Raw genomic sequence first — 252134 nt, 5'->3', positions numbered from 1 at the left:
GGGTGTGATTAAGCCCCACTTCCTGGAAAATGAAAGCAGCTTTTAAAAGCTTAGAAGTGCTGCTTTGATAAATAGCAGTAATACGAACCCACCATTGCCACTAAAATAACAGGAGAACATTTCTTGTGATGCAGAACAACAGTACAACATTTCAAAGAATGAAATGCACAAGAAACTTCAGACTGTCCCATGCATGGAAGCCTGAAGCAAAGAAAATCTGTTGGAAACTAAAACAAAAATGGAGAGGCATAGATTAATTTATAGATATTATCTACCCAAACACAATTCCTGCTAAGTCTTTATGGCAGTAAATTCTGGTGGGTTTTGCTTCTCTGTAGCTATAATGTTGGGGATTTTCAGAGCAAAACACTGAGCGCGTGGAAAACTCAAGAGCACCAATGCCATTATGCTTCAGGGGTATACGTGGCTTCTCAGTCATACATGCAAAATCCAGTTGTTTTATCAAGGGGCTAGGCTTTCCTCAGTAATATATACATTCAAATTGTGTACTGAAGTCTAGCTCAGTAGCATACACAATAATCAGTGACTGCTGAGCTACGCAACTACTTCTGTGCCTCCTAATGTAGTCCCAATTTGTCTACTTCAGCTTCTTCCAACCTCACAGCTCAGAATGTCCCACGCTTTTAGGGGCGGATACCATATACTTGCAACGTCTCCCACTCTTCCTAGACAGTGGATGCAGATGGGAACATATTTCCCACTGGCTATTTATTTTCTCCCTTCAATAGCCCCAAATGACACCAGTCTGCTTCAGGCAGCTTCTTTAAATAAACAGGCACATTGCAATTTTAAAATACATGCAGACTAGTTTTTTTCTACTTATACCACTTATTTTGCCTTATCTTCATAAAACTGCAGAGACATCCAATCATGCATTACTCGCTGCATAAACAGAGATAACTATGCCTCCTGCCTGGATTTTTAATTATTTTCTAAACTAAAATGAAATAAATGTTTTTATGGAAAACTCGTGTAATACTTCCCATAGATATGGTGGTCAAATCCTAAATAATCCAGTCAGAAAAGATATGCAGTGTCACAGAGTAATACCAGTTGCGCCTACTAATCTAACAATCTGTTAATTCCAAAAATTATTTGAACATAACAAAGTATACGCAAGGTTCTATTATAGGCTATTTAAATATGCATACTTATAGTTATTTATACAAATATATACATATATACACAGGTAAAAGCTATGTAAGACACTAAGACATCAATTCTCAAAAATCTAAGTCTTCTTTCTACTGTAATGATATTCTATGAGATTGCAGTGTAATAATTATTAAAAGCCCTTAGAAAACATTTTACATGTTCTACAGCCCATTTTACTGTCAGCATTTTTCCTTCTTGCTTGCTCCCAGAGACACACTAATATGTATAAAATAAATCTCAAAGGAAGAAACAGATCAACAGTATTCCTATATTCTTTAAATGCTTCAAAAGGACTGCCTGCAATTACATTTTGCTTCTCCTTTTTTAAATGGCTAAGGTCCCAGTTTTACCTTCAGTTGCTTCAGTGCTTTACGCATGTGAGAGAAAGCTGTTCTGTAGACGTTTGCTGCCAGAACAAAACGTGCAGTCAAACGTTAATATACATCTTAAGCATACTATCAAAACCATGCAGGTTTTGAGGCAACATCTGTCTTTCACCTATAATTTAATACCATGTTGCATGCATAGAACCAGTAGCATCGCCCCGCACAACCCTTCTGTGTGCATACTTTGCCTCTTCTGCTTGTATATACAAAGAGCTCTTATTACAACTTCAAATTCTGTTTCTGCTAGTGCAAATGAATGTGATTATGTAGCTTTCTCCTACCTACTGAAGCACTCCGGATGGATTTCTTCAACTTTTACATGCTGATTTCATTCCTTAGGAAGTCACTTGGAAAAAGCCTGAGACCTGGAGTACAACAGACAGACAGCTTCAGCCCACACGCCCAAGTTAGTTATCTCTCTTTTTTCTACCCCTTTCCCCCCCTAAAGTAGATTCAAAGTTTGGATTCATCCTGTGTGACTTCCTTGTTTTACCAAACAACAAAATCAAGAGAAATCTGGTCCGCCCCCCACCTCACCGCTTTCCTCATAATGTTCATGTATTGAACTATTGCCACTGAGACATACTAATACCAGAAGAAGGATAAATATAGTTATAAAAATTGAAATGTCTCAGCAAGGAAGCTGCAGCTTCACCCCCTCCAAGTTTCTCAGAGGAAAACATAGCTTCCTAATGATCCCAGGTGCAGCCACATGGCTAGACATTGACTCAGGCAGCAGTCCCTGAGGAAAAACAAACTCATCCTAGTGGGTGATTTGCCTTCCTCTGGAGGACAGTGTAACCATCACGAGGTTACAGGTGATCCAGAAGGTGCTTTTGTTCAGAAAGACAAGAGGGCTCAGCTAGAAAGGATATGGCTATGAAGATGGGATTTCCTCCTGCCCCTGCAAAAGCGTCTACTCCTAGACCTAACCGGAAAAACTGACTGATATTAAAAATCACTTCCATTTGCTGTTAGCATTGGTGCCCTTTCGCCAGCTACTGGGAACAACGTTTACTTGCTGACTTGATTCTGGGAAATGATCCTCCATTTTAGTACTTGTTGCAGCTTCTGTATGCTGGTTTTCTTTTTTATTTGCTGAATAGAACTTAATGATTAGCAAGTTATTTTTCTACAAATATAAAACATTCATTTTATCTGTATTTTTCCTGCTGGCTTAGATAGCACTAATTGCAATGGGTACTTGCTAACATAATTAAAACTATGAACCCTGATATCCTACAACCTCAAAGAGTTCTTACCTACCCCAACATTAAAATTAAATTATTACAGGTCATCTCTTTGGTCAAGTGGATTCCCCAAAACCAAAGGGTCTAACAGATAGCCCAGCTAATTATGATGCCTCCATATCTGATGCAACCATATCTATATAGTCCCTCCTGAAATCAATGTGTTGAATGTATTAAGCAGATATTTATATTCCCTCAGGATCAGGACTGGAGCTCTCAGCACTTTTTAAAATTCTGCCCTATCTACTTGTCTTCCCCCTACTTCAACATGATCATCCTGCACTTGCAAAAAAGCAATGTCCTCTCTCCTCCTTAAGAAAGGGATAAAGCATGCAGAAGAGTGTACTTGTCCATGCTGCCTGCCAGGTTTCAGAACTAAAATCTCCACATGACTCAGACAATAAGATAGGTGAAGTTTTAGGGTTTTTTTTTTTTTTTAATGTATTTTGCTTTGGGGAAATCTCTAGTCCATTCTTCCCCAGAAAGCTAAAGTTTATCATGTAATAAAATAAAAAAATGAATACCTGAAAACTGAACTAGTTGGAAAACAAGATCTAATGGGATTATTGTTATCCGCTCTACCTAAGATCCTTGCTGACTATTTTGATAGCCTGAGAGGCTTCCATTTCTCACACTCGGTAAAAACAGTTACTTATTATCAGATCTTAGTTTAATTGGCTATATTCCCAGCTGACATTAATTAAAGTTTCCCTGTAAGTGTATGAAGTTAGTGAGACTATTTCATGCTTGTCATTAAAGTAGAAACATTACTCTATACAGGAGCATGGCTTTAGACTTTTCTCCTGTTTGTTTTCCTCAGAAAAGTCAGGTGGAATGTTGCATTTTAACTTTTATCCCACATGGGGGAGAGAATTTTGAGGCTGTAAATGGAGTTGTGAAGTTGAGGAGTTAACTTCATTGAATGAGTTCTTACCTAGCAATGACTCACTCTGTTCCATAACAAGCTCACTTTCAAACTGCCGACCATTTTGTTGTTTGGCCTTGCTAAAAGAAGGGAGAAGGGGGAGCCCACACGATACTTTGGGATTGCAATCTGTAATGTGTGTGTATGTGTATGTATGTGTCCAATAAAAAGCATTAAAGCAGGAAACTAAAGTCATTTGAAAGGGCTTGTAAAATAGGTCAGCTAAGCCCCCAGGACAATACAAGTAATTTGTAATATCCTAGCCAGTTCCTTGACTGGAGAATAGACAAATGTGAACGGTATAAAGGCTAAGAATACCAGCTTTACCTACACGTGCTTCACTGACTCATTTAGAAAAGGATATTAAGCGGACTAACTACAAGCATTTCATTCATGAAAGCATCTTCTCATCAAAGCCAAAAGTGCTTAAGAGAACTGGCAGATGTGACTCCCCCGCTCCCAAGAATACTGAGTGGGAAAGCATCCTATCCACAGGAGTAAACATTCTAAGCCAGCCTCATCTGGAAAAAAATATTTTTATAAAAAGCCTTGCTTTAGAAGGGAAATAGTGCAATGCAACACTGGCACACAATTCATCACTAGCCCAGCTTATGCTTAACGTTACAGAAGACTTTGAACCACCAGTAAGTTATCCGCTAACATACGCTAGACATACCTTTGGAAGAGGACTCTTAGCAGTCTGAGCTTACTGGTGGTGGCAAGATGCAGGTTCCTATTTTATAAAAGCTTTAAGCAAGAAAATTGTGATCCTGCAGTAGTCATGAATGCAAAAGTTCTGCTACATCACTCAGCTAACAGAACCTAGTTGTCATATCAGTTCTAACGTTGGAAATTATGCATAGTCTTACCAGCATCTACCACTCTTCATGGCAGAAAAACACAAAGCTAAAAAGAATCGTGAGTATTGCTTTGAAAAATATCTTCACAAGATCTGCCCAGAAAAAAAAATGGAAAAACATGTTATTCTGTAATTAGAGAAGTGATATCTATCTCCTTCTTTCTCCCCTGTTCTAGGCATTAGTTATAACTAGTCTTTTAAAAGTAATTAAAAATTAAACCAAGCTTTCATTGAGATGCAAAAAAATACCTATCTTGTAATAAGAAACAAAAAAGGCAGGATGCTATTCATCTTCAGATTTCCTCTGAAACTTTCCAGTGTTTTTCTCATTGCCATATTTCTCGGACAACGGAAAAAACAACAGTTCTCATCCTTTCCTGACGACAAACTACCACAGCTACCTTCATAGTCCCTGTCGCCTATAATTAGTCAAAACTCATCATGTCTTACCAAAGGAAACATCTTTGAAATATGAACAAAGCAGAGATTTTGGACCTAGGACATATACATTTCTGAGGCATCCTAATCTATCGTGAAGTGCGTGTTCTAGTTGGAATCATTTTGAACACTTTGTGTTTACCCAAAGACTCTTTGCTTGTCCATCGAAGCCAACAGGATTTGACTGAGGGATGCTGTATTTGGCTCTGAATGCACAGAAGAATCATGCAAATGATTCTTTGCAGGCAAATCAGACCTAAATAGTTTTATGGCTATCATCTTCACAATTACAGCTGTTAAAAAAGTAATGAAAATTAAGTAGCATATTTTACATATTCACATACCTTGAGAAAAAAAAGTAAATGCCAGAAGTATGGGAAGCTGACACTTTCTCAGATGCATAATGATAGAGTTGTTATACAGGTCACTTAGAAAAGGCTTTTCGTGACCCTCATCACATCACACACTAGATATAATGTAAGGAGATGTATATGCAAACATTCATCATTATTCTTCAGGAACAGTATCACAATATTAGAGCTCTTTATTGGAAAGACATTCTGTTTGGCAAGGAGTTTAGAAATTTTAAAATGTGGCTTCACACTAAGCAAGAGTGAAATACACAATTCCAGTTTCTCCTTGAAGGGAAATTCCTTTGAAAATAATTTTACAACCATCAAAATATTGCATTTTCTCAATAGGTAGTGTCCACCAATTTTTTTGAAATACTATTATATCAAGCTTTTAAGCACTGAAGTGAATCAAAATCAAACATCCTGCTTTCAAAATGACAAAAATATAACATTTCAGGATCCTCAGTCTCTTAAAAAAATTAAAAACTTAGAAGAGAGTGATAAGAGAATGATGAAAGAGCGAAAAAAGAATGAAAAAAGAAAAAAGTAACCTAATTTATTGAAACATTTCCATTTCAGTGGAACCAAGTATTCCAAAAGAATATGGTTCTGCCATGCTTTCTCCAGTCAGGCCTAATTATACTATCACCTCACACCAGGTACAACATAAGCATCCCTTATGCAAGCACACATTTGAGAGATCAGTATAATGAAGACAACGCCATCTTAGGTCACTGATTCCCAGAGAAAAGTCAGTAAGGTGAGTCAAGGAAACACAGGAAAACTCAGGTTATTGCAGGCTGCCTGCATGAGGAAGTACATCTCTTTTCTCTAGAAGCAAAAATCCTTGGCCCAGAGCATCCCCCAGCACTGTTTGCTGGAGATGCAACCTCTGCATTTCTACCAGCACGGTTTCACATAGGCTTATAGCTGCCAGCTCACTACCCTAGCAAAGAGCAGAAAGAGCACACCTTGCAGCAGACTCAGAGAAGAGGAAAGATACGTTCTGTTAACAGGTCGGTTCCACTGACGTGTGCTCGGTAGCTTCTGACCGTAACATAGGGTCTGACCCAAAAGGCCATGTAGATGACGGAGGAAAAGCAGGGTAACCCAAAGCCAGGAAGTTAGCCTTAGGAAAAGGTTACAGTCAGTAAAAGCCACAGAGACAGGTTTAAAGCAGAGATGTCACCATGGTTTAGGCTGTTTGGGACTCCTTCCTGCTCCCTTTCAAAGTCTTTGGGAGTTTCAGAATTGGTGTCCAAGAAGCAGCAATAGGCCTCCTCAGCAGGTAGACCCCGGCTTTCTCACTTGAGAGTCAGCTGGGGAATCAAACCCAGCGATACTCATGAAAGTATCTTCTTGATGATGGAGTACTCCTTTGATAATGTGCACTTCACTGGGGATTAAGTAACACTTTGGCTCACCATAACTGTACCTATAAAACCAGTATAGCATTAATGTAACTGAACTTTGGCATCTTGTTCACAATTCTCATTGGGTTTATTAAATGTAAGGGTTTAAATAGCAGTTCGTAAAATTATTCTAATCAGTGAACATATGAAAGTGGATTCAGAGGACAGATTGAGTTGCTTGCCAGTGTGATTAATGTGTTACTCTAATCAGTCTTAGTCTCATTATGTCTGATTATTTAACACATACAACTTATATTCAGTATCTCTCCTCCTTCCTGTTTACAATCTAGCAGCTCTGTACTAAACATTTTCATTAAAAATATTTAGACTTCAGACTGTCAGAGGATTTTATTGCTTAGAACTATCCAAGTAGTATATATGATAAATTCTCTTTATTTGTAAGGTTATTAAACTACATTCCAAAGCTCTGAAGCATAAACTGACCACAGAGTCTCTGCTGTGCTGTAATTTTGCAAGTAATTTACAGTACCATCAGAACTGCTAGCCAAAGACTGGCTCATCTTACAGCCACTGACACGAACCAGAGTTTCACTTTTGATTTAACAGGAAAATCCCAAATACTTTTCTACGAATAAAAGCTTTCTTCATGCCAGCCCTATTTTATTTCAACTGACAAAAATACCAATTCCATATTGCCAACATTACATCCTTTTGCCATTGATGTGAATATTAAATATTACATTAATATCCTATATTTTCTTCTCTTTACAGGAACAGAAATGATCTGCAGTAGCGCCTTACAACAGCTGTATCCGAGGTAGTGATTTGTCCTGGAGATGACATAAATAGCTGTGAAACATGCTGTTTCTATTCTCCACAGAACAATAGATAAAGTGCTATGTTTGAGATTGTGAAATGACTTTGTTTTAAAGGTAGCAAAATGCTTACCATTTTGTGGCGCTTCTCTTCGGTATACAGCTTTAAAGGCAAAAAAAATTTTTTTTTTTAAACTTTAAAAAGTAAGCCACATACCTATCATCCTTTCAAAGCTCTTTCCTGTGAATCTTGCAAACGTCATCCAGAAACACTAATTTGTAATAAGAGGTCATTACTCAAATCATCTCCTCACCCTGCCCTCAGCCAGGAACAAAATACCTGTCAGGGTATTCACCTTTGTTCTAAGAATTTTTCATACTCCTATTTTTTGTGATAATTAGAATATATTAATACCTGGGTTAGAGAAGGACCATGCACATAGCAGTCTGTACGTGTGAGAGCAAGTAAAAGCCTAATGCAAAATCTTATGTACATCTTAATGTTCAAAAAGAGAACTGAGCTTTTCCAAATTCAAGCAGAGCGCTATGTGTCTACTTAACAGAGACTGAACACAGGAGGTTGCTTTCAGTGATTATAGTAGAGAGGAAATAAATAACCAACAAGCATTTGTTACTGAACAATTCTAAGAAAAGGGGAAGTGTTTCTCTTCAGAGCACTTGTATAACTCAAAGTTTATACAGCTTGTGTAGAATTGTCCAGCAGAATATGTAAATCTGTGTATCACCTGTTCTTATTTCTATCTGTGCCAATTGCTTAGTTTCCTAGTACTGATAATGCTTGCAACAGTCTGTCTTTAAAATATGAGGGAGCTTTAACTATGCTCCCTGTGTATAAGGGAGTATATCCACTGCAGTGATATATCACTGCATGATTCTAGCATGATTATCCATAGCAAGTTATAACCTTTTCACTGAAAGAAGGCTGATAGGAGAACAAAGGACTATGCTAACATGATCAAAGTGCAGCTAGAGTATACATTGGTGTTTCCCAGATGGAAAGGCCAATTTGACCAGCATAAGATTCAATTATTATAACATGTTTGATTATATATGTGTGCATGTTTGTATGGCAGGGAATCAGGGGAGGAAGGGAACTATATTCTAAAATACTGAATATTCTACAATTAGTAGAAAAGTAGTACAATATGGTGTTTTCTTTGCATGTCTTCTTGCAGCCAATCATTAGTGCTGTTAATGATACTAATGAACCAAAAGCATGGTTTGAGTTACAGTGGTTCTAAACATCATTTAAAAGCAATATAGAAAGTGCCTGGTGTGAGGCAGATCTGAAAGCAATCATGTTTGTAGCCAGTTTCAAACATATCTCTATGTGGGGTAGAGATAGGTGTAAGTGGGGTAATCTCTCCTGGTCTCCCTCTCCCATTAAGTCTTATCAAAATCTTTAAATTGAAAATTGGCTAAAATCCTGGGCAAAGGGTACCAAAAACGTCTACCACAAATGACTCAAGAGGTTAGAATGGATTCTGACACACCTAAGTCTCCCTGTTCTTCTGCAACTGGCAAATTCCTGTGAAACCTACTGGCAAAGTACGTGGCAATTCCCCTCCAGGTGCATTTGGTTTGTATAGGGTATTACAAACCAGCATTATACTTACTCTGTTTTTAAAGTGAAATGGTTATCATGTTGATGATTCACATGGAGGGATGGGAAGGCCACAGATTCTACTACAGAAATTGCTGATATTTTTCCAGGTTCTTTTTGATGAAAACCTAGGAAAATATAAGATAAACACATGCAAAGCTTAAGTCACATGCTCCTGATGAAATTATGTTGGGCTTAGTTTGCTCTGCACTGACCCCCTGTCCAAACCTGTGAACCTACATTTTTATATTCTCTTTAATGGCATGATCACTTATTCCACAAGATTCTTATCTCACTGAGTACTTAAAATATGCAAAGCCCGATTACTAAACAGTTGTTCCTTATTGCTATTTTCTCTTTATTGCTCAGTGAGAGGTTTTAGGCCTTTTTCACTGGCCTGCCCAGAACACGGCATTATTAACACATCTGCAGACCTTTCTGTAGTGCTGCTTTACAACAGCAATTCAAAACCATCACTTTCTCTTCCCACCACACTTGAAAAATAAGGGTGTTTTTTCTCTCCATTTTAAAGAGGAAAGCCAAGGAACCAAGCTGTTAAGAACAAAAATATGTGCTAATGCAGCGTGCCCAACTTTGGATGTAACATTTCAGAGGACCTAGCACCCAAAGTAAAGCTCTTATTGACATCAGTTGCAACAAGCCAGATCCCAGCACATGAAATTGGACAGCCAGGGGGAAAAAACAACAACTACAAAAAAACAAACAAACAAAAGAATTAGTGACTACCTGTGAAAAGTCAGTCACATGATTTGTCAGTATTACACAAGAGTGCCTTGGCAGAGGTAGGAATATCATTTGAGTTTCTAGAGCAGCAACTGAGATGCAAGTTTCCTCTTCCTTCAGAGCTCTGCCCCATTTGCCACAATAAATCACAGAAGAATCGTACAGACAACCTCCTTCAAGTTTTTTTTTTTTTTAATCCATAAAACAAATTCTTCCTGTACACTGAAAAACCTATGTGGGAAAATACTTTGAGATACTGCAATTAAACACTGGTTCATATTGTATATTCACAAGGAGTCAACCACAGAATGCTCTACAGCATCATTTACAAAAAGAGTGAACTGTTTCATTAGGACCACACACACATACAAAAGGCACTATCACTATTTCCCCTCTTCAGAATCATTTTCATAGGGGTCATATTGTCCCTCATCACATTTTTATAATGTACTCAAACGTACCATTTGAAAAAGATTTCCTAGCTTCCCACTCCCTACTTAATTATTCAAGTCCCAGGATATAGTGTGTTAGCCGCATGCTGGAACACACACACACACAAACACTCACCCAAAAAAAACAGAACAAAAACAACCCACAAGCAGTGTCATGGAAACAAAGAACTCATTTATGTTCTACTGAACATAAAAATAACACTCTAAAAATGATACTCTAAAAATCATACTGTTGTCAACAGCTAAAAGAAATCTCAGATCTTTGCAGTCAACAAATTATGCGTCGTATCCCTGAGCTTCAAAATATTTTGAGTGCTTTATGAGAGAATTAAAGCTTTTTAAAAATTGTCTGAAAAAAGTTAAACAGATAGACTAGCAGAATGCAAGCACTGGGCGTGCCTATAGCTTCGTGTGTCCATCACAATTGCACTCAAATGATAAGACTTGCATGAGTACATGAAAATCCTAAAAGGTTAAACTAAAAATGGTTAAATATTTTAACACAACGTCATCTGTTGTTTAGATTGATAAAAGCCCCATATCACTTATTCTTCCAACTACTAAAGCACATATCTCTGTGACTGTGTCCTGACAACTTAAAACTATAGGTGTAACTATTAGCTTAACCAAAATACGTAGAAATAAAAGCAATGAACTGGAGAAGAATTTGGGGGTCATTTCAACGCTACATTTTTATAAAACAGCTAGAAAAAGTGGCCTTTACAACTGCTCCCTTAGGGTATTTCCAGTCCTTTCTCAGAGATTTATTCTGCTGCTGGGTATCTTTAGCGCACTGTCAGACCGTGCTTGCAAAGGTGCTCTTTCCAGATAGGAAGGACTCTGGTTTGAGGCAACTGTTCTAAAGAAAAGTTTTCAGGAGAATCTATTCTTTCTGCTGCTGGGACAGTACTGTAAAGGCAGCATGAGAGCATCTGTCTATTTCTTCTCCCAGTGAAAAACATACACAATAATTCTGCTTACTGAATGCATGCCTGTTTGACCTAATCCACTAATGCGCAGCCTGCGTAGCCATGTAACTTTTGCATATGCGGATCCTGAAAGTAGAAAACAGAGCGTTCCCCGTCATAAAGTCTTAAAGTAAAGTATAAAGCTTTCATATCAGCTAAGGGAGGCTCCTGCATAGATGTTCTCTGGAACTTCTCCTGTGCTCTTTTAAGGTTCTAACAACATGAACAGCCCTTAGCACAACTAAGAAATAAACCTACTATGCTAGCTATGCTATTGCCAATAGTTTTCCCAACCATTTCTGATGCCACTAACTCAGGAACAGTCATGAGTCTGCAAAGACGAGTCATGCATACTCCTCAGCCACCTATCAGCATGTCTTTATCAGCTGGGAGCCAGCATTAGGCTCAGTATTGTAAACTGTAATTGCAAACAGGCACAGCCAAGAGTGAATTTTCAGTCTCGTTTCCTCTCTACGTTTCCTAATTTGTAAACACTAGATTTAGTCTAAAATTGCCTTACATAGCCACTTCAGGGCTTCTGTATGAATGGAATAGGTGTTCTACTCTGCTATCCCATATTAGCATGCTTATTGTAACAGCTACTCTGCAAATACTAAACCCTATCTAGTCGTTTACTAAACCATTGCCAAAACACAGTGTAGGTGTCAAAGATGCAGTGCTAACACAATCATACCTATCCACAGGGCTTTCCAACATGATTCACATTCACATCACCTGATACCTACGTAGGTTAGCAAGACTAGGGACATTGTTTGATTTCTTACTCTATGTATCTGTGCAAGAAGATCCACTTTGATTTCCTCAGCTCTTACATTTCTTGCGCCAGTGTTCACATTCCAGAGAAACCCAAATTGCTATAAATTCTAAGAATGTGTTCAAGGAAGCATCACTTCAAGAGCAGCAGTCTCCCTGACTTCAGTGATGTTTTCCTCCAAGTTAGATCTGAGACTAAAAGTTCACCCTTGATTCCACAGTAATGTTTGATCTTAGGCCCATCAACTTCAGCTTCAAGTTGAAACTTGAAAAGGTGGTAGCCAGTTTTAGAAACAAATCACTGAACTAGAATGAAAGGTTATATATTTTCTGAATGCCTGAAAGACTGAGGCTTCCACCAACTCAGGATCCTCCTGTGGTTCCTACTAAAAAAACCACCTCCGCTCCTCTCAAAAGCATAGTTAAGCCAGACAGCTTGTTAGTAAGATAAATGAAATATGATAGGTGTGGAACAGCAGGACAGATTTATTTGGCAAAGATTACACAAGCATCTGAGATAGCACTACAGTGCAAACTTCTGGGAAAGCCACTAGCATTCAATCCCCCTTCCTCCTCCTTCCTGCTTATAAACAAATGTAGATGAACACTTTGTGGGAAGCACATTTCAGATCCGAAGATTATGTTCCTGTAAACCCCGTTCTGAGGGCCTTGCTTGACAACTAACATCTCAAAGGCTAGTGCTAACCTAAACAGCTTCTTCGTCCCTTCCAAATCCCAGCTGTGTTTTTCTTTTTAGTTTCAACTTGCTGTGACCTACAACTGGGTCATCTTTTTTCCAAGAAACATCTTCCATGTATCATACAGTCTCAAAACGCACTCATTTTGTTTTCTTCTGTTTTATTGCAATCAGCTGTCCCAAGAAAGAAAGGCAGCAATTTTGCTTTCTTTTTGCAATTCATTTCCTATCCAACATGTCCTTGGGGGTATGAATCAGTAAAGCACCACTGATTTCAATAATACAGTTATCTGTGGATAAGGATCTGGCCTTCAGATGGGGTTTTCACGCCAGCCTTTCCAGTAATCTCTTTTTCTTAGAGGGAAAAAGTAAAGCTGTTGCATGTTAGGCCAGCCACTGGCAACGACTAAGTACCACAAGGGCGAGTCTATTGGCCACACTACTACAAAGTGCTAGAGAGATCTTTTAGTTTACTTCCAGTGGAAGATAGATTTAGTAGAAAAGTCCATCCCTCCTAGTGAATCTGTCCCTGCTCCCATCACAAAGAGCTCTGCAAAGCAGAGTACAGCACATGAAGTAGTGGGGCAGTAGCACTGTTCTGTTTCTTAGAAGAAATGCAGTCATTTACATTTCTAGAAAATATATTCCTTCCTGCTCGCTGGCAGAAGCATGACAGCTGTCTGTACGAGAGGAGAAGTAAGATAAAGTCTTCTGTTCTTGGTTTATGGAGATGCAATAGAAGGGAATCTCTTAAGATGAGCCAGAAAGGGCAATAAGCCAAATTACGGTATTCACTGCTTGTAACAGATTTTCATAATGTAAACAAGAATCATATCATGACATTGAGTCCAGGCTCCAAATTTTAAGTTGTCTTTCTTTACACCTTTCCTTTTACACTTTGCATAGTTAATTCATCAATGCTAGGGCTGTCATCAATGTCAAATTAAACTTGGAAAGATACATGTCATGGGCAAAGCTGTCACTAAATTTATAATCATGATGGCTGATCATGGGAAAAACTAGCCAATCCACTTGGAAAACTTAGAACAAAGCAACAGAAGACTAAATGACAACGTATAGACAATATTGCTGATTGAAGCATCTTTCTCATGGCTGCATACTCACTCAGGTGCACTTTTGTAAGTCTAAAACTTTCACACTTCACGTTGATGCCATCTTATTTTTTCATGAGACTGAACAGCTCCCCACAGTGAAACCGACTTTCACAGTTGACACAAACACTTGCAGTAAATATACTCATGGAAGGATGTTTAAGCAATCTTTTCTGCTCTTTTTCTGTGGAGCTTCTTGCAATGAAGATGCGTCACAGCAAATGTGAAGTAGGTAATCTGTTAATAAATTTAACGTTTAACTTACGGAACACTGGGGTTGCCTACAATTGTTCAGAATCTGCAGCAGAAACTAACCTTGGCACATCCCTGCACATTACCTTGCAGATGAAAGAGATAAATTATGTAAATTTTAAGTTAAGTAGAAATTGTCTTAGTTTACCTGACAATGAGCACAGATGCAAACAGCTTAAAAGTAAATATTTTGCGATCTTCACCAACTTCTACATCTGCACTATAGTGCAAATGCCTTGTGAAGACAGAGCCTCTAAGTCTGCTACAATCGCACTGTTTTAGACAGTTAAACCCAAATATGAATTAAACATCTCCAAGAGCAGCAGTTTATTAGTCAGAGTTGCAACATTAAGCTCTCCTAATAAACTCCATGTGCTATAGCTCCTAATACATGAATCAGTTTCATCTCATTTCATAACCCCTAAATATTAAAAAAATAAACAAGAAGTAATTAAAAGATAATGGAAAAGTTATCTTCCTATTTTCCTGCAAATGACAAGATACTGTCATTTGACTCTCCACAGTCAAGAGTGGAGAGTCAAACGTATAAATCATTCACTAAATACCAGAGTCTCCTACAAAACAATAAGGGCACCAATACAGATCTGAACTGGCAATATGAGTGAGCTGCAACGCTTTTTAAAATAAATATGACAGCAGAAACAAACCAAAAAAAAAAAAGGTTTGCTGTAAGGCAAGCTTCTCACCTGAAACGGTTGTGATGCTTTGTTTCATGAGCTTGTTACCTTGCCATCTACATTCCATTGTGCCAAAAGATAATAAAGACTCATCCATCACCCTTTCCATTCTAGAGGCATCACTGGCTGTAAAAGGCTAAATGGTCGTTTCTGAACAGCTTTATTTTAATGTATTTTTTATTTGAACAATTGATTTTAGGTATCAAATACTGTAATGTTTTGCTAGTCCCTCCTATACAGGGTGATCAGTGTCTGGGACTGACACTGCTGAATGTTTACCCTCCCCAATGAAACAGTCAAACCATATCTACTTGCATGTACACTCAAAAAAATCTTCTAGACCACTACCATCCTGTGGCACATTCATACTATGATGATATGCAGATGATTGCCTAACCCTATGCAGACATGAAACCTTCAGTCACTAAGAAAACCATATTTGATGAGTCAATGAGAGAAGATGAGGGAAATAAAAGTATATTCATAAAAGCACATTAGGAAAAATTGACCTTAAGTGCCTACAAATATCACCAGCTAGGTTTGCAACCCTGCAGTGACATTGCATGGCTCCATGGTAGCACCAGCTGAGAAGACACGTCAAAACATAGGGAGAAAACAGGAGGACAAACATCTACATGCAGAACACCAAGTTGCTGGCATTGAAATGAGGTGATCTAACATTATTAGTTAATTTCATCCAACTCATTCATCCTCTCAAATAAAGATAATACAACACAAAATCCTGTTACAAGGCAGTTAATGCTGTTTGTACACACAGGCTCACAAGCCATTTATGTCAAAAATGTTAGTTTTAAAAAAACAAATAATGGATGGGGAGAATAAAGTTAGACGAAAACAGGTAGAATTTAGTGAAGTTAAGGAACAGGACCAAAGGAGCAACACCAGTTGCTGGAAAAACTGTTTCCCACTCTCTTTAACACAAAATCTGCTGCCTCCAGTCTGCTGCTCCAGGTGGCCACCCACTTCAAGCAGAGTTAAAAAAAAGACTGTTATTTTCAGAGAACCGAAGTCATCACCTGGATATCATTACAGGGAGCCTTACATCTGCATTGCAGAAGCCAACAAGAAGTGAATTACTAATCTGTGTTAACAGAGTTAACATTTGCGTTCTCACAAAACAATTTATCAGAACACTCCTTCAAAACTGAATCCTTGGGCTACACCCATTCTAATCTAACAAGTCACTGTACATTTATACTTTTCTACAATTAAATGCAAGATCAATCTCTACTCCCTAATTACCTCAAACCACAATAGCCTTTTTTGGATGAAAAGAAAACTACTGTATAATTGATTTTCTTATGATGAATAGCAAAGCTTTTAACACTAAATCTTTTAGGAGCCTGGTTTCCTTCTGCACACATTTCTAAAAACCTTATGCACTTCATAGGAGCAAAAAGGTGGAGTGGAGGAAGAACAATAGGCAGTCCAAATAACAAAAGTACGGTTTCACAGATAGGTTGAGCCAAATTAAAATTTATCGTCCCTAAAAAAGAGAGCTCTCATTCCCCTTCCTCCTCTGTTCCATACTCTCCCCAGCACTACTTCTCCTGCAATCACAGGGAGAATCAATGCAGTTTGCTAATGCAGAAAAAAAAAAAAAAAATCTGGAAACAGGCAGTGGAAAGAGACCGGACCTTCTCGTTTTGCTAGCAGCAAGCCATCCAATCAGTTCAAGCCATTTTGTGAAATTATACCTTAAAAAACCCCTTAGTACTAGAGTATTTATTGTGATTTTATCCTAACTGCATCTGACTGGCTTTTAAAATTCAGCAAAAATAAAAACTGAGCTAGGCAATCACTTTTTTTTTTTTTTTCACGTGAGTTTTAGGTTTTGAGCAATTATTTGTGAAGGGATCAAGCTCAGGCTTAAGATGAAAACTCAACTCCCCTTACCTATGCAGTACCCTGGCACCTCTGTATCATTACATTTTCACTGTAACAGATTTAAACCCTCAGAACATGTATTTGTCTTTAGGCTCTTGGTCAGAATGCACAAATGAACTATCTAGAAGTACATACCTTGATCTAGTAAACTACATTTCTATTTTATTTTGTGTTCTACTACAGATGTTATCAAGTCTGAGTATTTCAAACCAGAAAACGCATGAGTAGAAGCTCTACAGCTTGAACAGCTTAAAAAAAAAAAAAAAAAGAGGAGTATTCTAAAACTGAAGGCTATACATTCTGTTTTATCTGAAAGCTCTTGGCTTTTGAGGTAGGTAATTACTGAAGCCAAGCATTACCGCTGCACTTTTTGGTTATTTAGTGATAGTAATAGGAATTTTAATTTTAACCAGAGAACACTGTTAAGAAAGAAAAATCCCAAAAGACACCCTTATCTTCTGCAGAAGCATTTTTTCCTCCTCTAGCAATTACCAGCTTTAGTAAAAGGAAGGAAATTGAAACATCTGGTGCAATGATCTTTGCGTGTTCCTAGGAACACAGGATTTATTCAATTCTCTTGTATAAACTGAAATACTTCCCACTTAATTAACACAAAGATGAGATTAAATAAAGCCAAAACATTCAGAATTGCATACCCTTATTTTTTTTTTGATTTGTCTTTAGTGTTTCATAACCCTTACAACCTCTACCTAACCACCAATTATGCTTTTTACTTCTGCTCTTGTGATATGCTTTTGCAGATTTTGATCTATTGAAGAGCCTAAGTTTACCACACTGTGTCAAAGAACACTTTAGTGGCTAGTACCATATATAAGAGAAACAGAGGCAGTAAATGTTTATATAGCTGTCTCTAGATGCAGGAGGACATGACTGGATAACTCAGATCTACAAGCCCATGTTGGTTCTTTTTCATGTTCTTTTTTCTCCCATGTGATCAAGTCTCTATGTTCCCAACAGAGTAAAGTTATGGTCATTTCAAAGAGTAGCAGTGATTCAACACATTCACTCAAGCACAGAGAAGGGCAGAAGGGCTGGTCAAAGATATGGAAAGATTTCTGCATGGAGAATAACCACACAAACTAGACTATTTGACCTGGAAAAAAATCATGATTGAGGGAAGATATGACAGACATCTAAAAAGCCATGAACAGCTTGGGGACAATGTTTCTTCCAACACAAGGATACAACATCAAATGAAGCTACCGGGTGGCAGGTTCACAGCCTGCAAACAGGCCACAACAAAACAGAGGTTCATGTATTTTGTAGTTAAGTTGTGGAACTCCTTGCACCAGGCTGTTGTGAATGCTAAGAGTTCAGACAGGCTCAAAGGGAGAGCAGACAAACTGACAGTAAAGTATATGAAAGGTCATTAGATATAGAGATGCCACCTTTGGCGGTAGGGGTCCCTGATCCATGAGTTGCTGGAGGATTCTGGAAAAGTATTGAAAAGTAGTGAAAATTCTGGAAGAGTATTACTATGTCTGCTTTGTTCTTGTACTCTTTACATACTCATACTTTTATGGACAGCTATTGACATGTCAGAAGTGCCACAAAAAGATAAGCAAGCCACCTAACCCTATGGATAAAATGCAGCCCTGTTGCAGCATCGTTTAATTTATTGCCTCTGAGAAGCAAAAGATTATGCTTGTTAAAGAGCAACACCAGTTTTCACCAAATTGTACTGATACTTGCCTAAGGACACCAGCTCCGGTAGTAGCATTTAGCCCACATACTTCCAGAGAGTGGGGGGAAATGGTTTGGCAGGTTGGAAGAAACTTTGCTCAAATAAGGAAAGACTAATTCTTTGCATTGACTCATGAGGACAAATTTCCTCAGTAGTGTGACATTTACTAGGATTGACCAAAAATTGTCTTGGAGGAATTTCTATGGCATCTTCCCACTAAAGGTATTCTGAGCAGTTTTTTCTCATCATTCCCTCATATATATTGTTTCTTTCCACCTAGATTTTCTAGGTGAAAACATGAAAAACATGAAAACTTTTTTTGGCAAAGAGAGAGAGAGAGAGATCTCTTCAGAACTAATCATTAACTCCAATGTTTTCTTGGCCTCTGCCATTAGTATGGTAATGAAGTTCATTCATGAAGGAAAAAGATCTTCATCTGTCCAATGTCTTGCTGATCCTGAAAGACAGTAATAAAGAATAAGGATATTTGATGAGATCCTTTAAGAATTTAAATGTTGTTTAAAGTAGCATGTTCTTAATTAAGAAAAATGAATGTTTCCCAATGACAGTAAGCATACTGAGCAACAGAATCAGGCAGGTTACAAGGGCAAGTTTATGAATCACTTTTATTATCAGTAGTGGCAGGAAGATAAACTACCCAATCAACTACTAAGCCATCTTATTCACAATCCACAGAGACAATTACTGTGATCCCAAGCATTTCCCAAGAAAGTCAGTCTCGCACAGTGCACTTGGCTGACTTTTTCATTAAATACAAATGATGCTGTGCATTTTCTTCAAACCTTTCACATTTTTGGGTATTTCCATGTTTAAATGAAAGTTGAAGTTTAACCCATTTTGATACATCTCAAATCTATTAGAAGGGCTGAAGATGCAATAAAATCACAAAGAATGTTCAAAGCTTAAGACTGCAAAGTGAGATTGGGGCCCTCCTCAAGAGATACAACGCCAGTCTTGCAACTAGATACACATAAGAAGGAACAATGAATTCCACCTGCCCAGATTTAGCTGCAAGATTATGAAGCAGTATTTTTCCAGATTCTAGAGTCTCATTTACATTAGGTATGCATTTTCTATGAAATAGGCATTAATACTTACTTAATGCTTACATTGTGTGTAAGCATACTTCTACAGATAAAGTTATAGATGAAGTTTGGAACTAGATGTTTGATAGAATTCTTTGGGGCCACAGTTTATGGGAAGCAGAAACTAACAGACTACCTCCTCCAGACATTGTAGTTCAAGGTCCAGTGTAAGCTCACTCAGTGGCTGCCTATGCATATTACATGCTCCAAGACAGTAAGCATAACGTAGTTGTTCCTTCTCCCTGATTTCACATTTACTATTCAGTACTACATAGTCAAAGCACGTACATGGCACTTGGCATGGTGCAGCAGACATTCATCAAGTTTACATTATAATTTTGCAGGTGAAAACACATTCTTACATAAACACTATTCCAGGAGCAGAAGCCAGCACTCTTAATATCTAAACCTTCACATGACCAGTAGCTATAGGAACAAAACATCTGAGAGGCAAACAATTTGGGGGGGGGGGGGGCGGAGGGGGGAGGGGTGTCAGTGGTTCTAACTGATGTCCCTTTGATTCATGACAAGTTAGAACTGGTTTTCTCCTTATCTGTAATAATCTAACCCCTACAAGTCTTCAAACTTTTCCCTTCATTTGTGTAAGTTTAAATTTTCACACTGCTGTTGTGAACACTTTTCACAAGCGTTGTGAAAAGGCTGGATGAAAAGTTCCCTACTCCTTGCAAGTACAAGTCTTACAGTTTAACAATAGTTTCACTGAAGGACTTGTTTGCTCAAATTCAAATTTCTTGCATATAACATTAATAATATTAACTAAGAATCCTTCATCAGAAATAAGAAAATAAGTAGTACCAAAAGAATAACAGGAAAAAAAAAAGGGGGGTGGGGGGTGGATCACCAAGGATTACCATGCAGAACTTCAAGTTAGGCAGTAGATATATAGAAGTAGAGGTTTAGGTTTACTTAAACTAGTAAGGCAAAAGATGCTTCATGACACAAGAAGAGGTACAGAATCTAAAACAATAACAAATAAATTAAGCAAGTTAAAATTACAGTAAGTCCTACAGCTCTTGGAAATCAGAGTTTTTCCAACTCTACAGGACAATAGAGATTCTTAACAGATTTCGCCATCCACTTTGACCATCAGTGCTGATTATTTTACATGAAGAATCAATAGGTCTTCTCAGTTGGCTCAACCCACATCACCTCCTTGATCAACTGCAGCCTCAAACCCTATGCAGTGTAAAACCTGTCATCATCAAGACTTTATTTTCTTAAAGGTAAATTTCTGAATATGTACTAGAGCTCAAAGCAGCATGTAAAGCATGACAAAGATATGAGAAGACTATTCAGAAGCAGGTATTCAAACATGCTCAGCTTGAACTAAGTTGATATTACGATACCAGGTCAACACTGACTTTGAAACGTCCTTAAAGGAAAGGTACCAAGTTTCATCCAGTTCATGCAATTTAAAGCTACCAGACTGATTACTTTGAAACATCCAAATGAAGTATGTATATTTAAAAATCTAAATACAGTGTGCTCAAACTGTTACTGAACTGTCCTGGATTTTTTCCATGAAAATTATTTCAAACTACGACCCGCAGTAATCAAAGTGTTATTTCTGAAAACAGAACACTGATAAATTCAGCATATGAATAACTTGCTGTAGAGCTTCATTTCACTCATTCGGCTTTTCCAGGAATAAACATGCATCATGTTTTCATTTCTAGATTGAAATGAGACTGTTTAATAAATTAAATTCAGCCACAGTGGAAAATCAAATGGGCATATGTAGCCTGAATTATTTGTTACTTTTCTTCCAAGGTATCAGCCAGTATAAACCCTTTATGAGTTCCTTCTGGTAAAAAAATTTATCATGTAAGGAATTCTATGTTCCTCACAGAAAATCTTTTTAATAGATTAAAGATGCATTTGAGTTTTCATTTTTTTAAATAAAAAATAATTCAGGCTATATTCATTATTTTAACTATTTCTGATCATTTTTAGAAGTAACATAGGAAATAAATAGTAAGAAACTACTATTCTGCGTTACTCACAAGACTCTCTCCTCAGTCTCTAAAAAAGAGAAGTCCTGTCCCTAGCAAAGCCAGTGACAACATTTCCCTCTATTTCAACAGGCTCAATTTCACCTGACTTCAATACTCTTTTCACGCAGTCTTAATACAGAAGAGTTTATGTGTATGAGCCTTGAACAAAAGTTTTATTTCTCCCTCTACTGCAGTTCATATTTTCATACTAGTTTCATTTAAAAAGTACAACACTGGTTCTGGCTCTGCTTGGTTAATATCGTATATCTCTCTTTAAAATTTCATGTGAACTAAAACTGAGTTTTGTGGGCACTCTGCAAAACCATACAATTTATCTTCGGAATCTAAGCAAGTAGGAGAGGATTGCAACAGTTTCAGGATTTAACAGATTTCTTACAACTCTCTGGTGATTAAATTTAAAGCATTATCATCAGCCCAGGAATTGAGGAATGCAATCCTGCCATGGCTCACTGTAGAACCTTTTCTTACTTATTATGCAAGATATCATACTGGAGTGATGCATGTTATCTATTTTAGACATCTCTCTCTATATATATGCATAAATAGTACATGAAGTTCTCTTAATTAATGTAATAGCTCCTACAGTGTCATTTGTGCTTTTCACTTTAAAGCTTTTCACATATGAAGTCTTCCTTTTCCTTATTATTTTCCCAGGAAACATAGCCAAAAGAAAGAATCTGCAGAAGCAATTCCCAAAAGTATTGTATTTACTAACAACCACAGGTAAAGAATATTGTTTCTATTAAAATATTTTCCCCACTTTTCTTTCCTTTTTTGCATAGCTAGAATTATGGGCCCTTTTATCATGACCAAACAGACTTCTAAAATTACAGCCCCTAAGAAAGTTCTGAGCCAGTGACTCAGAATTGTATAAAGAGGAACTCTCTTTATACAAGAGCAATTAAGTGATTTTGGAGGACTGCAATAATTTCTACTGAAAGACTGACCTATTTAATAAAAAACAAACTATATAACAGCAGTAACATGATTTTATCTTATGCTAACATTTCTCTATTCTTTGGGGGGTAGGGAATCCCCAAAACTTCTAGCCATTCTTGGACTTAAAAAAAATAAATCTAAACTTGTTATTCTGAGCCTAACTGAACCAGAACTTCAGACACAGCAGTAACTAAACCAGATGCAAACTAAAAACCTATTTGTTCAGCTTGTGTTGTTTTAACCATGCACAAATTTCTAACTTCAATCTAACAGCTAGATGGACATCTAGTGGTGAAACGCAAGTATTTTTTCAAGTAGTTTCATATAGTCAAAGCTCTGTCAATAAAAGTGCTTTATAGATTATTAATAATTGTAATACTACATGCACAATTTAAGGTTTTATTTTCAGCTGTTCTTTGCCTGACTTCCTGATTTCTGTATGAAATTAGATTTCTAGGCTCTGATTCTGAAGCCTTCAACCAAGTAAAAGTTTCCTTTTAAAGTGCAAAGTGTTTAATATATTGGGTTCAGCCCTGAAAATGCATTAAATGCTCAGGCAGCCCATTTAGAACAACTTGGTGATACTTAACTTAAGCCGACATCTCATAGGCTGTTTAAGACGACATCTTATGCATTAGAACATTTACACAAACTCCAATCACCTGTTAATCAGATTTGTTCTGAAATAACCCAACCAAACCAGATCCACAAACACAGATATAAGGAGCTGCTCCTACATAGTTGATGAAAATATAGGCAAGATTTCTGTCAATTATTGCAGCATCAATTTAACCATTGCTTATACAGGTTAAACACCTTACTGTTGAAATAGGCAATTTTCAGCAATGTTCTAAGCCGTGAGTGTCTGCTTATGGTTCAGAGAACTATTTTATTTCCTTAAATTGTCACTCTAGTGTATGCTTAGAGATCCAAGATTGGCACAGGTCTTTAAAATGTTATCCATCACATGTATAAAAGAATTCTGCCTGCTACCAGATCAAACTGGACAACCCATAAACCTGCAGTCTTTCAATGCAGAATTAAGAGGTTATTCAACACATTTAAGTTGACTAAAATGATAGAAATTCAAAATCAAAAAGGGTGTTCCAATACAATTATTTTTATTGTTTATGGTATAGTAGTGAAATATCATAGTCCAGCTGTACTTGGAACTGTAAAAATGGATGGAACTGTAGTCTGACTGGACATAAAACAGCATAGTCCAAGGAAGCAATGAAATCCTGTCCAACCAATAGGCTAAGCATATGAATAGCATCTCCTTTAAAAGGTTTTGAAATAACCTTGGGAAAGAAGAGCCCTAGAAAAAGAAAAGTCTCCTATCTCTTTAAAGAGAGAATAGGAATTTGGAAGACATTCAGTACAGGAGCACTCAAGATTTCCACACGGAGCCTTTCTTCAAGGAAAACAAGATGGAAGAAGTATCTCAGATTTAATCACCAGGAGAAGATATGTAATGCCAATTTTCAAAATGGCAATGGGTTGGGGGAGGCATCTAGAGAACTCAGACCAAGCAAATCCAACTTCTGTTCCTGAGAAAAGTGGCCAACTATAGTAAAAAAAAAAAAAAAAAATCAAGTTTCTGGAAGAGGTAAGAAATAAGTGATAAGGTATATTAATGATATGAAAATACTCTGGTTTGTCAAAGATAACTATGAAAAGTTGCAGAAGCATCCGTTATCTGTGTATATGCAATAAACAGCAGATGAATTTCAAAGTCGGTAAACCGTAGGGGAGAAAACACCACCTTGAATACATAATGACAGATGTTAAACTATCTTCCTTCTCAGGAAAAATCTGAATCATCCTGGAGATTTCTTAGAACATCAGTCAATGCTCACCAGTGGTCAAAAAGTCAAATACGGTATTAGGAATGATTATGAAAGTAATAGAGGGGAAAAAAAACACCAGTAAATATCAATACAACAAGGTACAGAATCAATGATAGACTTACAACTCTAAGATTGCACCTAACTGTGGCCACTACATTTCAAAAAATATATAGGGAAAAATGGAAAAGAAGGGCCAAAAGGACAGATCTAAGCTATTGAAAGGATTCTGTTCAAGAAGAGATCAGATGGATGAGGAAGAAAACTGAAGAAAAATGTGAAAGAATACAAACATATAAGCAAACTAAAAAAAGATCATGGGATACGATCATCATTTCTTATGAGTGTGGGAGGAAAGAAGGTAAAAAATGAAACTGAGCAACCATTTAAAAAGAGGAAATTCATCTCATACAACACATTTAAGCTATAAAACACATTCCCCTAAAGTGTTTTGAATGCCAAAATCAAAACGAGCTAAAGCAACAATTAGACAAATTCTTGAAAATAACCATAGAAAGAGTGATCAAAATGATGATGTAGGTTCAATCCAGAAGTTGCAGGAAGCTGGAAGAAAAGACTACCCTGAAATTGTCCTGCTTTTACATTATTTTCCACAAGCATCACCTACACACCATTCAGAAGAATACAGGACTAGATGGACCTTTATTCTGACTGCTTATTGCCATAATGAATAAAGTGAAAATAAAAAAGGAAGAATTGTCAAGAAGAGACTTGACAGCACTCCAGGGGGAGGATGCAACCATATCAAAGGTTTGTTTTGTATGTCGATTATTAAAAGCCATAGCTGTAATCAAATGAAAATAGGTCAGGCAGTACACATAACTAAGTTAAGAACCATCATCAATATACAGATGTCCATCACTCCAGCATGAGTATGGAAAAAAGTGAGAAGAGGAAAAGGCAGGGTAACAAGAAAGAAAATCAAGGAAGGTAGGAAGAGAAGCTGGGGGACAATAACAATATTGTGGAGGCAAAAAAGAAAGGAATGAAAATATGTCAAAGAGGAAGGCCAGATGAGAGTGAGCTGATTCAGTCCTTATTAACAGCAAGGAAGTACGAAAGAGATAAACTGACACCTGGATTCCCCCTTCTAACTTCGCCTCTGCAAAAAGGCAAGAGCTAGAGGAAATAAGATATACAGACATAGTGCATGGCAATGGTCTTCTCAGAGCATATCGATAGCAAAAGACAGGAAGGAGAGAAGAAAAATCATGAGATGAGGTTAGGAAGGAAGGTACAAAAGGGAAGCAGATGGTGGAAAGGACAGGAATTAGGAAAGGGTAAAGGTGGGAGACAGGGAAGAGCAAACTCAGGGCAAGTATTACCACAGGTAAGCAAAACTGAGGCAGAGGACCTGGCTGTGCAATCTGTATTTGTGCCAGTGAAAGAAGAAATATAGCAAGAAACGAGTCCAGGAGACCTACTATGTAGGAATAGAAACTATAACAAGAATAGGGGAATGAAATGAATGGGAAGAAAACATTGTAATGCAAAAGTCAGGGTGGAGAGGGACTGGTAAGTTTAAATACATACAAGCTCAGAGGAATAGAAGGTTTCCCAGTACTTGTACAGGAAACCATTGTCAGACAATGGGAATGCATCTCTCCCAGTGAGAAATGGAGGAGACCAGTCACCATCACTGGCAATTACCAGATTTTTCTTCTTGTAAAGCATCAGTCTTGCTTATCAATGGATTCTTATCACAGGTGCACATATTTAACACTTCTTCCAGCCTATTTTTGAGCAACTGAAGCAATTATGCTTCTACCCTCAGCAGCTGCTCAAGTAGGGTTTGCCTATTTACTATTACTGCATAACAGCCTTCTGCACAAATAGTAACAACGTGTGATATTTAACACCTTGAGTAACTGGAAGTGATTTCCTGCACTTGGAAGATAGCAAACTAGAGACTTAAGAATTCAAATGTCTGGGATATACCAACACTGATGAACAGAACACATACCTACTAAGCTATGAGCATAGGGAGCCAGTTTTTATATCTGGCTCCAAAAATCAAAATGCTACCACAAACAAAAGGAAAAATTGATACCTATAAATAAAAGTCTTGGCCATAGTCAAGACATCACTGTCTTACACCACTCCATGTACATTTAACACTATATTGTAGAGTTTTACAGCAGACTAAAGAGAAGTAGAAATATACAGCTCATTTATTATCTGAGAAGGAACAAACATCAGTGTTCATTAATTAATAACAAATTAATTTTCCAAAGCGACAGAATTTGAGTTCACTTTAACTAGAAGAGATGCCTTAGCTTCAGTTATGGAGTATATGTCTTTGACATCTATGTTTAAATAAGGAACAACATTATCTCTAAAGGGAAGGATACAAAGTGCCATACAAGGCAACACCATGATGATTCTTATGTTTATACTAATAGCAACAGCGAGTTGTTCTATACAGTTCAGTCTCCTTTTCACGGTTCACATCACTCTGGATATTTCAGATGCTCGTTTTAGTTGTAAATGGTTTAGCCTAAATCCATGATACACAAATTAATTTTAATCCTTTAGTATTATGTCTGAATATCAAAGCAGACTAACTTCCTTGTTCATTTTCATAAAGTAATTAAATGAATATTGAACCAATATGCCTTTTTCCAAGAAGTCCTTTAGTATAATTTGGCTTTTTCTTGTGCTCAGACAAATAGCAGAAAACATACTTTTGTGGGAGGGGAGAAGGGGGAACTTATCAAGAGCACAACAGCAAGCAAAGCTACAAAGATTAAAGAACAGCCCATATAGCAATCCCTGCAAGCAATAATCATCTTCTACTCAAAATATTATCACATTGGATATCAGCACTGTCTGTAAAGCATAGAAAGGATAAGGATAATAAGATGAAATGAGAGCACTAGCTCCAGAAATGAAAAAAATAAACAGAAAAATAATGGATTTTAATATTTCTGTGTTTAGCTACCCCCTTTTATGAAATCTCTAGCCAGAAAACATCAAAAGGGTTAGTGTGTCACACACTTCAAAAGAAGGCAGACTTCAGAATAAGTTTCCAGGCAATATTTTTACACTGCACAAAAACAATGGTTTGGAACAGCCTGTGTTTTCAGGTAGAGGTAAAGTCTCATAGCATTATGCTAAACAAAACCCCTGAAAATATGAATGTATAGGTAAACAACAACAAACAGGTTTTAACATTCGAGTGCAATTTATGCATTCGCAAAAACAACTCTTCTAGGGCACCACCTTGAAGACACTCCTCTCATACAAGGAGTCTCAGCCCTGAGCTGAAAGGCCAGGTCAGTCTTCCCATCTTGCAGGAGTTCATACTGTAACACAAGCTCTGGGGACCACAGGTGCTATAATAAAAAAATGAAGAAGGAGAAGAAAAAAATACAGGTAGTAGTTTTTGACAGATGATGATTTTTCTTGAAACTGCTCCTGAAGAAGGCTGAAAAAATAAACAGCCTAGATAACAGATTTAGGCTACCAAATTGCCAGTCTGAAAGCTACCCAAGCTGCCAACCTGAAGCACTCCAAAAGCAATGATGTTTTTAAGAGGGAGTGATGCTATAGACCTTTAGGCTGCTATGGCATTTAACCATATAATCAAGGCACTGTCTATAAGGCTAAAGAAACCAGCCTGAAGACTAAACCATATCTTCCTGTGATAATTAGGACGTTCATCTCCAGAGCTTACAGCTCCTAAGAAACCCCCAGGTATTTTGAGCACCTCCACCAAAAGTCAGTCAGTCAGTCAGTCAGTCAGTCAGTCAGTCAGTCAGTCAGTCAGTCAGTCAGTCAGTCAGTCAGTCAGTCAGTCAGTCAGTCAGTCAGTCAGTCAGTCAGTCAGTCAGTCAGTCAGTCAGTCAGTCAGTCAGTCAGTCAGTCAGTCAGTCAGTCAGTCAGTCAGTCAGTCAGTCAGTCAGTCAGTCAGTCAGTCAGTCAGTCAGTCAGTCAGTCAGTCAGTGCTCCAACAGCAACACACTCAAAGCTTCCCCTACCTAACCAGGTCACTTCGCCACCGGCTTTTAAATAGGTCAGCTGCTTGGTTGGGGGGCTGTGATCCAACCGCCGCCACACCCCAACCGCCACACCCTCCACCGCACGAGCCGCCTAAACGCGAGTGCACCGCCTGCCCGCCCCTCCCTTCCCACCCCTCCCCCCAACCCAACCCGGGCCCGAGCATGCGCAATGTAACGCCCACAGCCTCCCCATGTAAGGCCGCCCTCTCACATCCCCCCGCAAAAAAAAAAAAAAAAAAAAAAAAAAGCCACGCCCTCTGGGCGCATGCGCAGCTCCTCACTTCCCGCCCCCTCCCGCGCGTGTCGCCGCGAGGGGCGCGGCCGGCGTCGGGTGGCAGGGCAGCCGCGGTCAGGGCAGGTGGGCGGGGCCAGGGGAGAGGGGCGGGGGGATGGAGGCGGGGCCGACGCGGGCCGTAGCGGGGCCAGGAAGGAAGCGAAAGCGGGTGGGCGCGGAGGCGGTGGCGGTGGTGGCGGCGGGTGGGCCTGGAGGGGGCGGCGGCGGCGGCTCTTCAGTGACAGGAGGAGGAGGAGGAGGGAGGGGGCCTGGCCATGGATGCTACCACGCTGGAGCTGGACGCGGTGAAGTTCGCGCAGCTGGCGGTGCAGCGGGACCACGGCGGGCGCTACCGGGAAGCGGTCTTCTACTACAAGGTATGGTGGGGGCGAGGCGGGGAGGGGAGCGAGCCGCGCTGCGTCTCCCTCGCCCGCCCGCCGTGTTTCCCTCAGTCGCGCCGGTCTCCCCTTCTCCTTACTTCCCTCCCCCCCACGCCGCGAGTCCCCCTGCGCGCGCCCCCCGCCGAGGCCGTTGGAGCGGCCGTTGGAAAGGGAGGGAGACGGGTGCGGGCCTTGGAGCAACGGGCGGCCTTTGGCTACCGGTCTGTTCGCTGCCTTCCCCTCCGCCTGCCGCCTCTGCCCCCTTGCCGCCCCCGGGGACGGGCGCCGGGAGGAGCGGCCCGTCGCCACCTTGGCGGAGGGAAGGTGCACTTTCCCTCGGCTCGTTTCCCTCCCAAACGTGGGTATGCCCAGGAGGTGGGGAGGGTTGCTTGGCCACGGGTGAGACATGGCGTTTCCAGCGGAAAAAGAAAGCAGGAGGCCACGCATGCACTTAGAAGTTTAGCTGGGTCTGGAGGAGCCGCGTCGTTAAGCGCAAGTTGTGAAATGCATTTTCCGCGTGTTTTGTTTTTCGATGAGAACGACTGCTGCCTATATGTTGCCGTCTGTTAACGTGCTCAGACTTAAAACCGCAGCAATACGTGGAAAGTGGGTACGGATGCTACTTCCACCTCATGGAAACACAACGGCTTTGCTGTGCCTCAGGAAGCTTCATGCTGTTTTGTTGTGACCTAGCTAAAAACGTCTCTGTCCCGTTTGTCCTCAGCTTTCGTTCCTGTCACCCTTCCTCCCCCTACCCCTGCCATGCTAGAAGGTCTCCTCTGTTTTATATTGGGGATGTAAGGGCTGGACGTTTTAGAAAACTGCAAATGGGCAGATTGAAGTTGTTGAGTGTACAACTGGAAGCAACTCTACTGTGTAGTCAATCATAGAATAAGTAACTGAAGTAGACAAGTACACAGGGAAATATGAGATTCTCAACAGCAAGCTAGTTTCAGACTGCATGCTACCTGTGACTTATGCTTCAACCACATAACAACTATCCTTTGCATTGCAACTGCTTTTTATCTCTTTGAGCTTACTCTTCCAGTACAGCTTCAGGCCTTAGTGACCTGAAGTACGATGACGTTGCTTCAGTGTCTTGCTCATTATCTCCAGACTTACTAATGGTATCTGATAGCTTCACCATAACCATTATGCAATATTCTGCATGTGTTAATTTGTTTTGTTTTGTTGGTGTTATGCTTTGCAAAGTTACATTAAAGTTATATGTCTCTCCAGCTTTACTTTTCACCTGTAAGAAGGGATTTTTTTTTTTATTTTGAAGCATGTGTTTGTCTTTGGTGCAATAATTGTTACAGATATTCCATTATCCTGCTGAAGTAATTCTCTTCCATTAACTTACCAAGTGATCTGCAGTTGGCCATTTGTTTCATGAATGCTAAGTGTCTGTGAAGTGTATGAAAAATACAGTGTTTATAATCATGTTGGCCTGTGTGTTTAAGTGTGACAGGATAGGAAGGGGAGTTTCTTTTTTTTTTTTAACCTGGCTGTTAGTGTAGGGTGAGCTGTCATCAGATTAAACAGTGTATGTACATATATGGAAAAGGTATAATTACCAATAGCAATGCTGATGAGCACAAAGGTCTGCAAATGTATGTACATGGTCTAATGTCTGTGCACAGGACAGCTGCTTATTACAATATTTTTCTCAGCATATCTGGAAAATTGCTGAGTGCTCAACAGAAGAAAACCATCTTTATTGTGCAGACAATTATTTCTATACAATTTTTGTACGTGGAAAATCTTTCTCACTTGCTGTATGTGCACAACATTCTTACTAAGAACAAAGATGCATCTCTGGTAGCATAGGTGTGCCTCAAGGTACCTGAGTATGATGTAGAAAAGCCATTGTGGTTTTCAGAAGCTAGGCCACAGAGCAGTGTGAGTATGGACACTGCTTTGTATGAGGAAAGCTCTGAGTTGCATCTCCGCAGTGAACATTTCAGGCTAGGTATTGACTCTTGTGTCAGATGACACATGAAGGCATTGGTGTTGAAACTGATGTTGACTGGGACAAGTGAGAGCAATTCAGCATATATCGATCAAGTGGTTTTGTACATATTGAGCAAGTATGCATATATCAAATGAATTCTTTATACGTAATTCAGACTGGATAGGTTTGGCTTTGCATTTTTTGCCTGAAGAATCACTGACAATATTAGACTGAACAAAAGTAGTTATTAAATAGGATCTAGTATTTTAGGGGTGCTTTATGCAAGTCCTGACAGTGCAAATAAACTCAGACCTGTCACCAGCTTCTTCACTAACTGCTCAGAGCAGTTCGGTGCACTCTGAGCTGTGATTACTCCACATGTAGGAAAGCTTGGGTACTGAATTCAATTCTGCAAGAACTTGACCTAAGAAGAACACGTGGGAATGAATGCTACGTGATGCTGTTGACAGACAACAAACTGACTTGTCTGAATGGAGTTCCTATGAGCAGCAAGCGCTGTTCACTTCTTGCTACAGTGGAATTTTGACAGACCTGTAGAGGAGGGCTGCATGTTAACCAGCTTAGGGTAACAGCATGGCCTTGTTGATAAAGATGCTGTACAGAAATGTCAGAAACATATTTGGGCAGCTGATAACTTCAGCAAAACTGCTGAAGACTGTTGCCAAACTTGACTGTCAACCGGCAGCTGCCAACTTGCTAACTGATGACCAGCAGTTAGCTTAGTGTGATTGTGGCACACTCGTCATGGCAAAGAACAGTAGTGATATTGAGGAGATTGTAAATACCGACTCTGAATTGCACTTCAGTCTTCTGACAGGAGACAGTTGACAGGCTGCCTCTGCAGGCAGTTGGTCGACTGCTTCAGTCCTTCAGAGGTTTAACGCACAAATGATCTTTTCCCCTCTGTCGGCATCTGAAAACCAGGCCAAACACAGAAGAAACGTCAATTATGCATTGTTTCTGTAGCACTGGTCTGAAGATCCACATAGCTTCTTTGTATTATATGTAGACAATTTACTGTTATGAGGGTAACAACGCATTTTATCTGTACTTGTGGAATGCCACAGAGAAATATACACGTTCTTTGAGCAGCTTTCTTAAGTGCTTTGTTTTTCCCAAGGACAGCTGTATGCTAGGCCTTAATGGTATTTAATTGCTACATATAAATGAAACAGAACTTTTCTACCTTTGTCTTACTGTGCACACATTCTCTGCAGTATGGTGATGCAGTATGGTGATAGATGTTGACAGGAAGTATGTAATACCTAATTCTGTGATACTTGTCAGTAAAAAAGGACAGGCTGTGCCAGGGTCAGCTTTAAGTTTGAGCAAACTAGGCAGATGCCTAGGGGTCGGTGCAGACTTATAAGCTGGACAAAATCACGGACATAAAGCAAGAGAGAGACTCTCTGGTTATGGCTCTGTGCTTACCCTCAGCAGAGCAGCCTTTCTGAGCGCCGTCTTTGTGGAGCAGCTCCCTAGCAGTTATTGCTCTGCTTCCTACGTGCTTGGCCTGCTCCGTGACTGCCTCTGTCTCTGTTCTGCTGCTGTTGGCAAGATAGGCACTGCCACAAAAGTGGGGTTCTTTGTATACAAAGAATGAGGACAAAGTAAGATATTTCATCCTCGTTTTGGGAGTTGACAGAATTCAATTTTCCATGTTTCTGAGACTGAGTCAGCTCTGAGCTTTTCATTACAACCCTGCCAAACCTTATATATTTTTCATAAATTCAGCGAATGAGTGGAGAGCTTAGAGAATTGAAAGCATTTTTTCTTAATAAATTTGTAGGCATAGAAAAAGCCTTAATAGAAGTAACATACTATTCTTCCAAGCTGGAGACCTATGTTTCCTCCTGGAAGTAAGCTTCCATCAATATCCAGTGTTTTGTATGCATACAAACCTTCAAAGATCAAAGTTTGAGGAGCCAAGAACTTTTAATTTTGTAGAACTTCAAGATTTGATAGCTTTATACTGGCTATACTAATAGAAAGTGATTTCTAAACCAAACTTTCATGCGTTTCAATTTGGAAAGCCTTTATATTCATTCATGTCTCATTATTATCAGATTAAATGCAAGTAATGTGAGCAGGGTGGGTTTTTTCCCCCAACCTTAAATCTGAAGCCTTTTAAAAATAAAAGGCAGTTTGTGACTGCCTGTGGGCTATACTTAAATTAGTTAAGTGCATGCTTGAAGAAGTTTGTTGTTTGAAATCCCTTAAGCTTTGCATTTGACTAATACAGATAGATCTGAGATCTATGTTTATAGACTCTCAGGAGATTTATTATAGTTTTATAGATTGTCCTCTGTGTGAGAAATTGAATAGAGAATTGATGTCATTTATAACTTGAAACTTGTTCTTTTTGGGCAGATTTTCCCTACAGCCACTGAGCCTTTATGCAGATGTGGTGATTTGCTTTCATACAGCTCATTATTCCTATAGGCCCTCAGTTTATGTAAAGTAGTTTTCCAGGCAGCAGACACTAACTTTGTTTCAACTTCTTCTCCCTGTAGGAAGCTGCACAAGCCTTGATTTATGCTGGGATGGCAGGGTCAAACTTGGAAAATATTCAAGAAAAAATAAATGAGTACTTGGAGAGAGTTCAAGCTCTCCATTCAGCAGGTGGGTAAGGAGCTCTCTAATCGAACCTCTGCTTAAATTAATTGAATATAAAGCTTTGTTGGTGCTGTGAAATATATATCTGTGATGTTTGCTGTTTTCCATGATTATCCTTCTCTCTGAAGGACCACAAATACAATGATGAATGACTTGAGTGTGAATTTTCTTTCCTTTTAAATATTCTTAGGAACCACATCTGTACAACAAACATGAGGAAATAATTAAACATAGGAACAAAAAAAAGATCAGGAACAAATCATAGCTTACATCTAAGACTCGGCTCTGTGATGCATGTGAAGCAAGTGTTTCTGGCGTTCATGTAGAATTACTAACTTTGAGAGGGAGAAAACTGTTTGCCCTCATAAGGGTTTCTTTGTTTGATCCCACTTCAGTATCTGGACTTAGAGCAGAATCTCCAATTTTTGTACACCTGTAATTCTCATTTAGAATCACAGGATCACTGAGCCTAGAAGGGACCTCAGGAGGTCTCTAGACCAACCTCTTGCTCAAAGCAGGGTCAGCACTGAATTCGGACCAGGTTGCTCAGGGTTTTGTCCAGGCAGGTGCTGAAAATCTTTGAAGAGAAATTCCCCAGCTTCTCTGGGCCCCACTCCAGTGCATATTTGTCTTTATAGTCAAAAGCCCCCGAGGCCATCTCTTCTGCTGGCTGAGCAAGGCAGTTCCCTCAGCCTCTCCTCAGAGGCCGAGCATTCCAGCCCCAGCTGTCTTAGGGATGCCCATAAGGATGCAGTATTCCAGATGGGGTCTACTGAGTACCAAGCGGAAGATGAAAATCCATTCCCTAGATCTCCTGGCCACGTTCTTGCTGATACAGTCCCCAATGCTGTTAGCTTTCATCCCTGTCAGGGCCATGCTAGTTCCTGCTTACCTACTGTCCGCCAAATCCCCCAGGCCCTTCTCAGCAGAGCTGCTCCCCAGCCAGGCAGTCACAGCCTGTACCGTGCAGGGTGTTAGTCTGTTCCAGGCACGGGGCATTTGTCCTTGTTGAATGTCATGAGGTTCCTGTCAGCCTGTTACTTTAGTTTATCTAGGTCTCTGAATGACAGTCATGTCCTTGAGTATATCAACTGTATCTCCTGGTTTGCTAGGGTCTGCAAACTTGATGAGGGTGCACTTTCTTTTCTCCTTCAGGTTATTAATAAAGATATTAAATGAGATAGATGCCTAAGGAACTCGTGTATTGCAGCAGGTGATGTGTTTTCAGAAGCATTGCTGTATTTTATGTAATTAAATAACTTTCTCCTTAATGTTGTGTGAAAGCTGTTTTATTTACATTATTTGATGTGTGAAATAATTTGAGTGTATCTCTGATTCCTGTGTGGGGATTTTGTTTTCTTGTTTTTACTTTTTTGTCCTTGCAAAGATGTCTTTAGCAAGGTTTAAAAAGTTTTGGTTTCCAGACAAAAAATAGATATTACTCATCTAATTAGAAGTGCTAGTGTTTGTCAGTAAGTACCTTATTAAGGATATTTTTACATGCTAAATACTACATTTTTCATTTAGTTCAGTCACAGAACACAGACCCTCTGAAGTCAAAACAACAGTTGGACTTGGAGCGTGCTCACTTCCTAGTTACACAGGCTTTTGATGAAGATGACAAAGGCAATGCAGAAGAAGCTGTAGAGTTGTACACAGAAGCAGTGGAACTCTGTTTGAAAACAGTATGTTAAGCTACAAGTTAACTTGGTGGAATTATGTGATGGTAAGAAATTCTTCCACTTGCACAAGTGACTGACCCTTAAAGGCTGGCTTAAAAATGGAGTACCTGTATTTCTAAAAACTATTTTTGAATCTTTTTTCCAGTAATGTTTTCCAATCTTGATTTTGTGCTGTTATTCAGCACTGTAAAGTTAGGGGGACTTTTGATTTAATTTCTCTGAAACCCATTATACTAAAACCTAGAAATAACCGTGGAATTTTTTCTCATATTTTGTCTGGGAGCCAGTGCAACACTAAAACAGAAATTAAAAACAGTTAAAACTGAAGAAGGTGACTTGCTAATGTGTCAGCTATATTACTTTCTTAATATGATAAAAGAAATAATTTAAGGGAAATTTTTTTGAGTAATACTTCCCAAAAATGTAATGGTCCACTGATGCTAAAACTGGTAAAAATGTCACTCAGTTACTCATTGCTCAACATTAAAGCCTTTATGAGTGAATTCAGTTCACACTGAAATAAGTGGTACAAATAACTTGGCCATTGTGTCGGTAGTATAGAATATAATTACAGGTACTGCTTTTTTTCTGTTAAGACCAGTTGCCATAACTAACTCATTCCAGGAAGAGCTCACCATCATGATGTAACTCCACCAAGTCTATTTTACTTCTTTCTCTTGTCTTCCCTTTTTATAACGTAAATATATGTGGGGTGTTGGGAGGGGAACATTACTATTGCTACATACTAGGGTAAAACCTTTTGTGTTCTGAACTCCTGGTTCTGTGTTGGCTCAAAAGCCGTGCTGATGCAGTGTGATCAGACTAAGGGCTCATAAAACTGATGTAGTTCTTCCATTTGATTAGCTGGATCAGAACTTCTTCTATCTATTATATAAAACCTATTGTGCTGTTGTACTAGTTTTTCTCTGCTGTGTTCCTCCTGTTGTAGCAGTGCCTGAAAATATTACTTACGTATATAGTAGCTAATCTGGAATTAGGTCAAATAACAGGTACTCTTACCTGGTCTTTCGTTAGGTGCAGGTACTGGTGAAATTTCTTTTAAACTTGACTAGCACGTTTTTTTTCGATAAGATGATTGTAGGCTTTATCCCTCAGGTGGATGAAAAATTACCTTCTTCTTCCCAGGATGAAGAAGATTGAAAGAATTCTCCTATCCTGAAGCATTGCTTCTGTCCTGCTTTCTGCTCAGTATATTCAGGTGGAGAGATTTCTCTCTTCCTCTACCCTTGAAGTACTTGGAGAGCAGCCATTCCTTTTCTTCTATGGCTATCTCCTAGACAGGTCTGCTGCTGCACCATCTCCGCTGCTTACCTTCATACATCTTTCAAAGTCTTTTCCAGCCAAGAATCCCTCAGCATAATTTATTTCCAGATCGCAAAAAGTTGTCTAGAAAAATCTCATAGAGGGTATTTCTAGTTTTGTTTCGTAGGGTGAAAGTAGCTTGCCTCTTGTTTTTTCCCCATTGACCTAGCTGATTTGGGAGAGTGAGTCATGGTACACAGCTAGCACCTGAAACGTGCTTATGGGTGTCACAGGAGTAGCTACATCCCATGTTGTGCCTCTTGCAGACCTGTTAGCTGCACTAGCTGTGCTTCACCTGTAAGAAAAACCAAAGTATAAATTGATTGTATGACAAAAAGTTAGCGTTCTTAATATCTGTTTTGGTGCTTTGTCCTAGATGATTTTATGCCTTAGATGTGCAAGAAAAAGATTTTTAACTTGGTAGCAGATTTTCTTTATTGTTAGTATAACAAAACCTTCAGATTTATTTAATTTTGTCTGATTATTTTGACTCATTTCGGAGGGGAAGGAATTGGAGCGCACCTAAGTTAAGTAGTGTTTTAACATAAAGTATTTTGCCTTCTCCCTGCCCATAGTTTTAATATGGTTAATCCCTCTGGCAAACTTTTTCCATATACACTGTTTCCCATGCTCAAGAATTTTAAATGTCATTTTAATTCTGTGAACATCCATCAGAACAGCAAAATGATATTCATTTGCTTAGTATACTTTTTATGCCAACATTGAAAACCCGTATCTACTAATTGCAAGGGAGAACTGGAAAAAATAGCTAGCGACTGTTTGATGCTGTAATTCATAAGTGAAGTTTGACAAACTGATTTTTTTTTAACCTAGGTTTTTTCAATGTGTAACTTTTTCTTTTGTTTTGTACTTAAGGCTACTGAAACTTCAGAAACAGGCCTTCAGTCAAAACTAAAACAGCTGGCTCGGCAAGCCCTGGATAGGTGAGTATAGCCAACATTAGCATAAATATTTGCTATCAAGATTAAATGCACCCTATGAGTTGGATTATCTAATCCAGTCTGTTTTGTGGTGCAAAGAGCATGGATTGTGGCTAGAAGCAAATTGTGTAGCGTTTTTCTGGTAGCTAGCTGCCAGTTGCTAAGTCGCTGAAAAAGTAACTGTTGTGTCAATCCTCTGGGGACCTTGGGACATGCCAAATTAGGGAGGGACTGTGTATTTTTTAGTGCTGATGCACCACTTCAGTCTTCAGAGATATAGATCACAGTAGTGTGTTATAATTTTTGGCTTCTATAAAGATGCCGAATTCACACAAGCGCTAAGTCAAGGTGTTAGCATCTCTTCATACTGAAGGCAGCTTGGAAACTGGAAAATGTTTAGGTTAAAGGTGGCAATCTAATTGTAAGGGTAGATCTAGTGGACTGGATAGGGTTTCTAAAACCAGTTACATGCATGCAAGTTCAGTATAACTCATTTTAAATTAGCTATATAATGGAGGTTAGAATAATGGTCTCTGTCATGCTAAGTTTCAGTATAAGTTGCTTTGGAGCAAGTTTCAGTCCGTGTTCAAGAACGATATATTGATTCGTATACGTGTGACTATCCAGCATCTTAAACAGCAACAAAGATATACAATCTTCAAGCAGTTGAACTGCAAGTCATATATGGGATTGTGAGAATGGCAGTGAGGCTTTACTGGCGTGGTAGCTGCTAGACAAATTAAAACTTGAAGCTCTGAGAGGAAGCAACACAGTAGGAGATGCTAAGGCTAATATTGGTGGATTATCACTGTTCCTGGCTCATAGCAAAGTAGGGCAGGCAGTTAGGAAATTGTTTTTGTTTCCTGTTTGTGAATCATTCTGAAAGGAGTTTTTTTTTTTTCCCCTGGGTTTCTGAATAATGGAACCATAACTATATGTTTAATGTTGTTGTAAACAGAAAATGTTTTTTGTTTTAGAGCAGAGGCACTGAAGGAATCTATGTCAAAGTCCTCTCAGAGGGAGAAGTCAACTGTAGTCAAACCAAATCAGCCAGTCAGAACATTCTTTCCATTGGGACCTGATTTTTCTTTAAATGATAAACCACAGATAATCAGAGCAGTACAAGCAAGTGAATCTCAAGGTCAGAGATACACAGCAGAGGAGATTGAAGTACTCAGGTAAGATGAGGACAACTTTCCTCAGTTTTTACCATTTGTGCAAGTCTAACACAATAGATTGAAGCGGCATAAGTATGAGGTGTATAAACAAAGGGCTGCAAAATCATCTCTTACTCATCATCTCCCATTGCTTTTGTTTTCTACACATTAATAAATTCTAGTATTCTCTTTGGTAATGTAATTAGTGTCTTTTATTCACGTAGTGGACTTTCTAGAGTGTGTTTAAACGCTACTTTTTTGTATTTGACTGCCATATTATTTTTAGTAGCCTTGTTTTTTTATGTTACACATATCCTACCTGACTGAGTTCATGACAGATCCGATTCTGTGAGGTACAAAGATGTTTTTAGAGATGTTACAACTACTACTTCACTGGAAATTGAGGAAGCTTAATATTTTGCAGGATTGTGCATTCTGTTGAAATGATTTCTGTTTGCATTGATTCTCATCACAGGTGGGATAAGTCACAAATAATGAAGAGAATCCATAAAACTTCTAGCCTAAATCGTGAACTTTGAAGTCTTTATCAAATATGTCTTAAATACATTATTCAATAAATATTTTGATCTTCCTCTTCCTCCTCCTCCCTACACAACAAATAAAATTGTGATGGAAGTGGTACTCAACAGTATCTGTGATTGATATAAAATAGTCTGCTCATTGACATTAAGAGACTTAGGTGGATGAAGGATATATTCCTAAAGATAGAAATATATGTGCACTTGAAAAGTTACAGAGCAGTAAAAATGCTCTTAACCAAAAGTTCACTTTTTTTCTCTTATAATGTTTGTGCAGTGTATGTTTCTAGTTTTGTTTGGGGAGGGGGGTTGTTTTTTAAGTCGGGACAGAGAACTTCAATTTGTTTTGCATTTTTAATCATCATTTGTGTTGAAAATATTTCACATACCTTTTTCAGCTAACTCCTTGGTTATAATTGAAACTTTAATTACATTCACATTTAAGTATGATTCTCAACTTTTTAAAGAAGTGTTCCGTGCATTTTAATCTAATGTACCAATAAACATGTGTAATATTTTCATTTATTATTGTTGTTTGGCAGTGTTTCAAAATACTCCCATAATGAGATTAAGTGTCATTAATTGTTAATTGCTGCCAATTTACACACCCTGAGAGTCTTTTTTAAAAGAGAAGTAAAAGATGGCTTGGGAAGTTCTATTCAGATAAATAAATACATTTTTAAATGTGAGTTTTAGACCTATCAGCCACACACCTTTTTATAATCATTTTCTGCAGAGGCATGGTGATTTGTCCACAAGTATGCACTTGCAGGATTAGTGATGAAGTCATCAAGTACTGCACGTTTCAAGACCAAATAAGTACAGTGCTTATTTTCTTTTCAAGTGGTAGAGCGCTTTTTGTCTTCAGAAGCACTTTATAGGTTTTAAACATTGATTTTTGTCGTTATTTACTGGAGCTTAGTCTTTGAAAGATGATAGATAGGTCTGTGATTATATTTTTCTCTTATGACTTGCAGAAAGACTTCAAAAATTAATGGTATTGAATATGTCCCTTTCATGAGTGTTGATCTGAGGGAACGTTTTGCCTTCCCTATGCCGTTTTCGTAAGTGCTATTCAATTACTAAACTTAAACTTGTTTTTTATTTCCAAAACTTTTCCATGTCCTATACTGTTATGTTTTCTCTTTTAGAACTTGCAACTTTTTAAGTAGGATTTTAATCATAATTCAGGCCAGGATATTTAAATACTACTACTTCCTTTTTCCAGGCTGATCTTAGGACTGTTTACTGTGAGCTAATCCTGCTCTGTAGGGCTTTTGCTGGCGTGGCCTATAAGGGGAACATTAGTTCTAGCTTTTTGGAGTGCTGGACTTGGCTGGCAGTTTGGGTCCATTTCCTGACTCTGTTGCCTCCTGATCAGTTTAGCTCCCTCAGCCTCAGTTATCCCATCTGTAAAATGAAAGTGATAGCTGTTTCCTCTGTGAAGGATTATTCAGAGGAGGAGTGGTATGTATGTAACTGCTAGGCTTTATGCGTGAGCAGTGGTATAGGTTCAGATCACATAGAGAGTAGACAAAGACACCTCTTTTTTCCTTCAATTTTCTACTAAAGGCTTGGAAATCAGACAAGCTTCAATATTTTCAGGACCAAGGAAACTTTTTATTAATAATTCATTGTTTGGAAGTAAAGAGGTAAAAAATGAGTTTCTGCTTGTGTAGTCTTATAGGAAGGAAGCTCTCAGGTTTTATTTCGTGCTTTTACTAGCTTCTGCTTTTTTCCCCCAAATCATCAACTTTACAGCACTGTTCTTTGCAGTTGTTTTATAGCTGTGTGTATAAAGCTATGTAACTCTTTTGCACATATTTTCTACTATGTATCAGTTGTATAAGCTGTACTGTGAGAAGTTTCTTCTGAACTGCTGTTGATTTATTGCTACTTCTCCTTTCTTAAATCCAGTGATAAATGTGGCAAGTTACCATTATCTCCCAAGCAGAAAGCAATGTTTGCCAAGTGGGTGCGACCAGATGACCTAACAAATAACCCTACGATGATTTATACTGTATCAAGTTTCAGCATAAAACAGGTAATTTGTTCCTAAAGAGGAGCCCATGCTGTTGGAGCTGGTTACAGAGAGTATGAGACCCTCTAAAGGTGAAAAGGAATACTTGTTCAAAAGGACCTCTCAAGTGGCAAGAGCTTTTCTTGACCCTCTTAAGGGTAAATAAATAAATCAGTAAATAATATTGCGCTAGATTCCCTGTGTTTTATAGCCATAGGAATAAACAGACATGTTAACAGTAGAAATGAAAACTCCAGCAAAAATCCTTTTTTCCAAAAGTAATGGTAAGATTAGCATCAAAAATGGCAAGGCATACCTTGCAGCAAATTCTTCACTTAAGTTATTGCATGCAAAAAATATTGGGCAAGACTTAACTTTTTTTTAGCTGTCAGGAAGCAGAGTGGCCCATTAAGAATAGTGGAAATCTGTTGTTTAATGTTAAGTTGCATAATGGGCCAAGTTATTCTGAAATCAGCAACAATTTCTGCCATTTGGATCTGGCTTATGTTACACAGTGTGCTTTGGGAAGGTGGGGCTACGTGTATGTGGATGATGAGGTGAGATATCTGCACTTGTCTTTGGTTGTCGTTAGTAAATCCTTTAATTCTGCCTTGCTCTGTTAGGCCCTAGTGTTGTGCGAGCATGCTTTTCCCGCCTCTTTAGTAGTAGCTTTGCTTCTCTTGGGTCAAATCCCTTCCCTTTTGAAGGGAGCTACTAAATGACAACTTTCCTTCCCTTCCCACACAACACATGTGTCTTTCGATATCTAAATATTAGTAAACGTCCTCGCTATTTTCTTTTATTTACAGACAATAGTGTCAGATTGTTCTTTTGTGGCATCACTAGCTATCAGTGCAGCATATGAAAGAAGATACAACAAAAAATTGATTACAAGGTAAATAGCTGTCCTTTAAGATTTTGTCAGACTTAATATTGCCAAACTTTTGAAATACGCTTTATGGTGGTGATGTTCAAACTGATGTCTGTTAAACTTGCTCAAGATCAAACACAGTATTTCTAAATAAGTCAAAGTAAAAATAATTAGATTAGTATTCTCAGCTTTTATCAACTTTAGCTGAGGTTCTACATCTATATTATTGGACAGGTCAGTAAAAATAAGTGAGCGTTTGTTTTTCCTTTCCTCTGTCTGGAATTCATGTGGCTTTAGCACATGAAAGTGAAGACAAGTTCAGGTAGATGTATAATGCAGACTTGGAGTCTAACTGTAGATATGCTTTTAGGGAGAAAAAGTAGTTTGGAAGGGTTTGTTTGTTTTTTTGCTTTCTTAGTGGAAATTTTATTTATAGCGCTTTAGAGATATGTTTTCCTACTTTGCTATGCCAACTGCTGTGCAACAGATGGCCCATCTTGCATCCTGTTGTACAATTAATGTTAGCAACACTATCATGGTTACACTTGACTAGAGTGTTGTGATAAGTTTAGCATGGGTTTGACAGACAGGAGCCTATTGCAAGACCAGTTGTGCGAATGTTGTTTCTGGAATTTTTATTTTAACCCATGACTTTTGTTTTAATGATTCTGTACTGTCTCCTTGGTCATATCTTTGCCTTTATCATCCATACAATTACTAAATTTGCACTACAGCTCTAGAAATACGGTTTCTTTAATAGTAAGATACAGTTACTTGCCTTGCTTTTGCTGGAGGAACAATTAGGTTAATTATGTTCTTCCTGTTACTCTGTTAAGTAGAGAAATGCAGCAAAAGTAAGATCCAAAAAATAAAATTTAGTTAAACAGCATTGACACTTTTACTAAATTTGAGTAGCTCTTTTATATAAAGTTATAAATTCTAGAAACAGACCATGTTAATTCAACTCCTAATATCAGTCTTTTTGTACATAGAGCCAAGTCATTTATGTCATAACTTGTCTTTTTTTTTTTTTTAACAGTATAATTTACCCTCAGAATAAGAAAGGTGAACCAGAGTATAATCCATGTGGAAAATACATGGTGAAACTTCACATCAGTGGTGTTCCTAGAAAGGTAAATGGTCCTGGGGAGACTAAGACTGCTTAAGCTGTGTGTTTTAATGGCTTGCTGTGCTTTACTGTGAAGCTATGCTTATCTAGCAAAAACTTTGAATCCATTTTTTTGTTGGAAAATGGTGCTTAATTGTTGCACCTTTTGGGTTTTATTTTGGTTGTGAAGTATGTAACAGACTGTGGGTATTTTTTCTGCAGACTTTCACTGGAATAACTTACTCACCTATGTTAAACTCATAACATTTCCTTACAGTGCTTAAAAGAATTATGAAACTAATGCAGGAGAAAAAAAAAAAAAAAGAAGGTGGGGAGCAAGGGTGGAATAACTCTTTACCGCTGTATAAATTTGTGGTGTGTCTTCAGTTGGGGTGCAAATAATCCCCTTTCTCTACCCCATTTCAGAAAGGAGGTATTAGAAATAGAAAAAGTCTAGAGAGGGACATCCAGGAAGAACATAGGTATGGAAGGTCCACAAAGGAATGACTGAATTGACCAAAGATTTTTAATAAGGAGAGGAGATGTCTGAAGGGGTATAATAGAACTTGGTAAATTCAAGAACAGCTTTGCTATCTTTTCAGTACAACAAATAGAGGCATAAAATAATGTATTTCTTCACATGATACTTAATTGTACTCATTGTTGCAGATGATGACAGTTTATGAGATTTCAAAAACTGAGTAGTTGTATTCATGGGGAAAAAAGCCATCAAAGGCTATTAAATGCTAAGATGTAACCTCTGGCTCAGGAAGTCCTTGAGTTGAAAAATTCTGCAATCTGAAAGAGTGTTTCAGGGAATTATCATTTATGTACTTGTCCTGCTCTTAATACTCTTTCTGAAATATCTAATATTGGTTGCTGTCAAAGATGGGTTATGAGGCTGAACAGCTGTTTGTTCTTGTGTGAATAGAATTATCCGTCCTTCCATACGTAGCACAGAAAATGTGCTTTTTTAGTAATTTGTATTGGTGGCAGACAAATATCAATGTGAAACTGAAACACCTGTTCTGGGGAATGATTTCAGACCAAACAGTGTAGCAACAATCTATAGTAATGTCAAGCGTATTCTGCCTAATTTAAAAAAGAAGTGTTAATACTTTCACAATTGCTGCTTTGATTTTTTTTTTCCTTTCCAGAGAGAAGAAATTTAAGTCTGGAACTAGAGACTATGAAAGTGATGTGACATATAGTTCATTTCCCTTTAGTTAAATAACTGTTTATCTTTCTGCCGGCTACAGAGCACAGTCTGTGCTCTGTTTCCTTATTAGGTGAGAGGGATATTGTTAGGCTTTTCTCTGCTTTTTTTCTTAATGCTGGTAATTACACTGAACTTTTCTGTGGCTACCTCTTTCAATAGATGCTAAAGCAGTTTACAAGAGACTACTATCATTATCCCCATTTTACATAAGGGAAATTGAGGCAGGTGATCACAGCTCACCCAGTGAACCAGTTAAAGAGCTGGCAATAGAATTTGCTTTGTTCACTAGGCCAAACTACTGCAGGATTGAGAGAGGTATTCACATCTGAGGAAAAATGGTCAGGCCTGGTTGTGTATCAGAGTTGTATATTAATGAAATTCTAGTTTTTTATCTTTTTGAATTTTCTTTAAAATACATTATTAGTTTCATGATGATTTTCATGTGTTTTGTTTTGCACAGGTTATCATAGATGACCAGTTACCTATTGATCATAATGGAGAGCTTCTCTGCTCTTATTCCAACAATAAAAATGAGTTATGGGTATCATTAATAGAAAAGGCTTACATGAAGGTAATGGGAGGATATGATTTTCCTGGATCAAATTCTGTAAGTACTGGATCATTTCTAGCAGAAGCAAAAAATTCCTTTTGATTAATCACAGATTGAAAAATTTTCTTCCTAGTGAAGTCTAAGTGAATTGCTTGCAGAGATGAGTACCAGTTTTTGGGGTGGGTTTTTTGTTGTTGTTGTTGTTTTTTGGGGGTTTGGGGTTTTTTTTGTTTTGCAAGTGTGTTTGTATGTACTTAACTGTACTTGATAAATTCCATCAAAACAGAGTAATAGGGCAATTCTTGCTCCTTAAGAGGGAGTCAACTAGAAAAGGAACAGACTAATCAGTTAGTCTTTCCATGTATATAATGGGAACAGGTATGTGAAAGTTACTATTTACCAGATTGTTTCACTTATTTATATAAATCTGAAACATGTTCATATAATATGGGTACTAAAGAAGAAGTCATAATGGCGCAGCTAGGTTGGCATGCAAAATATTTTTTTAAAAAGCCTAACTTACTGAAATGAGTAGCCCATGTAATCTTCATTTGTTGCTTATGAAGTATTTCTGATTTTTCATTCTAACTTTTTTTTCAAATTTCAACAGTATATTTTTGATTTCCTGATGCTGTTTGCATTCTAAGTGGTGTCTTAATAACCACATTCACTGAAGGTATTCTAAGTAATGGCCTTCTGAAATATGATTATCAAGGCAAATTTGGCCTTGTATAAGGGGTAATCATAGCATATATTTTCATATATGTTTATCTCAGTGTTGGGCTACTTTGTTTTGGAGAAGAGAGAAGCTGGTGAGATGAAATAGCTCGGTGTATTCTCTCTGTCCTCCTCTAACTTGCTATCCAGAAAAACAGCTTGACTTGGCTGCTTAATTCTCACCACCACTCTAACTGCCCCCTCTGCTTTTGACTATTATGGTTTCCTTGTATAACCAAAGATTTACTTACTGACTGTATTGTATTTGTAATTCCTGAAGTTCCCACCTATCTGTAGTGGTCACTGACACTTCAAGCATTTATAGTCTCTGCTTTTGCTTTGAGGAGTACAGAAGAAAAGAAAGGGGAGGAAGTAGCATTTCATGAAGATGAAATGGGGAGATTAAAGTTTTTTGGTTTTTTTTGAAAAGCATGTCACTGTTAGTTTTACCAAAAAGAAGAGAGAACCCACATCCTGAGTCTTAGAAGTAGAATTTATGTAATTAAAATTGCATATATAATAGCAAGGTTCCAAATAGCTTCTGAGAATACACTTTGAAAGTCCATGAATCAAATAAATAAATGGAACACACAAAATTGAGCATGGTTAATCAGTTTCTTATTTTGTTACGGCTTGCGTAGCTCTGAAATTCTAGTACCCCGTCAGTTCATTTTCAAGCATATGCTTGATTTCTTTGAAGGTACTTTTATGATTTATTTATAGGCATCATATGCTTATAGATGGATTATCTATTATGATTTCATTGAATGCTTGCATTTCAGAATATCGATCTCCATGCACTGACTGGTTGGATACCTGAAAGGATTGCTATGCACTCTGACAATCAAGCTTTCAATAAAGATAATACTTTCAGAATGCTTTATCAGAGGTAGAAGTTTGTTCCTTCCTAAATAATCAAAATGCTTGCTGTGCGGTAGCTGAGTTACCAATATAAAAGCAGTACAGTTGCCATAGATCCCTTGCTACCATTGTGGTTCTACCACAAATTCTACTTTATAGCATCTCCATAGGCTTTCTGGAAGAAAAAAAATAGAGGTATTGGTGACTTTGATAGAATGAAAGATTTGAGGGAATTTGTTTGAGATATAACTTCTATTCCTTGCCTTCTGAAAGAAAAAAAATACCCCACTTCTTCAGTTACAAGTTGGTGAAGAAAATGGAATGTGAAGTCAGAGAAGAGTAGGTTGGAAGCAGTGTACAAGTTAAATATGTTAAAAAGCAAGAGGAGATGTAGGCAGAGCATTTCCCAGAACTTTGGCATTGAACTGCTGACATTATAGAAGCAGATAGGGTATGATATTTCTAATCGTATCACAAAGTCTTGGTAACTATGCCCTGTTAGTAAATCTGGAGAAGCGCAGTACAGAAAGTCTCTCAAAACTGCAGTACTAATTTTCAGATCTACCATAACATGAAACATACAAGTGTAACTTTCAATTTTCACCTAGAAAGTGCTTTGATTCCTTTCGAAACTGTCTAGTTTGTGCAACCAGTATCTCATTTCAAGGACGTAGAAGGGGATATTGTATTAACTGAAGCCACCTGCACTCATGATGAAAGAACGTGACTGTAAATTTCTACAGTGCTGTGTTCAGTAGGTTAGGAATTCTCAGGTGTGTGTTATGGACTTTTCAGACATTCTGGCATAGTAGTTGGTCATTGCACTTAGGATGGGATCTAGCCATAACAACATCACTCTTATGTTAATCGCTAGACTGGAAATGTGTCAGTCCACAGTCCATTGATCTTGAAAGATCTCTAGGCTCCCTGAGTAGGGATTTTTATTTATTTATTATTATTATTTAAGACATTGGAGCTATCAAAATTGAGACTCCGTAGGCCTCTGTTGAGGGACACAAAACCTTTGTGTAAACCCATGCAAGAGTATAGAAGCAGGTACTTCTCATTCTTCAGGTTTTGGCAAACTCCCTCAGAATCATTATGGGTAGTGGACTTATTAATTTGCTTATATAAAGCGATTGGCTAAGTGCTGATGAAACCAAATTTGTGATCAGCTGAAGATCTGTAAAGCATATCTTTAACAGGTGACACACTGGATTTCAGGTTTGACAAACGCTGCTTTTATTGTATAATGAAAATAGTCATTTTTCACTTAAAGCCTTCACTTTAATACTGGAAGGAAATAATTCCACTTTCTCAAGCACTTTTTTTCAGGAATGATTTCTGCTTACAAAAAAAGAAAAAAAAATTATATTCCAGTTTTTATAAAGCAGAGTCTCAGTAATGGGCAATGTAAAAACATGCCATTAGAGTGTCTAGCAAAAGATAGTTTACAAGTGCTAAAATTTAAATTATTTTTTACCTCTTTTTGAACAGATTTCACAAAGGAGACGTCCTTATTACGACAGCAACAGGGGTGATGTCTGAAGAGGAAGGAGAAAAATGGGGTTTAGTTCCAACCCATGCATATGCAGTCTTGGATATAAGAGAGTATAAGGTATGGGTATCTACTGATTTCCACCCCTTCCCCTGTCACCCAATGACTTATATGATTTACTATATCTGGGCTTCATTGGGAAATTTCAGAAAGCTTAATAATACTGTTTTTTCTAATCTTTTGGTCCATCTGCCATGTTCATATAAATACAAAAATTATCCTGACAAGTTGAGCAGCTTTATTGTGCATTTCTTTAGGGCCTTCGATTCCTTCAATTGAAAAACCCTTGGAGCCACTTACGTTGGAAGGGACGATACAGTGAAAATGACACAAGAAATTGGACCCCAGATCTACAAAAATACTTAAACTTTGATCCCAGAACAGCTCAGAAAATAGACAATGGTAATAAGACTTAAAAATCACTGTATATTCAGATAATACAGATGTTTGTGGTTTATCCCTGCAGGAAAGTGGAAAAAAATGTCTAAGCAGGAGGGAGGGCAGGGTGAGGGTAAAATAAATGGTAGAAACTGAATAGCCCAAAACTTCGGGGAGCATGTGCATATTTTAAACAATCATTTCAGGTTTGGCTGGGTTTAGCTTCTTGGGAAGGGTTCAGTGCAAAAATAATGTACTGAGAATATACTTTATAATGCTGCCTTTTAATATGTGAATAGACTTTTCTACGTTTTTTTTCCCCTGTAACATTTGCAAGTATGTATCAACATGCTCATTGCAATCAAAGTGCTAAATTTTTTTTCTTGCTTATATTTGAGGTTTTGCACTGGAAGAGAACAGGTTTTCTCCCTTGCATTATGGTGATATATCTTAAACAACTCTTTACTTGCTTGTATTTACAGCTATAAGAATAGATTGATAGCCATCTTCAAGGGAGTGGCACCACTATATCATTGTGCAGAGAAATCACTTGGATGATGCCAAACATTGTCTAGTCCCATTTTTCCCTAGGGAGCAGCAGAGTGTAGCATGGGAAAGTCAGTATGGGTTTGTTGGTTGCAGGGCAGACTGCTAATTGTTTCCAAGTTCTGCAGAAGTTGCATTTTAGATTCAAAGAGATGTTGGTTCTTTTTCTGATATCCTAGTTGCTGTTTGTTTATCTTTGGCAAAGGAGTCCTTTTGTTTGGTGCCACTTTACTTTGACAAAATTATGCATCCAAAAATATCAAATAATACCATTTAATGATGAGTCCCATGCAAATATGTAAGGAAAACTTTTATTTAAATACAAGAATAGCAACCTTAGCTTTGTGATAATAAAGAGAGATTAGCTCATTGTCTAGTTGGTGGCTCATTTAGTAAGGAATTACATGTTTGTAAAATCTAGTTGTTATAAATTTATATAAAATTACCTTAATAATTTTAAGGGAGTTAATTTTTCTGATTGGATTTACATTGTACCAATCTCATTGTCTAAAGGCAACTGCATTTTCTTAGTGCTACAAGACGTGCAACTGCCTGTATCAGAGACTTGTGTTATGATGCTGTTAACTTTTGAGAGTTCATTTTAGCAGAAGTCAGTAATTTTGCAGGCATTGTTGTTGGCTGGTAGTGTGATTAGGTGAGCTATAGACAGTTAAAACAAATAGATGAGCGTGTTGTAAAGGCAAAGCAGATCCCATGTGCTAAAGCAAATCACATGGATGCTGGATATGGAGTACCTTGAAACGTATGCAAATATACTTGCATGTTGATTGAAGACTTGGTTGTGTTGGACAGCTGTTGTCCCTGTTTGATGGACCTTCAATTGAATAGCAGACTAAAGTAGGTTGTTGAATTGAAGAAACCTATTTCACTGCGTCTACATTTTTTTTCAGAAACCTAAAAAAGGGGAAGACAGTTCAGAATCAGTTAATAATGTCTTTTTGGATAAAACAGATTCTCTCATGCCTTCTGCTCAGTGCTTGAGAATGCAAAATACCCAAACAGCTTCAGAAATTCCCTGGCCTTTGAGATAATCACGGATACTAACTAAATGGTATCTCTTGGTTTTAACTTGTTTCTTTTGGGAGTTAAGCCAAAATTTAGAAGTGTGGGCAATGCAGACATTACTGAATTTTACAGAAATGTAGGTTTATATCAGCTGTATAGTTTACCAGGAAAGAGACTTTTGAAAAATGAGTAAAATCAAGATGTCTGGTAGGCAAATAATAACAGCAGTTCCTTTGTAGGAATTTTCTGGATTGCTTGGGAAGACCTGTGCCAGTATTATGATGTTATTTATTTGAGCTGGAACCCAAGTCTTTTTAAAGAATCTACATGTATTCACAGGTTGGTCCAATAGAAAAACTTCTATGTTGAGACATCACTAAATGTTTTGATGTGGCATCTTTCCTTTCTGCTCCTCTTCCTAGTTACAGCTGAAGACATTGGACTCCAACCATGCTCTCTTGAACCTGACTTTACCCTTTTAAATTCTCAATCCAGACTTTGCTTTTGACAGCTTCAATAAAGTTGTTGAAACTCCTGTGACCTCTGTGATCATGTGAACCTAAGGCTGTGTAGCCAGAGTCTGACATCAGTCCTATGTCTCCTCATCAGAATAGAAATCAGCCTTCTGTACAGTCTATGTTTGTTCAAACAGTCACCAGGCAGTGCTCAAGTGGTATTGCTTTTATCTGGATTTCATTTTCCTGGACAGTAGCAAGTCATTTCTGCAGTGTATGTTCTCTTTGCAAGATGTGGTCAGTGATGTCAGAGTATTTTACTTACAATAACTATGTTGACGAAAAATGGAGTTAGTTAATCTTCCTTGTCTATTGATTTTTCAGAACATGACATTTATCTCCCACCTTGTATTGATTGTATTCAGTCTTGTCAGTCAGCTTGAGAGTACCTCTTTCTGTTTCTGAAAGCAAGGGTTTCTCTGTTTCTCTGCTCCTCTGTACTCTACTTGGCCACTGCTTCCACCTTGTTTCTGTGTATGTTAGCTCTGCAACAGCTCTTTCATCTGTAGTAAAAATGCTGAGTTTCATCTGTAAAGGCTCCCTCCATCTTCATGTTCAAACCAGTTCTGAAATAGACTGCCATGGTGCAGTAAGATGAAGTAATGTGTGTATGTTATCCTCAGAGCTCATCTGCTTGTCTGTCTCTTTTATGCTATTAGTGATCGTTATACCTCTGTGTGAGGAAATGCCTGGCACAGTGGCAATCATCATCAACAGTGGTGTAATGATGGCAGTAATTTGAAACTTAATGCAGCCTTCCACACATGCTGTTCAGCTGAAAAGTGGGGGGAGGGAAGGTTAATGGGGTTTATACATAGCTTTTTCCACTTCTGTTCCCAGTGTGGCAACTTTGCGTTCAAGCATCAGCACCTTTTGTTTTTTTACCACAGAGTGGTAGTAGTAGTTGAAGTGGTTCATGAGGCAGCAGGAAAATTTTGAAATGGAGTACCTTAAAGACTTTCAGCACTTCATGCAGGCAGCCTTCTACACATGAAACAAACTAATTTTTTAAATAAAAAACTTCTGAATAAAAAATTGGAGGAAACCATTTGGTTAGATTTTTGAACTAACCATGCCGTATATATGGAGTCCTACAGTTACAAAAGCATAGAGTATTTTTCCCTTCATATTAAATTTGGCACGTGCAGTCATGACAGTAACTGGCTAGCCCCAGGCTCCTTGAGCTGTTCAGCTTTTGCTGTGCTTTGTGTAACTACAGTCACTGTACTAAGCAGTCACACTGTTTGTATTTAGCGTTTTTGGTCATCACACTTGTATTGTAGCAAAGCCATTTATAAAACAAAATTGTAAGATAACGCTTCTTATACTGCTGTATTATGTAACCACTGTTACAGCTTCCAGTAGAAAATTAGCCTTCAATAACTTTGTTACTGATGCTACATAGCTCCCTATATATTTAGAGTTAGTTTTCAAAACGCAAATTAATGTCTTACTCATCTAATAAAGTATCTGTATTATTACTTCTAGTACTTGGGATGCAAAACAAGGTCCAGTGAAGGATGCCTACAGCCTGGCTAATAATCCTCAGTACAAGCTAGAGGTCCAGTGTCCACAAGGTGGTGCTGCAGTCTGGGTTCTGCTTAGCAGACATATCACAGATAAGGTGCCATGTTCTTTTTCTTATTTTTTCTGTATTATGAGTTCTATAATATATTCTGTAAATCCTGTTATATAGCTTTATATATTATTAGAAGATTACTACTTATATTTTCCTATATTTCTTTTAAATTCAGCAGGTACAAATACCTGAATACAAGTTTGTTGAAACAGACCCAGAGTAAAAATTAACTGAGGTCATTATATTCCACCCATAGTGCTTGAATGTGTAGAATGTAGCTCTGGTAGCTTGTACGTGTTCATTATGTTTAAAAAAGAATTAAAAATAAAAACACTTTTTATGGTACTGAAGTAACTCTCCATCCAGAGGCCTGAACTCTTTTCAGTGAAATTAGTTGCAATCTAGTTATTTCTGACATTTTTAAAAATAATTAAATTAGGTATCTCAATAAATAAAAATACCAGATCATACCATGTGGCAGTCGAAAGGGGATGACAGAACATGTACTTGATTCTGATCATATGTTAGTTACATTCCACAGAGATATATAACTCTTCTTAATTTATGTTTTTATAGGATGACTTTGCACACAATCGGGAATTCATTACAATGGTGGTATACAAGACTGATGGCAAAAAAGTTTACTATCCAGGTTAGTGTATCTTATTTGCCAGGAAAATGGTGCTTAGAAATGAATGAGGACTTGAAGACTTGCAAGGAAGCAGAGAGGCATGCTTTGCTTTAAAACGGGAGTTCCCATCCTAATAGGAGAGGATCAGTCCTCTGAAATGGTCATTTGGCCCTCTTTGACCACCTTGAACAATCTATACTGAAGGAATAAGCCCAGCTGTACATGGCAGAGATAAAGGGGTTAACCCTGCTTAGAGGTCTACATAATTCTGCTAACACTTATTTTGGCACAGCATTTTCTTCATTATTCTGTTTCTTTTCCAGTGGCAATAGTTGATACTTGGAAGTGATGTTGTGCTTCTAATTACCAAATAACAATTATCCCCCAAAGTTGTGGAATTATTTAAAGGTTTACAGCTTCCAGTAAATGAAAATAATTAATGTTAATTGTTATATAAACTTGGCTTAGCAAACTACCTAAGCAAGCTCATGAAAGAAATAATTACTTTGGAATGTGTTTAAGTGTTCAACTGCATCAGGCACGGAATGCTTAAGAAAAGTATTTAGGTGCCTAACTTTTAATAAAGCATTGCTGTTGGTCATTACAGGTCAGATTCTACTTGCCTTGAGAAGAAGGGGTTTGGCTTTTGGAACTTTGTTTTAGCTGCAAAAAAGCCACCCATGTTTTATCTCAAGACAGATAGCAGGTCTGAGACATGGGTTGCTTTTGTCTTTCTTATCTTAGGAAGTAGATGTCATACCCAGCTTGAATGGACAGTTCAGACTTCAACTCAAACATAGAACTACTAATATCTTGTTTGGTTTTTACATCAGGTTAGAGGTCTCAGTGTGGCAAATATTTCTTGGATTCATCCAGTGAAGATGCATTGTAGGACAGGCAGGATTTGGCCCGTTGATTTTGCCAGTAGGAAGCCTCTTTAGCGCTGTGCTTGAATGTAAGGTAGCTCCTTGTACAAAAGTTAGAGAGTACCTTTTAAAGCTATTTTGAACAAAAAGTGGAATTTGGGATATTTCTATGGGGACAGCTGGTGAGGGCTGAGTTGTTCATCTGTTGTCTTGTTCAGTGAACTCTGCAAAAAACAAAAAAAAACAAAAAAAAAAAAAAACCCCACCTTTATAATCCAAGCTGTGTTTCTGCAGAAAACATCCTTTGAGACCTGAGCAAATCATTGTTGATTTTTGCAAAGTCCTATTAAAGCAACTGCTTCTTCTTGGTGCCCAAGACGTGCTTCTGATGTTAATAGTACTTCAGCGGTGCTTATTTTTACATGTTTTGTTTTTATTGAAAACATTAAGTGAGCAAACCAAATGGTACAGTGGAAGGAACTGTTTCATTTGTGCTTGAAAGGCATGGAGTCTTCCAGCAAGACTGTTAACAATAACTGGATGATTCATGTGTTTTGTCTTGCTACCCAGACTCTTTTATAAACTTTTAATCTCACCAACTCAAAATTGTTTAAAACCTTTTTCTTTGGAAATAGATTCGTCAAGCTACAGTATTATTTTCACCATCTGTTAAAATTGGATCAGACCAAAACTATTTAATTCTTTGGCACTGAGACTGGGATTTCCCATTCCTAAACTTCTCATTGTTTTATATTAATCCTTCCCTTCCTGTGGAGAACATAAAAGGCCTTACCTCTATCAAAAGTAATTGGCTAGACTTGTTTCTGCCTCACCTCAATCAAACATCTGGAAAGAACCAATTAGAGGCCAAATAACAAATTACATGGTATCATTGTGAAAGCAGAAATTTAGGATTCTTATAATAAATAGTGCATTTGCACTGATACTGGGATGCAACTACATCTGTGTCGTGGTCACAGGGATTTTAAGTGTGTGTGTGTGTGTGTGTGTGTTAGGGAGAGTGGTGATAATTAAATTAACATGTTTTGAAGTCATCTTTACCAAGTGACCAAAGATTTTTAGCAGCCTGCATTCCGGAATCCTGCCAGCAGAGAAGGGGTATCTATAACAGACTCCTTGTCAGGAGAATTTTAAGGAGGAACAAGTTGTTCTTGCAAGACATGGGATTTAAGCTTATTTTATAGCACAGATTTTTTTTGTCCTTCGATGTATGATGTGCCTTTCCTGAAAATGATAGTTGCTCTTAACATTTTTGATCCTTTTTATGAGCAAATCTTTAATGCTCTATTCTTTCTGAAGCACTCAAGTCTGGTTATAGTCTAACCTTAGTACCAACAATCTGACTTTCCTGGCAAAAATCACTGATATAAAATGACTAAGGAATTTACTGAGCCAGGGGATTTTTTGATGAGGAAAAGTGTTCATCCTTTTCTTTTTCAGCTGATCCTCCTCCGTATATTGATGGTATTCGGATCAACAGTCCCCATTATCTGACCAAGATAAAGCTGACTTCTCCAGGGTCCCATACATTCACCTTAGTGGTGTCCCAGTATGAGAAACAAAACACTATCCATTACACCATCAGGGTATGTACTGTTGATCTCATAATGAATTTATACAATTATACTAAAGAGAAAATGACCTTTCCTTGTGAATTTGATGAACAAGTGTACTTGTGCATTAATACTGTTGTTTTGGGGAGTAAGGAAATGAATGATGCAGCAGAAATGTTGATGAAGTGCTTAATAATGTTCTCTATTATAGTTGTAACGATATAGCGTCCATGTTTTTAGTAATGAAATTTTAATCTTCCCTACATTGCAACACAGATGTGATGTAATATTGCAAACAACAACTAATCAACTGAAAAATACTTCTATTTCCTGGAACAAAAATTTGGTATCTGCATACAGGCAGAGCATTGGTTATCTATCTATACAACATTAGCCTATTTTAGATCTCAGTTAGAGACATCAGAAAACTTTAAATCTTAAGCTATTATCTTTTATACTCAACTCCAAGGGTGATTTTTTTCCTCGCCTCCTTTGATCAGCCACCACCTCCATCCCCGCCACCCCTGATGCCATCTTAGATGTCCTTACCAGAGATGCCATCTGGTAAAGGATGGGTAAGAAGGAAAGAGATGGTTGGAGACCAAGTATTAGAGTCTCATTTCGTCTTTGGTGATGTTTTGGGCGTGTAGTAAGCAAGTCTGTAAAAATGATGTGTATGCAATGCTGTTTTAAGTTTTTTGTTTGTTTTAAGGGGGGAGGGGTTTAACTTTTCGTGTTTTCATATGAAAAGGGTAAGATGAATGTGTGACCAGCTTCTTCTTTTACAACGCAGGTGTATTCCTTGTGCAAGTTTACCTTTTCCAAGATTCCTACTCCTTACATCGTTTCTAAACGGGTAAAGAAACATTCTCTTTCTGTTCTGGCTTTTGCAGATTTGAGATGTACAAGGTTGTTAAATATATTGTTATACTAATGCCTAAAAATGTCAGGTTAGACCATCTCCAGCAAATGGAAAGCTAACAAATGCTCAATCTGAGTATAATCAGCACAAGGCCAATCCTGTACTTAAGTTTCACATAACTTGCCCAACAATTAGCTGCCCTGCAAGCATAATTCATACCAACATAAAAGTTATTGGGCTGGCTGACTCTGTTCAGGATGGTGGCTTAACTTTTATTGGTGTAAGAATCCTATCTGGTATATAAGCTTCATCTTCACTGCAAAGGTATTGGTAGAACTGTATCAATGCAGATACACCATACAGCCTTTGGAGAATAGACTGGCCTTTAGAATAACAATATGCCATAGCATGCAACTACTCTGCGAAGATCAAATTGTGCTACTACAACTGCAGAGTAAAAACCTTGCAGGAGCGTTGCTCGTTTTCTCTTGAGACACATGCCTGATTTTCTTGAAAAAATTCTTGGCATTATGGGACAAAGTCAGCAATGGAAAACTATAGGCAGCAGTACCAAGACTGTGACAAACAGACTAAGATTGGCAATAACATAATCTGTTACTGTTCTTACATTTTGTATAAGACATCTCAAAGACTGTCATCACTGGACAAAGCACTCATAGTGTCAAATAGTATCATGGCAACATCTCCATGGTTCATTTCATGTAAAAATGCCCCTTGAGAGTACAGCAACAGGGGCAAGGGCAAGGGCAAGAAACTTGACTGAAATTTAGTCAGAGGCCCAGGCAGTTTTGGGGCCAGTTGCTATTAGTATTTCAGCTATCTACATGAGCTGCAGTTACACCTTCAACTGAAGCGTAAATATAGCCAAGAGCTCACAGGATAGTGCAGCTTGCTTCCAAACTTGTCATGTTTGAGGGGTTTGGACACTGCGTAAAGAAATTAAATCCCATAAAAAAATTCTGTTCAGTGCTGGTTTGATATGGGGTGGGGGGGAAGTAACATACTAGGAATATATCTCAGCTAGAATTTTGTGTGAATGACTGGCATGTCTTACAAGTCTAACCTTTCATTTTAACGACTAGCAGGAGGAACTTGCAAACAGATGGCCTGCTCCTCAAAGTCTGAGCAGTGTTCTTTCTCTTGTATTTATTTGACCTGTTGGAATCTGTCCTCATGGATAGCTTTGTTGTGCCTGGAATGCTGGTTCTTAGTGTGCATACAGGTGACTGGACAGTGCTGGAAGGAGTGTTTTCAAAAGCAAGGGTTAATACACCAGTATTGTACTCCCCACACTGCTGCTGTTTCTCATTCATCATAACAGAACAGTCTGTGAACAAAAAAAACATGCACAGTCCAGTAGTCATGGAATAGATAGGAATATAGAGCCTTTATTGCATGTAATTTCTCATGGTCAGAAACATATAAATGTACTGAATGCATCTGCATTTTTCACTTTAATAAGGCATCTAAGGCCTTGATCTAAGTAGGTGTAAGACTGTAGTGAAACTTTCTGAATGCTTACTTAAACATTCTGACCTCACACTTACAAAATTAGGAGGAATTACTAAAATCAGTGACATGTGAAGTGGGAGGAGCTTAGTCTTGTTTTGTCTGTATGTATAAGCAATTTAAATCTTCAGTATATAAAATACTTTTTGTACTTTTTTTTTTTTTTTAGGTTAACGGACAATGGAAAGGTCACAGTGCTGGAGGATGTGGAAATTTCAGAGAGAGCTACAAAAACAATCCCATTTATCAATTTCAGCTTGATAAGAGTGGGCCGTTACTAATTGAACTACGTGGACCAAGGTTTGTAGAGAACAAGCATGCATCAACACCGGGTGTTTGTGCTAAGGATAAACTTTGTTAGTATCCTCCAAAGAGATGGTGGGAAGCTCCTTGAAAATCCTGAAATGCCATTTACTCTGCCACCAGCAGACCAGAAGAAAGAATTGGATGTCAGTGCCCTATGGAATATCTTTTATTTTGAAAGTTTCTCCCCTGAATTGCAAGGAATATGCATAGTTCACGGACACACAGCTGTTACTGTCATACAGCATGTAGTGATATTAACCACTACATCCTAGCTCTAAAAAGGGCTCAGGAGGATTGAGTTTTGGACAGGAAACTTATAAAGCAGAATACAAAATAGATATAACTTAAAATGTAGCTTAAGGCTTACAGTTCTCAGTCTCATTCATGTGATTTTGCATACAAAACAGTGTTGCAGTGTGCTTAAAGATACCTTATAAAGGATAAGAGAAAGTGTTTTCTCACAACTGGTAGCCCCCCTTACTGAGATTGACCTGTATAGGATCCATGGAAGTAAACTCCTGCAAAATTCCTCTCTCAGAATAACAGTATATAGAGCCTCTGAATAGCAACATCTCCTGATATGCAGTCGAGTGTGGGGGTGTTTGGTTTTTTTTGTTGGTTTTGTTCAGTTTTTTTGGTAAAGCTATGTGTTTCAGGCCCCCCAAAAATAGCACCACTTCTCTATCCATTCTCTCCCCTCTTTGACAGAGCTGCTCTCCTCATGAAATGAGGATGAGTAAAGGCACTTCCGTGAAGGTGTGGCTCTGCTGCTCCACTATTTTTTTTTTATATTTATTTAGTTCTTGCATTTTGAGCTCATATTTGGGTAGTTTGAATGACGGGGCAGGGATGCCTGACTGCTACATGTATTAAGAGGTAGGAGACAAAGTGTCCCAAGTTACAGTGCAACATGAGAAATTCTGTTGAGTCACCAACACTGATGGTGATCAGATCACAGACCATGATCTGTGCCACTCAGCACATAACTATGTCACCCCTAGCTTAACCACTTGAGGTATGCTTAGGTGCAGAGGAAGAAAACTAGCAGGGATTTCCCATGTAGTATAGGTCAGAATTTGAAATATGTTAAGTCTTCCTCCAAAGTCTATATTTATATCATAGTAAGTTTGACTAGCATTTCTGTCACAAACGTGACAGAACTTTCGGACGCGTTCCAGTTCTACTCTATAGCTTTTAATAAATAACTCTTCATGATAAGCCTGACTACCAAATAACTAAAGTAACAGCCTGCCACTTCACTTGTAGGCAATATAGCGTTGGTTTTGAACTTGTCATGGTGTCAACAGTAGGAGATCCTGGTTCCTCTGGCTTTCAGAAAAAGAACAGCGGTGACTACAGGTAATAGCTCACTTAATGAAATCTTAGAGGTCAGAAACAATATTTCTGATCTATCTTAACCAGCGGTTTCTTTTATCACAGGTGTGGATTTTGCTACTTGGAAGTGGAGAACATAGTTGCTGGAGTTTACAACATCATCCCCACCACGTTCCTGCCTCAACAAGAGGGTCCCTTTTTCTTAGATTTTAACAGTGCTACCCCTCTTAAGGTATCACAGCTTCAGTGAGGAGACAGATCTGTGCATTACTGGTTAAGGAAGTAGTTAAGACCTATGCTACAGCCTGAGAACAGGTGACTCCACCTGCATAAAAGAAAATTGCACTCTGAGTAATAGCCAACAGCATGGAGCCACAAACTTCTCAATTAATTGCAGTAGACAGTTACCTGTGGTGTTGCTGCTCTGGTATTAGAGTGAGCACTGTACAACAGGCTTGTGAACAGGCTAAAATGCTTATACAAAAATGAACAAGACCGACTTTATTCAAAATTTTCACACTTCCAATCAAAACCTGTTAAGAGAAAAACTAACATTGAAATTTTCTTCTCCTCCACTACAGGGTATATGGGTTTAAGATTTTATTCTGAAAAGTAAACCTGTAAGAAAAAAAATATTCTTGTGTATTGCGCTTATTCAGTTTCAGGACCAAAAAAGTAGTAAAAGCTGTTTGTGCTGCTGTACTGAATGTTTCCAGAGTTGAAGCAGTTCTCCCATCTAAATGGTGACTTTACCATTGCCGAGCATGTAGTATTCCATGCTGCCACTAACATCTTCAGTTTATCTATAATATGTGCATAGGAGTAAAGCAAGAGGAGCCTATGCGAGGACTTGGGGAGTGTTCCAGCTTTAGCTATTTCTAAGAGAAAACTGATGGCTTCACTCATATTGCAGGTACTTTCAGAGCTGTTATTTCATATCTGTATTACTTTAATACATAATCATCTTACAACACAAGGCAGTCTATGGCTAGTCCTGTTAGCTTTAAGAACTATTGTTGATACAGATCAGCATTAAAATCGGGGAGAGTTAACCAGCAGTAGAATACATGCAGGATAACATGCCAGCACACCTAGCAGGGGGTGAAAGGCTTTCATCCAAAGGTGCACTGTAAGATTCTCTATCTACTGAAGTAGTCTCACTTATTGATGCTAGGAGTTAGTGAACTAACCACCACCAGTATCCTGGCAAAGTAATATTTTATCCCTGTCATTTTTCTAAGTGCTAAGCATAATAGGAAGGATCACCTAAAACTCTTCCCCTGTAAACTATACCTGCAACTACTGTGTTTGGTAATCCAGTAGTACGTGACCACCTCTTTTAAAAGGTACCCTTTTATATTACGTTTTCTTTTACATTTTTTGTTTGTTTTTGAATAACCAAATGGCAGACATGTAACTTCACAGCATCTGACAGTTTGGGAGAGAGGGTGTCTTTAAAACAGCCCTAAGATGTTCTTTGTCATTCAGGTTTGTTTGGCAGTTCCCCAAGAAAAATGGTAGTTTTCATTTATTTTTGAAGCACAGGTGCCATTTGGAAATTAAGGAACTGAGCACATGCTACAAGAGTACCAGAAATCAGTGTGCTAAAATTATTCCTATAGAAGTCTGCTATTGCCCCTGTCTCAAAAGTACAAGATCCTTTTGTGTCATCTCCTTCGTTAGGCAGCTGCTTGACAAATGCCTAGCTTGAAAAGAACATTGAACACTCAGGGTTTTTTTGACTGCAGTTCTCTCAAAGACCATCTAGGTTAGGAAGTTTGCAACAAGTTTGTCACAGTGCAACAACTTACCTTCTTTTGCGGAACAGTTTCTGATTATTGTAACAAATCAGCACAGGAACAGCAGGCTTTTGGGAGGTAGTCAGGTGCCTCAAAGACTGTTCTCTGCTACAAAATTAAATTTTCATTTACTTCACAACATTTTCCCTATAAACGTGTGTTAAGTTTTTAGCTGAGGCTGAACCAGAGTGGCAATACAGTCTTGCATGTATTTTATCAGCTACAAAGTTAAAGTTACAGAGGTAGTTAAGTAAGTCATCTAAACTGTGTCTATTTTGACAGTACACAAGGCAGATGCCAACAACTGTCAGCTTTCAGAACAAAGTACTTGCACATCCTCTGCTGCTTGAGATCAAGCCAGTAAGACTTGTCTAGGGTAAAAGCTGTAGTTCTTCTGTAGTTAGCGTCTACTCTGCAGTAAGCTTTTTTAGATAACCAAGCACAACTGAGTGCCAAAACTTATGCTGATAATTTGAAGATGAAACAAGCATGAAACTTAGCTTCCATACTGTACCACAAGTGTATGTTTAGTACATACTGCATTGTTTGCAGAAAAAATGAAAAATAAGGAATGTACTCACTTTCCGAATGCCAGAGAGAGGCTATTTCCACAAGGCTACAATAATACTTCGTCACAATAGTCAGTGAATTGGCCTCATCCCCATAACTGTAAAGGATTTAAGCTCAAGGATCATTGTCCTTTATAAAGCAAGTCTTATTCAAGTATTGCAGCCTAGCTAATCTGCTAGAAAACCATTGTTGTATGTTTCCCTGCATACATAGGAATGAGAACACTCAGGTACAAAGGAAATAGACTAGCTTTTATAAGAATATTTCCTCTTAAGTTTCTGGTTGTGACAAAGTAATTTTGGAACAACATTTTCTTGCCCTTTTTTCTTACAAAAAAAAATCATTCTTACGATTTATTCTGCTGTTTTCTGTCTAAATAGCTACTGCTATCATTTTTTCCACAAATCCTGAGAAAGTTCCTTAAATTATAATACAGACTCAATATGTAGGTTGAGCTTTTCTTTGTCCTACACTGCTTAGTGATTTTGATCCACAAGACAGAGAATATTACAAGCTGAATTAAGCACTGAAATGTTGCATAGCAAGACTTCTACAAAGAAATAAGGTCTGTGTGTGCAAAAAAATTGAAATAGCTACACAATAACAGATCAGATTGTTAAAAAGTCACATCACCATACTTCCAGTTAGACAGTTGTGTCATTCTTGACTCTTAAGTCTTCCCTGCCTGTAACCATGCAAGTCAAGCTTTTAAACATTAAATGCAAAGCTGCTCAGAATATACCAGCAAGCATATAGCACCCTTCAGTTGTTTGTCACACCCTGTACTGTTCTGATCATTACCTAAGCTGCAGAACGATGGGGATAAATGACAAAATGAAAGCCAGTTGCTACAGGTGCTTTAAGAGGATTTACACTTTCTTTGCTTCACTAAGGCAAGACTACTACAAAGAAAAATTTTTTTTTTTGCTTTTCTCTGCATCCTGGTGCTGAGGGATACCTGGAGAGATCCTCTTCAGAAGTTTTGACATAGTCCTTATTTATGCACTGCAAACGTTTTCCACATATTTTTTTAACCCTATCTTGAAGCTCCATGCAGGATACATATGCTGCTGTTCTATAGCTCAGGGTAAGATTTCCCCTGCAGTTTTTTTGTTTTGTTAGGAAGGCATGGAGTTAGCCCTTAGTTAATCCAATCCATCAGTTCTCAAAGACTTGCTGCGAGTTAGTACATGGATGAATAGTATCAAACAGCTTGTATCCCATCTGCCCCAGGATCCTAAGATTCGGTCCTAGTTCTCCAATGCAAGTTTCATGTACTTAATTTGTACAGCAGTTCTGCACCTGACCATGCCATAAATAAAGTGTTTGAATAACCAGTTATTTTGAATTAATTTTGTGTACGTAGAATAGCAGCGCTTATTATTTAGTTAAAAAAAGGACATTTAAATGGTGTGATAATACCAAAGAGTAGTAGAATTCCTGGATTCACATTTACTTTATAGTACATTCTCACTTCAGGACAACTAAAGTGATCACATACATACACTTTAATACATCAGAGGCTTATTTTTATACCCACGAAGGCAGCTACCTTCATGTTACACTTCAGGATTCTAACAGAAAAGTAACCAGAAAGAGCTTGTTCATCTGCCTGTATTCCAGAGTGATGTAAGTTCATTTAAGTTTGTCATATTTATCATTATGGCCTTTATGGAAGTTCAAAATAAAATGAGTTTTCCTCTTAATTTAATAGACGTGTAGTTCTGCCTGTTTGCTTGCTCAAGTGTAATTTTAAGTGCAATTTATTTGCTAAGTACTGGGGTGGCCAAGGGAAGACGTCTGTAACACGTTCTTTTATATCATGCTTCTGCAAGATTGGTAAGGTAAGGCATCTTGGTTTCCACACCCTTTCCTACTTTTTCCTTTCTACCATACTGGAAGCGGAACCCAAAAAATTGGGGTGTTTGCAAGGCAGTACGTAGAGTTCTATTTTTGTATCTTGTAGAACTTCAGATTAATCATTCCACAAGTGCAGGGTGCTTGGGTTTCTAGTCAGAACTGGAACTGTGAGAGGGAATTTGATAGCAAGAGAGGTTTTTTTTTTTTTTTTAAATGGTAGAGGTAGGCTGGCAGGTTTCCAAAAGTAGGTATTCAACCACAAATATATCTGTTATTTCTCCAACTATATGCAGCACAGACAATAGCTTAACTACCAAAGTAAAAATATTAATACAATGCAACACTTCTGTACTGCTTTTTATTTCAAATTTAATACCGTCCGTCCCAAGTTTTTCCCGAGTTATGGTTACATCTGAAGTTGGAACCACGGACTTCCTTCCTAAGCATTTATTGAGCTGAGAAATGCTACTGATGGAAGACTTCAGCCTTTAGATCACTGGAGCATGTAGATGCATATCTGTTAAAAGGCTCACCTTACTAGCTATAATGTGCTGAATCTAATTTTTCTGAAAAAAAGGTCTCCTTACCTTCAATTCTGCATAGCTTTATAGCAAACTTCAGCAGTATTAAATACAGAGGTGTTACGCAATGTAGAATAACCTTCCTCTTTTCTGCATACTAAGGGATTTTTGAAAACTTGGCTAAACCTCCGGTTTTATGGAATTCTGGATACAAAGTGAATCATAGATAGAGGGATTTGGAAAGCTGGAAGGAGGTAACAGTTGTTCACGTACTACAAAGGATTTTTAGTATCAGAGCTAAGTGATGCTTAGCACTTGAGATAACACTTAGCTTGGACAGACTCAAAATGAAATGTGAAAAACAAATGTTTACTGTAGTGTGAAGAATTTTACATTAACTTTGAGAATAGGTACACAAGCTGTGGCAGGGACAAAATACAACAGGACTGCAAAAACATAGAATAGAAAATACTTTGGGCAATACTAAAATTCCCATCAAATTAACAATATAAACTAACATTTTAGATAAAATGGTGCTTTCAGAAATGCTTAGCCACCAAAACTTAGAGTCCTAGGATTTTTTACTACCACTTATTAGCATAATTACCGGATACTACTACTGCCTAACAGCTGCTGGCAATACATGCCCGTGCCCTTCCTAGTTTTATTGAACACTTTCTTTAGGGCATACTAAAATCTCAAGTTCCTTTAACAATTATAAAACCCCACACAGTACAACCTACAGAGAAATTTAAGAACACATGGTCAATCTACACTGGCAATTCCTTCATGCATATTTTAAGGGTGCATCCCTTATCATAACTGTCCTGAACACATCTATGACTCCCATTTTCGAGCAATAACACTTAAAGTGCTGCAAAATAATACTTCACTTCTCAGGGGAGGGGAAGGGGCCAATCAACTCTTTTTGGTCACTGGAATCACCCTTAGAGTCCAAGCCAGACTTCATAAGGTGGCTAAGAAAGGGCCTATCACTGCTGAGTGTTACCATCCTGTTTCTTTCTCTTACGCCAATTTTTAAAGGCATGACTAATCTTTATCCTTTCTGTGAGCACCAAGGGAAGAGTGAAGGCTTTTAGACCCACACATGCAACAGCTTTCCTGTATACAAAATATTTCTACAGTTTCAGCATAATACAGACAAATACAGATGTTTAAAGAATATGCCACTTACACTCAAAAGATCCACTGTATCTAAAGAGCATTTCAGTCTACAAAACTGAAGCCAAACTGCTCACTGCAAATGTCTGGCTTGGATTTCAGACCCTACTGGCATGAATCTACACAGGAACATTACTCATTATTGCTTCAGCCAGGCTGCTACAAAACAATTTACAAAGTCTGTGAAATATGAGCACAGCTTAAACGTTTGACAACTTGTCTGGCCTACAAAGGATTTACTGAATAAAAACTTCAGCCCTCAACATCAATTAGACTTCTTAGTGCAGTTTTAAATTCTTAGAGTAAACGCTTAAGATTTGGCATGTATTATTGGCACAATGTTCTTCAGACACTTAGAAGTTCATGTATAAATATTTATACTCCCATTAATCAGGATAGGGCACAAGAAGGACTCAGCCAATCTGGGCAGCTTTTCTGCCTGCGCATATTCCCTCTTTGATTTTCATGCACTGAAGGGAGAGCTGCTTCATTCGGTTATCCAAAGCCAACCCCTCAGCGGAGCTGCTCCTGTTGCTGCTCCTATTCTTGTTCACTCTGTCGCTTGTCTTGTTTTCAGCCCCTTCTGCCCTATCCCCTGCAAAGAAAGGATTAAACTAGATGTTAAACCCAGGTTTCATTCTGCAACTTAAGGTTCAAGCGGGTGGGTGCCTCTGCAGCTTCCTTTGCCAAAGCGTACAAAATTACAGGAGCAGGAGCAAGATGTTAAGTAACTGAAGTTGGCCTTCCAAGCTGCGCTCATCTTGTGCACTGCATCGGCAAATTACAACGTAAACAGACTTAAATTGGAGTACACAAGAGCAGTGGTAATCCTCTAGTCTGAATTTGTCAGCAAAGGCTTGCACAGCCACTGCATTAAGCGGTTCCTTTTGGCACCTTATTTGATTTGTTCTGGAAAGCAGGATTTTCAGCAAGCAGGACAGCAATTAAAAAAGTAAACTGAGATTTTCCTCGAAATAAATATACCATCAGAATCCCACTGCTCATTTATTTCCTGAGGAACCTCTAACCCCATTGCTGCACTGAGACAAAGCTGGGGAACCTCCCCAGCTAGCAGATGAGTAGTTAAAAACAAATTTTAAATGTCATCATTACTGTGGGACGAGGACGTTCGAGAACTGCCTTCCTCAAGGAGGCAGCCAGTGGGTCAGAGGCTCAGCGAGCTTGCAATATGCTTAGGGCAGCTGAGAGGGTTTTCCTGCTCCCTTTATAAAGCTGAAAAACATTGGCCCAGGGCGTATCCAGCTGTGCGTACCTCGTTCAGCTTCACATTCAGGGGATGACGCCCCGCTGCATTCACTTCGGGGCCCGAGGACAGGAAAGACCATCCCAAACTCGGAAAGGGAGACAGGACTGGGCAGATCCAGGCTTCCAGGTCGCGTTGCGGGAGGAAACTGAGCAGGCACCTCGCAGGGGCTCGTGGGACCAGAGCTGAAGCTGGACACTGACTGAGTTTCTGAATCTTCTTCGGATACAAAGCTACTGCCGTTGTCATCCTCAAACACTTCCGAAGCCACTGCAGCGTTTAAAGAATACGCCAATTAGCAAACCTATCTCTCCTTTCCAGGATATTTCAGTCACTCAGTTTGGCATCTTCTGTACATACATGTACTGCTATCCCACTCTAGTAGTTTGCCCCCCTTGCAAAGCCTTAATCCAGCATTTCATAAGTAGATCACGAAGGCCTGATTCTACCCCATTTCCAGAGAAAAGCTGTGAGGACCAGCAGACCCAATATGATATGCCCTGCAAGACCAAATCAATAACTACTACTCCTTATTCTAAGATGCCCTTGGTTTTTTACCGTTCCCTGTTGCCCCCTGCCCACCTGGCCTTGCCCCTGTCATCTTCTGTACATAATTTAGGACAGGGACTAGTTCACTGTGCCTGTCTCAGCCAGCAACAGCTCAAAGCCAGCAAGGATTCCTGGTTATTTACAGCACTAATCAGAAGGCAGACGTGGCAGCAGGGACAGACTACTTCCACCTTACCTTCCCACTTTTACAGTTAAAATCTAACATGAACTCCTAAGGTCTCCTTTTGGATGAGGATCACTAAATGACAACAAATTAAAAAAAAAAATAAAGCCCTAACCCACATAAATCATTCTCCCTGCTTGTGTTCGCTCGTATGTGAAATTCCAATTAGAGCAAACCACGTCCAAACTGTCCAGCTAGATTAAGCTGGAGACTCTTTGTTAGGAACAGGAGGAGGAATCTTTTAACACAAGTTCCATTTTGTGCAGCACATGCAGTGTAGGTTTTATTAAAAAATAACGTTTTCAATCTGGGCTTATTGCAGGATGGAAAGCTATGAACCAAAGACTTCTGCCCACACGTAGTCCCACTGGGACGAGAACGTTAGTTATGTGCATCAGCCTTTGCACAACAAAAGCATGTGCTGGAACCGCATAGGTCTGAAGATGTCCCACAAATAGCAAGACAGTTATAATGACCTGAGGTTATCTTCAGTTATGCTTCCTTGCAATTCCTCCTATTGTCAGAGAGGCTCAGAACCAACTTGAAAGAAGAGCAGGAGCAAAGTAGCAGTGTTAACAACAAAAAGGTTTAAAGGAAAAGTTTCAAAGCAGCTCTTCTGTTAGCTCCACAGCCTGGGGCTCACGTGCGCCACTCAGACATGAAGGGGGAAAACAGAGGCAGCTATCAGCATGGTTACTTCAGATTTCAGTCCCTTTCTACTGTATGAACTACACTGCAGAACTGACCTAAAAGGTTTCAGAAGATAAAATGGATAGCCAGCGTTATCCACCTCCCTGATGCCTCCTCTGGGGCATTTTGTGCTTGGAGTCAGTTTGTTGTGGTTTTGTTTTTAATGTCAAATCCAAGACTGCACAATGGCCCTTCCTCTCACTTGCTGTGCTTTATCGGTATACGGGGAGCAATTCAGATAACTTTGCAGGGGGTAAAAGCAAAAAAGTTGAGGATTTTCCAAGTTGCAGGAATCCTTTACTTGGGAAGGAGCACTAACATCAGCTAGCCTAGAGCAAACACAAATTACAGCTTATTTTTTATTACCACCGAAACTTGCCATACCACACAAGAGCAACTGCTGGGGGGAAAAAAAAAAAATCGTGCTGAAAGCTACAGTGTTTCACTTAACCGCAGCAGACGGAAATCAAGATATAAAGAGGCCTTGGTGGAAAACCCCCACATGTTACAACACACAAGAGCTTGACCTTTTCATGCTATTTTGGTTATTACGTCTGGCAAGCTGCTAGTCCTGCCCTGTCACAACCCAGGTCTGGGCTGGCAGCAGACACAGCCTGGAGTCCTTCCACATATGTGGAACTGTACGGTCCAAAGAGAGATGAGCTCAGCTGCCGGTCCTCGCCTAAAGCCTCAGCAGCGGCCAGGAGGGCAAACAACTGGTTACTCTGAACTAACCTGCCTGGCTGTTTCTGCCCCTATGTACTTGGCTCCTAAACTTCTTCGGCATGAGAAAACCTCAACTTGGTTGCGCCCAAGGCTCCTGGGGGGCCCGCTATGCACCAGCTTGTTTGCGGAGGGGGCATTTGTGGGTAGGCAAAGCAGCAAACCATGCCTAATTCAGGAGGACTCAACAGGTATACAGCCATGCTGAAACCCCAGCAGATCAACTGGCCCAGACACCATACTCTCTATTGTGAGGAGGCACTAGCACATCATGCGAAAACTCATGGCGTTACAGGGACCTAAAGCCAGCCCAGGTCTGCCTCCCAGCTCCTGCCTTGCAGCTGGGCTGCGCTGCGGGCAGGCCTGAAGGGCCCCAGCGCTGGTGTCTACATGGGCATTGCTGGGAGAGCGAAGGCACTGGGATCATGCAATTATGAACTCCTGCAATCGTGACCTGGACTCTTTCCTGCAGAAATGGCACTGAAATACAAACTGAACTGGGATTTGTGGGTCTGGACTGCAAGTAAATAATTTCTGCACCAGGAAGGGGGAAAAATGCCCAGCAGGGAGTAAAAGAAAAAAACGCCTGGGCCACAATCACTTTCAGTCCATCTTCCTTCTCCCAGAGCAGGACAGAAGTAAACTCACAACCCCATAGACTGCTCCTGTCTTTACGGCTCAGACTCTCTACATGCCACTGGTTATCCAGGCTAGCAGCTCGCTCAGGTGCTGCCAAGGAAGATGCGTCTGGTACAGAGCCCCAGTACCCTCCCTTAACATAACGCGGCTTCTTCACTTCCCTTGTTTGAAGCACACATGCTGTGCTAAAGTCAACATATCGACAAAAGATCCCACAGCATGAAGGAGCTTATCCTTATACGCACCCTCCACAACGTAGAGTGGGTATGAGTGCAACTGCAGCATTAGTGCCCCTGCCACAGGCCCAGGACTGCACGTACATGCGCTTGATTGAGAAAGGCCTATTTCCAAACCAGCACTGCTACCTCAGCCCAACCAGCTGAATGAGCTAATACAGCCTGCAACCACCCCAGCCAAAAGTCACTAAGAGCAGCATCACTAGCTTAAAAATTAGGAGCATGCTTTTAAGTGGATTAATTTTATTCCTTTCCTACAACACTATGAGCAATAGCAGCCATGCTAAGGCAACAGCTGATGCATTTCAACTCTTCGTCCTTTCCCTTGAAAACGAGCTATCAAAACCACAATAAATTCCTGTAAAAAAAAAGGAAGTGTAATGAGTTAACCACAGCCACAAAACAACCAAGCTGCAGCACACAGAGCAGCCCTCATCTCAGCATCTCTTATGATGCCCACAGGATACTCCCTGGCACAGGAATGCTCTGTACTCACCAGAGATGGTGTCCGACTCCAGTTTACTTGCAGACAGGTCTTCCACAGATGTATTGTTCCCTTCAGCACCCACACCACATCCTCGTGGTCCCATGGCAGTGGACCGTCTCCTCTCGTGAATCTCATCTGAGATCATCTCCAGGTTTTTCAAAGCAGTCTTATACTCTCCCTTTGCCAGGGCCAGTTTTGCCTGGAGGTCATCCACCGTTTTCTTCAGTTGCTAATGAGGAAGACAGATATTAGACATGCTTCATTACGAATGGTGGGGAAGCACCGTAGTCAGTTCTCCATTAAGCATCCAACTGATTTAGCTCTGCATAAGCAAGCTAGCACAAACCAATGTTGGTATCTAGGTGATCGAGGGTTTGCAGTTCAAGGGCATCCCAGTAAAAGCTCTGTGCTGGCACCCGGCCCAGGACGGACGAGAGTCTGGCCCTGCGCAGAGGTTGCTGAGCACGGCCACAGGGGCAGGCAAGCCAGGGGGGCAGGACGCAGCCCAAGCCTGCATCCCAAGCAAGGAAAAGGCTCTTCGAGGGCTTTTGCTGCCTGCAAAGACCTGTGGCATCTTGGGAAGTGCTAAGAAGGGCCCACACAAAAGGTGCGGGATGTACCTGGCATGCCAGGCAAAGCACGGGAATCTGCTTTTAGCCAGGCCCAGGTGGCTTAGCACCCTGCCAGAGCCTTCCTGAAATCCAGTGGCTGCCAGGCATAGGGCAACACGCCCTACTTGTGCCCTGCACTTATCCCACACACCAGGCATCGCCACTACTCTTGAACTCAGAGGTGCCAGGCTCCCCAGTTTTTTCCCCCCCCCTACACAGCAAACCTGCTCTGGTAACCGGGCAGAGGCCATATATGACAGAAGTCACTCAAGCAGAAAGACCGTATGCAATAATCCACACTGATTCTTGCATTTGAATTTTTAATGCTACTTTGCTCTCCCACCTCTGGCAGCTCCAAGAGGAAGGGCAGCAACAGGAGACCTGCAGCATCAAACTCACAACTGCCACATCTGGCCCGGAGCCATGTCCCGCGCTGTACGGAAGCGCTGGCTAAACATCGTTGCACTGACCAGAACACAGTGTAGAGATGCCCAAAAAGTTCAGGGAGCCTGCGGCTGCCGATGTCCAGCCACAAGCCCGAGTCCAGGCCATGGGCTTGACATCCTGTTTCTTCCAAACCCCAAATCTGAAGGTCACATCGGAGTGATGTTTGAGTACTACAAGCAGGTTATTTGCTCTGTTAATTCACCCAACCAGTGAACCGAAAAGAGCACCCCAAGTACAGTGAAACAGCTGGAAGCATAAAACACAAGGAAGGGAAAAAAATCCAGAGACTTCATATAATACAAGAGGTAAAGACAGTCAAATTGTTTGCTCTGTTCTGGCAGCGAGCAGCAGGGTGCAAACAGGGGATTGGAGCTCTCCTACTTCACTCGAGGAAACAAAGCCTCTTAGGCTTTTATCTTTAAAATGTGCTTAGTAAATTGCTCAAGATAAGAGGTTTTGAATGGAATTGGTTTTGTACAGAAATGTGACAGAGTTATTCTCTGAGCACTTTACATTTAATTTCAGTATTTACCATAAACAGTGAAGATGCATCTGAACTACGTACATACCTCTAGCTGGACATAGTACTTCGCCTTGAGTTCAAAATACGGTCTGCAGAAAAACAAAGAACAATTGTTACAACCGCTGGGACCAAACACAGAGTACTGGAGTGGGAGCTCTCTTCATAACATTAACATAGCTATTTTATGTTTCATTGTAATCCTGAGAGACTGCTGATCTAGATCATAAAGCACCCACGTGTGCTCTCAACTTCCCCACCACCACCACCTCCGCCTGCTGATATATCTATTTGTCATAGGACTTTTGGCCTAAATACAATTTGCAAAATTCCAGTGTTTGTAGCTGACAACAGAATTCCTTCAGGCCTAGATTCTGCAAGACACTTAAACACAATAAGCTTCAGGCATGAGCATCTTCTCCGTATCTAATTTTAGAGCTCTGAACACACGTAAATTCTCTGCAGAATCCAAGCTGTAAACTTCTCCCTGTTCAGATCTGGGGGTAGAGGGGCAGTTCCTTGTTTTTTTCAGCAAAGGAGAGAGGATGAAGGGACATTCAGAGCACCAAAGGCACAGGATTTCCCAACCGTGGACCACCAGGCACTTCCCTCCAGCTGCACGGCTCTCCATCAGTTTGCTTGGACACAGAGAACAGCATCACACCCAGCCCATCTCCCACTACAGGCGACAGAACTTATTTAAAAGGTTGTAGGATAACAGGTGCACAAAAGGCACAGTACAAAAGCCCAGAAACCATCATGTTCCAGCTTCAAAGTTTTAAAGACTGCAAACCAGCATCACCTGATGCGACGTGGGGAAGCACCAAAAGTATCGATTTGCAACTGGGCTCGCTGCCCTCCTTACCTATTGGAAGTTCTTGTGAAGAGTACAGGAGAGATGAGCGATTAGATATGTTTTTATATGAAACATGATGTTAGCTACCCTCCTTGCTTTTCCACCCTGACAGCAAGCCTTTTCTGAGCTATTAACACCACCATGCCCTGCTCAGAGTCCCACCGCAGCTGTGTTTTGGACCGTGCACCAGAGCTCAAGAAGGCGAAGCTCTGGCTTTCCTGTCCTATGCACCTTGGCAGGTTGAAATCAATATACAGTCACTAGGGTTTCCTTGCAACTAAATTACTTTAAAGCTTCTATTCTTTAATCATCCCTCCACCACCACCACCAGCAGCGCACAGGGAACGAGCTGCTGTCTGATGTTTCCAATGACCCAGTCAAATTGCACCTCTATCTTCCCTCTGCTGGGACTTAACCCTGCCAAAGGCTGCACAGATGGGCCTGCCAGACACGGTAGAACATTGCAATTGGGAGTGGGGGAACACAGCCCAGATCGAATGGTAAAAGGACTCCTGCCGCCTTATTGCGAAGCAACGGGAGTGCAGAGACGCCGGCAAAACGGTGTTGCCACCTCATTTGCAGTGTGTCTGCCCACTGGGAGGGAACAACCAGGCTTGAACCCTAATCTCCCATCAGCTTCCACAAGCCTGGGAGAAAAGTCTCTTGTATCAACAAACAAGCACGTGTGTATGTGTGTGTTTGTGCACGTGCACAAATATATATATGTTTGAGTGCATGTGTCTGTGTGTGTGTACATATATATACACACACACATACACATCACTCACATACATGCATGTTTGAGTGGGCACCTTTAGAGCCAACAGGCAAGAAAGATGTCATCACGTTCCCCTAAGCCAAGAAAAAGATGCCAACACGTGGGAGTTCAAACTTAAGCACCCTTCCTCGCTCACGACTAACAACCCACCACCTGGCTGAAGCCAGGCCTAAATACCAAAAAGCAATGCACTGGCACGGTAGGGACTCCCACCTTCACGGGTCACTTCATTCTCTTTCATCTACAATCCTGTAATTATCGAAATCTGGTTCATGACACAGCAGGGCCAGGCAATGGATAACGTTGAGGAGATCAGTGTCCTAAATCGCCAGCAATCTAAACCCATGACACTGCATTTTAAAGCAAAGTGCTTTTTAAGTAGTCAACAGAGAGACTGAAAGGCACTTTACCCAACCCACCAGAGCAGAAAGTTACTTCCAAAAGCTGGCTAAGACAGGCAAGTTCATTATCCTGCAGGTCTGAGGCACTGAGCCATAAGATCTGGCAAATGTTAAGAACACGCAGCCGTATGCGCATTTATAGCTTGCCAGTGAGTAGGGAAAAGAAAGAGAAACAAAAGAAACCCAGGAAAAAGAAATGTTTAATTATTAAAAAGAACACAATAATCACCATCCAGTCAGCAAAATCACCCAAATGACTTCCTTCCAGGCTGTTCCAGTCTTACTATTTTCAAGTAGTAATGCTGTAAGCATCTTAATCTAAACTGAAGCACAGAGCAATCACAATCAGTTTTTGCATGGAAAAAAGTAATTCCTTCAGCAGGTCTACGCGGGGCTCAGGGAGAGGGGCTGGACACTGCCCTGGAAGGCCCAGCTGCTGCAGCAAACCCTCCCCCAGCACCCAGGGAGGGCAACAGAGCAGTTTGCTGGTGTTATTAATTCCTTTAAGAAAAGCGGCAAGTAGCCAGCACCTCTTTCCACAGTTACACCCTACAAGACAAGCAGTCCCAAATTTGAGACTCAGCTCCCAGCTTTATACAGCCACTTGACAGCACCAATGTTTTCAGCTCAGCTTCAACTTTCCTTTACGCGAAAAATGCAATTCTGTGAGACAACTTGCCTTTCCAGTATCCCTAAGTAGCCTGACTTCAATGTATCTACAAAATGCCTGTCCATGCCGTTAAATGTCTTCCACTTCAATACTAGGTTAGAATAACCCTCACTTTTGTAGCACCCCTTATTAGAGAATCTCCAAAACCCCCTACCTAGTTGGTTAATACTGCAGTCAGCCTTGCTACGAGCCAGAAAGGAATATATTGGGACCCTTCCACGCAACAATGAAAATCTGCTTGTCCTGAGTTGAATGACATGAGACAATATCCCTGCAATGGTAGTTTTGACAAGGACATAATGAATCAGAAGGCAGCAGCTGGGGCACCATGCTCAGCACCATCGTTGTTATAAAAAGGTGGGCAGGACCCCACTGACAAGTTATCAGGGTCGTCGTTTTAAATTTTATTGTAAGGCAGGCACTCCTGGCAGCCAAATCATTTCTCAGATATTGTTATTATCTAGAGGAATCTGTCACTTAGTGATCTGATGGATGATGTTTCTCGCAGCTCCTGTGCAGTGCTGGACAAACAGCACGAAGCTTGCTCTATGAAGCCTGGGAGAACATAGCACAGAGTTTCATGAAGATACATTGCTATGCTGTTTTAGTAAACCTGTGGGTCTTCCTTGAAAAATGCTAATCCTTCCTTGCATTGAGCAAGACAGCAATAAAAATTGATTTTTAGTTGACCGATTTGTCTAAAAAGTTATTTCTAAATGGAGGGATTAAAAGCTGGTACATGAGCAGATTGTTTAGACACGCTACAATCCGGAAATACAAAGAAAAAAGACTGAGAAATACTGAGAGGATTAAGGACTGGCTGTACACAGGGCTGAAACTGTAAATAGGTTATGAGTAAAAAAGCTGTTTCACTTCTCTGCAACAGAGCAAAACTGCACATCAAATGCACACACATTCAATAGTGACACTTGCTGCTTAGCTATGCTGTCTGAAGTGTGTTTTCTCCCCCAAGAACAGCTCTTGCATGACTTTGCTATAGCAGCTCCGGGAAGCAAGCAAGTCTGACATGCAGCATGATACTCTGACGCAGTCTCACATCTTTTCGTGTTTCTGTCACCTGCCTTGTTGGTTTTCTAACTAAAAATAAGAACTATGCTGGAAAAATCCTAAACGGCAAAACATTAGCAACGGAGCTCCGCAGTTCTGCAGTCTATAGGTAGCATCTACACAAAACCCCGTAAGCCAGTTTCTCGAGTCACATATCACAAATGGGTTCGAGGCACTAGAAAAAGCTAAGAATGTGCCCAGAAAACTTTTCTTAACCCATTTAGTTCACCAATCTATTAAGTTAGCTACTTCAAGATGCTTAGAGAGAGAAGCAGAACAAATGCAAGGGCAAATATTCTAGTACCATTTGTGTTGTGAGAGGTTGTCATACACACACAGGAGCCCCAAAGGGAGAGGTGTGAAGGGAGAGGTGTGAAGCACACTTTCAGAAGCGTGAAAAAGCCCCCACACCAAATCAACATCCCCCCACAAGCAGACTTCACCTTTAAACTCATCTCCAAACATAAGACCTACTTTGATTTGTTGATGGCTCTTTTCAGCTTCTTCTCTAGCTGCTTCATCCGTCCCATGGCGGCATTGTATTTGGCTGCAGTCTCCTTGTGAACCAACTCGCTTCTCGTTTTGGTTTGTTCTGCCTCCATGACCTTCAAGAAAGAAAATACAGGTCAAGTGGCAAGACATTAAAATGATATGAAACAGATTGCTATGAAGAGCATCCTCTTAACCTCTCCAGTCAACTCATGGCAGGAAAAGGAGGAGATAGGAAAAGAAAACAATTGCTTTCAGTGAACCTACTTAAAAACCTTTCTTGAAAGGAGCAGCAATATACCAGGTTTGCAAGCGCTACACTAATTATTACAGAGGTGTTGCAGCTTCTTGCATGATATCCCTTAGGGGAAGTTCAGAAAAGCCTTGATTTTTAGGATCATCCCTCTTTCAGCGCAGTTAGACGTTCAGGAGCGGAATAGCGCTAGTCGAAATCGCTCAGTTACATTTAGCAGTGTTGTTCCTGTCCCCTCCTGCTTCCCTCAAGGGAACCTTCCCTGTCCGGCTGGGAGCCTGAAGGCTGCTCAGCACTCAGTGTCGTGCTGCCGTTCCCCCACTCTAGCAAACGAGAAAGGGCTGAAAACCATCTGCAATGGCAAGAGGATTGCAATGCAACTCAGCCTATCCCCTCAGCCTGAATTACCCCGAGCCGGAGAACAGCGTGTCCAATAACCAGTCCATTCACAGGCCGCCGGGAAACCGGCTTTTCTCTTAAAATAGTCAGCCTGCCTCAAATCACAGTTTCAACGTCAAAAACAAGCAGTGGCTCAAGCCATTAGCTGACAGCTACATCAGCCAGGGAGAGAACTTACTTGCTTAACGTGAGAGTCGCGGTGACACCTCTCTCTCTTGTTCCCAATCTGTCTGGCAATAAGGAGAAAGCAGGCAATTTTCAGGCTTCCTCTCTGGCAGCTATGAAGCTAGCCTTCTGAAAAATGGTAGGATTCAATTTTTTCCAGTAGTGGGTTTCCAGATATCTCAGCAGTGAAGTACTCATCTACTTCAACGCAAATTGCTCCAACTCCCTTCCGTGGCCTGGGTTATTCCAGACCAGACCAGACGGTGATGTCTGTGCTCTCAGACCCAGAGAGAGAAAAAATTCAAAGTAGCTAATTTTAAAATAATCTCACCCATAATGCCCTAATTTCACGAGACTGTCTCAGCCCTTAGGCTGAACTAAACGCACAGAAGAGCACAGTCAACTCTCACTTGCTTGGCACACGACTCTACTCGGGAAAAGTGGTGTGCCATCCTTTTCGATGCCTAAATAAAACTGTGAAACTGCTGCATGCTAAAGCCAAACTGTATCAGCATCAACTAATGGCTCTTGCTGCCACAACTGGAAGCTGCATTTTGCTCATCTGTACGCACCATTTATTATGAAACGGAGAGACTGCTACAGAACTTTAAACCTGGAAAAGCTTTCAAAGGCTCTCTTGATTAGATGTAAAATAATACACTCAACTCCAGCACCTTTCAGCTGTTTTATATACAAATAAGGCTCCAATTTTGAAGAAAAGTCAAAAAACCTATTAGATTCATAGCAGACTCTCCTCTGCCTCCTGAAAACAAGCTGCAGGCTCTCATCTTAAACAAGTGTTAGGAAGCCAGGATGATGCAATGACTTTCCATAGTGAACTATGTCAGACAAGGTTGGTTTTAGTATGGAAGCGTCTTGGATTAAAATACAGTCTCCAAGGACAACACAGAGGCTGGTTTGCTTCTTTGTAGTGTGGCAAGGAAACCGCAACTTAAAAATGCTGGAAGCTACAAAATAATGGGATGGCTGGAATCTGCCGATTCTCAAGTGTGTGTCAATCCCTCCCATCCATTCTTGGGGCAAAACTAGCATGGGCTTTGAGAGCTAGGATCAACCGCATGATAAGTACCAGAGTTATACAAGCACCAGAATCATAACACAACTTAGGTGTTTGGAATCAAGCTGATATTGCAAATCTTTCATATTAAGCATCATAGAAGTCCCTTCACCCTGCAAAATCAGGGTTTGAGGATGACAGATCGTAATCCCCTCAAAATACCTGACAAAATACAGAACTGGTTGCCAAGTGTATACAATTTTTACCCTTTTTGGAAAGAGGGGGGGAAAAAGGGTTGTATACTTCATCCTTTTAATTTCAGAAATCAGTGATGTAAGAAAAACTGTCTCCCCCTAGTCTTTTGTTTTCCTAAGAGCCTTCTGTCATTGCACTGATATTATCTGCACAAGTTCGAGGGGAAGCCAGGGACTGCCTGCACCCTTCCCTAGAGACAGCAGCTCAAGGTGCATTCGCTAGGCTGAGGACAAAGACCCACTTCCGCAAAACCTGTAAGATCCCTCCACGGAGGTATCTCTGCAGACATCCTTAGCATTCCCAATTTACTGCCAAGATGTTTTTAAGTGTTTCACACGGACAAGAAGGAATGAAAAATGATCGCCCGCTCCTCCACAAAAGCCAACACCACCTTTAAGTAGAGAAGCTGTCCGTCAGGGCAGATGGATGGAAACAGGCTTGCAAACCCTCCCCACCCATCACCCAAGCCACAATCCCACCTCCACACCTGGCAGGTTCAACATGACGCCACAGTTCAAAGCTAAGGAAACAAAAACACTGCATGAGTAGCTTTGTGTCTGCGCCCTCCAAGTAACCTGCACAATCTGGAGTCAAAAATGGACTCTGGGCAAAATTTCAAAAATAACACTGATGCAAAAGAAAAATGTATGAGTGAGATTTAGCAAAGCAGACCATCCTAGCCTGGGAATTACTTTGTAGATCTGTTTCTTTTTCCAAATATTAAATCGATGGCTCTTCTGGAGGAAGAATTAGATATAAAAGAGGCAAAATAGACAATGCTAGATCCGGATTCAAGAAGAATAGAATCAATAATATAAGGGATAAAGATATTGGGGGGGGGGGGGGGGAGGCAGGGATAAAAACCATACTGCATGCTATTTCCAGAGTGAACGGAGGGAGAGATTAGGGCAGAGAAGGCTGTGGATATTTCTGTTGTTTCTTTCATAGCTTTTTTTTTTTCCTCCTTCCTTTTCCTCCAAGTAGTTCCATGTGCAGGAAGTATCACTTCTCTCTACATCACAAAAGTACCCACGCATTTACACTGACAGATGGTACTGCACGGTATAATATAAAAGGGAGCTTCACAAGCCAAACTAAACCAAGAGGGAGCATGCATCCTCCCTCTTCGCTCTCCCCTCACCCTTTCCTTTTTAAAATGCCTCATGATCAAGAGCCAAAACATTTCTTCTCCCTGCCAGAATTTACGAACATATCTCAGGGACGACAGTAAAAGCAGAGCCTTTTAAAGACTGCATCAGCAATTAGAAATCATCATCAATTTCTCTTGAAATTCATGCAGGACCTTCCTTTCTACTCCAGCTCGCCTCAAACTCGAGGTAACACATTTGTCAGTGCTTTCTTTTTGTACACATTTATATACAAGAATGACTTTCTACAGGAGTATCAAAGCCAAGATCCCTGCCCTTCATTTCACCAAAACTCTCTGTTTTTTGGCCCTTTTATAGCCCTGCTCCCTGTGCTACAAACTACGTCATAATATAAACGCAGCTACTAGCAAGTATATCACTCTTCCACTTCCCAAAACACTTATCCTAAATTTTAAAGAAACTGCAATTGCCTGACATACTGGCGAGCCAATGTCTACAGTGAAAAACACTTTTCTTCTCCAGGCAGCTTACGGGAAAGTAAAGGTCTTTGCCTAATCAGACACCTTGCCTACATGCAAGCTAGACGTCTGTATTTCCATTATAATCACCAGAGATTCGTCTTACAACGCACACCAAAACCTGATCATGTGAATTTTCTCTAGACCCCATAGACTTATTCACCAGATCTCTTTCGACTATAATGGAAGTTTAGGCAACTCACTCAGATGTACACCGCAACATTTGAGACAGCAAAACTTAAACAGCTAAAACCCAGCCTAAGTATCATTATAACCATCTCAGATCTGGGGGAAAACAGACATCTAGAAGGGCAAGAATTTACCCCAAAATACACACTGCGTTAAAAACAGAGATAGGTAAAGAATACCCATCACAGGATTACCCATCATCATGCCTACTCACAGGACTACACCATGGTCCTGTGCTCCTCTGCAGTCACCATAAAGCTCAAATGTAGATGCTTACGGGGATTTGTTGCATCTCCATAGGCAGGTAAGACACCCAGCTCCTACTCTGGCACCCAGTTTCCTTTGCTTTCATTGGAAACAAAGCTCAAAACACAAGGTGAAAAAGTTCTCGAGTGACAGCCTGTACTCCCTACACCTCTTCATGCTGGTCCTGCCTGCTTGATGAATAAAAGTATCTTCCACATGTCGTGCTTCCAACAAGGAAGGCAAAATTGCAGCAACTCTCCAGTTCTCAATAAGTTTAATCGGACAGTTTGCCATTTCAGTAGCTACAAAAGCCTTGTTTACAGTCTCTTGCTATAGACTGTCACATTAAAAATAATAGTATTTTCAGCTTTTCAATCTATGAAGAAAACAAAAAGCAGTTGCAGCATACAACCCTCATCTCTGTTTCCTCCCCGTAAGGGTCTGCAAACAGCGTTTCCTGTTCACTATGCTGGAATCCAGGTCTTTGTCCGTATCTGTTGGGTCAAAAGCAGAAGTAACCTGGCAATATTTCCATACACATCTTCACAGAAGAGAGATGTCTCATTTGTTGTCTTGTCTACGCTTTTCCCTTATGCCCTCTGCTCACAATGCCTGTCCACTACCAAGCTACTTGAGAGCTCGGAATTGTTCCAGGTTTCAGACAAATTCAATAGGGCCTTTTACCTCTGCCTAAGAATAGCAGATAAGAACACTTTACTCTTGCCTGACATTTCTACTAATACAGAAACAAATGAGTAAGTAACCCACTTCTCACATTTGGCACAGAGAGGCTTTTCTGCATTCAGTTCATTGCTGTGCAAAGCACAGTGCAAGATTATTTTCTGTCCGATACCTCTGTCATTTACAAATACACACTAAAAAGCTAGCAAGTTCAAAAAAAGCTTTGTGTAACTGCAACGCAGAAACTTTCTACAACAGTGATTTTATATGTGAAAGTGGAGAACCACCTTTTTTTTTTTTTTTTTTTTTTAACTGCCTACCCTAAGACACATTAGTTATAGTTAGGAATTTCTAATGTAAATAAGAATTAATGATCCAGGTTAACAGAAACATTGTGACAACCAGCAAGAATTTTGCTCTAGTAGAGCTTAGTCCTCCCATCTGTTTTCATGCGTACCTTGCTAGGGAAAGATGATGTTTTTTGTTTCTTCACCTCACTGAACACTTAAGCACATCATCACTACTTGCATACACTGAAACCAGGAAAAAACTCTCTCCGCTCCTGCAGAAGTCATAAAACCCCAGTCGGCACTTCAAACAAACTGATGCCAGGTGTTCAGTCGGGACTTCCAAGAGTCTAACAGTATTTTTATTTTTTATCCTTGGCTGGCTCTGGCCCTAGCCTTGAGATTCCCAGGATAGACAGTGGAAATCAGGAGACAAACTTCATGGCAACTCTTCCAAAACCCACGGTATCCCGGAAAGGTGCAAACATGCACTTTTTGGGAACTGAGATTTCTCAGACTATTTTAAGCGCCAGGAAGGGATATGAGAGTATCACTCCTTCCATTCAAAAAGCTCTCAGCTGGTCTACGCAATTCAGCACCATATCCTGTGCCTGGGCGAGCCGACATCTGCAAGGTTCCTATTCACTGCTCAGCGGTAGCCATTGGGGATGTTACAGTTTGAAGCACTTCTCTGACAAACGAATATTCTGCATTCAGAGGTGATACATACGAACATCACCAGCACAACTTCACCAAACACTGCAAGCTGCTAGGCAGAGCAGCCGTCATCTTGTACCCGCAGTGAGCGCTCGGCACACCTCGGGCATGTTCCTACTGCAGGCTGCTAGGGAAGGGTCAGGTGCAGTAAGCAGTCACTGGGATCCCCCAGAGATATCGATGGAAAAGAGGAACCCAGCCTGAAATCTCCAGGTTGCTTGCATTTCTTCTCTGACTCACACCAGCATGAAACTTTTAGTATCCCCTGATGAATAAGTATTTCTCTGCCTACAATTTGTTGTCGTTATCACTGTCCTTCAGAGAAAAAACAAGCAGAACACCAAAATACACGTTACTCCCTTTACTAAGCTCCCAAACAAACATTTGCAGATCATCCTTCTCCTCTTCCACGTGTATTCGACCCACAAGCCATGCACTGCATCTGCTCTTGCCAAAAGGCTGCACAATACACCAGCCTGCAAGCCCAGCAGATGGAGGTTTTTGGTTCTTCCCAAAAAAGGTTGGGAGTCATGGCTGAAGTGCAGATTTCTCTCAGGCGGTCCCACCAACACTGTTTCACCACCTCCATCACTAGATACACAGTTCAGGCTCAACACTCATTTGTTTCCTCAGGTTTGGGGGTAGAAAAGTCAAGCAAAACAGTAACATATTTTATTACGCCAGTTAGACAGAGGCTGCTGGTATGTTGTTGCTATCCCCTTCCATCAGAGCTCAGCAGTTTAGCAGTCAGGAGCTCTAAACAGCATTCCCAGTTTTCTCTCCCATCTACTCAGAATCAAAACTTGTTTATGCATTCCTGGACTTTGCTCATACCAGACAGGGATAACAGCTAGGGAAAAATGACAACTGATGGCATCCAGGCACAACAGTGTAAAGGTGGGGCTCCCTTCAGAAACACACAACAGACGGTACCAGATCTGCAAATACCCAGTGGCAACAAGGTCAATAACATAAGCAATACCCTGGGGGTTGGGTTTTTTTTTGGGGGGGGGGAGGGGAGGGAGAGATGGGAGGGATTAATATAGAAATTTATATATATACAAAATACACATATATTGCACATACCAAGTTTCTCATCTCTCCCTGCATAGCCAACATCCTTTTTGTTCCCTGTTTCACCATCTGGTAGCTGCTTTTTTACTATCCATTCTGAAATAGAGGCTTACTCCTGAGAAGCTTCTCCCGCAGAACAGAGCTACTGCGCTGAGGACCGCAAGACAATAAGAGCACTGTACAGCACACTCACCAGATTTGGAATAGCAAGTTCAGCTTTACTGGCGTATCAAGGGAACTCTGACAGAACAAAGGTTTTTAACTTCAATTTTTGGTTCTTTCATGTTTTTAAAAAAAAAAAAAACCTTTCTGCATTCTTCCAACGTGCAAGAAAAAAGAGAAGGTAAATGACAGAAAAATTCTTCTTGACAGCTGCTAAAATGAATACCGTCTTTCACTGTTACATGGTGTGCCTTTTCTTTAGATTTAAGAAGACTTTACAAAGGAAGTAAGACCTTGTCCAAACTTGAAAGTTAATTTAGGATACAGCAGCGTGCAAGCTTAAAATGCAATACGTGTTCCTAGATAAATCTGCATCTGAACACACGCTACAGGATAGAAGTGCCTTGTTCAACTTGTTCAACAGCCATCCCTATGCAATCATTCTGGAACAATTCCAAATGCAGATAGGCCTTAATACATTGTTTATCCCTATTTTATAGGCAGTAATTTTTTTTTTTCTTAAGAGAGAAACTAAACACAGTCTAATAGCGAACTACAGTTGTCCCAGTAGCAGCCCAAGGCCCAAATCGTTTAACTAGAGGCTTCGTTACTGCTCGTAGCTTCATTACCTACATGTCACGTGTCTGGGAACACATACAAAAATGTGGTCCTTCAGCAGCTAGCCTCAGCTCTGTATTTGTATTACCCTCTGAGTAGCATGGTTGAGCATCTCTTGCCAGGCAGAGTCAAACTGACGTTTGTCATCCTCCAGTAGCCTCTGCTCAGCAAGCGAAATGGTCTCCTTCGCAGCGCGTAACACTTCAGTAGCCCTCTGAAAATCCTGAGTTGCTCTCTGTGCTTCCAGCTGTGCCTGAAAAAAAAAAAGTCAGGATTAAAGACAAAGGAAGGCTCACGTTTAAAAGATCTATCACGCTAATCCAGGGACTTCAAAAACACCCGCTCCAGCATTACTGTTTCCTAACCTTTTGCTTAACAGTGACGCACAGCTCCCCACTGGATTAACTACTGCTAAACCAGCAGTTCACACCCAAACAGGTCATTTGTAAAGAACTGTCTCATGGTGTTCATACCCAAAAACACACAGCTCACGACCTACAAATAAGCATCTGGTTGAGAGATAAATACCTTATGATGTCAGCTTAATCACTGGGAAACGAAATAAAACGCAAAACAAAAGCAAACGCAATAGCAAAACTTGTGGCATGTCAAGAACACGCTGGAAACGGCACTCCCTCAGCTTAAAGTCAGGGTGGTTTTTTTTTGCTGGTGCACCATTAATCACGTTGAAGAACTGTTTTGGAAGTATTACATTGCTATGAAGCATAAACAGAGTTTTCCAAGGCGGCGGCTCCTGGTTCTGCTGATGTTCTTGTACCTTGCTAGGCCAGGGACACAACAAGCGCAGCAAGCCGCCGCTACAGAGAAACAAAGGTAACGGGGGGGTCGTAACGCCCTACGTGGATATAGGCCCTGCTACGTCCTTTGGAAGCTGCTACTGGATTTTGACAAAATAAGACCAACACCTATTTTGAACAGTCATTCAAGACAAGTCACTAGCACTAAAGCGTAGCGCGGCAGCCCTTCTTTCCGTTTGTCTGCTTTTTTTTTTAAGTAAGATTAGAGATGGCCTCTCTTTTGAGGTATCACTGAATTAGCAGAAATTTTAACATTCAGGCTTTCAAACCTGCACATTTCATGTTGTTTTCCTTTATCAGAAATTTTTAATTGTAGTCATTTGCTATCTTTAAACGAATCTGCTGTTAACTACGACTTCAGAGCCCTTTTTAGGGCAACACACAGAAATACGTTGTTTACCTGAAAGACAAAATCTTTTCCTGATCTTTTCTACACCAAATTCTTATGCATGTCATAGATTTCTACTTAAAAGCAGTGGGTCTGAGGCTATTCTGCACTGAATGAAAACCATTTAATTGAATGTAAAGCCCGCATTTGATTGAATGCCCAGCATGGGCGAAGACAAAGTTTTCAGCTACACTTCAATGATTTTTAAATGAAATGAACCAGTTTATACCTACTGGAAACGTCAGCTTTGACCAGACACGACCGATACAGCAAAATAACGAGGAGTCTGAGACTGAAAGAGAAGACAGGACTCTGACGTACAGGGAACAAAATTTAGGAAGATCAAGTTTTTTATTCAAGGAAGAGGTTTTAATGTGAAGAAATGGCGGTCACTTGGGAAGCAGCTAAAACCTCTGATACCGAATATGAAATAAGCAGAACCGGCGCATTTCTCAAACAGCTGCTGGTAGCGTGTCCTCATCACCAGCTGCACCAAATACAAGTAACTGGTGTCTAAAGCGTGAAGGTAAGGGTAATGAAAAAAACCCCTTCCCCCTCTGCTCCCCACACACTGTGTGCGTTTAGGGGGGAAGGGGGGGACACCACCTAATTTAAATCTAACTCTCAAAAGGAAATAAAGCACACTAAGTTTCCCTCACAATGCCCACAGATAGCAGAAACTTCTTATTTCCCTCTCCTTCTCATACAGAGAGGTATTTCACCCTAAAGCGACTGTGGAAAATACACGTCAGAGGTCCTCCATCTATTAGCTGGGGAAAAAAAAAAAAAAACCCAAACCAAATCGGAACAATAAGAGCAGTAGTTTCCTTGCAGCCAAGCTCCTTGCTGCACCTCCTTCTCAAGTGACCAGCGCCGCTTTGCACAGGGGAGAAGTTCATCACACCATGCCCTTCTCTGCTCTCAGCCCGCTTCCACCTCGCAGCCCTCTCTAAAACACCCTTTAAGAGGCAGAACACTACAGTGCTAATTTCCATCTAGGACTGCTCATATCAGAGCAGCACAGTGCTTTGGGCCAATATGGGTGGAATAAATAGCATTTAATACCATCATCCTAATGCAAATAAATTTATTGTTAATACAATCTGCCAGGAAGTCTAAACGAAATAAAGTCTGCCCACTACTCCACTCGCCAGCTGCCCGTTGCAAATGAACTGCTGCGTTTCATACATTCAGATACATCCGACTAATGAATAGAAAGGAAACAAAAGAAAAAAATCCAGTAAGTGCTTGCAGCAGGCATTACAGAAGGGGGCTGAGGATGTGGCGAGGAAGAAACAGGGCCTGAACAGGACTGATTTTCAGGACAGACCCTGCAGGAGGGACCACCAGGTCCCTGGCTCACCTAGTAGCTTCCAGGCAAGAAGGCCAGACCTGGTGAGGGCTTCAGCTCCCCGGCCCTCCTGCTGCTGGAGGGGCTGTCCGCACCAGCGGCTCCCCACAGTGGGCGGACAGACCGGTGACACACTCCTAGCACAGGCAGAGCCACACCGGCACCTCTCGGCTGTGGAAACCTCTAGCAAAACCAGACCCCAGGGGCGAGATGAGCAATGCCAGCAGAAGTACTGTTTTCTCACCGTAAACTGCATCTGCACTGCAAAGTTTCTGTTGGCACAGACAGCTGGGTCAGGGATCAACACATCTAAGCCAGCTAAAGTCTGCAGAGCAATAGAGGCTCAGCTACTAAATCCCCAAGGAAAACAACATTTATTGGTAGCTTGCAGAACCAGCAGCTGTTTTGATGAAGCCTCTAAAGTACAACCGGTTGTACCGCAAGAAAGCGCTCTTTGCAATAAGCAATCCACATGCTAAATTGACAGTTCAGCCAGACTTTTTAGCTGTTCAGTATCTCCAACACCTGGACTTCTAGGACGCTGAAAGCCAAAGCCGCAAACAGGCAGACCCGTAATTCTGGCCGTACTCATTTTCATACCCCATAACTGTACGGGCAAGTGGAAACTCAAAACAAACACTACCTAGACACTCTCTCGGCTGTATTTGTTGAATGCTGCTCTGTACCAGCAGTTTGAAAACAGTTCTGGAATGCAAAATGCCTTTTGATTTCGGCAAAGGAGTTAGTTCAGATAACAGTTTAGCTTCAACAGTTATCTGAAGTCAGTCAACAGCCGTTTATTTTAAACAATTCATTGAAAGCCAGGAAAAGAAAAAAAAATGGTTCTGTCAAAGTGAAAAAGGATACTCAAGCACTTTTTAGTGCAGTTACTCAATAATTAGCGTTCGTTTAAAACTCCCTCCAGCACACACAAGTTGTTCTGCGAAGTTACCAACAGAGCCCTCTCACGCTCCCAGGCTCAAGCCTGCAAATCGCTCCGTTTGATGGAAGAGGCAGCAGCCGTGTTCTTCGTTTCTTTTCACATCGGAGGATATCAACAGGAGCTCACGTCCCCACGCAACCTCCTGACATTACGGATGAATTTCATTGTTTCAGCCGGTGGCTATTTCTCTCCCAGAAGACCAGAATTCAAATCAGTGGCTGAAAATCAGGTTGTTTGGCTTTCGAGCACAAACTGGTGTTTGAGTCGGGAGAAGGGTAGCACGAGGGAAAACGTATCAATGATCAAGACAAAAAGCTCCTAGGGGGGCTGGAGGCAAGTGGGATGCCAGCTTTCTGCCTACCAGCCACATAGATGGTGCTCGATGGAGTCTATCCAGTACAAAAGTGAGCATCTCTTCCAAAAAAGAGAAGAGGAGCTAGGTCAGTGAAACCCCTTACTGAAAAGGAGGAAGCCTCGACACCTTGGGAATCAGGGAGCCCGCTCTCCCAGGGCAAGTCATGCGACTGCTGTGCCTGATCCTCAGCACTTCGTGCCAGGGAACTGAACCAAATGTCTTAACCACTGCAGACCCTTCCCCTATTAGCAGAAAAAGTGAACTAGGATCCCTTGAGAAATGCGATTAAGCAGCCACCCAGGTTTCAGCGAGGGAGAATGCCACTGCCACAAAAGTCTTGGCTACACCCCCTTCGCACACAGCACCAACACTTTGTGCTGCTGGGTCCATCCCTCCTCTGCGTCCCAACGCTCTGCAAAAGATCTGCTCCATATACATCTCCTACAACATTAAATCTCTTCCCTTCAACAAGCAACACACCCAAGAGCCCTTCCCTGCTCTTGCAAGCCATCCTCCCCAGCTCTCCCCACAGCTAAGAGTGGGGTTTTTTTCTCCCTCTTTGCCACTATCTGCTCTGCACTCTTCCACCGAGACCTTCTCCTCTTGCTGGCTCACCTCCTGCTGATCCCGCTGGCTTCAGTGTGCCCAACCCCAAACTCCCCAGTCAGCTCTCAAAGGCTCAGAAATGACACCCAGAGCAGCACTCATGGAAGCAAATGGACTGTTGGGACATTATCTATATGGCTTTTTTTTTTTTAAATAATGCTGTAAAATTAAAGGCATACTGACAGCATTGGTAATTACAAGTTGCTAATGTACTGATGAAATTAGCTCAGTTCCGACAAATCCCTTTTGGGGGAAAAAAGCTGCACCCTCATAGGTAATTCTCTGCTTAGTCTGCACAGGGCCTTGCGCAGAAGCGAACCGTGCCCAACACCTGGACGGGGTGTGTAGCTAATGATACGGAGCCAGCACGTCTATAACAGTGATAAGAAGACAAAATGCTAGGCTGCAGCAAGGAGAGAGAAGAAAACAAAAGAGGCACTTTTTTTTTTTTTTTTAAATACAGTCATTCCCCTGGAATTTGCAGCACCATACGTTACATATTTTAGGGCCAGCACAGACACATCCTCTTGTCCATTTCCAAAGCAGAAAACCCGATACACTTCTCTTTTAATTATGAAGTACCACATTCTGCATAACCCATGTAGCTGTTATTGCCCCAATCACCCTTGCAGTCAGAGGCCTTGCCCAACTGGATTTTTCTGTCCTTCAATGCATAGCTTGAATTTTCTGTATTAACATCAACTAAGATGTACATTCCTCTTTCTCACTTCATAAAAACTCCAATTTTTGTTTCTGCCCACCAAGTTACACACACCTGTGCAACACAACCACTCACACTGAACTACAGCAGAACTATAGCATTCCTCCAAGGTTAGCTGACATCTAAGAAAACATTCTGGCAGTCACTGCCCAGCCTCTGATCTCTGAACACATGTGCCCACAGCTGATGGCCCAACCACAGTGCCAAAATCAGGCAGAGCGGGAGCATTTTGTGGGTTGAGCCTACTACAGAACTTCTTCCCCGGAGGCCCAAACCACAAGTGCTGGTACATTCATGAGAAGGACATCGCTAACATTTGATGTGGCAGTTTGCAAAGGTTAGGTATTTTCAAGTATTTAAAAAATGGCTTCTCATTCATAACGAGCCAGGTGAACTTATCTCACTCCATATGGCCAATGCATGCAATCATTTTATTTCAGCATTTCTGTGCTTACCTCATAAAAGGTATTAACGATTTCTGTTCATAAAATCGCTGAAGGCTGGAGCATGAAGGGAACACAGCTGCCACTCAGAGCAAGGCACCAGCAAGTCACATGCTGGCCCAAGGCCTTCGCTCTAAAAGGCTCTTTTTTGTTAATGTTAAACCAATGTCTCCCTTGCTCATTTATCTTTAAAACAATAGTTTAATTGCTAGCAGCAAGGGCTGACTTGCTTACTACCAAATAGATAATGATTAACTGGCTCCCAGTTAGACTCTTTAGGAGCAAATATACTTCAGATGTTTTCATTCTGGCTATCTCTTATTCATTTAATATCACTACACAGTCAAGTTGCTATGTGTGGTACAACAGTGAACGTGTTTTTTAACAGGAATTTTCCTCCACCAGCTTCCTACCACAGTTGCCATAACCTGTTTTTGCAGCACAGCCTGTCTTTGAGGTTTCTATAGTTGCCCGCACTGCAGTGTTCTGCACGGGCTTCTCACACAGACAAGGACAGCAGGACCACGACTCCTCTGCTATGGCAAACTTGTCCTGCTTCGCCACTGCACTCGGTTCAGTCATGCAGACACCTACAAGGTGAAGGCAATAAGCACTCATTGCAGCATTTACAGTAACTAGTCACTAAGCACTGCTGCCTGTTTTGGCCCCAGTTTTCCTCAATCTGTTTCAATGCAGCTGGCAGCACTAACGAGCAGAGCACCCCACACATCAACACAGGGGCCCAAAATTCAGTATCTTAACTATGACCTCAAAACTGACACAGCTGCACCCACATCTGTGGATGATGCTAAGCTAGCGGAGGTGGTTGGAAAGGCAAATGGCAGAATGTCAATCCAGAGAGACCTGATGAAACTTGAGTGGCCCAACAGAAACCTCATGAGGTTCAAGAAGGAGAAGTGCAGAGTCCTGCACCTGAGGTGGAATAACCCGTGATCAGCGCAGGCGAGAAGTTCAGCCCTACCGAAAAGGATCTTCGTGTTACAATGGCTGCGGGGCTGAAATAGTTGACAGTGCGCTCTTTGCGAATAAGGCAAACCATGTCCTGGAGGACAGCTGTGGCCAGCAGACCACAAGAAGGTATCATTCCGCACTACTCAGAGTGGGCGAGACTGCCCATTGAATACTGCATCCAGTTTTGGGCCCCCCCAGTTCAAGAGGGATGTCAAGACACTATACCAGGTCCAGGGGAGGTCTACCAAAATGGTCAGGGGCCAATAATGCACGACCTACAAGGAGAACTGAGGGATATGGGCTCCTTTAGTCTGCAAAGAGGAGGCTAAGGGGTGATCTCATAGCTCCCAGCTAAAATTTGAAGAGGAGCTGCAAAGAGGAGAGAGTCAAACACTTCTCAGCGGTGCTGGATGGTACAACACAGGGTAACAACCACAGACTGCAGCTTAGAGGCTCAGGTTGCGCATTAAGAAAATCTGTTCTACTAGGAGGGCAGTGCAACCTTCGGACAGGCTACCCAGAGAGGTTATAAATTTCCGTGCCTGGAGATTAAGACCTGGCAAAGTGATTGTAACATCTCTGCTTTGAGCAGGAGGCTGGAATCAGATTACCTCCAGAGGTCATCTCTGCAACCAGCATTTCTGTGAAGCAAGGGAAGAAGTATTGCATTTCAAAAGACAGATATGCTCTATTTTCAAGACCATTTCTAAGAGAAAGCACTGCCACATGTTCTTGAGGTCAGATCCTATCCAAACCCCATAAATCTTATTTCTCCACATTTTTTCTTACAGTTTCTCAGAAAGCAAAGAACATACTTACAAAAAATTACCCTGATGTTGAGTATGTTTTCCTAGATTCTCAGATCCACACGTTCGTTCTCCCGAATAATCAGAAGAGCTTTTCTTTTTTTTCTTTTTTTTTTAAAAAAAAAAAAAAGGAATATCTTCCCTGACCTTCCTTTCCTTTCTCCCTACAAACTAAAAACCCATATCCAAACGAGAACGGACAGTCAAACAACAGAAATCCCTTCTTGCTGTAGGCCATGTACAGATGTTTATCAGCAACTTAGAAAATCCAAAGTCTCTGTAGTGACCTCATTTTGGCAGAACTATGAGACTTTGTGAGCTATATGTTAATTTGATTTTCTGCATAACTGACAGAAAATGTAGTCTCTCAAGAGTCTGAAACACCCTTGCATTCTTTCAGCTGTTTATTGAAAACCTCTAAAATTGTACAGAGGTTAAAATTTGCCTTTTCAAAAGCAGATCTGAAGATTTTTATTTAAGTGGAGGAGGGGAAGGAGGGGGGGTAAGCCTTGCTAAAGCTTTTTGGAGCACAAACCATTTCCTCCCTGCTGCATAACCAACAAAATGCCTGTGGAATACAGTGACCAGATGTCCCTTAGTCTCTGCTTTTGATTAGATATCTTGCTGTTGCGCTAGGCTTTTTGGTCCCGTTCATGCATTCACCCCTCTTCTTCTAAAAGCATAATTGTTACAGAACTGAGCTGACTCCTGGCTCTGAGCCTGTTTATTTTCCTGGTAAGCCTGTAGTCTATAAAAAGGCCTAAGAAATCAGAGTAGACCTACAAAGCATGCTCTGACAGACATCTAGCTCTGTGTCTAACCCTTCTAAGTCTCAAAGCACACAGAAAAGTGAGCAGCAAGTACCACTGATGTGCACTAATTCTGTACCCTAAGGGAGGTTATACATATCACCTAACATAAGACAGGATCGTTATTCTCAAGCGCCCTTTTCCAAGCACGTACCAGAAGTTTTTCTCAGAGAGAAAAGGTTCAGGACTTAACCAGCAGTTTAACATAATCAGCTGCTTCTGTTACCAGCATACAGATGGCCAGTAGGTCTCAAAGACCCAGAATCTTGCCTCCTTTCTTTAGGAGCTATGGAAGGAAAAAAGAAAACCACCAAGCATGCAATTTCCATAAATACGGTTAAGGCCAATCCTGACCTGGACCATAACAATCATCTGCCAACTTCTCTCCATTCTCTGGGGTTCCCATCTAGGCTTGACACTGGGACCTTGCTAAACAAGGGCAAAAACTTTATCTCTGATCCTCTTCCACTAAGCAATAAGCTATCAAAGCCTACCGTCCCTACTGGGCACTCAGACATTCAAAACCTACTGGTTTTCTCTCTATTTTTAACTGGTCTAGCTCCAGCCCTCCCACCTCACTGCAGTACAGAGGGGACATTCTTCGGAGCACGGACGAAGATTTTATAGCATGTATTACACCAAGCCCTTTGGCCCTCCCTCATTATTTGAGAGGTCGTCCCAAGATGCTGGTCTGCCTAGACCCACTCACCCTCTTTAACAAGTCTATGGCACCAGAACATGCCAGGTTGCTCACACTAATGCCGTCCAGACTCAGTCTTCTTGGGCTCCCATTGCCATCTGCTTATTAGTTGTGCAATTGTTTGTAGGCAAAATTATAAAGCTGCTGCCTTCTGAAGGAGTAGATCATACAACATGTCCAAGTTTTTTCTCCAAGGGGACATATCTTATTAAAAGAGAACAAAAAAAATCAAGATAAACACCTCCAAATATTCACCTTAATCCTTTCAGACTTAGGCAGTGACTCAGTGAGTCTAGGGTTTACAGCTGGTTTCTAGGTTTATGGAGGCTGTACTTGTTCATCTGTACCTGGCAGCAGCCTTCTTCACTGAAATCAAATACAGAAGCAAGGGGCAAACACCCAGAAACACGTGCTGCAAAATTCAAGTAGCTTGCCTTAGTGGATTTTGTTCTCTAATTATTCCAGATGTTTGTGCAGAGAGTTTTCCAGGGGGTTGGCAGCCCAGTTCTGAAAGCGTGCCTTGCGCACAGATACTAACGTATGCAAAGAGAAAACGCATGAGCAGGGGTTTCATTCTCCCAAGCAATGGGCTGTCCTGGACATGTTCCCCCAGTCCCCGAAAGCCTCACACCTGCCAGAGACAGCCCTGTCCTCCCAGCAGGGTCACAGCCTGGAAGAAAGGCTCAGGTTGACCTCATGTATCTCAGCATGCTCACAGTTACTTCTAAAATAGTTTCTTAATTGCTTATTTTATATACAATAAAATACCTTTAATAAAAGGTAATTTTCAGAGGTGCTCAGACAACTCCTGAGGGCCCGTGGACTACTTCTGAGGGACCTACTGAGGATAATTAGGCAGAGCAAGCCTGTTATTCACATGTGCTATTGAGAGCTGTGCAACCCCATACGGAAAAATTTTAAGGCTCAATAGATTAAAGAAAAAGGTCAGGGACAGTGTCCTGGACAAACAAATGGATAAGTACAAATAATTAATTCCGTGAAGGAACAAGTCTAGATAGCAGCAGGGACAGACAGAATTTCAATTCCACTTCACAGCAATAAAATCCTCCTATAAAAACCAACCATTAAGCACCCTTTACTAGGTGAGAAAGGATCAGAAGTAGACAAAGGTGAAAAAGATGGCCCTTTCTTCCACATCCCAGCAGTGAAATTTATCTTCTACCTAATGGTAGACTAAGTTTATTGCAATTAAGAAAAAGATTTTCTTACAGAAGCTAAAATAAGTCAGTATAGGGCCATTCTCACACCTGCTACAGAAAAGTGAGACTCTTCAGATAATTTTTTCCAGAAGGATAATCTTGTCTTTCCAGAAACAGATGACAGCTCATAAATTCAAACTGTTATACTAGAAGTCATAACAAAACACATCCAGAAGGCAGTAACCAACATCCATATCAGATTTGTTTTGGCAGCAGCCCCTAGCATAAGCATTTATTATTTCACGATAAACTCCCACCTACGTAGACCACTGTACACAATAAAGATGGGGGTGGTCGAACATCTCCCAAAGGCGGCAAGACTTGTGCTGCCTTCAGCCATCCTCACTGGGCAGTTACCATGCAAAACAGGTACATATTATCTCATCACCATCTCAAGTCACCCAGTCTCAAATACTGGCTACTATTTTTAACATGACTGTCTGTAGCTTACCATGTCCTGAAAGAGCCCTTAATAGTGGTCACAGGGAGTGGGAAAGGTGAGAGAGAACAAGGCAAGGAGGGGAAACGAGCAGCTCATTGAATCATTTGCAATTACTGGGGAGGAGAGTGAACCACTAGCTAGCTTTCTATTGCTACCATTCAGAATAGCTCAGATGGATAGATGGAAGCTCTGAGGTTTGGAGAAAGTGGGAGAAAAGGAGAAAAAAAAATTAAGAAAATATTTCGTCTCTTCTAGAAAAATCCTTCAAAATACTTAGATGAAAACATTTTTTTCTGCTACTTCTAGAAAGGGAGACAGAAGGGGGAAGGATCTCTAATTTACAGTGTGGACAGCTAACAAATTTAAATAGTGGAGCCCCCTCCAAGGCAGGTCTTTTATTAATGATGAGAAGACCAATTAGTTTTTGCATCTATGGCTTACGCAAACTAATCCATCAAGAGAACAGTACACTCACATAAAATGGAAATGCAGGATGTATAAATATCATCCCAAAATAGCTAGACCTCTTCACTGGCACAGAAAGCACAGAAGGAGACCCAGGGAGGGGGAGACGGGCCAGTCACGCTGACCTACTATCCCGCATTAGCGGGGCTGATGGGAAGACAGACACGTTCAGGAGCTTTCCTTCACAGATTCCACCTTCAGTATGACTTTCCAAATCTCACCAGGCAACATCTGTTATCTTCTCAGCAGTTTAAGAACAGCTAGCCTGAAACGCTCACGTACCACACACTGCTCAACCAGCTGACAGAGCCCCAGAGCAAACATAAAATCAGGGTCTGAAATGTTAAGTAAATAAATAACAGCAATAATAAATCAGCCACACAAAGCCCAGCTGGTAGATCCAGTGAAGTCTCCCCGACCTCCCTGCTTCATAGGCATCGCCACATCTTTGGTCTGCAGGAAAACGCAGCACAACTGCAGACTCAAAATACGGTTTTCAGACTTCGAGCATTCAAGCAGAGCAAGAACGGACTGAGCACAGCCTGCGTCCCGCAGTGGTGACACGCTGAGCTGAGCATACCTGAATCCCAGGGCAGAGACTCCTACATGCTTATGACAGGGCTTCTTCAGTCACAACTGAGCAAACGTTGCAAGAGAGTGCAAGAGGCACTCCATCAAATTTAGAGTGCAGCAAAACATTTTCTTCACCTTACTCAAAGTACATCCTGCTTTAGAAATAAACATTGTGAAACTCACTGGATTCCCTGGCGGGAAACCATGAGGTAACTCCCCACCCTCAATAATAACAAAAATACTGATGTCAGATTCCCTTGCTTGGCTTATTTCCTCCACAGATTGGTGCCTAGTCCCACAGCCAGAGACGCACCGTGTGAGAAGGAAGATGAATATACTGAAAGTGCCCCTCGGGATCACAGCAATGGGAACTCCACATTCTGCAAGAGGACTAACGTCACATTGACACGGTTTCCCCAAGATTTAATGATGTGTTTCATAAGAAAAATGAAATGGTCAGTGGGAAGAAGGGGGTTCACATCTAGAGCAGGTCCACAGGGAACAGAAAGGGAAAAAGGATACACAAAACTTCCCAGGGTATCAGGGACAACCCACAGCCTCCTCCAGCACACTCCATCCTTCCAGGCACTTCTCCTCGTTCAGCTCACCTACATGGTCGCCCCACCTTCCTACGCTGAACCAGAAACCGTTACCTCCTCTTCCCTCATGCTACTGTGGAGCACCCTCCAGAGCTACCAGGGCATCTCCAATACAGCATCTCCCTTACAAAGGCCCAGCACAGGCAGACCACAAATAACATAAGCAATACTGCCAGCTTAGACTGGGTATCGCAACTGGCCGGGGGAGTAACGTCCATACAAAATACCTTCTGCTGGCTCCATCACCACAAACATACGGAAGTGCTCTTAGCAGCCTGGGGCAGTTACTGACCCTCTGCAAACATGAGTTGCTCTCATTTGATAAAAGGCGCACTCTTGCACACATCGCTTACTACTTCCTCTCTATGCGAGATGAACAAATTGTAAGAGAAACCAGAATTACAGTCCATCAGCAGCAGTGCTGCACAGACGATGGCTGCTGCTACTTACAGTGATAACGCACCACTGTAGACTATGGCCACAGAAAGTAGTCATGTACTTTTGTTTTGCTTTGATTGCTTTTTTTTTTTTTCCTTAACAGCTGGAAGGATTTGTAGAAGGTTGATCAAAGCCAGTTTTTAAATCCTTGTGTCCTTTTTTGAAAATACGAATCTAATAGATTATTTTTTGATTTCTAAACAGTTAACCAGAAGCACTCCTTCAATGAGAAGAGGTCAGTTGGTTGTTCTTACTGTAACTGTGCCAATAATTTTGCTTTTTACTAACTTCATGGCAAGCTGCCAAACAGGAACATAAGTCTGCCACAGTTCTGCTGACATTTAGTTTTTGCTTCTCATATTCCCCCTCTCTCCAACTTTTGGCCAAGATAAGCTTACTAGATAATATGAATCAGTCTTAACTCCTTCTCGTCTTAAACATGAGCATCAGGACTTCAGCTCACAAAACCAGAATGAAAAAGAGATTCCCTACAACACAGCTACCTCCAACATACCAGCGGGCAACACATCTAGTACCTAGGCACCGTAGGGGAGGACCTGGATAACCAGCACTCTTGGATCTGGACCCAGGAGCTGTCACCCCACACTCAGTACTGCCCTCCTGCTGCAGCCCGGCCAGCTGGTGCTGTGAGCCAATTAGTTCTCGCTCACTGAGCATACTTGGATGGGAAACTTGGGTGCTGCAGAAAGCGATACTGGCAAGACAACGCTTTCCAGTTCCTAATTAATTTTTAGGGGTGATGGGCAGTTTTGGACCTTCAAGTTATAAGAATTTTAAAAGCCTTTGTTTTCTGAAAGCGTCAGGCAACTTACCATCTGTAGAGCCACACTCCTTTCAGATGTCTCAAGTTGAACACTTAGAAATGGAGACACAATGGCTGCTTTGGAAAGTTTCATTCATTTATAGGAACTGCAGTCCTGTCCTCTGCAAAGAATGGTATCGATCCCATCTACTTCCAACCAGGTAACTGTGCTCTTATCTGCTTACATCCTTCCCACTTGCAGCATCAAGTGGCTGAGTTACTCTTCAGTTCCTGTTCTGCAGGATTACAGCAGCTACTTTTTGTCCTGGTTCACTTTGGAAATAAGGTTTGTAGAGTCACTTTATTCAGGATTCACTTGACAACTTTTAAATGGTTAAACAACTAAAGACTAAATGTCTAAATCCCCTCTGTATTTAATGAAGACAGATAGGCATTTCAGAAGCCTGATCAAATGTGCCTACCTCTCACCACTGATTACACTCAGCAATTAAGTGCCCAAATGATTAGCTTAGACTAGACCCTAAGCCTTTTGGTAGGTGGCAAAGCTAATCAAAGGGAATCCTATATACCCACCCTGGTCTACAGGCATCCAGTATTAACTTGACTCCACCTGCTAAGTTCAACCAAAATCCACATTTGAGAGAGGAAATGATTGCTCAGTTGGGTTCCCCCAAATTTCATGAAGACAGGCAGAATGGAGCCCAGGGTCTGAATATCTGCTAGCCCACCCTTAACAATTTTTTATCCTGCCAGCTGATTCCTTCAAACAGATGGGGCAATCCAGTATAAAACATTGTATGAGTGAAAGTTTATTAGAAAGGGGGGTGGCGGGGAGAAATGAAGGGCGTTTACAGCTCTGCATACAAAGCTATAATGAACTGGATATGTTAGCTGAACCCGCCAAACAGAATCGACTTGTCAGTCAACTGCGTTTCATCTCAGGTATGCCTAGACTTCAGCAGGGAAGAAATCGTTGTACGCACTGATTCCAGCATGTTTTTCCAAACCTTTCGTGACAGAAGGGCGCTGCTTAAGAAAGTATGCCAGGAACATGAAAAGAAGAATCAGCTGTAAAGCTGAACCAAGAAAGGTGACCCATGAGGAAGCAGAACATGCCTACTCTTCAATGTATTTTGCTCTGAACACTTGCTACAGACAGGTCCCCTAGTGAGAGATGCATACAGATATGACCTAACATAGGTCTTTCATCTCTTCTTGCCTGAAGCAAGTTTACCGATACTCTTTTGTAAGAGTTAGACAAGAAGAAAAAAAAAAAAATCTATGATTTGGGACAAAAATATGCTCCTGCCAAACTTCGTACTAAAGCAAAGCGTCCATCCCTGCCCCCAGTCTGAGCCAGTCCTGGGCACCAAAATGTAACTCCTCACTCTGCAACAAGAACTCAATTATAGGAGCTACAGCTTAATCAAAAGCAACACTCCCAGGGCTTTCCTTCTGCATAAATTCACTACAGAGGCATGATTTTTTTTACTTGGTGGGGTGGGGGTAGGGGATACATTTTTATCAGATTTTTTTTCAGCAGAAGCAAAGCAAAAAAGGCCAGTCTTCCTGTTCAGTTCACAAGCTGGGTTCACAAACGATGACACAGGGATAACAGTGTTTTAATGGCCCCTTTCACCCAATGACCTCAAAGCACTTTTACTTCCCTTAATGAACTCAGCTTCACAGTAGTTTGACAGTTCTATTTTACATGAAACAGAGAGAGATGAAATAATTTATCTAGGCCATGCAGCAACACAAAATTGACTCCCAACAGCACGATGAGTTATGCAATAGGCCACGCTTGCTTTTGCACAGCATCGTGTCCCAGAGCATGTTATCGCTAGGGAGGTAACACACTTCTCACAAACTCAATCACCTGCTCAGACACTCTCTCGTTCAGGAGCTTTCCTGCCCCAACTCCACCAAATGCTAAGTCAGCAGTGGCTGAAGACCCTCCTTACTTCAGAGACTCAAGACCTAAACTGCTGTTTACATTATTAATGTTTTCTGGCAACTTCAGCCTTCTTCCCCGTTACCTTTGGGAACGAAAAGTGTTAATTCCTAGACCAGTCAGTGGACCGCCAGCCAAAAAAATAAATAAATAAAGTAATACAGACACTGGCAGGCTGATCATCACAACACTTAAAGCCTGAATCACCTTCTGGATTAGGGCTGCAACGTCCTCACTGCTCTATGCCAAGTTTCTTCAATTCCACATGAGCATTATGGCATAAATTAAAGAACAATATGAAAAGAGGCTATGCCAAATGCAAAAAAATTCTTGCAGTAGAAACACATGAACATTTGATTAAACAACTAATTCAGATCAATATGCTCCAGAATAGTAATGTCCCGCTACAAACAAGAAGAAAGGCCCACTGGAATAACAAATGATGAATCACAATGACAAAGTCATCTTGGCAGAAGCTACATGAAATCTATGGGGGGGGGGGGACAAACTACAGGAAATCTATGGGGGCAGCATGAATATTAGCCTACTCTCAACTTCAGCCTCAGCAACAGCTGAATATTAAGGTTTTGGTGCCACCAGACAGCATGCCAGTTCCCTGTGCCATCACTGCAGAACACAAAGCACTCAAATCCTAACTCTAAGAGACCATTGCTCTGTTACGGTGAAGTTTCATCCCAGGATAGGCCCAGCTGAAATTCTCTTAGCATATGTTGCACAAACAAGATGCTACAGCACTTTTGCATGGGAGAAATAATCTGTTCTGAGTTCGTGCTCTCCTGCCAATGTAGGATTCCACACGATGGGGGATAAGGGTGAGGAGACAAAAGGGTCCAAGCCTCCCCAAGGAAGTACTTGACTTGGGGACCAGGTTTTTGATGACCCTGCATCAGCAAAATGACATTTTAATAGATTTTATCTTAATAGGTAAAAATAAACATTTCCAGAAGAGAATCATGCCAGTGCCATCTGAATATAGACTCACTATAGCTTGCATCAGACAACTCACCCTACAACTGGCCTCTTGAATGCAAGTAACTCAGGACAATGCTGACATTTCTGCCAAGCTAGATGTTATTAGTTAGGCAGTTCTTCGTTCCCAGAAGACCTCAACCTGTAGTTCCTATTTTTATTTCCACCTAGTGAGAACAAAAGATGACAAAAAAATTTTTCCTTTTCTACGAGCACAGTCAAGCATTTCCTCTCCCTTTTTTTTAATTCAAACTATTTCAAGCACAGAGAACTTTGTCTGTATGTTTTCAGAAATGGCCTAACGGCTCTAAAATATTTTTACAGACAGAAGGTGGAGGACAACCTTTGCAAGCAAAATGTTTTTACAAAACTGAATGGAAAGATATCAAGCTATTCCCACTTTGCCACAATTTTAGGAATGTGAAAGATGATGCCAGGAAGGCACCAAAACTTATCAGTATTCTGATACAGTCATCTAGTTTAATATTTCCCCTCCCCTCCTGTTTATACAGGAATGCTCCCAATTAGACTCAACTTTTCTAAACTAAATTAAGACTAAAAACTCTTTGGGCAGATGCTTTACTGATGACTGGTATCAGTCCTTGCCATCTCCTGGCTCTCCAGACAGATGTCCTATTCATTGTCCTTCAACAGTAACATTCCTCTGGGCCTTAATTTTGTATTTCAAGATGTTATTAGGCAAAGAGCCAAAGAGAAGTTAGAACCTATCTTCTAGCTCTGTTTGCAGAGCAAATATAAAGAGGGAGACCCGGTTCCATGACTCAGTCCATAACAGAAAATGGAGAGAAGTCTAATGAACAGTTAGAAGGGGCATGTCCCTCCCTTCCAAAAAAGAGGAATGCTATCAAGGAATTAAAAGACATTTGAGCGCTTAGTAAATTAGCAGAGCTGGGTCAAGTAGCATTTTAAACCTTGGTAACAGAATGAACTGGGGGAGGAAATACGGTTCTCTCTAACAAGTGCAATATGAGAGTAATGATTCTGCAGATCTAAGGGCATGAGGTGGTTTCGGGTTTTTTAGTGTTCTCCTTTGATCTGGCTGTTTAATGTGCTTTTGAAAATACAAACTTCAGTAGAACACAAACACCAATCCTCCTCTTGCAAAGCACCCTGGAACCAGTACAACTGAACGGATGCCAGAGGCAGCAAAAATGTAAGAATAAAAATTCCACTTTCAGGACATAATCTGCTGTCAACTTCAGCACAGAGGACAAAGTTCACTGCTCTTAGCGTCTGATGTTACACACCTCAAAGCGCTCTGATTTTTTGGTACTTCAGAGTATGTGTTTCTACCGTTGACTTTTCCAAGAATAACTCCTGAAGTCCCATGTAGTCTGTCCCTTACATAGCTATTTATAGTAAGAGAAGTACAAGATCACACCTGAGGCATTTTTTTTTTACATTGTTCATACTGTGTCAATTTGTGCAATAGATTCCTTGATCTTATTTTGTCCTCAGCCTCCTCTCTTTCTCTAGATGACTACTAGTTTGTTGCCACCATAAACTCTGTGAGTAGGAATTGCTTCTGGAGCAGTTACAGATGAAGAGTAGATACTATGCTTATTGTACCTGGAAGAAGAGCTTACCTCTCTGCTATCCTGTTTCTAATTTGAAGGATTTAGTCTAATAACCCAACAAATATCATCCTCACTAACTGAAGCAGGGGCTCCAAAATAATGCCATGCAATTTAAAGAATCAACAGGGTCACATACTTTACAGTATGCCATGTCCCATCAAACTCCTGCTTTATCACTTTTTAAAAGGATGAAGCTTGCATTCATGCCTCCCTTTCCTGTGCCTTGTTCTGAGGATATATTCTCTTCTCTCCCCTTTTCTCTTGCCTAGTGAGTTTACTTTCTGCATCCTGGCACATACTGCTTCTCTCCTCCCCCAAACCCACCCCCTACCTCTTTTAATACATGAAACATTCCTCATATATTTTTTTATAGATTTCACACATGCTGCAGCAGCTGTCTTCCACTCTCCTGTTGCATACAATCGCATCCCAGTTACCCAGCCACAGATGACAACCTAGCCATCCTTCCAGCTCAGCACAAAAGTAGAAGTTCTGGCCAACTCCTCCCCTGGTTCCTTCCTCCTTGCCTTCAGAGAACTTAAAGTAACACCCAAGAACAGCCTCCCCCTTGGAGTAAAAACAAAAAACCTCAGAAACCAGCGGAACCCATCGCAGACAGCAAGCAGGAGCACTGCCTAAGCCACCCCACATTCAAATCTCAGCTACTTTTTCCTAAGGAGAGGAACAGCCTGACACTTCACAAGCTTTCATGCTTTCCCTACAGCAAGTAGATCTCACTCCTACTTCCACCCTTCATTCTCCTCCGCCTTAGTCACACAGGGCCTTCTTTCCAGCCAAGCAACACAGTTTTAGGTGCCTATCAATGCTCAAGTTTGCTATGGTGGTTGGGGTAAGGCAGGTAAGGTCCAGATGACAGAGCTTAGTTTCTCCCAAAACCAACACACTTTATAGTCACATTCAGCACATTCCTGCCTGAGCACAATGAAATCGGCACCGAGCTCTGGGGGTTACCCTAGGTCTGCTCCATTCCAACCCCGTTCCCAGCAGCTTCCAGTTGCAGCCATTAGCAGCTCAGCATTTTGCTCTGCCAAGAAGATAAAGCAGATGCCCAAACTCCACAATATGTTTTCAAGCAATTACAACTGTTGATAGCAAAGAGCAGGGCTCAGAAAGGCCATTATTAATGAGGGAGAACAGCACAAATCTTTTGCTACTGATGGATTACGTCTGCTCTGGCTGCTCCGGGACTGAAGAACACGTGCAGCTGTGGCAGGGAAGGAAAAGATTTTGCTAGATTCACACGGCTGATATGCAACTCAACATATACCAGTGTCAGCCAAATGCCTACATTTAAGACGTTATTAATAGCCCAAAAGCGATGTAATCAGTACGTGCTATCCAGCTACCACAAAAGCTTATAAGGCAGAAAGTTCTCACCTGCCTGGCCACCCTCCGGGCTTCCCAATAAGGTTTGGAGTCTTCTACAGCTTTTCCAATCTTCTTTACCAGCTCATCCAGTTTTACCGTTGCTTCAACCAGCACTGAGCGAAACTTCTGACGCGCATCCTTCAAAATGTGGGGGAGTGGGGGAAAGGAGAGAAGAGATAAAGAAAAATTAGAGCTTTAAAACCAGCATTTCTCCTAGTTGATTCCTATCTTCCCATTGCTCTTTAGATTCACACACAAGCCAACGCATTCAAAACACTTACTGTCATGTGGACTAAGCCAGAACTCTTCAGTAGAGGTAGTAACAGGGACCCAGGGCCGCAGCTGAAAGCTAGCCTGCTGGTCAAATCTCTGTCTTCCAGAGACAGTTTTTTATACAAAGGTTGCAATAGCCTGTGCTAGATGTCACCTCTGGCAGGGTTTCTCAGAGAAAAGTAGTTCAGAAAATGACTCAGTGAGAGGCAAACAGCAGCATAACAAATTCTGAAAGGGAGTTAAGTGGCAGAGACATCTCCTCTACTGCGTTGTCCTGTAGCTCAGGATGGTTCAGGAGCATTCAGAGAGTTTGTCCTTACACTTTCCAGAGGGCACTTCTCGGAAGTCTCCCAGAACCTGCTTTGACAATTCAGACGGCTGGATGTTCACTAAGGATTTTCTAAACAATTTCCAGAATCCTACTCGTTGAACCACTCCTCGCAGGAAACAGAAGTTTCCCAATCCCGCCACATGCTGACAGCTCAGCTGTCACCAACTTCAGCAGGAACCAGCATCCCTCAAACCTCTGCATGCGTCTCAGCCACGTTCCCAGAGACACCATTTCGCAGTGCAAGCAAGGATGGACAGGACATGCTTTCTTCAGCAGAAAGAACTGGACACTTCCCATATGGCAGTAGTATCCGGTTTGTATCAACGGGTAAAGACTTCTACTTTCCATTTGACTGTTATTATTTATTATTTTTAAGAAAACTAAATTCCAGCTATTTCCAGAGTGGCTGAGCCCTCATTAAGTAAGTAGCTGAAGCAATTAAAATATCTTTTTTGTTCCACTGAAATTTCCACGCCTTTAAGCAAACTGATCCTGACTCCAATCTTAGCATCCAAAACAGATTCTAAAGCAAAGTAATTATTTTAGACCAAGAGAGATGCAAAACCCGCCTGGGATCTGGCCCAAGATTTAAGGAGATCAAGAGGAAGGGGCCACGTGAGCTCTTGACAAGCCTTGTAATTCTAATTAGAGAGCAGGATTTAGGCAGACTGCTGGAGCAACATGCTGATTATCGGGAAGCAGCTGGCTTGAAGAAGTGCTCTAATTCTGCAGGTTTTTGTCATTATTTTTGAGGACTTCTAGAACACACAGCTGTTTATTCACTGGAAGAATTAAAATACATTGGAACCTACCACTGCCTTCACAGAAGCAGGCAATAACTGCAACAAAACATTAGTTTTACAGAAAAAGCAACACAGTTCAGAAAAAGCATTTTTAGCTCCTTCTCAGTGTTCTCTAAAACCTTAACCAGAACTGGCAATGTTTCTGTCCAACGCAAATAGCTTTGCATTCTTAAGGCACTCCCAATTTGTTCTAGGGAAATATTCAGATGGATAAAAGGGTTAAAACAGAGAGTTAAATCCACATTAATTTAGTATTCTATTGACTCCAATCCAATCTCTTTTCTTAGAAAAAGCATAAAGCACATCATTCAAGCAATATGTAGTGAGTCAATGAGTTTCTCATCGTGAAAAGGTTGAACATTGCTAATTAAAGTATTGAACGATATACATGGTTCACCGCTCAAAATGAGTTTCACAGAAACTGAAATAAGACTGTAAGCATGATGACTATACTGCAAGAAAAACGTTAAGTACTGAAGTATATTTAGCAGAAAATCATTTTCTTACAAGCACAAGAACAAAATAAAAATGAGTTTTTAAAGTGAGTGTCTGAAGGTTTGTTTTCCCTTTTCTCCATGAAAGCTGTACAGCTGGATACTAGTTGCAGATAGTGAACAGTTTAAGAAAAACATAAATAGGTATGCATTAAGTAAAAAGAGCCCTATGTAGAGATACATCAAAAAAAATTCAGTTCCAAAGTCCATAAGATAAGCCCTTGGAACAAAGAGACCTATCAACAGCAACGTGGTATTGTTACTAACAAATCTGTGCATAGAGACGCAACCTTAAATTTATTCCTGTACTAGTTACACGTACTCTTATCCCACAGGAAAAAGACAACTGATCGCCACCTGGAATTAAAAAGACAAAGCAAAACCAAAACAAAAAACCCCAAGCACAGAGCAGTCACATGAACAGCAAGTCTGGTGAGAACCATGGATCTCCCACCAGCTGGGGCAAGGTGCATCCCAATTACCAAACTGCAACTGATCCTCTCACTGGCTCCTCAAGCATAGGTCTCGCAAATGCTTAAGTACATGCTTAGTTTTACTCAGAAGCATAGCACCACATAACATGATAGCTACAGTTATACAAAATAGGAAGCTTCAGCTTAAGAATATACTGGAGTGAAGTCACGTTTTTTATTTTCCCCCAAAGATGCCAGCTTTGTATTTTGAGGCTTCATCTGGGGCCTACCATCCTCATTTTTGCCAGTGGAGAGCAACAATGAAAAACAAGAAACACTAAAACTGTATACGTGTGTCACGTATCACATGCCATACTTTAAAGGGCATGTTTATCCTCCAGCGCCTGACCATCAGAACAGAAGCTTGCAGGCTCCACTACCTTCTGCTTGGGAGAACAAGCAGATGCTTGGATCAGTCACGTCCAAAGGTTTCCAGCCATCTCCTTTGGACTCACCAACAAGGTGCCAAGGTATCTCAGAAGGGATAACGCCATTCCCAAGCCCTCTCCTCTCCTGCACTGCAGATGCACTGCTTTTGCTATCCATTAGCCCTGCCGAGCAAGAGCAAATCATTCTCATGTTAAAGATCCCCGTCCCTCTTCCAGCTTTGTGTGTCCCTGTGGCAACCCAGTGCACTCACATCAACTGGTCTCCTTAAGCTAAACTGGTGCAGCTCTCACGGTCTCAGCCACAGCCGCTCTATCTGGGAACTCTGGCAACATCTCCCACGATTACAGGCACAGCTTCCCCCTGCAAACACACAGCCGAGCTCAGAGCACCAGCGCTGCCACACGCCAGCAGAACTTCCGTAGAAGACAGCACCCTTGGGACAGTGCAAAACTCCTCTGGCAGACCCCACGGAAAAGTGTAAGAAAGAAATACAGGTGCAGCAGCTATTCGTACTATTCGCGTGAAACAGGGAAGGAAAGAAACACCAAGACAAGTTCACCAGGAGCACGGGGCTTGGCACGCTCGCCACCTATGTGACCCGACCAGCAAGCGCATCTGCGGTCCACAGGAAGGATGGACCTGCGGTCAAGGCAGCAACTTGGAAATCAATCCAACACCTTGCTCTACGACTGCCTTGCTGTGCTGCCAGCAAGACACTTCACTAACCCGCACGTGAAGTAGTTCAAAGCTATAAATCCTCATAACGGTGTTTGTTCCAAGGATACTCGCTTGAAAAACTGAAGAGTTCAGGGACAGCACAGTGAAGTCCACCTATGGTCCCCAACATTAGGGAAGCCTTTCATCTGTGTTTAGAAGTCAGCTGCACCATCTTCAAATTACTTACCATGGCCCCCAGCGTGATGTGCCTCCTTAGGAGTGCAACTATTTAACTGACAAACTCTTGCTTCATTCAGACGTTTATCTAGGGTGCCTGCATACTGCAGAAAGGAAAAGACAACAATTCCTGCAATTCAGTAGCGTTAGCAAAATGGAGACAGCACGGTGTATGCCATTTGGGCTCTAACAAAGCCCAAATAATTTCTGGCTTCTGTCTTTCAGTTACTTGAAAAAAAAAGATGCTTTCATCAATAACTAGCCTGTGTGCTGGGAAAGCAAGTATGTAATCCTAGGCACAAACCCTGCAAGTCACACTCACCGTTTCTGTGTTCTATGGAAAAAACACGCAGTTTTGTTTTTCTTCTCATTATAGGGAAGAAACACATACACAGACCAGGTAAATTGCAACACAGAAATAACAAAACTGAGAAAAGGCGTTTCAAAGGCACACTTTCCCCCACTCTCTCACAATGGTTTTCTGTGGTTAATTTTAAGAACACCATGTTTCCAATTTTGCAAATAGAAAGGCTATAGTCAAACTCGACTGGCTAATACATCCAACGCCTCTTCTCTCCTGTTTGCTCAAACGAGACCATGAGAAACTCTCTCCTTAAAACTGGACAAAAGTTGATTAAGACACTTCACTCTCAACGCATGCTGCAAGTGCAAAAAAAAAAAAAAGTAATAGTCAAAAATTCTCACTTGACCCGATAATCCCTTAAAAACTAGACTCCCGTGACCCAAGAGATTCTGTCATACACACACGGCAGGCTAGACCGAAAAAAATGCCAGCAGGCACAGCACCTAGCGCACTTCATGTGGACAACTGCAGTTCCCTTTTCAAGATCCTTTCCTAGGGCTGCAAGAACTCTCTTCCCATGAACTTTCCTTCTGGAAATCCTCAGCGTCTCCCCCGCACCCCTAACTGAGAGATTCCACAAGCACAGTTTTAGGGAGCATGCCAGGCTTCCGCCCTTACATGCTTTTGCTGTCATAGTCCATTCTGCAAAGCAGACTTTGTTTCCAGTAACTTGCTGTTTGCTGAGCAGTAATCTGAAATGCCAGAAGGGACCACACTTAACAATAGACCATTCATACAGCAGTATTTTGGGGATCCCACTCTCAAATGAGGAAAGGAACAAAAATACCATTCTCCACATAAACTGCACCTGCTGGAGGATAAAGCATGCTTGTTTTGCCTTTCTGATGAGTGATGGTGATGAGCTGGTGGCAGATGCCATATGACAGGCAAATCGCTATTTCTGCCCATCAAAAGAACTGTGAACTTTCAAACAATTTTCTTTTTTAAAGGAACTTAAAATATCAACAGAGCATGAATCATCTTAGTACCAAACTCACCTGAATTTCATTGACAGAGGTTGCTCGGTGACCATCCTGACAATTCAGCATGCAGCACCTCCTAACAGCCCATTACCCCAGCTTGGGAGGTGCGTGGGGAACTGAGACTGCCACCTGCCAGACAGCCGTTATCCCTTCCCAAGAGGCAGGCAATGTTCAACCCTGCCTTCCTCTGCTGGAGAGACCTACCACCTGTGAAAGCTCATGCTGTCCAAGTTACTGAGGTCTTGTGTGAACAGCAACAACTTTCAGGTGTGAGAAGCAGGTAGGCTCCCCAGTCATATGCCTATCAGACACATAGGCATGTACGCAGAAATCTACCTCAGAGCACCAAGCAGGTTATGGAAGTTTTCCAGTATCTATTTGGTACCTGAGCAGTTTGAATAAACCAGACTAGCCACCAACCCTTAAAAAAAAAAAAAGTAAGGAAAGGGGTTAAGTAAACAACCCACTTTATTTTTTAAGCAAGGGGAAGACGCATTCTTACCACACAGCCACTAATTTACCATCCAAGAACAATTAAAATTGGTATTTGGAAGTTGCTTTAACCTCCTGCTTGCGTACAGTTACAGACTGAGCCTACAAATACACTAATATATTTTGTCTTTTAGCCCTCTTAACGGGAGAGGGAGAGGGAAACCAGGTGGTGCCTCCAACACACTTCTCTGACTAACCCTTCCTTCCCCTCGCAAGCTAGAAACCCATTTCTTCTTCAAGAACATAAACCATGTTGTAAAGCCCTTTGACTCATTTGGGCCACAAAATCTTTCCAGAGCTAGCAGGGAGAAAAAAAGCCTTTCCTTACTCATCCACAGGCAAAAGCAGACGGAAAAACAACAGGGACAACATGCAATTAACATGTAGGAGCCACTTCCTATGGGAATAGGCAGACTATAAAGGAACCCGGAAAGGGCTGCTAACACTGGACAAATTTATCACGCGTGCACGTCACAGCCCAAAAGACAGCACGAACGGCAGCCGGTGAGCTCCTTCTCCCTTATCTGCGCACTCTTTTATAGGACGCTGGAAAACGCTGCACATGGATGCTGACATGGAGGCGGCTGTCTCTACAGAAAGAAGTTTCCCCAGCCCAAGCAGGCGTGCTCAGAACCCCTACCGCAGACGGGCCGTTCTTCAAAAATTTGGAAGAATGAGGCTGCGTAAAGGCTACTTGAAATCCTTCAGTGGGACAGGGTCCTTCCTGAAAACTTGAAGCTTTACCCCAAAGACAAGCATATTAACGGAGAAGCGAGGAGAGCTACTCTATAATAAAACAGCCCTTCCCCTTCTGAGAGGGGCTCAAACGCCGCCGAAGCTCACAAGTGAAAGAGCACCATGACTGACACACCACTCTTCTTGGACTCTATCCAACACCAACCCAGAGTGACCTTTAAGATAAACACAAAGCCTTGCAGATTAGAGCATCTAGGCAAGCACATCAGAAGGATCCTGCTCAAGACCCTACCTGTAACAAGCAAGGCTGAGAACAACACTATTCAGATCTAGTTTTCCTATACAATCATCTCCCCTTAACACAGCTTAAGGGCACTGGCAAGCTCTTAGCCCCAGCAATGCAAAAACTCTTAACAAAAAACACATTTGGGATTGCTGGAATTCCAGTGGTAATTTTAATGGTATGTGGTGTATTTCCCCCCTGTAATGTTGCCAGAGGGTCCCTCAGGAATATGTTATATCTGAATTGTATTTTTGGGAGCTGGACAAAGATACGCACAAGATAGCTAGATGGGCGAGTCACACACGCTGTTAAGTACATTTGCAATTCCTGACCTGAGTTCAGGAGATGTATTTCCAATAAACAGGAAAAAAGCTCATGTGACAAGGCACCACTCTAACTTGCATTTGGCTGAAAGGTACTTGCATCTCCACTGCAAGATGTTTCCTGCACTGCTTCACGGAGGCTTCAAACATAAACAGGGATATTAGGGAAGCCAAGCGTTAAATCCCTTGGAGGACCCTTATCATCCTTTTGCTGTGTCAGTAATGCTCGGTGTTGCACTTAGCATGAGCAGCGTTATGGATTTTCAATCAGGTCTAATCAAAGATTCATTAACAGGCAATACATTAACGCAACATGTAACTACCAGCCACTCAGTGCCCTTTATCAGCTCCACAAGTCATGAGCAGGTTGAGAGCATCATCAGGTCAGGATATTTCCCCAGGATTTAATGGGATAGGTCAAAAGAGCAAAAAAATGAGTAATTACACCAACTACAAGAATAGATGCAGTTGATTTCACCACATTTTTCAAGTCATGCCACATCTATCAACCAACAGCTCTCAAGGTAGTTTGGGTGCAGGACTTTTTTTTTTTTTTTTTAAAAAGAAGGCAGGCTTATTAACTTAAACAGGATTCCTCCCTTTATCACCTCTCTAAGCAGCCAACTCCAAAACTGCCTACTGTCAAAGACTGACATGGCTGCAGCTACCACCAGAGCATCTCAGAATCCTAGAAGCAGCCACTGGTTTAGCGGCTGTAACATTCCCATCAGGTTAAAAAAAAAAAAAATTTGTTAACTTCCATTTTCAGATGCAAACCTGCAAGCAGAGAATAAAAGCCTGATTTTTCAGAGGCATTTAACACCTACAGCTTTTCTTCCTGTTAACGGGAACTAGAGACAATCAGAGCTTTCAGCAACCCAGTTGAGAGTGACTTGTGCAAAAGTCACAGGAAGTCCAAAACAGACTCGTAGAATTTAGATGCCGCACGGTGACTCTTCCTGCTTATCAAATTACTATCTGATCAAGTACATCAAGTTACAAACAGATGGTATTTTTTTCTGAATTTCCTTCACAACAATACCTTCTACTCAAATACTCCTGTTGCTTTTTCAGATTATTCTCAGAAGATTCAACAGTGAGAATGTACGGGCCACAAAGCGATACAAGATGCTGTTTACTACTTTCCTGTAAATAGCCTATTGATGCTGCCTGTGTTCCCATTAAGGTCAACTATGATCAGAGATTAAAAATATGAAGGAAATAATGTACGAACAGGGTAAATATAACCTCATTGTGTGGTAAAAACCATCTACCTCCTAATGAAATAGTCTGCAACAGTGGCAACAGTACCAACTAGGAAGCGGCAACCCGAGGCACCCAAAGCAGCTAGCAAGAGTCAAAATAGCAAATCTGCATATGCAAACTCAACAAGGCTTTCCCAGAAGCTCACATTTTTTAGCAGCATTTAAGGGCTTTAGAAGTCTTTGAAAGAGAATTATCTCAATTCTAAACTCCCTCTTCCAAATTCTGGATTTATTCCTGTAAGGCTGCTTTGCAGAGTTCTCTTTTCTTGTCTATGGTGTGAACATTGGATTTTTAATAACCCGGGGGCAGAGGGGTTGTAAAATGCCTTTTCTCTAGAAACATTTCAAGTCCATTTAAAATGCATTCACCTACATGTATATAAATTAAGCTGGCTTACAGCATCCAATTGTGTTGGTCCTCAAAATTTAAGCAGAACAAAAGTAATGAAAATCTTTCCTAATAAGTAATCATACAGTTGCATGATACCACAAACTGGCTTCAATCCAACAAGATTTCTGGATGAAAAGTGAAGGAGAAACACTCATGGAGCCACACTGTTGACGATCTTCCAATTTTATTCCATCAAACATCACTTACAGTAATTACTACAGACAGATTGGAGGAAAACATTTAATAATACGGAGGAGAATAATCATTTTCTGCAATATCTGAAAGTATTTCTTACATTAAGTAAGATAAGCAATAACATAAAACAAAGCTAATGTGGCACTGGTGGAGTTTTCCCCTGGACTTTGGCCTTCAGAGCTCAACATGTGTCACACGCAGAGTAGCTACCAATCTCCACGTTCTGCAAACGCACATAAATAATTTTAACCAAGTAATGAAGTCCCATCTTAGTCATTGGGACTTACTTCATGAGCATGCATTTGCATTATTATTACAATTCCACCTGCTTCATAATACACCCTTAACGCAAGGTTATGACAAGATTAATGAAGTTCAAGCAACCGTCCATAGCACCATCTTTCAATTTCAGTACTTCAGCATGAAGTAAGTAGACTGAAAAGATAGATATACTGTCAAGCTAGTGCTGCTCCTGAGGAAACCTGGAAAGCATTTAATTAGAACTGCTGTACTAAACAGATCCACTAACATACTGGTTTTTAAAGTTCACTCATAAAATTTAACACCAGCTAGAGACACTGAACAGTTCTTGCAGCTGAAATATAGTTTAATTTTGCATAACAAACAGTCCTCCATTCCACCAAGTTTATTCACCAATAAATTCACTGTGATCTACATGCCATAAAGGACAGAAGATGGAAACAAGGAGTGTCTGTATACTGAAGAAAATAGCACGGTCTTGTTCTACATGAAAAGGCTGCTGAGTTTCCACAGAAAATTGTAACCTGTTCTCTGCTCCATTTAGTGCATCAGGTGGTATTATCCTAATCTCTTGAAAAGGCTACAGGCAACCATCCCACGCCTCAGGAACCTATCTCATGAAAACACGCACACACACACAATTTACCCCAGGCCATGAGCAGCTAGGTCTAAAAATCAGAACAGATTTTGGCATTTTGAAGATTCAGAATAGATATCTATAGGGGGACTTTTTAGTGTGTTCCTCACTGTAACCTCTTTCACTGTACTCTGATGCAGTATTTAAAATACTTGAAATTTCCCTTGAAACATTATCTTAACTACTTTGAATGCAAAGTAACACTATGTCAGTTTTCCTTTAACTACACTACTTTATGCTTCCACAGGCTTTTTTAGCTTCTGTATTTTGCAGTTAAAAGAAAACTTACGTACACCGATATACCAATTAGTTTTGACTTGGCATAAAATCAGTAACGCTTAGCCTTCCAGAATAACTACCAAGTAGTTGAAGCTCAAATTTGGGGCTTTAAAAACAACTTCTGCAGAACTTACTATTATGGATTTGTAGATGACCAAGAAAACCTTTTATTTTGACTCAGAAGTCTTTTCCTTCAATTCCTTCAACTTTCCTTCATTACTTTCCTTATGCAGAAAGTGATAACAAATACTGCCAAGTAAAAAAAAAAAAAAAAACCAAAACACAGAGGTTTGGAGGATCCTGGCTGGTAACTGTACAATCAAAGATGTTTTAACCAAACACTTTCACTCTCTAAGGTTACAAGATCACAAACCCAAGCCAGTGACACTTAAAACAGAACTTGACTAAGTTTAGTTTCAAAAGCTAAAAATAGGGTTTAGCAGTGGGGGGTTGAGCACTCTGCTTACGTTTTTAACATGGTCAGCATCACCCTGCAGTCTCCCTTTCCGTCACAGCTGTTCACTCAGTTCACACATTTGAAAATTATTCATCAGGTCCTGGCTACCAAATTACCATTCAGAATGGAATAGTTCAGGGAGGAACCTATTAAAAAAATATTACCCTGTTGCTCAGAAAACTCTTCATGCACAAAAGGAAAACGGAAGGATGAAATCTGTACCTCCAGTTCTGTCTCTCTCCGATTGATATCATCTGTAGATTGATTTAGTTTTTCCAGCTCCCCCTAGAAAGAAAGAAAAAGCCAAACACATATTGAGAAATCAGGAGAAAAATATCTGAGAAGCTAGCATTAAGCTAACATTTATAACTCAGCACCCCCTGGAAAGCTCACAAGGGCTGTGGCTTACATATCCAATGAAAACAGGAAAATCTGAGACATTTAGAACAACTTTGACACTGGTCTTGTACGCTGCTCTGGTTATTTTTCTCATAAGTAGAAGTTCCGTAGTTTTATTTTAAGGCAGCACATTTCCTGCTCTGGTTTATTCTTCGCTATTAAAAAATAAGCAAAAGGTAGAGTAATTTCTGTCTTGTTAACCAGTTAAGTCCACGCCTGCAGGTTTCCAGTGAGACCGTTTTAGGAGAAGGCCATTTGCCTTCACAGCAGGAAGGAAGGAGGCCTACAAGCACAGAGCAAAGGGATTAAAAGAAAGTTGTTGGTATCGCCGGAGACGCAGTGACAGCACAGCAAGGAGGAGAGGGAAGCAGTGACAGCACAGCAAGGAGGAGAGGGAACGCGTCTGAAAGCGTATGAAAGGCATTTACTCTGGATTTTGGCAAACCATTTTATAACACGACTAGTCATTGGGCCATACGGCTACGTTTGTTTAGTTAGCTTTCATGCCAACGTTTAGATCTCTAACAGCAAAAACAAAGGTGTTAAATCCTTTGAATAAATATTTACCGGAGGTGGTGCTGGCATGAATGAGTTATTGTTAAAAAAAAAAAAAAAAAAAAAAAAAACAACGCTTGTTCTTAATGGCTTTCTAACCACAAAAAGCAACCCTCGGGAGCAGATTCCCATAGCGTTAATTACTCGCGCAACATGTTACTCCCTGCGCGATCCTCCCAGTTTCAACCGGAGTATCCTCTAACTAAATGGTCATTTAATTTTCAACCAGCGTAACAGGATCTGCCTCGAAATGTTTCACTGCATAAACCGAACACCGTGAGCTGATCGCCGCTTGAGGATTTCCCTCTAGATTACAACAATTACTCCGGTTACAATCAAAAAGGAATTAGCTCCAGAGGACAAGCGAGCAAGCGGAAACGCGCTGCAAAACTGAAGAACCTAAGGGCAAAATTGAATCAAGAGATGCTAACGGGGCTCGGCTGCTGCAAACCAGGGCTGCAGCACGCCGGCTCGCGGCCGGGGGCCTCCCTCCGCGTAGCCGCGGCCGCTCCGCGCCGGGCCGGGCCGGGCCGGGCCGGGCCTGCCAAGGAAAGGCTGGCTCAGCGCGGGGGAGAGGAGGACAACCCGCGCACGGGGGGCCCCGCTCCCGCAGCGCAAGCGGTCCCGGGGGTGCTTTTCAGGCAAGAGCCAGAAATCTGCAGAGACCTAGAAATACATTGAATTTCAGGGGCCGGAGCTGGCTGAAGTTTGCACCGGGGGGGGGGGGGGGGGGGACGACACACGGTCACGGCACGAGCCGGGGGAGGAGCAGCTTTGTTTAAAGCCCGTGAGAGCGTAACGAGCGCTTCCAAGGCAGTGACAGCGGGGGAGCGCCACCTTCCATTACAGCGCCTTCTCTTTTTTCTTTTTGGGGGATGGGGGGGGGGGGGGGATTAACAACCTATTCCCCTCCCACCATCGTTTCTGAATTTCTGCGTGTCGGTCCCGCTTCACGAGCAAGGTCACGCTGACACGGCCAAAAAGAAAAAGGGGGGGGGGGGGGGAAGAAAGGTGCTAGGAGGACGTGCAACATGCTCAGGGGGCTGCGGGATAACAAAGAGCCGCGGGAAGGGGGGGAGCAGAGACCCCGGGTGGCGGGGGCCGGCCCGGGTATTAAAAAAAATATATATGTACATATGTGTATATGAAATAAAAAATAAAAAAAATGTATATTTTTGGTTGTTAATTAAGACGTTTCCCCGCCTGAAAGCCCGCGGAGCGGCGGCGCTCACCTGGATGCGCGGGTCCACCTCCTCCTCCTCCTCCTCCTCGTCGGGGCGCAGGCCCTCCTCGGCGCCGCGGCCCCGCCGTCCCGCCGCCTCCATGGCGGCCCCGCGCCCGCTCCCGCCGCCCGCGCCGCCGCCGCCGGCCCGCTGCGCCGCGCCGCGCCGCCCGGCCCCGCCCCCCGGCAGGCCCCGCCCCCCGACGGCAGGCCCCGCCCCCCGGCCGGCGGGAGGTGCGCGGCTCCGCTTTCCCTGCGCTTGATTCATTCTTGTTCCCGTTGTCGCGTATGCGTTTGGCCGCGCCGAAGCCCAAGGGCACGCAGCTGCGGTGCGGGAAGCCACGCCGAGCAGTTTCAGGTGCAAGGCAATGCTAGCTACACCCTGCCTGGCGCTTTTTTTTTTTTTTTTGGCCTTTCTTTCCTTCTTCCTTTTCAGGCTCTGCCGGTGGGCTTGCAGGGGATAAAATCTGTTTGCAGAGGGAGGGGGAAAAAAAAGGTGTGTGTGGGGGGGGAAGAGATAAAAGTCAAAGCAACCTTAAAAATTCGGCCCGGTTTCTGTTGTGTGGCAGCTGAGCGAGCAGCTGTTGCACCTACTGGGTGCTGGGGGGAAAGCCCTGCTGACACCTGGGACGTCAGTAAAAAGCAACTTCTTGCAGGAAGCACTGATCACATGGAAATACACTGCCCCGGCTAATAACTGAGCACCTGGTTCTCCTTAGTCCCATGGTACCAGCAGGGCCCCCGCAGTGGGGGGCTCCAGCAGCCCTTCACCGTGCTTCCCTCAGGCAGGGCTGAGCCCCCTTCTGTGGGCAGCAGCAAAGACATAAGATTTGAAACAATGACTTTGTCTTCCCATCTCAAAGCAACCCCAGGGAGAGATTATTAGTGCGCCCCCTTATCATTTGCACAGAAAAAACAAACAAACAAACAAACAAGTTTTGTCTTCTCCTTCCCCAGGACATGGGGGAGGGCAGTCCCAGCAGAGCCCAGGGGCCAGACCACCTGCACGGGAAAACATAAGGCAAGCCACAGCAACGGGCTGCACTGTTCGCCAGAGCGTCCCAGCCCCACCAGACTGCTTCCTCACTCCTCCTGGGCGGACAAGAAGTCTTTTCAAACAGGTGAGGAATGCACCTCCTCCTTAAAAGCAACACTTTTTGATTGAACCCTATTTTTGTTAGCAGACACCTCAAAAGATAACCACAAAAAATTAAAAAAAAAGAAAGAAAGAAAAAAAACGGTCAAATGGTGGTTGAATGTCCAAAGGTCTAAGCATCCTAAAAGGGCACAAAACAAGCATACGGAAGAGTTGACGCTGGCAATCCCACTGTTACTGCTTCCACTTCTAGAAAACAAGCTATGTAAAACAGCTATTGTAGCTTTGCTATCTTCTTCTAAACCCATGCGATCTCACCCGCTGCAACGTTGCACAGAGGGCTGCCTGCGGCTCAGGGGCAGGGAAATGCTCCTGCACAGCCCATGCTCCCACCGACGGATTTGCAATGTTTGAGACAACATGACAGTCCAGGTGACTGTCACAGCTCAAAAAAACTCAAGCCAAAATCATCAATCTGCCACCATCATGTCTGAGCAAGCTGTTCCTTTCCACATTCATACTGCAGAATTAGCGCGTTCGAGAGCTGCCTGCATGCAGCGAGGCGAGATGAATGCACATTCCCCTCTCTCCAAGGCTCGGACATCTCAAATACAGCCCCAAGGCCAAAGACATCACTTTGTATAAAATCAATACATCAGAAAAATTTAAACAAACGAAAAATCGCTGAAGAACGCCCAAGTCAAATTTATCACTGTAGGCATCACATAATGCATAAACAGAAAGTGGCTGCAAGAGAGATTTGAAAGAAAAGAGGAAGAAAAAGCATTCAGTACACATGAAGATCAGCAGAAGACTCAAAAATATTATTTTTATGCTCGGTCTTTTCTGTTCCCCATGAAATAGTTTTGGCTGAAACTGCTATCACATGCAAAGGGAAGCAGAGTCCCAGGAGTATCCAGGAAACAGTACGTAGGGAGGCTGCACGTTCTGCTTAACTCGGTGTGGCACAAGAAGTAGATTGCAGATGATGGCATTTGGGTATTGCCGTCACCAAGTCATGAGTCATCTCGTCGCAGCAAATCTCCTACACGATCTATAAACAGCCAGGAACCTCCCCACTCCCACCAAAAAAAAGCAAGTCCAGTGTACTGACCTTTCTGCTTCCCCTGCAGGAGGCAGTCGGGTAAAGCCCGCCCAAGGTTCGACCTAGACAGTCTGTGCTTCCTGTTATATCAATATTTCAAAACCCTGGTTCAAAACATTCAATATTTGAATATCAAGCACTGTGCAATTAAGGCAGGAAGAAACAGCTAATGGGGCTGCAGAGCGGCTGCGGTAGAGAAGCAGCACGGATGCACCAGGCCAGGCTGCAGCTCAACCGCAGTCACACTGGAGATTGTACGGTTCATCTGAAAAGCAGAGGGAGAGGTCCCGGTGCAGGAGGAGCAGTCATCTGAGTTACTCTGGCACTCAGCTAAATCATACTGCGCAACATTTGTGTTGCTACATGACAGCAGCCATTTGCGGTACAAGCCTTATCATTAATGCAAGATCCTAAAGTACAGAAACTCCCGGGCAACGGTGATGCTCCAGCCAAGACACGCTCTTACAGTATTACTTGCACGGGAATTTGCTGGACAGCCCCAATTTTTGGTCCCACAGAAATCCTCAGCATGCATGCAAAATTTGGCAGAGGAAATAAGGAAACTTCTGCATTGTAAGGGAAGAGTACAAAGAAGAATTTCCCCCTCCATTCTAGAGGATATTTTGTAGATTAGGTATTACCTCCCTTGAATAAAAATTGGGGAACCAGAAGTTGCCTTTTAAACAAAATGAGCTGGGAAGAAGCATGCATCAGTGATCAGTGTGGAACCACTTGGGGAAACATACTAATGACTGTAGTTAATTTAGTGAAAAAAACCCAAGTGAATGTGTAGTGTAAATTTACATATATTTGATAAGTTCGATTTGGAATGCTTTTTAGGGAAGAGGGTTTTTTGCACTGCATTACTGGATGATTTTAAGTTCCCTGCACGCAGGATACACGTGCAGGGTATTAAACATTAAGAAGTGGTCAGAATCAAAACTTCCCCTGGCTTATTTCTCAACCAAACCTTCATGCTTCCATGCTCACAATGGTTGCAGCACATTTGTGCTCTGCGTTTTAGGACGTGCCAAAAATCAATTATTCTTTTTTACACCAGTTTATAGGATGCCATCACCTTATGAACTTGCATACAAACAATGCACACAAAGACATATTAATGGGCCTGAGCACCTGTGGTACAAACAATACTAGACTTCCCCACCTACAAGGAATGTATTTGGACAAAAAACTACATCCCAAAACACCCTTTAATTTCATTTCTTTTTTAACAACAAGCACCATTTAAAGATTATTAAAAATACCCTCCAGGCTTCACAGGGCTACAAAGAAAGGAGGCTCATTTAAAGAGGTACCATTCTGTTTTCTAACCACACTAATCTTAATATCTTTCTTAAAAACTAAATAAAAGCGTTATCAGCAAAATTACCTGCTGGTCCAATTTCTAGCAGATTTACGTTTGTGTATCCCACGAGCTACTTCTCTTATTATTCTGAAACCTGATATTTATGCTTTATATGACAGATAGCACGCAATATATTTTATATTTACATATATATACATTCACATATACTACAGGGTATATATAGCGCATGATTAACACTCTGACAGAGTCCCCTTCTTGTTGTTTTATTGGGAGAAGCCCACCACCATCATGGGACTTGCTTTCTTCTCTTCCACGCTGCCTTGTGGCAAGGTGGGCGGTAGCAGATTTCCCACTGCAAACCCTCACTACAACAGCGCTAGTTTTGCAGAGCAGCAGAGCAGTCCTGCTGCCTCTCTGCCCCAAATGCAGTACACTGCCTCTGTGCTTTTAAGAAGTAACGGAAGAACATGGGAGACTCCTCCTCTTGCTGAACAGTACGGAAGATCCCTTTTGCAATATTCAATATCTGAACAAGGAAAACCCCATTCTGCCCCCTTTCTATGTTGAATATACCCACCCTGATTCCTGCCGTCTGCTTTACACAATAGCAATCTCCCATGAGTTTCAACAGGAACAGGATTAAATGCAAAGGCGTTAACCTGTACCCAAAATAAGGCCTCAGACAAGAAGCGCTGCCTCGTGAGAGGCAAAATGAGATGCAAGAGCCATTCTGTTCTATCCAGCCTGATAAGCCAGTAATGCTTCTGCAGTGATGCAGAAACATCACCGCTTTTCAGTACAAAAACATCCACCCTCATCATTTACTCTTTACACTTAGACATCTACATAAACCACATGTAAAACATTTATTTAAAGAATCACCCATAATTCCTACGTAACGTTAGCCGTGTGCAAGGGAATATCTCATCTTTCCAGTCCTTTGTTTGCTTAGTGTTCATGCTGATCTTATATCTATTGCTATTTTATTATATTAATAGGTATCTCATTGACAACTTTGAGAGGATAAACCTCCCTCACTAGTCTCTTGCCACCAAACCAAACTGCTCAGGACACAGGACACCAAATACAACACTGACAGATGAATACAGGAGGCCCTGCAACTCGCAGCATCGCGGAAACGTAATGGCAAATGACATATTCCAGGTAGGCGGGTCTGGTTCAGAGCGTTCACGGGACCGTGTGCTTCAGTGAGAGCCACGAACACTTCCCACAACCCTCCCTTCACTGCTGCCTGCACACAGCACGGAGGAGTTTTCCACTTTAGCAGGAAGGAGATCTTGACGTCTCCAGCTGGAGGAAACACCCCTGAAAAGCACGGTGCAAAACTCAGTCCGCTTGCGTGCGCCTGCCACCAGCGAGGAGCCTCCCACCGAGCAACGTAGAACACACGTGCACGCTGGAGCACAGCCCCGTGCAACAGCAACCTTGTGGCTACTGAAAGCGCTGTGACCACAGCCTTCACTTCTTGGTAATCTTGCTACCAGACCAGAAATTTGCCCATATCCCATTTTAAGCTGATGAACACAGGGCATTAACAGCTTAAGCCTCCAGAACACCTTTCATCAGAGGATCTCAGAGCATTCATTTAAGCGACAGCTATCCAGAGAAGCTTTCCCTTTGGTTTCCCGCACAACTCCTACTCCTAAGGGGTGAATATTGACTAAACAGAGGGACATTTCAAGTATAAGATAGCCCAGAAAGACATTGATAAAGAGGAATGTTTCAAAAGAAGCACGATGGACTGAATGGACCTCGATATCATCACAACCAACTAAAATGCTAAGAGAAAAGGCAGAATCCAGGTTCATATCTAGAGGAACAAGAGACGAGGCCTGGCAAGCAAACGGGAACTCCTGTCTTTGAGCTGTGCAGACAGACTGGCAGCCAACAGGGAAGCAGCTGGGAAAAACAGGGATGGGCACAGGCCCGTCCACAGCCAAGCCTAATTAGCAAGGTATTAAGAAAGGTCTTTGCACAGTCTCTCTGCTTCCTAACCGCATTTGGCTGACCCCTAAGCAGTGACAGGAGAAACAACAAATGGTTTTTCTATCCTTCTCTTTGTTTGCTTACCAGACCCCTGATAGCCTGTTTACCTTGTGCCAGAAAATATGAGCTCATCAAGTATCTTGTTACAGAAGCCGTTGTCAGTTGAACAAATTTGAGTTTGATGCCTGCAAGACCCTAACGGTCTACGTTTCAAACATCTTCTTCCAGATACGTATGGAAATCCACAGCCCATTAAAGCATTCAGATAAAAAAATCCACATCAGCTTTGCGTAGGTGACATGTCTCTTGTATACAAAGAACCTTTCCCTCTTCATCTCCCATTAATAGCTACATTTTCCGCCCTCCACCTACTATCTGACAGAATCACACTCTTCAGAGCTTCTCATTACATAAAAATCAAGCAATCAAGCATATTGTGTGTAGGAGTGAGGTAGAGTCTGTTTTAGCACCTAACTTTACCAGGATAAGAAGTAATGATTATCTATAGTCACTCTCCTCCCTTCCTCCCATGCCACAACCCAAAGGTGAGCACTGCCGCTGAGCCATATCCATGCACCTCCCGCTCACGTACCAGGCCCGAGACTGTGAATCCTGCCCAGGTCCAACATCACTAACACCACGTGGGTTTTAAAGCCTCGCTGCCACAACCGTGCTGCCAGCAGGATGTGACCCAGTGCCTCGCATCTCCAGTAGCTGAACAAACACTTCTGGATTGCAATGTTGACACAGTCACTCCCTCTCACTTCTGCCGCTTCCTCAGCTCTGTCATCTCTACTTCTACCTCACCATCCAGGCTCGGTCTCTATTTCCAACCTCTTAACATTCCTCCTCTTTCTACCCTCTCAAGTTTCATTTAAACCATTGCTTCCCTCTTTGCCTGCACAGGTAAGGTCATCGTCTCTCTTTTTCTTCCTCTTCCAACCCCCATGAGTTTACATCCTGGAAATCCAGAGGTAGAATTTGCTGTTCCCTCTCCCTAGTAGAAATTTTTCCTTCTTTTCCCTGTTCCATCCCATTTCTCATTTGCTTCCTCATACGCCAACTTTCCACCATCAGCACACAGCCCTGGTGGTCCTCTCTAAGCACTGCAATCCCCAGGCTGATCTTCACCCACCCCACCTCTCATTAGCCCTTCCCCACAGGCATCTCACCCATCCAGTATCTGGCTGTTGATGCCTCCCTTGGAAGAATCCCCAAATGCATGAAGTGGAGGCTGCTGGAGCTACCTGAGCATCAGGGAGAGGAACAGAGACAGCAGGAAGAAGCCAAGGCATAAGTTTTGCAAAAAATGATGCAGAACTGCCCACTGCTTTGGGGACTTCTCAGGATTAAGGAATACCCCTATTGCCTCTGCAAATCGACATGTGGCTGGCAAGCGCAGCACAGCTATACAAGAGCAGGGGGAAAAAGGGTCTTCAGAGTTTTGTAACACCGAGTAGTTCAGACCTCCAATACCTGAAGAGCTCTACAGGCACAAGACCAAACCTTTACAGTTAACCTGATCACAGACACCTGCAGCATGTGCTTCTCATTTCCCTATTAGCAGAACCCTTTCAGATTTTTCTCTTTTACCAGCAGATGCAGACAAGTTCCAGAACTAGGCTTTAAAATATTAATTCAATAAATCAACAAAAATTGCTTTCCAGGCCAGGCTAGCTATGGTCTCTCCTCAATGGAAAAAGCAGGTGCTATACCAGAGAATGCTAACAGACGTAGCTTTGGGTAAGAGACTGAGAGAAGACCTGTATTAGTATTATTGTCTCTATTTTTTAGGCAAATCCATGAAAACATGAAGAGGCTAAATGACTGCAGAAGGATAGCGAGATGAGAATCAATGACCAAATTGAAAGGTAGACCCCAAGAGATGTTCTTTTTGTTCTAGTTTAACCTCTGCTCTAAACTCTCCTTTTTGGCATCGTTCATCCTTACTCTATTCCTCTAGTTCTGCAAAAGGCCTTTTCTCATTCTGAACTCAAACTACCTACTTGACAGCTGTGCCTTATTCATAACCCTTAACAAACCTCACTAAGATTTCCATAGCAGAATTTATATAAATATATTTTTAAAAAAGTTATTATTGCTATGGTGATAAATTCTTTCACAGATTTCTGATGTTTATATATAACCTGTTCCATAGCACTTACCATTAGCTACGGTTCAACAAAAGCACTTGTCCAAATTTGCACCTATATCATTTAAACCCCCACTTTGGGGACATGTTTCCTTGCCTGTTGCAAAGACCAGAGAATTCCTGTGGCACAGTCTAGGGTCTGTTGACCCTCACCAGGCCAGCCCAGTCTTTTTTTGCCCTAGAATGCTTCCTTAACCCTAGGAAAGACTAAAATATGGTGCTGTGACTTCTTTTCCGCTGAAATCTTTCCACTGAGGGGACAGTTTTACAACACGTGCTGTGGAAATCTTGCTGAATAAGAGTTCATAGAGTCACAAGTGAGGCTTGGGAGGACAAGTGAGGACCTTGGGAGTCCCTGCAAACCAGCTGCTGGCCAGAAATTTTTTTCTTTTTTTTTTTTTGAGATGCTCTCTAGATCACTAGAGTAGGAATACATAGATTTGATATGTGCCAGGTAACAATAGCCTCAAATGAGCACATTCAAAAGCTGCTGCCCTTGCTGTCCCCAAAGGCCATCCATTGCTTTCATTGCTCCATTGACACAAAGAGGTAAGGTGACAGTTCCCTTATTCTCAGCCAGTGACCGTATCAGAACGGCACTTGTTTCCCAGCTCAGATGTGCAGACAGGCCATTTCCCAGCTGTAAGAGGCAGTGCATATTCCAGGAGCGAGCGCCAAAGCAGCAGGAAGAGATAAGGGAGCATGCTTCAGTCCTCCGGAAAATGTGGCCCAAGAGGACCATGGGGAGCCTGACAGATTGTCCTTCATTAACATGCAAATGAACACAGATCACTGCAAACTGAGGACTACATTCTCCAATCTGTGAGACTGACTGTGAGATTTCCCAAGCAAAACTGCGGTCAACAGTACAAGTGCAGTCCCGCCACATGCAGATGAAAGTTGCTCTCAGTCAGTTTGGCATCGGTGCTGATCTGCAGTCCCAGGCGGCAGAACGAAGAGCCAGTCCCAGGGTAGCAGCAGCTGCAGCAGTGCCATTAGCCCTCCGATTGCCACTGCACGGTGCTGGGGATGTGTGGTGGGATCTAAGAACAGGAACACCCTCCGCACAGAGCAGGAGAGGAAATTGATTTTCAGAAGCAGGAGTTTTGCTGAGAGCGCAAAGAGAACAAAGCAGGTGCCAGGCAGCCTGCAAGACAGCACTCACCTCACAGGCACCCCTTTGAGCAATCACTTCTTCATGGGGGGGGGGGGGGGGGGGGCAGAGGAGAAAAAACAACTGCACAGCAATGTACTAATCTTCACAGACAGGGCAGCTTTAACGCTGTGTAATCCTCCAAAGGCAGGAAATAGCATTTCCTTTCTGCCAAGGATATGGAAATGGTTGAACGTGGCAATCCCCACTAACACTAACTTTATTAAAGGAGGGGTATTTCCACAAGCCCCAAGAAGGTTGGTCAAGAGCAACTGGAGTCATATTTCTACATAAGTATCTACTTGTAATGACAGAAAATAACAGGCACCTGGGAACTCTTGAAAGAATACATAGGCATCAAACCTGCACTGCCAGAGACTGGATATTAACAGCAGTATACCTCGATTACACAGCTATCAAACAATGGCATAGCAGAAACGATGTTAGCAACTAAATAATTACCTTTTCTTCTTTTCCACTTAGACTCCCATTTTATTTTGCAGCAGCTATACAATTACCTTGTATTTTTGAAGGAGGAAGTGGTGCCCCAGGGTTATCATCACAAGAAGGCCAAACCTTCTTGAGGCACTTCCTCAGCAGAAAGAGATTTTTCCTTGTAAATTGGGTGGAGAAGTGAAAGGAAGAAGAGAGGCCCTGTCAGTAGATTCTGAGTAATGGAAGCCTGCTTTTAAAATAAGCCTTATTTTAAATAACAATAGGATTCATATATATTACTCATAGACACTTTCTTACATCTAAATATCAAACCAGTATCAACTCACAGTGGCACTGAATACAAAAGCAGTTCCTACACACCTGTAAGTAACACACAGGAAGCACCATCCTGAATTCACACTGCTACATCAGTACACCTCATCCACCTTGTGCAAAACACCTCAGAAGCACTACGTGCCACTGCATGGACATTCAGAGTCTAGTTGCAGAAGTCAGCATAGACCCAGGTTATTTTTTCAAATGTGATATAACAAAAGTATTTGGTCTTGTAGAGCTTATTAAGTACTTAAGAGAGTTGCAAGCATTGCTTCCTTTTAATGTAAAATGGGAAGTTAAAGCTCCAAATCAAGGATCTGAAATGCAAAGCGCTACTATTGTAACAGAAGCAGAAAACAGTGACATATTCATCTCCCCTTCCTTGAGAACAGTTCAATTATAATCATGTCCCCAAGCACATTCTGCATCGAATCACTGTGACATCTGCTAGGGAAATGAACACAAATCCATATCTGCATGCAGCAAATATGCTGGCAAGGTTGGAGTAGGGGGAAGGGAGATTAAGCGTCACTTTTCACACAAACTAGAAACCGACAGCTTGTCACATCCACAAGTAAATACCAGCAGAAGTGAGAGGAGGCGAGATGGTTCTTCACCTTTCCCCCCCACCACAGCATTATTGAGATGCAGATTAAGGACAGAACTGTGGCTTTTTATCCACTGCCTACAGTAATAGCATCTGGACATGTATCACCCCTCTGGGAATGCTGACGATAATGGATCATATCCGCCGCGCACATATGTTAGCTGAAGCTCCACTGGGTTCAGGGGAGCTATTCCACTTCCCTAGCCAAAGCGTTGGTCCAGCATGCCAAGCTGGGGTGCAGGACAGGCCAGGCCAGAAGAGCCACAAAGAGCGAGGGTGCAGTAACACCTCCTTTGGGTCATTTATGGGAGCAGGGAGTTGCCCATAGCTTTGCCAGCAGTGGGGACAATGTTACCATACAGAAGCAAGGGGTTTACTCCGGACTTGCCTGCATCCAAAATTCAGGATATGATGTAGTACAAGCCCTCTTTGTGTGGACATAGGTGCCTCGAAGGACTAAGTTAGCTCAAATTCCCTTTTGCTCTCCCAAGAATAGGAGTATGCCCATGGACAATTGCTCTCCCAAGAATAGGAGCGTGCCCATGGACAATTACTGCAGAGCTGCTAACACGCTGCAGCTCCCTCACTCACCTAAGCCCACGGGCAGGAAAGTGAAGACTTTTCCCACCTTCTTTCAGTCCAATGTGCAGAGCTTCCCCAGCTGCATTACGTGGCAGGACACACGGGTGGCTCCAAACCACAGGGTAGAGGAGGTACTGTGGTACAGAGAGCCTGGCAGAAAATCACCTTCCAGCAAGGGCTTCCCTGGGCTCCCAGCATTACCACAGCTGCACCACGGCACTGTGGCCTCTCATCCACTCCAGTCACAGGTGAGCTTGGAGGTGAAGGTAACACAGCAGAGTGCGCTTGAGACTCAAATACCCAAGTCTCGTACAGGATGAACAGGATCTGACCTTATCCCCATAGAGCAAACAGCAATATCTTACACTCCTTTTACATGAAGGACTGCATTCACATTGAGTTACAACAACTGCAGCTGTTTCAGAGAAAATAGGATCTCTACCTAAAATACATAAATGAGTACAAAAAATCTGCATCTCCCACCTTCTTCTGTAGGAAATACATTGTGTTAATACACCACAGTGTCTCACTGCTGGGGCAGAGCAGCACGGCAGCCTTTTGTCGCATTTGGGTGTGGGGAAGATGCACAGAAAACAAGCCATAAGCATGTGTTCAAAGTATGGTATATTCTGTGATTCATATGGTGAGATTAGCATAATTACAAAAAGGATATTATTTCCATTCCTTTTTAAAGGGTTGCACAACCCTCCACCCATTCCTCCTTGTGCTTTTCCAGTGAGAACTTGCTCCTAATTGGTATCCAACTGTGCATAGTTAGATCAATTCCTCTTCAAAAATAGAGTGCTGCTTTTTATCCTGATAAGAACAGATACTACAGACTTCACTTGCAGGATCTGATTTTTAAATTACTATAATCAGGCTTTGATGGAACCACTCTGAACACAGATGTGTGGCTAATGTGTCTCCTAGTTTTATAATAATTTAACTGCAAACAAAGTAAATACATGGCTTAAAAACAAACAGAACTTTAGGAACTCAGACATTGATGATGAATGCCAAATTCAGGGCTCAGAAGTCTCCTTTGGGACTGTTATTAGTCCATATCATCCTACTTCTCCACAATCTTAAGCTTACATTTTACAGAGAAATGCACATAAAGGAAACTTTGAAATTTGGACTGACCTGACCTGAATTTATTTTCTTACCCAAGAGATAAACTTTAAGCCTTCAGAAGTTATACATTTACAGTCTCTTTTCCCACAATAAAGAACAGTGATTCTTGTGTTCAGTAGGAAGACAGAAATTCTTTCTCCAAGAAACCTGCATTCTACAGGTTACAATGAGAAACTGCTTAGACAGGAACAGTAGGATGTTTCTTGTAAACTACATAAAGAAAGGTTATTCTCAAAAAAGCAAGCATTAAGTTATTCTAACGTAAAGAATAAGTGTACTGAAATCCTTTTCTATTAAATCATGCCTTTCAGTCAGGCACTTTAAATTAGTATTTTCACAAATCCCCCTGGTTTAACCGGAGGGCTGTTGGCTAGAGCCATCCCCACTGCCTGTTTCAAAACAGAGGTGGAAAGCAACTGCATGAGCTATCAAACGCCTCCTCCAGTGCTCACCATGGCCTAACTGAGAGCCCAGCTGCTGCTGCCGCCCCTGCCTCCAGCCCTGAAATGGAAGATTGCAATACCAGCTTGCGCAGAGACAGCAGGGAAACACCTGCAGGCTCTGGAGGGGGAAAATAAATGCAGGGAAAGAAAAAAACAATTCAAATTTAAAAATTAACTGTTCTTTCAAAAAGATGTATTGAAAAGGTGTCATAGCTGTTTTACCCAAAGACTGATAAACAAAAAAAAAAAAAAAATCAGTGAGAATTCAAAAGACTCCAATTGCTTTTATCTGCCACACAGTTCACTCTAGAGCCTACAGTCCTGTGTGGTTTCTCAGATGAGCAGATCTCTCTTCTAGGTGTTTCTAACATACCTACTGACTTAAATCCCTGTCCTGCAAATACTAACAATCATTAAATACACACACATTCTTGTCTGCAGTATCAGTTCCAAAATATATTTTGTGTGTTATATCGAGGATGCCTTTAAAACCTGTGAGGATTAAAGATGGATACACTTTAAATACGGCACAATTCAGTGAAATATTTTTAAAAAAACACAAAAACAACCCCAGTAATTTTTAAATCAACAAATCCTAGACAGGTTCCCCCCACCTACTTCGGGTAACTTAGTACATCATCTCTCATCTCTTCATCTATAAGAACTGGAGGCAGAGGAAGGGAATTCTGCAGCTTCTGCACAGCACAGCTCGGTCTGCAGGTCAAATCCTCGTCCTTCCCACAAAATGACTTCAAAAAAAAAAAAAGATTTAAAGCAGAACATGATTTGGAGGGTTTTATTATCTTTTGGTATTTATGCCATTGTTTCAAGCTCTGTAACTCAAAGAGCTGGGAACTTGGATTCTACTTCTAATAATGAGAACTGAGCTTGGAATACAACAGTCCTGACAGCCCAGACTCCAAGAAGGAAAAAACCAGACAAACAAACAAACTCCCCACGCAGATGGGAGTGGGTAACACATTGGGAAGGCAGCACAGAGCAGAGAGAGCTGAGGGTACACATTAAACCTTATTTCCACAGGCAAGGGCTTTTAAACACCTTGCTTATTTTCTCCTTTAATGGTGTCCAAAGTGGATTTTTGTTTTGCTTGTAGCACATTTATTCCCTACTTTAAGGCCATCTGAACAACATTTTTTAGGGGATGCAAGGAACTCAGGGCAAGAAAGCAAGAGCTTTCCTGAGAGCTTCAGCCAAGTCTCGTGGCGCAGGCAGTCCACACCGTTTATACCGAGGCAGAGTTTGAGCCTCGTGCTACTGTCTGGTACCTTACGGTGAGAGTCTTGAGCCAGTTAGAGACACCGCCTGGGAAAATAAGAGCATGGGAGTCATCTGTCACCTCCTGCAACTCTCAGCCTGCTTGGACGCCCAGGCTGCGCTCCTGCCCGAGGTGGTAGAGAACCACAGAGCCGAAAACAAGCAGCCAAGAAACTCCAGCCTCAGGGAACACCAGAGCCTTCCTCCTCTAATCTTTTCCACATGTCCTTACCAGAGTGGCCACAATAGCTTCTCCAGGGCTACTTAACCCAGCACTGCCTCCCTGCCCAGCTCCTCGCAGGATAGCACCAGTCAGCAGCCAGCTGGTCCTGCCTAATACCAGCAGCATGTGTCTGCTGAGGAGCCTGGCCCATCACTCCCTGCTGCCCAGTCCCCTCCTACCTCAAGGAACAAGAGCTGCTATTACAGTTTTTTGAAAAAAAAAAAAAAAAGTGAGCATGACTGTGGAAGGGGCTACCATCAGTCAGCTAGCCAGTTTTTAGTTAGGCAAGAGCTAACTGCCAGTGGGATTTATACTGGTTACAACAAAGCAAACTGCTTAGAGCACAGCTAGCAATAGCACTTGTATTTATCTTGCACTGCTATGATCTTTTATCTGTATTCATGTTATCAGTAAGGATCCTCACCTGAAGAGCACCCTCTCCAACCTCTTTAACAGCTCTTCACACTTCATATCCACAACTTAAAACATCTACGACTCTCCTCCTCCTGCAGCCCAGTGCAGCAAGTCTCTGGGCAGTAACTAGCCCTTCCTCCCCACCGACACACCTTTCTCTGCTGGTTGCAAGATCCCACAACTTTTCTTTTTTAGAGCCACAGCAGAAGCCCATAAGCCTGTGTGCCTCTTCTCGTACATACAGGAGCCACTAATTCAAACAGGCTTCTCCTCTGCTTTCCCAGCTGGAACTCATCCTAACGAGGAGGCAGATCTCATTTACTTTCTTCCGCTGGGCTGCTCTTCCCCTCACCTTTACTTTTTGAAGGGGCCACATCCCAAAACTGGAAAACAGAAAGGCGTTGGCCCTTGGTCTACAGGGAACATGTGTGCAAACACCTCCTGGCTGTTTGGCTGAAAAAATTACAACATAAGCTTACAATGAATGAGGTCTTCTCTTTCTGTGGAACTTTTCAAGCCAGGCTGCATTACATCTAGGCTCACAGATCAATTCATGCAATTGAGGATCAGAAGCCTAAGAGCTCACTGAGATGGGAGCAAATGGCTAAAGGGAAGAGGGTGGATGACACACCCTGTATATCTGTTCATGAAGAGTGACATGAAACTGTTTGCACTCAATAGTCAGTGTAATGAGGAGTCACAGAAGGCTGTTACAGCTCATACAGGAATAATAATTTGAATTGTCAACATATTTTTTTAGTGCTTAACAGAAAAAGGAGTAATTAAAATAAAAAACAAAGATACATTGAATAAGGATATAAAAAGGAGTAAATAACACCATGGCGGGTATAAAGTCATTTCCTCCAGCACATCCTCTTTGCAAATGAGGCCTCAGCACAGCTGCAGTTTGGACCAGCAGAGCCACTGCTCTTTCCAGAACATTTGCCAGTATAGCTTGTCTTCTATAAATGATAAATAAGAACAGAGGTAACTAAAACATAGTAGATTCAGTCCAGATTTGGATTCTATTGTTCTAAGTACCACATAAACACACAGGTAGGAAAAGCTGCCCTAAACACTTGTAATTTAAAGACAAAACTAGAGGAGGAAGGAAACGTATAGCACATACAAATGGCAAATTCTAGTTATATGGTAGCTTGTATCACTACGAGGAGAAAGAAGGCAGGCAAGTCGAATTACTAGGAGTAAGGACAATTAGAAAGATGGGCATTACGGAGAAGGGGAAAAGGACTGGATAGGAGGCAACTTGCTTAGGGGCTCGGTTTCTGGTTCGGAAGTCACTCAGAGCCAAGCGAGCAGACAGGTCTGCCTTGTACAATCCATCCATCGCAATCACCCAATCCTGTGCAACACAGGACTCTGCAGAGGACCCTTCCAAAAGGTGCACCACACAGCTGTTTCCCTTCCCAGCCATGCACAGCCCACACTCATCAGCAGCCACACACTGCACTGGCCTGATCACTCAGAGCTTCTGTGTCAGTTAATGTAATAAAACATTTAACCCGCAGTGGTCTGTGACTGGAGGAAAGACCTCAAGCAGTAACCTCAGTTCCCAAAGCAAAAACCTTTGCTCCTCTTACCATCTATCACCCTTTGCATTTCCCAGCAAAACCCCTCGAGTGCCAGGAAATCTCAAATGGCACCATAAAATTATCAGGGCTGATATGCTCCACAATACATCCACACAGCAGTACCTATGGAGGCCCTTCTTACTGCCTCCCTGCCTATGCAACCATCTTTCCTTCTAATAAAATCTCAGGCTTAACAAGAGAAGAGGGAAAAGGGTGCACAAACTGGCTTATCCCAACATTCAGTCATTCTGGAGCCAGAATCCCACAGTCTAGCTACAACCTGAGAAGCAGTGTCACAGCAACGGAGAGGTTTAAATATGTGCACGTGCTGTTTTTCAGAGTGTCTTTCAGAACTTTGCTGGTGCACTAAGCTTAAGAATTGTGGACATTGCCAAGCTTTTTTCATTCTTCTAGGCCACAGAAAAATGCTCCCTTGCTATATGCTTATTAAATTCCTTTGGGTTCATATGCGAAGTGAATGATTCTAGGTTTTTACCCTCTCCTACAATAACGAGCAAATGGGTATCCACTCTGCTAGCTCTCCTGTTTATTTTGTGATTCTCAGTGCAATGAATCTGCCCGTCTTTCTCTACACTTCAGCCTTAGGGCAAGGAGAACTTCCCTAAGGTGGTGAATTAGGGGACAGCTTCAGTGTCTCTGTTTGGTACGGTGTTGGAAGGATTCCTGGTTTGTGGAAGCTTCCCCAAATTCCTTTATCAATCATTTTTATCCTCTACCTCTCTAAGTCCCTTCATGTGGATGCAGTCATAATGACTTGGCAAGTCCCAAATTCCAATAACAGTTGCTGTCCTGCACATCCAGTTCCATGCCCCAGCAAATTGTGAGCTGGCACTATTACAACTTATCAAGCTATTCAGCTTATATCTCCTAACACCATCACTTAAGCTTTGAATTGTATCCATTCCTCTTTGGTCTTATCAGCACTATTGCAACGTTGATTTCTGAGGGTATGTCAGTTTGTACCCCAGGGGCCAACTTACAGCTAATAATATCCTACTTGCTTTAGGGAAGATTAGTCTAGATACCTTTGGTTGCAGTGTTATCCACTGCTGCCCTGAAGCATTCCTTTTGGTGTGCTCACCATCCTCCATGTCCGTGCTATACACACTGCTGGCACTAGCACGTACCACCCACAGCTGTTCTTGTGTCCTTTTTCAAATACTGCATTGTCTTGGCTCACAATGTTTGCCACAGTCTATACAGAGCCACATTTTGTTTCTTCAGAATCCAGTTTTGAGTACTGGTATGGTTTTCTGCCCTTGATCTCTTCACTTGTGGTACTGTACTTTCCTTTTTTAGTGCATCCACAGCAGTGAACACTCGTTCACCCTTTATAAATTTCGTAAACTGGTCTGTGTGTTCTCTGCTTCACAAATCATAATTGATCTATCTCAGTTTTGTGTCCTCTAATAATCTCTCTTTGATTGCTCTGCCTTAGATCCCAATTAGCATATGGCAAACAATCAGGGACTACGTTAACTCCCATACATGGAAAAATTGCTTCCTCAGTTTTCACTTTCTTCTTATATTCACAGATAAAGATAAGAGGGAAGGTGTTTTGTTTTTAATGTGGTTCATATCGTGCCCCAGAATTCCGAAAGATATCAAGTGCTTCGGAAGAGACTATTGCCAGAAACAAAAATCTCATGACTGTGTTCTTTTTTCCTGGTACCCTGTCTGCAGGGAGCAACTGCAATACTGCACAAAAAGGCTTCTTCAATTGGGCTCCGCCTTTCCAGAGAAAGTCAGCTGCAGTGGCATTTTTAACTGTGCCATTTTCCCCACTCAGAATATTTTCTTAGTCCATCATACTCTGGGTACCATCTGCTGTTCCACAGTCATACACAGCCAAGAAGCCTGGCCACAGTCTGCTTTATTCAGTGAATGAGCCCTAATTGCTTAGCCTGGCATAACACAAGCCACTGCATAGCATGGCATCCAATTCCAACTGCTTGTGCCATAGTTTCTTAGGGGTAAAATGCTCCAGCACAGGCTCAGAAGCAGCTGTGACCAACGATTAGCTACAACACAGAACAGTTGTGCTCCCATTCAGCTTCTGTGAAGGGAGCAGAGCACAGCTAGTGAAGTCACGGTAGGCAAAAACAACGTGAACAGCCACTTTGAAGGCCTCAGTCTCCTCTGGATGCCTTTTGTTCCAGTTGCAAACCAGAAGTGTGGCAGAAAAGAAGGAGCCAGAAGGCTGGGAGCTGAGCAAAGCACTGACTAAAAGAAAAGGACTTCTGGACTACAAATTGTCAGAGTCGCTCTGCTGCCCTGACTGGTGCTGGAGAGTGCTAGAGGAGAGGGGAACAGAGAGCTGGGTTTGTAGCGTTGTCTCCAGCTCTTGTCTGGACGCAGCTCAGTGAGCACGTGCCGAGATGATCCAACCTGTTGAACAAAGGACAGGTGCCAGTTTTTGTAGCTCTTCTGCAGGCCATACGGCTGCTGGCTCTGAGCACCTGGCTTGGCGCAAGCACTGCAAAAAGCAAACTTCCAGTCTCATCCTCCTCCCACGTCGGGTGGCCTCGGCTCCTCTGACCGGAGGAGTCTGACTGGTCTGACACAGGCCAACCTGCCAACAGAAACACCACAATCCAGGGTACCACTAAACACCACTGCTCCACTGCTGCTTCAGAGCCTACTGAAAAGGCATGCCAAGGCTGAATGCAGTCCTGATCCGAATGGGGAAGCTTCACAGTCCTGTGGCTCTGTGACACCCCAACAGTCTGTGATAAGCAGAGAGGAAAGACCTCTAGCCCTGCCCAACTACACCAGCACCCTATCGGCTGGCTTTGCCTCTGGATCTGGCTCTCAGTCTGCATGAATCTTTCAATGACATGTCTTCTTTCCGATCACTGGTGATTTAGGAGAGGAAACGGTAGGCTAGATGCTACTTCCATACAGTGGAAATCACGACAAATCTAATGGTCTGGGGAGGAAGAAGAATACTTACAATCCCTAGAACTCTCATACTGCACTTTCAATAGTCACCCATAAACAGCCTTGCAGTTCCTCGCTCCTGCTCCAAGTAATCGTTTTTCAAAACATCCCAAGGCCTGAGCCTATGAGATGCTGTGGTTCTTCCATGGAATTCAGTAGAAATTGATGGTGCAATTCAGCATTTTATAGGGTCAGATCCTTGCTAATAAATAAGAAGGCTCTGAGCATGAAAGGCCACAGGAAGACTTAGTAGATAGGCTTGGAAAGAGGGCCAGAAGGAATCGTACCCTGAAGAGGCTGCCTGTGACAAGAGTCCTTTGCAACACTTCTCCTGTGCTTGACATGCCAGTTAGTTCCACTCACCACTGTCCCAGGAAGCAGGGAAAAGCAGCTCTCAGTCTGCTCCATTTCCACCTCTCATGCAGTTGCTGCGAAGGAAGCATCAAGGTTACAGCATCCATGCTTTCTTTAGTGATAAGTTTCACTCCAAGAAGCCTTGCCATCGAGCTTCTTACTGGGGTTGGTGGATTCCATTCACTTATGTAAAAAGCACGGATAAGCTGGTCCTAATTAAAGGGATAGGAAGCAAAAGCAAAGCATGGAGAGGAGCTGCTTTTTACAACTCTTCTTCTGCACTGGCCAATGACTAGCATTTAAATAATGCAAACTTTAAATATCCAAAAGAATTATTGTTGCATAAAATGCAGTTGGGACAGTTTTACATGTAACTATTAGTGCTGCCTAGCAATGGATTATACTAAACACACACTGTTTAAGTGAGACATAAAGCCAGTAAGAGGTAAATGTCATTTTATTCCATTATTTCTCTTTCCCTTGAGGTGAGGAGGGTTTGCTGGAGACAAAATGGGGACTACTAGAGTAGGAAAAACTATAAAATGGTAAACTGAACTACAGCTGAGTTCAACGCAGTAATTAACGAGAGAGAGACAGCCTCTCTCATCATGTGCATCTTATGCAGCTCTCTGCTTGAATGGCTGCCCAACTGGAGAGTAGCTCATGTATAAAACAAAATAAGTGGGAAGAAAACAGGAGCAGTTCATATGAACAGAAACATGTCTAATTTTTGAGGAATTAAGAAAATACTGTGTTAAGGCGCTGTATTGGGAAGCCTGGAGATCTGCAAGCACCTCATCTAAGGTAACAGAATAATGGCAATCAAATTAAACAGAAACAAACTCTAAGTTGTCAATGCAGCAAATCCTTGTCTCCTGCGTAGAGGCAATTAGGAGCCATTAACAGCAGTAGGATTTCACCTTACTCTCCCTCAAGCCTGTGCTAAGATCATTCCCTCTAAATAACAACTCTAACACACAACTGTATTTTCTTTAAATAACCTTCTGTTTACATTCTTCAAGATTTAAGAATTATTTAAGTAGGCAAAAAGAAGACTTAACTGCGCATAAGAAAAGATTCTAGTTGTCTAGTCTCTCTATATAAACTCTTACCAGCTCTTCCTACTATTAGGCTTAAAGGTTTAGACAACTGTTCAGTGCTAGAGTTAAAAAAAAAACGTAGCACTAGTTAGTAGCTAGTGCCATCTTGTGAACAAAACCCCAAACACCCTTCCATCTTCCTTTGAGTCAAATTGTACTTAATGCGGCCAGGGGAGGGGCACAAAAATCCTTTATTTTTGCACAAATAAGTAACTTATTGATGACATCTCCACATTTAGGCATAAAACGGGAGACTACGCCAGGTAAATTGATAAAATACAGTCTAGAGAGAGGGAAGTAATTTTACAGTATAAAAGGATGGTAAGAAAAGCTGTTCCTTTTCTCTCCATTGCAAACCACAACTAAGGTTATCCTTATTCAAAAAATATACATCATGTCAGCTGCAGACTTTGGTAACAGGATACTAACCGGGAAACATTTTTTTGCTGTCTTAAGTCAGTTTCTTTTTTCAGTCTGAGTTTCTTCTGTGGCTGGGTAGTACAATAGCAGTGCAAGGCAGGATTGCACTAAAACCATCAAGTATAAAGGGGAGTATGCTATAAACCCAGCAGGCTGCCAAACACCGGAATTACCAACTCCCCACTCCCCCCACCGATGCTTTGAGAGTTGGATTTGTTGTATTTTGATGGGAAGGGCCAGAAGAGATCAGGCAAAGAGCAGCACTGCCATTTCTCATGACATCAATATTTTTCTTAAAGCCCCTTTTCCTGGCACTATGCAACTGTAACCTACTCCCTTCTGCTTAAAACAAAGATGAATTTTGCATCCCACATTGCTTCTTGAAAGCATAAAAACCAACAAGGCTCCCCCCTCCTTTTTTTTTTTTTTTCAATCTCAGATTTTGAATACTTACCTCCAGAGTTTTATTATCAGGACTGACTATATCAATGGCTCCCCCTTTCCCAATATCAAGGATCAGCAAAGATCAGCAAGTCTACTGCCTTAGACTTCCCTTCCTACTGTGCAATTTCCTTTGCCATCTTGGAGTTGCAATGGCTCTCAAGGAAGTTAAATGAGGTTTTCCCATTGATTTTGCTGGAAGAAGCAGCTGGCTTTTACCATGTGTTGCCCTTTTGCCTGATCATTTCTTTATCGAGGTACCTTTGTGGTTACTTCACCTTATGAACTTTGAAAAGCTTGATGATATAGCAGAAGGAATAATAGGAACACTTAGATCACACACAAAAAAAACAGTTACCGGTCTCCTATGTACCATTTTTCACTCCAAGATCATTGTCTCCTTCTCACATGGCAGAAAGTGAGAGGCAAGGCTTTAAATTGCCCAGTAAACCAACAGCAGGACTGGGAATGGCATTCCTGTCTTTCAAATCACAGCGACAAGACATTCAGGAGCTGTGTTTCTCTTCATCAGAGCTAATATCTCTCATTACTAGAGGATCTGCTCAGCAGTAAGATGGCTTATTATCTAGCTAATGAACCAGGACTTGAGAAATCATTTCTTCAGTTCCATTTTCATAATAATTTACTTTTGAAGTAGGATAAATATTTTGTCTCTATGCCTCATCACAAATGGGATAACATCCTTCCTTCCTCTTTTTACCCCTCTTGCAAAATTGAACTGTAAGATTTTTAGGACAGAGATTGTCTCCTACTCTTTGTGTCTGTAGCATCCAGAGCAATGGCACCCCATTCCTGATTTGGGTCTCCAGAGATCACCCCAATAAGTGTGCAATGACCACTTTTTAAGGGGCTTCTTCAAAAGAATCCTCTCTGGAAGATGCCACATATTAAACTTGAAGTTTGGGCTCCTTTCACCTTGGTTTCAAGGACTCTCCGGTAGCCCCGTGCAGTCTATCCATTTTGGGATCTTACATTCCTTTCCCTCTCCTGTAGTATTCAACCCATTCACCATAAAAATCATTAGCAATAAAAATCAAACTAAAGTAAGGATATCCAATGTTTAAAGGCTCTACCAAATGTCAAGTCAAGTCACAAAAGCAAATTTCTCAAGGAGACATAGTCAACAGTAACATAATTCAATATGCAGTACTACATGAAACAAAACCATATAATCACAGTAACAGACAGTTACACTGTTGCTACCTGCGTTACAAAACCATTTGAGCATCTCTGGAGCAAAGTGTGGCATTTCATGTCTTCAACTTCTTTTTTTGGTGTTTAAATGTGAAAAATACCATTGTTGCAGCTACAGTTTTACTTGTAAGCTTTATAAGAGTTCCCTTTTGAACACTACAGGTACATTTTATTTTAGCTCCTTTCTTTTTTGATTTTTGGAAGTTTTTTTTGCTTGTTTGTTTTAAGGATGGGTTTTATTGCAGTACTAAAAATGGTACCTGACATTGCATTTCCTGCCAACAGACAGGCTGGCCTGGCACATGAAAAAAAAAACATATTGCTGCTAGCCCTCATGAAGTCCTGCTCTTTCAGTTCCTCTGTGAAATTGCAGGAATGAGCTATTTAGTAGTTTACAAGAAGCATTTCTTGTACAGAAGTACTAACATGCCTTAAGGTTTGTTATGGCCTACAAAATCATTATGTCTCACTGATCTACTATTGCTAATCAAAACAAACAGCTCCCACCCATTAGACACTTGTATGAATGGATCAAGTACAAACTATGCATTACGGAATGGAAGCAAAAGCTCTTGGTACCAACCAACAAGCTTACCCTGTCTCCGGTGGGCTTTTGAGAACTACACCGCCCTGCTTCAAAAGATAAACGTGGTTCATGTGGTAGAGTGCTTGTGATAGAACAGATCCTTCTCCTTTAAAGTTCAGTTATGTTCTTCTTTTAAATCCTTTATTTAGTGGATTGGAAAGGGTCTCTTGAGTAGCAGGGCAGGCTAATATTTGCTAGCATATTTTGTATAGAAGAAAGTCTGTTTGGAAGAGGAAGGATTTTTAGTATTTCTCAAATACTCTCTGGGTCTGTATTAGCCTCATTGTTTCAGGAAGCTTACCTCAAAGTGGGATCTTCTCTATTCTGAGCTTCACCTTCAGTTCTCAGAGGCTTTCTCCTGGCCTCTGTGGCCAGTGTTGTCCCAGAGAAGTACAGATCAAGAATGTCTAGACTGTTTCTGAGCCGTAATTTCTTAGCCACTTTCAAAATCAAAAACAAAGCCTGGAATGGAGAATTGGAAGCTGACCCAAAGCCAGCAAAGAGACTTATAGTGGTGGCATAGACAGTGGGAAAAAGACTGTACTTGACTGCATAAGGCAGGGAGTCTAGAATACCTTTATATTCAACTTCCAATAAGTGATTTGCATTCATCCAGCCAAGAGGCGACACACTCAGTGCTCCCTGGGGTCAAGTCCTAAAGGACATAACAGTGCATCCCAGAACGCTCAACGTGAAAGGATAGCAAAGCCAGTGTTTCCCTCTTAAGTCAAACAAGTTGGACAGGATTTCAGGTTTCATACCACCTTCAGAAAAACACAGTGGAAATGGTTTTGTGACTTCTTCCAGTATTTCTCTATTCCTATGAAATCTGCTTCATTAATAAAGCAACAAATAGAACAGATTCATTGATCGTATTTGCGCAGAAATTAACTCTTCCTCTCCTCCCCTCCCTCCCACCTTAAATGCTCTGGTTTTAGCGTAACAGCAACAGGTCTGGTAAATTTAAAAGAAAGGCTTCTGTCTGAAGAGAGATGATAAATATTCCAATTAAATGTCACTCTCACATAAAAGCTTGAAGCCAAGCTTGAAAAAAAAAAAAAGACAATCAAAGGCTAGCTTCAAAATCCTTAAGTTATAGATGCACAGCAATGCCATATGCCTGACAATATCATTGCCACAGTCAAGAGGAGCTTCTCTGGTATTCAAAAGCTACCACAGAAATTCAAGGGTCCAGAGAAGCTGACTCCAGAAAAACACTCAGTAGTAGTGGAGCCCAGACAGTGGGCAGGCTGTGGCTGCAGTTTGTCTACTCCTTGACTTTTCCCTACAAGTATTCTCCATTATTACTGTTTTAAGTTCACTAGACGCTACAGATGCTGGAAACCAGAGCTGAAATTGATAGAACACATCTAGCTCTAACAAGGATGAGACAGCACAGATGCTTCAGGGTGGGAACTCTGAAAAGTACTGATGTGATTGTGAAGTATAAATCTTGTTACAACTCAATGGAGAAGAGCAAAACTGGATTTATATTTTTCAGTCACACAGCTGCTTTTCGAAACCTTTCACTTAATATATTCTAGAAGCACACCTTTATTTACAGCTGTGTCTTTGGCCAAGATTTCCAAAAGCAACCAAATTTTCCAAGGATGAAACTTAAGACTTGCTGGAGACGGGGGTAATATCTCCAATTTAGAATCATTTAAATAGAGGTACACAAAATCACTTGTCCCTTGAAAAATCATGCACACATTTCTTTGTGCCCTTGACTCTCTCAGTTTCACAGCAGCAGCATTTTCTCCCTGCTGCAAACACAACGAATGGTATCAGTAGCAGGTGGTGCTTGGTTCAGCTTGAGAAGTGGGAATGATAAAAAAGAGCCCTCTAATGAAACATCTCACCTGGCTAATGGCTTTTATCTTTTCAAGCAATGCCTCTGTGTGCCTCCCCACAGTAAAGGCTTGCCATCTGCCTTGTTCTAATAAATGAACTCACATAACAAATACAAAGTGCAAACATAGTCATATGCTGAACCCACTGCACCCCAGAGGCCCACATCTTTTTGCCAACTGTATAATCAGTGAACGTTTGCTCCCAAATGTTTGAAATGGCTCATGATCTTCCTCACAACAGCAAGCATAACCACCTAAAAATTCATCATAGCTGCACTATGGGAGGTAAAAATCCATAAGCAAAGACTTACCTGCTTTCACTATCATCACACTTTTTTCCAATACAAAAGTGAGCTTCCTAGAATGTCTTGCACGTTTTGCTAATATTGCACATAATGAAATGATGCCCTTGTCCCTGCCTGTATCATTAGTCTAGTTTTAGAAGCTGGAGGCTTTTTCGCCGAAATTTCACCTTTTAGATGAACAATTCATTTTAACTGCATGTCATCTCTGGCCTGTGGAACTAAGAAAACTTTTTTTCGAGAAGCTCAAACACAATCATACCTTTTTCCCTCCATATACAGATTTTAACACTGATTGCCTTCCCAGCTTTCAAAAAACTCTTCCAGTAAAACTCTTTTTAATTGGCAGTTTTTATATCTCTCAATATGTTCAGACGTAAAAACTGTACAACAAAACAGCAGAAAAAGTCTGTTAAGCCTACAAATCACCTTTCATATTCTATAGACCAATTTCCTCCCATGTGGTAATAGCTATTTCTTTTCCAGTTGGCTACTGACGCTTATAGATGGTAAACTTGAGTCAGTTAGATTTTCAGGTCCAGCTTTTATAGCACATTGTTTCATATAAATTATGCACATTTAACGACAGGGATAGTGTTGCATTAACTGCTTAAATACTATGCCTTTAGAACTCAGGGAACCTTCAGATCACAGAATCACAGAATGGCCAAGGTTGGAAGGGACCTCTGGAGATCATCTAGTCCAACCTCCCTGCTCAAGTAGCTTCATCTAGAGCACATTGCCCAGGATCGCGTCCAGGCGGGTTTTGAATATCTCCAGCGAAGGAGACTCCACTACCTCTCTGGGCAACCTGGTCCAATGCTCTGTCACCCTCCCAGTCAAGAAGTTTTTTCTCAGGTTTAGGTGGAACTTCCTGTGGTTCAGTTTCTGCCCGTTGCCTCTTGTCCTGTTGCTGGGCACCACGGAGAAGAGGCTGGCCTCATCCTCTTGACACTCCCCCTTCAGATACTTGTACACATTGATGAGATCGCCTCTCAGTCTTCTCTTCTCCAGGCTCAACAGGCCCAGCTCTTGCAGTCTTTCTTCAGAGGAGAGGTGCTCCAGCCCTCTAATCATCTTGGTAGCCCTCCGCTGGACTCTCTCCAGCAGTGCCGTGTCTCTCTTGTACTGGGGAGCCCAGCACTGGACACAGCACTCCAGGTGAGGCCTCCCCAGGGCTGAGGAGAGGGGCAGGATCACTTCCCTCCATCTGCTGGCAACACTCTGCCTGATGCACCCCAGGAGACCATTGGCCTTCTTGGCCACAAGGGCACACTGATGGCTCACGCTTAACTTGTTGTCCACCAGGACTCCCAGGTCCTTCTCGGCAGAGCTGCTTTCCAGCAGGTCAGCCCCCAGCCTGGACTGGTGCTTGGGGTTCTTCCTCCCTACGTGCAGGACCTTGCACTTGCCTTTGTTGAACTTCATGAGGTTCCTCTCCACCCACCTCTCTAGACTGTCCACGTCCCTCTGAACAGCAGCACAGCCTTCTGGTGTGTCAGCCACTCCTCCCAGTTTAGTATCATCAGCAAACTTGCTGAAAGTGCACTCTGTCCCTTCATCCAGGTCATCGATGAACACGTTGAACAAATATGTTGATGAATGCATTATCATGTCACAAAACTGTGAATGGAACTTAGTTAAGATCCCTTATTAATTTTACTTGATTGTGAACTGATGTGATAAGTAATAGTTTTGTGACTAGCATTTAGTTGCTACTGAATAAAAGCATTTAAACCTGAATTTATGGTTTAGTCCCTTTCAGTAGCTGTTTTATACAGAACAGCAAAGAAAAAAAACAGGCATCTTGCTGTTCAAATAAATATTGTGCTGAAACAAAGATTAGTTTGTCTTTATCTGCCATTTTAAATTCTTAATAAGAGACTTACTGAGCTTCTGAGCTTTCCTGAAGGCATGGTCAGAACGATCAGGCAAAACCAATGCTGTACGTGTTTGGTATGAAGGACATCGACATATGCTAATAATGTTCTGCACCTCTTTACGTTATGTACAGCAAGGAGGATTGCTATGTCAGAAGGAATACTGCTGAAGAGAGCCAGCTGCATAATTTGTTACAGTAAAAAAATCCATGTCTAACATGGAGACTAAGAATAAATTTTGAAGAGCAAAATTTTACATACCATCTACTAAATTTATTTTGTAGTATTTACAGCAGCACCGAAGTCTGAGTCTGCAGGCAATGCTTAAATTTCCTGGTTTTGAACCAGATATTTTATTGTTACTTCAAACAGCAGGTGTTACTCTTATCCCCATATGCCTGTTAAATGTAAGAAAGGCTTCACACCTAGCATTTAGAACATGCGCATACAGGTAATAATGAATACTAAATACGTCCAGACAGAAGGAATGATTTCTGCAAATATGGTGTCTTGATTCAGTTGTTTGTTTGCTTGTTTTTTAATCTTTCTTAAAAACTCAGATCCTATGGTGCGGACATATTTTACTAATATTCAGCTTCAAAAATTTTAGGCTACTACAAAGCTAAAAATCATAGCCAGTCCTTAAATCTATTCTCCCGTTTTCTTACTGTAATGATTAAATCTGTAAGAGGGAAAGTACCTACGAGTAACCCAGGGACTGCCTTTTCGATATCAAAGGAACCACACAAAGCCTGCTGTGGTGCCGTTACTTTTTCCTCTTTAAAGTTCAAGCATATTTTTTTCATTAGCCCCGCTTTCTACTAGAGAAAGCAGGGCTTATCCACGCCTACAGCGTGTGCGTAACACGTGGGTAGCTTTCTCTTTGGTCTTAGCTTGTTTTTGAATACATTGGCCAATATCAACCAAATCTGACAGAACAGCAAGGGATACAGAATGGCAGAACACTCAAAGGTATTATATTCATGTTAATTTTGATTAAAAGAGCCAAAAAAGAGAAAACAGATCTTACTAATGCTCTCACTGAGGGAAAGGCTGCCACATGAACATAATCTCTTATTATATGCTCTCCGATTCCAGTAGGAGACAGAACCCCACAGAGGAGAGTGACATTTAGGATTCCCTAAGTACAAGAAAAACTTTGACCAGAGGTGCAGGCTTTATTAAACATCAGAGAATCTAATCACAACACACTAAACCATAAAAGGTGTCAGATTTCCTTAGTTCCACTGCTTAGATATTTATTTCCGTCTATCCTAAATATTGCTCAGAACAAGGTGGCAGCATGAGATAACTTACTGGTTATATTTATGCTTGCCAGGCAGAGCAGCTAGTTCAGCTTAAGGAAAACAAAAGGAAGGTCTTCTACAGACAATTAAATCAGCCCCCACTTATCGACAAGAACTTGAATCAAATAACAAATTTATTACAATGATGGCATAGTAACTCATTTGTGCGGGGGTGGGGGAATGATTCAGTACATAATATATGTGTGTGTGTGTGTGTGTGTGTGTGTGTGTGTGTGTGTGTGTGTGTGTTTATACACACACACACACACTTTTGGTCCTTTCGACACTATTTGCCCCAATTACAACGTCTTCCTAAGGACAGTTCTTCAGGTAAGGAGGATTCCAGGTACTGAAATCCTTAGTGCATGCTACCTCTGCTGAGCTTTCAGGGGCTTGCAAATGCTGAAGGATTGGAGGGCAAGTACATTCACTTTACTCCCCCCTACAACAGCCACATGTATCCCATGAGCTACTGTGCCTCACATGATAAGGCAAGGCCTTCTTAAAGCTCACTCAACTCCCTCAAACTACAGAAGCAGAGGTAGAGGCCTCCAAAGGCTTTCTGACCACTAATCATAAAATAACTTCTGCTTTGCGTCAGCTGTAGCTGCAAATCTTTCTGGTTGGGGGGGCTAATGCAAGCCACTTCATTTTCCAGGACTAACTGGAAATGAGACGAAATGCAAACAAAAAAAATTATAAACACTACTGCCCTCCCTTGAATGTGTTGCTACTCAAAAAGCAACATAGCTCCTCAAGCAGAAACAGACAGGAAGACTGATGCTACAATCACAAAAGTGTGTAGTATTGTTCAGGCAATATTTAGTTCAGTACAAAAAAGACAGTCAATTGCTGTCTGCAGCTAAGCATATTGGTTTGACTCAGATCTTCTGATTAATTTTTTTTTTTTTTTTTTTTTTTTTACTACTTGCCTACATTTCCTTTCCTTTCTGAGATGCTTGCAGCGCAGTGCACTTGCCTTCACATATGCTGATGGTCATATGCCAAAGTGACGGGGAGCCATGCAAGACAATCCTTCAGTCTCATTTATATGCTATATGCTATGTATTCTAAAAGGACCAAGCATCCAGACCTGTAAGGTGCTTGGTGTTGCAGGATTGAAACCTCACTAAAATCAGGAGAGCTCAGGCTACATGCAGTGATTGCAGAACTGCTGTACTGGAGATGAACATTTGCTGAGAGAAGCCACAAAATGATCATTGCTCAGATTATAACAACGCTACCGCTGTTATACCCCTTTTTAATACGTTTTTTTCATTTACTGTAAGTGTTACCTGACGTTTATTTATGGTATGGCAGAAAGTGCTAACAGTTTGCACTGCAGGGGTCAACAATTTATAAGTCCCCAGGATGATACTCTCCATGAAGAAAAAGATGTCATGTAATAACCACCCTCAAAGAGCTGTTAAGAGAACTGTGTGGCTTAACCTCTTTTTCCTCTGAGGTCAAAGTCTGATGACGCAATAAACATAATAAATCCAGCTTTACGGTTCAAGGTACTGAATCAAAAAAAGCTGTGGCACTCTGACACTATACAATGACCTGCTGCAAACTTGCTTAGAAACATATCAGCTGTGTAAGACCTCTCACAGCTCAAATTCTTTCACAAAATTTAGACTGGTTAACCTTGTATTAGAAGGCTTTATGCTGGATAAGTTAACATTTCTTTCCCTCCACGCACAGCAGCTAGTGTTAGACTGCTGAAAAAAATCCAGTATCACATATAATGGCTAGTTTGTTGTATGCATAGGCAAATACTCACCTCTTCCACATCAGATGCGTATGACTGAGTCACCTAGCAACACACAGGTCCAGTAGAACAACAGCCTGAGTCATACAATCACACAGTAATTTAGGTTGGAAGAGATTAAACCATAGCTATCCCCAAACACGTTGCTCATGGCCTTGCTCAGGCAACTTCTGAACATTTCCAAGGAGGGGAGGTTCCACAACCTCTCTGGGCCCCTGTGCCAACATCTGACTTGCCTTGCAGAGAAAATTTTTTTCCTACTATCTAATCAGGATTTCCCTTGTTGCAACTTGGGTACATTGCGTAAGATCAGCACAGTCCACTGCATGAGTCACCAGACGCTTCTGAGCTTCCTCTGCTGCACAGCAGCTGTGCGAAACACAGGTTAAAGACCCAGGCATGTTTCTGAGACCGCATCATCCAAGAACAAACAAAGGGTTCTGCAGTAGAAAGTACCAGGGCTGCTGAAGGAAGAGCACCAAGTTCCTTCAAGCAGTCAAGTTTGTGAGATGCTATGAGAGATGGCACCAATACAGCTGCTTTTTGCAATAGGAATAGCGAAAACCAACACTTTCCCTCAGAGCGATGCACAAGAGAATCAAGACCTATGCTCAGGGAAGCGGAAGCTGCGTACACTTTGTATAAAAGAAAGAAAATACTTCTAACTCACTAATTTCAGTTCCAAGTGGGAAACTGACTTGCAACAACTCAACTATTTCTGCTCAGCAAATGAAGAACATCTGAAATTAATTAGGGGTAAAGACAGCCTGATCCTTTAACAGCTTCCTTCAAGCATGAAATCAAATAAATAAGGATTACATTTAAAATATAAACATGTGTAAACATACCTAAATGCTGAGCACATTAAAAAGATACCAATTATTAAAATACAGAAACTGCTTATGTAACACTACTCACTGAGTCTGTATCACTCCTCTGTCTGAGGAATTATATTCAGAAGTCCTACGAAAGTAATGAAAAAAATGTAAGCTTAAGAGGCCTGCAGTAAATATAGGTAATAGGAAACACAAGATATTTATTTAAAAATAGTTTTTTAATAAAAATGGAAATAACAATAATTATGCCAGTAATGAGTAAAAAAACAGTGCTTAAAATTAACCATATTTAGTCTGCCTTACCTGATCCTCCAACAACGATGTCCAGGATTTACTTTAAAAACAGGAATACAGACACTCAACAGGTTGCCTGCTTCGTTAAACCATCTTAAAATTGAATTAGAATTAACATTCATATTTCATATCTGAGGACAAAAACCAACAAGAGGTACTGGATGCAGCCATTTCTGGTTTACCAAATACAGAGGAGCACAGGCAAGGAAAAACAACATGCTAGTTTCCATTTTAAACAAGCAGTGCTATTGCTAATCAGCAGGAATTTCGGTTTTAGCGAAAGGCTTTCGGAATTTGCTTTGAAGAAACACTCTTGGAACACACAAGCCTTCTTTCCTATTCACAGTTTCTCGCTGCACATATTCATTGACCACTTGCTCATATCCCTCAGCTTTAAAGAGCTGAGACAAGAACTCTAAAAGAGAGTAAAAAAAGAGAAAGATGCGAGATTATGTTTAAGCTATTTTTAAAACACTAGTCAGCATTTATATAAGCATATGTTCTAGTGTGCCAAGAGTATGAAAAAAATCACATAGGCCTTCACATTTCAAGCTGCTCTAAGCAGGCAGGCTGCTGCACTTGAACTGAATGAAATCAATACAGTTCTACTTTGGAAACGTCAGCCTAAGCAAAACAGCTCACAAAACTGGGGCTTAAGCTAGTTACTCAGTTCAGCTTCCAAAAACTTATTTTTAGTGTCTTATTTTTAGTGAGCCTTCTCATTCTCCCTGTGACCAACTTCAGAGCATTTTCACTTTGTGCAGCTGGTCTTCACAAGCTCAATACATCACTTATTTCAAATATTTCAAAGGTCAACCGTCCTTGTATTGCATCTCTGCATGAGGGAGAACATCACTCTAGGTTACCAGACCTTTGCATAACATAGCTCAATAGAAGAAGGGAAAGAACGGTAAACTGGATATCGTGGTACGTAGCCTACGCGAAGTCAAACTGAACGTATTTCCTATACACTTTTAGTGAGATTTTTTTTGTGCTTCTCCCTTACGGAGGACAGAAGGGCCTCACAAACAGGGTGACCTAAGGAGCGGAGGGGGTTGTCCATGCTATTGACTTGTCATGTTAATTATAAGTCATTACCCTTCCCTTCCTGCACCTTGTTTCATTTATTCAGGGGGTAACTCCACAGTAAATTTAAGCCACTTGAAACTCATGCTACCTGATTTAAAAAAGCCCCTTACACCAATATTCAGGTTGATCAGCTCAATGAAACGGCCGATTTTGTGATTATAGGCACCCCAACACCACAAGAGGAGGTATGTTGGGGAGGGGAGAAAAAAACACCCAATTTGGTGGTAGTACAGCTTATATCCACTGAAGCCTGTCATGAAACCACATGTGTAGGCTGTAAACTCAGTGGGATATTCATGTACACTGGGGGGGACACACATTAATGAAATACGAATACATAAAACTTGATTGTGCATCTATTGAAATCTCATTATGAGGAAGTTGCACACACTTCAAAATATATAATTACAAATATGCATCCCTTCATAATTTAAGATTATTTCAAACAGTGGAAGAAATGATCTTTTCCTTGACAAAAGATTAGTATTGTCATCTAAGGCCAGGCATACTATAAATAGGCATCATTCAAATAATCCCATTCAGCAACTACTTAGTACAGTGGTGTAGTGCCCCTGCTAAACTAACAAAAAATAGCACTAGTAGCAAACTGCAGGAATGATGGGAGGTCACACTTCTAGTGACAAAATTGTTCTCAAGCATTAAGCAATATTTTTATGATATGATTGGATTCATCTCAATTTTAACAGACTAAAAAAAGGAGCAGAGGTGGTCCATGAGACAGTCACAGACCAGCCCAGGGCAAAACAATTGCCAGCCCCAGGAGCATAAGACTAATTCTCTCTCTTTACCTTCCTTCCTTTTCCCTCTTCCTACCACAATTCTTCCTCCAAATTAAACATTTACACTAGCAAGAAATTTCTCATTCAGAAATAATTCTAACGTACAACAAAAATGGATTTTAAAATTTCACAGCTACGTCAGTCTCTTACTTCTTCCCTTCTGCATCCATTGTGTTTTTAAGAGCTAACTGTTTAAATAAAACTAAAATTACTCAACAAATAACAGTTCTATAGCTTCATCGAAGCATTTCTAGAACAGCCTGCATTATCATAATTTCACCTATGAAGAATATAAAAATCATTAATCATATCTAAACTCTTTCTATATTAGAAGCAATTAGGTAGTGCATTACGTCCTAAAACATGAATAGATTTAGAGCCAAGTAAATGTTGTCTCTTCAGTGGCTGTATTTTACATTAGAGTAAGAACAAAAAGCCCCACAGAAACAAACATATAGCTCTTATTGCACAGCGCCCTGTAATTGATAGGGGGAAGTAACAGTTAACCGAAGTTTAGCATGAGGAATTGGGAGTTAGGAGACAAGAGCTATAATTGCAATTCATTGCAAGAGTCTAAGCAAATTCCTGCGTGTCTGTCCTTCAATTTTCCCACCAGTAAACTGGAACAATGATCTTTCTTCCTAAAGCATTCTGAGCTCTGAATAAAAAGTCATTCAAATGCTACATCACATGGAAATGCTTTTTACATCATCTTTACAAAGAAACGGCAGAAAGAGACAGCAGCTAGCCAGTGCTCTCTCAGCAGAATCTGCTCATGAGCTTCTCAGCACTCTAGTCATGATTCTGCTTTAAAAGGCATTGACTTCATCAGTACACACCATCTTGCACGCCAGGAATAACCTTGCAAAAGAGGATGGTGGCAAGATAACTGCTTAGTTGCTTGATGAAGATGTTCAAATCTCTTACCAAGCAGGTTTATTTTCCTTTAGATAATCAGTCTGAACAAAATACAGAAAGTTCAGAAAGCACTGCTCTTTTCATGTAATGGCACATACAAGAAGCTTCTGAACAAGCAGAGCTCTGAAAAGTCCTGCCAGTCTTATCAATAAACTCCCATAAAGAAAAAGACAGCAAATTAAGTCCATTACGATTTAACGTTTCATCCATGCAAAACCCAACTTTTACAGGAATAGCAGCAAATCTCTGAAGCTAGTTTAAAAAGAAGATTCACAGAAAAGAAAGCAGTCTACAACACGCCTTACCTTCAGTAAAAAAATAAGATCTTGTCCCATCTTGTCTAACGTAAAAGTTTTCTCCAAGTTTGCTGCCAGATTTAAATCTGAGCATTGCATGGTCATACAGACCATAGTCTCTGAACAAGACGCACTTGCCTGGTTTTAATACCTGTCACATAAGACACTTAAGCTTTAATAAGGTAAACTGATTTAGCCATGTATAGACACATACACACACACAGAGGCGCATATATACACATACACACTTTCATATATAACATATACATACACAAGCATATGTATTTGTATACATATATACACATACACAACTAAGACAAAGTGTCCTAACGTATTCAGTACACAACTGATGCATATTTTAAATTCAGTCCTTGTGCAACAAAAAAAAAATTGTATAAAAACTGGAATGTCTGCTCTTAAAAAAATATCTCCCCTGAATATTAGAGTATAAAAGCATTTTAGGATACCTGTTTGGATGCTGATCAGCTAAATAGGCTTTTCACAACAGTCTTCACATACAGAGGAAAGAAGAAAATACTCACTTTAACAACCAAAACAAAGTCCTAACAGGGCATTTTCTTTGTTGGCTAGTATACAATCTAGCACGTGGTTTTGTTTAACGTTTGACAGTAAGATTTAGAATACCTACAATGTCTCTTTCTTAATGTGAGAAGGAAACATTTTGTGATATAATAAGAAATACAAAAGGAACAATTCCAGGGAAAAGGGTTGCAGGTTGGGTTTTTTGTTGCTCTTTTGTAAAGAAACCAATCTATAAAGAGTTTAAAATTTAGAAAATATAGTCATTAGCTGTGCTGACTTTACGTATTCCATATATACAACTTTCCTACCTTCACAAATACCACCTGTACTCTTTAGAGAGGAAAAGGAATATTTGCAACTTGTAAATTTGCATAGAAATGTACAAGTGAGTTAAACAAGCCTGGTATCTCCACAAAGAAAACAGCAATTAGCCTTTTCGTGTGCATGAGCTAATAATCAATCGCAACTCTGGAAAACTGCTGGAAGCATCCTAAAATCTGACATTCTTTTTTTTTCAGACTACTGAGGATAAAATAAAAAGGATATCCTATAATATATAAACACAGATACACACATACAACACACACATTAAAAAATATTACGTTGACTATGTCCCTCTATAGTCAATATGACAGACTCATCTCAGAAAACAAAGTTCAGAACAACCACAATTCAAGTGGTTTGAACTACCCTCTGGATGGGCCCCTCTCTCCATCAACTACAAGGCAACCTAGAGTATCTCTAGGTTAACATTAGTATATATGAACAGCCCATTTCTAAATCACATAGATCAAGCGAGTTTAATAATCAAACTCCAACTGCAAGTCATTGCGTCGTCTGGAAGTGACTTTTGATGCACTTTCATTCCTATCTTACAGACACAGGCATTTCTGTAAGCTGAAAATACTCTTTGTAGTGTACAACTAGCAGCAAATTCACGGGTCCAAGATACCATTTTGTTATGCTGACGACACACGTTAAGACTAGAATCCAAACAACTCTCAAAATACCAAGAGCTAGCTAAATACTCCCAGGGAATATAGTGTTAATTAAGGATCACGATTAAAAGTAGAGTTGTTTTTTTAGAATAAAATTGTACTTTCAAGCCAAAAAGAATAAAAGTGCTTTAAAGGCTGTAAAATCAGCTGCTCGTGCCTACCTTGTAAACGTTCTTCAAGACAAGGTGCATTTTGTCAGGATGAATGGCAGAGAGCACAAATATAAGTGTGACAACATCCACAGAATCTGCTGGTATATTTTCTGTAAGATCATCTTTAGTAAGATCACACTGGAACACTTTACATCTTTCAGTACTGTATAAAGAATTTTTCTAGGGAAATGAAAAGACTATGATTTAACTGACAATTATCAGTTTTTGTTATTTTTAAAAAAAAGTCAAAAACTTGTGAAACTAATTAGTAAAGAAACATAAAGCAAGCGGCAAAAGAAGATTAGGCAACTACCACAAAATGAAATTCTTTGCTGGACACTATAATAGTGAAAAAAATGGTCTGTTCTCAGGAATTTGAGAAGGAATGTGTGTTAAGACATAATTAAAATATCACACTATTTCTGTTTTACAGCTGCTTCTACTCTTTAAAAACACAGAAATATTATTAATAGAAATTCTCTATTACAAGGGGATCAAAGCACAGCTCTTCAGCCACAAGTAGCTCGTAAACAGCTCACGCAACCTGCAGTTTGGCTGTTCTAGTCCCTTTTTTTTTTTTTCCCTGGGTGAAAGGAAACCTGGTCCTGGAAAGAAAGAAGTCCAGCCGGAGCTGTGGAGGCAAACACCACCAAGCTGACCAAAACCAAGCCTATACACTCAGTCCAACCTCATCTGGCAGTACACCCGTGGCACTCCAGGGAGTTGCTGTCACCTCCTGTTTGTGACCCACTAATGTATTTCTTCCATTGTTTGGGTGAGGTCTGCAGTACGAGTCTTGTGGTTCTCAGCCATAAATGTCCCATAAGAGAATGCTTTCTAATGAAAGATACATAAAAACCTACCTCTGATTACAAATTTAACAAACCAGTCCATTGTCCCCATAAGCCTTACTGGAAGACTTGTTTTGGATTGCAGCACTCTTTAGCTATGAGCAGGTATAAACATACCTATTTCTGATCAGTCTCCAGATTTCTTTACCAATAACTTTCATATCCCCGTTTTCAAGATTATCCTTGGGACTCCCTCTACCCCACAAAGGCAAACTTCTCTCCCCAGGAAAACATAGTCTTCACAGAACATTCAGGTGAAGTAACAAACATATACCGCTACTACAATTTGATGCTCAAAAATTAGGTCTTAAACAACGATTCAGCTTCTTTCAATGGGAGCTCCAGTGAAATGGATCTGTTCCTGTTCTTTGACAAATGCTAGTTTACTTTTCTTGAAAAAGGAAGGCAAGTCCATCACTCCAACCATGTGCAAATTCATAAGCTTCTAAAGACACTCTAAAAGAAGTACTGAATACCACACCAACCTTCACATACTCAACAGCTCTAGGAGAGAAATCACAGGCATATGCAAAAATATTCAGATCCTCTTCTAGGAGTGGAAACAAGCAGTTCCCAACCCCACAGCCTGCTTCTAGAATGGTCAGCTTCTGATCTTCAAACTGGGAAGGAAGAAATCCAAGAGGCATCACATCATTTTTGTTTTCCTCATGACACAAGCAGACACACGTTTCAATTAGCATTTTAAAAGCAATCAATTTTAACTACCATTGATTCAAGAACTGAAGAGGCATCCATCAGTAATCTAACACTACAAAACAGGAATTTTAATTTGTGCAAAATTACACGTCTTTTTAAAACTTTTAATATTTCTTTAGTCATCCACCCACTTAATTAACAGATTGTTGTACTATTGCTGTCTTGTGTCTCATCCAGATAGAATGAGCAACAGATGCATCTGACTATTCCCCTTAAGGATATTTTGCAATTAGCCTGTAGTTCTGGATGCTTTCTTTAAAACAGTGTTTTAAGTGCTGTAACTTGCGTCCTAAATAGACAACTTGTCTCTCTGTGCAGATGCAAAATAAATATTCCAGATTTGGTTCTCCATATACAATATGAAAGAATTATAAACTGAAACTAAACTGATCCTGAGGAGATATCTTTGACATTAAAAGAGACTACACTACACAAAGCACTACACACTTAAAACGTGAGAGCTCTCACCTTAATGGCTTTGTTAGAAATATTACTACATCATTTGAAAACAATGAATCATATCTCTTTACTTATAGATAGGTGTATTCAGCTCACCTCCCGACATGCTTTTAACTCTTGAAACTCTCTGGTTGTCCAGTGTCTGTCTTTGAAGAAGTTGGTGCTGTTTCTTTTGTAAAATAGATCCCAGTTCTTCTGTGCCTCTTTCTCCAATTTTAGTTGTTTGAAATCAGTCACCAAAACCTTATCTTTTGCCAGTCTCTCAGCTTCTTCGGGGCTAAGGATCCTTGCACTATGGCCTTTTTTTTGGAAAGCATCAGCTTCAGTAGATGTAATTATTAAATTTAAGCAATCGGCTGGTGGGTTTTCATGGAACATCCTAGAGTATTTCACAGAGATGTGAATACCAAAGCCCCAACAGTGATTTTTTTTTTAGCATATATATGTTTCCATCACTTAATTTTGGTAAATAACCAAGGATCTAAAAGCACAAAAGAGAAAGAGAGAGAGAGAGAGAGAGAGGGAGATAGTTAGTTTTTGTATGCACTTTCGGAGGTTTTATGGTGATCTGCCCTACATAACAGACCGCAAAACCACCAGACTTGCTTCTCTTATTTTCAGAAATCCTCCTTCAAAGCTAAGCACCAGGTAAGACACTACACTGATCTCAAAGAACACAGGGGACAAATTCTGCTGGTCTTCCACACGTATCATAGAAAACTACCCAACCAGAGAGAGATGATGCAGCTCTAAGTTTATTTGCACTAAAATCGACTAGAAAAGGAAAACACGGGCTTTGTAACTCTGGTTAGTAACACCTCAGAAAGCTCACAACTGAAAAGCAGGGGGCACACCTTTTAAGAGTCCCGTTTCAGTTGGCAAAGAAAACCATATTCACCTTAACATTTCTCCTGAGCTCGCACTCCTTCCACTGCCTCTTCCTGAGGATTCACAGCAGTTTGAACAATGACGGGTATGTTTTTTTCAGAAGTTAACAAAAATGAGGCAATAAAAACACCTTTATGGAGGCCAGGAAAGGATTCAAGTCATTTCCCTAACGTTAAACTAGCTCTGAGCTCTGCCTTGCCACAAACACCCAGACGGCGTACGTGAATTAAATCCCGCGTGACCCAGTAACTCCCCTGAAACCCCTGGCAGGCCAAAACGCGCCCATCCACGTCCATCAGTGCCCAGGACTGGGCATTCGTGCCGCTTCACAGAAACGGAAATGAGGAAAAACAACAACTTCTACCCTTCAGCAAAACAAAAAAGAACAACAACAACGAGCAGTACTTCATTCCGCTATTTTATCTTGGTTAGTACAAACGTAACAGTGCAAACACAACACACAAACGCGGGAACGGCGGGAAACGAGGAAGCGGGCCCGTTGTGCCCAGCTTCACAGGAGCCAGACCACACGCCGCTTGCCCGCAGGAAGGCTGGGAAAGGCCAACAGCGATGAGACTCCCTTGAAGAAGGAAAATCTACTAAAGACACAGGCTTTTCCTCAAAATATGTAATATTTTGATTTTTTCTTGAAGGTATATCCTCAAAGAAAGAAAGAAAAAAAACAAAAAGAGAAGTTTCAGCAGCAAAAAGGTTCTGCTGTGCGCCTGGCACGCATCAAATCAACGCGTGCGGGGTTTTTTGGGGTAAGACAAGCTAGAGAGGGGAGTGGGGGGGGGGGAAATGACCCGTTTAAATTGCCCCCTTTACGTCTGGAAAGACCCCTGTGTTAGACAGAAACCAAAGAGCTGACACGACGATAACGGTCGCCCGCCCCGCAACCCCCCCAGCAGCCGTTAGCAGCCGTTAGCACCGCGCAGCCCCCGCTCCCCCCCGCCCCACGCCGCGAGGGGCGGCCAGACCCCGCTGCGGGGGGGGGGGAGGGCGCCCCACACGGGGCCAGACCCCCTGCGTGCCCCCCCAACGGCGCCCACCTGCCCTCGGTGCCCTGTGGGGAGAGGGGACGGGACGGGACGAGACGGCTCGGCTCGGCCCCGGAGCACTTTCGCGGCTGCACTCAGGGCCCGGAAGGGCGCGGGGCGGCCGCGCACGCAGCGGGCGGAGGAGAGGAAGGGACGGGCGGCGCAGGACACGGCACGGCACGGCACGGCAGCGGGGCCATGAACGGCTCGGCGAACCCGCTACTGGACAAGGAGGAGCACCCGCTGCAGCTGGGCGAGAGCTTCGAGCGCCGGCCCAAGGCCTCCTTCCACACCATCCGCTGTGAGCGCCCCCGCCCCTTCCCGCCCGGGGTGGTGGTTGGGGGGGGACATATACATACACACACACACACGTTACCTGCCCGGCAGCTCGCCCTCCGCCGCGATACCTTCCTCCCCGGGCCCCGCCGTCCCTTCTAGCTCCTGCCGCCCTTCGCTGCCTTCCCCGAAATGGCGGGGGGGGGGGGGTGGCCAGCGCCTCCCCGACATGGCGGGGGGTGCCCGGCCCTGCCTCGGAGCCGCCCCCCCCCGCAACCCCGCTCCCGAGGCCGCCGCCTCGGCCCTGCCTCCCCGCGGGGGGGACGAGGCTCCCCTACCCCCCGTGGGGCTTGCCCCCGGCCGGCTGCCACCCCTCATGCCGCGCCGGCTTCCGACATCGTCCCTCCTCAGCGCCCGTCTCTCCCTCCTTCCCGCCCCTACTGCCCTCCTCAGCCCTCCTTCCCCCCCTCCCCAGTCCTTACCTCAGCGCCTATTCCCGCCCCTGCTGCCCCTTCAGAGTCCATCGTTCCCCCTAGAGCCCATTCCTTCCCCCTCAGCGACCTATATCCTCTCTTCCCTGCCCCCCCCCCCCAACTAGCCCCCGTGTCCCCCCCAGGGCCCGTTTTCGCCCTCTGGCTCTGTGGCTGCAGCCCGAGCAGCGAGGGGGCAGGGGGAGGGCAACGGAGAGCCGGCCAGGGCTGCGCTGGAAGCGTTTACAAACAGACGTGCTGGGAGAGCGGGTCTCCTCGCGCGGCCCCCTCTAGTAGAGCAAAAGTGTGAACGAGGCAGACTGCAGAAGACAAAGGGGCTCTGGAGTTGTTCGTGAAGTGCACGTGAATCGTTTAAGAGCATAAAGCCTCCTCCTCCTCAAAGGGAAGGCTTTCCATTTTCTTATGGGCCTGGTGTTACAGGTCACCACAGGCCCTGGTCTGGCTTCTTCTGGGTGGGCAGGAGTGTCGGGAAAGGAGTACAGCTTGTCTGCAGCCGATTCAATTTAACTGATTGTTGCCGTAATGAGGCACCATGTAACCCAGCAACTTTTTCCCCGGCTCTGTTGACTCTCAAGGTCTATTGTAAGTCACTTTCCAGGAAGGCAAGCAGAAATGATTCCAACGCATGCAGTATTGCCTAACAAGTGGTAATAAGCATAAGATAAATGCTGAGGCAAGGTCTCGAGCAGTAATTTTGCTTTGGAGGAGCTGGAAAAATGTATTTTTCTAAGACACCAAACGTCTTTTTCAACTGCTGTTTTCTAGCGTGGAATACATTTTATATCATATTAGAGGATCTCCTCCTGGAAGAGGAGATCACCTGTATCTCTGTATTTGAATGCTGTAGACAAGAAATTGCTTTTTCATTTTCATTACTTTTTCTAAACATTTAAAATTAGTAGTTAATCAGCAACAGGAGACGAGAATTATAGTGAAACTGTATTTTAGTATCTTTGTATTAGTGTGGAGAATTTATACTATTAACAGCAGGATTTTTTGTTGTATGATGTATACTCCTAGGCCTGGTTTCATAGCCTGCTTTCATACACTATGAGTAAATAATTTCAGTGAGATTAGTCACCTGAGTGAGGCTTGAAAGAACAATTTTCTAGACTGAGCTATTATCCAAGCAGAGGATCAGTGTTTACAGAGAAGCTGTTTCCCTAGATAGTAAACTCTCTCCCGCAGATTAACACTTAAGTTTTGTGTGGTTCACCCCTCTATTACACTTACATAACCCCATGATGCTAAAGAAGGCCGTAGCATGTGTGTGATATATTTTACTGTTTATTCATAATACCATTAGTTTTATTCAGCACTGGCACAGTAGTAAATCTTCACTTATAAATCAAAGTTTTAAAATAGCCCAACCATCAAACAAATGAGGTTGCTGTCTGATAGCATATGAATTAAACCTAGGTCATGTCCAGATAATACTTTGGATTTCTAGGACTGAAGGGTCTTCAGTAATCAATTTCTTAAGGGACTGCAAAGCCAGAACACTTCAGACTACAACCGGAAAAATCCAGTTTTATTTTCAAAGAGCTTTCTGTGTGCTGTATTTGTAGTCAGTGACTTTCAAGTGAGATCTCTTTCGCTTTGCTGATTATAACTTTTTCTTCTAACTCTTGATTTTAAATGATTAGTCTAGGATCTGAGCATCATAGTGTTCCCCTAATCCTCTTCATACAAACTACAGTAAGAGGATTTTGCAGGCTAAATTTGTCTCTTGCTCCTTAAAATACCTCATCTTTTTCTGCAATGTTTATGAAATTCCGAACTGAAAAACTGGATTATCCATGGAAAACACATCTAAAGAAACTTGACTTTTGGAAAAAGGACTGCAGCTACGTTTAGGTGGACATGTTTGCCCTCCGTCTACAGGAAAATTAGCCAAGTAGATACAAAAAGAAAACAATTTATTGTTTGAGTGTTTGCTTGGAATAACTCTATATTTTGTTAATATCCAAGAAAGAAGCACGTTAGTGATATTTTGCTTTTCATTTAGTGACTGCGCTGTTGAAAGTTGTGATCCCTTTTTGGCAAAGACCCTAGCCTTTCTACAGCGAGCTTATGTTCTATTTAGCAAACTTGCACATGAAGTAGATGGGAAACAATAGCTAGAAATAGATTGGTCAGATGAAAACCAAGGATATGATTTGGTCTGGCAGTTAAGGCATGAGGATTAAGTCAAGTGTGCCTGATTTTGCTTGTTGTGCTGTCAAAGTAAAACTCAATTAGACATTAATGTCCTCCTAATGAGAATTTGCTACAAAGCTGTTTTTTTCCTGCAAACGTGCTTTTCCTAGTGGAATTACATTTTAAATTTGTTCTGAGATGTTAGTGTCTTAACTAATGCAATAATTAAAAGTCTTGGTTGTGAATGTAATTGCACCTCTTTGTATTCTGAGATGCTAGGATTTAATGGATGCTTGTTTTAAAAAAAAAAATCCTATATCCATATCTATCTGATATTATTTCGCTTTGTCTAAATTCTCTGTCAAAATGTTATGTGTTCTGGTCATTTGTTCTGGTTTTTATGGCTCATCGCAGCTGAGTAATTGAGGGGAAAATACTTTGAAGTTAAAATGTTCTTAGTTCAACTAAATACAGTAAACAAAAGTGTATTGCTTGAGGGACAGAGTGTTCTGTACAAGGCACCAAAAACACTAGGGGCAGCTTATAGCTATCCCAGTGTCTTGCCTTAGTTGTGCTCTCTATTCACAGTGTTTTTGTCCTAGCATGAAGCGTGGTGAAATAAGACCAGCACCTCTGTTTTCCCCCTCACAGGTGGGGTTTAAGAGCTGCTCTGCGCTTGAGGTGGAGGTGCGGAGGCAAAAAGGCTGTTATCAAAGGCTGTCAGAAATATCAGTGAGGCTAACTGGGATGGCCTCGCTAAGTTATTCTTTGTCACGAACAGAAGTATCCTCTGGGTTGGAAGTGGCAAGACCCATACAGGGCACTGGGGCTTGCCGTTAATACTCTTTTGAGATGCATGGAACAGTTTTACAAAATCTGCAAAATCAAGTGTCGCTGTACTGACGTCGTTGGGAGAAGCCTGCTTTTGGTCTTGCACACACAAAGGTCTAGAAAGTTACTTCCATTTTAAAAAGTAAATTTAGAATCTGATATTGTCATGTGACTGGAGCTCTGAGCATAGGCACATTGTGCTGGTATGTTATTCTACCCCTGCTGTAAGCGCTAACGTGTATTTTAATGTTCCCTATATCACAGTAAACGTGCAGTGACTTTTTACAGGGGAGGATGAATTATGAAGGCTCTAAGAAACAGTTTCACATGAATAGAATCCAAATTATTTTCCTCTTTAGATGATTTTAAACCAGCATCGATCGATACGTCTTGTGAAGGGGAGCTCCAAGTTGGTAAAGGAGATGAAGTAACAATCACCTTACCACATATTCCAGTAAGTATGTTGTATGTTATAGTGTATGTTTCCCTGTTTGCTCTCTAACAAATTTACAAGTAGTTGCTGTGTAGGTGCAATCTACTGTAAATGTAATTTTCACTTTCCTCTTTGTTAAAACAAATGGGTTCAATATTCAAGCTGCCAGAACTGTAATGTGTTACCTTAGGAAAGGCCAGCCGAGCCTTTATAAAGGCTTATACCTGGGAGGTTCCAATCTTTTCTTTGCATTTGATTCCTTCCTTTCCCCTGTTCTTTGACAAACAAGAAGACTTTACTATTAGCCCAAAGTCTGTACCTAGTTTTCATTCGTTTTTAGTGCTGTGTCTTAAGGAGGAAAGGCAGAGTAGTTTTGAGTTGAGTCAAGATTTGGTGTTCAGAAGCCACAGGTAGGCCTTTAAGTCTGTGCTTTCCGTTACTAAAGTGTGTACAAATGGTATAGATTGTTCCTTGCCCTGGGGTTTATCAGTGGAAGCTGGAAAGAGTTTTGTAGCTAGTGGCAGTGAAGCGTCTGTCCACTTCCTCCTCAAATTATGCTGTAAAGGTCTACTGTGCAAAGATGATGGTCAAACAGCAATAAAGAAGTGATCAAACTGTCCATAGCTGCAGCTGTTTTGTAATTGAAGGATCAGTGATTTCCTTACCAAAACAAAAGAAAGTGATTGCATTCTGGAACTGGATTTGTTTATTAGCAGAAGCTAGTGCTGTGTGTCAAGCCTGTGAACCCAGGATTCAGACATAGATAGGTTTGGTGTTTGTGGAGGAGGCAACAGTCAGTTTAGAAGCCATGCGTCAGATCCTTTTGGTATTGTTTATTCTACTGTGCTGGTATTTTTAATTGCTAGATGATGTGACAATTCTCAGCAAATTAGGGTTTAGCTGCCCCCCTCACCTTTTTTATATGGTATTGGTCACCTTTAGTGCTTCAGAATGTTGCAGAGTTGCTTTTTGTCTATAAAAATGGTGAATATAACAGTGTTAAATGTGACAGAAAATAATATGATTAATAGCAATGGCATTCATCTTTGACTGGCAACTGTGTTGTTTCTTAATCTTTTGTGTTGAATGCAATTGCTTGTAATGTCCCTTTCCAAATCTCTGTGCTGATGGGTTTAATTTGATTGTCTTCCCATGGGTATGAACAGCTTTCAGCTTCTAGAATGCTCTGGCAGGTTACGCAGCTAACTGCACAAAATGCAGCCACTGTATGCATGTTTTTCCAAGGCAGTGTTGCCTAAGTTCAGTAGAGTTAGCTGGAAAACACTCTAAGTGTACTGAAAAAGAATGAGAAGTTTTGAGATCGTTTCATCCTTACAAGGTTTACTGAATTTCTTGCATCCTGCTTTGCTTTTCAGTTGCCCAAAAACTGGGTAGGATTCAGATTCCAACTTGTTTTTTGAAATTGCCTGATGCCTGAGGGTATCTCTGATGATTTGTTCGGTGGAGTTTCCTGGTGTCCATTGCTGCTTGGATAACTTGAAGAACTATTTCTACTTGTGGATTTAGTGGCTCTAATGTTTGATAATCAGTCTTGGTTGGGGCAGTGGAGAATTTTTGCTTGATTTGGAAAAAAAAAAAAAAACAAACCTTCACTCTTGAAAGCAAATCTAGATAGATGGCAACTCTTTCACTGACCTTCTTTTTCTATCCTGTTATCAGCAGGACCTGTAAGCCAGTGTTATTTAGGCACTAACCTTAACACATTTAAATGTTTAAGTAAAAGGGTGGGACTGTTAATTTGCTTAAATAAGGCTTCTATTTCTGCTTTTTTTTTTTTTTTTTTAGCCAAAATTACAGACTTTTCTGAGTTAGGAAGTTTCCAGGTAGCAGAATAATAGACTACAGGCTTTTATCAGTTCTCGTTGTATCTATGCTTTATGCTTCCTGACTTATCTGTCAGCAATGAGGTGGCTTTGACTTTCAGCTTACTTCTTATCCTCTTAAATGTTGTTTTCCTCTCTTAAATGTAGGAAAGTTAAAAATATGAGATGTCTTTGAAGATTTGACTGTTTTGAGACTATGATCTTCTCTGAATCGTACTCTTACTGTATCTTTGTGAGGAATTCTGATGTATTTTACTCTTAGTGTTCCAAACCCATTTTGGATTCAAACCTATTCTATTTATTAGCAATATTGAGAATAGGGATTTCATTCTGAGTTTTTAAAATGTAATTGTTCATTCTATTATGTGGAATAAAATGTGGAAGAGCATGTTTTTTTCTCTTCTGCTTGGTTTTGATTGCTGTCCAACATGTGCCAAGGTGCATGAATAAAAATTTTATTTTATTTCAGTAGCTTATATACATATGGAATCTGAGTAAGTTTCACAGCTGAGAATATACTGGTATATGTGTCCTTTGAGTAAACATGTCCTTTCTTTGATATGGCCGGGTCCACACTAGTGCGTGCAGATAGACTGATTCTGCCTCTTCTACCCCAAAACCATTGTATGGGCCAGCTTGTGCATGGATGCAATGTGGATGAGCACGGTTTCAGCAGTGTTTGCTGGTGTGCAACACCACGTGAATTTGCCTTTATTACTTCTCAGTCTAAGCCATTAGACTTGTACGGCTCTATGCAGCGTTGTGTGGACTTGGGGGGCTTTCTGGAGGGAGTTAAAATACCTCCATTTGCTTTTGAGAATACATTTAAATGTAATTGTTCAGCATCCCCATGCTAATCCGACTTTGAAGAAGGTAGCTGTTCTTACGCAGTGTGTGACAGTTGCTTATAATCTAGGATAAAAGTATTCCTTTTTCTTTTATAAATTTGGTGTATTAAATACAAAGCAGTTTAAATGTGTGTCAAGTAACCACACGCTTCTTTAGATGTCCGTTCTGCTTCATGAATGATTAGAACTTTATTTTTTATCCAAGCCCAAGATTTCCAGAGCAGAAATTTCAAGCAAATTCCTGGTATTTGTCACAGCTAGCTATTCAAATTACCATCAGGTTACCATTCGGGGAAGGAGGATTGTAAATAATGGCAAGTAAGGAGAGGATGTTTTGTCACTGCATACACTTAAAATGATAAAAGGCGAAATAATGCTGTGAGGGAATATCTGATCTGCTGCATGTAACTGTTTTTCCCTTTTCGTGAATGAACATTTTCTGTAGGAACTGAACATTAACTTCTTAGTCTGTAGGTCAGAATAATATTTATTCATTTGACTTAGAGTTTATAAACACTATTTGGGTAGAGAGTATAACCAAACAAATGTATGCTCTTTCTTTGACGCCAGGGTTCAACTCCACCAATGACTGTGTTTAAAGGAAATAAAAGGCCATACCAGAAAGACTGTGTGCTTATTATCAATCATGACACTGGGGAGTATGTACTGGAAAAACTCAGTAGCAGCATTCAAGTGAAGAAAACAAGGTAAAGCTGGGGACAGGACTAAGTTAATAGAACGAATTCTTGCTGAAGTTTTCTGTTCAGACTGTGTCGTTTGAACCTGAGCTCGATTTTCTTTTATTTTGTAGTAATGTTTAGTTACTAAATCTTATGGACCAATTATCTTGCCTAAAAATGCAAATAGCTGTTGGGAGTGTGAATCCAAGAGTAAAGAATTAGTAAATCCTCCACTGCTGAGAGGACATAATTATAGTTTGCAGTGAAACATTTCTGATGATTTGGAGCTTTGGAAGCTGGCTAAAAGATGGGATGTTTTTCAGGAATCTCTAGTTAGTTGAAGAAGATGGAAATATTAGCCTGTCAAAAGGATTGTTGGGCTTCCCAGGTTTGTTCCCTGTAGCTTCCTGTAGGAGTCATGAAGCTTTAATGACATACTGTTAAGGAGCAAGAAACACTCATCCCTGCATTGGATTGATGATATATAAAATGGAGCAAAAGCCCAAAGGCTCCAGATGGCAGGGGGGAGAAAACTGAAGAAATAATGGTTGTGAGGCTTTGCCTAAACAAATTGCTGAGGGCAGAAATCCTTTCTGACTCAGTACTCATACTTCCCTACACAAATTTCACCCTACAAAGTGTGCAGCTGAAACATTTTTAGTACTCTTACTGATCTGCAAGTACCTGAATTCTCTGAATCACATTCTTTCAACACCACTGGACTCATCAGTTATTGAGATCCAATGACAGAGCAGTTATTCAGATGTTTCATGCAGAAGATGCTCTTAAACACTTTTACAAATATGATAACATTTTTAAAAAAAGAGAAAATACTTTACTGCAGTGTAGAACTTTTAGCACCTAAAGCTATATAGATGTGTGGGTTACAGCTCATCAGCACTTGGCTGGAAGTTTGCTAAAGAACAGGTTGAGTTCAAAGTAAATGGGCTGTAACTTCTCTGAGTTAGTGATGTGAAAACACATCCATGTGGCATTCAAAGGCAAGGCATCCTGTCCAGTGGATATGAGTGCATTAGAGATGAGATTTGAAGCCGCAGCTATTTAAGTTCTCCTGGATTTTTTCCAAGTGAAGCTAAAGTCAGCAGGGAGCAATGAAGTGCAGAAGGGCTTGGGTCCTGTGATGTGTGTCGGATCCAGTGAATTTTGGGTCCAGCGAAGTGTTAAGTATTTCCAGTTTTCTCAAGCAGAGGTGGGCAAGAAAAAAAATAGGGACCTGAGGAGTTCCTGTGAGGAATTCTGATTTGGGAAGTCAATCAGTTTTCTAGATCAGAAGTGGATTTTTTTTTCTTGGCTACTTTGGTCTTTAAAGGCTTGTTGACACCCTGTGGGGACAGATTTTTTTAGTGCTAATGCGCTGATAACATTTGGGGGGGAGTAAATGTCCTTTTTTTTTACTTAAAATCTTTAGTTCTGAGAGCATGATTAATACTGGAAACAATCTTCTGGTTTTACCTTTCACATGATCTAGTGGGTATATTCCCAAATAGGCTACTTCTGTTGTAAACAACTATATATGCTGTATTAATGTGGTATCTAATAGCTACGTTTCAGCGATGAACGAAGAGGTGGTTCTGTGTTTAGTATTTGAGGTTGCATCTACAATACAATGCAGCACAGAGATATTTGAGTTAGCTCTAAATGCATTAGATCAGGTATCAGAAGTGATTGAGGTGAAGTCCAGGAAGTTCCAGATGGGCTAGTTGAACTTGTTTCTCAATGGGATGAGCTCAAGGGCACAAAATGTCATGTTGCTGAATTGGGGTCCTACTAGGACCAAAGCGTCAGACCTAATACCTGAGTAAGCTGTTTCTGTACTATGCTACATAGAGACATATCTCAAAGGCTTTCGTGATACATGGTAAATATACCACATACTTTATCCTGGTTATGATGTATCTTAGAGGAACCTGAGTAAAATTTGTGTATGTTTGTTTGTTTTTTCTCTGCCAGGGTATTCAGTGCTCTAGGATTTAGCAATTTATTGATTCGGGAAAATGAAGAAACACCTGATTTGAACTGAGCAGCTAGGCATAGTATTGTTCCCACTAAGTGAACGTTTTAGACTGTATTTTAAGGGACAATAGCAAATGAGTGAAAAACCATGAATAGATGCTTGTATTCTGTATTTAGCAGTAACATCACGATTGCTGTAGTCAGGTTGACCTGTAAGAGAGTTCTGTCTGAGACGGTTTGGTTACAAGTGAGAAAATTCTTTCTTTCACTCTGGTTGTTCTAAGCAGGAGTTAGTTATGAGTGGATTTTCTTATACTGTAGTCAGACTTTAAATTTCCATCGTTGCTAACTCTTTTTCAGAAATACAAATTTTAATTGTTAAATTAAAGCCTTTGCTCTCCTAGTAGAGAATATGGTATCACTGAAAAATACATTTTGTAAAGATGTTATAGTGCAGTTTTATATACATATTAGCTGTTGAAAACAGCAGTGTTGTGTATAGAAAGAGAACAGTGTTTGGTATGTGCATTTTTAAAGGTTGTAATTCACTGTGCAGCTTTACAAAACAAAGTAGAGAGTTCTTCAAAAGGAAGTTGCAGATAATGCATTAATGCAAATAAACTGAAAAAAATTGAGCACAGCTACGCGATGCCGCTGAATGTCTTTGGTGTGTTGTTTTAGAGCGGAAGGCAGCAGTAAGATCCAGGCCAGAATAGAGCAACAGTCTGCCCGTGCCTCTCAGCCTCCGTCACAGTTCAGAGCCCCAACCAAGCCAGCAGTTGGACCTAAAACTTCTCCCTTGAAGGATAACCCTTCGCCTGAGCCTCAGCTGGATGACATTAAGAGAGGTAAAGAAGGATTTGTAGTTTTCAGAATTTGATTGTTTTTGTCTGTCATCTTTTTAATAAAAACTATGACTGTGCAATTTATAAAAACGTGTTAGACTGTTCAGGGATTAAAGGCTGGTACCTGACAGCTGGTTTGTCTGCTTTATTTCTCATTTTAAGGCATGTTAGTGAATTATTTATTCTCTTCTGCCAGCATAGATATTTATACTGCAGTCTTTTCTGGCATGAGAGAATCTCCTCTTTGCTGATAATTTTCTCTCTTGTGAACTATTTCTCTGTTCTAAAAAGATGACAAAATAAATGTGGATTCACAAAGTAAAAGTTATGGCAGTTGAGTGCTAGACAAATTGAATGGGTATCTTAGGCAACAACTACAACAACAACAAAAGCTTGTGGTCCAATATCTAGTTATGCAATCAGCAACTTGGAAAAAAGTTATTCCTGCATAGAGTAAAGTTGGAAACATTTGCTCAAGGAAGGGAAGGGCTGCGTGGCTGTGTCCCATCAGGAAACCTAGAGTCTGTGCCATGCCAAGCACATAGGTAGCAAATCTGCAGCTTCCCCTTTACCATGACCACATCTTGAAGCCTTTGAAGGGAGAATTGCCACAATCTGTTCTCCAGCTCAAGGATCACTTTGTATTTCGCTGTGGACATATAAGAGTTAGGTGTTTGGGGCTCAGATTCTTTTCCCAAATCCTTCCTTTCATGCTGGTGTGATGCCTGATTTTGCTGTTGATAATGCAACTAGAATGCAGAAGACTTTAAATTTAAAAGTTTTCAGTTGTTTCTCTTGGGTTTCTTGTCTGGCATCAGACACAATTATTTTACTTCTAAGATTGTTCTTTTTCTCTAATTATTTTTTTCCTGTGGCTTTTCAGTTACCCATATGGCTTTTTTTTTTTTTTTTTTAAACCTATGGCTAAGTCAATAGACTTAGCCTATGTTAATTGCCCAGACAATGTTAATTACTCAGCAAGATATTTTTTTCAGTTCATGCTAATCACCAGGTGACGCTTTTACTGCTAAGCCATATGAGTGTTTGTGTAGGAGCTGACTGGTTTCACAGCTTCACAGCAGCAGTATTTTCAATACCTGGATGATGGTCAGAAGACAGAATCAAAGTCTGAGAGGTTGTTAGCTATGGTTCCCTTAGCTGCTTTGCCATTTTTATTTCCTTTGCAATAGGCAAGGGGGAGAGGATATCAGGCAATATATCAATTTAACCACTGAATCGATTATTACATGCTACCGGAAAAAAAAAAAATCTGTAAGTTACGTAACTATGGGGGCACTCCTTTGTAGACATAGAGCAATTTGTAAAGGTCATGTTTTTATAGTAAAATAGTTATATTTGTCTGGTGTGCCATCACTTCCAGAGGGACTATCTTCTACTGGTCTAAGAATGTAAGTCACATTGTTTAGAACTGTCCTGGTAACTTTTTGGCCACCTGAATGTCTTTTATTGGAAAGTACCTCCAAGTAAATAAGGAGTAGAGTTCTGTTTCCAAAATCAAGCAGAAGAGCACCTGACTTGTGTTAAAAATAGGACCTCCACATGGTGCTTCATAGAGAGAATCCTTCAAGGCCTCAAAAGAGAGAGAACAAGTACCTGAGCAGTTTCACTTTGTTTACAGTACATGCACTTTATAACTTTTCTAAGATGCTCATCATAACTTTTCTAGGAGTTCCTCAATCCTTCAGTAATGTAAGTTTCTGAATATCACTTCCAGCATTGACTATCTAGAGTGTCAGCATTATTAAACCTTCTATGTCATGAGAATCTACCTGGGAAAGGCAGAACTGAAATAGCACCATGATACAATGACAGTATTTAATACAACTTAACTGTACAAGCCATGAGGTAGTCTCTTTTGAACTCAAAAGTCTTTGGCCATAAAGATACACGTTAAGGAAAGATAATAGGACTGAAGACTTTGTCAAGCAGTGACTTTCCTTGTGGTTAAACTACCTCCTTTGTACAAAAGAAAAATAAATATAAAGGTGAATTTCTGTGTTGTTTCTTTAATGGGCACAGCACAGAACTTACAGTTCCCAAAGGAGGTGATTCGAAGCGGCTCTGTGGTACCGTGACCTCTCCTGCTCTCAGTATGCCCTACTCAAGGGTATGGCAAGACACAGCCCTTGTAATGGTATGGTTTAACAGTAGCTTTAAGCCAAGCTCAGGGCAGGCTTCTGCCTCCCCCGCTGCCTTCTGCTGGCCTTCCCATATCTTCACTCACTGGTGAGCTGCAAAATGAACCTTCAGGTAGGTCAGTTCTCGCATCCATCCCGTTGCGCAGCTGCCAAAATTGCCATGCCTGAGGTCAGAGGCAGTGTGTGAGAGTTGAAGCAGTCCTTCCTCACTGCTGGCCTTTGCAGAGAGGCCTTTGGGAGGCTGTCTCTAGGGTTCTGCACCAAAGGAATCTCTTTCCCTCCTGCCTGAAAGGAACAAAAGAGAGGCTAAGAGCTTGGCCCTTTGAGTGCTCGGCTACATCTGATCACAATTCATTGAGCAGTCAACATTTGCACACCTATACCACAGTATCAGTTATGTGCCTGAAATTACTGGCATTTATCAGGCATATATGACCACAACAGAAATGTTTTTAATAACGTTGACATAATTGAAGTGTGCACTACTTGAAAACATGTAGGAATATGTGTCTGTTTCGGAAACTCTCAATTCAGTGCTTAAAAATCTGAGCAGGTCCTGTTTATCTGAAATGCAGCTGTAGTCTGTGGGGATTATGCCATAGAACTGTATTTGTCTCTCAAGGACATCTCAATCACGTTTGCTGCACTTCACTGTAAAATATTGCCGCTTCTAGCTGCCATCTAGATATGGCAGCTATCCATATCTTGAACTCTCGAGTTCAAAGTGCCCATATCAAGCTCATTTCTCTCCACCTTGCACAATATTTTAATAGTCTATGTCTGTTATGGACATAGAGCCTTATCCTCCCTAAAGCTGCATTTTATTTCCAAAAGACCTTGGTGTTCTTGCAGCCCAAGGCTAGGGCTTTCATTAAAAATTTTGCATAGCTTATTAGAGTTAAGAGAAGAAGCAAGAACCCTTAGCTGTGATTTCTGAAAGAAATTAGGATATTTGATACAGAATATATAGCCCCATTGAGAAAGGCAATTCTATGTTTGCGTAATGATTTTTGACCTTGAATTTTTTTTTTTATTCTAGAAAACTATTGCATTGACTGCCAGTAAAAAACAGTAAGCTGTTTTACTTTCTTGAAAGAAAGCCTAAAGTTGTAACTTGAAACATGCAAAAGTTAAGGTTCTCCTAGCAATGTCAACCTTTTTGGATGATATAGACTCAATTAAGGCAAGTGTTCAAAAATATACTGTATGAAAAGCTTTCTTAAAAGTAACTGCTGCACGTCCTGACTCTTGTCATCTTTTAAACCTTAAAGTGCATCAACGTGTTTGATCTCATGGAGCAAAAGGTGATTCAGGAAAGACTTAACTTTCAGTGTTCAGCTTAGCATACATGTACACATACACACACTGTTATTTTAATTGAAGGCACTGCAAGGCAACATTTAGCTAAGGCTTCGGTAACTGTGACCGCACTAAGCATAACTGGCAAATAGGAAAATGCCAAATCTAACAATTTATAACACAGATGTGCTTTTCCTATAAGGCTTTGTTATCATCGTAGGCGTAGCCACTATCTTTCAGAAGGTGATGCTGGAGGGATTTGAACAGACTTCCTTAATGGTCCTGCTGGAGTTTTGCCTGATAGGCTTATAACGATGCAGCAGCCACCGTAACATTAGGGAAAAGAATTATTTTTTCTCTCCTCTGCGCAGATGAGCCATTTAGAATACTGAGCACAAGCAATTAAGAGATATCAGAGACCATGAGACTGATTAGAAAATGGGCTTCAAATGAGTTCCCATCCCTAACTACTCTCACTGACAACACCGGTTATCACCTGTGCTATTTTGCTTTTTCTGCATGCGTCTTGAGTGGTGAGCCTTACCGCTTCTTCCAAGGCCCTCTTCCCTTTCCCTCCTCATAACCAAAACTCTTTTACAGGCTCTTACAATTTTCTGCTTCCTCTGTTGAAAACCCTCACTCTTCAGTCTGACACTCATCTCTAATTCTATTTCCAATTTAGTAGTCAGGTTAGTCTTCCTTTCCTATCCATCAGACTACATTGCTTCCTTTCTTTGGTTGTCTCCTCACCTACTGTGCCAAGTTCAGACTTCTTGTTCAGATTTTTTTCTCTAATTCTCTGGAATGCATTTCTTGTTGCATCTTTTCACTTTCACCTCCAAAGCCTCTTAGACTGCTCCACGACCCTTTTCTCTTTCTTTCCTTCACTCCATTTTATATGCTGTTTTCTGGGCCAGCATTTTCTTCTCACCCCTGTGTGTCAAGAGCCTCTCTCTTTTCAGCCTTAGACCTTCTAGCCCTGTAAGCATCTGGGGGTAATCTCAGATGCTAATCCTTCTATAGGTTTGTTTATTGAATCTTTTCACCATATGGACTGGGGTCTGTAGGTAATTGTGCTTGCTACAATCCGAGATGTTTTAACAACGTGTCGTCATTAGCAACTCTAATGGTTGCTAGAAGCATGTGGAAATTTTACATCATTAAGATAGTGAAATTATCTGGGCATTTTAAAAGGAAAGAATGATGATTCCTGTTTACCTTTCCTTTAGCTTTTCCCTATAACTTCTTAGCCTTGAATACATAGAACATTTACAATTTGAAATCCCAGATAGGGGCAGGCTGAGAACAGTGACTTGCAAGTGCCCGTTTATCTGTATTTCAGACTCCAGGCATGAAACAGAATTTTAAAGCCGCTGAGTCTGTATTGGGAGGGGGATGAGGGAGAAGGGCGTTACAGTACAGCATAGTATCTTCTGTTGAGATAATCATATATTTTTCTCCCCTCTTCCAGTGGTGTTTTTTGTTATTTCTTAAAGATGAAAAGGTAGGCTTACTCTTTACTATAGCATACAAATAAAGTACAGGTAACGTGATTTGGGGGTATCTAGCTTTAGGAACTAAGTTGCAGGAACCCCCGCTATCTGTAAATAACCAGCTGGAGTTAGCCATGTGGTTGTTCCCTTCTAATGTGTCTTCCTTGCCTCTAATTGAATATAACTGTAACATTTGAAATTGAGCTTTGCACTTTGAAATGGAAAAGTAGCAGTTTTTAAAATGGCAAAAGGAAACTGTTTATCAAACTAATACAAGCTTTTGCTAGAGGAACCCTCTCCAGCAAATAATGCAGAGCCTGGAAGCTTCACTGGTTGCTTGAAAGCATTAAGCAGCCTAAGGAAAATAGGTCTTATTGAAAGAGAAGAGTTCCAGTTCCTCAGCCTTACTCCTGGAGGAGGTCAAGATAACAAGCATTAAAACTGTGCTGATTTTCCATAAAGGAAAGATTCATTTTGCATGATCTGGCTAGGCTGTACACAAGAAAGATGTCCCCAGCTAAGGAATTGGGGTTCACCTCACTTTGTATATCTCCCATGTCTGATTTGGGGTGAATTACTGCTAGCCTCAGTTTCCCATTTGTCATGTAGAGATGATAACACCTGCATGCTCTCTGTCTTTCTTTCTTGTCCCTGTAGCCTTTGAGTTCTCCAGGGCAAGCATTCAGTTCTCACCTAGTTGGTACAGAAGCGCTAGTACAACAAAAGCTTGAACTCTGAGGGTTTCACATGCTTTACCTTACAGATATGTGAATATTGCTGTCTATTGGAAACCTGCCTAGGTGGACTGAGTAATTAGAGACTTGACTTTGTGGGTGGATAAAAATGAATTGTCCTGTGTTAGTGTCTTGGACACTTTAGTTACAGTTATGACAAATTCAAAAATACACGACAACAGTATGGTTTGGGATGACTTACCTTAATAGCTGTTCAGCCGTAGCCAACGCTGTTGCTGATGCAGCTGTCGTGGTGCTGTTGTGGTATTCCACCACGTCTTTGTATTGGAAACCCTAAAACGGGGTGTGACTGACTTGAATAACTTCCCAGTTTCAGAGTGGTCTCTGTATTTCCTAGCTATCTGTAAGCACTGTAGCAGATTAAGGTATTAACTACCACTCTCTGAAACAGGAATGTTCTCATCTGCCCTACAGCAAAGTTACCTGATGTCATTTGGCTGCTTCTGAAGTTTCGTTAAAATGAATTTTGTGACTTTGCACTGGAGCAGTTTCATACATTATAATAAGTCACAACAGTTTATGTTGTGATCATATTCCTGTGCCCTGTCTCCCTCTGTGTTTTACAAAAGCCTACATGTCACTGATTTTCAATGGAATTTAGATTCCTGTGTATTTAGATGCATCTAAAAAACAGGCTAACTGTTGGCATGTAAAACTTTATCAGGAAATGTACTTACTTTGTATGTAGAGCATATAACTTATGGAAAATAATGAAGTAGGAAATGCTTTCAAGAGGGTAAAGTATATAAATAATAATAAAAGAAATGAAGGCTTTATGATACTGAACTGTGTTCTTGTTTCTTTAAATTCAGCTGCAAAAGCTAGGTAATAAGTTGTCACGATTTTTTGGTTTTCCCTCCTCCCCCCCCCCCCCCCTTTCTTATGAGAGATATCTAGATGTGATAAATTATGCTTGATGAAACTATTGCATTTTCACATTCTTTTCCCAAATTCCATGGGGCCCTATTCATGTTTTCAACCAGATGAATGTCCTGTTATTTCAGAGCTAAGAGCAGAGGTTGAAATTATTGAGCAAATGAGTAGTAGCAGTGGAAGCAGCTCATCGGATTCAGAGAGCTCATCTGGGAGTGAAGATGAAAGCTCCAGCAGTGAGGGGGAAGAGCCAGCACATGTTTCCCCTTCCCAGCCACCACAGCAACAGTATAACAACAGGAATGCCGTTGCTAACGGCACCAGCAGGCCACAAGGAAGCAATCAGCTCATGAATACTCTCCGTAAGTTTTGTGTCTTACTGCTGTGGGAACCTGCCTGAGACCACCTATATTCTTAGCTTGTTAAGCTAACTCTGTGAAGTACAGTTCACCAAATAGTTATCGAAGGGAGTTTCACAGACTGAAATGTGCAGATAGGATTCTAGAACAGAAGGCTCAAGCCTGTCTGAAGGTGTGAAAATTACTTTCGTTTGGTCCAGAGCCTGTGGACACCAGTGCAACAGCCCCCATTGACCTTGCTGAGCCTTGATTTGGGCCTCCAGGTGGAGTGAGCGGGCAGTAAAGCGTCAGTGCGGGGGTATGGTGTATGGAAGGGAGGAACTATTTTTTAATGTGGATTAGGATCACATGTGTCAGTTGGTTAGAAGTCACCAGAGAAGTGTGAATGACACAAGGCTGTCCTGTAATCATAAATGCACCGTCTTTGCCCTCTGTTTATTAGCTCTAATGTTTTGTCACAGTATTTATACTATGTTGGTTTCAGCTGCATTTTCACAAATTTCACATTTTGAAGTGAAATTTAAAGTGCCAGATATTTGATTAATATGCCATAGCTATGATGACTGAAAGCACTGAGTCAGTACAGCTCACTCTGTTGTTTTAAAAGTGCTAATATTCTTAAGGGATAGTTTTGTCCCATCAGGCTTTCTCAGGGGAGGTGGTGTACATCTGTGTTGTTCTTGTTTTACATTAGGTCAGGTGTATGCTAGCCCAGTGAAGTTACGTTATTACATTAACAAGAAACTAGAACTTAGTTATTGTAAAACATTCCTAATTCTTCCTAAGGCATGTCTGAGTACATCTCTCAGCACCCACACATAGGGAATTGGTGGAGCTTAAGTGCAAATAAATGTAGGGTTTCCAGCTTCAAGACGGCAAGTTCTGGTACTATACTGACAATACTTGAAAGGCCTGCTGAAAAACTGGAGAGGCCAGTCAGGATTCCTGTCACTAATGAATGCCTGAGGTGACAACGTGGGTGAAATCCAGAGTGCAGCAAAGTCAGTAAGACGCTTTCCATTGATTTTTTTTTTTAATTTTTTTTTTTTTGGAGGTAGGCTCTAGTTAAGGCAGCAGCTTACAAACTGTTTCTGGTTTTGAGATGCCTCTTCCCTGCTTCTCTTGGGCTGTGACTACAGGTGCTGCTTAGATCACTGAGAAGCCTCTGACCCCAGGAGGGTTTGTGAACCTGTATTTGGGAACTGGTAAGGTCACTCCTTTTTTTTAGGCAGTGATTTTCACCCTGATTAATGTCCTTGAGCATACAAGTCTCTGGTGACCATCTGCATGGGGAGAAGCACCCCTAACCCAAGCTGGGTTTTTTTTTCAGCTTTTTTTCAGCAGGTCAGTTGCCGTTGCATAGCTACTCTGTGGGGAGCCTGTGTTTAGGGCAGGGTCATGGGAGTCATGGGAATGTCCTTAAGACCTAAGTTCCGTTACCAGAACAAGAGCATTATTTTTGCACCCTTTTACCCCCTCTACCTGCCCCCAATCCTAAGAGCTCTGCAAGACAAAGATCAGAGGCTGTAGGCTTAATCCACATCCAGGCCTTTTTGCGTCTTATCTCTCTTTTGTGCTTTGGGGGGTCTTAGCCTTCCTTCCCCTTCACACCCTTTTGTCAGCTTAGTTCAGCCGATAGCCTTGAGTTGCAATTACTGTACCATCCCTTCTGGTTTACTGACACACAGAGGCCTTGCCTTGGCTACCCAAACTGCTTTGAAACAAAAAAGTCTATTTTAATAGGATCAGTGAAGCCGGGGAATCCCCCAGTGCCTTTCCCAGGGCCATATACAGGAATTTGGCTGAGTGGAGTTCCTTCCACGGTTGCTAGCAAGGGGAATGCTGCTCTACCCCCAAGAGATAGCATTTGGGAGCTCTGAGGCCGAGGAGGTTTGGTTTGGCCTGGATCAGACCATATATTAGCCTTGTGCAGCTTGTAATATTCTTGAGCTTGGAGAGCAGTTTCATTAAACGACAGAAATGATGTTTGCATTTGTTTCTTGTATTATTCTTATTTAAATGTTCCAGTTTAAATGCAACTGTTCTTTGGTTTGATTGCAATGAAATGTGAATTAACGTCTACCCACTTGTTGTGTTTTGTTGTTTTTGTTTTCCACAGGAAATGACTTGCAGTTGAGTGAGTCTGGGAGTGACAGTGATGACTAGAGGCTCAGCTTTTGCTGGTTCTGATGCATATACATGAAGAACTTATATACTTTGCAGTGATCCTGTTGCTTGTGAAGAGGAGCTAGCACAAGGATAGTTTCATGAGTGGAATTTTAATAGAAGAAATGCATCACCCTACAAAATATCAAATGCTGGAGGCAGTTTTACTTTGTGTATTAAGTGTATATTTTGTGTATATTCTTATTCTTTAAAGTTTTAAATAGATATGTACAGTGAGTAAGCCAATATATGTTCCTGTCTGTTCCTTATCTGTAAGCTTAATGTGTAGCCTTTTGAAGTCATCTAAAAATTTCTTCTTTGTAGAAGATATTCAGAACCACTGTAACTTAGCAGGGGGATTTTTTGTATATAGGGTAAGCATGAGCCAACAGTGAGTTTAAAAAAAAAAAAAAAAACATTCAGGAGCTAGTGTGCATTGAAGTGATATTGTCATAAATTAAGTTTCAACTCTAAGTTGATTTCTTCGGTTTGGGGCTTTTCTAATGTCTTTTTATTGCTATTTAGAGCTGATTTGATGGACATACTTCTAAACAGTTGGAAAAAAGAAGTCATAAAACTATGTTCATCACAAACCTTGCTGCACTAGTGCCTTATAGCAGGTTTTTTAAACAGACCTTGAATTCCTGCCACCTTTCATACAGGGTGCAATACTGAAAAATCTTCAGATTGTTTTGCAAACAAGAACTGTGTTTAACATACAGGCCAAGTGCATTCTGAGGGCTGTTGCTCTAGGAGGATAAAAGATATATATCAGTCATCTAAACACATCCAAATAAGAACCAGAGCAGCATTTTCTTGTGCGATTGCTGTGTCTCATTTAACTCAGACAGTCGGGCCCCGATCTTCAGAAATATTTAGGAGCCTGATTCCCAGTGAAATCGCAGCGTCTCAGATACGAGATACAGGACCTTCTGAAGTTTAAGACCATAGCCCTGTTTGCAGTTTCCTAGAGAATATAGAAAGAAGATGTAACTCAACAACAGATAATGAAACAGCAGAAGTCTCTCTCCCACTGCAGTTGTTCAGGTAGCCTTTAGTCCGTATTGTTTGTTGGATGGCAGAAAACAAGAAATACTTGCCTAGGGTGAGATTCACCTCAATTTAAGCGTGTTTAAAGGGTGTTTGGTTGGATTGTCATTAACTTTCTTGCTCCCATGGAAAATGAGTGCCACCTCTTACAGGTTGAACACAAGGCTGACTTTTTAAACCCAGAATTCCAGTGGCAAAGGCCAGGTGGCTCAGCAGTTCTAGTAATCCAGGAGAACGCAAAGCTGAATTGGATGCCTAAATTTCTGCTTTACACAGCTTTTGTCGGTCTGTTTGTGTTTTAACTCCTATTTGTTTACTGAGCTCTTTTTGTCTTTTTTTTTTCTTCTTTTTTAAGGTATTGAAGAGCAAGGGGACATTTGAAGGGAGATTTTATTAAATGGTTTATTTTTTTGCATTAGATATGTACTTAGGCATATTTTTCATCATTGTACATATGTTTAAGAGTACTTTTTTTAAAGTGTTTTATGATGTGGGTACATATTTTAACATGCAATTATGAAATATACTTGATGTAAAGTTATGAGTGATCTGATTCTTTTTCCCCCTCTTTCCTCCTCTGAGTGTACCAGTGCTCTCTTCTACCAAGCTGTACCAGTTTGAGGTTTTACATTTTGATGCAAGAGATCTCCTACTGCATGGTAATTTGTAGCCTAGTTAATGGTAATAGTACTCTTGACTTTTCCCCAGCTTAAGATTTGAGTAAACAGGGAGGCGTTCACTGTTACTGTTTCCCCGTTACTGGAACGTATCCTTGAGATTTGACAGTATTACTTACGTTTAAATGAAAAAGCAGCAGTGCAGCATTTTCGTTCTTTATCGTTCCTGGCTGCACATGCCCTCTGAAATCCAGGACATGTCATAGGAAGTTTACTAATGTTATATAAATAAAATATAGAGAACTTAAGAGAGTAAGACAACACCAGGCTACATTAAAGTGAATTGCCAATTTAATCATGGTTTAAATCAGCAAGTGGGAAGGCTTCATTCAGATAATGAATTTCCACCTTGTTTTGTATTTGTACTTTGGGTGATGTTTCCCCCTTAAAAAGTTGGCTTCCCTCCCTGTTAGTTAGTAACCAAACCAGCATATTTTCATGCAAGTACATACTATTTTTAAGCTTCCTTTGGCAAGCCTTTGTGTCCCCTGGAGATGGGTCACACCAGGGCTGGCCAACCTGTGGCTGATGAGCTGTTGAGCTAAGCATCGCTGGGACCGCATCCTCTGGCTAACTGCGAGGCTGGTGAGTAATGCTGTGTCCCACTCGTGGGTGGAAGCAGGCCCGTCCCTGTGCGTGTGTGACGAGCCTGACACCTCCCTGCCACGAGCGGCTCCCAGCAGCTCCTGTGTCTCCTGCCCGAGGAGCGCTCTGGGATCTCCACCTTTCCCGCAGCTCTCGCAAGTACCTGGCATGAGTTTTGCACTTCTCAGCTACATGGAGATTTCGGTCAGCAACTCATAGTATCAGAAAGGCTGGCTGCCGCTGTTTTACATCAGTAAGAATGTATTAAAGCCGTTACTGAGCCTGACGTTTTCACTGAGGTTCTTAAGTTTCACACGCTGAGAAATAGTAAATGTTGCCTGTCTCTTTTTATTAGATGGCTGTTCATTTGTTGTTTGTGCTTTGCAGCAAGTTCTGTTCAGATGGGAATTGGAATTCAATTAGCTCGCAGAAAAGTGGTTATTTAGAATTCTTTTAATTAGTTGACTGGCAATATCTTTAACAGGCTGGAAAAATAAGTTGACTAAAATATGTTTTGAGTAAACCTGTTAATGAAAAAAAGTATCACTTACTATTTCTGGTAGGTTCTGATCTTGGAAGATTTTAGAACTAGCAGATCTTATCATCTCATGGTAATTTTTACACAAAAAGTAGAAACTTTTTTTTTAATCTTCCAGTTGGTTCAATATGAGTAAACAGTACATATTGAATGCAATTTTCTGAATAAACTGAAACTAAGAAAATATTTCTTTACATTCATGGGAAAGATTTTTGCTGGCTATAGCAAGGTTAGCAGTTCAAGAAGTTATGGTTTCTGTTCAATGACTTCATCCATTTCAGTGGTCTAACTTTGCTGAAAACTTCACCAGCGAACATGGCCTGGTTGTTGGGACAGTTCTACTATCAATAGTCAATAATGACTTTAATTGATTCAGTTAGGTTGTCATAATTTCAATTATAGTTACTAATTATTTTTTTGAATAAAAAAGTTTGGTTTCAAAAGGGGCAAATGCAGCCATGTGCTTGTCCATCCTGGACACCTGGAAAAAAGATTGTAACGACGTCTGAGCTCGCGTTTGAAATTTTAGTCACTTGCAGAAAAGCTCCCACCCACCTCTGCCCTGATTTCCCCGAGGGCTGCCGGGCCTGACAAAACACGCACGGCTGGAGTCACCGGAGCTAAACCACGTTCAGGGTCAGCACAGGGCAAAACAGGACCCAGTCCCTTGATGACAGTTGCAAGCTATGAGGGGGTGCAGCATCACCCCCTCCTGTTCCACCCAGCACTGCCCCCCCCACACCATAAGTCTTGACTTAACCAATTTCATTGAGAGGAAAGAGTGATAGGAAAACGTTGCTTGTTTTCTCAGCCATTTGTGAAACAGATACCTGGTAGGAATAGCTCAAAGCTTAATTGTGGGTAATACACCTATTTTGGCGATATTATGCCTAAGTTGATTTGCACAGTTTGCTTTATCATAGGCTAGGCATATGGCTGTTTATAGTTACGTATAAAAATAATTTGCTCTGCAAAGCATTATAGCCTTTTTTTGCCTCCTTCAAAGTCCATTTATTTGAATAAAAAATGAAGTTCAACAAGCCATGTGTGTCATCTTTTTTTAATTGGGAAACTAAGAGAAATGTAGCCTGGAATTACTTGTAATGGAGAACACTTACTTTCAGTGATTGCACGTGCCTCACTGTTGGGTGTGTGATGTATTCCTGCTCACAGCTGAGTCACAGAGATCATATGGGTAACGCAGCTGCCAAGCAGTGGTCATCCTGATGTGATGAAGGCTTCTGCTAATAGCTCCGAGGGTCTCATCTTCACTTCCTAGTGATGATGACGTGTTAAATCTACCTGGTTGTTTACAGTTTTTTATACAGAGACACACACACACACACACACACGCATATCCATGTAATATGAAAGGAGAAAAGCATTGCTAGTGTTTGACTTAAAAAACAAAATTTGAGATGTTGGAGAATCATTGGGATGGGCATGTAAATTTAAAGGAGCTGAGTGTTAGTGTATACTGTACACCCAAATCCTGTTCTCAGAAGGGAAGTTGATTGAACCCTAGTTCTGGCTTACGTAAGGAGGGTGAGTATGTGAAAGGAAAAGTGTCTATTTAGCTATTTCTTGCTATTCCTCCTACTTATACTCCCTGGTTTTATTTTGCAATTCTGTTATTTCTAGCACATGTGTGCTTTCTAAGGCCAAAGCCCTGTAGGAATTTCCCGGAAAGGGGGTGGATGTTGAAGAGCTACAAAGGCAATAGCTGTATTCACCCTCGCTCTAAATTGACTGTAAATGACAAAACTACTGGGATTTGGCCCATCTTCCTCCCCCTCCTTGGCTTTACTTATACTGGGGCTAAACAGCATTACACTGGGCGGCAGGATGTGGGAAGGTGGAGTATCTCCAGCTGCTGCTGCTATGCTGAAGATGCTCTCTCACTGAGCCCTGGTCTACCTCGATTTAGCATCGTGCTCCCATACCTCACTGTGAGTGAAGCAATGGTGCTCCTTGAGTTTTCTTTGTGCTGTCAGACTGTGGTTGTAGCACGTGTTTATAAAATGGCACTGGCTAGCTAAATGAGACAAATTATGGGTTATCTTGGAAGGAATCATGTGAGCTTGACTTGAAGTCCCAGAAAATTCCTCAGTTCTTTTGCTCCTTGGGTTTTCTTTGTGCTGTCAGACTGTGGTTGTAGCACGTTTTTATAAAATGGCACTGGCTAGCTAAATGAGACAAATTATGGGTTATCTTGGAAGGAATCATGTGAGCTTGACTTGAAGTCCCAGAAAATTCCTCAGTTCTTTTGCTCCTTTCAGTCCCTTGTGATAAAAATGCCCCTGAGGAACCGAAGGTTTTGCACTTAAGGTATCTGCCCACAGCACTGCTCATTTACTTCCAGTCTGTGCCCTGCTGAGCTGTAAACATCCAGAGCAATAGGGCAGTAGCTGAAGCTGCTTTGAACAAGGCAAGAGAGATGTGCTCTTTCAGTTGAATCTGCGTAATTATGGGGGGAAATGCTGAAATTTTCTTATGTATAAACAAGGCTCCAATTCCAATGTCTTTAACAAAACTTGTAAGTTTCTAAATAACTTCTGAAAATTAGATATTGGTTTCTAAATCTCAGATGAATAATATTTTCAAAAGTGATCATGTCTAACTTCTGAGGAGACTTTACCAAAAGGGGTTTGACAGTAAAAAATGGTCAGCATGAGTCACATCACTTTGTAGCAGCTTTGAGACTAGTACTCAGGACCCCATCTCTTCTAGCCTCATGCTTCATTTATGAGACACGGAAATGATTTGAAAACAGCAGTTTAGGAGCCTACTGACTTTCACAAAAACAAGGACTTCTGAATCAGTTGGACACTCTCGGACATCTTACTCCATGTCTTTGGAAGAGCATTTCCATTCAGAAAATTCATTTGGATGCATTTTTGAGCGTTCATTGGTTCTACTGGAAACAGTTTTAATTCTGAACTTTTGTAAAAACAGAGCTTTCTGAAGGGTGGAGTGTAAAAGTGCACTAAATATAACGTTGAAGATTTTGCACAAAAATTGTAACCTGAATTTCTTCCAAGACTAGCTAGCTTTGCTGTAGGACCCTATATGAACAAACTTTGAGGCAAAGTTATAGAGGGCCCACCTTGAAGGAAAACCTTCCCTACATGTTGGAAATAAGTTATAATGCAAACAATTGGCCACTTCTTTGCAGCTCCAACCAGCCTGTAAATTCTTCCATCGCCCCTTGGTAACTTGGAAGTTGGCTTTTTCCTTCATAGCTCTGATACTCCTTAACATTTTTCTACTGCCAGACATCATAATCACTAACAAAAATAACCAAGCATCTGTTCAGGAAAACAGCTATCAAATACTGCAGTGAGCAGCATGTTTTTTATTCTAGTGCTTTGAATAAGACTCAGGATTGTAATAGTCTGCTAAGACGTGCCCTGGCTGCTGCAGGCCCTGGGGATATGAGACTTGGACACTCATCACACGTAAAAAAGGTGGCCAAAACTTTGTAAGCCTATGGGACACGTACCAAAATTTTCAGGCAGGCAAGAGCCCCGGGCTGCCTTCCGTGTGCCGTGGGAAAGGAACAGGAGGAGAGGGCTGGGGTGGCTTGCGCAAAGGAGGTGTCAGCAGCACCGTGGATGGGATGGAGGTGGATGGGGCATGGAGCTGGGTGTCTGTCCAGCGATGCTGGCCACAGACCCTGCCCAGGTCATGCCGCAGCCCCGTGGCAGCCCGGCACTGCTCATGTTAGAGGTACGCAGCAGCTGGCAGAGACTTCTCCTGTCCTGAGAGATGCTGGTGGTTTTACCACCCTTTCCCTCATGATGTAAGATGTATATTTAGGAATGCAGTCACTGAGCAATCAGGCAAGAGAGCCAGTTGCTTGGGGCTGGATGGTGGAGAGCAAAGGCAGAAGGGAAGAGCAGGGATGGGACCACCCAGCTGCAGGAGGCCATGGTGGTTCCCTGCTCCTCTCAAGGGGGAGCAGCAGGTCCCAAAAGAGGGGAGGTTGCCAGTTGTCACTGGAGGAAAAGATACGGATTGAACCTGACCCCTTAAAGTGAACAGTAGCTTCCAAAAACCAGCCCTGCGGTAACCTTGGTTTACTGCAAATTAATTCTCTCAGACTTGTGCAAAAGATGCTTTATCCTAGGAGTGATGCCTGATTCTTCTTCCATGCTACCGAGCCCAGACTCAGCATCACAAATAAACCAGCATAAACAAGAAAATAGAGCCCCTAACGTAACATTAGGCAGCCAAGATGCCAGGTTTGGTGGTTAGTTAATCCAGCTAGTCAAGTCCGCTGCCCAAATGCCGACAATAGCTGTTTAAGGTGCCGTAAGGGTGCTATAGCTGCGCCTACGTGAGCGAGCGGTGCAGCCCGAGAGCAGCCGAGCCGTAATGCGAGCGAGTGCTGAGACTGCAATGTTCGTGCTGTACGTGTTACATCTGAAAGGCATCCACTTTGTGCCCCGGTCGTGACGCAAACCAAAGCGCCATAAGTGGGCATGATTGGGAAGGTCACTTTCTAAGTGCTCTCCTCACCGTGAACGAACCACTAATATGTAGGCGCCTTGTGCGAACTGGCCCTGTTCTCACTCCTCAGTAATGTAAAAATACCAGGATAAAAACATTAAGAAATACTACTTAATCCCAGAAGTATAATATTAAGCTTTATGTAGCCTCGTTGCAGTATTAACATATGAATCATGCTGAATAATAGCACATGATCGCATAGCTGAGACATAGCCATTTTTTAAAAAAAACCTTTTTCCACAGGCGAAACTCACATTTCCGCAAATTGCAAGGCGCTAACAGCATTCCTATGTAATACATACACTTCTCCATCTTACGGATGAGTAAGATGTTAAGTGATTCTGCCAAATCAGAGGAAGGACTGTCAGTGGCAGGGCTGGGACCAGACTGTCCATTTGCTGATCTACTCTGAGCCCCAGCCTCACGCCCTTGACGTGAGCACAGGGCTCGCCTGTGCGGGGAGGGACTTAAGTCGACAGGCTTAAGGTAGTGAGGCAGCCTGACTTTCAGAGAGGAGCTTTTAATTGCAGATTAATGACTGATGATTTTCGTTTTCAGCGGCGTAAGCCGCTGACACGGCCCAAGCGACTGCGGTTGCTGCCGCACTCTGTTGCTCATCGCTCTTCCCGCCAAGGGAGCGACCGTGCCTCTGCACTGCCTCTGCCTCTAACCTGTTGCGACAGAAATTAGAGATACTTCGAACATCAGCCTGAACCTCCTGACAGAGCAACTGCAACCAAAGGCAGGTCAAGGTCTGGGCCAGGATGTGTGCTTAGAAGGAGCCCCCCAGGGCACGATGTGCCAGATACTGCCGTAGCTGCCTCTATGTCAGTTCACACCAGTACTGGCACCACTATCTTTTCGCTCTGTAGATAATACAGACAATTTTCCAGTGCTTCTCCCAGCCTTTGGAAGGGAAATAAGTCACTGCAGTTAAAAATCGCAAGTCCTCGTAAAAACATGCTTGTGCCCAGAAAGCTAAGTATCAGAGCTTGCCTGGATCTGAAGAAGAAGTGGCATCTTTTTCAATACATTTACATCTCTAAATAGATGATAAGTGTTGAATCAATTTCCATATGTTTAAAATAGCAGAGCATTACGAATTCTGGCACTTGAAGCAATCAACTAATTTGGGACTATTATGAGAATCTCTTTCCTACTAGTGGAGCTATTCATCTGAGAAACAGGGATAGTCTGTGCCTCTGTGCCCTTTTGATACCACAGAGGAAGAGCGAATTGACCAAAAAATCCTCTTTGCCTGAAGAGATGTTTTATGTGTTTTATGAGTTTTATGACACGCAAGGCTTCCTGAAATCAACTTGCAGCTCCTAAGAATCCGAGTCACAGTACAGCCACCGTTTGCCACATCTGGCCATGCTCATGGTTACACGGGTCCAATGATAAGCAAAGGCAAAGCGTTGGCAAATCCTTCCCGGTGGAAAGGGCAGGAGCGGAGGTGTGCCGACTTCCTTGCCCCGCAGAGCCGCTGGGGCAGAAGCTGCGCGACGCTCTCTTCCGGGTGACTCCCGGCCCCGCTGCGCCCGGCCTTGGCTGCGCCATCCCTCTAAACACTGCACAGCACTGTCCAGCCTGGAGTCCCTGCGCTCTTATTTCGCGACACGCAGCAATGTGACGTGACACGGCCGGTCTGGAAGCAAAGAGCAAAAGCGTGAGCGGCAGCCGAGGCGTCAGAACTGCCTGCCGGCGGGCCCAGAAAGATGTCACTGCAGCAGCAGATGCTCCCCTCACATTTCCAACATGATTTTTCTATTCCTAGAAAGTAAGGACTCGGAGGAGGACAGATTTGAGGGGTGTTTGTGGCTTTTTTTTTTTTTTTTTAATTTAAGTTTGTGTGCTGGAAGAGGCAATGCCATCAGGGAAAGCTTCTAATTATCTACTGGATTTATCACAGTGCAGATCTTCATTGCTGCTTGTGCTTGACTTTTTACTGCCAAAGCAATGAGAAGTCTGGCCACCGACTTCAAAAGAGCGTGTCAGGATTTCTGGGGAGCAACAGCATGTTTATTCTGTACAGATTTTAACCTTTACAAACATAATTGGGAAACTGTCTGTTTCTAAGCCACCTTCCTTCCACGACATCTTCTTGGCTTGGATCACTCTTTGCAGTTTCTTGCTCTTTCCTCAACTCCATTTACCATGGCAATGGGTTAAAAGCAGAAAACCAACAGCCACACCCTGCACTCCTCATTAAAGACAAGATAAATGCAATTCGCTGTCCAGATGTTCTGGAAAGTCGAGTATCCTCAGCAACGGGGACATCAGGGGGGGAACAGTTTGCAGGATACCAACGTGCTGGTTCCTTGGCTCCAGGACCCTTAATCATTGTATAGGCTTGGTGTAAACACGTGCTTATCTGTGGTGGTGCCAACAACATTGAAAGCCACGCGCAGGCGAGGCTCTTGCAGCGACAGCTGGTTTTAGCATCGCTCTCAAGCTGATACAATGCACAAGGCTCTGGACATAGGAAACACATGTTTGCAGATGAGCTGGTACTTGTAACAGCAAGAAATATTTTTTTTTCAAGGTTCGGGGTGCAAACAGGGTCTCTGAGGGGTTGGCCACAAGCCTTAGTGGGATCTGCCCCCTCCTCCCCTTTATTTCCCCCTAGGATTTGTTGACCCTTCCCTGGAGCGTGGGTCCCAGGCTTTCCGTAGGAGACCAAGGAGCCCAGACAGCGTAAAGATGTCGGAAAACAAGCCGGCACAATGCAGCAATTAAGGGTGTATCTCTAATAATTTACTGGAGTCCGCGCTAACGACCTTTCTGCATTTAGCAGGGCAGGAAGCATGCATAATGGGGAGCAGGGGAGGACAATTGGGTTCCTACAGCTGGTCAAGCCAATTCATGCGCATTACTTGGCAGTTTGCCAAAAGCAGACCAAAGAGGGCTCTATGTGGAATAAAAAAAAGAAGAAAAAAAAGTCCTCAAGGTGGCCAGTCCCTGGGCTGGATTCACCAGATTTCAAACCCACCGCGGAGCAGAACAGGGGGGTCAATGTTTCGGAGAGACACCAAAGCAGTGGGCAAGTTGCCGTCGCTGGACAACGTTTCAGCAGCCCTTCTGCTCCTCGACCTTATGCAGCTCCCCTCTCCCCCTCCCTGGCATTTTTTCACTTAATGCCTGTGTATCGTGGGGAGCAGGGACAGAGCCAAATGCAGCAAAGCCTTCTGGAGAGGTAACGCCGGGGACTCAGGTACCTGATACTTTAAAAACCGTCCCCTCTGCGCCTCCTGCAAGCCGCGCAACTGGCGGAGAACTGGCTTATCCGCCAAATGCTCCGGCTGCCTTTCACCTTTGATCCGACACGCTTCATTGCTGGGAAGGGGGGACCCCTGCGCCATGCCAGAAGCCACCTTTCAAATACCAATATTTATTAATTCTAATTCAACTAGCATGGCGATGACGGTGCAAAAGCGCTTCCTCCCTAACGCTCTCCGTAAGCTCTTCAAAAGAGAAGATTGGAAGTGCCACTTCCCGTAGGCAGTAGTGATGCTGCTCACATGGGGCTTTGAAAACACCCATAAATCATAGGTGCAGGCCCGGTTTGAAATCCCATTTATTTTACATTGCCGCTGCTTGCAGCTCAGCCGCGAGCTCCCCTCGTCGCTGCGAGGCAGCACGCGGCCGGCCAGGCGGCGGCAGCCGCCCCGAGCCGCCCCGGAGGCGCCAAGGCCACCCGCGCGGCTGGCGGGGAAACGGCCCGCCGGTAGCAGAAGGGCCCTTTGCATCAGCGCCTCCTCTCCAAATGCTGTGGCCGTATTTCGGAGAGGGCGGAAAACACAGCCGGAGCGCAGAGAAGCACAAAGGCACGGCGGGATCGGGGCAGCTCATTACCCGCCTCCCCAGCCCCGGCCTCCCTCCTGGGGCATGTTGCCAAGAGGCTACCGGTAAGCTGACAACACGTTTAAGGAGAAAAGGGCTGTATTTTCCACTGCATTTTCCCACGTCCTGTTTCATGCTAATTGTGTAAATGCATTTGAAAAACCAACCTAACGCTGAAAGACTGTGGAAGTCGCAAAGCCGCGCGCAGGAGCCACGGCCTCTCTCGGCCCCGCTGTGCACGCGACAGCCTTTTTTCCCATGGTCACCCAGGGTTTTTTCCGCGGGAAAAGCTTTTCTGCGGGAGTCTTTCGCGGGAGTCCTTCACATCGTGGCCGCAGCGCTGACGCTATGCGGGCTCCTGGCGTCCTCGCTCCGTGGCAAACCGGGCAGCGTCCCACCGCCACCGGCCTCCCCCGCAGGTGCTGCCCGAGGCCTCCCAGCCCCTCCGCCTGCCTCTACCTTGAGTAAAAGCAATTTCCTTCGGTGGAAAAAACTAGCTAATCCCAAAGGGGCTGAACCATGGTGCCTGAGCAGCTGTGCCACCGGCGCTATATGTTGTGCACCCCGCGAGCGGTCCCCGGTGCCGCCTCTGCTCCCTGCGCTCCTTCTTTGCTCCGGACCGCCGCTCGCGCTCCCATCGAGTATTTTGGCAGCATTCGAGTGATTTAGGCGTCGAGTAGCTAATACAGACGATTGGCGCGTATAACATACGCTCTGTCAGCTAGGCATCCCGTGGCTTGCTACCTCCGCTGGAAAAAGCGCTTAAACACCCGTCCAGAGAAAAGCACCGACGGGCCGACGTTGTTCCGAAGCTGGTGTTGCGTGCGTCTGTGCAACCACCAGTGCCGCCTGTCCTACAGGGGCTCTGCCATACCTGCTCGCCCTTACGAAACCCGACATTTCTAGCCGGAAAAACAAACAAACAAACAAAACCCCACCACAACGGGTCCGTGGCCGGGTCTGTTTCCCTCGGCGGTGACGCGGGCGCAGCCTTCCCCACGTCGCGGGAGGAACTTGCCGGAGCCGCCAGCAAAAAACACCTGAGAGCCAACAGGTTTTCTGCGCATCTTCCCCCCCCCCCCCGCCCGGACCCCGCTTCCCCGTCCCCAAGCGGCCGCGCGGGGCGGGCCGGGGCGGTGCTCGGCGCGGGGCGGGCAGCGCAGCGCAGCGCAGCGCAGCGCAGCGCGGCGGCGGCGGCGGCGGCGGCGATGGCTTTCGAGGCGCTGGCGGAGGCTGCGGAGCGCTGGTGCGCCCGGACGCCCTTCCAGCTCATCGCCGCCGAGGAGACGGAGCGCCGCATGGACTTCTACGCCGAGCCCGGCGTCTCCTTCTACGTCCTCTGCCCGGACGCCGCCTGCGGCGACAATTTCGTGAGTGCCGGTGACCCACCTCCCTCCCCGCTCCCCGCCCGACCCCCACGCCGGGCACCCCGACTGCGGCGCTGGGGAGGGGGGGTGCGCGGGGCGGGGGGGGGGGGGGGATGCTCGGCGGCGCACGCCGAAACCTGCAAGATGGAGGCTGCGGGGTGGCCCCGCGGGCAGGGCCGAGCGGGGGGCCGGGCACGGCATCCCCCCCCTCCTCGCCTCCTCTTCCTCCCCCCCCCCACCTCCTCCGGGGATGGCGGGGCGAGGCGAGCGGGCTGCCTGCCGTCCGTCCGTCCGTCCGTCCGTCCGTCCCCCCCGCGGCGTGGGGGCGCCGGGCGGGGACGGGCTGTCACGGCAAATGGAGAGCGGGCGGCAATAAAATGGAGTCGGGACGGCGGGGCCGCCCCGCGCCCCCGGCCCCGGCTCCGGCCTCGGCAGGTACCGCCTCCCCCCCAATCCCAATCCCAATCCCAATCCCAGTCCCAGTCCCGCCCCCGCAGGGCCGACCCGCGAGTTCGTGCCGCAAACGGCCCCGACGGCGCCGCCGGGGTCACCGGGGCGGCGGGCGGGGGGGGGGAAGGGGGGTTATCCCCATCACCCCCCACTCTGCCCGTGGCCTCCAACGCAGCCCGAAAGCTCAGCCTCGCCACAGGGCTTCTCCGCTGCAGAGCTCCGCTTAAGCGCAATTAAAGGACATATATTCATGTTTTTATCTCTGTATATGTGTATGTATGCATGTGCATATATATGTGTGTGTGTATATATATATGTATATGTGTTATTTAAAGTAGCTCCTAGCACAGAGTGTTATTGTAGAAACGTGGTCGCTCCTTCCGTTCCTGGAGCAACTTCCATCCCTCGACCTGTTTGACAAACGTTCATTAATTCCTCTCCCAACAGGTAAGCGGAGTAGGAACGCGTTTGACAGACGGGTTAATGGGAGCAAAGCGCGGCTGAGCGCCTTCCGCCGAGGCCCCGAATCCCGGCCGGCAGGGCGTTTGCTCCTTATGCCGGGCGGGTGGTCGCGCCAAATTATGGAAGAAGTTATTGGGATTTCAGTTTTGCCCCCGTCCGGCGGACGTGTCAGACCTTCAGCGGCGGTGCCGGTGGCGCGTCCCTGGCCGGGGATTGCCCCGATGCACTGCGGGGTTCACCCAGGGACGGCCGCCCGGCCGCCTGGCACCCCCCAAACCCTGGCGCGTGCTCCCGCCGAGAGGGGCTCGTGCCCGGAAAGGGCCGCGCGGCTGCCGGCCGGGCTCTCAAGCAGCCATCCCATTGCTGGACTGTCTGAAGTTGTTATTCCACCCAGGGACGCAAACCGTTCCAGAAATTTTAAAGAAGGCTCCTTATTTTTCTTTTATGTGGATTGTGTCATTATGTACTGCACAGTAATTGAAAGGACCTTCTCAAAACAAAATTGAATCAATTAAAAAAAAAAAAAAAGCTTAAGCAGTTTCAGACCCTATTCCTGTGCTTCCAAGGCAGGCCAATTTTTGTGAGTTTGCAACCACATTTTCCTTTTTTTTTCTTTTTTTGGCAAATATTTTCATTCCAGGGTTGCTGTGTGAAGGAGCCCCTGCCCAAAGCTGCCAATAGTAAAACGGAGCAGAAGGGCAACTGCTGTCAGATGCAGAGCATCAACAAGAGATAGTGTTTTCTCCTGCCCTTTTTGGCATAATTAGTTAGGGCACTTTTTGTAATAATAATACTCTTAAGGTAGGCAGATAAATGTCATTCTTAGTTCTTTTCCTGCTGGTGGTGTCTCTTTAATGCGATTAAGGACCACTAATGAGCTGATTCACCAGCATCTTGTTTTCTGCTTCTAGCACTTTGGGGCTTCATTTGTGCTCCCAGCTTGGCTATCTTGTTTTTGGAAGACATTTTCTTCCCTCTTCCCTTCCCTCTTCCCTTCCCTCTTCCCTTCCCTCTTCCCTTCCCTCTTCCCTTCCCTCTTCCCTTCCCTCTTCCCTTCCCTCTTCCCTTCCCTCTTCCCTTCCCTCTTCCCTTCCCTCTTCCCTTCCCTCTTCCCTTCCCTCTTCCCTTCCCTCTTCCCTTCCCTTCCTTTTCTTCTTCTTTTCTTTTTTCTTTATTCCAGAAGATAGTGGAACATGCCACTTCTACGTGCCATTGCAGGATAAATTTTATTTTAAGGAGACTTAATACAAGCAGGGAACTGATTCTCCTTTGCACTTGAGCCTTGTTTCATGCCTCTGGTAACATGAAGGAGCATGAAAGTGAGAGTAAATGTAAACCGGATTTGCAGTGGCACACTTTATGGCCCTTTTACACCCTCCGAGTCTTATAAAGAGGCCTCACATTTAATAAGCATGTGGTGCTTGATATTCTTGTTCACTTGCTTTACGTGTTCATTTCCTAATAACGTGATTTAAAAAGCTACGTAGGAGGTGCCAGAGAAGCCCATGATAACTCCTAACTTTTAAGGAGGAAATGATGAACATGACAAGCTTAAAAGAGAGGAGGAGAAAGACATGGAAAGGCTGTCAAAAAACGATCTGGGAGAGAATAATTTGAATCCTGCATTAAATCAGGGATTCTAGATCACAAAAATCATATAATTTTAACTTCATGAAAAGGTACCTTTGGACCACGTTTTTTAAATCACGTTAGGGATGCGAAAGATGCATCTGGGTGCCTACTGGCTTTTTCAGTACCGCCTGGACACCTAAACCTTGCTGAATCAGCATTTTATATAGCTAGATTATGTATAATTTAGCTTCTGAGGCTTATGTTGCTCTCAAAACAAATTAGCTGAACTTGCCGTATAGCTATAAACAGTGTGGGTGGGGGCTGAGATGCTGTGCCTTACCGTCTGCATTTTTTTGCCACCTTGCTGTTGCTGATAAGGCAAATACAAACGTTGTGCCACCTTGTTGCAAGATTTCCTGTAATATATTGTAGAAAAGAGGCAGTGAACCTGAGTATTTTCCTTAGCAGAACGATCTCCACGAAGAAAAAGTTCTGCTAGCATGCTCAACAGGTGGGCTGGGTGGAAAAGGGTGATGTAGGAGGTGACTGTGTCATCTAGCAGCGCTGAATCATGTGAGGACGGGAGGGAGAACAAACCCCCTTCAGGTGCAACCCTATGAATTGCCTCAGCTATGTACTATGTATAGATGCTGAACTAAATAATTCAGCCATGATCCTAGGTCAGCTGAGGTGGAAATTAGTGGCTGTGCGCTTTTTGTAGTAACACAAAGCAACCGTGAGCAAAACTGGGCAAGCTTGAAAAACACATACTCAGATGATGAGGTTTATTTTTCTTGAATTGCACAGCCACGACTGAGCCCTGTTGTCCACCAGATCGCCAGCAGCCCGCTTCTCCCACTGCAGAGAGATACTAAGGCTCCACGGTTTTTCCAGGAAAAGCATCTCTGTACGTGCAGTTTCACTGACTGCTCTAACTTCCTAAGCGGGAGCTGAATCCTCAAATTACGTTTGTTGTTGTATTTTGAGAGGCCAAAATTCCTTTTGCAGGTTCCTCTGGAGATACGTGAGTCAGAGTGGTGCGATTCAGCTCCCGCACTGGCTCGATGCAGCACTGAACTCTGTAACGCAGCAGTAGATGAAGCTGCGTTACGGAGGATATAATGCTGGTCTTTGTTATGGTTAAGGTGGTTTTTCTTTCAGGAGATGAAATCAAACCATTTCCAAATGAGGTGCCTGCCCTAGCAGCATGCGAGACCTTTCATAGCAAGTTGTTGCTATAACCAAAGTTTTAAATCTTCTGCAGATGTGGAAATTGTTGGAAGCCTTACTTGCGTATTGCCTTACGATGCTATGCGAAAAAGTCTCTTCAAAGACTAAAAGATCAAGTAATTTGTTTGGGTTTTCTTCTCGTGTGCTAGATGGGCTTGTTTTGAGCTACTGCTGACAAATTCATGCCGGAGTCTAAAATGTGCGGTTTGAAAAGTGACTCTCAAAAAACGCTAGGCTAACAGAAGGTTAAGTTTCCTGGGGAACAAGCTAGCTATAATTTGTACTTTAAAAAAGGGCAATGTCTGATTTTTTTTTCATTTAATGTGGAAGCTCCCATCTGTAGCTCTGGTTGTCAAAAGAAGCCACAATTTAAACAAGAATCAGGATGTTAATGGGCATAACCATTTTATACAGATAAACAGTTGCAAAAAGCTTAGGACAACTCATAAGTTACCAATCCATAAAATCCAGCTCTTAAGTTTGACTCATAAAGATTAGAAGTAATAAAAGGGTTACTGCTAACCTCAAGTATTAAGAAATCATGAGTCAGACCTCCAAAATCTCAAGGCTGTTCTTAAAATGTTGTGATTTTTGAGAAGGTTCATTTGATATTTTAAAGAGGGTTCATTTGAGTTCATTTAATGTACCTTTTACCTTTTTAGTCCATAGAAATCACAAAGGCCTGATTCTTTTTTTTTTTTTGGGTAAACAAAAGCTGAAATTTGGTTGTATATTTATAGGACTACAAGGCCCATGGCTGTAAGATGGCACAAAATATCATGAGGCTTGTGGTATGTGTCTGTGAGAGCTGGCAAGAGTGTGAAGAACTTGTTTTTGTTGCTAGAGTGGTAAGAGATGACTCTGGGTATGTGGAAAGAGCAGAACCTATTCAGTAAGAGAAGGTTTTTTCTTAAAACATTTTACTACATGTATGCTTGCAGAATGCAACAGGCAGCAAAGCAAATGTAGGTCAAGTGAGGTTAGTAGGAAGACATTTATACTTTTTATCTTAAAGAGGCAGCTTAGGTGATGTTATGTAGGGTTTTCTTTAGAGAAATGTAAAGGTACGTGCCTGGCAGGTATTCAGCACTGAACAGGAAGGCACTGAAACGTCTGTGATTCTTACTCTTTTCCCGAATGTTAGTTAAGCTTCGGAGAGATCCTCCTCTCTTCTTACTTGGGCATAACCTGCTCTTTACAGCACAGTAGAAAGCTACATGGCGCGTTAGGGAAAAGAATCGCTGTGCAAAAGTACAGGTATAAGAGTCTCATACCAATTTTGCAGTATTGTGCTTCTCTGTTCAGCAGACTCCCTGAGACAGTCCTGGGCGCAGAGTCTTCAAAAAGAAGGTCTTTAAAAATACACACTAGATTATGTGCGGGCTGCACGTGTACGCAAGAAGCCTTGCTGTCTGAGGGCTTCCAGCATCGCTTGCCAGCTCCCTGTTTCCAGCGACCTCATACCAGCAGAATAAGTGTCAATTTTGGGAGAGGCTTTCCTGAGTCAGGCTGGGGAGCCGGCCTCTCTCAAGTGAGAGTGAGTTGAGAGGAATAGCCCAAATGGCTGTAAATGCACCTGCCCAGGAAGAGGAGATTCAGGTCTAGGAGGAACAAGCCTGCAAACAGAGGGAGGGGGCATGTTAAGAAGCATGGGCATGTTGTGGGTGCCCGAATGTCTCTCCTTGGCTCTGCGTCTAACCCGTGGTTATATTCTGCATCGTCTTTTCTTCTGCATCATCAGCAATTATACAGCAATTCCCATTTTCAGGGTCGCATCACCCTCGCGCTAACACCAGCAAGACAGAGATGCTTTAGCTCCTTCTGAGGGCTTTTTTGCAACCCATGAGGCAGAAGCAGAGAAAACCCAACTTGACTTCCAGACCCACGCAGGGCTAGCGTCAAACAAAAACACCTTTACTCATAAAAATGTGTATGCGCAAGGCATGCTCGCTCTTCATTACCAGTGCAATCATAAGAAGGCTCCTCTTGTGGAGGACTGATTTCCCGGCTTTCTGATTCATTGTGTTAATAAAATCAAAATCGTTCCTCTGGGCGCTGCTTTAAAAATACTGGACCTTGCTTGCCGTTTGAAATAGCGCACCATGCCTGTCCTCGGCACGGATCTGAACTGCAGGCCCAGCGTACTTTGGCACATGTTTACAGCATGTCACCTTATAAAATCATGTGAAAAGGTCAGCGTGAATTCCTGTTAATGCCTTTTCCTTCTTCTGTTGCTGTTGGCTTTCAGCACGTGTGGAGTGAAAGTGAGGACTGCTTACCTTTTCTGCAGCTTGCACAGGATTACATTTCTTCCTGTGGGAAAAAGACGCTCCATGAAATACTGGAAAAAGTCTTCAAATCCTTCAGACCCGTAAGTGGCCCTTTTTTTTCTTCTAAATATTGACAGTTATCTGTGATTTTTAGTAGGGTACCACTGGATGGAGTAAGATAGTTTTTCATCTCTCGTGACTTTTTCCTCCCATCAGTTGCCTGTGTGCAGTGGTGTTAGCACATAGGCTAACATCAGGCAGCTGCAAATTGTTTCTTGGAAGTCAGCTGCCTTTTTATCTCTAGCTGTGCATTTGACAGAATGACGTTCCTGCATGGGGCAGGAGGCCAGCCGGTGTCCCAGCCAGTGGCACCGGCGCCCCAGCTGTAAGGTGGACTGCATGCCGCTGGTGCAGCGCTGACTCGGAGGAGCGGCATACTGAGCAGCTATGCAGGACTTTGCGGTCGAGTTATTTCCTGGCACCGGAGTTTGGGAATTTTGCAAGGATCTCTGTAGTGAGAATAATCTGGAAAGCTGGAGAGAAACTCAATTTCTCCTCGGAGTGTTTTATTTTAGGGTTTTTGTGTCCCCTCTTTGCAAATTGAGACCTATAGATTTTACCACTAGGGTGGTTGCTGCTTGATACTTGAAGATGCTGGTTTAATCACTACTTGAGAAGAGAATGGAGTGGAAGCTGGGCTTTGTGGGGAAAGGGGCTTGTATTTTTCTGCTTTGCCGCTGTTCGACCTTTTCTGTTCTTGCTAAATGCTAAGATTGGGGTTAAAGCCTGTGTTTTGTAAGGGTGAGGTGGCTTTGTTAGGCTGACCATAGTCCCTCCTGGACGTTTGATTTGCCAAGTCCTCCTCTCGCCCAGCCTCTCCTTTTGAGTGCCTTGCCCTGGGGTAATTGGGGTGGTAGAACGAAGAGCAGAGGCTCATTGCTAGTGTCGTGCTTCTTCCCCGTGTCTCGCTTGAGGTCCATGGTAAAGCTGACCACTATGTATTTTTAAATTTAACTGAAAATGTAGGCAGTTTTTCCTCTTCTGTTTTTTTGGCTGACTAATCAAGAAGACTGCATATTTATCCTAAGTATTTAGAGCAGAAGGGAGGGCTGGAGTGCAGATAGGAAAACACCGGGCCTCCCTGTGTTCTCTGTTACACCCTTGCGTTGCCGCGGAGGGCCGCAGCTGGTTGGCATAAAAGAACATAATTTTAAAGAATCCTCTGAGAGACTGAAAATAAATAGAGCAGATGCACACTTTTCTTAGAAGGGACTGGAAATCTGATCCATCAGTACAGCTGCTTGTAATTGTGAAAACACATAAAAATATAAATATGTTTCCCTGAGCAATATTCAGCTCTTCGGTCTTCATAATTCTTTTCTGCTACTCAAAAAAGCTGTGTCTTAGAGGAGAAACTTCCACTCGTTTAACTAAAGAGGACTTCAGAAAGACTTAATTAAATCGGTACAAATCACTTATTTCATTTTAAACCACATTTAGTTCAGCGTAACTTAAGTTGATGAGAAATTGGCTTCAGTCAAACCAAGTTAAGCTTCTCTTCAGAATAAGAAGGTTCAAAGCTAGAAGAACCACTGTGATCCTTCAGTCTGAGGCCTTCCGTAATACATCAGATTTCACCCAGTGATCCCTACGATCAAGCACGCAAATTGTGCTTGAGCTGGAACATCTTTTCAAAAGGCGACCGGTCTTGATTTGAAGACTTAGGTAACTTAAAGGCTACAGCACTGCTGGGCAAGCTTTCTTCCAATTGTTAGTTACGCTCAAGTGAAAAATTATCTTTTATTTCTAATCTGAGTTTGTCTAGTTCTGCTTCCTCATTGTTGAATTTTATTCTGCTTTTGTCTGCTGGAGAACAGTGTCCTCAATTATCAGAGACCTCTTGCAGACTATAATCAAGCACCTCTTCATTTTCTCTTGATATACTACATAGATTAAGTTTCTCTGAGTTTCCTTTAACCTAGTGTCAGGCACATTGGTCTAATGAAACCAGTTTTAGCATTCAATGTATGGCTGCCTGTAGATAAATCTGTTAAGAAATGTATCGACATTTTTCTCTCATTGTAATTGTTAAAAAAACACATGGACAGTAGGGCAGATTTTAAAACGTGAAGCATGTTACAATAGATATAAGGAAACAGTCATTTTACACCCTGTCATGTCTTCGCCAGAAAAAAAAAAACACTTTTAATCAGTATTGGGAGATGATTTACTTGGCATCACTGCCTTCTATCCACTGTCATTTCTGTTTTAGACCTATTTTGTTAATGAAATACTCTTTGTGTGAGTGTGGAGGCAACAGTGCATTGGCAGTACGTTTCTGCTCCACTATCCAAAGTCCTCTCTCAAAGACCAGTCTGGCAAATTTCAGCTTGAAAAAAGACAGTTTAGGAAAATTGTTGTATGATAAAGGTCAGACCAGGGTCTTCTAAAGTGTCTAATGAGTCTGGATACTCGATTTGAGACATGGGGAAGGAGCCAGATTTTTAGAATTTGGTTGGTAAGCACTTTCTAAGAGTCTTTTCCATTATGGTATTTCCAGTCAGACATCCAAAATTACTAGATAATTTTGAAAGCCTTTTTCAGGGTCCTTAGAGCAGAAGGGTCTGGGAGGCACTGGCTGTGGCTTCTGCGGCGTGCCATGCCCGTGTACCTGGCACAAGGACATGCCCTTCCTTAACTGAAGGCTCTCAGACTGGTTTGCACCCAGTAATTCAGCTTGGACTATCTCTGTGCACGCATGAGTAACAACGGCATCTCTGCTCGCTTACTCCAGAGCTGTGGCTTAGCAAGGGAGGTGTCAACTGGCCGTTCACAGTCCCAAGGGATCTTGCTGCCTGTATTTCTGAGGTGACGAGAGCTCAGGGCGCCCCTTTGTAGAGGGTTTGTGAAGAGCAAAATTGGTGTTGTCCCCAGCCTGACGTGAGGCTGCACCTCACACAGCCGCAGAGCCGCAGAGACATGAAGGTTACACGTGGGTCAGGCACCAGGACAGGCATCCTGGGCTGAGGCTTAGGGCCATGTCCACCCGTGGGTCCGTGGTTGGCATGCACAAGCCAGTTCGGGAGCAGCAGCCTTCCCTCTGGTTTGGAAGAGGAGAGCCCAGTCCTCGGAGCTGGGGAATGGCTCCACTTGGAGCAAGCGTGATCATGTCTCCCATGCTTTTGTGAAGTGCCCAAAAAGCGTTACAGAAAAGCACATTTCTGAAAGTTCGCCTAATATCTTCAGGAAGGTTTTCTACATTGCCTGCTGTACAAGAAAATACCTCTCTGTAGATATCTTCTGTCTGAAGAGAGAAAGAGAAGAGAGAAAATTATCTGTTGTTTCAAGTTTCAGATCAGCTTTTGAACCTGGCTCTAGTGAACACTCCTCATCTCCCAACCAAGCTCACTGCTTCAATGGTTTTTGCTGCCTCTTGAGGAAATGCACTATTTGCTTCAGCATGTCCCACTCTTCAAGCACCCTTGTTTCTGTGGTATCTGGAAAGAGGCAGCGGTGCCCATGCTAGCGCTTCTGAGCACATCTGCCTGGAGATTAATTCCTTCACACCAAGATTCAGCACAACCACATTCTCTCTCGTGTAGTATCATGTGCCCTGCTAAAGCTCCATCTGGTACTTGGGTAGTTTTTTATTTTGTTTTGTTGTTTTGGTGTATTTGTATGTTAGCTTTTGGTAGGAGGCCTTATCTCTGCGGTGTCGTGAGTTTGCTACTTGCAAACTTCTAGATTATTTGTATAAAATCGGGGCACTTTGAAATAGTTAAAAAATAAAAACAAAAATTGCCTCAGGGACACAACACCAACCCAAAGAGTTTACGCACAACCAAAACATGAGTCATGTAGCTTAGCAGCAAATTCCAGGACTCCCGCACTGGGCGATACCTTCAGTGTGAAAAGGCTACATCTAAACTGGGGAGACTGCAGCGTAAAAGCCCTTTTGTTCATGGTCTTCGAATTCCCAGTTACCTGCCCTTTATCTCCAAAAACTACCTAACAGATGGATAACTTGGCCAGAAAGAGTAAATAGATGTTGGAGTTCAGGCTGTCTTTTCGTCACTTGCGGCGCTGACACTGGTCGTTGCCTTCCTTCCCTCCTCGCCACCTTCCTGCCTTCCTTCTCCCCACGCATCCCACCTGGCCGATTTGGTCTCCTTGCCCGTTTGGCCGATGAATCATCTCTCTCTTTCCACACCCCTTTCCTGTGTTTCCTCTTGCCTCCTTATTTTTGCTCCCCATTAAGGTCTTGTTCCTGTCTGCTGTATAACTGACATTTTAATGTGTGCGGTAGATACAGACTAGAAGCGGAAACTAGTGTGTTTGAAAGAAGACAACGTGGGAGTCAGTCCAGGGTCAGCTCGCGCCATCTGAATCATCTTACTCTGTCCCCAGCTTTATTCCCCCTCCTTCTGTTTCGACCCAAATGTTTGTACAGCTGCCAGCACTTTGGACCCTGATCCTCGCTGGGGTCAAGCCCTTGACTGATTTGTCACTGCGGTACAGAAAATAAGGAAGGCTTAACGCTGGTAGGAGACCCATGGGAAGTGATGGGAGTCAGGCCCCTGGCGTCCGAGAGCAGGACCTGCGCGGCCGAGCTCCTCGCGCGCTGTGGAAATTTGTACCCCACAGCGTTGGTGGGAGAAGGCGGCTGCGTCCAGCCGAGCCTCCTGTCCCTCCCCAGCATGCCGTGCTTAGTAAACCCATTAACCTGCTGGCGTTGCTCTTCATTTACACTGCGTCAGGGAGAAGGAGAAGTGGGTTTGGAGAAGGAGCAGTGGGTTTTCCGAGAGCAGAAGGGCGCATGTAAGAAAATCAGGTCTTTGCTATTCAGCAGGATGAGCTTGGCATTTCTCCAGCCCAGGAAAGCAGCGCCCGTACCTGTTCCCGGGCCACTTGGCGCGGAGGTCCAGCCAGGGGCGAGCAGGTAGGGACCTCGCTGCATCGCCTGGCCTGGAGGTACTGAAGTGCACAGGCGAAACCCAGAATAAGCTCCTTCCCTGTGCCGCGGCATTATGCCTGCTGTCTTGAGTCTGGTGATGCATGTTATGTTTTCGGTGCTGATTTTACAAGGGAAAGACAGTATCCCATAAAATGAAGATGAGGCTCTTACTCATGTGGCTCATTTCCCTACACACCAAGGAGGAATTGTAACTCGAGCTGGGCAAAAAAAAAAAAAAGTGATCAAAGCTCTTTCTGCCAAACTGAGCAATACAAGACACAAATTTAATTTGAATGCATTGAATCAATTTAGCCAAAAAAATGCCAACGGATAAAAATGCCTAGAGGCCTTGTTTTTGCGTTTTAAAAGCTGCACACTTTAATTTTAGCTTCAAAATGAAATGAAAACCCCAAATGCTGAAAATGAACCAGGTAGCTTCACATTCAGTAAAATATTTGATTCGAAAAATATGTACAAATAGGAATATTTACTCTTTTTTTCTGGTCAGAAAACAAGAACATTTTCAGCTTGGGGTCTCTCCAGAAGTATTTTAAAACGTGAAGGAGGGGTTTTAGTCAGCAAATTCTCCTTCCAGTTCCCTACCAAAAAAACCCTACAACACAAAAACTGGTTTTCTCACGGTGGCAGTGGAAAATACAAGCTTCACTGGACTCAGAGCCTAATTCCCTGTATTGTCTTTGTATCCACCAAACCATTTTGAAATGTTGATAACAGACTTAAATTCATTTAGATCCCTAAAAATCCGCCTTATCACCACCTTCTCATTTTCATTCTACCACCTCACAAGTGTTACTCTCCTCCTAATTTTTCTGAGTTTTGTTTCTTTTGTGAGGTAACAGCTGTGTCACACTCCAGACAGGGTATTGCATGTGTCTGTGCTGCTCTTTCAGCCCTGGCATGCTAAATGCACAGTATTTCCAATAATTCCTGGCATATGATTTTGCTTTGTTGATATTAATAGCAACATATGTAGGACTCTAATATGAAATTTCCAGAGCAGATGCATTATTTTGACTATTATTTGGTTTATCTGTCTTCTGACTGCTGTTGGCTTGGCAACCTTTTGGAGGAGAGGGGAAAAGTTCAAACATTTATATTTGCTGTTTTTCCTGTAGCGAACAAGTGCCATTGCAATAATCTGGGACATCAGAGTGGAGGCATCCAGTGCCCAGGGAAGACGGATTGGCAGTTTTTCAGGAGCCCAAATCTAATTTGCAGAAATGTAAAGGGACTTGGGTAACTCTGACCTGAATGCACGGTATTTCACACTGAGATCGCTACACCCAGCCTGCAAAGCTTCATCTGGAGCAATGGAGTGAAGGGTTCAAGAAAAGCACTCACAGGGTGGGATCTTCAGTTTTTTAGGGACTCTCTACCTACTCCATACTAGTCGCTTGTCTATTAGGTTGCTTTCTTTTTGGCTTTTATAGGGTTACTGAACACAATTTTAAACCGAGTTAACTACTGCTACAATATTATCATGGTTCTTTTTGAAGTTAAACCACTGCCAAGTCTAAACACTCATAAAATTGTGATATGACCTCAGGGAAAAACACAAAGCTTTTTGAAAGTGCTTTGCTTTGGTTTTATTTATCTTCCGGTCTCTGAGCACTTAATTTAGTGTGAAGATGCATTTTCAAATCTTTCTCTATCACGTGTGGGACAGAAAGAGAGTCGAGATTGTTATATGTTATATAATACTATTTTTTTAGGTTTTGAGGTTTTCAAGAAATGGCATCCGCTTATTGTATTAAGATTTGCAGCGAAATTGCATGAGTGGGTAATTCACTATTACACAGTGTTTTCTCTTCTTTGTAGTTACTTGGGCTTCCAGATGTTGATGATGATGCATTTGAAGAGTATAACGCAGATGTGGAAGAAGAGGAACCAGAAGCCGATCACCAACAAATGGGTGTCAGTCAGCAGTAATTTTCTGAGAAGCTAAAAAATTCGGAATCCTTTGGTACCAGGTGGGGTCATGTGGTCCCACGTTAACCTATTTGAATTAGCACATCACCCTGGGATACCTGGCGCCCAGGATAAAAGTTTCAAAAACGGTTAAAAAAAAAATCTGTGATGAGCTTTGCTAAGAAGTGACCTGAATTTTGCTCCTGCTTCAGTGGGGTTTCTATGGAGTTGTCTTGGTAGCATTCTGCCATTATCAGTTTAGAAGTAGTTTTGTTGCTGACTGTCTCTTTGATTTGTATTTGAGAATAACATTCACTGGCATGAATGTAGAGTACTTTGAATGTAGGAACTGTTTGGTTAGAGTGCTAAGTACTCACATGTGACCTTACTGAGGAAATTAATGCAGAGAGTAAATGCAATGTGCACTTTTCTTTTCAGTTCAATGACTAGGGTTTTTGACTCTATACTACCAGACAAAGTACTGAACCTTGAGAGGCTTCTCCTGAAAAACACTAGTTTAATAGTGGTCGGTACTGCAGAAGTGCACATGGAGGCTTAACAAAAGTAATGGGCAGCGGGAAATCCATGCGAGTATTGGTGTGAGATGAATTAATGTCATTTTACTAGCACCAGATTTTACAAGTGCTAGATTAATCACTGGACATAATTAAAGCTGTGGTATCAACAGTGCACGTTATAAGGAACCTTGGTACTTTGACACCGTTTGATCCAAAGCCAAATGCTGTTTTTGGACAAATAGAATCAATTAAAAGCAGCCATTGCATATCTCACTTCTGCATGAAAACCAACTTTAAACTTCACTGTTTTTAATATGCTGATAAATTATTATTCAAATCTGGCAGTATCCTGAGTTGAAGTGCAACTTAACTTTGAAGCCATAAGGGTATAAACCAGCACCTGGCTCTTTAAATTACGCTGGACTTCTTCCTCACTCCAGGCCTCGGGTGTGTAGTCCTTGAGCTAGTTCGGCCATTTACACCCCTTCGGAGGGGAGGTAAAACACTACCCAGCCAGAAGGGCAAGATTTGTCTCTTCACACTAAGGCTACCGTGGCGCTTTGGAGAGGTTAAAAGGCCTCACAGGGATTGCAGAGGTAACTCATGGCCACTTTACACCACTTTACAGCCCCTTTGTACTGCCAGGCTTCAGCCGATATAAAAGCTAATGAAGGAGAGGGTTTACTTCAGCTAGAGCTTGCTCTGCAGAGTGGTTTGAGGGGGTCTTGGTATAAAAGGGAATAAGGCCCCTTGTATTTTTTACCTATTTTGCATAGATTTAAATGACTCCAATGAGTACCACCCAGTGAAGATGCAGGGTCTCTTTATTTACTTGTCTTTTGTACTGAAGATATAAGAAACCAAGGCACTCTGTTGTAATACAGGTATTTTCCACAATCAAACAAAATGTTTCTCAATTTCTTCCATTTTTCCAAATTTTTTAAAATTCTGACCTGACAGTCACACGCTTCAAAAGCCCTTTTATACAGATTTAGCCTTATAAAAACAGAACAGGAATGAAGAGAAAATGCTCGGACAACTCCCAGAAACAACTTGCAGCATTTTGAAAACCTGGTTGTTAGCAATGTCTCCTTCTCAATAGATTTTTTTAAAGCCATTTTTTCAAGGTTATTTAAGGGAGTAAGTTTTCTTGGTGGTTTACATTTCTGATGATGGCTGGAGAGATGCATAGCACTTGATTTTTTTCGATCTGAGGCAAAGACCTTCCATAACCAGGATGGTGTTTGATATCTGAGTATGCACAGAAGTGTCTGCAACGCTGTAAAAGTCTGAGCTTAAGAACATTGGAAAAGTAGAAAAGGAACAGAACTTAACAAAACTTTGTACATTCTTTCGGCATGCAGGCGTAAACATGATAGTCGCAACACATTTTCTATGGACTAGTGACGTGAGAACTGTGGCAGTTCATTGTATAACACTGTACAGCAGCAATAGGCTTTTTGCTTACTGAAATAAAAAGTGCAAGACCGGTGGTTTCCATCCCTGTTTTAAGTCCCTAAGTTTTTGGGGTTTTTTTCCTCTCCAGCTAAAAAGGATGCCATAACCTTAAACAGAGACTTATTTCAGAACCTTCCTCTTCATAGCATCCAATCCTGTGATTGCAGCTCATATAAATAGATCCTTGCGGGGCTGATTTTCCTCTGCTGTAATGTAGTCGAAGACGTAATTTACAGTAGTGCAAGCTGGGGGCAAAATCCCACCACTCAGGTTTGCTAGCTGCTTTCACCCGTTTTGCGTAGGTGTGAGTGACCAAGCGCACGCACACACACGCGTGCATGCACACACATACACACACACACGTGTGTGCACACACACACACACGTGTGTGCACACACACACATACACACACCCCCCACGAAGGCCAAGCGCTGCTCTGCCCATCCCCGGGCACGGCTGCCCTGCGGCAGCAGTGTCCCCCTGCCTCCTTGTCCTGGCAGGCAAGTTTTTCGGCCGGATCAGGCCTCTGATCCAATTCAGTGCACGGCCACGCAGATGAGGGTGCCAGGTGCGGGCACAGCAGCGGCGATGGTACGGGCTGGAGGTGCGTAGCCAGAGGGAACCACAGGCTGAAGCTCCTTGCAGCTCCGTGGCGGTGGTAGGGAGCCCTGCGGGAGGTGTGGATGTGGATGACATGGCCTAAGCGCTGTTAAGAGTTGACTCCACAAGACTCAAGGCGATGGAGAATCAGGCTCTGGATTATAGCGGGACTAAGCAGGAATTCATGAAATGAGGGAAGATCGGAAGATCCAGTGCTTCGTAATTGCACACACAAGGTTGTAATATATACTGCACTTTGCTACCTTTGCCTGCATTTTGACTGCTGTGTAAATGGACGGTTGAGCGTTAATACGATTGTGAGCAAACATGAAGCTGTAAATTATGTAGATAAATTATTTTCTGTATTAATTAACTCACTATTTTTTTGCAACGCCATATGCCATTTGAGTGACTTCCACAACAGAGTGCAAGTGCTTGATAGTAAGGGGGTCCTTCTGCAGCTCCCATTCATGCAAAATTCCTGTTGAAGACGGCAAGAGTTTTGTTCAAACGAGGCCTGCAGGACCAGGCCCTCCAAAGGGGTCGTGAGGCTTGGTCCTGCAAAGAGCTGAACGCTCTTGTCTCCCATCACTTTGCTGGGAGCTGAATGTGTTGAGCCCCACTGCTGAACTGAAGCACTGCGAGGCAGCACTTAAACTGGAATTTTCTACATAGAAAATTTAAATTTACATGTGTATTAAATGTGAATGAGCATTAATATAGAATGTATTTTATCAAAAAATATTGATTGCTTAGACCTTGACCAAATACATTTCTGTGTTATCATCTTACTTGTTCCGTACTTATCAAATGATGCAAGAGATGAGAAACTGCTTTAGTAGTGTCAAAAGATATTTTTATATTTCATTTGTATTTTGTTTTTTCCCACCACATTTTGAGGTTAGTAGCCATTCAATACTTAACTGGGGGTAGCATGACCCAGTGGTTAGACTGCCAGACTGAGACACTAGATTTGCGAACACGTGTGTAAACACTTGCCAGCCTGGGGACTGAGTGAGAAAATGTGGATTCAGAGCTCTGCTGTTGCCTTGCTCTGAGCTTTGGGTAGATCTCAGAAGCTGGGAATTCAAGGCAGCCTCTGGGAGTTACATATCCAGGCCTCCGTGAAATTCAGTGGGAGCAGGGTGACTCCTTTGAAAGTCCCACCTTAAGCCTTATTGTAAAAGGGGCCATTAGTATTATTTGCCCACCAGTGTATAAAGTGCTTTTAGGTCTGAGCATGAAAAGAGAGATGCATTATCATTGCCTATCCTCAAAGCAAGCCATTAGTGAAAGGACATATAAGAGTCTCTCTTCTCCTCCCTTGCCCTTCTCTCGTAGACATTTCATGTTGTAGCTAAATATAAACATACCAGAGCAGAGCCTCTTGCAGAACTGGCCTGTCTGAATATGAGTTGCATGAATGCAATGAGCAGAGTGCTGCTTGGCGGGGGGGGGTGGGGGGGGATCAGAAATACATGGGATGCCAGAGGAAAACAGATTTCAGAGATGTAACAACTGGTTTGAGTAGCAAGGGCAAGAGTGAAAAAGGACCCTTTCAGAGAGATGCTGAGATTTCTCAGACAACCTAAACCATCCTGCCAAGGATCTGCTCGTTGAACCTATGCAGTTTATAAAAAACTGCTCTTTAAATTACTTGGACCTTTTCCTCAGGAGCGTTTTTCTGTTACCATCCTGCCTGGTGAATGCATTGAGATGGGGAGGGAGGGAAGAAGGGCTGGAGAAAAACTGCCTTCTTTCTTCCCCAATGTTATTTTTTGTGATACTGTATGAGTATGATATTGCGTACGTGCAAAATTACCACTTTTGGTGGGAATAACCGCAGGTAGTTTTTCTGCCTCAGTGACCTGCATGCTAACCACTGCGTTTTGGTGCCGTGTCGCATGTAAGGTGTGCTGTGTGAGACGGAGGCTTGGGGCAGTGGGGAGGATTTTCTGCTACAGCGTTGAGGTGCGTGGAGGTGACCGGCCTCTCCCTCTCTAGAAGGTGTGGCAGGAGGCTGTCGCAGTAAAATCAACTGCAACGACCTTATGGACATTGCTTTGGAAAGGTGCCATGTAGGACAGACTCCCAGCCTCTTCCAACGTTTCCCATCTTTCACTTGGACCCAGGGGTGAAGTCCATGGCTATTACTCACAGTCAGATTTAGCTGATCTAGCTGATTTTTTTTAGCACTTTTAGGCAGAAGACAAGGTTGCTTCTTTGTCCATGCTGGCTGCTCCATTCTCAGAAATTCCCACCCCCTGAAGAGGGGAAGCAGGGAGCGGGGAGGGAAACGCTTGTTAGGCCTGGCAGCTCGCGGCCGGGTGTATTAGTGTGAACCGCAGTTCGGTGCGGTGTCGGTCACGGAGCTGCCCTGTGTGGACGCGCTGTCCTTTCTGCACAGGCAGCACCTTCTCACAAGGGGTGAGGTGGATGTGGGCACCCCTTGGAGACTCTTTAAGGAGCCCTCACCAGGCAGCGGTTATACAGAAGAGAGTAGTGATTTTAGGTGCCAAACCCAAGATATTTCCACAGGCAGTGATTTCTATCTAAATAATCCACTCTCTGAAAATCAGGACCCATTGAGACCTCCCTGGCTAGGCATCCAGAAGATGAGATCTCTCGTTGCTATCGCTGGTCCAGCCTATAGATCCCTTTTCCAGGGCTGACTCGCTTTAGACAGGCCACGGGACAGGGGCAAGTGGGAAGGATCTCCTCAGGGGCTCTAAATGGATGCCCCTTTCTGCAGTTTGAGAGCACAGGGAAATGCTCTGTTTTGTCTTTTTAATCCTGGCAGGGCCTCCCCTCCTCCCCTGCAGCCTTTCTCTGCAGTCAGCGGCAGCTGGAAAACCTTCACTTGACAGCGAGGCAGGAGTGACTCAAGAAACGGGCTATTAGAGCCTGCAACAGGCTGTGTTTGAGGTGGTCCCCTGCAGAGTCGCTGTGAAGCCGAAGGAGCAGGCTCAGGGCCTTCTACTCCAAGGCAGATAAAGAAGATAAGAGGCTTCTCCTTAGATCTGCTTGTTACCTCTCATTGGAAATAACTCTGAGGCAGGAATCTGTGCCCTCAGGTTTTTAGCAGACTTCTGAGGCTTACTAACTTGCGTTGTTGGTATCTGATGTTTGTAGCAGGGGTACGTTGTCCGCGGGGGCACGAAAGCTGTTTACTTGCCCACAACGGCCACTTCAGCATGCCGAATTATCAGTAACATGCTCTAGGTTTGAATCCCTTCTTGTTGCTATTTTCTCTTAAAGCAGACAATACCTAAAGGTGCATCTGCATTATTAAAAACCCCAGTTTCTAGAGAGCCATGAAACATTGCACTCTCAATAAGATTTTGGTCATAAACAGAAATCTACGGGTTAATAATAAGGCTATTCTTTTATCTGCCAAAAAAACCCAAAACAACTTCTTTGAACTAGTTAATACTCACTGTAGCTCACCGGTTTCACACAAAATACATTGATCTTCTGAAATTCCCTTTCTGTACTGACATGCTGTTGTTTATGTGGGCAAAGATCTGTGGTAACATTGCATGTAAAGGACGTCTACTTTCATGTTTTGGGGCAGGGAAACGTCACCTCTGGATTTCAGTCAAGATAATCTTTTTGTTGTCAAGTTTTCCTTTACTAATGCAGGGATCAGTCAGACATCAACATGTCAAGCAGAAGTAACATTGCGCCGCGCCGTGCAAAGACTGGGGTTTTTTTGTGCTTTCCACCATTTTTCTGGCTGGAAGATCTCTCTCTCTTTGTGACTACAAAGCTGTGAAGTGAGTTGCCGAAAGATGTTGCCCTTCCGCTCAATGCTTTAAAAGGTGTAAACTGTCACTGGAGCCCTGCCTGTTCTTCCGTTTCTCCTTCCTCCCCAAAACACGGAGGCATCCAATCCCACAGTGTAGTTACACCACAAGCTTGCCATTAAAGAGCTTACCAGACTTTGGTGACTGATGGATTCTTTCCTCTGTGAGTGAAAGCAGCTAAACAGGGACTCTGACAGTGTAAAACACAGCTAAAAAGTGTATGGCAAAGCCAATGAGAGGCTTGTAGTACCTGAGCAGTCTCAGTGCATCTGGGATAAATGCAGAGTTTGCAGGTATAAGGAAGAGAAAAGGATTTCAGCTAATCTTTGGATATTGCAGATTAAGCCATGGTTTGCGGGACAGGATTCAGAATTGTTAGGTCTTTCAATTTAGCGCAATCTGAGGCAGCACATTTGCTATCAGAACATGGGAATTAATGTAGTATTTGTGGAGGAGCCAGTATTTCAGACCTTCCATTTCCTCTTCTGTTTCGTGCAGATTAGGAAGACATCTGTTCTAATTAAGAGATATGTAACAATGTTGAAATGAAAACTGGTGATTCTGTTCCACTGATTTGTCTCATTTCTTTAACCACTGCACTTTTAATTGCCACTTTGACATCTTGTCACCCTGATTTAGTTCAAGGAATACCGTGCCAGTCTTCAGCTTTTCTGGTGAGCCTCCTTCTGTGGATTGAAGAGCATTTTTCAGCCCGTGGAAGAACAAGTGCTCTAACTTAACGCTTCACCTAGGATTGTTGCCACTTCCCATGGCGCGAGCATGATAAGAGAAATGTGTCAGCTACGTGCCCCGTGGCACATCCAGAGCCAGCAGTGAAGGCTCTGTAGCCCTTCCTGTGACTGATGGGGTGTCTGCCCATCTCTCTGCCGTTCTTTTGGGGAATGGTCTCAGCAACAGCAACGCAAGCTCCTCAACCCCTTTTGCGTATCATGAAAGGCGTTGTGACAGTTAGGCTCTGGCTGTTGTCCCCATTGGCTCCACAGCTGCACTTGTGGAAGAGCTGAACATCTCAGCTGGCCTTCAGCTCCTCAGAGTCCACTGGATCTGCTGGATGGACTTCTCCCTGTTCCAGGTGTTCAAGTGAGCTTAAACAGTTTAAATAGTAGGATAGTAGGTCTCTGCTAATACGGCCCTCAGCTGAGGATGAACAAGCTGCCCTGCTGACAGATCTGAGGGGCTGGGGAGCTCCTGCAGGTGCTGGTGGCTGCAACTGGGGCGCACTCTTCTTACACAGCTTTTGTCACAGTCTGGGTGTGTCCGCACTGTAGATCTCCTCCAGAATTGCATCGCTTCCTCCTCTGTGTCAACAAATTAGGCTGTTGCAGGGCTGTGATACGTTTTGGCTTCATATCAAGGAAAAAGATCCATTAGAGGTCTATAGTTCTTGTTGTCTCTGTAGGCTCCTGCCTGATGCATTGCCTTCCACCACAGCTGTCACCAAGCAGAGTCAGTATTAGGCAATGTAAAGTTACCCTTCCTTGGCTATTTTAAGGAGCCCATCAGGATTAACTCTTTGTTCACACTTGTCTTCATATTCCAGCTCCTTCTGTGTGACAGGCTTTTGCTTCCACCACTCGTTTAGCGAGTGATGAAATGCCATAAAAAAGCGCATTCAGCTTTTTATTTCCAGTGTCTAGGTGTACGCATGTAGTAGTGACATTGTGAAGAAGATGTAAATAAGGCAAGGTTTGCGGAACAGGGTAGTACCTTTTGTTAGACAAATGGATACAGTGCGGGGAAGAAAGCAGGCAAGCTTTCAAACTCCTGAGTGCTTCTTCATGCCGAAATAAAAGCAGTAGTTATACGCGGCAGTCTGATAGCAGGTAGTATCTCTTCATGACGACCTTACTTTGCCTGTGCTCTTTTCTTAAGGTGTCATGGCTATAATGGTGCAAAGGGACAGGGACTGCTTGGGACAGGTTTTTATTCCCGGCCTCTGGTAGTGCTAAAGGCCTCAGAAGTGGATGGCTGCTATGTTACACCTGATTTAGGGCTCCCTGGCAGAGCAGTTTGAAAGGGCTATAGTGCAAATGAGCTCTAAAATCTTTATGCTTTTGGGTTTTCCTAGTAGTCCCCTAGAGGTCAGTATAGCCTAAATTTTGAAGTGACTTGCAGCAATGATAACCTTTGCGAGAATAATAGCAACAACTTTGCTTCAGACCTGCAAGACTCTGGTGCTTTGCTCCCTTGCAACCTCAGTTATTGCTGGGGAAGGGGTTAGAGTGGGTTAAAAGGAATTGGTGCATGGGACAAAAGTCCTGCTTTGGGTGGGGTTTGGCTGAGAGTTTGTCATGGAGAAAGACCGTGGGGAGGAGGTGACAGAGGCAGCTTAAAGATCAAGGTTGTCATTGTCAAAGCTGCAGAGGGTGGTGGGAGCTGGTGCCCACCCCTCTTAGCTCGGGTGGCACACATCCCTCCTGCGCCTGCGGCTGGCCAGCGGGGGCCACGCTGCAGCCAGGCCAGGCCCGGCCCCTCTGGAGAAGTCCTGTCTACCACCATTAGCATGTCTGGTGCTTGGTGTGAACGACTGAGGAAAGCAGGAGAGCTGGCTCTTGCACGTGTCAAAAAAAAAAAACCCAAAACAATTTAGCCAAAGTGTTTCACTGATTTAAAAAAGCAAAACAATATATAGTCCCCTCACCATTCATTAGAATATCATCATTTCAGCTGCTGAAATAGCATTGGGAAGAAGCATGCTTTAAAAACACGCCTCATTTATCAAAGGCTGTAAGCAAACTGCTTTAAGCTCATGCTTAAAGGCCAGTACTTGGTGATTCAGGGCCCCTGTGAATTAATGTCTTGCATAATCTAGTGCCCCTCTGTACACAGAGGTCTTTGAGTTGTGCAGTTGGATGGATTTGGGTTTGCCCTCTTTTATGAGGCAGAAAAATAGCTTCATGCTTTGCTTTGCTTTAAATTGAGGGGTAGGAATATCAGCTTCTTCCTTTCTGCTTTTCTGTGGAGGATTGGAGAAGTGCCATGGAAAGCTGTAGCCAAAACAGCAGCCAGTCCTTCCAGAGAGGTGCAGAAGATGCAAGCCACGGTGTCCACACGATGCAACCCTCTATGTTGTTATCACCCGAGAGTGGCTATGGAGATTTTATTACCACTGGCATCAGGAGCGATGTCACATTGGAGTAAGCTACACCGCAGCCACATTTTGCGTGTGCCTGCATCTGTGCTCCAGGGTTTGCTGCTGTTCATACTGCACCAGCCCTAAGTGGCCTCTCTGATGCCTAAATGGCCACAGCCATGCTGCAGTCAGTGAGCAGATGTCACCTCTCTGCATGCACAGGCTCCTGCAACCCGAAACTAGCTAGTGTGTGCACCTGTTTTACCTTCCGCCCCTGTCCAGGGCTGGAGGTGGATTTGTGTTTTTCCTGGACCTTCTCAGCTTCTGGAATTGAAGTGGCCATGTGAGAGAGCCCAGTGGAGCCATATTCAAACAGAGGACTTGAGGCTGACAAGCCGGTTGAGGACAGCTGCTCTATGTCCTACATTATTCCCGTCAGTTTTCTACACACCCAGGAGAGGGAGAGAGTTTTGGCACAAGACACCAGCACAGACTTAGACTAAAAGGCGTTGAGGAAATCGCAAGTGATGAGTCCACCCTGGATGTCCCAGAAATCCAGGAGCTGGGCTGGAGCCCAAACGAAGACCCCAATTCCTGTTGCCAGCGCTTGGGAGCGCTCAGACTTCCAGCAGGCAGCCCGGCAGGGGAGACCAGACACCAGCGCTGCACTCGCCTATAGCAGACGGTCAGTGCACGAGCAGGCACGGAGCAGGCATTGTATTTCTCAGTGCTGTGTTGCTATCTTGAGTGAATGTAAGCTAGCGTTCACCCAACGTACTGCTCACCCTCTCCCCAGCTACAGCTGCAGGCTAAATAATTGGCCAAAAGAGCCTCTTTCTTGCCAGTTTTTCTCCTGGTCAATGTGCCAGCATTGTTTAGCTGGCCACCCTCCAAGCACGGGTCTGCGTTTTTCTTGGCATCCTCAAGGGCCGTACACTCAGCTCCAGCGAGGGCATTTGTTGAGAACTGAAACATGAACATGGATCATTAAAGAAGGCATGGTTTACTGGAAACACAGCGGATTTGTATAGAAAATCAGTGCCAGTTTTTATCCCATCGCAGTGTCCCTTGTGCTTAATAAAAGCTAGGAAATTTGTGTATTGACTCTCCTTGAAGGCTTTTATTTTCCCATTCTTTGTTTGCTCTGTATCTTTTTGTTTCTGCAAAGCCTTTATCAGGGCAGGTTTTGCATTTACTGTGAGTCATGTAGCAGCAATGGGGAGTGGCAGCCCGGCAGCTGAGAGAGCCAAGCAGGTGAGTCCATGCCCCACTTACAGCTCATGACGAAGGCGGCTGGTCGGTGATGCAGCTGCAAGGCGCTTTCCTGGCTGCAGCGTCTAAGGTGGCCGACCAGGATGCCCATCACATCGCTCCTCTGTGTGCCATCGGCTGCAGGAAGGGTATGTCTTAACCTTGCCAAATCAGGCTCTGATTTTCAGCCTTCCGAGGCTTTGTTTTGTCGATGTTGCAGACCGTGCCAAAACGTTTATGCAAAGGCATAAATTACAAAGCACAAACACGTGGGCGTCTTCTCACCTCCAAGAAATGTCTGAGCCTGAGCACAAAACAGCTTTACGGTTGCAGCAGGCTTTGAGCTGGAGATATTAAATGGGATAATAAAGTGCTTGCCGAGACCTCTCAAACTGCGGGGCGGGACTTCCTTCCCCGTAGTCCCAGCACACGGGTGCAGCTTTCCCCAGCTCTGCGGGGTAGCAGGGGGTGCTGTTCTGGGAACGACTGCAGCGTGGCTCTCCCTAGGTTCCCTTTGGCTTTGTCAATGTGTCATTTCTTTGTTGCGTCATCAAAAAAGGGAGGGAACTACCTGCAGAACCGGTCATGCGATTGCTAGCCTGGCCTCATCAGAGCTCCCTGAACCGTACCAAGCACACATGAGCAGTTAATTAGATAACTGGCCCCATGCAGCGTCTCTGGTAAAAGATAGGTTGCAGTACAGCAGCAAATCAGCAAAGGCTCTTGCTGCCAGCCTTGTGAACCTGGTTTCGTGCATCAGCACTCAAAAGAGCCCAGGAGGGAAGAGGCTCACCATCTCCAGGGTCCTCAGAAATTCCCAAGAGGCTGTGGAGATAGCATCTCACATCTGCTGTGTATGTTTGTGTGCATGCGTGTGTGTGTGTGTGTGTGAAAAGTGCCATCTTTGTTCCTGTGTAAACTAAACAACGAACAGCAGCCTGTTACTTTTCTTGCTTTACAGAGGTGGAAGCTCACACAGTCAGAGCTGGAGTAACAGTGGCAACCTCCGAACAGCAGGTTGCAACTTGAGCTAAAGGAAAAGAGAGCCAAAGAGGAGATGTCCTGAGGCTCACAGACCCTACCTCGAAGTGGACTGTGGTTCAGGAGCTGAAGGTGTATCTGAGACAAAGAAAGGGAATGATAACAGGAGAAATAAAAGGAGATGGAGAAGGAAATCAGGTTGCTTTGCAATGGGACTTTGTGATAACTGAGTGCAGTCTGGCTAGGCCAAAGCAGGCAACAGAAATGGATATGGAAACGTAGCAGTTGCTGATGGAAAAGCAGGTGAACGTGGGTCTACCATGTATGCCTGAGCAGCAGTCACTCACCTGCACCTCTTCCCCTTTCCCTCCATCCCCCAGCATGGTGCTTCATGCCTGGTCCTCCACCAGCCACCTTCTGCTCCCAGAGCTGCAGCTGGTTCCTGCACTCCCTCCCCTACCTTTGCTGCTTCTTCTCTTGCAGGAAAAAAGGCATTTGCAGGAACCAAGATCCTTGCACCTAAACACCGGCCTGCTGCCATGGTGCTCCACACCAAGCACACCCTGCTAGCACACAAAGAGAAATGGCTATTTGCTGCTGTGTGAGACATTTCTGCAGCTCTTTGGCTAAGACCCCTGCACCCTTGGCACTGCCTGCTGCCACATCCATTTGCACAGTTCACAGTGTTATATGTGTAATCACTGTTTGTGCTTTTGCTGCTGGCTATTCTTTAAGAACAATGAAGTCATGTTTCTCTTCCTAACAGAATTTTTTTCTTCCCACTGGCCCCATGGCATTGCTCTCTGTGCAGCGTATGGTAAGGTTTGACAGGGAACCTGCCCGGGCCTGCAAGCCACCGTGCTCACCCCAGCTGAGCCCTGAGAATTAACGGGACAACGAGGCTGAGAGTTCGTACAAATGCAAACCAAAGTGAACGAATGCTGCCATTCAGTCACTTGCGGCAGCCTGACATATGCTGTTGTATCGAAATTCAGACAAGCAAGCAAGTTATACAGAAGACTTCAGAGCCCCAAATCCCCTGACCTCATGTAAGTATGCTTTCCTTAGCATTAAGGGAAAGGAATACTAGATAACATATGTTTCTGACAGCTGCCACTGAAGCCAAGATGTCTGATGGGCAGCTCATATGGTCTTCAGGTCCCTGGACCTCTGCCTCCCACGCTCAATAAGCCACTCTCTTTCATCTTTTAAGCTGGTGAGCATAGCATGACACCTTATGACAATTCAAGACCATTGCTGCCTGGTAGAGTAAAGCCTCCAGTTAGCACCTGTCGCCTAATCTTCATTCCGCAAAAGGCATTGACCATTGGGAAAGAGGAAGAGCTGCCTCTGCTCTACTTAAATAGCTTCAGTCTACAATTCCAGTATCCCATGAAATGGTTCATTAGCCATGATAATAGAGGAGAAGGAGAAGAATGCTGATAACCACCAGCTTCCATTTTAACCATTCTAGCAAATGACCTTTTTGACATTAAGGAAAGCAGATGAGGATTCCTGAAAAATTTCAAGCAGTATGAATTTCTCTCGGTAATCTCCATTAGTCTTGGTAAACTTACGTTAGAGTGCAATATAAAAATAGCTCTTTCTATGGATGAGCACGGAGGGACAGGGCAGAGAGCAAACAAGATGAATGAGGACTCCTTGTCATGCTCCCATGCAGTCCCAGCCGTCAGCAACCACTACTGCTGATGACTGATGAGTCTTACAATATGATAACAGCAGAGCACAGCCGTTCCTCAGTTGCCTGTCAGCCAGCCTGCAAGGATGAAATTTGCTGACAGTGGCCATTCAGAGCAGGACCTGTGGGTTTCCCTGCCGTGGTGGCCACATGCTTCTGAATGGACAACAGCATCCCAGGGTCATCTGCTCTACTGACAGCGCCATTGCCAGGAAAGCAGCACACACTGGTCATAGCACAGTTTGCAGCCTCCCTGACCATCAGCCCTGCCCTTTCCTACTAGCTGAGACGTGTATTTCTCTATGAAGTTTCCCCTGACACGTTTGCTCACTCTGCTCTTCTGCTTTCTCATTTCTTTTGCTGTCCTCCTGCAGAGAGGACAAGCTGCAGTTGCTGCCATTGCTACCAAAAGCTGTAGCCAAAATAGGTTGGTAGAGCAGCCAGGCGGCTCACCAAGCCACAGCCAGCTGACAGGAGCCTGTCAAACACAGCAGCAAGAGCCACTGCCTGCACCCAGTGAGCAGCAACGTTTCACGTGGAGCTGTCTTGGCCACGGGAGTCCATCAGGATTTTGCAAATTGTGGCAGTCCCTGAGAAGCAGGTCATAGTGGATAGCCAGACAGGGCTTGTAGAGTTTGATCTGCCAGATGTGGGATGCAGACCTTCCTGGATATTTTCTTTCATATCCTATTGGTACCGTATCAGAATCCACCATGTGGATTAGGCCTGACTCAGCCAGGAAAAAAATCTCTATGTGGGGAGGAAACAACTTATTCCAGCAATTGTTTCTATGTGGAAGCAGCAAAAGGCTGCTTTAATATTCCTCCTCTGTTATGGCAGTTTGCGTCCCTTCAACACGACATGAAGTGCTCCTGCACTCGCACTGTAAGGGTTAGCTCAGAAATGGAAGAACCAGCAGCACGCCTTAAAGCACAGGAACTCATGTTTTGTGGAGAAGTGCAGGTAGTGAAAGTCTTCCAAGTGTGCAGCTGGGTTGCTGCTGGGCAAACCTACAGACTCGCTGGGTTCATATCATCTGGGAACACACTGACCAGAAAAGGCTTCGTTCCTCTGCAACGGATCTGACCCTTTGGCAAGTTAGCACTCAGAGTATTAAGGAGTGCCGCTGTCTTTGTTTACTAATAAACTTGCTAAAATGTGAAAGCTGTGTGAAAAGCGAGCACATGCTTGAGGTTGATCTTCCTGACATAGCTCAGCAGTTCCAAGAGCCTCATAAAAGTGTATAGAGCAAAACTCCAGTCTCTTCTGCTTAATCTGTGACTCTAAGAGCTGATTGTCAGCCATTTCCTGCTTTTTGTCTAACCAACCTTTTCCCCTGCGTAGAGAACTCCCAAAGATTTTTTGGCCAAGCTTTTTCCTTCTGTCTTCAGGATGTGGTGGTTCGGAGTCCCCCGCCGTACTGCCTTGGCCTTGCCTGCAAACCCCCGCACTTGACAGCCAAAGGTGCCCAGCAGGGCAGGTGACACGAATGAACCTTGAACGACCTGGTGCTGATACTGGTAAGTCCAGCAGCAGCGTGCGAGGCCTCGGCAAACCCACCTCAGAGACGGCGCACAGATTCGGGCAGGAGGGCGCGTGCTGACCTCACCCCGCTGGAGTCAGCGGCTCAGCAAGCTCATGTAAAAGCAGCTCACGTGTAGCTGCGTGAGCCACAGTTTCACCGTGCAGAGGTGGCATAGACAGGCATTGCATGCTGTGTGCTTCCTAGCTGGGGGCCAATGCCGGGTCCCTGGCAGGACTCAACACCCCCCAGCTCCCCAGCTCACTACTACCCTTTGCTCCTTTCTGAAGAGTCGGCAGGGCAGTACCTGGCCAGGGTAGGACGTGGCCTCTCCAGGCCTGCCCTGATCCCTCGTTCCTGGCCTCAGGCCAGTTTGCTGCTCCGCAGCGGCTCTGGTACAGCTCTCTGTGGAGCTGTGCTGTGAAATGAGCTGGGTTAAAAACCAACAGGAACAACAACCAGGTTTCCGATTTCCTTTGAAGGGCTGTTTTTAACCTAGATCGTTTCAGCAGCTCATTTACAGTTGTGCTGGCTTGACTCAGGGAGCAGGCGCAAGGGGGCCAGGGATGGGGTATTGGGGATGTCTTTGGCTGGCTTTGCTGCCAAAGCTGATGTCTCGTGGAGCAAAAACCTTACATCTCAGCCTTGCTAGAAGCTCTCTCTTGTCTTCTCCAGGTCCCATTTACTGTCAGCTTCCTGCATCGCTTGAAGGACTTGCATTTCCCTTCAGGGAGTAAATAGTTCACGTAGTTGGCATTTATTCTGTCATGGCATATGTGGAACTATCATTAACATTAACGGGAATGACACATCCCTCCAGCAGAGAATAATCTGCTTAATGGCTAAATAAGAAAGCTGTGTATGTTAAATTGCAGGCAGCTAGTCAGCTTCGTGATATATTTTTCCCTTTGATAAAAGGGAAAATCATTTCAAAACAAGAAATGAATTTTCCCTCTTTGTATTCAATGGGTTCCACAAATATAAACACACCCCTCGACAATACACGGAAATCTCCATTGTAAATGGAGAAATTGAAATATTTATAGGAGCGGAAGTGTTGTAGATGTCTTAATGTAATACCAGCTTCTGGTTTCGTTAGAGTGATGGATTCTGAAGCGACAGCCTGGAACAAAATTTATCTCAACTCACATGCTGTGCCACTCCATGGACAGCTTTTACAGGCTACCAAACAAGACAGGGTTTATCACTCAAGATGTGCACAGGTGAAAGTGGCATATATTAGAGATCAAGTTAACAGGTGCTGTATCCACCCCTGTGGTAGGCATGCAGTTATCAGCATGTGGGATGCAGTATTAAAATTGAAATATTCAAAGTCTGTACACTAGAAAATGGAACAGCAAGTTGATTTGAAAGAAGGTTGAAAAATTCAGATGGATAATAAGTATTTGCTTTGTAGAGGTATTTAGCTATGGTCAAGTAGAGATTAAAAACTGGGTGCATTTCATCAGAAAATTCAAATCAGTTGTGCTTAAACCCATGCTATCCTTTCAATAACTGAAGTTCTGGCTACAGATTTACATAAATAAGGTAGAGGTTCTTTGTTATATATTTTAATAAATGAAATGGAAATAAAGCAAGAGAAAATAGGAACTAGGGAAAAGAATAATCAAGTATCAAATAGCAGCAAGATCTGGGACTATCATTTGAACTGCTGCCTTCTCTGTTGTACGTTCAGCTCTTCAGTAGATGTATTAGCAGTTATTATTTTTCAGTATTTATAGTGCATATCCCACCGTACTGCCAACATAATTTTTTTAAGAATGCATGCAGTATGCAGCCCCTGCGCGCACAGTAGCAGCAACAACACGAACAGACTATAGCAGACTATAGCATTAACTAGAGGAGACACACATTTTTGGAGGCAGTCTAGCTCAAGCAGGACTTCATCCTCCATTTCGGCTGTTCGTTTGGCTCCAGCCGTGCTCTCTCAGTTGTGCCAGTATAACTGTTTGTCAGGGTCCACAGCAAACAGGAGTAGGGACCTGATCTGCCTTAAAACCGACCCTACATGCACCCAAGGTTCCACCAAATTTGTAAGCCAGGTTGGCTCTCCAGGCTGGTTCACCTTTTGGCCCGCAAGTGTGATGGAAGAGCAAGAGGGTGCTTCTAAGCTGCAATGAATAGAAAGGGAAGAAGCTACTGCTGAGGGAAATACACATCAAGCAACCGCTTAAGATGACTGCCTGTCAGTTCTCCTGCAAACGCTTCACTGATGTTTGTTTCTGGACGTGGATATCTGTTCCAAATCCATCCCCAATTGCAGGATGAGGTTGTAAATGAACAGCAACAAATACACAAGTACTTGTATTCACAGCTGTGTGACTCAATGAATATTAAGATACTGTTGAAAACGCAAGAATGGAGTTTAAGCTCCCTTTGGTTGTTTCAAGATCAGAAAGGGATCTTGAGAAAATAGGGCAAAGGGAAGTTACAGTTCCCCTCTCTGACACACATTCCCCCATTGCCGTCCCCACCACTCACACTGAATAAGAGAATAAGAGAGCCAGGGCTGGCTCTTCTCCCACTGCCGGCCACTGAGCAGCTCTTGGATGACAAAAAAAGAAGAAAAATCAGGTCAGATATGTGAAGTCTAAGGAAGAGTTAGAGTGAAACCCTCAGCCTGAGGAGCTCACCTGAAGCCACAGGACAAGTCTGAGCCAGAGGAGACCGGGACTCACTGCCCTGGTCTCCCACCTAATGCACCCACAAACCTAGGGATATCTGAGTTTCTCCAGAAGAGAATCAGCTCAGCTTCAGTTAACTGGACATGTACCAGGCTCACACTAAAGTGTAGGCAAACCAGAAGCCAAAGGAGTATCATCCTTGATATTTTGTTTAAAGAACATCTTCCAATATAAGCCATGTATGCCTTAGCTGTATATGCTACAGCCTGATAATTAACAGCTTGTTGATTATGTCTAGGATATGTAATAAATACATTGTGTCCTGTCTTCTCCTCTCTCCATCCCAAATAAGGACTTACAGTGAGTGCGTTAGAGGGGAGTAAGGGATGATACTAATTCCTAGCATGGGTTATCTCCAGCACAAGTTACAAAGAATAAAAGGGAATAAAAAATCACTACAAGCAGGTACCTGAGTCCATCTGTAGCTCCTTGCCTCCCTCAGTCTTTGCAGTTTCTGACCTGCCAGGCAAGGCTGCTTCCCATGGGGAAAGGGGCTGCAGCATGTCTTCTTCACTCTCCCCATCCTGACCGGTCTTGGGGGAGTGAGGAGGGAAGCAGGAGCCAGGGTGCTCCTGTCTGGCCTCCCCTCAGCTGCCACAGCTGCAGCTCTTTGCACCGCTGCATGTAGGGGCAAAGCTGCTGTGGAGCTGCAGCACATAGCCGGGGGCGACAGAGAAACTGGTGCCTTGCAACCATGTGCACTAATATGCAATCTGGCTTCTGAGGTGTTTTCCTGAAAATGTAGTCTCAGAGGATACCTCTTTTTTCATCGACTTTTGAAATCGAAGGATTGTCCTGGAAAAGCACTGTCCTGCCTGACATCTGGACAACAAAGCTCACCCACAAAGCAGAGGCTTGTTAGAGCTTCAGGTTGTGGCTCTTCTTCACTTAACACAGGTAAGAAGGAGCATTCATGAAAAAGCTTAGCATGGGTGGGGGTTCAGAACTGAAAACATGATCATTCTGCTGCTTAAAGAGTGCTAGACTGGTGCAGACTCATCCTAGCTTTTTTAGCTGTCCAGTATTATCTGGAGAGACAAAGAGGGAAGATTAGCTAAAGAAGGAATTGGGTTTTGGCCGGCAGACAGACTGGATATAAGAAGGCTTCGCAAATACTGCTTCAGGTTTCCAGAGAAGAGGGATCTCAGGGCTGCAGCTGGCTTGGGACACTGCAAATGCAGTGGATCACTTTTTTTTTTTTTACAGAATCACAAATGGTTTCGTTTGGAAGGGACCTCTGGAGATCATCTAGTCCAACCTCCCTGCTCAAGGAGGGTCCTCTAGAGCATATTTCCCAGGACCGCGTCCAGACGGGTTTTGACTATCTCCAGCGAAGGAGACTTCACAACCTCTCTGGGCAACCTGGTCCAGTGCTCAGTCACCCTCACAGGTGACTCAGTCACCCTCACAGGCACGGCCAAGTCAGCCGCTGCATTAAAAGATGACCATGGGCAAAATCAGTGCTGGACACAGCCATGATATGAGGAGGAAAAGCCATGCAGTTGCGCATCTGCTCCCCTGGCACACAGCCCAGCCCAGCAACCAGCAGTGTTAGGAAACAGGAGGGGAAGTGAGGAAGGGCCACAGCCTCCATAGCCTCCCACCCTGAGGTGGTAATTCCTCCTTGGGCAAAATCTTCCTGTGCCAGTGAGTCCTGTGCCAGCATCCTTGTACAGCACATGCTTAAGGCATATGATTAAATGGTTTCCTGAGTAGGGACAATGTTAAGGTTATGTTTATATAGGCTTTTGCCCTGATCTCTTACCTGGGAACTGTGAAAGAGCAAGATACAAGATGGCTGAGGGAGAGCAGGGGAGACCCAGGCACCAGGCTTTCCAGCCCTGGGCTGACGCACAGGAAGGTAGCCACCTGGGGCTATATGGTCCGTCTGAGAGCTTCCCCGACGATGGCCTGGGATTGGCAGTCAGGGCAGCAATACCCCTACTTGTTTTCCAAGTAGCAGCTTTTGTGTCGCTGGGAAGCAGATCCCACTATGCTGCCCCTGCTCTCCTGGCTTAACCCGAACACCACCCCACTCACTCTGCTAAGCGCTGCAGACCAGCCCGCAGCAAGGGGAACCCCAAAGACAGCAAGTTTGGATCAGAAACTTCCTGACCTCCACCAGCCCCCTGCTATAGCTTTTTTTGTAAACTTGCACACGCGTTAGCAGTCCCCAGGAGACATTAATTGCAGGATGGATTGAGGCCTTGCCATGTACATGCTCTGGGGGGTTATTTCTTTGTCTGGGTTTCTGTGTTGCTGCCACAGAGGGGTACTGATCCCTGCCTGAGAGCTCTGTGTGCAGTCACTGTGTCAATATTTAATAATGGTAATTAGTAACAGGCTGGATGGCTCAGGAATTCACAGCTCAGCGTTCACCTCCTTGTTCATCTCACCCATCTTTTGGGTGCGTAAGGGATGTGTCTACAGCAGAGAGAAGCAAGGGCTCACGTAACTGCAGCTGTCCCATTTTTAATAAACATTTTATTTATATACCTTCACAACTGCATGCACCTTCTGCTGTGATGACTCACAAGCACTATAAACCAAATAACATAGGAACTAAATTCTAGGACAAAAATTGTGTTTTTGTGCCTAATTCATGAGCAGCTGTCCTTTGCTACCAGTCTGTTCTAAGACCTTTAAACTCCATGGACTGGTGGCAGTGCAGAAAGCAGACTCTTTCCTCCGAAAACTGGGGTAAGCTGAGATCCTGTGTGCATCACATGGATTGATCCCCACACTACAGCAAAGCAGGGCATACACTCAGTTACTGTAACCAATTTCCCGCGCATCCTCCAAAGGCATCAGCTGGCAGGAGTGGGTCCTCTTTATTTTAAGGTGTGAGGCTCAGTCAGCAAACTGGAACTGGCTGCTTCTGAAATCTTTAGGAATTTCTGCTGAGGAGAGTTATAGATTAAACTCTCCTTGGGGACATCATAAAACAGACCCAAGACCTCCTGTTTTGAAGCAGTTTTACAATGTGGCAGAAATACTCTTCCTCGTGGTGTACATGAGTTATGGTTCCAGGATATACTAACTCTTCATCTTGGAAAGTTCAAGTTAATTGATATAATAAAATGAAAGCCAAATGCAAAGGGCTGCAGAGGGAACTCACATAATGAATGACCGGACAGTAAAACGGCAGATAAAACTTAATGTTGATAAATGTTTCTGGGACTCTTTTCCTGCAAAAGGGAAAGCACACAGCAGGGATACTAAAGGCATGAATGATATGAAGGTAGTGAATGGTAAAAAAGTCTTTCACTTTCTCCTCCAATATAAGAGCTAAGGGCCATCAAATGAAACTAGAGGAGGCAGGTTCAGATAAGCAGGAGGCAGGTAAAGAAAGGCGTTTCCTCATCCAAAGAATAGTCAAGTGGTGGAATACTGTCCTTCACACAGGAGGATGTGTGTGTCCAGAGTTTAGCTCAAGTAGGCAAGTTCATAGAAGAAAAATCCATCAAGCACACAGCTGCCGCTTCTGGCTCAGGAAACCCCTGAACATCAGACTGCTGGCGGCTGGGGGAATATGCTGGAGAAGTATCATCAGATGTATGTCCTTGTACTTGTTCCCCATACCTGCTATTGGTTGCACTATATCAAATGGAGGAATTTGCAGTAGACAGATCACCGCCTTGAGAAGGTGTAGCCAGTCTCATGTTATTACTTTATGTTCATATAACATATATTGACCGAATGCCTCAGCTGTGAACTGGGCCAGTGAAATTCCCATTTGGTGAGTGGACAAGGTAGCAAAGAAGGGCTTATGGGGCACATAGTTCTGAAGGGGAATCTCTGAGCTGACACCTTCTCCCTAACTAAAGGGTTATATTTGATTTTTTTAAGAAATCAGTCTTTCACCTGGCTTAGAACTGTAGGAGATAAACACTGTTCTCGCAGATCACATGTATTGGGGGACCAAAAATGGCTGTAGTGCCCCTGCTAGAGTAGTGCCCATTCTCTGTTTAGTGACAGAGGAGAAGTTGCATGCCACCACCAGAAGAGGAGCCGCATCAAGTCCTAAAGTGGAGAGACCTATAGTCAATGGAAGTAAAAAAATTGCTATTCATATAACAAAACAGTGATGGATTCACAACATACATCCCCATCATATACTGAAGCTTCTATTGTTAGCACTTAATGCACAAAAGAAGAGAGTTAGGGGGCCAGTGATCCCCTCCACACTCAAAATCCTGTCCCACATGACTAGCAGGGCGCTGATCATGCTACGTCAGGTATCTAGGATACATGAGTGTTTGATCTGATATAAACATTCGAGATGGACTCACCACTCAGCAGACTCAGCTCTCCCCAGAGACACAGCTCCAAGGGCAGAGAACAGACAATAGTACTCGGAGATTCATGGTAAACTGACCTGTCACACGTATTTACCCTCTGCCTACTACTAGCCTGTCAAATCTCATGCGCGGAGCGCTAAAGCTCACATAGGTGAACCCTGCCCATGCTCTCTGCAGGGGGAAGGCTGCAGTTTTACTAATTACCTTAGCTCAGCCTCTCTCCTGCATCACAGCCAAAGGGCTGACACATGGGATCTCAGTCTGGGAGAGGATCTGTGGCACCGCAGTAGAGTGAAGGGGGCAGCAAGGCAGGCACTGGCCATCAGCGCCCTGCACCCAGAGGAAGCGGCTACATGGATCTCTCCCTTGCATTTAGGTACTGAACCATCATTTCTGTGAGGCCTGGCGAGATCCACCTACAACCCTCTCACTGTCCTGCACACTGTCTCGTACTGTGGAGAAGACACTTGAGATACCTTTCTCTATCTAATGCCTGTGGGCATATGCTAGCGCATATGCATTAATCATAGTCATTTTAATACCTAGGTATGTGTTTATATATAGTTACACATTGTTATTTTTGGCCTGCTCTTTTCCAAGGAGATGAGGATTTTGAAGAAAGGGAGTTTTTTCCCAGAGGAAGCAATTAGGTAGGCAGCCTATTTTAATAAGGACTGCATTCTCTTCTCTGAATGTGATGGCCCAGAGTTCAGTGAGAACAGCTGAGTGGTGCAGAGGGTGAGTGTTTGACTTAAGCATTTTTTGATACACTCTGGTCTTTGCAGAACATTCATAAATAATTACTCTGCTGGTGGTGCGGGAATTGGTTCATCATTTCAGAACAGCTTTCTGGGGAAGAAAAAGAATGAAACTACAAAAGCCAAAACAAAACCCAAAGCTTTTCTAATTAGCCGGGTGAAGTGTCCAACTAAACCTGCTTCAAAACTGTGCTTCCCATTCATGTGAGGGAGCAATTCGATGTGGATGACAGGAATATGGCATTAATGTTCCCAGGGGCTCGTCAGTGACAGGAAGAAGGAAGGGGAAAATCGCTGGAAACCTGATGAGAGCGGATGGCAGAAGGTGAGTGAATAGGGAACTTCACTCTGAGTGTGACAGCTGCATGGCTCTGCATCCGCTCCGCTGCTGACAGCGGTGCCTCCTGGAGCTTTTGTTTCTTCGCAGCCAAGATGACAGCCTTGCACATCTTTTCACTGGGGCACACCTTCCTTCCAGATGTGGATGCTCTGCAGGTGGGATCTAGCATTGTTCGAGCCTGCCAAATAACAAGAGATTGAGCAAAGAGCTGGCTTTCTCCTAAGCTGGACTTTCTCACTTCCGAGCAATCCAGCTTTCAATGAGACTGTGACCAGAGTAGCACACAACTCAGAGAGCAGCTTGCCTGACGGGCCCACTCCTTGTCAGTTTGGGCAGCGTGAAGGGAAAAGGCACGGAGTCAGGACAGGGGCCCTGTGTGGGCAGTGATTAGAAAAGAAAGCTGCCTTCTAAATGCAAATGCAAAATTATATCAAAAGCAGACAATGAGCAGAGCTTGCTGAGGCCTGCATTCTCAACCCAGTCCTGCCACTGTTGCCTCCCAATTCAGCACTGTGTCAGTGAGAAATGAAGGAGACTCCATTCTGCCACGAATCATGCAATAGATCACAATGAAGAGACCCAGGAGTTGGACTGGTGCATCCATCTGGCCACAGCACAGCACTGTAGGGCAACATTTGCTTCACCAGCCTGTACCACTTCTGAACGTCCCACCAACAAAGGCAGAAAACTATCCATGGAGGTATTTCAGGTGCATATCAGAATGAACCAAGGTCCTGGTTCAGTGTGGCAGGTACAGCTTTCATCAGCCAGCAGATTTCCTAGGGCTGCAAACACTTGAGTAGTTTCTTCCTTTTTATGCAGAGGAAAGAGTGAAAGCTCCTGGTTCTGCTGGATCACAGGAAGTGGGTTTGAAACTGGTTCCTTACTCTGGCAATGAGACCTCCTACAAAGGGCCTGCAAACTTTCTTGTTAATAAGTGTCACTTGCATTACTGTGCTTTTTCCCCTGCTTTTCACACAGTCCTTTAAAAACAGCCAATTCTTGCCTGTTCCCACCTCTGCCTCCAGTCTGGAGGGAGGCTGTGCACAAGCCTTCTACTTCTCTGGCTCTTGGTCTTCCCATCCACAAGCAATTCTGCAGAAAGACTTGGGGATGACCATTCCAGACTTCACCTGCATGAGCAATATCATGCTGTGGTGAAAAAGGTAGACATTCAGTTGGCATATATGAGCTGAAGCGACATACTTTAGATGCTGTAGCACTGCTGGAGTCCTGTGTGTGTATGTAACACTACGCCAAAAAAAGAAGTCAAGAAACTTCAGTGAGCTCTGGGGAGAGTAACAGTTAGGGGGAGGGCAGTCTAGAAAACACCCCAGGTGAGAGAAGATTGAACAAATTGACATTGTTAGTAGGATGAGAAAGGAAAACAAAAGATTAAGAAAAACTGGAACTGCGGCCTTCAAACCTGCTGCTGCAAATATGCAGGGAATGGTATTTTCCATTGCAGGCAGGACAAGAAGTCATGAACTTAAATTGCAGTATGGGACACTTCTACTAGAAAGTAGGATAAGTTTTCAAACAATAGGCATTGTGAGACACTGGATGAGATTGCCTAGGGTGGTTACTGAATCTCTATCACTGGAGGTTTTCAAGAATAGACTAGGAAAACATCTGTCAAAAGTGGTTTATATCTAATTGATCTTTCTTTGGAGCAGAAGGATGGAGTAGACGGCCACTGAAGGCCTGAGGCAGTTCTATTTCCTGAAGTGCTTTTAGATTTGCTAACTATCTAAACAGTTTATAAGCGCTAGGTATTTGTTTTTAATAACTAATTTGCATGTTTGGCATGCTCTTAACCATGATCTGGTTATGAAGTGAAACTTCTCTTTCAGTCAACTAGCAATGTCCCAAGCAAATCATTAGAAATGCCACGTATCATACATTTTAACAACAGCTATTCATCAGGTTCCCAGCCACCCACCCAGTTTCAGGGTATGGAGCACACAAAATCCCTGACTCATGCATTTATGAAACCTGTGCTCCTTGTCCTCCTCAGGTTAGCAAAAACTATGATTTATGACAATAAACAGGCTTGTTTTGACTTGACCGGGATAAGAAACACTCACACGAGCAGACAAGCTGCCAGGGGTCAGGAACTCCCAGCACAGGGCAGGGACAAGCAACCAGGGACACTTTGCTCCGTGGATTTTCATTTACATTCCAGCACGGTGCAAGCTAGCCTGACTTGGTCTACTGCTCACAGGAAATGCAGAGGTCCAGATGAAGCAACATGCTAAAATCCACTGCTAACCCAACATCCATTGAAAAATGGGGAACAAAAAGTTACCTTTTTCTGAGGACAGAGCATATCACAAGCTCAGATGGCATGCTCACCCATGGGTGACCAAGGAGCCTACATACAGAGTGGCTTTGCAGCTGCTATCAATTAGTTCTTGAAATAATCTGGAAAAAACAAAAACATAACAAAAAACAATTTTCTATTAACCCTGAATTGCTGGGCTTAAGGCTTCCACAGAGCAGAATCTGCTAGGAAAACCTTGTCCCTACTTAGGTTGGGAATTGCCATCCAAAGGCTCTGCATTACCCCTCTTTCCCCACACTGCTCTGTAACACCTGTCCTTTACCGATCTTAATATTGTACAGTTCACATTTCTTTCCCTGACTGTTTCAATTCCAGCACCATTTATGCAGTGGGGAGAGCAGGGTGGGAAGCTAGGAAGAAAGTTGTCTAGGGTCACACAGCAGGTCAAGTGGCGGAACCAGAAGGGTTATGGGTAAACGTCCCATTTTGTCTACACTGCTAAAACCCAGCTCTAAACACAGTCCTGCCTAGCTCCTGACCATCTGGTCACTTGTGAACAGCCCATGCTGTCCACGTACCCCAGCATATCAGGTACGCCAAAGCTTGCCACAGGCTCTGAACGGCTAACTCCACTTATTTGTCTGGACTGGAGGGTTGCCTTAAGGCAGGGCAGATACTGCCACAAAGACCAGCACTTCAGTCCTTGACATTCCTTGACTTATCAGCCAGCACTTTATCTGCTGCCAGATAAAGACATTTATTCAAATCACCCTTCTGTATGAGAGAAGGTCAAAAAGCAGAGTGGTTTGCTGCCGATTGCTACTTGCTGTGGAACAGATCTGAGGATTTCAAGAGGGGACCTGTAGGCTCCAGTTATCTGTACCAGAAGGGTTGTTCAGATCCAGGAAAGAGATGGCCAGGCTCCCTGCTAAGCAGCTGTCATGAACAACCTTACATCGGGCTAAAGCAGAGGGCAGCTGGTCTATGCTCCTCCTCTTCCCAGCCATGGACCCTGCTCCTAGAGTCCCATCAGAAAGCTGCAAGAGAAATAGGCATGTGTGGGGTGCTGCAAAGACAGTGAACTGCCTGTGTGGCCAGCCCGCTCCCCTCGAGTAAGTGGATCCCATAGAAGTGCTAGGAGGAGAAACACATGCAATCGTAGTAAAAACTAGCTCAGATGCTTGTGCCACTGACTAAAGAAAATCACATATCTCCAAATCCATAAAATGAGTAAGATGGTGCTGAGCTCTGCTGTAAGTCTGCTTTTGTCTGGAGTGCTCCGATGAGATGGAACAGGAATTCTGTGGCAACCCAATTTAAATATGAAAATGTACAGAATAAATATGAAAATTAATACACAGTTCAGAGCCTTCAGTACTGGTCTAGGGCTCACTTCTAACAAGCTTACACTAAAAATCAACTTTGAAAATGACCCTATTGGACTAGGAAAGTGGCAAAATTGTCTCTCTGACACCCATTTCTGGCAATTTCAGTTCTTTTGCAGTGTTCCAATATATTCCATTTTTCATCTGCTATTACTGAATTTTTCCCCAAAACAATGCACAACAAACTTGTCGTTCCCAGGTTTTGGAGGTTTATGGGGCTTGGGAGGATACGGTTTTGACATGGAAAGATGAACTCATTAGCTGAGGATTTGTAGCAAAATGATCAGTGAATGAAAAAATTTGTGTTGACATTAAGTGGCTACTTCTAGGTCACAGAGCCCTCATTTCAATAAGACAAGGAGAATAGTTTCCCTTGAAAGTTACTGTTTCCAATTGCATTGGTCTCTGGAAGATGGCATGCTGGTAATTCACATAGGGTTGTCTTTACACAATATCTAGTTTTAAAACAATAAAAGTAAGACTTCACAAAGTGCCCAGATCTCATTCGCTTGCACTGGCTCTCAAGCTCCTTAAATTCTCTTTTGCAGAAAGATGTAGATTCTTAGTCAGAGATTCTGCACACCAGATTTTCAACAAGCTACAGAGACTTTGGCAGCTGTTTGTTTGAAACAGTTCAGTACCACACAAAAATAGCTAAGAAGGAGGTTTGTTGTCCGTTTGAAACTGAACAAGTTAAGGAAAAAATAAAAATGCAACAGCTCTCACGAAACTCCACACGCTCAAGGGCACTGCAATCAGGCAGCTCCAGTAGCTCTACTGAACTGAAGGCCCTTTCATGCCCCTTAATGTATATGTGTGAACTGCACCCCAGTGAATTGCTAACTTGTCCTTTATGAGTGAGCCAGACGAATAAGATTCTAATATCAGAGCTAATGCCCCTGTGAAGTGTTGCTTTGCTTTTGTGCTTTCCTGTCTCTACATTATCAGAATGTCTTCCACATAGCTTTATTATCGCTGGTAATGAAGAACTAAGAGGCGAAATTTTCTATTTAAGTATCGAGCAGTTGAAAAAATACTTCCCTGGATACTGGAAAATCAAATAGAAGACTCCAGGGCAAAAGGGCTAATTAAAAAACAAAAAACAAAAAAAACCAAAAGCCTGCTTTACCCTGAAAACCCTTGAGGAGAGATAAAAGCTGAAGGGAGGTGCATGCTTGAATAATAAGGCCTTAATGGGTTTGGTTCCATGTCTAATACACAGCATTGATTTTGGCTGCTTGATGAAGTTAGTTATTAGATTAGAAAAATCTAATTTAAAGGGATAAAGCCCACTGAAAATCACTCTGCTGGAGAAGTTTGTATTGATGTCATAAGTAACCAATAATTTTAGGAAAAAGGCAAAAGAGATTAGGGTGGAAAAAATTCTTTGGGACATCAATTTACTTCATACTGCTGGCAGAATCCGGGATATGGTGTTAACGTCTCTCTTTTTGCTCTGTCTACTCCTTATATGCTTGGTCTCCTAGTGGCTCTCTGGGGGCAGGAGAGGGAAGGAGAAATATAATTTAAAAAATAATAGGAAACGTGATTGTAAAACAACAGGAAAAAAGATAGAAGCTGGCTAAAGAGAAACCAGAGACAGAAGACATTTCTGTAAGATATTTTAAAAACTTTGTCTGAACATGGGCTATTTCCACTTTGAAAGCGCTCACTCAAGGAGGTGGCAAAAGGGGCAAAAGTAGGAGATGGTAAATGGCAGAGGAAGGGCTCACTAGAGCCAGACAGAAGGCTGCAGGTCTGCAGTAATGAGATTAGCAGGAGGCAACGGTGGAGATGGTTGGAAAAGCCCGGATTAGGAAGGAAGGAGAGAACGAATAGGGGGAAAAGGAAAGACGGGCACCAAAACGTCTTGCTTTGACTCCTGCTTTTTAAATGCAAATTCAAACTCTGTCCCTAAAATTGTACGGTTCTACGATCCCAACAGCAGCAGCAGCAAGGCTGTCCAGAGGCTTTGCGATTTGCCTGCGTGCAATAAGGAACAAGACTGAAGAAGTCCTAATGCTCTTAACCAGTCTTAAATTTAGGCATGTGAAGCAATGTCCTCTCATTCACACCACATACTCATACTGACCTCAGGGAACTTGTTCCAAATCTTTAGATTTGCGGGAGTGGAAGTAGGTACGAATTAGGTACGTCATTCCCAGAACAAATGTATTGTTTTATTTAGAAATGACAGGCCAGGCAGTGGGAGTAAACGGTGACACACCTCAAGACATTAAGAGTGGTACTCCATTCATCTACCTTTAGACATTACAATATAAATGTCTATTTCTGAGCTTGCTATTTGAACTCCCTTTGTAGTCATTGGGAAGGATATGAGTCATCTCATCCTAATCCAGACATCTAAAAGAGGACAGATGACTCATCTTTCATAAGTACCTACTTTTCTCCACTGATTACAAAGGCCAGCTCAGATGAAGACTTCTGATGTCAGGTGAGATGACTCCCACCTTGACTAGCCAAACTACTGTAAAGTATAAAATATTAAGTTAGACAAAGAACACCACATGCAGAGTGCTCAGCACCTATCTGATGTGCGTTACCCTAATGGGTGACTTCATGAGAAACCTTGCGTCTGATTACTTTCTCACATCCATCAGTTGCCGAACAAAGTCACCATTCATTCAGGACTGTATATGAGACCTGGGTATTCTCCCACTCCCTGAGAAGTGGCAGCCTGGATCAGATCGGCAGAAGTACTATTGTGTGTTAAACCCTGTGGCCCAGGTTACGCAGTTGTTCAGACTGGATGGTTGCAGCAGTCATTTCTAGGCTGAGCATCTGGGAGCACTCTGCCAAGTGACACAACAAGATATGACATGGGAACATGAATTCCAGAAAAGCAGCAGGTATTCAGCATTACACAGAACCAGGCAGTCACCAGCTTTGTTCAAACCCTTATTGTCCGTTATCTGACCTCATCCTTCTCATATTGTGACAAACGGTGACAGTGACCACTTGTCATAACTGGAATAGATCATCCAGAAACTCCTGGATTTGTGGATGACTATAAAATTGTTGCGTACTCAGGAGGCAATCTTTGTAGCATCACTCAGGAGCTCAGCCTAATCATTAGTATCAAAAAAGGGTTTTCCTCCAGGTCAGTGCTACAACCCTCCTCAGAGGGCAGTTAAACAGTGGTTGGTAAGTTTATCTATCTTGGTAGCATTTCTTCAAACTAGTAGTAATTTCTGCATTTCAAAACTAAACCTGTCATTTAGTTATCCACAAAGTTGTCTTTGGAATGAATGAGGGATCCAAGGGTCAACCAAAATGACTGCTGTTACAATTTCTGCTCTCTTCTCTGGATGTTAATCTGGGACTCTGTAGAGTTGCCTAATCCTGCTGAATAGTTCTGTAAATGCTGCCAGCACTGGATTCTGGGTTTGCACTGCAGGGACACATAATCAACACAGTGATTCTGTCTTGAAATAGTTTCCCCCGTGCTACGACCTGGCTAATAAGATCTCACCAGCATTGGATCACGCATTCAGTGAGTATGGATGACTCCAGGATCCTTGAGTGCTGCTTTTACGGATAGCTTGCTTCTGGCATTGAACGGCTAGTGGCCAGTATAAGTGCTTCAAGGATACCCAGAAATCATCCTGTAGACCTAGCCAGTCAATATGAATAACTGGAAGGAAAAAGCTTTGGACGGAGACGCTAGAGGCAAATCTGTGACCAGAGCTTTTGAGGGAGAAGAAACAGCAAATCTGGTGGCCAAGAGAGAGAAGAGGAGGTTTAGGTAGATTCAGTCAGTCACATTCTCAGATATCCAAAATTCATGTGCTCAGCTTGTAGCTGTGCATGTTCCTCACAGATTGGTGCATTTTCATGTTAGTGCATAGAAAGTTGGTGCAATGGTTAAAATCAGCTACCTCACCCAGAATAAATGGGCATTATGTCAACACCCATTAATAATCACAATACTTGTCATATTGCCCATGATTCCTTAAACAGAACCCATTTAACTATTCAAATGTCACAGGGCAAATTCTGTTGTTATCTCTCTCCAGCATCACAAGGCAGAACCTGGTGCCAAAGCTTGTTACAAGTGTTTTCTCAGGTAGGCACATTGCTCTATGAGCAACTAAACAAATGAATATTGAATTCCTACAGATTTGTGTACCATTCCCCTTCTGCTGCCTCCAGCTATGCCCTCCACAATATTCCCAGCTTCCATCTAGGCCATCTGACAAATTACCCCTATCTGCAGTGCTCTTCCCTCTGATTCCACGCAGTGAAGGAACTAGGATTGTGTAGATCTGATCTCTAGTCACTGTTTATCCCATTAGGTTAAAATTCCACCGGTTGTGGAAACAGAGCAGGACAAAGAGAAGAAGCATGATATGGAATTTGCACTATCCTTGCAGCAGAATCCTACATAATATATCAGACTGAAGATAGAAAGGCTGTGCACGAGAGACCAGAGGAGGAGAGGAGGAGAAGTTTCATGTCAAATTGTCTTTTTAGATGTCACCAACAAGTATTTTGGACTCCTCTCATTTAAAGACACTGTGGCAGGTTTGTTTTCTCTCTTTCAGATTTATTGGTGATGTTTGGTTTTGACCCCAATTCCTAGTTTGCTCCATCCCTGACAACTATTGAGGCCCACCTGCGTTCCAGCATCTGCACCTGCTGCAGATAGAAGGGTTAGAGAACTAACTCTGCAAGTCCTGCATTGCTTCAGTTCAGGGCAATAAATTTTTATGAGCACTCACAGCCAGCTTGTCTGGATCAGTTTTCTTGACTACACAAGTTCCCAAATAGTTATATTATTATTTATATCCACCAAGTCTCTCATATTCTGAAATCCTGCCCTCTAACAAAAAGCATATAATGCCTCTTAAGGGAGGAGGTTGCTTCTGAGTCACTGGCAGAACAGCTTGTTCTCTGGTCTTACAGGCTTCCCACTATGTCTGGCATTTATTTATCCCTCTTTCTAGTTTTATGAGTCTTCTCTTGGATTGCAGTCGTCCATTAGAGCCCTGCAAGGTGGCAAGAAATGAACAGGAGCATCTGGGTGTTTCTCTTAGGACTGCCAATCAGTATCACTGCTGAGTAAACGACCTGGAGTTGATTCACATTGCCAACTAATGTTGAGTCTGAGTATCAGGTATGTTTCAACAAAGGAAATTAAAGATATGGGAACTATCCTTATTTTGTAATTTGGAAGATTTTGGTCAGAACTGATTAAACACTGAAGTTTGCATGTTATAACATGGCATGCTAACCTGGCTCGCAATTCAGTAGTCCAGCTACAGAGAAAATAGAGTCACAGTCTGCTTACAAGAAACAAAATGCTTCTAGCAGTGTCCAGATAGCACAACAGGTTACTATGTGGTAGCATTGCATTTTCAATGTCTGGTTTCAAGTCCTCTGTGGGAAACAACTATGCTGGGCCTGGGTCCTGCAAATACTCACACGTGTGCTAAACTTTTAGCACATGGGCAGTGCTGTTTGAGTCAAGAGCACAGGTTAAGCTACTCTTGCAGGTACAGTAGCCAGGCTTGTGATTGCCTGCACCGGCAAGTTGCATTCAGAAGTTCTTGCTGCAGAAGTAAGAAGATCACTGTAGGCCATGGGTGCTGGGGTGTAGACAGAGTGGTGTGTAGACTTGCCCTTCTCTTGTGACTGTGATGACTGCCTCAAATGAACATCGGAGTTGCTCCCCTCCCTTAGATGAAGGCAAAGAGCATGCCTGACTAGAAACGTTAGCATCACTGCGCACTTTCTGGTGAGCAGGCAGTTAATTCATTGTGACACTGAGAAAGGTGAGAGTGGGTTTGTGGGTTTTGCTTGTTTGTTTTATTGTTTAAGTTGAAAGAACCATAAAAGATAAAGCACCCTCTGGAAAACGCTAATTGGATTTGAATAACTTAATTGATGGAGATAGTCACCTAGACGAAAGAACATTTATTTTTTCCAAATAGTGGGGGCCTGCAGCTTATGAGTTTGCTCTTTCTCACAACCTGTGCAAAAAGCAGGTGTGAAACTCCTCTTTGCTGCTGAAGCAAGATTTTATACTAATTATGGGAAGGTGTGAACTGTGATCTGCAAGGCCACAAAGAATCAAACTCAGCACCTATTTTACGATACAGTGCTCAGACATTGGTTAACTACAAAAATTATTAATAGATGATTAGGAATTGGGCACAGTTGTCCTGTTAAGGCTCTTATTCAGATTTCATGAGGCATATACATAGCAAAATATTTATCACTAAGAACAGGGGATCTTTCAAGTTTTTTTTTCTTTTCAGAAAAATTATAATATGATTATAAAAGAATTGAAATATGACAAAATGATGAACAAGCGACTGACAAACATTGATGGCTGAAGTGTTGGCCTTTGGCTGAAGTGAAAACATTTAATCTGTAGAAATTATTCTTTCAATTACTGTTAGTATTGATTTAAGCTGATGCATTTTCAGGTGATGCATTTTCTTGGTTGCAGTTTGTAAACACAGCACAACAGTGAAAGGAGCATATTTGTGTCATATTCTTGCTGACTATTAGGGCAGCAAAGAGATATAGCCTCATGTTGGTAGAGGCATGGCTGTTCTCTAAAACAGCACCTCCCATGGTCTTGAGGCATTACCTGAGCCAGGTAATGCTTAGCCAACAGTAAATTCAATAAGTCTTTCTCGGAATATCCAGGGAATGCACAGAACAGTTACAGAACTTCCTTTCCCTCAAACTGCATAGAAAAAGGATATCAGAAGATGACTGCTTATTTAGAGGGGGTGAGGCATCACTGGCTTGGGAGGTACTTCAGAGGTGCAGAGGGAAATATCTGAAGATACGTGTTAACAGAAGCTGAGCTTTCCAGGATTTGCTTTCAGCTAGTCACTTATCCTAAAGTGTGCACTGCTAGAGAAACACTCTGGTACTGTGGTAGATAAAGGGGCAGAGTTAAGGCTGTAACAGTGACATTTACAGTGCTTCATCATGCTATTCCATAAAATTTTCTTAATGCAACACTGGCTGTTCCTATAAAACACAGCTATTAAGTTTCAGTAGGGTCATAGTCGATAGTGTAAGTCGATGGTTCTTCAGTGGACCCTCTTATCTTGTCAACAGTTTTTTAGTACCCTCTAAATTCCCTGCTGGAATGAAGCGAGCTTCATGCTGTTGAGTCAACAGCAAGGCTCTTTTCTCCTAACATATTTTGGATTATGTCTGTGGTGAGGGATTGCTTAGCAGAATCAAAACAGACTTTTGCATTTACACTTATGCATTGATAACTGTGAGGCTGACAGACCAGCTCTAGCTCCACATTACAAACTTAGACATGAGCTTAATTGTCTTGAAGGATTGATATGTTTGAAGTACTCAGTGCTCGTCCCTTCTGTGGGGGGTTTCTCTAGAGATCATGTTTACCCTGGAGATCAAGATCAGGTCTCCTGTTTCAAGTGCAAAGTAAAAAAAAAAGCTACTGTGCAGCAGTACAACAGGACATCTCATCCCATTATTTCCACTTTGACTAGGAAACTATGGAATCCATTGCTGAATTTTTACCACTTGCTAGATGTCTTCTGGGTTACCTTGGTAAACTGCAAAGGACACTGTATTTGGACTTTCTTCTTCTTTTTATGGCCCTCATGAGCTAATAGTGGAAGGAAGCATTTGAATCTGGTTGTTCAGGAGATTTCTAGACATCATAACAAATGCTTTTTTGAAAAATGAGATTGACCTGGTAAGGTGTTGTCAAGTTGTGTTAGTATCACTCTAATTTCTTAGACTTCTGCAAATCTGTTGAAATTTTTTCCTCCTGCAAACAAACTCAGAATCCCTTCAAAACTAATAGTACAGCCTTTTGAATCAATAGACACAGTTTAAAACATCCATGTAATCTAGCCTTGGCTCTTGCTTGTCTGTCTTAATTTTTTTTTCAAATCTCCTTATTAATTTTCTGCACCACTACCTGAACATTTAATGTGTTACTCCTGCATATCCTTAACAGCTTAAACACATTAAGTGTGTTGTGCTCTTGAAGTAACCTATCACAAAGCAGATTTTCCTTGAAATATAAATGAGAACTGCGAACCTGCTTCATTTAGAAACAGGACACACTTGTACACTAATATCTGGAGATGAGATCATTCAGGATTTTTGTGGTTAATGTAGCTTTCTGGTGCTACTGGACACCTATAGCAGAACAATTAATTGGAAATGGCTGACATTGTTCTAATGAGGTATAGCATGCTTCCCAAAAAGGAAAAACCTCTTAAGAATGACAGTTTGAAGGAGCATTGAATCAAAAATATCTCAGGTCTTCTGTCAGCTCCTACAACATTGAACTAAGGGCTTGGTGGAGGAAAGCTGTCTAGGTGCTGCTCATTTTCTGTACCTTTGATTTGCCCATCTATGTGACCTCTAGAAAAATATGTTACTGTTACATGTCTGAATTGTCTCATCAACAAAGTGGGATCTGCAAGCGCTTGTCTCTGGATGTATTCATTTTAAAATAGAGCAGTGGCCTTAGTGCAGAGTCCTAAGACAAAACTCCCCACTGAAACAGAAATGATTTTTACCTGACTAAAGGTGGCAGGACCGGGTCCTATTTCAGTAACACAAACATCCATGGCTGTTTTCTATCTTGTTTGTTCATTTTACCCAACTCATCTATAAAGCTGATCCATCCTATGCAGGCTGCATGGGAGAATAAAAATGCACCCGACACCTTTAAACTTGTCTTCTTTTCTAAATTAATCTATTCTAATTAGGTCATTTGTGTCAAGAGCATTTTCTATTCTCCCTTGTTAATCCCTTTGCAAGTCTCTTCAGGTCTTCAGAGCAATCAGTCATGCGACCCTTAATAATCAGTCGCAGCTTTCCTCAAGAAACATGTGGTGGCTCACGGTCCCACAAAGTAATGCCAGGCTAATGCAGGAGTATGAGAAGGGCTTTCCTACTTGATTGAAATTTGGGAGTGTCAATTCCCTTCTCACCATCCTCCAGCAACTTGGTTTTTAACAGATATGGGAGAGAACCTCTGGCTCAGAAATACAACTCACTTTAAAATACTACCTGAACTTAAAGTTACAATATCATGAATACTTTCCCATCAAAACGCCCAGATTTTATAGCGTAATGTGTAAGTATAAAAATGGACAATCCATGCAAGGACAGGAGACCTGACTGTACCGTGCACAAGAAAAGCATTCAAGTACACTTTTAAGCGTGGGTGAAGTTGCCAAGAGATAAGCACATCCTAACTCATTTTCTAGATAGGAATAATTGTAAAATATTTTGGTGGAGTTGCTCTTTATGTGAGGGAGCAGCTAGAATGTATGGAGCTCTGCCTTGGGGTGGATGAAGAGCAAGTTGAGAGCCTATGGGTAAGGATTAAAGGGCAGGCTAACATGGGTGACACTGTTGTGGGGGTCTACTACAGGCCACCTGATCAGGAGGAAGTCGTCGATGAGGCCTTCTACCGACAGCTGGAAGTAGCCTCACGATCACAGGCCCTGGTTCTCATGGGAGACTTCAACCACCCTGACATCTGTTGGCAAGACAGCACAGCTAGGCACAAACAGTCAAAGAGGTTCCTGCAGAGGATTGATGATAATTTCCGGACTCAGGTGGTGGAGACGCCAACAAGGAGAGGTGCAATGCTAGACCTTGTACTAACAAACAAAGAAGGTCTAGTTGGAGAGGTGAAGGTTGGGGGCAGCCTTGGCTGCAGTGACCATGAGATGGTGGAGTTGAGGATCCTGCGAGGAGGGAGCAGGGCAATGCGTAGGATTGCAACACTGGACTTCAGGAGAGCTAACTTTGGCCTCTTCAGGGACCTACTTAGGGGAATCTCATGGGGTAGGGCCCTAGAAGAAAGAGGGGTCCAAGAGAGCTGGTTAATATTCAAGCATCACTTCCTCCAGGCTCAAGATTGGTGCATCCCTCTGAGGAAGAAGTCCAGCAAAGCGGGCAGGAGACCTGCATGGATGAGCAAGGAACTGCTGGCAAAACTCCAGCAGAAGAAGGAAGTACACAGAATGTGGAAAAGGGGACAGGCCACTTGGGAGGAATACAGGGACGTTGTCAGAGCGTGCAGGGATGTGAGGAGGAAGGCTAAGGCCCAGTTGGAATTAAATCTGGCAAGGGATGTCAAGGACAACAAGAAGGGCTTCTTCAAATACATCAATAGCAAAAGGAAGCCTAGGGAAAACGTGGGCCCGCTGCTGAATGGGGCGGGTGCCCTGGTGACGAAGGATACAGAGAAGGCAGAGTTACTGAATGCCGCCTTTGCTTCAGTCTTTGCTGCTAAGGCCAGTCCTCAGGAATTCCAGACCCTGGGGACAAGAGAGGAAGTCTGGAGAAAGGAAGACTCTCCCTTGGTTGAGGAGGATCAGGTTAGAGATCTTTTGTCCAAACTTGACATCCACAAATCCATGGGCCCCGATGGGATGCACCCACGAGTGCTGAGGGAGCTGGCGGATGTTATCGCTAGGCCACTCTCCATCCTCTTGGAAAGGTCCTGGAGATCAGGAGAGGTGCCTGAGGACTGGAAGAAAGCCAGTCTCACCCCAGCCTTCAAAAAGGGCAAGAAGGAGGAGCCAGGAAACTAGAGGCCTGTCAGCCTCTCCTCCATCCCTGGAAAGGTGATGGAACAGCTCATCCTGGAGGTCATCACTAAGCATCTGGAGGACAAGAAGGGGATCAGGAGTAGTCAGCATGGATTCACCAAAGGGAAATCATGCTTGACCAATCTGATGGCCTTCTACTATGGAATGACTGGCTGGGTAGATGAGGGCAGAGCAGTGGATGTTGTCTACCTGGACTTGAGCAAGGCTTTGGACACTGTCTCCCATCACATCCTCCTAGGTAAGCTCAGGAAGTGTGGGCTAGACGAGTGGACAGTGCGGTGGATTGAGAACTGGCTGGATGGCAGAGCTCAGAGGGTTGTGGTGAATGGCGCAGAGTCTAGTTGGAGGCCTGTGGCTAGTGGTGTCCCCCAGGGGTCAGTCCTGGGTCCAGTCTTGTTCAATATATTCCTCAATGACCTGGAGGAAGGGACAGAGTGCACCCTCAGCAAGTTTGCTGATGACACAAACGGGGGAGAGGCTGACATACCAGAAGACTGTGCTACCATTCAGAGGGACCTGGACAGGCTGGAGAGGTGGGCGGAGAGGAACCTCCTGAAGTTCAATAAAAGGCAAGTGCAAGGTCCTGCACCTGGGTAGGAATAGCCCCACGCACCAGTACAGGCTGGGGGGCTGACCTGCTGGAAAGCAGCTCTGCCAAAAAGGACCTGGGAGTCCTGGTGGACAACAAGTTAAACATGAGCCAGCAGTGTGCCCTTGTGGCCAAGAAGGCCAATGGTCTCCTGGGGTGCATGAGGCAGAGTGTTGCCAGCAGGTGGAGGGAAGTGATCCTGCCCCTCTCCTCAGCCCTGGGGAGGCCTCACCTGGAGTACTGTGTCCAGTGCTGGGCTCCCCCGTACAAGAGAGACACGGCACTGCTGGAGAGAGTCCAGCGGAGGGCTGCCAAGATGATTAGAGGGCTGGAGCACCTCTCCTCTGAAGAAAGACTGCAAGAGCTGGGCCTGTTCAGCCTGGAGAAGAGAAGATTGAGAGGGGATCTCATCAATGTGTACAAGTATCTGAAGGGGGAGTGTCAAGAGGATGAGGCCAGCCTCTTCTCCGTGGTGCCCAGCAACAGGACAAGAGGCAACGGGCACAAACTGAACCACAGGCAGTTCCATCTGAACCTGAGAAAAAACTTCTTCACTGTGAGGGTGACAGAGCATTGGAGCAGGTTGCCCAGAGAGGTGGTGGAGTCTCCTTCCCTGGAGATATTCAAAACCTGTCTGGATGTGATCCTGGGCAATATGCTCTAGGTGACCCTGCTTGAACAGGGAGGTTGGACTAGATGATCTCCAGAGGTCCCTTCCAACCTAAACGATTCTGTGATTCTGTGATTCTGTGATTTGGGGCTTAGAGTGCTCTTTCTATTACCATGTATTTTTTAAAGGACAACTTTGTTTCCTGCATCCAGTGGAAAATGAGCAATAGTTACCACAAATAAATATTTCTGGCTATCTCATTCTAACATAACCTATACGGTGTAAAGAAAAGTCAAACTGCTACCATGAGATGTGGCTGATAGATTTCTTATACCTAGTGTTGCTGTCACTAGAAATACTGAAGAGAAAACGTACAATAAACTGAAACAATAATCTGCACCCGTATTAACGATGCCACTAGGCTGAATAATTAGGATTGCATCATGCAGAAGTTTTTTGTCAGTGGTGGATCAGAGAAGACCGAACTTCTTAATACTTTTGGAGGGCTAATTCACCGCAGTTCTACAGCACTAAAATGTAGAATTCAATTTCTCTGCCTTTCCTTTTTTCACTAACACAATGTTCTCCTGCAATGGGAGATAACACCATTATAATTCCTGGCAGTCACACTGGCAATGGGAACAAAGGGATCTAAAACACAAGTAGAGCCTAAAATGGACAGCCAACTAGACAGAAATTGTACAGACCATGATCAGAATCATGGCTCTCTGATTCCCGGATTTAACAGAAAACCTTGGAAAACAGAAGATAACTTACCACTGCCTTGAAGCTACTCTGTCTTGCCTTAGAAGGCTGGGAAGTGCAAATGTTGGTCTTTGCTCCCTGCCCTTCCCACGACCTTGCGCCCAGGACCCGACGCAGTAAGAACAGGGCCCAGTTTTCACTCAGAACTGGGTCCTATATTAAGTCTGACCAGTAGAAGCGTACAAGTTATTTTGCAAATTTACAGTCACCGAGATTAACGAAACCCAAAGATGACAAAGCTATGCCAATTAAACTCTTCCTCAGCAACCAGTAAAACTACTGCTTTTCAAATGAAAAGCATAAGAGCATATACTTGCATGTACAAGAATAGATGTTATGTCTGCAAAATGTGCATTTGCATAAAAGCCAACTCCTTTTCTGAGAACTCTTATAACAGGAAACTATTAAAACAAAACACAAAGTAAATTAATAATTTAGAGACCTCAGCTGTAAGAACCCACTTCATAAAATATGTGTATGTATGAAGGGGGAGCTAACTGACCATAAGATAAAGCAAGAAGCTATGAGCTCACTGTGCAAGGAAAGCTATTTTTAGTCAAGTTCAAAAGAAGTGCCTTCTATTCGATGCCTCATATCATGCTTTACTAAATTATAAGAGTGAAAATAGGTTCTGATTTAAGAAAAGATGGCATAGCAAGATGCAATGTGTCAGAAATGGTATTATATATTGTACATTGATGCTGTGCTTGTCTTCAGTTTGTTGGAGGCTGCCCAAACTGGGAAACCAACCGTAACTAGGAGACTCTTAACCCTCAAGGATCCAATCCTGCAGCTCTCACATGCAGAAGTAATACTTTTTCCATTGCATAATCAACAGGACAATTCATGTTAGTTAAGAATTCATAGGATCGAGTCATGAGACCTTAACTTTTTTAATTGCAAGCTCAAATCCCCCAAAATCTAGTTACTTGGGCTGCAGGTGAGCACTGTCTCTGAAAATTAGTTCATAAAGCTCAAACCATCAAATGACAAAGACTGATATAGCCTCTAAAATGATCTTTAAAAATCATCTGCTGAGAGTCTCCCCTCTGTGAGAGGCCTCAATGGCAGATGAAGAACAGTACAGCCTGCGTATCTTGCAACTGCACATACACTGCAAATCTGCCTCTGAGTGCCAGGAACACCCACCCCATTTCACCATGTTCCAGTAGAATTATAGACCCTGGTTCATCAAACCTCCTTATGATCTCCAAGGAACTTAACTTGTCCCTAAAACATTCCTGGCTTCTCTTGTGAGACAACAGCCTCTTCCAGTCTCTGTCCCACCTGGTTCTTCTGTGCCTTGCTTGACAATACTTGACATTCAGGCAGCTGAGCAGAGACAAAGATACGTATCTATGTACAAGTAAGAAATGAAAGCTCATCTGGAGTTCAGCTAATCAGTTTAAATGCTATCCCAGACATAAAGCTTTCTGAGGGACGTTGAACTACAGGGATTTGAGGTTGCATCCAGTTTGACATCCCTGGTATTTGAAGGGGAGAAAGTTTTGATTGCTGTGATCCAGAACTGCCACGCTTAGCTCCTTACACTGTCAGTGGAAAAAGGTAGTGCCTGAGAAACAGAGCTGCAATACCCAAATGAGGGGCTGCAGCAGCCAAGCTGGTTGTAGTCTGTGGAGACCATGCATAAAGTACTAACAAAATCTAGTCATGTAGGAGGGCATTCATTTCACCCAAGTTTAGTCTGCTAGATAGTAAGCATCGAGGCTAACCTTGGTAAAGAGCCTATCTCTATAGTCAGTGGAGATCAGCAGTTGTGGGGGGCAGTTATCACATCCTAAGAAGCGTAAGCTTGGTAGGTTGAATGGGTCTTGGGAGATACCAATCACCAATCACCAACCATAAAAGCAGCCTGACCAACTACATCAGCAAGTTAGGTGGATGATGCCATCATTTTCCTCCTTAATCCTAGGAGTGACCCTATCTCACAAGACTATATTTTTGCCTTTCTAATTCCAGCCTCATATATTTCACGAATGGATGCCCAAGGAGAGAAGAGAGAGTACATTGCCAAGGAGACCTCCTTCTCTGGAGTCTTTAAAAAACACCCGAACTACAAGAACTGCAGATTCTCCAATAGCATTTCTGCTTTAACTTCCAAGTATGGATGAGGTTCCCAAGCATCTCTGGAGTGAGGAGAAAGAGTTGAGCAGCCTGCTCAACCTTGAATTCTTCTCCTGCAGGCCCTGAACATGGACTCCCACATTAACAGGAAAATGGTTTCTTGAAAATCACTTCCCTTCCATACTGTCCCCAATGTTACTACTGGTGCAGCAGTTATAGGCGGACTGCTAGAGACTCAGGCTACAACCTTCCAGCAGAGGCTCTTTATCTGTATTCTCTCAGTGGTTAAATAACAGCTTGTACACACAAGCTGTGCTGCTTTAGCCGTTCCAGCATGAACATGAACCAGTACAGCCAACTTGGAGCGGGCATAACGGTATACACCTATGCTGCACTAACAGCACTGATAAAAACACCTGAATTGGCTTTTTAAGTTATTCCTGTGCCTCTTTTCACTGTTCAGTCATAAAATTCATTCACTAGTGGTATCCTACCTATTGCAACAAGTGAGTTCTGGTTAGAGAATAGATGCTTGGCAAGATCATATATCAGAGGTCTGAGAGGAACAGGCTGGAAGACTAGTAGGTCGCTAATATTTGTGCTGTTATGGCTACATCCATAGTGAGGAGGACCTGAGAGAGGTCCTGACCATGCCGAACATGTACTCTGTCTTCTCTGCTTGTCAGTACCTGTCCACACTGTTCAGAAATCAGGACATCTTGCATCTAGAGAGGAGTTTCATAATGGAATTGTGAAGCTATAACTCATAATGTTTTTCTACTGAATTTGAATGCTCAGGAATGGAACTGTTCAGGAAAAATCACCCCAAAAAAACTTTATTCCAAAGTACTGCTATTTACTGAAAAGAAGAATGAATGACTATTCTAAACAGGTAACAAATCTGAAGACAACAGGAAAAAAAGAAAAAGCAATTAAGCATTTCACTTAATACACATCTCAGAAGGCTTGTCTGATGAATTCACTGAGATGTTCAGTGAAGTACTTCAACCCCTACCTTCTCCTCTTTGCTCTTCCTCTTAACCCATGATATGCCACAGTGTCATATTTATTTGGTGTGTATACAAGGCTAAAAGGCATTTGATGGTGGATAGAAGTAGAGAGAAAAGTGCTGAGATGCCCGTTGCAATCTGAGAGAAGAAATAACAGAGTGACTCACTTTGAGAGCAGTGAACTTTCTGAGCCTCTGCAAGTCTCACTCTATCCATTTACCTGGAGGTCTGATGTAGCTGGTCATTGCTACAAAACTTTGACCACAGGTGGATTTTGACTTGCAGTGGTCCAAGTCAATGAGTTGGAGGGAAAAATACATCAGATGGTGTCATCTTCTCCCACATTCATGCTGCCAAAGGAAAATATGGGAGAGACTCGCCAAAACTCACAGGAGCCGTCTGGTTCCCTAGAAATGGCTGGTGCTTTTCTGCAAGTCCTGTCTTGTACATGACCTGGCCATTTTGCCACAAGCAGTTACATATATTATGTATGCTGCAGAACACAATGTTTAGTTCCCTCAAATGATACTTCCTGCAGAAGGCTTTGCCTTTTCTTTAAAATTGCTCATAGGCTTTGTGTTCCTGTACAAAGTGCCCTGTGTCTGACTGCACTACTGCATTAAATATAGGCAGGGCAGATCGAGGGATATAATGGGACACCAGCTTGGGAAGTATGTGCATAGATTTGCAATTGCTTGTTCCTGCCTCCTCTGGAAACAATGGAGGGACAGAAGCAGCTGATATGCAGAGGAGATAAAGTGTAATACCCATGCAGGAGTGCTGGCTGCCCAAGCACCTTTGGTCCTGCCAGTCCCAGGGTGTATGCTGGTGAGAGCCGGCTGGCTCAGACGGCTGTTTTCAAGGCAGTAGTCTATTCACGTCTGTGTACTATTTGTTAATACTGTCCAAAACAGATAACTTGTTGTGGCCCTCAGAATTTTGTTCGTTGTGCATTGCAGCGCTTCTCTACACATCAGATCTAAAAATGATAACAATTATGTTGATATGGTTAGGGGGTTATAAACTTTCTGACAAACTGACTTGTAAGCCAAATTTGCCCCTTAGACAGTGTGTTATAAGGGGAAAACAAACAGCATGGGAAGCATCAAATTGTGGTATATATAAATACGCCCAATAAAAAACATATTTCCCCAAGTCCTCAGCTGGATGTGCTGGCTTCAGTGACTTTACTGGAGTTATTCCAGCCTACACCGACTGAGAATACAGCCCACTAGATTATGCATTGCCATGTTAAACGCCTGTGAGTGGTACAGTGTATTTTCTCATTTGTTGGTTCTGCCATCTGGCATAGTCTTCTTGTATCTTTCTCCATTCACTGCCCTCTGAAAACATCTTGTGTGTGTTGTCTATAGACATTTCATTTCCCCTTGCTAAATATTAGCTTTATGACTGATCACTTTTTATTCCTTTTGAAGTATCTTTACAATGTTACTTTTTTCTTCCATGAATCACCCTCGGATTTCTATTATGTAATGCTTTAATGTGTTTCCAGGTACAGTATGGGTTAAATAATTCAAGTCCAATTTTGCAAACATTTATGCAGCTTCACAGATTTAATGGGTCTCAGTGTCTATAAATAATAAAGAAAACTAAATAATACACTCTTCCCTGAAAGTGACAGGTAGGATGGCTGCACTTCAGAATTCACCTGATAAAAGAACTTTGCCTCTCTTGTAAGATAGACACATGTCATCCTATAATGAAACATCAGGATCAGACTGTAGCATATGAAAAGTCATGGATGTCACATGTCCCAGAATGGGATGTTTAAACTGAAAACCCTTGTGACTGATGCAAAACACAGTTTCCCAGAGTTGCTTCTAGTTCTGTCCATTCCATGGAGGCTTACACTGCTGTCATGAGGGATGAAATTAGGAATGCTCCTACAAAAAAATCTCACTTTTTTGTTCATTTGACTAGACAGCTATGGAAGGTAGACTCAAAGCTCCAAAAAATCCCCTGGGCATGCTGTCCACCTTCGCTTCTCCCTGATTTCAGGAACACTTATGGTTTTCTACCCCTTTTAAGAGTCAGTCTAGGCTTTGGACTTTCAGGCTGATAAAACCTCCTCCCTCAGAATGAATGGTAACTTGCTCCACAAGTGGTCTCCCCGACATCACCAGTTAAGTGCAGACTACTCATCCCGCTGAAGCTGACAGGTCTTCTAAGAAGACTTCATTAGTCAGCCTTCATGGCTTTGTATTCATGGGTCTCAGGATCCTGTGCACAATTCTGGAAAGAAAATTAGGACAGAAGGAAATAACAGACCAGGACCAGATTCTGAAGTCTTCAAGCACTGAGTCTAGGGACAGCTTTACTTTGATCAGAGATTAAAGAATTGCCTAGAAAAAGCATGTCAGCTAATGATTTTGAGGTTGAGAGAAAGATGATTTAAGACATATCCCTGAAAACTTGATCCCTTTTGCCACAGATCATTCATTGTTCCACGAACAGACAATATTTTCTGCCATCTTGAAGGACTTAGGAACAAGCTAATTATCCCCTTGAATGAAGACAGGTTTTGCTGATGTGGCTACATCATGTTCCACCTCAGGTATAGCATTCTTCTGAAAGAGACCATTTACTTGTAATTTCAGTCACTAGTTCTTGCTATTCCCTGTCTAATCTTGCCTGCTTTTTGGCTAACTTTTGACCCTTTGGAAGAGAAGTGAAACAACCACAGCTCCCTCTCCAGGCAGAGTGTCCCAGTACAGAGCAGCAGATCAATAGACAATTCTTAAATAGCTCCCACATCACTCAGAACTGCAGGAGCAGATATACTTTTTTGTAAAGATACTGCTGAGTGGATAGAAAATATAATAATAAAATGTGCTATGTATGAAAAAGTGCTGCTGAACTCTTCTTCCTTTGAGTAATATTCCAAAAAATATATTGCTGTCTTTTGTAACTATAAACTGAGGATTAGCAAACAGGAAAGGTAGGAAGCAGATGCATCAGGGTAAAGTTTTTCAGTGATGCTCTGACCAGCAAAGTTAAGGCACAATACAGTGAGATATGCCAAGCCTTCAGCTCTCAGGAGAATGGGAAGCATTCAGTAGCTCTTGAGTGGCCCTCAGCATTTTTCAAGACTGGGATTATTTTTAGGATATTATATATGGCTCAAATCACTTAGTATGAATAAACAGTAATTCAAAAATAACTTGTGAATGTAATGCGTACAACAGGTGACCTCTAGCAGGAAACAAACCAGAACCTTTGATCCTAAGACAAGTTGTTTCTCCCCTGGAGGGTGTCATCTGATTCAGTTTGTGTTTTCAGAATGATCAGAGAAAATGAGATATGTTGCAAAAGATCAGGAGCAGCAAGAAACAAGCACAAGAGAAAACATTTATACACAAGGCCAGGGATACAGCAGTGGGGCCGTACAGAGGGAAAGCTCTTCTCCATTTTACTAGTGGGTCTTTCTCCCTTGCAAATACACTTCCAGTGAACTAACTGCATGAAGTAAAGACAAGAGTGGGATGCAAAAAGAAGAGCTGTGATTGACTTCTATGACTTCCTGACACTTGACTAGCAAGCTGATTTAGCTGACCACCGAATGCCATGAATCATTTGGAGATCAAGATCAAAGTAAAGATGACCTAGTGCAACTGGCTGGGTATATGCGCAGTGAAGTCTTTGAAGACCTGAAGCTTTTATAAAACCAACGGTTTTTCTGTTCCCCAACCTCTTTTCACCTCTGTTTCCATTAAAGTATAGATATGAAGCATCAGTCTGTCTCAAAATATTCAAGTCGTGGATGATAAGCCTCTGCTTATGTCCACGAAATCTGTGTTCTTTACCTTCACCTGCTACTTCCAAAAGACAGATAGATAGAGGTCTTCATTTCAAGAATCATATATCAAAGTAAACATATGCAAAGATTCATTTTACTAGATCTCTAGTAAAATGAAAATATGATGCATAGCAAACACCTTCGAGAAAGAGAAGCAATCAATGCACTGAAGAGAAGAAATAGAAAACAGGGTTGTAAATTTAAGCATTCCTAATGCCATAATACTTTTGAAGCAAGTTTGATGGACCTATGGTACTTATATAGATACAGCAGTCATGTCTGAGATGTTCAAAACCCCCACCGAGGCTGCAGTTCTGTAACAATCCAAGCTGATCTAGGTTCTTGTTACCACAAAACTATCATGCTCCTCTGCCTCACTCCACTACTGGCTGGGTTTTCCTGCTCTCCCTTGCACTGACACACATCTCAACCTGAAGTGAATTGGTTCAAGGTGCTAAGCTGGAAGAAAATGCTTCCTTTCTTTTCCCCCTAAAATGAGTTGCTTGTTTCTCCCCCTGAACTGGCTCACTGTAGGATCAGACAAGTATCAGAGTGAAGAGAAGAATGGAGGAGAACAGCTAAGGAAAGGTGGAGGGCAGCTTCATCTTATTAAACTGTTGTGGAATTGCAGCCTTAAGCGTATAAACCCTTTCCCAATCATATATATGTATGTATGTGGATGCTTCAAAAGACATACGCACTCATATTACTGCCTTTGCATATGTTTACTTTGATATATGATTCTTGAAATGAAGACCTCTATCTATCTGTCTTTTGGAAGTAGCAGATGAAGGTAAAGAACACAGATTTCGTGGACATAAACGGAGGCTTATCATCCATGACTGTTGAATATTTTGAGACAGACTGATGCTTCATATCTACACCTTAATTTTTAGGATTTGAGAAAATTGGCCAACTAGGTAGGGAAGGTGGTAAGAGGTGATTATTTCACATTGAAGGTAGTCATTTGGCATTTTTAAGTTTGAGTCAAAAGCACTCAATGCTGGGGATGCTGGGTTAGAGCAGGCTTATCGTGTTGACCCATGTGCTCTCATTGCTTCTTGCTGGGCACCATTTTACTGCAGATATTTGAGGACAAAGACTACCTTTTTGTTATATACTGGTGCAGTGCTTAGTACAAAGCTGCTATTTATAAGCCGGTAGAACTTAACTAATAAAGTGCTGTTACTGCTATCAAACACGGGGTCCCCCCGTTTTATGTGTCAATCACATGGAACCACCATACTCTTTAGAATCTAAGCTTACATTAAAAAACAAAAAATGCTCTTACCCCTCATGGTTGTTCAGGAAATCTTCCAAATACGACCCAAATGTGCATTATCTCCTTTCCTGAGTTTGCAAACAGCCTGAAATGATACTGATGAGACAGGTAAACTCTGTCCAAACTGCTTGTTTCCACTGAGAGTTTGACTCAAAACCCTATTGACACCATTATAAATGTCAACATTCGATACATAATACATGAATGCATTTTAGCAGATGGAATGGAAATGAAGCCAACATGCAGCAGAGGCTGGGTTTAGAATTGCTGGAAGGAGGAGAATGAAGAAAGGAGAAATGCCAAGAAAGAAGTGGAGCAGAAACAGAGAAAGGAAGATGGGAAAGGAAGAGAGATCACTCCTACTGAGTTCTGCTGGATCCAGTACTAAGGAGTGAAAGAATAATAAACAAAGCTTTAGCTGCCACAGCAAAAGATGAGATTTTGCCTTTGCTCATTGTGTAAATCTTCCTTGGAGATCAGCAGGGGCTGTGTTGTGGACAGAAGGCAATATGCTCATTTATACTCATATCATAGCCCATCCTGCTTATTCACGCATGGAGTCTGTTCTCCACAGGAAGAAAAGGATATGCCCTATGTCAGAGACAGCATAACTAAAACAGCCTATTGGCACCTAATGATGTGGATTAACAAGAGTGGCCCACTGCAAAAAATTTATTGCGATATTGGAACTAAAAAATTTCACTAAACTGCTGAAAGAGTTTTGTCGTAACTAGAAGCGATGATAACCTCAGATTAAACAGACACAGAATGCGACCATTCATCACTAAGACTGTAAAGAAATGAATGTCTTTTAAAAAGGCTCATGGTTATGCAGCAAAAACACGTGTAGTAGGGATAAACGGTCTGCAAAATAGTCCTCCCAGTATAAACCTGATGATTATACTTCCAGAGCTTAATGAAAAAGGTGTCAGAGGACAAGGATGGGAACAAATATGAAACTGAAAGCTAAACTTAAGATTCTGTACTCCAGGGTCCAGGTGATCAAGAACTATTATGGTTCCCCACGTATCAAACAGGCACAGAATGTGATTTTTCAGAAATTCCTTGACATTTTCTAAAGAGGAACTGCTATGAATTTTCTCCTTTTTTCCCCTTCCTATGTTAATTATGGGCTGAATATTCACACTTCTTTTCTTAGAAATAAAATTGATTTGTGCATAAGCCTTCATTTGTAAAAGATTAGTGAAGACTTATGGTATTCACCACATCTTTGTTTTTCTTTCCCAAAATGTAAAAGAAAAATCCACTAGTCAAAGTAGATTTCTCTAGAAAACAAGGAACCTTTTCTATTTCAGAATCTTGTTAGCTCCATTTTTATAAACAGAGCAGATCAGTTTGTCTGCTATCAGTTTCAGAATTACTTATCTAGCCTCCAGCAAGTGGTACGCAAAAAGCATAAGTGTGACAAACTTGATTTACGTTAAGAAATTATTTTTCTGTTGTCATAGAAACCAATGCAAGATGATCCAGGCATGAGTAAAAAGTAGTAAAGGTAAGCAACCTGGTGCTTTTGCAAGTGAAATTCCCCTCGTTGTTTATGTCCCACCAACAACTTCTTTGCACCCTGGAGTGAAAAGGGCAAAAATACCGTATCTTGAAGGACTGCTGAGGGGAAAAATCTGCCTAGAGGGAGATTTCAGTGTCATAAGGCAGCCACAATTCCCAGGATAATACAAGGTGTGCAGCTAGCACAACTTCTCCTAAAAGACTGGAACATAAGGAGCAAAGCAAATGTTTCTTTCGGATGGGAAGCCAAAAGGGGCTGGAAATCCCCAAAGCCTGTTAGTGATACCTCCATGACACAATAGGGAGAGAGGGAATAATTTGCTTCTATTATGCTGAGGTCTGCTTTCATCAGCAGGAATGAATCATATCCTCATTTTGATTTTTGCACAGATCTTTTCATTGTGCTGTATACTAAAAGATTTCTGCTTCAATAAGAGGAAATATCCACCTGGACCATATCAAATATAAGGGAATAAAATAATCAATGAACACTGTTCATCCTACCGTGCACATGTAGAATTGTCCTCATTCACTCCCAGCACTGCCTGCACGAGAGCTCCATGCCACAGCATAAGCGATTACCCCCTACCAAAAATAAATCATGGTTCATTGCCATTTTTTTAGGAATGAGAGCACAGGGATGTACACTGTGCACTACAACATTTATACTTTACTCAATATCTACCATCAGCCATTGACATTTTAGGGACATTTATACCAAAGACGTACAATGACAAGGAACATTGCTAGCACTTGCCACTACTGTTGTCAGACTGATTTGACGTTCTTCCCAAGGGAAATCTGGTTCGTGCATCTGCTACTGTTGGTTCAGTTTACAACAGGCTTTCAGCTAAAGGGTTATTGCTGTGGATCCATGGCCTTGCAAAAAGGCAAAAGGAGAAGAGTATCACTGCAAAAATCAGAAAGCCTGTAACTTTTTGTGCAGTTGAAGAGTTCCTCTAAGTAATGACTAGAAAAGCAGGAGGATTCCAGTCCAGATGCTCCTCTGGTGTAATTAGTACTGGAAACATTCCAAAAAGATGAGGACATGGGTACATTACAGCTTCTTTTTGCCTTTAATGCTGATTAGTTGTAATATGTCAATAACTGCAAGAGTTTATTGAACAAACATTGCCTCTTTTTCTGCTAGTGCACTGTCCAGACGGTTTTGTTTTTTCCCTACTATTTACCATTTGAAAATATTTCCCATCAATCTCTCCAAGTCCTTTCTGATCTGAAGCTTGCTCATTTTCATTTTGCAAGTGTTAGTTAGAAATAAAGGCAGGTCTGGTATTGCTTCTGATTCCTGATAAGATGAAAGCAATTTTTAGTACTGGGTGTGCCGCGGATTGTGGAACACAAACTCCAAATTGATGTTTTCCAATATTCTGTGTAAAACACATTCTTGTAGGCTTTCCATGCAGCTTTGTCATTGTTAATATAGGAAAAAAAGTGGAACACAAGGGGCAGGAAGATGGCTAAAGAAAATTTGCTTAATGATTCAAGTGGATTTTAGTAGACATTTTTGACAGTACTCACAGGATTCTAGTTATAAGAACCTGAACAGAACGTCAGGATATTTGCTTCTTTTCTCAAGATATACAGAGGTGCGTAGGGATAGAAAAATGGCAAAAGCACTCAATTATCATCATGATTATTGTTGCTAGATTATAAGAAAGTGCATATATTTCACTTGCTGCCTGTGTGCTTTAACATGCACACATCTCTCTTTATGTTCACTGCCTGTCCACAGCTTGTCTTTTACATGCATCTCCCTATGTCTCATTAGCACATCTCATTCCCACACTCTTTATAGAGCAAAACAAGGTGTGTATTTGCTTATGCAAATGCTGGAGCGGGTGAATGCATTTTTGCATGGGCGATGCTATATTACCATGTCAGTCATTGCTCCTTCTCTTTCTTAGTCTTTGCAAATTAATCCTGGATGAGCCCCAACTGGAACACTTCTGGCGCTGGGAAGGCTCAGATTTAGATACCAAATTCTCATCCCAGGTCCACTGACAAGTGATTCACATACTGCTATCAAACTTCACTTCAGGGCCTGAAGCTTTCCTCCCACCATTTTGAAGATCTGTTCTAGAGCTACAGTATGTCTTACGGGTTGCTGGGGGAAGATAGTCTTTCCTAGGTGGATTCTCTTATTCTGGGTCTACGTATAATCCCCTTTTTTCCAGAAGGGCTGCTATTTATTAGCCAGTCTAGCTGCTGGACAAGGATCAGAGGAGGAACAGTACCCACCAATGCTGGCTAGGCATGGTGTTTCTATATGTTAGCCGGCTCCTGCTGCACTTTGTCCTCTGTGCCTGTGAATGGTTGAAAAACTGAGCCTTTCTGCTGCTGCAGTTGTGTCTGCTCTCCTGCTGCTGAGATGCTCCTCCACATTTCTTATGAGGTCAGCTGAGAGCTTTGACATACCTTGAGCAGGAAATGCCACTAAAAATTGGGACCTGAAGACTGCCAAGGTCTCTTGGAGGAGGCTCTTCTTTCCTCAGAGGAAGCAGAGCATGCACAGGCACCTTCCTCACAAGAGAGGACTAAGAATGGATGGAGGTAGAGGACCTGCACAAGCAGGATGGTAGTATATCTGCTCAGAAACAATAAGTTAAAATTCATTCAATTGGAGTATGACGGCTGCTGAGCAATGGTGTTTTTTGTGACCTGAGTTGTAGGCATCCTATTTTCAGCTGCATAACCTCCATTCCTACAAAAGCACTGATCCCTGAAAACAAGTGCTCACATCCCCGACATCCTCAGGTATCTAATAGCACCTTGACTGCTGCCTCCTGGGGCAATTACAGATACAGTA

General features: G+C 42.5%; 4 protein-coding genes and 3 long non-coding RNA genes across 15 annotated transcripts; 4 read left to right on the top strand and 3 right to left on the bottom strand.

Moving 5' to 3' along the window:
* Positions 1–28856: 28856 nt before the first annotated feature.
* CAPN7 (calpain 7) lies at positions 28857–63478 on the top strand. Of its 2 annotated transcripts, none has more exons than XM_068935579.1 (21): positions 28857–29110; positions 33602–33710; positions 35232–35389; positions 37586–37653; positions 38628–38828; positions 40324–40410; positions 41264–41390; positions 42176–42261; positions 43277–43370; positions 45025–45171; positions 46614–46720; positions 48190–48310; positions 48508–48652; positions 50440–50539; positions 52204–52339; positions 52871–52946; positions 55253–55398; positions 56159–56221; positions 57927–58057; positions 59330–59422; positions 59504–63478. In XM_068935579.1, exons 1-21 carry the CDS (start codon positions 29009–29011, stop codon positions 59646–59648), a joined length of 2442 nt encoding a protein of 813 aa, XP_068791680.1. In that variant the 5' UTR covers positions 28857–29008; the 3' UTR covers positions 59649–63478. The 2 variants fall into 2 exon arrangements, with proteins under 2 accessions (XP_068791680.1, XP_068791681.1); XM_068935580.1 differs by having other exon boundaries at positions 28878–29110; positions 35232–35430.
* Positions 63479–64496: 1018 nt separating this feature from the next.
* On the bottom strand, positions 64497–156151 carry SH3BP5 (SH3 domain binding protein 5). Of its 5 annotated transcripts, none has more exons than XM_068935582.1 (11): positions 155786–156151; positions 153578–153962; positions 152791–152925; positions 113504–113566; positions 103007–103135; positions 83722–83886; positions 75928–76058; positions 71730–71772; positions 70112–70331; positions 66604–66864; positions 64497–65925 (listed from the first exon to the last, which is right to left on the bottom strand). In XM_068935582.1, the coding sequence occupies exons 2-11, from the start codon at positions 153857–153859 to the stop codon at positions 65744–65746; spliced, it is 1611 nt and encodes a 536-aa protein (XP_068791683.1). In that variant the 5' UTR covers positions 153860–153962; positions 155786–156151; the 3' UTR covers positions 64497–65743. The 5 variants fall into 5 exon arrangements, with proteins under 5 accessions (XP_068791683.1, XP_068791682.1, XP_068791685.1 ...); XM_068935581.1 differs by lacking the exon at positions 155786–156151 and adding an exon at positions 155422–155525; XM_068935584.1 differs by lacking the exons at positions 152791–152925; positions 153578–153962; positions 155786–156151 and adding an exon at positions 117668–117728.
* On the top strand, positions 115668–120115 carry LOC138066348 (uncharacterized). The gene is made up of 3 exons (XR_011139719.1): positions 115668–115815; positions 116415–116578; positions 119984–120115. It is a non-coding gene; the product is annotated as an uncharacterized lncRNA (long non-coding RNA).
* On the top strand, positions 155496–178764 carry EAF1 (ELL associated factor 1). 2 transcript variants are annotated; one of them, XR_011139718.1, is made up of 7 exons: positions 155496–155710; positions 159506–159600; positions 162842–162978; positions 165607–165773; positions 172481–172711; positions 173848–173913; positions 174828–178764. XR_011139718.1 is itself a non-coding variant. In XM_068935585.1 (6 exons), exons 1-6 carry the CDS (start codon positions 155608–155610, stop codon positions 174872–174874), a joined length of 780 nt encoding a protein of 259 aa, XP_068791686.1. In that variant the 5' UTR covers positions 155519–155607; the 3' UTR covers positions 174875–178764. The 2 variants fall into 2 exon arrangements, 1 of the variants encoding a protein (XP_068791686.1); XM_068935585.1 differs by lacking the exon at positions 173848–173913 and having other exon boundaries at positions 155519–155710.
* A 3587-nt stretch (positions 178765–182351) lies between these two features.
* On the bottom strand, positions 182352–187135 carry LOC138066347 (uncharacterized). Its single transcript, XR_011139715.1, has 2 exons — positions 186247–187135; positions 182352–183884 (listed from the first exon to the last, which is right to left on the bottom strand). It is a non-coding gene; the product is annotated as an uncharacterized lncRNA (long non-coding RNA).
* Positions 187136–187210: 75 nt separating this feature from the next.
* Positions 187211–202331, top strand: MTURN (maturin, neural progenitor differentiation regulator homolog). Its single transcript, XM_068935578.1, has 3 exons — positions 187211–187449; positions 193409–193531; positions 200224–202331. Exons 1-3 carry the CDS (start codon positions 187288–187290, stop codon positions 200332–200334), a joined length of 396 nt encoding a protein of 131 aa, XP_068791679.1. The 5' UTR covers positions 187211–187287; the 3' UTR covers positions 200335–202331.
* Positions 200397–247919, bottom strand: LOC104152513 (uncharacterized). Of its 3 annotated transcripts, XR_011139713.1 has the most exons (4): positions 238444–238590; positions 237812–238039; positions 225655–225770; positions 200397–223524 (listed from the first exon to the last, which is right to left on the bottom strand). It is a non-coding gene; the product is annotated as an uncharacterized lncRNA (long non-coding RNA). The 3 variants fall into 3 exon arrangements; XR_011139712.1 differs by lacking the exons at positions 237812–238039; positions 238444–238590 and adding an exon at positions 247790–247919 and having other exon boundaries at positions 200397–224498; XR_695976.2 differs by lacking the exons at positions 237812–238039; positions 238444–238590 and adding an exon at positions 247790–247919.
* Between the last annotated feature and the right edge of the window lie 4215 nt (positions 247920–252134).

This window comes from Struthio camelus, chromosome 2, assembly GCF_040807025.1.
Source record: "Struthio camelus isolate bStrCam1 chromosome 2, bStrCam1.hap1, whole genome shotgun sequence".
Lineage (NCBI taxonomy): Eukaryota > Metazoa > Chordata > Aves > Struthioniformes > Struthionidae > Struthio > Struthio camelus.
Note: the sequence above shows the minus strand (reverse complement) of the source record. Positions and strands in the feature narration are given on the sequence as shown.

Excerpts from the sequence above, each read along its gene's own strand:
- CAPN7 (XM_068935579.1), top strand. The coding sequence starts at position 29,009 with ATGGATGCTACCACGCTGGAGCTGGACGCGGTGAAGTTCGCGCAGCTG. Across the intron at positions 42,262-43,276 it reads AACAAAAAATTGATTACAAG|TATAATTTACCCTCAGAATA; the intron begins GTAAATAGCTGT and ends TTTTTTTAACAG. Across the intron at positions 52,947-55,252 it reads CAAAAAAGTTTACTATCCAG|CTGATCCTCCTCCGTATATT; the intron begins GTTAGTGTATCT and ends TTTCTTTTTCAG.
- MTURN (XM_068935578.1), top strand. The coding sequence starts at position 187,288 with ATGGCTTTCGAGGCGCTGGCGGAGGCTGCGGAGCGCTGGTGCGCCCGG. Across the intron at positions 187,450-193,408 it reads CCGCCTGCGGCGACAATTTC|CACGTGTGGAGTGAAAGTGA; the intron begins GTGAGTGCCGGT and ends GTTGGCTTTCAG. Across the intron at positions 193,532-200,223 it reads TCTTCAAATCCTTCAGACCC|TTACTTGGGCTTCCAGATGT; the intron begins GTAAGTGGCCCT and ends TCTTCTTTGTAG.
- SH3BP5 (XM_068935582.1), bottom strand. The coding sequence starts at position 153,859 with ATGTTCCATGAAAACCCACCAGCCGATTGCTTAAATTTAATAATTACA. Across the intron at positions 152,926-153,577 it reads AGTTAAAAGCATGTCGGGAG|TTTGAAGATCAGAAGCTGAC; the intron begins GTGAGCTGAATA and ends CTTCCTTCCCAG. Across the intron at positions 83,887-103,006 it reads CCCGGAGGGTGGCCAGGCAG|GCACAGCTGGAAGCACAGAG; the intron begins GTGAGAACTTTC and ends TTTTTTTTTCAG.
- EAF1 (XM_068935585.1), top strand. The coding sequence starts at position 155,608 with ATGAACGGCTCGGCGAACCCGCTACTGGACAAGGAGGAGCACCCGCTG. Across the intron at positions 155,711-159,505 it reads CTCCTTCCACACCATCCGCT|ATGATTTTAAACCAGCATCG; the intron begins GTGAGCGCCCCC and ends TTTCCTCTTTAG. Across the intron at positions 159,601-162,841 it reads TCACCTTACCACATATTCCA|GGTTCAACTCCACCAATGAC; the intron begins GTAAGTATGTTG and ends CTTTGACGCCAG.